We start from the raw sequence: 288,358 nt of genomic DNA on the forward strand, positions 1-288,358 counted from the left end.
GGTCGCAGACGCAGCTCGGATCCCGCGTTGCTGTGGCTCTGGCGTAGGCTGGCAGCTACAGCTCCGATTCGACCCCTAGCCTGGGAACCTCCCTATGCCACGGGAGCGGCCCAAGAAATAGCAAAAAGACAAAAAAAAAAAAAAAAAAAAATTTTGACCTTCAATTTGAATCTTCATATATCCCAGTTTTCAAAGTTTTCATCAAGTTTGTTTTTTTTGTGTTTTAAGTGTAGAGTTTCCACTTTATTCATTGTGATCACAAAAAACACATCTTACTTTATACTTTGCTTAGCATCCTTTCCTCATTCTCCTTCCTTTTTTTGGATAGAGGGTTTTAACATGGCCTGTTTCTCCTTTTTTTTCCTCTACTTTTCTAGAAATTTTAATATTCCTGATTAAATTTACAAAGTCTAAACCAATTAAGGCCAGAATCTTAGAACTTTTTGTCCCAGTCACCAATCTCAATTATTGTCTAGGATCTTATTTCTATTTTATTTTTTCAACCCCATAAATTCTCATTTTTTAATAACTTAATCTGATTATTACTATTTAGTGAAATTTTTACATAGATTCATCATCTTCATTGCTTCTTAGTGTGGATTCTTGAGTAAGCATTATATACACCAAGGGTGAGCAAATGAGAATTAAGGAAAGAAAGGATATGAAGCAATGAACACTGATGTATTATCACATTGACTCCTACTTCACAACGGCTGTAAGAAGTAACCATCCCTTGGAGCAGCACATGGAAGAAGAGAAGGAAAGAAAATGTATATACTTGGCTGCCTTAGGTCTCCTGGTTATAGTAAAGTTTGCCCTGGAGGAAATTATCTTCTCAACTTCCAGGTTTCTGATTTGGCCCCTTGAGTGACACGCTGGGATGCAGTTCCCACACCCTGCCATGTGGAGTTTCATCTGAGTCTGAAAGTAACAGAAATAACCAGACACATGAGTTTATGCTTCTTAGAATGCCCTTTGTAAAAATTCTTGAAGGTCTAGGCTAATGCTGTAATCCTTCAAGAAGGATTTGTGTTAACTTCTGAGAAATGCATAAAATACTAACAACCTAGGGCAACTTTAAACTAGATTTCCACCCTAGAGCTTTGAGGACCATATAGACAGTGTGAATTCTAGCCCCAGGTTCCCATGAGACGTTTCTCTTTTCCTCACTTGCTTAGAGCCAAAGCTAAGACAGACATACATACCCATGGGGTGAGTTTTGTTTTTCCGCTTTATCAACTAAGCTGTCACTTCTGAAAATGTGGCTTTATTGCATGTGAGTTGCAGCAGGTGGAAGGCAAGGATATTCAATCAGACCTCTTCCTTTGTTTCTAAGCTTTAGCTTTTGTTTCCCACAAATCTGACCACTAAATACCCATTCTAGACCACTAAGAGTGAACAGAAAATCTAGGGCAAATGCAGGCTTCAATGCCGGCTTAGCCCTTTAAATCTGTCTTCCTCCTAATTCTTTGCCTCAGATTAATGCCTTTACTTTCCTGACTGCAACAACATGCAATAATTTTTTCACTTGTATCTATCATAAATTTATATCAGTAAAGTGTACTCTGAATATGTAGTTTGCTACCATAAATACTGTTTTAACTGACAGACCAGCCAGATTCAGATTCCCGGGAAAAAGTCTGCAATTAACCTAGTTTGTGTGGCACATCCACTCCTCGGAGCAATGTGAGGTTTTTTAGTTAATAGCTCTACCATATCCAAAAGGGAACAAATAAACACGCAAAACAATTATCAGCAGTTGGGAATGAGGAAAAAGGGGAATGGAGGCTGTTTAGTCAAAAACTAGATGAAAGGCTCTTTCTTAGGTAGAATTATACGTTCATCAGTATTAAAAGAAATGAAGGCATTTTTTTGAGTCAGACAGACCTGGTATAAAATCCTGGTTCTAACATTATCTATAGAACTGTGTTAGTTTTCTATTTCTGCCATAACAAATTGTCACAAACATGGAGGTTTAAAACAACACAAATCTGTTATCTTAAAGTTCCGTAAGTCGGAGATCTAACACAGATCTCACTGGGCTAAAATCAAGGTGTTTTCAGGGTTGTATTCACTTCTGGAGGTCAGTGGTAGGAATGTAAATTGGTACAAACCCTATGGAAAACAGTATGAAGGTTCCTCAAAAAACTAAAAATAGAGCTACCATATAAACCAGCAATCCCACTCCTGGGCATCTATCCAGAGAAAAACATAATTTGAAAAGATGCATGCACCCCAATATTCACTGCAGCACTATTTACAATAGCCAAGACATGGAAGCAACCTAAATGTCCACTGACAGAGGAATGGATAAAGAAGATGTGGTACATACATACAATGGAGTATTACTTGGCCATAAAAAAGAATGAAATAATGCCATTTGCAGCAACATGGATGGACCTAGAAATTGTCATACTAAGTGAAGTTATTCATACAGTGAAAGATAAATATCATATGATATTACTTATATGTGGAATCTAAAAAAAAAGATATAAATGAACTTATTTGCAGAACAGAAACAGATTCACAGACTGAAAACCTTACTGTTATTAAAGGGGACAACTCAGTAAGGTAAGGGGTAGACTGGGGGTTTGGGACTGGCATATGCACAATGAGGTATATGTAATGACTGGCCAACAGGGACCTGCTGTATAGCACAGGGAGCTCAACTCAATATTCTGTGATAACCCATGTGGGAAAAGAATCTGAAAGAGAATGGATGTGTGTATATATGTAACTGAATAACTTTGTTGCAGAGCAGAAATGATCACAACCTTGTAAATCAACTATACTTCAATAAAACTTTAAAAAATGAAAAAGAAAATTTCCAGAGTCCAGAGTGGAGAATGGCTTCCTGGCATTTTCCAGCCTCTAGATCCCACCATATCAATTGGCTCCTGGTCACCTTTCTCCATTTTCAAAGCCAGCAATGTTACATCTCTGACTCTTCTGTCATCACACCTCTCCCTGACCACAGCTGGAAAAGTTCTTTGCACATAAGGGTCCACGGGATTCAACTGGGACCACCTGGACAATCCAAGCTAATCTCTCGTATTAAAGTTCTCAACCTTGAAGTTCCTGTTGTGGCTCAGTGTTTAACGAACCCAACTAGTAACCATGAGGTTGTGGGTTTGGTCCCTTGCCTTTCTCAGTGGGCTAAGGATCCAGCATTGCTGTGAGCTGTGGTGTAGGTTGCAGATGCATCTTGTATCCAACATTGCTGTGGCTGTGGCATAGGCCGGCAGCTACAGTTCAGATTTGACCCTAGCCTGGGAACCCCCATATGCTGCAGGTGTGGCCCTAAAAAGACAAAAAAAAACAAGTCCTCAACCTTTACCTCACCTGCAAAGTGCTTTTTGCCAGGTGAGGTAACTTATTCACAGGTTCTAAGAATTAGGGACATGGACATCAGTTGGGCGGGGGGGCATAACAGTAACCTTACCAAAGTTAAATAAACTTTTCTGAGTCTCAGGTTTCTCATCTGTAAAATGTTATTGATTATAACAGTGTCTACCAATTCCTGGCAAATAATAAAAATTCCATAAATGTTCATTAAATAGAAGACTAGGCATGTACCTTATGAGGTTGTTGGGAGGATTAAATTAGATAATTTAAGTCAAATATCCAGTATAGTGCTTAGAACATAGCCTGGCCCCCAAATATGTTCCTGTTGTCTGTATGGCATCCTTCTAGATGCTTTAAAGAACAAATCCAAGCATGTAGCTCGTGAAGTTTTAGAATTGGAGAAAGATGATGTAAACATCAAAACTCCCCAAATGAAGTCTGCAGTATTGAAAACAAGACGTTCTTTTACAAAGCACCCAACACTGTGTTGAATTCTAGCCTCAACTAAACTAATGCTACGCATGAGTAAACATATCACCGCAGAATCACTCGGGCTTATTTCACAGGGCAGAACTGCCAACTGCTGGGCCCTTCTCGTTAGTTTGCCATCTGTCTAATGTTAATCCCTTTGGAGCTAAAGGTCCATGCTCCAGACTAAGGCCTCTTTTTTTTTTTTTTTTTTTTTTTTTTTCTTCTCTGAGTTTAGCAACTGCCACAATCAGATAAAAAGACATCCTGGTAGGTTCCACTGTGACACCCTTCCAATCCTCTTAGCTACCACTGTTTTTCAAAGTTTAAGAAATCCGTAAACAGTTCAGTTATTACACAGAAATGTGCTTTCTGTGATCAAAATGAGAGCTTACTCCAAATGAGCTCCCCCAAACTATCTATCTCCCTAAATGTGGGGTTTATGCTATCCCTCTCTATTCCAAAAGAAAAATCATTAGTTCCTTGGCATTGCCATTTTAATATATTTTTGTGGATCACCATTCACATGGCATGACTGTTACCATCTGCTAATTTATGTAGTTCTAAGCATTCAAATATTCATACATTTCAGAGTACACTCTACAGGCTAGAAACTTTTTCAAGTACCCAACTAAGAAAAGTCTTTACCCTCAAAACAAACAAACACACAAAAAAGAACAATAACAACAACAAAACTTGCCCATTTGAGTTCTCTCATGGCTCAGTGGGTTAAGGATCCAGCACTGTCACTGCTGTGGCTCAGGTCACTGCTATGGCACAGATTTGGTCCCTGGCCGGGGAACTTAAAACATGCTGTAGGTGGGGACAAAAAAAAAACAACCAAACAAAAAAACCTGACCATCTCATTGAGTATCCAGGTAAAATTTATTTGATTGATAATATAATCAGTGTTAAAAATCCTAAGCAACATGTTTTAAGATTAGAGAGAACTTGATCACTTGTGACTAGTTTTTAAAGATTTCTATTATAGTCATTCTGTACCTTCTCTCCAAGGGCTAACATATTCCAGTACTTTGAATTTATGTAAGCCAATAGCCTGACACTTTCAAGATTTATGAGTCAAAGACATGGAGGGATAATACTTATAGTTTATAAGCAAATAACAAAAGTATAACTATGTTAAGCAATTACTAAATTTAATATAGTTATCTAGGAGAACAGATTGCAAGAAATAATTTTAGCTCTATTTTTATTCAACTTAATCAGTTAAAGCATTCATGTAGACAAATAATAGCTCTGTAATTTTTTTTTTTTTTTTGCTCTTTTTTAGGTCCCCACCACAGCATATGTAAGTTCCCAGGCCAGGGGTAGAATTGGAGCCACAGCTGCCAGCCTAAGCCACAGCCACAGCAATGCCAGGTCCAAGCTACATCTGCTACCTACACCACAGCTCACGGCAATGCCAGCTCCCTAATCCACTGAGCAAGGCCAGGGTCTGAACCTGTATCCTCATAGATACTAGTCAGGTTCATTACAGCTGAGTCACACTGGAAACTCCTTTTTTTTTTTTTTTTGCTTTTTTTTTTTTAGGGAATTTTTAAATTTTTATTGGCTTATAGTTGACTTACAAAGTTGTATTAGTTCCAGATGTACAGCAAAGTGAATCAGTTATACATATACATGTACCCCTGCTCTGTGATAATTGAGTACTTGTTCCCTCATACCCTATCCCTGGGGCCTTACAATAAAATGGTGACAATTCCAAGAATCAAATGTACTCTGACATTCCAAATTTGTTTTCAATCTAGGAAGGTAACAGTGGCCTGCTCTATTGTTTAGGACAGGCTAGTTTATGCTATAGTAACAAAGAACGCTCAAATCATGTGACTCAACGTGATCGGTGCTTATTTCTACACGGCCTGGTCGTCCTCTCTGAGGGAGGCAGGCCGATGGTGCCTCCAACCATCTGGAACATCACCTGTCAGTGGAGCATGGATAGAGGCACTTGGAAAGTCCCATCTTAGTTCTAACAGGCTTCTGCCTAGAAAAGACCCTCATCACTTCTGCTCTCTTTCTATTGGCCAAGTCAAATCACATCACCTATGACTAACAAGTGCCTGGAATGTGCTTGGAAGAAGGGAAGAATTACTGATGAACATCCTTAAGGATTAGGGTACAACAGTCATTTTCCAGTTAAAATTAGCTTCCATAAAGAATGTTAAAAAGAGGAGTTCCCACAATGGCTCAGCAGGTTAAGAACCCGACATAGTGTCCATGAGTATGCAGGTTCGATCCCTGGCCTTGCTCAGTGGGTTAAAAACCTGGCATTGCTGCAAGCTTCGGTATAGACTGAAGATGCTGCTCAGGAACCCATGTTGCTGTGCCCGTGGTGTAGGCCTGCAGCTGCAACTCCAATTCAACCCGTAGCCTGGGAATTTCCATGTGCCACAGGTGTGGCTCTAAAAAGAAAAAAAAAAAAAAAGAATATATACATGTGTAATTGAATCACTTTGCTCTACAACAGAAATTAATACAACACTGTAAATCAACTAAACTTCAATAATTAAAAAAAAAACATAAAATATAAAAATAAAATTACTTTCCATATGTCTACTACCTCAATACTGCTTCTTTTTAACTTTCAAATATCTACATCTTTCATAATCTTAAGATGCTTTCCTCTAACCCATAAAGGATTTACTTCCTAAAATGCTAACCTCTAGAATGCCTCTGTGCCTACTCAGACACCATAATTTATATAGACAGCATAATATCTTATGCATAAATGCAGACTTACTGTTCAAATAAAATAAAATTCAAACAGTGTTGTCATTTGGTCATAAACCTCCTATTATATTTAAGGAAACATTCATTGACAGTTTGACATATTATTATATTTCACTCCCTAACAGTATCAGCTAAAAATTCAGAGGACTTGTAGAGCAAGGGCACAGCCCTGTTGGAAACCAGAATTCAAACTGAGTCAAAATGGACTTCCTGGTCTCACACGGTGAGTCTGCAACACAGCCTACCAATCACTAAGCATTAGGAGGATTTTTATATTGTCTGTTCCACAGAGAAGGTCAGAGCATTATTCTCAGGATGAAAATTAAATTCCACCTTGGAAAATTTAGCTTTTAAAAGGATACAGAAATAAACAACTTGGAGATGATAATAGCATAACTCGATTTGAACTATAGGATCTAGTATCATATGAAGAAAGTCATCACCCCCAGATACTTTTATGGAAGTACTGAACAATGATCAAGAATATCATGTGGAATGTTCAAGGCGTCTTAAGTCCATTCTGGATTCAACCCTCACCAGTGATGCACTCCTTTGTTTTCATTTCTTATTGGGTCCATTTATTTTAGTATTAATGATAGTGTGTGGGGGCTTCATTCAGGTGTATACTAGCATAGCGTAATCATGCTGTGGAAAACCCAAACTGCAAACAAAGGTCAAAGGATAACAGAGGAATACTGCCTCCTGACCAAAAATTAGTATTAAAGGGGTACATTTGCCAAGACTGATAAAATACTTAGTACTTTGCTTATAAAGTTCAGTTTTTCATTGTAGGTGGGAGAGATTGCACTTTTTGGAAATTTTAAACAAGACTCACGGAAACATCTGGGAGTTTTCAACACTGCAAACAATACAACAAATTCACTCTAAATGGGAAAGCAAGCAGCATAAGGACAACAGAGGAGCCTGTCAGGGAAGGTGGGGGTTGGGGTGGAGAAGAATGTCCCAGCAGGGCAAACAGCACAGGCAAAGTAGCAGAAATAAAGGGGTGGAGTGAGCATTTCACGTGCAAGCATCTGAAAAACATTCACGGAGGCCAAATTCTGGAGAAGTGGGGAGGAGTGGAAGTGCTGAGATTAGACCTCGCATAGCTTTTTAAACTCCTAGCAAAAATTCTGATTTAGTGCAAAAGGCAAAGAAAACTTCTGAAAGATGTTAAGCAGACACATGGCATGATTAGGTTCATGGTTATGTGGTTGCTTAATATAAAAACATAAGTTGAATCTAGTCATACCCTGCCATATCCATGTTAGGAGAAACCAACCTTGTCTGGAGTCCCATTTGAAATCCTGCCTCAAGATAAGAGGCTCTTTTTTTGGAGTTCCCATTGTAGCTCAGCGGGCTCTGAACCAGACTAGTATCCATGATGATGTGGGTTCAATCCCTGGCCTCGCTCAATGGGTTAGGGATCCAGTGTTGGCACAAGCTGCAATGCAGGATCCGGCATTGCTGTGGTGAAGGCTGGCAGCTGAAGCTCCAATTTGACCCCTAGCCTGGGAACCACTATATGCCACAGGTGCGGCCCTAAAAAGCAGACTCCTGCCTTTTCCGGGAATCTGGGTTCATGCCATCCCACCAGGAGAGACAAGCCATGATGCAGTATGATTTTCAATGCTCCTTTTGGAGTATTTGTTTTTCCCTTGTTTTAGCAGCAGTTTATAACAGTATCATTTCACTTATTGGTCTCCGCATGATGCCAATTTGTTTAGCAATGTGTTATGTTGGCACTGTTTTTATTTCCCTGGTATTTACTGTTTTAGGGGGATTTTTAATTAAGTTAATTACTAAACACTGAATGTCATATATGTAGGTTCTGGTAGTGAGCATATTCTTAAATGTAAAGAAAAATCATATTTATAAAAGAAATTAATAAGAGTAGGTAAACAGCCTCATTATAGAGAAATTAATGTAGAGAAAATTGCCCACAAGTGGATGTTAAGCTAACCAGGGTTTTCCTAATATTAACTACTGAAACAATCATTATTGATTGAAATAACTGAGCTTATTTTATAGAACAGATGTCCAAGGAGTTCCCTTGTGGCTCAGCTGGTTAAGGATCCAGTGTTGTCACCGCAGCAGCTTGGGCCAGTGCTGTGGCTTGGGTTTGATCTCTCGCCCAAGAATTTCCACATGCCATGGGCATATTCAAAAAAATAAAATAAAAGGTGTCCATTTGGGGTTGCAGTGGTACATGGAAATGTCTCTCATTATAAATAAGAATGATAATTATGTATTTATTGATGAGAACATGCGGACTGCTTTGGAGAAATGTCATCAGGGGAAACAGAAGACGGTAAAAGGAGATATCTCTTTGTAAACATTCATCAACAGCAACACAACAGACAAGTTAAGCCAGATCATTCTTTGTTGTGGAGGCTGTCTCATGCATGGTAAGATGTTTAGCATCATCCCAAGTCTCTATGTATGATATGCCAGTAGCATCCTGTACCCAGTTGCAATAATCACAACTGTCCTCAGACATTATCAAATGCCCCCTGAACTCTGAATGAGGTGGGCTGGACTGAGGGGTGACAGCAACAATGCAGCAGAGTAGGCTGAGCAGAGGTATTTGGGAGGGGAAAGCATCTGGGTTGATGACAGATATTAGAGGATGTGGGAGATAACAGAGGAAAAGCGAAGTAAGGTTGACTGTCAGGTTTGTACCATGATCAACTGTGTGGCACCAACTTTTGAGTTAAACAATAGGAAGAGGAACAGTTTTGTGGGGGTTTGATGAGGAACTCATGAATTTAATTTCTTCATGTCAATTTTGAGTTGGAGGTGCCAAGGGCACGTCAAAATAAAGAATTTTGTTAAAAACAAAAAGTTGAGGATGGTCCTTTATTCTTCTTATTAGTTATTTTTACATATGGCTCATTATTCTAGGCATTTTCAGGGAAAGAAAAACCAGTGGAGTGTAAAAAAGAAAGGAGAATCGTTTCTTAAATATTTAGATTACTTTACTCATGTTTTTAATTTAAAAAATTTTTAGGAGTTCCTGTCGTGGCGCAGTGGTTAACGAATCCGACTAGGAACCATGAGGTTGCGGGTTCGGTCCCTGCCCTTGCTCAGTGGGTTAATGATCCGGCGTTGCCGTGAGCTGCGGTGTAGGTTGCAGACGCGGCTCGGATCCCGCGTTGCTGTGGCTCTGGCGTAGGCCAGTGACTATAGCTCCGATTTGACCCCTAGCCTGGGAACCTCCATATGCCGCGGGAGCGGCCCAAAGAAATGGCAAAAAAAAAAAAGACCAAAAAATTTTTACTGAGGTATAATTGACATACTAGCTTTAGGTGTACAATACAACAATTTGATATTCATATATATTGTTAAATGATCTCCACAATAAGACTACTTATCATCTGGGATTACAATTTTAATGTCGAATTTTACTAGCATAATTCACAGAATATTGCTCTTACTGGATCCTACCTCTAGTTCTTTCCCTATTAACCCTGTAATTGTGGACATCACTGAGACTTTCCTCTTCAGCCCTTTTCTCTATATACCATCATCCAGCCTTAGACTTCAAATATTATTTATGATATGTACCATGATCTTTCACAAATTCCTTCAGGTGGTGGACACACACACACATACACCCCTTTCTCAGCACACCTAGAAACACCTAAAATATAGAATAAGCATTTTTCTTTAAAATTATAAAAAGCTTACTTAGCAGAAAATATTAACAAGATCACATATTACGTGGATAGACTCCATTTGGCCCCTGATCTGCAAAACCCAATTACCTAATTTATGGCAATTCTTTACTCCTTTCCCAAACAAACAAAAGGCCCTCAGGGGCCCTTGCTTCTAGGTTCACCTTTCAAGCATTTTCTTGAAAACTAGTGCATGCACTGAATCTCATAACTGGCCAGAAACTCCTTCTCATCTCTCCTTCAATCAAACTGGAATCTCTCTTCTCATCAGGGCTGGCTCCATCCCCCTACCTGCTATGATCTCCTTCTTCACAGTTTTTCAGAAAGCCACTTAACAGGTAGAACTATGATTTTTCTAGCCTGCCTTCTGCACATAGCACTCATGTTGCAGGTGCATGAGCTACTGTGAAGAGTAGGAAGCAACCTTTTTGTCTTCTGTATTCTTTTCACTATTGCTTCCATGTGTCAGGCAGTTCTCATTGCCAATAACCAACGTTCCAATTCTCATTCAGAAGACAATCTCTTGGGAGATTGCTCTGAAACCCCTATCTCTAGGCTTGAGCTCTGTCCAGCATCCCAGCCTTAAATTTTCAAATCCCTGACACATGCCTAAGCCTTGTAGCATCAAAGTTCTCCCCATTTGCTTAGCTTCCATCCTCTCAATAAATGGTACCACTTAACTCAGTTGCTTTGACCCCAAAGCAACCCCATCACCACCCCATCACCACCACACCCACTCTACTATCAAGTCTAACTAGTTCTACCTTCAAAATCTGTGCGAAGTTTTACCACTTTTGGCCACCGACATGGTCACCTCCCTAGCCCAAGCCACCATCATTATCTAGAGTTTCCTCACAAGGCTCATCACTTCCACTCTCATTTCCATTGAGCCCATCCCCCACTTAGCAATCAGAGTGATCTGTTTAAAATGTCAATTGGAGCATAGCTTTACCTTGCTCACCACTCTTCCTGTATGCTCAGAATGAAGGCAAAGTCCTTATGTCCCCAAATCCCCTGCTGCCCGCCCACCTCAATTCATCCTCTACCTCCTATTCCTCAGTGACCCTAACTTGAACAGGCATTGCTGGTTCCTGCCTTGTAGCCTTTCCATCGGCTCTTCCCCCTGCCTGGAGTTCTCTTCCTCTGAGTCCTTATAGAAGGACTGGCTTTTTCCCATCACCTGGGTCTCTGTTCAAAAGTCTTCTCCTCAGAGACACCTTTCTTGACCATTCTAAGCAGAACCATCTCAGTCACTTTCTTTCATGTGCCGTCTTTTATTTTCTATTTGGTAATTATTCAAATCTGATTTGTTTCTTGCCTCGTTTTTGCCAGTGTTCCCCCATCAGAAAGCATGGTCCATAAGAGCCGGGGCTTCATCTGTCTTTTTTTTAAATGGCTGCACCCACATCATATGGAAGTTCCCAGGCCACAGATCGAATCTGAGCCACAGCTGCAACCTACACTACAGCTACAGCAACACCAGATCCTTTAACACTGACGCTGTGCCTCCACAGTCACCCAAGCCACTGCCACTGGATTCTTAACCCACCGTACCATAGCAGGAACTCTATCTGTCTTTTTTTTCACTCTATATTCTCAGCACCTAGAATAAGGTAAGACATTCATTCATTTGTTAATTATATCAATATGCCACTAATGGCAAGACTCAACAGTTTTAAATTTATCCCATTTTTTTTCCTTCATCAAAATTTTTCATCTACCTAAATTGTTTTAATTAAACGGCATAACCATCTACTTTGTGGCTAAAAATATGAGAGTCCTCTTTACTCCCTTCTTTGATTCACAATCACTTGTTTCTCAAAAAGCCCTTCCATTCCTCTAAGATGTCTCCAGTCCATACCTTCCCCTCCCTTCGCAAGGCTCAAAAGCCTCCAAGCAACCCAACAAAGTTACCTTTCATAAAGTATAAATCTTGTTTCTTCTTTTAAAAAGGTTCCAGGAGTTGCCTTGTGTTTCAGTGGATTAAGGATCTGATGTCACTGCAGTAGCTCTGGTTACTGCAGTAGCGTGGGTTTGATCCACGGCCTGGGAACTTCCAGAGGCCATGAGCACAGCCAAAAAAAAAGAAAAAAAGTTCCAATTACCCACAGGAAAAAAAAAAAAAATGTAACTCCTTAATATGGCCTCTAAAACTATTCCCAATATGGTCCATCATCTTCTTTTTTAGTTTTTATTTATTTTATTTATTTATTTATTTATTTTGTCTTTTTGCCATTTCTTGGGCCGCTCCCACGGCATATGGAGGTTCCCAGGCTAGGGGTCTAATCGAAGCTGTAGCTTGCCAGCCTACACCAAAGCCACAGTAACGTGGGATCCGAGCCTCGTCTGCGACCTACACCACAGCTCACGGCAACGCCGGATCCTTAACCCACTGAGCAAGGCCAGGGATTGAACCCGCATCCTCATGGTTCCTAGTCGGATTCGTTAACCACTGCGCCACGACAGGAACTCCCTTTTTTAGTTTTTAAACTTCATTTCTAAGTATTGACATGCACTGTGTGTGCCTCTTTCCAGTGACCTTTCTGCCAATCCTCGAAAACATCCCACTCTTTAAAATAGCTACGTGTTCATTCAAGCTATTACTATGGACTGGAATTCCTTTTCTTATCCTTTTTACACAATGAAATCCACATATCTTCCTCAAATCCAACTCAAACACATTGCCTCTGTGGAATTCCCTCATCCTATCCACCAGAAAGTAATAACCCCTCCCCCTGTGCTCCTGTAGCCCTGATGCAGGCACTTCTACCACAGCTCTTAACACTGTCTGACCTAAATTCAAGCAACTTTGTGGGTGTCATCCCTGTAAACTGAGCATCTTAAAGGATGGAGACTGACTTGTTCACTTGTTCCTCTTCACAAGCGTCCTATAAAATGGAGCAAATTCTCTGAATAGATAGGCTCTCAGTAGATGTTTGTGGAATTAAACCCACCATCTGAAGAAGCAGGGAAGCCTCTGGGATCATCTCAACCAGAGACTTCTAGGCGTACTCACTGACTGAAGAGCACCAATAGTTTTCTTGTCTTGGGCTGACTCCACAGCATCAGCCCCTTGATCAATCTTCACGTCCCACTCTCACACGCCATCATCTTCTCCATCCACCTCCATCCTCATGACAGTATTTTAATATTCTAATTACAGCATAATTCTTTCATATAAGGTACCTCAAATCCTTTTTCAAAGAACATTCTGCAGTTGAGATATATTTCATTAGACATCACCGGTTCATGTCACCCACACCTCCTTTCCTCCAGGAAAAAGCACATGGTGAAGTCCAGAGTCTGAGCTAGCTGCTTGTGGATTCAGACTGTATTTTTAAAGATTCAATCAGGAACAGAGAGACACCATGTGCCTAGGGACGTACGTACTTGGAAGCACACAGAACAATCTATGTAACAGCATTGCCCCCAAAGTTGGACTGACCAATCCCCTGGAATAACTCCCATTACAGAAAATACAAGGAACAACAGATCAAGTTAAATAAAATCACAAAGAGAACAAAGAGAAAAATACAATGGGGTAAATTCTATGGGACAACTGATCTACTCTTTGCAACAAGTCAATGGGAGGAGTTGTGTTTTTTTAAGTATAAGAAGTTAGAAAGCAGTGCCAAAGAAAGAGGAAAAAATTACAGCTTCTAAAAGGACCCACTTATCATGAAATAGGTTTAAAAAGCTATGGAAGACAAAGAATATTTCTATAACCCCTTAACTCAGAGGCCCTGCTTTCCTGAGCTGTGGCTTCTATGAGAGAAAAACGATATGATCACTTAGTTTTTCCTGATTCTTCCATACATCTTTGGGAAATCTTTCAGACTTTCTGCACTTTGGTTTAATTTTCTGCAAAACTGAGACTGCCACCATAGCCTGTGGAATAAGGGGAAAGCAGACTTTTCAGAGTACCAAACTGATTGAATGTCTTTCCTCAAAACAGGTAATAACTCTGGCATCAGACTCTGTTAGACCCAATGAACTAGTGGCCAAATTCAATGTTAAGAAAACAAGAACAGCTTTCCTGATCTGCCTCACTGAGTTATAGTGTGTGACTGAGAAGTTGAAAAAGGCATTAAAATAGTGACTGCAAAAGAATCCCCAAAAAAGATTCACCATTAACTGATCATCCTATTTAAAAATGTAGCATCCTCCTTACCATTGCCAGCTTCCTGGATCTGAATGGTCACAATCTACCAGTCCCTGACTTAATTTCCCATTACCCACCTGTATGCCAATGCATACAGCTATAGGAGAGCAATCAAGTTCTTAAAAAAAAAAATAAGAGGGAGTGGGAGAGATGGCTCTTTCCTCCCCCTTTGCCTTCAGGCTTCCATCCTCAGATAATACTAAAAGAAGGAAAAGTTAAAGTATCTGCCCTATGCTTTCAAGTGGAAAGTAAGCACAGAAAAAAATGCACTTAGCTAAAGCCACTGAATGACATGAGACTATTTAAAGCTGTTACTTATCTTTAGGTGTTGCTGTGATACATCTTAACATACAAGCTTGAGAGAGGCTGTGATAGGGCAGAAAGAGCAGTAATCCTGGGGTTTGGGCACTAGAGAGAGCTAGAGGGAGCTCTGAATCACAGCTAAAAGGGAAATAAATCCTACAGCCTGTCTGACAGGGAAATGGAGTAATGGATGTAAGGATACTTTGTAGATTCTAAAATGCTATTTTAATGGTAAGAGGTGTTACTACCAGGCTTGTTGTCTCCCTGGATATTAATGGCCATCATAAAGTTGTATTAGGAAAAAAGACTATTTGATATCAACTGTGTACTAGATAGAAAGTCAAATTCCTACAATCAAAACAATCAAAATTCTTAAACATGGAGAACATTTCTGGTATATGGATTCAATATTTTGTCAATTACAATTACACGTAACAAATAAAATATCCTATCATATTGATAAGTAGAATATACTTGCTGTCCTTTTGGGATCCCTGTAGACTGTTAATTCTCTGAAAGATAAAAGGTATTATCATGGTAAGTGAAGTCAGCCATACAATGAGACATCAACATCAAATGCTTTCACTGACATGTGGAATCTGAAAAAAGGACAGACTGAACTTCTTTGCAGAACAGATGCTGACTCACAGACATTGAAAAACATACGGTTTCTGGAGGAGACAGTTTGGGAGGTGGGGGGATGTGCTTGGGCTGTAGGATGGAAATCCTGTGAAATCAGATTGTTATGATCATTATACAACTACAGATGTGATAAATTCATTTGAGTAATTTAAAACAATAAATAATTTTTTTTAAAAAAGGTATATGCCCATTTTTCTTAATCAGATGAAAAAATATCAGATCCTGTAAGTATGCCAGCACTTGAGCTCTTTAACAATAAATTGAACCCCTGAATGTTTTTTTGTTCTAATAGCAACTGTTGCTAAGTGTTAGTAAAGATCAAGTGGAAATCAAAGTCATGTTATCCAGTAAACAGGAAAACCTACTCTTTTTCTTATTCTACTTTTGCAATTGCAGTCTCCTTTGACCTAATAACCCAGTATATATGAAGCATGTATTATGTTATCGGACATTACTCCACACTTTCCACACATATTAACTCATCTGTATTGTCTATATTAAATCTAAGCAGTTTCCACATTTATTTTAATTAAATTGGGATGATTTTCTCTTTATCACCTTATCTTTGGTTTTATCAACATTTTTGCTATTTCTGAGGGTGAGTGAAAGAGGTTCTCATCAAAAAGCAGTTCTACCCTGGGACAATGAAATGACATATATTTAAATGAACTCCAAATGACTAAAACTTTATCTCAAATTTTACATTAAAATAAAAAGGATAACTTATCCCCACCACGCTATGTAAGTCAGTTGAGCTAAAAATATTACATAATTACTGAATCCAAATTTATGAAGTAGAAATGTTAAAAAATGGGTATCCTTCCTTATAAAAATAGACAAAATATAGATTCTACTTCTAATTAGTAAAACATACAGTAATAATTTTCTTTCAGAAAGTTAAAAATCTTTAAGGAATTCTCTGTATCTTAAATTCCAAAAAAAAGAAGTAATTTCCATTAGATTTAATTTTCTAATACAAATCTCTACTGAGATTAGTAAGAGGTTCAGAGAAATTTAAAAGGTGGGGAGGCAAATTTAGATGGCTTGAAATATCCACCAAAGACAAGAAATGCATTCTATACCTAATGAAAAGCAAACAAAAAGCATCTTGTTTCAAGATGCAAACATGAAATGTTTCCAACCATGCAGCCACACCTGCTTGCTTGTGTGCTCTTGTGAGCTCTCTGCTCACCTGGCTTCTGACTGCCACACATTATGCAATGGGCGGGAACATGCCTCAGCTCCTGGCCCTGCCCTCCCAGCAGGAAGGCTGCTGTAACCAGGAGCTGTGTATCTTTCTCCAAAGCTAAGTGGTCATTTTAAAAAGGCACAAAACACTTGATAAACACTGTGCTTAGCAGGTTACAGGTAATGATCCCAATTCTTTCAAGACCACCTATGAAAGTTTACTCTGTATATCCCACAGTGAGGAAACTGAAGCTTAGATGGGTCATGTGCTTTGCTGAAGGTCACAAAGTAAAGGGCAAAGAACAAATCAAAAGCAAGTCTGTCTGATTCCAGAGCCCACTTTCTTAACCACAACACTACCCTACCTAAATGTGACAGGCTCCAACAGAGAAAATTATAATTCCGGTATTGACCGCCTAATTCAAATAACTTATGTCTTTTATTTTCTAGAATAGTGCATCTCACATGATAGAGAATTACCCAGCTTTTTTTGGAAGGGGGCACTCCCAGGCATATGGAATTTCCCTGGCTGGGTGTCGAGCTGAAGCTGTGCTGCCGGCCTACACCACAACCAAAGCAACACCAGAATTGAGCCATGTCTGTGACCTACACCACAGCTCACAGCAATGCCAGCTCTTTAATGCACTGATCAAACCCACATCATCATGGATACTAATTGGGTTCATTACTGCTGAGCCACAGTGGGAACTCCAAGAATTACCCAGCTTTTGACAATGATTAGTTGAAAAGTATAAATCTCTGAAAATCTCTGTTGATTTTGAAGTGTGTATCAAAGATAGTGTTTATTTCAAGTATAAGCGATAACTCTTATAAGAAGTAGTATCATTGATTATGTATTAAATTATTTAGTTACTTAAATTCATGAAAAATATCCAGTTCTAATTAACAATTCTAAACAGCTCTGCAAGAGTCCTGTTAAATATTTGTACTGCTTTCTCCATGCTGTTTTTAAAAAGATTATCTGAATTTAGTGATATGAGTATCAAAATGGAATTTAGGAAACTAGGTAGCCACATCATTTTCATGGTAATTTAAGAACCTATGTAACTAATACTTTGTAAGATAAAACTAAATTTGCCTAAGTAATTTTTCAATGAAATAAAAGTCCTTATGTACAGTCTTCCCTATTTGCATAGCTATTCATTATATACTTTTAAGTTCTCCTCAAATTCTAAAATCCTTGGCCCATCCCTTGTGAATTTCAGCAGTAGTCTGGAATCATCCTTAATACATAGCATCAAACACAAGAGCAAAGATATTTTTCACGTGCAAGAAACCCCAGTCTTCATGATAGTTGCAACCCTGAGTCCATCTTTAATTCTAATTACTGATGCTTTTCTGAAAATGATCACTGTGGTCAACCATGACCTACCTACTTCCAAGACTAGCTATTCACCTCAGTGATGAGTTGGGCTACAGAAACATGGATAGCGATCACAGGAATTACCTCTAGATACCAACCTGCTCATTTCATAAATGAAAAACTGAGATCAGGGGATATAATTTGCCAAAGGTCACTCCTTTTATAAATTTGCCTTTGATGCTGAGTTTTGCAAAATAACATGAAAACTAAGCTGAGTCAAAAAGCAATCAGTGCATCTTCTGGAAAAGCTCAAATTTGGGAAATTCTATATTAATAAAAGAATCAGTGGGGGATGAATTCTTTTTCCATCAATCTCTAACTCTGGGCAATTCACATAAATTCATGGATCTAAGTTTTCTATTCTATAAGGCAAGCTATCAATTACTCTTGAAATCTGTGATACCCTTGAGCAAATGAGGAAGGTAAAAATGTTTATTCACAATAGCTGAACATCAAAGAAAACTAAACACTAGATTGGTAGCATTTTAATTAGGATATAATAAGAGCTAGCATTTACTGATGATTCACTATGTCCCAGATCTTGAGCTAAATGTTCCACAAGTGTTTATTTTATCTAATCTTCACAACTTTGAAGCAGACTCTAACATCAATGTTGCAGGTGATAAACTGAGACTTAGGTCAAGTAACTCAGCCAAGGTGTCCACCTATTAAAGGGAACAGTAAGGATTTAAACCTAGGTTATCTAACTCTAAAACAATGCTTTTTTTTTTACTTTTATTTTTTTGGCCATGCATGTGGCATATGGAAGTTCCTGGGCCAAGGATCAAACCCATGCAACAGCAGTGACCTGAGCCACAGCAGTGACAAACCCAGATCTTTAACCACTATGCAACCAGGGAACTTCTAAAGCAGTGCTTTTAAATACTGCACTACCCTTTGGATAACTCATTTTGCTATCAACTCATCACTCCTTCAGGACCTTTATTTTTCCTTCTGAGAACAAATGTGTTTGTCCATGACTCCTGATAAAATCCAATTCCTATCTCTGCAGGCAGCCATTCACTCCATTTCCGTTCCCGCTGGCATCTGTAAATTAGCCTTTGGTAATTATCTATGTAGGAAGCAGCAGACAGTGTACAGAACAATGTAACTGTTGGTCAGATTCCAACATGGGAATTTAGCTTTCTTGAGTCATAAATCAACCTACAATGGCCCATCTTGAGGATGTGTTTGATCAAGCTTTAAAAATAGGCTTAAGTGCCATAACTGTGAAAAAATACACCTTCTTATACCTGAAATATAAATACTCAGTTTGCAAGAAAAAAACAGGTGTTCGCACCTATCCCTCAAAGACCCTGGGTTCTCTCTTTGTTTGGCCGTATGGTGAATTCAGTGTGGGGTACGTGTCCTCCCTTGGGAATATACTGTATTTAGTTCCAGGAGTCATTTGCAGGGACTGGAAATGTAGCCGTAGAAATAACTTTAATTCAAAAGTTAAGGTTTAGACTCAAAAGTAGGAGAGTAACTTCCGAAGAGTCCTAAAATTTCACAGTTATGTTTCATGACATGTTTCATGACATTCCTGCATGGTGGAATGCTTATTATATTTAATTTTCTCTTTTCCCCAGCTTTACTGAGAAATAACTGACATATAGCATTGTGTAAGTGTGAAGTGTGCAGTGTGATGCATGTATATATTGATATATATATATACCGCAAAATGATTATCACAGTAAGGTTAGTTCACATGCATCACCTCACATGGGAACCTGTTTTATAACATGGTGAGAACTTTTAAGATCTGCTCTATTAGCAACTTTCAAGTATACAATACAGTACCATTAACTGTAATCACCATGCTGTACCTTAAATCCTCAAAACTTACTCATCTTATAACTAAACTGGAACTTTGTACCCTTTGATCACCTTCACCCATTTCCACTACTACCACCCCTGCCTCTGGCAACTGCCAATCTATTCTGTGTCTATGAGTTATGCTCTTTTAGATTCCATATTATTATATTTAATTTTAATTCATAAATATTGTTTCTCTTTAAGGGAATTGGAGGACATGGGAGACATGAGACTGGAACAACCCAAGTGAACAAGTAATCTCAGACTTAAAGCAGGGGCTGGCAAACTATCACCTATCGGCCAATTTGCCTGCTATCTGTTTTTTGTAAATAAAATTTTATTGGAACTCAGTCACATTCATGTGTTGACATATGTCCATGGCTGCTTTATGCAACCACAACAGAGCTGAGTAGTTGCAGTAGAGACGATATGACACGCGAAGCCTAAAATACTTATTATCTGACTTTTTATAGAAAAAGTTTGCTGACCACTGGCTTCCATGATGAATCGAAAATGTTAGTGTACTTAATTCTTTGGAGCTTCTTATAACAATATATCTGTAAATGCTCAGTTCAGGTTATCCATTTTATCTCACTTAAGAAAAACCAACCTAGCAATTTAGAATCAGCTCCTCTGACACCAGTTCCATTACCAGATGGTTACTGTGCTGTTTCCATAACTTCATACCCTACCACCAAAATGGCTCGATTCTCCTGGTAGAAATATCTCATGATAATAAGTCAGACTTAGTAAAATAAAACGGGAAAGGAAAGAAAAGAAGAATACCAGACACAACAGACAACACATTTGAGGACATTGAAGACATCATTTATTTCACAGCTATTCCTAGGTCTGGCCTTATTACCCTCTCACAAAGTGTGTCAAAATGAAACTATGTAAACCAAGTCTAATCTGGGGCACTGAGATCAGGCCCTACAAGTGAAGAACAGAAAACATGACTTCTGATCCTTTGGTCTTAAGTAGAGATGGAAGAGAGTGTCAAAAAATAGCACTTAACAAAAATGAGTCAAAGAAACAACCCTTAGCATTAAATGAGCCAGATTCTGTGAGAAATGATGATTAGAATGTTCTACTGAGGCTCTCATTTTTCTTTGGACTCCTATGTTTCAAAATACCTGTTTTTTTAATTCCTGAATAGTCCTGAGATTCCACTGAGGAAGTACCAACATAAATTAAAGATGATAGATCACTAAGGAAAAATCTAATTGATATTTTCATTTCAAGATAGTCAATTCTTGAAACTCTAAAATTTAAGTTTCCTGAAGCACAAACTGGTATTGCACACTTTGTCAAGCTGCTGAACTGAAATGAATCATTGAAGTAATGAGTGAGCACAGCTGACAGCCCAGCTCCCACACCTCAAAATAGCTTTACAGTTCTCCGTTCACCTTCTAGATGAAGCAACATTCCTAAAGTGATTATAAATATGATGCCTCAAGGAAAACTACCTGCTAGAGATCATGATAGAAGAGCAAACAAAAAAGCAGACTAAGAAAATGATAGTTCTAAAGCCACACAAACAGAAAACTTCTATGGATACATGTTATATAGAGATGGGTATGAATGGGAGATTTCTAAAGTTCTGCTGGGTCTACTCATGCCCATGTCAGGGGAGGGAGCAGGGCAGGATGGGTATAAAGACTGGAAGAAATCTAGGTGTGGTCCTGTATATTCTAGGACTTGAGGTGTATCATGTATACATTGGTTCAACATATCAAAGAACTGGGCAGTGGCTGCTGAATGCCTCCATGGCAGAGAAGAACAGAGAGTTGAGCATGTTAGATCTTAGAGAAAAATTAACCACACATCTAGGGCAGAGAGTAGAGATAAATGCATTTTCTACAAACTGTACGTTGACATTACAGTGAAATTGAAAGGATTCAGCACACCTGACAGTCAACAAAAAAGAAAAAGTATGGAGGCTGGAGAGGGAAATATGCAAGGCAGTGAAAGAAATCTCCCATTTGAAGGATCAAATGGAAGTTCCTGTCGTGGCTCAGTGGCTAACAAATCCAATTAGGAACATGAGGTTGCAGGTTCAATCCCTGGTCTTGCTCAATGGGTTAAGGATCCAGCATTGCCGTGAGCTGTGGTATATGTCGAAGACGCCGCTCGGATCCCGCGTTGCTGTGGCTCTGGCATAGGCTGGCGGCTACATCTCCAATTAGACCTCTAGCCTGGGAACCTCCATATGCCATGGGTGAGGCCCTAGAAAAGGCAAAAAGACACACATACAAAAAGGATCAAATGAAGAACAAAGATCTGGAAGTTATTCACTACTGATCCAGCAGGAAACTTAGATAACTATTTGGCATTCTCAATAAAATATTTTTTTAATCCCCGCTATAAAACAAAGAGAATACTGCTATGAGGCGAGAACAGGTTAGAAGAAATTTAAAATGTGATGAAAATGAAATGGGATGAGATGGAGGAGATGGATCTCTGAGGGTTTAGGATTCCACTCAGAGGATTCACTGGCATGTGTTATCTGCTCACCAGTTTTCCTAATTTTTATTACTCTTATTTTCATGTCTTCTGATGAAAACATGTATGCATTTGGGGGGTAGTTGCCAACTACTAAGTTATAGGATTTGTGCATATTCGGTGTTAGTAAATACTGTCAATTTCCAAAGTGGTCATACGGTTTACACTCCCGTCAGCAGTGTATGAGAATCCCAATTGTGTCCCGGTCTTTGACAACATGACCTTTCCAGCCACTCTCTAATTAGCTCTTCCATATGCGTGTATATGTATGTATTACATTATGATTTTAATTTGCATTTCCCAGGTGGCTAAGGAATTTGAGCACGAGCAGTATTTCTTGCGTTTCATTTGGATATGCTCTTTTAGGTTTGCATATTTTACCTATTTTCTACTGGCCATTCTGCCTTTTTCTTATTAATTTGTAGCCATTATTATGTTTTATGGAAATAAGTCCAAACTGAGGCTTGCCCTTTCACTATCTCATTTTTATGCACATTCTTAATTTTGATACAGTCCCATTTATAATTTTTTCATTTATGATTGGCCCTTTTGTGTACTGTTTTGTGTACCATTAGGAAATTTATCCTACGGAGTTCGTGTCATGGTGCAGCGGAAACAAATCCGACTAGGAACCATGAGGTTGCCAGTTCGATCCCTGGCTTTGCTCAGTGAGTTAAGGATCCGGCAATGCCATGAGCTGTGGTGTAGGTCACAGACGCAGCTTGGATCTGGCATTGCCATGAGCTGTGGTGTAGGCCAGCAGCAACAGCTCTGATTAGACCCCTAGCCTGGGAAACTCCGTATCCCGTGGGTACGGCCCCAAAAACACAAAAGACAAAAAAAAAAAAAAAATTTATCCCAGACTATCTCCTCCCAGATTATAAAAACAGTCTGGGGAGTATATGATAAATGTGGAAGACAGATAAAAGAAATCAAATATATATTCGGTTGACCCCCTTGAACAACCGAGAGGTTAGAGACACTGACCCTTGAGGCAGTCAACAATCTACACAGAATTTTTAGTTAGCCCTCTATATCCATATTCAGGTATCCACATCCACAGATTCAACCAACCATGGTCATGTAGTGTATAGTATTTACTATTGAAAAAAATCTGCATATAAGTGGATCTGGACAGTTCAAACCTGTGCTATTCAAGGGTCAACCATACATATAAAATATATATACATATATAGTATTTATTGTATGACTATATAGGTATATACAATATATATATACAGATTATACACACAGACACACACATACACACAATCTATGTCCCTTAAAGCAGACCCTCTCCATTTTGAATTCTCTGGAGTTTACTGGGTCTGATTTTTCAGGTTGGGGCAGGGGGTGGGTAGAACAGGGGGTGGGCAGTCAGACTATAAAACATAGAAATTTTCAGGTCACCCTCCCTCCCTATTTTTAGCCCCATGACTCAATTGCATCCTCTGTGGTACATGTTGCTGGCAAATCCTGAACAGGTCTAAATTCTCAGCAGCAGCATCTGATGGTTTGGTTTCCATTTTCTTCTGTTTTTCTTTCAGTCTTCCAAAACGTGTTGACATCTCCTATCCATTGCTGGCTCTTCTCTCATTCTCTAAAATCTTAACAGTTTTACTTATTTTACAATCAATTTAGCGGGAATGGGGAGGAGCAGAAGGATAAATGTCTTCCACTGTCATTTAACAGCATCCATATCTCCTTAATCATCTCCTTCTACCAAAGGCCCTTACTCTTTCCCGTCCTTTTCCCAGCCACCCATCCTCCTGCCTGTTCCATGTGTGTTTGGCTTTAACCCAACGTAGTCAGCTCCAAACTCCATTCTCCCCTCTTCCTACCAATCTCTATCTCCTATTAACCTTTTCCTATGGAGAAAGTCCTGGATATCAGATTCAGATTAAGAATAGGCTAGATAGGGGTTTCCATCATGGCCCAGCAGAAACAAATCTGACTAGGAACCATGGGGTTGTGGGTTCGATCCCTGGTCTCACTCAGGGTTAACAATCAGGCATTTCCATGAGCTGTGGTGTAGGTCACGAACACGGCTCAGACCTGGCATTACTGTGGCTGTGGCATAGGCTGGCAGCTGTAATTCTGATTGGACCCCTAGCCTGGGGATCTCCACGTACCACAGGTGCGGCCCTAAAAACAAAAACAAACAAACAAACTAAACAGGCTAGATAAAGTTAGGTATATTTTGAATTTGGTGGCAGTTTTCTTAGAAGCCATCTGACTCCTTCCCTTGAGGAAAGGCTACTTTCAAAGTCCTAGGGAATAAGTCTGCTCTGGCTGCCAGCCCATCCCTTATCCTGGTCTCTCAGGTCACAGTTGAGTCCAGTCTGCTTATCATTCTTGGAATGTCAATGTCTCCATGGTAACTATTTCCATGGGTTCTCACTTTTTCCATTTTAGCCATTTAATAGAGTATGGAAGCCTGCAAGCTTTTCTATAATTCTCTCTAAAATTTCCTTCTGCTTTAGGACATTATACTGATCCCATCCCATATCAAACCTGATTTCCTAAAACGTTCTTTGGACATCCAAAGAACACTACCTAGTAGCCTCCATATACACATCTACATTGCTAGCAACACTTACCCCCAGCACTCTCATCTAGTTTATGGTTTTCAACACCATCTCTGTGCTGCTGGCTCATACATTTAAAGTTCCAGGCTTGAGATGTGTGTACAACTGTCTATTCCACATCTCTATTTGGTTGTCTAATAGGTCTCCCTTAATGCAATCAAGCCCGAGCCTCCAATTCCAGCACACTTGCTCCAGCCTGCTCCTCCCATAATCTCCCCATCTGAGTCCATTGCAACTCCATCTTTCCAGTTGTCCAAGCCAACCAAATATTTTGGAGTTAAATGGATAAAGAAAATGTTTGTTTACACACACAGAGATAGATGTACATAATGGAATACTATTCAGGCATAAAAAAGAAGGAAATCTTGCCACTTGTGACAACATAGATGGAACTTTAAGGGCATTATGCTAAGTGAAATAAGCCAGACAGGGAATGACAAATATTGTATGATCTCACTCATAAGCAGAATTTTAAAAAAATCAAACTCACAGAAAGAGAGATCAGATTGGTAGGTGCCAGAGGTGGGAAGTAAGGAGTGGGGAGATTGAAAGTGGTCAAAAGGTACAAACTTCCAGGTACAAGATAAATAAATTCTGGGGATATAATGCACAATATGATGACTGTAGTTAACACTATGTTGTACATTTGAAATTTGCTAGAGAGTTGATCTTAAAATTTCCTAGGACTTGGAGAACAGACTTGTGGTTGGAAAGGGGGAATCTGGGGTTAATAGATGCAAAATATTGCATTTGCAGTGGATAAGCAATGAGATCTTGCTGCATAGTACAGGGAACTATATCTAGTCACTTGTGATGGAACATGATGGAGGATAATGTGAGAAAAGAATATATATGTATGTGTAACTAGGTCACTTTGCTGTATGGTAGGAATTGATAGAACACTGTAAACCAATGCTAATGGAAAAAATAAAAATCTTTAAAGTGAAAAAAAATTTCCCAGGGAAGAACAAGGGGAAAAAATGTGTAATTATATGCAGTGATAGATGTTAACTGAATTTACTGTGGTAATCAGTTCACAATACAAAAAGACATCAAATCATTATGTTTTACACCTTAAACTTATCTATGTCAGTTCTATCTCATTAAAACTGGGGGGGAGGGGATTTAACAAATTTTTAAAAATATCTTGGAGTCCATCTGGACTCCTCCCTTTCTCTTACACACCATAATACACATACTAGCAAATTCTGTTAGTTCTACCTCAAATATATCCACTTCTGCCCTCTTCCATCCTACCATTCTACTCCACCATCATCTCTCCCCTGAAATATGCTGAAAGCCTCCTAACTGCTACCCTTGCTTTCTGTCCTCGCCTCCATGTAGTCTATTCTCAACAGAGTAGTCAGAACAGTCTTTCCAGGATATAAGACAGATCATGTCACTACCCTGCTCAAAACTTTCCACTGCATCCTCATCTTAGAGTAGAGTCTACAAACCAGTAACCCTGGTCACCACATCCTACCACTCTCCCCCTTGCTTATACCCCTCCAGCCTGGCCTCCTTGCTGTTTGTTAAGCACAGCAAGTACAATGCTGCCTCAGGGTTTTTGCACCTGTTACACCCTCTGTCTGGAAGGCTCTTCCTCCAGATAGTCTCAGGAATAACTGTGTCACTTCCTTTACATTTCTGTTTTAGTGTCTTCTAATTAGTAAGCATTATTATTAAGCCAATTTATACAATGTAGTAAATATTCCCCATCTTCCTGCCAGGGTGTGCACATGCACACACACACCCACACACACCCACACACACACACACACACACTAACTTACCTAATTTTTCTCTGTAGCACTTACCACCATCTAATATGCTACATTCTTAATGTCCATCTCCATGCCCCCATTAGAATAGAAAATCCATGTGATTAATTTGTTCGCTGTCTATTCCTAGAATCCATTCTAGAACAATGCTAGGCACAGAGATGTCATTAAATAAACATTTACTGAATGAATGCATTCCAATATATGTATAGATTTTTCTTCTGATGATATACAGAAGAAAACCCTAAGTGGCAACCAAGGGAGAGAGACAGACAGACAGACTCAGGATAAAGTGGGAAAGGATGTTTTGTTCCTTTCATGCTTTAAAATATTGTTTGAATTATCCACATTATATTCACATATTAAATATATTGCTTTTAAGTTATCAGGAATTACCTGATGTTTGATTTTGGTTTTGCAACTCTATACACTAAAAATAATAACTGATTTTTAATAATAAAGTAGGTATACTGTTGGTGGGAATGTAAATTGGTACAACCACAATGGAAAACAGTATAGAGGTTCCTCAGAAACCTAAATATAGAACTACCTTATGATCCAGCAATTCCACTCCTGGGCACATAACCAGACAAAACTATAATTCGAAAAGATAATATAATAATTCAAAATGCACCCATATGTTCACTGCAGCACTAGTCACAATAGCCAAGACATGGAAACAACATAAATGTCCATCAACAGATGAATGGATTAAGAAGATGTGGTACATATACGCAATGGAATACTACTCAGCCATTTAGAAAAACAAAATAATGCCATTTGCAGCAACATGGACACAACTAGAGAATCTCATACTAAGTGAAGTAAGTCAGAAAGAGAAAGACAAAAACCATATCATACCACTTAGATGTGGAATCTAAAATGTGACACAAATGAACCTATCTACAGAACAGAAATGGAATCACAGACATAGAGAACAGACATGTGGTTGCCTAGTGGGGAGGAGAGAGGGAGTGGGATGGACTGGGAGTTGGGGCTTAAGAGATGCAAACTATTACATTTAGAATAGATGGGCAATGAGGTACTACTGTACAGCACAGGGAATTGTGTCCAATCTCTTTGGATAGAATATAATGGAAGATGAGATGAGAAAAAGTATGCATATATATGTGTGACTGGGTCACTTGCTATACAGCAGAAATTGGTACAACATTGTAAATCAACTACACTTAATTTAAAAAAAAAAGAAAAATAATACTAAAGTACGTATTTGCAATGAGATTTCCCCCCTACTGAAGTGGATCATATTTTCTACAGATCAATGAAGTTAAATATGCATCCCCACCACTCCACTACTCACCAGTCTTCTCCCCCAGGCATCCACTCTATTGTACCATGGCCCATTTTAAAGGATTTGCAATAATTAGAAGAACATAAAATTAGAAGAGTGTCCTTATTACCAAGAATCACTGCCATCAATGAGCAGATAGCCCTAGCCTTAACACATTTCTGAGTCCACTTCTGTTCACCAATCATAATAGTCAGTCTACAAGTTACAGTACCTCCTTACTGTATGCTTCCTATATGTGTCAGCTTCCCTTTTATGTCAGCCTCCTTCTCCTGGGATCCTTCATCTCCAAGGTGACTACGGGCCAGGAAAGCATGCTGCTATTCCTTGAAGCCCAGCCACTTCACCCTCAGATGTACGTCTTCTTTAATTATGGTACTTTTTTTTTTTTTATCTTTTTATGGCCACACCTGCAGCATACAGAAGTTCCCAGACTAGGGGTTGAATCAGAGCTGTAGCTGTTGCCCTACACCACAGCCACAGCAATGCCAAATCTGAGCTGCGTCTAGGACCTACACCAGAGTTTCAGTACCCATGAGGATGCAGGATCGAACCTGCATCCTCATGGATACGAGTCAGATTTGTTTCCACTGAGCCACAACAGGAACTCCCTACAGTGCCTTCTTTATTAGGTATTAAATCTTAATTATATCAAGTCATCGTCCCAAACTATTTATTCCTACCTACCAGTATTGTGCAGTTATAAATGTTATACCTTTATAACAAATGATAATAAATATTTTAAATAGAATCCAGTAAGATTATTTTGGCCTCATTCTGTTTCTTTTTCAGCATTTTTCAGTGCTGTTTTTAATGCTTCATTCTCCAATGGAGAACAGGATTACCTTTGTCTCTGGAACTCATGAGTCTACTCATGTATTTGCTATTTGTTTTTCATTATGCTGAAATAACCTGATCTCAGCATTTTCAGTGTGTCATGGGCACCTGTTTATTCTTTTAAGTGATGTTAAAAAAAATTTTTTTTTGGTCTGAAATACTAATCTCTTGATTTTAACAACATTCAAAAAACAAAACATCAGAGTCTCTACATAAACCCCAAATGTTCAAGAGAAAAGTCTTAAGCACGGAGGTCATGTAGCTGTTTCCTGATGGTCATTCTCCTTCGGTCATAATGGGTTTGGCTGAAGTAAGCAGAACAAAGGGGAAGGTGAGATGGCGGCAGCCTGGGAAAAACAGGCAAAGTGCTGAGGTAAGAATATGAGGTTCCTAACATTGGATACTTTCCAACGTGATAAGATAAACCCATCTCACTGGAGTCTTGTGGGAATGAGGTAATCAAAATTATGCTATGGCTTATTATGCATAGAATGATGAACAGATGTTTTCCATCTCCTCTGAGGAGCCAACAAGTAGGAAAGGGCACACACTGCAGCATAAAGTATGTAATAGTGTTTCTGCAACTTTAATGTGTATCAGCATCACCTCCTGGATCAGAAATCTCTCAGGGGGAGGGGAGCCAAGAATTTGCATTTTTAGCAAGTGCCTTAGGTGATTCAAATAAAGGAGGTCTACTAGCCACATTTATATACACCATGCACATAAGCGAAGCAGAAGGGAGAACTTTCTAGATGTTGAGTTAAATCTCTGAAGTGAGACGGTGGGAATTACTAAAGACATAGAACAGGGATCCTGCTTTCCTAGCGACCTATGCATTGTTTTAGAAAGCAGAAGGGAAGGGATTTCGAGGCAAAAAAAATTTTTTTTTTTTAAGAATGAAACCACACTGGCTACATCAGTAGGAGGTCAAGAAGAAAAAACAAGAGTGGAAAGAGGTCTAGACTGAGCATGGCACTGTTGAGTGCTTGTCTCTCTTCAGCCCTAACTGGCAGAGTCAAGGTCAATGCATCACTTTACTCTTTGTACTTCTTTGGACATAATTTTCCTCATGAATAAAATGAGGTTAGCCTAGAATTTCTAGGTGCCCTTAGTCTTCTATTGCTTCGTAACAAATAACCACAAACTTAGTGGCTTGAAACAACACGAATGTTTTACCTCACAATTTCTGGATGCCAGAAGACCAGGCTTGGCAAGGCTGGATTCTCTGCCCAGAGCCTCCCTGGTGAAATCAAAGTGTTGACTGGGGCAGCAATTCTAATCTGGAGTTTGTCATGCTCTATTATGGACTCAATTGTGTCCCCACAAAATTCATATGTTGAGGTCCTAACTCATCAGTGTAACTGTATTTGGGGGTGGGACCATAAGGTCCTAAGGATGGGGCCCTGATCTGAGAGGACTAGTCCTTTATAAGAGGAAGAAACAACAGAAATGTCTTTCTCCCATCTCTCCTTGTCTCTCTCTATCTGTCTCTGCCCCTGTTTCCCTCTGTCTCTCCCTCCCTCTCTCCTTCTCTTTCCTCCTCTCACTCTTCTCTCTCTCTCCTCTCCCCAACCCCTAGCCTTGAGTGCACACAGAGAAATGGCATATGACACAAATGAACCTTACCACAGAAAATAAATTCATGGACTTGGAGAATAGACTTGTGGTTGCCAAGGGGGAAGGGGAGGGAGTGGGATGGACTGGGAATTTGGGGTTAACAGATGCAAACTATTGCCTTTGGAATGGATTAGCAATGAGATCCTGCCTATAGCACTGGAAAGTATATCTAGTCACTTGCAATGGGGCATGATAATGTGAGAAAAAAGAATGTATGCATGTATGTGTGACTGGGTCATCTTGCTGTACAGTAGAAAATTGAGGGGTTCCTGTCGTGGCTCAGTGCTTAACGAATCCGACTAGGAACCATGAGGTTGTAGGTTTGATCCCTGGCCTTGCTCAGTGGGTTAAGGATCCGGCATTGCCATGAGCTGTGGTGTAGGTCGAGGACGCAGCTCAGATCCCATGTTGCTGTGGCTCTGGTGTAGGCCAGTGGCTATAGCTCTGACTAGACCCCTAACCTGGGAACCTCCATATGCCACAGGAACGGCCCTAAAAAGGCAAAAAAAAAAAAAAAAAAAAAAAAAAGGAAACAAATAAAAGAAAAGAAAATTGTCAGAACATTGTAAACCAGCTATAATGGGAAAAAAATCATTATTAAAAAAAAGATAGAGAGAGAGAAAAAAGCCATATGAGAACTCAGCAAGAAAGTCAGGAAGAGAGTTCTCACCAGAAACTAACCCAGCCAATATCTTGATTTCCAGAACTGTTAGAAAATAAATGTCTGGGGCTTATGCCACCCAGTGGCTTACCATGGCAGCAGTGGCAAACTAATGCATCATTCGAGCTTACATGGTTGTGTTAGAATTCAGAGAAAATATCTGGAATGAATCATAGAGAGAAAATCCAGAAGGTCTAACATAAGACTGACATTGCTAAGTGCTGACAAGAAGGGAGGCAACTGGAACTCTCCAACTGCTGTTGGAACAACCACTGTGGAAGACCAAGATAACATGAAGAATCAGACTGCCAAATCAGACTCAGAAGATTTAGAGCTCTTCCCTCTTATCAACAAATAATTACAAGGCTACAGGTCATTATGAGACACAGGCCAAGCAAGGAGAGGTCAGTGATCACCACTCTCCAGACTCTTTCTTGTCATGTTAGGTCTGTAAGCAGATCATTCTGATAATAGCTTCGGTGACATTTTCTTGGAAGCCATGTCCCATAAGGACATACATTCTAGGTTTATTTGCAAAATGCAACATACACGGTTCAAGTACAGCCTGCTAAAAAACATTCCATAGAAAAGGACTTTCCATTAGGAAATACCTTTAGTGTATTTGCCAGCAGGTCTCTCATGGACATGTTTAAGAAGGATTTACCTGAGTCATTTTTCTTTCTCAGGCATCCCCAATAAAGGAAGAAAACTAATTTCAGGACTGCTACCAAATATTTTCTTCTCAGACCATACTTTTGAAAGTGAAACATCTTCAGACAACCTAATGCACAGCAATGTCACTCCTATATTTCTACCCCAAAGAAAAGCATCATATGGACACCAAAAGACATACAGTGTGTCTTTATACAACACCTTTACCATGGTAACGAAGACTGGAAACAATTCAAATGTCTACCAACATTATGAAAGACAAATAAATTGTAATATATTCATAGATGGAATACTATATAGCATGTGAATTAATGAATTAATTTTACACCCAACATGGAATAATCTTGCAAATACAATGTTGAATTTAAAAAAATCATTAATAGATGCAAACTACTGACTTTGGAATGGATAAACAATGAGATCCTGCTCTATAGCACTGGGAACTATATCTAGTCACTTATGATGGAGCATGATGGAGGATAATTTGAGAAAAGAATGCATATATGTATGTCTAACTGGGTCTCTTTGCTGTACTGTAGAAAATTGTCAGAACACTGTAAACCAGCTATAATGGAAAAAATAAAAATCATTTAAAAATAAATAAATAGGGATGGGATTAAGATGGCAGAATAGAAGGACTCGAGCTCAACTTCTCTCCTAAAAACAACAAAATTCACAACTAAAGGCTGAGCATTCTTCAACCCAAATGGACTGGAAACCTTAAAAAAGATACTCTACTCCAGAAGACAAAGAGGAGGACACATCAAGAAGTAGGAGGGGCAATTTTGCGATATAAACAACACCATACCTCCCAGGTGGGGAGCCACAGACTGGAAACTAACTGGTTCCCAGAGACTCACCTACAGGAGTGAGAGTTTTGAGCCACACATCAAACTCTCAAGGGTGGGGATCTGGCACTGGGAGAAAGAGCCCCTGGAGCATCTGCCATTGAAGGCCACTGGGACTTGTACGCAGGAGCTCCACAGGACTGGGGGAAACGGAGACCCCATTCTTAAAAGGCACATACAGACGTTCACGTGCACTGGATCCCAGGGCAAAGCAAAGTCTCCATAGGAATCTGGGTCAAACCTGACTGCAGTTCTTGGAGGACTTCCTGGGAAAATAGGGGTGAATGTGGCTTGTTGTGAGGGAAGGACACAGGAAGCAAAGCTCTCAGGAATATTCAGCACCACTACCTTTTTCTGGAGGTGGCCATTTTGGAAAATCTGGCCCCACCCTTCAGTCAGTGCTGAGAAGCCCCAGGGCAAACAACAATCCAGGTGGGATCACAGCCCCACCCCTCAGTAAACAGGCTGCCTAAAGACCCCTCAGGCACACAGCTGCCTCTAATCCCATCCAGAGACTAAGCCCCACCCACCAGAGGGATCCCGAATCAGCTCCACCTACCAGTGGGCAGGCATCGGCCTCCCCCATGAGGAAGTCTACAGCAAGCCCCCACACTGATTTCAGACACAGGGGGGCAGACATCAGAAGTAAGAGAGACTACAACTCTATTATCTGTAAAATGGTCACCACACCAAAAACCTATAAAAATGAAAAGACAGAGAACTGTAACTCAGATGAGGGAGGAAGGAAAAACCCCAGAAAAACAGCTAAGCAAGGAGATTCTCAGCCTCCAGGAAAAAGGCTTTAGACTGTTGATGCTAAGGATGGTGCAAGACATTGGGAATAAACTGGAGGCAACGATGGAGACTTACACGAAACACTGACCAAAGAGATACAAGATATAAAACTTCAATAAGAAGAGATGCAAAATACAATAACTGAAATAAAAAATTCACTAGAAGCAGCTAACAGCAGAATACAGGAGGCAGAAATACAAATAAGCGAGGTGGAGGACAGGTTAGAAGAAATTACGAATGCAGAACAGAAAAGAGGAAAAAGATTGAAAACAAATGAAGAGAGTCTCAGAGAACTCTGGGACAATGTTAAACACACCAACATCCATATTACAGGGGTGCCAGAAGGAGAAGAGAGAGAGAAAGGGACAGAAAAAATATTCCAAGAGATAATAGCCGAAAACTTCCCTCACATGGGAAAGGAACCACTCACTCAAATCCAGGAAGCACAACGAGTACCATATAAAATAAACCCAAGGAGGAATACTCCAAGACACATATTAATCAAACTGACCAAAATTAAAGACAAAGAGAAAATCTTGAAAGCAGCTAGGGAAAAGAAACAAGTAACATACAAGGGAACCCAATAAGGTTATCAGCAGATTTTTCAGCAGAAACTCTGCAGGCCAGAAGGGAGTGGCATGACATACTTAAGGTGATGAAAGGAAAAAACCTCCAACCAAGATTACTCTACCCAGCAAGGCTCTCATTCAGATTTGAAGGAGAAATCAAAACCTTCACAGATAAGCAAAAGTTGAGAGAATTCAGCAACACTAAACCAGCCTTACAACAAATACTAAAAGAACTTCTATAGGCAGAAAAGAAAAGCCTGCAACAGGGTACAAAAATTCCACAAACGACAAGGCTCACCAGTAAAGGTATATATACAGTAAAGATACAAAATCATCCATGCACAATTATACCACCAAAATCTGAAATTATAAGAAAAGGTGGGTACAAATGCAGGACACTGGAGATGAACGTACAGTTAAGAGACCAACAACATAAAACAATCTCATATACATATAGACTCATATCAAAACTTCAGAATAACTGCAAACCAAAAATCTACAATTGATACACAAACAAATAAGAAAAGTCAACTCAAATACAACACTAAAGATAGTCATCAAACCAGAAGAGGAGGGAACAAGAGAAGAAGGGAAGAAAAATAGCAACAAAAACAAATTCAAAGCAATTAATACAATGGCAATAAGAACAAACATACCAATAGCTACCTTAAATGTTAATGGAATAAATGTCCCAACCAAAAGACAAAGACTGGTTGAATGGATACAAAAACAAGATCCATATATATGCTGTCTTCAAGAGACCCAATTCAGTTCTAAGGGACACATGCAAATTCAAAGTGAGAGGATGGAAGAAAATATTCCATGCAAACAGGGATCAAAAGAAAGCTGGAGTAGCAATACTCTTAACAGGCAAAATAGACTTTAAAATGAAGAATATTTTCAGGGACAAAGAAGGACATTACATAATGATCAAAGGATCAATCCAAGAAGAATATATAACAATTTTAAATATCTATACACCCAACATAGGTTCAGCACAATCTATAAGGCAACTGCTAACCTTAAAAGGACAAATCAACAATAACACAATCAGAGTCGGGGACTTTAACACCCCACTAACAGCAATGGACAGATCATCCAGACAGAAAATCAATAAGGAAACACAGGCCCTGAATGAAGCATTAGACCAGATGGATTTAATACATATTTATAGGACATTCCATCCAGAAGCAACAGAATACACATTCTTCTCAAGTCACATGGAACATTCTCTATGACTGATCACATCCTGTGCTACAAATCCAACCTTGGTAACTTTAAGAAAATTGAAATCATATCAAGCATCTTTTCCGACCACAATGCCATAGGACTGGAAATCAACAACAAGAAAACAACTGCAAAAAACACAAACACGTGGAGACTAAACAACATGCTACTAAACAACCAATGGATCACTGAAGAAATCAAAGAGGAAGTTAAAAAATACCTAGAAACAAATGACAACAAAGATACGACACTCCAAAACCTATGTCATGCAGCAAAAGCTGTGCTAAGAGGAAAGTTCTTAGCAATACAAGCCCACCTCAGGAAACAAGAAAAAGCTCAAATAAACAACCTAACCTTACATCTAAAGCAGCTCGAGAGAGAAGAACAGACAAGACCTAAAGCTAGTAGAAGGGAAGGAATCATAAAGATCAGAGCAGAAGCCAATGAACTAGAAACAAAGAAAACCATAGAAAAGATCAATGAAACAAAAAGCTGGTTCTTTGAAAAGATCAACAAAACTGATAAACCCCTAGCCAGACTTGTCAAGCAAAAAAGAGAGAGGACTCAAATCAATAAAATTAGAAATGAAAAAGGAAAAGTAACAGCAGACATCACAGAAATACAAAGGATCATAAGAGACTACTACGTGCAACCATATGCCAATAAAACGGAAAACCTAGAAGAAATGGACAAATTCTTAGAAAAGTACAATCTTCCAAGACTAAACCAAGAGGAAATAGAAAACATGAATGGACCCATCACAAGAACTGAAATTGAAACTGGGATTCAAAAACTTCCAACAAACAAAAGTCCAGCTCCAGATGGCTGCACAGGCAACTTCTATCAAACACTTAGAGAAGAGCTAACACCTACCCTCTGAAACGATTTCAAAAAATTGCAGAGGAAGGGACACTCCCAAACTCATTCTAGGAGGCCACCATCACCCTGATACCAAAACCAGACAAAGATACCACAATAAAAGAAAACGACAGGCCCATTTCACTGATGAACATCAATGCAAACATCCCCATCAAAATACTAGCAAACCACATCCAACAATACACGAAAAGGATTGTACATCATGATCAAGTGGGATTTATCCCAGGGATGCAAGGGTTCTTCAATATCTGCAAATCCATCACTGTGATACACCACATTAACAAACTGAAGAATAAAAACCATGTGATCCTCTCCACAGACGCGGAAAAAGCCTTTGACAAAATCCAACACCCATTTCTGATAAAAACCCTTCAGAAAGTGGGCACAACGGGAACCTACCTCAACACGATACGAGCCATATATGACAAACCCACAGTGAACATCATTCTCAATGGTGAAAAGCTGAAAGAATTCCCGCTGAGTCAGGAACAAGACAAGGATGTCCACTCTCGCCACTACTCTTCAACATAGTTTTGGAAGTCCTAGCCACAGCATTCAGAGAAGTAAAACAAATAAAAGGAATCCAAATTGGAAAGGAAGAAGTAAAACCATCACTATTTGCAGAGGACATGATACTATACCTAGAGAATCCTAAAGACTCTACCAGAAAACTGTTAGAGCTCATCCATGAATTTGGCAAAGTCGCAGGATACAAAATTAATACACAGAAATTGACAGCATTCCTATACACTTACAATGAAAGGGCAGAAAAAGAAATCAGGGAAGAAATCCCATTTACTATTGCATCCAAAAGAATAAATATACCTAGGAGTAAACCTACCGAAAGAGACAAAAGACCTGTACTCTGAAAACTCTAAGACGCTGATGAAAGAAATCAAAGATGACACAAATACATGGAAAGATATACCATGCTCGTGGATTGGAAGAGCTAATATTATCAAAATGACTATACTACCTAAAGCAATCTACAGATTCAATGCAATCCCTATCAAATCACCAAGGACATTCTTCACAGAACTCAAACAAAATGTTTTAAAGTTTGTTTGGAAGCACAAAAGACCCAGAAGAGCCAAAGACATCCTGAAAAAGAAAAATGGAGCTGGAGGAATCAGGCTCCCGGACTTCAGACTAGACTACAAAGCAACAATCATCAAAACCATATGGTACTGGCACAAAGACAGAAATACAGATCAGTGGAACAGGACAGAAAGCCCAGAGTTCAACCCACACACCTACAGCCAACTCATCTATGACAAAGGAGGCAAGAATATACAATGCAGAAAGGACAGCTTGTTCAACAAGTGGTGCTGGGAAAACTGGACAGCCACATGGAAAAAAATGAAATTAGAACACTCCCTAACACCATCCACAAAAAGAAACTCCAAATGGATTCAAGACCTAGATATAAGACCAGACACTATCAAACTCTCAGAGGAAAACATAGGCCAAACACTCTCTGACCTAAATGACAGCAACATCTTCTCAGATCCACCTCTTAGAGTCATGACAGTAAAAACAAAAATAAACAAATGGGACCTAATCACACTTCAAAGTTTCTGCTCAGCAAAGGAAACCCTAAACAAAACAAAAAGACAACCCACAGAATGGGAGAAAATCTTTGCAAGTCAATCAATTGACAAGGGATTCATCTCCAAGCTTCCTTCTGCAGCTCCATACCAAAAAAAACAAACAACCCCATCCAAAAATGGGCAGAAGATCTAAACAGACAGTTCTCCAAAGATGACATACAGATGGCCAAAAAACACATGAAAAGACGTTCAGCATCACTCATTATTGGAGAAATGCAAATCAAAACCACGTTGAGGCACCACCTTACACCAGCCAGAATGGCCATCATCCAAAAGTCTACAAACAAGAAGTGCTGGAGAGGGTGTGGAGAAAAAGGAACCCTAGTACACTGTTGGTGGGATTGTACATTGGTACAACCACTGTGGAAAGCAGGATGGAGATTCCTCAGAAAACTAAACATAGAACTACCATTTGATCCAGCAGTCCCACTCCTGGGCATCTACCCAGAGAAAACCACGACTCGCAAAGACACATGTACTCTGATGTTCACTGCAGCACTCTTTTCAATAGCCAAGACATGGAAACAACCTAAATGTCCATCGACAGAGGAGTGGATCAAGAAGAAGTGGTAAATATACACAATGGAATATTACTCAGCCATTAAAAAGTACGAAATACCGGCATTTTTAGCAACATGGATGGACCCAGAAATTATCATGCTAAGTGAAGTCAGCCATACAATGAGACACCAACATCAAATGCTTTCACTGACATGTGGAATCTGATAAAGAACAGACTGAACTTCTTTGCAGAACAGATGCTGACTCACCATGAGTTGAAAAACTTATGGTCTCCAGAGGAGACACTTTGGGGGACTGGGGGGATGTGCTTGGTTTGTGGGATGGAAATCCTGTGAAATTGGACTGTAATGATCACTATACAACTATAGATGTGATAAATTCATTTGAGTAATAAGAAAAGGAAATTTAAAAAATAATAAATAAATAAACAGGTAAAAAAAGAAACACCAGAGGGTACATGTGACATAATTGCAGTCAAGTAAGGATAAGAAAGGCAAAATTAATCTGTGCTGTTAGAAGTCATAGTAGTGGTCACTTTAGGGAGCATTAGCTGCTTGGTGGAGGGGAGAGAAGGTCTTCTGGGGTGTCAGTAATATTCCATGTCTTTAAATGGGTGGTGGTTACATGGATAGATTCACATTGTAATAACTTATTGGTCGGTAAAGTTATGATTTATGCCTGTTTTATATACATATTTTATATATGCTATAATTTTTTTTTGCTAAAAAACATTCCCAGAAACCCTGCCCACTCTCCATCTCATGTGGATGACTTTGTTTCCAACTTGACAGTGAAAACAGAGGTCATTGGTAAGAATGCTTCTACTTCTTACTCTACCTGATCATCACTTTCCCTTTCAAACACATCTGTGCCTGAACCTAGCCCAGCTCTCCTTTGAAGGACGGAGGAAGAGCTAGCCTGCTCCAGGGAAGACTCTCTGCTCAGGATTTCCTCCTTGGGAACCTCATGCCGGAAAGAAACCCCTCATCTTTCTCTCTCTGCTTTGTCCCTCCCATGGCATCTCCATTTCCCAACTATTTCTCTTTATGAAAAGCCATGCTATGGTCCGAGGTCCTCCCCTTGCTCCCCTTTCCTAGTACAGCTGCTTGAAAGACTTTTCTGTGCTTGCTTCATCTTCTCATCACCTTACATTTACTGGGGGGTTTTATTTGTTTTTTTTTGTTTGTTTGTTTGTTGGCCAGGCCAGCAACATGCAGAAGTTCTGGGGCCAGGGATCAAACCCACACCATAGCAGCGACCCAAGCCACAGCAATGACAATGCCAGATCCTTAACCCACCAAGCCACCACGGAACTCTGACATTTACTGTTCCTATCACTACAACCTGATTTTGTCCATGCCATTCCACCAAATATACCCTGACCACCTGTTTGCTAGGTAATAAAATGGGTGTTCTTCAGCCATTGTCTTGGTTTACTTCTCTGAAGTCATTGGCTTCCTTAACACACTGCACGTTCTTCTCTCCATATTCTGTTTCACTTCCCTGCAATTCACAGTGTCATTGTTTGCTTCTTCAAGGCCAGCAGGAGAATATCTGCTGTTGCTCATCATTTTTAAAGACCACCTAATCAGACCAGACCCACCCAGGGTAATCTCCCTTTTGATTTAACCTAAAGTTGACTAATTCAAGATCTTAACTACATCTGTGAAACTCATTTACCATTGTCCTGAGATGTAACATCTCATCACATTCACAATTCTGCCTGCACTAAAGGGAATGGGTTACACAAGGACATGGGTCACTGGGGATCATCCTGGAATTCTGCCTTCCACAAGGGCCATGGTTAGGAATGGCTTCCTAAAGAATGGATGTTTGAAGGGGAACTTGTAGATTAATATAAGAGTTTACCAGGAAATAAGAAGGAGGATTGATTAATCCCCACCCAGCCAGGTGGTAGGGTCACCTTCTTGCCACCCCTACAAGCCTCTGGAGGCCCAAAAGCACCTTTCCCAGCCTTGGGCAATGGCGAGCATCCGCTGGAAGGGCAGAGAATCAAAACCTGGAAGGAAATATGAAGGTCTTTTTTGTTCAGATTTATCAAAAGGAGTCATAGGTTTTGGGAAATTAAGAAATATTGCACTATATACTGATGCATAAACATATGCATGCATGCTCAGATCTAAGTTAGAGGAGGACAGTGTGACAGCAAGTGCCAAAGCCCAGGCAGAAGAAAGCTATGCAGCCCCCACACACCGTCTCCTCCCCCAGGGCCAAGTGCCTGCAACCGAGCCTAATGGGTGGACAGGATCAACTACTGGTTATTGTTGTTGTGTTGTTTTCCTATTTACAAAAGGGATACATTTTAACATTGAAGTAATCCAGACTTTAGCTTCAGATCAGAATCTGAGGTCCAGTACTGACATATGCAGCCAAGTGCAGCAACTGAGCCTAATGGGTGGACAGGATCAACTACTGGTTATTGAGCTCCTACTAAGCAGCCCTCACTAGACACAGAGCTTGAGTTGCCTTATCCTCACAAAAGGGGATAAATGTGACCTTCCACTTGCAGATGAGGAAACTTGTAAAGCAAATTCAGAACAGCCTAGCTAGTACTAGCCAGTAAGAGGCCAACTGGATTTAGGTCAAAATTTCTGACCCCAAAGGCTATACTCTTTTTTTTTTTTTTGCCTTTTAGGGCCACACCCACGGCATATGGAGGTTCCCAGGCTAAGGGTCTAATTGGAGCTACAGCCACCGGCCACAGCCACAGCCACAGCAACGCAGGATCCGAGCCTCGTCTGTGACCTACACCAGAGCTTACAGCAACACCAGATCCTTAATCCACTGAGAAAGGCCAGGGATCGAACCCAAACCCTCACAGTTCCTAGTCAAATTTGTTTCCCTGCGCCATGATGGGAACTCCTATTCTTAACTACAATGCTACATGCACACTACTGTATGTGGAATGGATGGTCAATGGGGACCTACTGCATAGCCCAGGGAGCTACTCAATATTCTATGGTAATCTATGTGGGAAAAGAATCTGAAAAAGAATGGAAATGTGTATATGTATAACTGAATTACCTTACTGTACAACAGAAATGATCACAACATTGTAAATCAACTATAGTTCAATAAGACTTTAAAAAAAAAAAAAAAAAAAGAAAAGAAAAAAAACCTATGATGCTAACCCTTCACCAAATAATTCCAAGCACCAATTCTGTGCTATACAAGGCTAGAGGCTTTGCAGGCATCTGCCCATTTTCTCCTCAGGACACCTTCATGAGTTTATAGATCGGGAAAGGCCAATCTGAAAGTACCTTGTCCAAAGGCATTCATGTCAATACTGGACCTCAGATTCTGATGTGAAGCTAAAGTCTGGATTACTTCAGTGTTAAAGTGTATCCCTTTTGTAAATGGGAAAACAACACAACAACAAAAATCTGGAGGCTACCGAGCAGATCTGGGCCTTGCTAATCCCAAACAGGATCCTTTGATTTCTTATCCCCCTCGGTTCTCTCTGTCTTTCCTCATCTTCCCCCTTTTCTTTATTACCACCACCTTACTCTCCTTCCTTGAAGCAGCTACATGTATAAGAACCCCCCCTTTTTTTTAACACCTTCAGATGGATTTAATACAACACTTTAACTTTCTGGGGACATGCACTTTTAAGTCTCATTCCAAGTTACAGAATCAATGGCCTTGCCCCCAGTTAAGGAATTTGAGCAAACGTGGGGGAAGGCTGGCAAGAGATTCTAGCAGTTTTGCCACAGATTGCCAGCTTTTCTCAGGTTCTGTGCAATTGCATATCTGATAATTTCCTAAATAAAAATGTTATATATACTATATTAAAATATATATATATATAATATATAAAATAGATAACTTACAAGGACCTACTTATACTGCAGGGAGGTTTATTCAATGTTCTGTAAAAACCTATGGGGAGAAAATGGATATATGTATATGTATAACTGATCCACTTTGTTGTAAACATGCTGTTAATACAACATTGTAAATCAACTATATCCCAATAAAATTTTTAAAATTTATATATATATATATGACAAATTTTAGGGATTTTGTTTTCTTTAAGGTAGTCTGGAATAATGAGAAAAATATTCTACACTTCTTCTTAAAGATTTTTAACTTCCCACCTGAAAAAAATTTAAAAATTAAAAAAAAAAATCCTGGAATGTTAAACCTTCTTCTTTCAGGGCCGCCAACCATCCTTATGACCATTCCTACACTTATGATCTCATTTAACCTTAATTACCTCCTAAAAGTCATATCTCCAAATACAGTCACATTTAGGGGGCAACACAACTCAGTCCACAGGAAAATCAGAGGGGTACCTTAGAGAGGTGGGGGTCTCAGAATGAAAAGCAGCTTGTCTAGTTAAGGAACGGAATTTGATCACTATATAATTGCGGCACCTGGTTGTCTGAACTAATCTTTATCGATTGCTTTCTCAAATTCAGTGTCCTGGAGGAACAGGGAATAAAAAAAGCAATAAGCTTTTGTAAGACACATATCAAGCAATAAATGCTCAGATTGATGATTCAATAAAAGTGTAATTTTTTTAAGTTTCTAGCCTCTCCTTTCTACAGAGCTGCTGATTGGTGTGTTTCTGTGAACTGACCCCGCCATCCAGTGGTGGGTATGGAAACTGCAGAGATACACACAGCATACAGTACTCAGGGCAATTAGAGACAGGGCAGATTTTCATCGCAATGTCAAATAGTCACTGCTAATTACCACTTCCACCTCCAAGACAAGAAACCCCTTTTGGAAACAGTTACTTTCATCCTAAAGTGGGTTTGCTTTGGGCTTTCTTAGTCGAGATGAGGATAGAAAACAGGTGGATAGTGGGGTTTGTCAATAGAATCCTGGGTGGGAAAAGGGTCAACACTCAGACTTAACTTCCCTCCCTGTCGTAGTCCAGCCCCCTCTCCTAATGTCCCACACACCAAGGGTTTCTGGCAGACACCTGCCCATCCAAAGCCTCCCAACTTTACCAACTCCACCCACCATTACTAGGCCTGCTGGGTCTTTTACTTCCTCCACCCGTTTTCTTTTAAGCAGACATAACTTAAATCTCTCAATCTCATTATCTTTCTTCCAAAACCTGCTCTTTGACTGGTATTTGCTTTCTCAGTGAACGGCACCACCTTCTGGTCATCCCCATGGTCCAGGCACTGAACCCTCCCCCATCCCCCGTGCTCACATCTAACGTCTCTGAGTCGGACCGGGTCCACCACTTGACTGTGCTTCCAGCCTCTCCTTTGCTCCTTATTGCGACTATCACTACAGCCCAAATTGATTTGTCTGTCCCCATTCATGTCCTATATGCATGCTGCCAACCCACTCTCCACACTGATGCCCAATAAGCTCTACAGAAATCTGTGCTGCTTGCATACTTTTTTGGTAAGCTATAGAAGACAAATGTAGTGAGGCAATGTGAGAAGAATATTCCTTACAATAAATATATGCTAGGGGTCGAAACCAAAGAACAAAATAAATGTCAATATTAAATGTGAGTATGAATAATATGAATAAATGTATGTACATGTACGAGGCATAAATATACACAGACATATAGAAATATGACAAAGAGGAAAAGGCCTTTCTAAAAATAATACAAACTCCAGAAGCCATAAGGAAAACATTAAATCGACTACAGGCAAATTTTAAATTCTGATAAAGAAAAAAAATGTCATAAAATGTTTGGGGGCTTTCTTGACCAAAAAATCAGCAAACATGCCCTTTCCTTTGGCATCTCTGAAATAAATACATACATAACTTGTAACGAAAAAATTCGGAATTCTAAAAGACAGCTATCAATCAAAATCTACTATTCAAATGATTAATATTTACCCAAATCATGATGTAATAATCAAGTATCACAAGAGCTGCTCTCTCAGACGATTGTTGGTAGGGCATCTTTCTTTTCATTCAAATGTCTAAACGGTGGAGACCTCCTTCCACCCATCTTAGGACTGAGAGGTCCGTCCACCACTCAGCCCCAAGTATGAAAACTGCTCCTTCCACCCATCTTAGGACTGAGAGGTCCGTCCACCACTCAGCCCCCAGTATGAAAACTGCTCCCTCTTATCCAGGAGTGAAATTACCTGACTCCCTTTTACATCCAAGTTGATGAGAGTAGTGAGAGGAAAGTATAACTTTTCTTATTTGGGTCACTTTCTCAAAGAGCAAAAGAACAGGAAATTTGGAGTGTATTTTATTCTTCTGTTCCTTTCTCTTCTTACAATTTGTATAAATTAACATTTGGGAATGAAACTGCTCAGGTCTTGCTCAGAGAACAAAAGTTATAGCCTATCAAGCCTCTGTCTCTCCAGGTGAAAGAAGGAATACCACACATAAAGGCAAAAAAAGAGTCTTAACCTTGACAGGCAGAATTTCTCCAGAAAAGTCTCCTGACACAGGTACCAAATCATTAGCTTTAGCAGTCATCCTCCCACAACCCTTGGGCCCCCCAGCACAGCTCTGACCTGACTCAACTATCCAATAGCTTAACACAGAAAAGTTAGAAAATGGGGGCACCCCAGAGCAGGGAAACCTACTAGATGAAGACAAGGAGTGCAATGCCTGATGGGAAGATCTTACAGGAAGCGAGACAAGGAACCAGGTGGTGCAGAAGCAGTGACCGCTGGCAGATTTAACCCCTTCCTGACAGAAAAGCTGGATCCAACCAACAGATTAGGCCCTCCCTGAAAGCAAGAATCATGAGGGAGAAGGTCCTTTCACAACAGGCAAAATAATAATGGATAAACTGTCCCTCCATCACCACCTCCAGTAACATCTCTAGCATTCACACACACACACACACACAAACACACACCAGCCTTTAGTCTTTTACCTCAGTGCTGGAACAACTAAGTCTATCATGAACTCGGAACATGACTATGTCTCTCTCAAGAAAACCTGCAACATATCAGGGCAGTTTTGCTTTCATGAGACATCTCCATCTACACCTATTACTGCTCTTTATCTTCCTTGGGCTCACATGGAGAGGATTTTTCTCTGAAATGGCCAAAATAAACCATTTACTGAATTAACTTCAATGTCAAACTGCACCCTGACCCTAAATTCACTTCCTACCTATTTCCTGTCTCAAATTATGCCCAGCTGCACTGTAATATAGCTCCCCAAGAAGAATGCAAGGAACAAAAAAGGACATTTTTAAATCCCCAAATCCTTTAGCAGCAATACAAATATGCACCAAATTTAGACAATATGAATACCCTCAAGTAATAACTGTTAAGAAGGAAACTGGACTCTAGAAATAAAATTCTCCTGTATATTACAGCTGAAAGAAAACCTGGTCCCCCAATTTTTTCCCCTCCCAAATTCATGTTCTGCTCATCCTTGGAGAATCCCACCTCCAAGCCTGAGTGGCATCCAGCCCCTGCCTCAGCAGCTACAGTCTGATTTATACAGAATGGCTTCCTTCCTCATCTCTAAGTTAAATTAACCAAGCTCAAATCTGTTTCTAGCAAGATACTGAGTTGTCTTTCAGAGACAACAGAACAAAGCCGAAAGTCATGCAGCTGAAGTATAAGTAGAGGAGAAAATTTTGACCTCCAACAAGCTCCTTCCCTGCCACCCTCTCAACTCCCACAGAACCAAAGGACAGAGACATAACCAGAACCTGAAAGACGGCACCCTTTGGGAAGTGAAGGGTCCGTTGTCCAGGAAGATGTGCTGCTAATGCGCCTTTCCATGCCTCACCATAAACACCAAGCTCCAAAGCCCTCCCAATGAAACCTGCCCCACCAGCACTTCAGCATAAAACCCTCCTCCCCAACTCATAAAAGTCTGACTGAACCCCAGTCTGGGCAGACACCTGAGCTTTGCCTCCTGTCTCCTTGCTTGGTCACCCTGCAATAACGCCTCTTCTCTCAGCAAAAGACTATTGCTTTCCATGGTATCTGGTCGTCCCTCTGCAATGACACCATAAATAGGTGCACTAATTCCATGGAGTTCCTCAGGCTGTACTCTGCTTCCTTAGACATTCAAACACTGCCGCCTGGGTGAGAATACTGTCACCCCACCAGCCCCTGAGAATGCAAGGACCCTTGCCTTGATCTGTCCCTGTTTGTTTCCAAAGCACTTGGTATTTGACAGAGGTGTTCTGCATCAGTGCTTTAAGAAATATGCAACAGGAACCTGCTGTATAGCACAGGGAACTCTACCCAATATTCTGTGATAACCTGTATGGGAAAAGAATCTGAAAAAGAATGGATATATGTATGTGTATACTGGAATCACTTTGTTGTACAGCAGAAATTATGACAACATTGTAAGTCAACTATATTTTAATAAAACCTTAAAAATGAAAATAATTTTTAAATAAAAAATAAAGTCAGGAAAAATAAATAAATAATAAAAATTAAAAATAAGTAAGAGATATGCAATGGCCAACCGTACCTGCACAGATGAGACCTGGAGGTGCCTGACAGTTACCTGTGCTTCATTATCATGCTAGGATCTCTGCCCAAGGTGAGGATTTGTACTCTGATAGGCACAATTAGTGCCATGTACCAAGAAGCTCAGAAGGCTGCGCATGTCCCAGCTGCCCCCCACCTCCTGCCCCTGGAAATCTCCACCCCTTTCCTAGAGTCTTGATGACATATCTGCCTCTTACACCTTGAAACTCCCTTACTCCTCGCACTTCAAAGAGAAAGGATGTTTTAGGGCATGAGCTCTCCCTTCTCCACTCCTTGATCAATGACTAAAATTTCTGGACCCGTGGAGGGGTCACAGATCCACTGGGGATAGGTAACAACTCTCTCCTTCAGTTAATGACCAGCTATCACTACATTTCAAAGTGTGAGTCCTGAACACACGCAGCATACTGTGAGTTCAGGACATCAAAGGGGCGGTCAGGGAGAAAAGCTATTAGGGGCTGCTGGGGCGCCTGACTCTATAAAACAGCAGGGTTAACAGCACATTTATCCTACAGCTAAGATCAGGAATTAAACTTTAATTCTAAGAATAGCAGGTAGAAACTGGATCATGTTTAAAGAAAAGTGTGTACCACCACTGAGAAGCCAAAAATAAATCAATTCTTCAATCACATTGGCAAAGTTTCCCAGGGAGAAAATCCAGTGGTGCTTTTTTTTAACATGTAGCCTCAAATTCTACCACCCAACTCATTAGGCACAATCACACACACATAGTCACACACACACACATGCACACATTCGCATATACCCACAGCTGCAACATGTTTAAACCCCACTGACAATTTCATCTATATCGTTGCACTATGCCTATCAACATTTCAGCTTCTGATAAATGCACAATGTTTTAAAAGTTTATTTATTCTATTTCCTCTTCCAAAACCGAGTGCAACAAGTGCCTTTTTTTTTTTTTTTTTTTTGGTGATCATTTTAGGGCCATACCTGCCCAAGGTATATGGAGGTTCCCAGGCTAGGGGCTGAATCAGAGCTGTAGCTGCTGGCCTATTCCAAAGTCACAGCAATGTGGGATCCAAGCCAAGTCTGCAATCTACACCACAGCTCATGGTAACACCGGATTGGTAACCCACTGAGTGAGGCCAGAGATCAACTTGTGTCCTCGTGGATACTAATCAAATTTGTTTCCAATGAGCCATGACAGGAACTCCCGAGTGCTTTTTTCTTTTTCTTTTTTTTTTTTGGCCATGCCCATGGCATGCAGAAGTTTCTGGGCCAGGGATCAAACCCATGCCACAGCAACAACCTGAGATAGCAGTGACAGCAGTAACAGCATAACCAGCTGAGCCACCAGAGAACTCCCCAAGTGCTTTTTTAAAAATCTCACTCAATACTCCTTAGAGTTCCCTCATCTTCAGCAGCAAGTCAGAATATATTTTTCCCATGTAAACTCTATCTCTTCAACTCATTGTCCTAGATAACGTCTCAAGAATAGGAATTTCCATTAGCTTTAGACTCCTTTCAGAGTTTGTCTAGGACTCCAATGGAAACTTCAAGACATATAAAATGCCTCCCTTCATGTAGGAGATTAGGTCATTTCTAAGGGATATACATTAGAAGAGGGTCTTCCCATGGAAGCTTGTCCTGTGAGACAGGAAAAAAAGATATTCTGACAGTCCCTCAAAGCAACAAACCCTCTGACATCAAGTCACGTGACCATGTGAAACTAGACAAATGAACACAGAGATAAAGCTCGACCAACTCCTTCCAAAGAGCAGCTCCATCCCAAAACTCAACACTTTCCTTATTTCCCATTTAGTTGTAAAGGGGTAACTACCACAATATGGGGAAGACAGCCATGATCTTTGTTCTGCCAGGTGTCTTCATGTAGCTGGGTTTTTTCCATGTGTCCCATGACTGGACATACAGACATCCATGGGACTGCCAGCCACTTGTAGACAACTCCCTCCTCTACTGTACGCATACTCAGGACTTGGACTCAGCTCCTTCAATTACACACTGGAAATAGGATCTGTAAGCCTGCTGATGGAAAAACACCCTACTTGGAACTATGATTGTTGAACTAAGAAAGTCATTTCATTTACAACTGTTGGCTAGTTAACATAAAACTTTTGTTATAGACATTGGAGGACTGAGCATAAAATAATGAAGTTACTGTCTCAATATTGATGCCCTTACAACCAAGGCACAGCTAAACCACTTTTTTTTTTTTTTTTGGTTTGGGGCTTAAAAGTATATACATTACCTTTTAACAAGAGGAGTATCAAAATTGAAATGTCTTTGTATTCAAATAAGTAAACCATTTGGGGGGATCTCACTAGAGTAACTTTCTTTTGGTAAAACAAAGACCTATAAATTGTGATATAGCCATGCTTTCCTAATTTACACCTTGATAAATTTCCATGTTTATTTGTTAAGATATTTTATGAAAGTCAGGCCTGCTCATATTACCTTAAAAAGTAGTGACTAATCATAAACCAGGGCTTCTAATAACAAAGGAAAATCCACCTCTATCATCCTCCAGTGTTGGTAGTCATCTCAGAAAATGGTGATGGATTTTGGCTGTAAGAAAATATAGGAAACTCTACTTCTTACAACTAAAGGTATAACAGGAGCTCCCTCTGGAAACCTTCATCACAGTAACACTCCACTAGCAGAAAAGCCAGCCTTTCTGAGCCACTGGGAAAGGCCTGAAGGATTGATCACCATCTTCCTGCCACAAGAGGCTAAAAAAAGGAAGGTTCTGGATGCCCCATTCCCTCATTTCTTGAAGGTTCTGGATGCCCCATTCCCTCATTTCTTGAAGGTTCTGGATGCCCCATTCTCTCATTTCTTTCTGTGGCTTCTGAGAAAGAAGCTCCTTAGGTAGTCTGTCCAAGGTAAACCTTTTTCACTGTTAATGTTATTTGAAGCTATTTTAGATACAGGTCCTAAGGAACAAGCCATTGCCTTCTCTGCTCACTGCTCTGAAACAACAAGGTGACCTAAGGCCATGCATTGTGAGAGATCACAGATTCCAGTTCCATAAGGCATACACAACATGCTGAACCATGAAGCAGATGGAACAGCACTGCATCTGCTGAAGCTCCAGTAAATCAACTCAGAGACCACAGTGTATGTCCAAAGGAAGGGGAGTTCCAAATCCCTTGGGAAGTGAACCTTCTAGTGACCTTGAGTGGACACTGAAATGGATTCTTGTTCTGTAAACGGAGTCACTTCTCATTCAATTCCTTGGGAGTATTTGGAGGTTGGACTGATATAAACAGGCTATTAAACAATGGATGGTTTTGAAAGATGTGGAGGTTGGCTACTTACCAAGGACCAGGAGAACTTTAGCTTATGCTGCAGTAAGAGCCCTAACAAATAGAAGAAATCCATACAGGACCCCCAAGAAACACAAGCATGAAATAGGCAAAGGGCTGCTTCTCTCCAGGAAATGGGAACTAGTCTGAAAGGAGTGAGTAATTCAGAAATAAAGATGAATTTCAGATGGAGCCTGAAGGGGTTCCCCTGGGGTCTGTTTAAGAAGGCTGGAGTTCTTTAAGAGCAGCCTGGGAAAGGGGAGTGAGTTACTCCTTTCTCTCACAGATTAAGTACAAGCCTCCCGGATGCAAGGCACAGGCAGGCACCATTTAGCATGACAAAAGGCAGAAAACCCTCAGCTAATTACAGCCCCCACCCCACCCCCAGGGAGGAGGGAGGCAGGTGGCCAGCACTTCCTGGTCACCACATCCCCTGCTGTCACAGAGAATGAGTCACACCGAACCCAGCATGGAGGCCCCTGACATTGCATTTATTTGGGAATTACCATCTGGGCCAGCACTGATTGCACCCCTGGTATCTTCCCAGTGTACACTTTTCCAACCCCTTTGGCTGCCCAGCAGAGGCTGGAACACAACTCTCCCTCCCCTGAGATGTGTGATTCTTCTAGTTTGTCTTATCACTGGGATATCTACACACATTCGCTAAGCCCGATGGCATGTGTGCATCATAAACCAAGGGGAAAGTTGACACTGCTTTCTGCTGAGCTGGCCAGTGTTTTAGACTCTGTGATGTTTGATATCTTCTACATGCTCTCTGTTGGACTTCAAGGCCCCTTCAAAGAGATAAGAACTCAAAGCCTCTGGCCAAGATAAGAATGACCAGACCCTTATCATCACCCTACACCCACCTTGAGCAATAAGGCCTATTCCTTCCTGCCCCCTATAGCAAAGGTATATGGCCCACTGCTCTCCCTGCCCCTATAGGGGCCTTATATGCCCCCAATCAACTAGCAAGTGTATCATAAGACCCCCTTTTCCCCAACCAATCAGCAGGTCAGCAGGTGTATCCTGAAACATCTCAGGTGTCGTCTTTCACTGATCATGAGGAAGTGGTCCCATTGTGCTAGCAGCATTTTTATCACCATAAACTCTTCTTTATCTTCACCTCACTATGCTGGAAAATTCTTTTTTCTGACCCGCATGCATAGACCACAACACTCTCTTCTATTTCCTCTCAACCTTTCTCCACCCCAATGTGAAACAGACTTGCTTCTGGCAGGATTTAGCCAGTAGGAAGCACAGGGCTGAGCTGAGAAAAGAGAAGGAGTGAGGTCTCTCCCTTCCCTCTCAGTTCCCTCCCTTCCAGGTTGCTGTCAGTTGGCCATCTCCTCCTCCTCCCACAGGCCACAGCCCTTCCTGACAGTCTTCTTCACAGAGCTTCCCCAGCTTCCAGGGGCCCCTTCAGCCTCTTGCCTTTTCAGGCCAGGATGGCATCAGATCCCCACAGTTACTAACCAGCAGCATGACATTATCCTCTGTATAAATAGTCCCTTATTCAACCCTCCTCAAAATAACTAGTTTGAGGTACCATTTGAGGTCTCATAGGACCCCAACCGTTACAGTTGCCTGGAGTGTTGGTCCTGGGAAAAAGACTGTGAAATGGAAATCTGGGATTTGAAAAGTTCACAAATGACTTCTTTGTTAAGAGAACACGGGATTCACGTCATCCATGGCAAGTGTTGGCATCACAATTACTCAAATTATCACAGGGTGTGGAGTACACTACAGGTGGAAGTTAAGTTGTTGAGAAAGAAAGTGTCTGGGACCTATCACTGCTGGGGCAACAACTGTGCTCAACAAATGTGCGGGGTTGATTATAAAGATGGTGGGGCCAGCTGGCTTTGCATGGCCTGAAAGAGCATACACAGGGAAAATAAGAAACTGGAGTCTGTGATGATCCAGCTCAAAACACAAGTGAAAAATCAGAGATATGCTAGGGCAGGAATTATAGAGTGTTTTATCTTATGACAGAGAGGATTCAGCTGAGGACCATGAGCAAGGCTGATCTTAGGAGACATCAGTTATAAAACCTAAGAAGTCTCAGTCCTAGGATACTAAGTGAAGTAAGACAGAGAAAGACAAATATCATATGAGACCACTTATATGTGGAATCTCATTTTTAAATGATACAAAAGAACTTACTTATAAAACAGAAACAAACTCACAGATTTCTAAATCAAACTTATGGTTACCATAGGGGAAACTGTGAGAGTGGGGGGTTATAAATTAGAAGGATGGGAATAACATATACACACTACTGTATATAAATTAGAAAACTAACAGAGACCTACTGTATAGCACAAGGAAACTGACTTAATAGTTTGTAATAACCTATATGGGAAAAAAAGTACGGATACTACCTACAGTATATGTATTACTGATTCAATTTGTTGTACACCTGAAACTAATACAACCTTGTGAGTCAACTATACTCCAATAAAAATTTTTTAAAAAAGAAGAAATCTCTTCACCAAGATGGGGGGCGGGTATCAGCTGGTGGTGAAGGAGAGGGAATCTGAGATGTGGGAGGGGTCGTGTTAGCAGTCAGAAATGAAATTGAGAACTTGGAACCCCCAAATCTTTCTGAACCTTCCTTAAGAGTGAAGCCAAACCCTCCCCAACTCTCCATCTAAGGGATACAGCCTTCTGGGAGGAAAAAAAAATTTCAATGATTACATCTGGAGTAGTTGCTTTACAAATGGATGCTTATTCTCAGGACCCAGCCCTTCAGCCTTTTCTTGCCTGCACGTTCATAATAGCAGCTCAATGCTAACAGAGCCCAGACAAAATGCCACATCCACTACAGGATGCTGAATGGCACAAATGCATGTGAGCTGAAGAGTGTGCCACCAAGAAAACTGAAATATAAAGCTTGATTGAACTGCATTTATTGACAAAGCAAAATTTCTCCAGGAATTAGAGTGTCATAGATTGGCTTCAGCACCTGGGAATAGTGTTAACAATCTACTGGATTGGTTAATTGAAGCCTGGACTCAACAGGGACAAGCAGTCGAGGTTAAAGGCCAAAAATTCTCTCATTTACTTAGAAGAAGGAATCCAAAAGCTCAATGAGATTGAAATGTTGGGCCAGATTATGACTGACCTGCTCAGCCATCCCTAACCTAGTCTTACAGACCCGAGAACACTCCTTCACCAAGGTATTGGGAGATGAAGAGATTTACTGATGAGATGGGAAGATATTTATTGGTGGGGGAGGGGGTAACCAGCACATGTGAAAGCTCTGTGGTAGCTATTCTCTATAAGCCATGGACAGCAGGGGAAGACGCCACAGTGGAAGTCCCGTTCTCAGTGGAAATAATGGGATCCCTGAATAGTAGAAGATGGAAGGTAGCCTTCACCAGCACAGACAAAGTGAGCACAATTACCACAATAAGTCACCAGGGCCAAGTTGTTTTCAGAGGCTTTAGATTCCCAGGACACTGTAGGTTCATCTGATTATGAAATCCCTAGAAATGAAGTGGATGGGTAGCCTACATAGGATGCCACTTAGCATTTATAGGTAGAAAAGTTCTGGGTCTGCTGGGAACCCAAGTTGCTGTCATGAGAGTTAACTGCCTCTTAACTGGTTCCCACACTTAAATAAGTTCAAAGACCCAGAACTCCACTGGCTGAGCAAGAACTCTGGGGAAGGATCCTATAATGTGGTCACAGACACCGACCCTCAGTCATTCCTCTAGAATTCCCCCAGAGGTGCCAACAGCCTTTAAGAGAACAACTGGGCATTGGGAAAGATGGAATACCAGACCTCTTGGAGTTGCTGGACACTGGCTCTGAAGACCCTACGCTCCTTAAGAATATCCATGATACCATCATGATCCACCAATCAGAGAAGAGGCTTACAGAGGTCTGGGGGTAAAGGGAGTCCTGGTCCACATGGACTTCCCCATGTAACCAGAGACCCATCCTATCAGCATTATTTCCCTAATCCCAGGATGCAGAGCAGGAACAGATATATGGAGTAACTGGCAGAATCTCCACTTGGGTTCCCTGCCTATGGATAGAATCATTTCCAAGATAGTAAACCAAACACAATATTACATCCCTGGTATCATTGCAGCAATTAGTGCCACCATCACACATTGCTGAAATGCAAGAGATGTAGTTCTTTTTTTAACTGTGGTCAAACAAACAAACAAACAAACAAAAAAACCCACATATAATTAACATCTTACCTATTTTTAAGTGTATAGTTCAGTAGTATTAAGTATATTTAAGTCTCCAATTTCCCCCTCCCTCCAATCCTTGCAACCACTATTCTATTCTGTTTCTATGAATCTGGCTACTTTAGAAACCAGGGATGGTATTCTTAACATAATACAATTTAACACTTGTGTGTGCCCAAATGCACAAGCCAGGGAGGACACAAAGGTGAGTCTAGATAATCACAAATAGTAACAGAGAGTGATGCCAATTCCTACTGCAATTTGTATGTGGAATCATCACTGAGGTAAATTAACATAGCCCCCAGCAATTAGTTTGCACTTGGCAATTATTTTTCATTCTTATTAGAAAGTATAGTCAGAGGTGGGAAGAACAGTAAACCTATACTGCCTTGCCTTAGAGCTATACACAGAGAAGCCAAAATATCATAGACAGATTGGAAATAAAAAGACAAGTGATATGGGAAATAAAGCTGAGTAAGATAGTTAATATATCAGATCAGGATACTTAAATCAGAAAAACAGGATCACTTTTAAAAAGAAAAAACAGAAAAGAAATTTTCAAAGAAAACATTTTTTAATATCTCTGAAAATACCAAACTGAGGAATATGAATTTCTCAAAGGAAAACATCCACCAAGTACCCAACACAAGTGAATGAGAAAACGCACTAAAGCACAGCATCATGAAATTTCAGAAGCCCAGGGATAAGAAGACCTTAAAAGCATCCACAAAGACGAAACACCTCAACAATGGTTTAGTAAATGGAGACGGATCAGACTTCTCAACAGCACTGACAGCTACAAGATAATGGAGAACTGCCCTCCGAATTTCAAGGAAAAAAAATATTTACAATGTAGGAAAAAATGTGTTTGTGTGTGTGTGTGTGTGTGTGTGTATATATTATGAACTGAACCTTTGTATCCCCCCAAAATTTAGAAGCTGAAGCTCGAATGCCCAACATGACTGTATTTAGAGATAAAGCTTCTAAGGAAGTAATGAGGGTTAAATGTGGCCATAACAGTGGGTCACGATCCAACAGGATTAGTGTCCTTGTAAGAAGAGACACCAGAACGCTCACTGGCTCTCTTTTTGCACCAAGGAACATCCATACAAGGACAAGAGTAGGCAGCTGTCTGCAAGCTGGGAAGACCCCTCACCAGAATCTGAATCAGCCGACACCTTGATCTTGGACTTCTAGCCTTCAGAGCTGTCTGCTGTTTAAGCCACCCAGTCTGTGGTGTTCTGATACAGCCTCCCGAGCAGATTAATATGTAGTTGAAACCATCCAAGTATAAGAGTAGAATGAAAACATTTAAACACACAAAATCTCTAAAGATTAACCCGACAGGCACTCTTTTTCCAGAAGTTTCTGGAGGATGAGCTTGACCAAGTATGGGAGTAAACTGAGAAAGAGGAAAGCATGGGATCCAACACAGGAAAGAGGCAAAAAGAACTTCCAGGATGATAATAAAAAGAAAAGCAGTATTCAGAAACCATTTTCGGAGAGAATCTATACAGACTGGGGCAAGAGAGCTCAGGGCTACAGAAAATAAATCACCAAGGGGAAAGAGAGAGAGAGAGGGAGGGAGGGGGAGGTGAGAGGGAGAGAGGAGAGAGGAAAGAGGGAAAAAGAGAGGGATGGAGGAGAAGAGGAAAAAAGAGGAAGGAAAAGAAAAAAAAAGATCTTATGTATTTGAATGTGTTGTGATGAAATTTATATACGACTTTATGTATATATAATTTATATATTTAATAAAGATTATATATTTAATTTAGCTTGGAACTAATTTAAATAGAGATCTATTGATATCAGCAATATTCAGTTAAACCTAAAAATCCTCTCAATTGTCATTTTGGAGCCATCTACAATAAGCTTGGATAGCCTTTGGTCTATGAGGAGAGAGTGTTTTCCCCTCTTTAGAGAGGTTAATGCCCTAAATAATGAAATGTATTCTGGCAAAATTATAATTTATCTTTTGAAACTTTATGTCACTTTCTGCTGAGGCTGACCACAAATAAATGGAATCCTTTTTATAGGCTTCCTTGTTCTCTGAATAAAGGAGGAAATCACCTACATATTATATCAAAAGAGAATCACAAGGGAAATTGAAATCTTTTACATCTTTTTTTTTCTTGTTTTATTATTCAATTTTTTTCCACTGTACAGCACGGAGACCGAGTTACTCTTACATGTATACATTTTTTCCCCCACCCTTTGTTCTGTTGTAATATAAGTATCAAGACATAGTTCTCAATGCTACTCAGCAGGATCTCCTTGTAAATCCATTCCAAGTTGTATCCAATAACCCCAAGCTCCCGCTCCCTCCCACTTCCCTCTCTCCCCCGGGGCAGCCACAAGTCTATTCTCCAAGTCCATGATTTTCTTTTCTGTGGAAAGGTTCATTTGTGCTATATATTAGATTCCAGTTATAAGTGATATCACACAGTATTTGTCTTTGTCTTTCTGACTCATGAAATCTTTTACATCTTGACGGGGCGTGACTGTCCTCTCCGGAGAAAGCAGAGAAATGGTCTCCCCTGGGTAGAAGCAGAGCAAAGATCCACACTAGGAGGCAAGTGGTTTCAGGAGGACTGAGGACCAAGTGGTATCTGGGGTAGGGATTATGGAAAACAATTTTGTTGACCAAATTGAGACCGGCAATAAATCGATATCCTTATCCTTTTGATGTCTTTATTGAGCATTATGGGCTATGTGACAAAGGCGAGTGCAGGGCCAGAGACCTTTACATATATAGCTTTCTACTATAGGTTTGCTCCCTCCTTTGCCTCTGGTTTCAAGGGATATTGAAGAAATTAGGATCTATCTGAGTCCTTAGAGGCCCTGCTCCTATTATTATTATTTTTGCTTTTTAGGGCTGTGCCTGCGGCATATGGAAGTTCCCAGGCTAGGAGTGGAAGTGGAGCTGCATTTGGGGTCTACACCACAGCCATAGCAACACCAGATCAGAGCCACTCCTGCAAACTACTACACCACCAGATCAGAGCCACTTGCAGTAACGCCATATACTTAACCCCACTGAGCAAGACCAGGGATCCAACCCACATCCTCACAGAGACAATGCCAGGTCCTCTGTCGAGCCACAATGGGAACTCCTGCTCCTATTATTTTGTCGACATCTGTGGAATTTTTAGTCCACAGAGTGTCAGGCACAGTGTCAGGACCCTTATCTGGGGTGTACATTAAATATAATGGAGAAGATAAAAGTATATCCAGAGCAGACACAACTTAATTATGAATAGAAGAACGCTCCAGAACTTCAAGAAATAGCCCCTTGACTGTGCATTGAATATTATTTTATTTTCTGGGTAAATCTCCCCCTATTCAACTTGCAGGGGTGGTATCGTAGAGCAGGAAAAGATGTCTTCAAAGACCCAAGGGGTAGAATTGAGGGATGGAAACGAGGGAAAAATCTGTGGGTTATTTGAAATATCCACCACTGTATGCTGTGTTCACTCTGAAGAAAAGATATAGCAAAGGTGACAGAGTTTAATGCAGAAATAGTAGCACCCATCATATCTATCAGGAATAGATGAGAAATCAATCTATACCTACCAGGAATCAATAAGGGTACTTTTTCCATCTGTGGGACACCCTCACTGATCTGAATTGAGAGATTTTTCTTTGTCTTGGGTTTTCTTTCTTAAGATGAACAGTGTTTTTCCAGTGTCCCCTCTGTTTGCGATATGTCCAAATGCTTCTGAGAAGTGATTGCTTGGTGGGGAGTGGATCGCCTAGCTGTTCGATTTGCAATGCCACGAGTCTGTGCCTCATTTTTGTTTGAAAGCCCTTTCAGAATGTTCTGTTAGGGGTTATAGTTCAGCTAAAGCATTCTCTATTAGTCAGGGTTCTCCAGAGAAACAGAACCAATAAGAAATACCAATATCTTTATCTATATATCTATACCATAGATATGAGAGGGGAGAGAGAAAGATTTATTGTAAGGAACTGGCACATGGTTATGAGGCTGACAAGATCTGTGGTCGGCCACTAGAGACCCAGGAGCCCTGATAATGTGGTTCCAATTCAAATGCCAGCAAGCTCAAAATCCCGCAAGAGCCAATGTTTCAGTTCAAGTTCAAAGGCAGGAAAGAAACGGAGGTCCCACCTTGAAGGCAGTCAGGCAGAAGACATGCCCTCCTTCTGCAGGGAGATTTGTGTTCCACTCAGGCTCCTAATTAGATGAGGCCCTAGAACAATCTCCTTTTCTTAGTCTATGGATTCAAATGTTTATCTTCTCCAGGAACCACACCCCCCCAACAGACACACCCAGAACAAATGACTAATATCTGAGCACCCACGACCCAGTCAAGCTGACATATACAATTAACCATCACACATTCTAATTTGTTTTCAAATCAGGTGTCCAATTTCAGGTTTAACTCCACTGACAAAATAAGAGAGGCTGGTGTTACATTAGCACCTTCTCCAACTTCCAAATGCTGCTGATGGGTATTTTCTGGTATAGTCCCAAACTCTTCTTTTTGATTCTTTTTTTTTTTTTTAATCATTTTTAGGGCCGCACTGCAGCATATGGAGGTTCTTAGGCTAGGGGTCTAATCAGAGCTGTAGCTTGCCAGCCTACACCAAAGCCACAGTAACGTGGGATCCGAGCCTCGTCTGCGACCTACACCACAGCTCACGGCAACGCTGGATCCTTAACCCACTGAGCAAGGCCAGGGATCAAACCTGCAACCTTGCGGTTCCTAGTCGGATTCGTTAACTGCTGCGCCACGACAGGAACTGCCCAAACTCTTCTTATAGTTTCACCTTTTTCCTTTGTTTGCATGACTGAATTGTCAACCAATTTTCACCAAAAAGTTTTCAGGTATGGCTTTTAAGAGACTTTGACCTACTTTTCTGGACCTTTTCTGATCTTGAGCTTTATTGTGAAACGACTTGGGGTTTGGGGTTCTGAGCTGTCCAATCAGCTTTGGCCATTCAGAATTTAGGACGTGAGCTTTGACCGACCTGTGTACAAGTTGATGTAAGTCAGATAACCCTAGGTCCTAGGCACTTAAAAAAAGCCAAAATGCTCCTATGAATATTTTCCAATCTGGTTTGGGTTTAGGAAAATCTTTCACTCCAGCTCTCAATTCAGCTCAGATTCAAAGCTTAAACTCTACAGTTGCTTGCATACCTGGCTCATGGGAAAGCTTGGATCTTCAGAAGCAACTGACATTTGGGGGTTTAAGAACATTGTTGGAAAAAGGTAGGGTCTGGATGCAGGGAAGAATCAGTATTTTGATAAGAGCACAGTGAAGATGTAGATTTTCCTGGCAGAGGGGAGGATTTAGATTCAGACAACCCCATGAAGTGTGGCATGAACAGCTTAACATACAGCAGCTCCCCCTTTATCTGCAGTGTTTACATTCCAAGACCCCCCAGGGATGCCTGAAACCATGGATAGTACTGAATCCTATACACAGTTTTTTCCTGTATGTACATACTTTTTAATTTTATTTTTATTTATTTATTTGTTTGTTTGTGTTTTTAGGGGCCGCACCCGTGGCATATGGAAGTTCCCAGGTTAGGGGTTGAATCGGAGCTACCGCTGCCGGCCTACGCCACAGCAACAGCCAGATCCAAGTCACGTCTGTGACCTACCCCAGAGCTCACAGCAGCGCTGGATCGTTAACCCACCAAACAAGGCCAGGGACTGAACCCGCATTCACTTGCATACTAGTCAGATTCGTTTTCGCTGAGGCACAACGGGGAACTCTCTTCCCATGCGTATACACTTTTGATAAAGTTTAATTGATAGATTTGACACAGTAAAACTAACAACAATAACTAATAATAAAACAGAACAATTAGAACAAAATAGTGTAATAAAAAGTTATGTAAATGTGGTCTCTCTCCAAACATCTCATTATACAAATTTAATATCTTTTCCCACACAATTAAGTAGCTATCACGCACAGCATAACTTTTGCAGTTTGAGGGGCGGCGGCAAAACTAATAGGAATATCTTTTTCCTTCCCACTTTCACAGATAGAAGATTCGTTCTTACCATAGGTCTCCGCAACCTCAGCATAGGACGTTCTTTCTGTCCTCATTTAGTGGATAATTTTCACTTTTCACTTCAAGGAAACACCTTACAGCATCCGAACTGCCAGCATCACTACTCTGGCACTTTTAGGGCCAAGACTAAGGTGACTGGTCAGAGGCCCTGTGGTACCACGCAGTCAACCTGCTACAGAGGCGGCTACTAAAGTGAGGAAGGGTCTGGATTTGAGGGACAAGGGGAATTCCCATGTGGGCGGACCAGGCACGACCTCGCGAGATTTCCTCCCGCTCCTCAGAACTTCATTTGATTGAAAACCAATGGAATGTTCCCATTCCTTTTAATCTTCCTTAGTTTGGCCCCAGGTAACTGAAGCCAGGAGAAAATGGAAACGTAGACCTGGCAATCTGCACCCCGCCACCCTGTGCTCTCTGCATGAAAGCCAGGCGGGCTCTCTGGACACAAAACCGAAGTGGAAGGAAAGCCTTCCATCGGTGCTAGCGGTGATTCACAGCAAATTGTCCGAACAGAAGCCAGTGCGGAGAGAATCGCAAAGTCTGCAAGGCAGGTGCCAGAAAGCAGGCTTAAGGCCGCGCCTGTAGGACAAACAGCCCTCAGAGACAGTACAAGGCGAAAGAGCAGAGACAAGTGATGAAAAGGAACGCCCTGACCCCACCAAGGTGTCCAACTAGCGGCGATAAAGACACCCAGTACCAAACTGAGGATAAACAGGCAAGGAACTCAAGGCAAAGAGGGCAGAGTGCAGATCCAGTACTGACTGACCAGCTCCTCAGGGACCTGACATGCCTGGAGCAGCAGGGACAGTGGCCTCTGTGGTGTGAGCTGGAGATGGGCACTTACCATCCGCCTCTACAAGGACTAGATCATGAGCCACAGTAGCTGCCAACCCTCAACACCCCCTGAAAAAAATCAAGGTGGAGATCAGGAAAGAGGCACTCCATACTCTGGGCAAACTGACAGCACAGATCTTCAGATAGATATGAGATTTTATGAGCTCAATTCATGCATCTCCTCACATCTAGAAAAGCACTAAAATCCTTCATGGTTACATCTGCTCCTCGAGAGGAGCAGCAGCCCTATGCAAAATGTGTACCTAATTGCATGTGCCTCCCCTTTCACCAAAATCACATAATATACTGACTTCACCCCCCCCACCACACACACACCATTTGGAGCAGTTTCTCAGAGCTATCTGAAATGCCGCCTCCCAGGCTATAGTCCTCATTTTGCCCCGAATAAAATTTAACTTACAACTCTCACCTTATGCATTTTTTTTAAGTCGACAAGGATTATTTCTTCCTTTTAGTTTTACTGTTTGGAGTTCAACCTATAAAAGCCTAGAATATGTGAAGGATCCTCATAACGACTAAATGTTACTAAGACACGTCATAGGTATTTGGGAGCCAATGAAATACTAGTTATTCGCATGAAGTTGTTCTTTGTGATCACTTCTGTAGGACATGTTTGCTTCATTGGTATCTCCAGATGACTCTGGCTGTTAATTACACATGGCTTACAGTGGTGCTTTCAGAAAGTCCCTAAAGTTCCTGTGACCCAGAAAGCCCCCTGCCACTCCTGCAACCACTGGACAGCCTGAGTTGCACTTCCAGCCACGTCGTGCTGAGTTTTCCTCTGTCAGTCAACCCTATACCACAGGCCCCAAGAAGACTCCACCCCAGGCAACTCTCCCACTTGGTCCCTGGGTATCAAGAGGAAAACAATCACCCCTCCTTCACCCAAACAAACTCTAGGAGAGCAGGCTGCTCCCAGCACATCAAGGACCTCTCCCGGCTCTGCCACCAGAGCAGCTGAGTCATTCTCCCACCAGCTGGAAGTCCCATGCAGCTGTCAGACCCCAGTCCTCTGTGTCCAGCCGTGGGGCACACATTTCAAAGCTGGCCCCACAGAGGCCCTTGCAAGTTGGAGTTAGAAGACACTGTCACTGATTTCCCAAAGGAGGCAATTGTCTGTGCATATGTGTCCATTGATGGACGGATGAATTGACAAGGCAAGAATGGAAAGATAGAATAAGGGACAGTTATTTAAATGGGACCACACCACTTTTAATAAAGTGTTTTGAATTTAATTTCACTTGAATTTAACAGATGGTAAATTGTGAACATTAAATCATTGTTCCTTCTGCTCAAGGGATATGTTTCTTAAAATATCCTGCTGAGGATAAGAAAAAAGATTAAAGAAAACTTAAGCTTTCAGTCATTCTTTTTTTTTTTTCTTGCATGCTTAAATTTTAGATATAACTGGCTCTCTGCTACAAAAGAACAATTCTCCCATATCCCTTTTTTCAACTTCTTGATCTTTCTTAGATATATTATTGTTTTATATTGCTTAGATTCACATCATTTACTCTGTATTCTATAACCATGATTCTTATGGATTTTAGTGTGAGGTCTATATTTAAATGGATTCAATACACCTCCCAGTCATTTCATTTCATTTCATTTCAGGGACTCTATTCTTATGTCCTTTATTTTGATCCAATTCTTTTTTCTAGATTGATTGGCAAATAATTTTTTTTCTCTTTTAAGGCCAAACCTATGGCATATGGAAGTTCCCAGGCTAGGGGTCAAATCAAAGCTGCAGCTGAGGTCTACATCACAGCCATGGCAATGCCAGATCCAAACAGTATCTGCGACCTATGCTGCAGCTCACAACACCGGATCCTTAACCCACTGAGCAAGGTCAGGGATGGAACCTGCAACCTCACTGACACTATGTCAGGTTCTCAACTTGCTGAGCCACAGTGGGAACTCCAGAAATTTTCCTGAGTGTTGTATGTCTTGCATGCTTTACATTAGCCAATGCTTGCCAGATTTCTTTATTTGAAGGACACCTTTATTAGCTATAATATTCTTGGGTCAAAATTTCCTTCCTTCAGAATTTTGTGGGTAGTATTCCATTGTCTTCTGACATTAAATTATGGGAAAATGGGGGAGATAAAAGGAGAAGAGAAGGAAAATGAAAATGAAAAATGAATTAGAAATACATTTAAAACCAAACTAGGGCCTTTTTTGGTTTAAAGTTGACTTGGCTTGAGGTTTAAGAAAGTGCTATAAAGGTATAATTCAATTCTTTATTCAGGAAGTTAACCTGGCTGATTCAAGTTTGGCATTCATAGTTGGTTTACTTTGTCTCAAGATTTTGTTTTTTAGGAATTCGTTTAGTAGTGTACATGAATACACACACACACACACACACACACACACACACATCCAGTAAGCACTGGATCCCAGCAAAAATGATTATGATGACTCAGCTTCTATTTCTCATCACAGGTCATTTATCTAACTTTAAAAATGCTCATAAAACTAGTGGCTTCTGAATATCTCTATGGCATTTTATCACCAAATGTCGGGGTTAGAGCTATACGAATTAAATAAGTTCTTCCCCATTAGGGAAATTGAACTTTTAGAAGCAGGCTAACTGGTAGGTTCTGAAATCACATATCTCTAAATGAAAGGCAGTTTTCTTTATTATGTTATATTGAATTAGCACACTTGAAAAATTAGTTACCTTTTTAATGTCATTAAGGCCAGGCAGCACATTATTTTATTTATAAATCAATACCTTGGCTCACTCCACAGAATTCTGGGCAGACTCACTGAATGATCAGCAGGCTGCGATCCTGGAATATGAATTATGGAGGAAACTTGCCAAGGTACATAGCAGGATTAATTAGTAAGGATCTAACAATCTGGTCATACCATTCCTGAAGGGCAGAGTTCATCTGATAAATAAGAAAATTACAGTGGAAACTCAGAGCATTTCTGGGAATTTATGGTCCTCTGTAAAAACCAAGACCCACGTATAAAAAGAAAGTATATAAACCATTTGAACAGTTGTCAATAAAGGCACTTGAAAAATACAACTTCCATTCTAGAAATAAAAAAATAAATAAATAAATAAATAAATAAATAAAAGCTTATAAGTAGAAGGAAATTCCCTAGATATAGTAAATGATTGTTCAGAAATCACTAAAATAATTAATGATAAAACAAAGTTATTGACAGAAACAAGATAAGCATACTTGAATTTACCAGTTACTCAACATTGTTCTCAAGTTTCTTCCAGTGCAATTAGAAAAGACAGGGTTCCTGTTAGGGCTCAGTGGGTTAAGAATTCAACTAGCATCCATGAGGATGCAGGTTTGATCCCTGGCCTCAATCAATGGGTTAAGGATCTAGCACTGCCACAAGGTGCAGCATAGATCGCAGATAAAGCTTGGATACCTCATTGCTGTGGCCAGCATCTGCAGCTCGAATTTGACCCTTGGCGTGGGACATTCCATATGTCACAGATATGGCCCTAATAAGAAAGAAAAAAAGAAGAAAGAAAAGAAGAAAGAAGAGATAGCTATAGTGCACGGTAAGATAAATTATTATCATTTTTGGCCCATGAAATGCTACCTGAAAAATCACACAGAACCAATGAAAAATTTATAAAACAGTTCTTATTTAAAAAAATTATCAGTCCTTCCAGAGCCACCAGTTGAAAATGCAATGGGAAAAGAAACAGCACAAGCAAAAACAACAAAAATTGCCAAGCAATAAACTTAAGATATTGATATACATAAGACTTAGATGAAGAAAACTACAAAGTTACTGGGAGGCCTAAAAGAATTTTGAGAAAATCAAGAAGTAAGTTGAATTCTTTATGAGATTCTGGATAATACTGCGTGAGTTCCTTCCCAAATTAATCTATATGACTTTATGCAATAAAAAAATCCAAATAAATTTCTGGAACTTAACAATTCTACATTGAGATGGACAAATTTAGAATAGCCAGGAAATGTTTAAGTATGATGAGGAAAGATTTGGTGTAGCAGATCTTAATATATAAAATTGTAATATTTAAAATAGAATGGCACTGGCACAATTATTGAGGTACTAAGGGGTTAGGATTTCAGCATATGAATTGAGGGGTACAATTTAGCCCATAACCCTGGGTTATCCTGAGACTGTGGTCCTTTTAGCTGGAGATGGGTAGCCTGAAGGTAGGTCCCATCTGGGATGGTACACCCAGGCTTCACTTGCACTCTACAGGAGTGCAATTCTACCTTCAAAACTCAGAATCTAGGCCTGGAGACTAGACATAATGATAAGATTCACTAAATGATGACTAAGCATTGCTTTCATTCTGTATAGGAGGCCGTGGATTGAGTTCTCTATGTTGGAGGGGTGGATAGATGAGAAGGGAAGAAAACTTAAGAAGCCTCTTTCCAGACTGTGGGGATCCAGAGAAGTTTCTCAAGATAAGCAAAAGGAAGATTTACAGTTTAGAGTAGAGAAGTAAAACTCATTATGCCCTGCACATAGGAACAAATAAACAGACTTAGATTCAAATTGTCTGTCTGTAAATGAATAAACAGATGCCAGTTATTCTGTGACTCATAAACACTGCTCAGAGTAAACATCTTCCCTTTCTCCTCCAAATTTTGACACATTAGACATGCACTAACTGAAGCCAAAAAAAACCAAAGCAAAGGATCTGATTTTCCTGTGTACATCACCTGACATTACCAAACATTACCAGTAGGTGGTGCTCTTGAACCAATGAGTTAAGTTCCTTTATCTACTCCCTATGTGAAAATGATCAAACGTACAAAAGAAATAAACTCGGGAGTTCTCAGATAAATGCTTAAAACTGTGTAATTTAAGTGATTCAATAGAAATAATAAACTGCCCCTATTAGGACCTAAGACAAAGAAGGTCTGGGGAGCCCTGTCAACTCCAATATTTTTTCTAAGGCTTAGAGTTCCAACAGCCTCCTTTTCTTCCTCCTGGTTCCTACCTTGCGAATTCTGTATTCCCCAGATTAAATATACCCACCCTTAATCAGCTGCAACAAACCTTTCAGGAAATTTAGTTTATGTTCAGAAATGTTAACACGGCGTCTTAGATAACCAACTCATGAATCAGAATATCTCACCAACTTCAAAATATTTTATTATTCCAATTATTAAGAGTTTCTGGACTGCCCATCTCTTTGTATCCTTTGTTAAAGGAAAAATACTTTGGTACAATCTATCAGGTGTCCTTAAATAATAAAATTACATAACTCCCCTTTTTTTGACCAAAGCACCAGGCAGCTTCTGACTGTATGTCAGGCAGCTTCCCCAGTAGCTTTCCTACAGGCAAAAGAACGAGAACAGCTAACGTTTATCATTCCTATAGAGTACTAAGGGCTATGCTAAAAGGCTGTACTTCATTTAACTCTCCAACCACTGTTAAGCCTGTTTCCTCTTCTAAAAAGGATGCTGATAAACGAGGCTTACAGAGGATTGATCTGCTCAAAGTCGCAGTTACAAGTTGTCAAATCCAGGCTAATTCCAAAGCTTAGCAAGGCCTTCCCTGACCCCACTGGAAACACCCTCTAACCCCTCTCTGCACTGTCCTCCTACCACTCACCAAGATAGGACAACTTACTTGTTTTTTTGTCACTGACATATTCCTAGCACCTAGCACTGTGCCAGGCACATAGGAGGTCCTCAATAAATATTTGTTGACCATTTACTTCCATCTCTGTCAACTTGAATGAGAGGCTGAATCTGCTATTGAAAGATGGATCCTCTTTGGGGTGCTGACACCCCAGATTTCTGAGCAAACACAATAAGGGGCCTCTGCTCAACCACAGTGATTTCAGCCAGTAGTGCCCACCAAGTTAATATCTAGGAAGGCAGACTGTCTCCCTCTGGATACCCAGCCATCAACTCTGTCTTTTGTTAGAAAGTTCTATGTTACAACTAGGTGAATACCAACTATATGTGCCAACCGTGACTACATGGTCTGAATGCATTGTGTTTAATTGCAGCAACATCTCATGTTACAAAGTGTTTAAATGAGGCTCAGAGTGCCTAAGTAATCCATCCAAAGTCACACAGCTAGTAAAGAGCCGCGCTCTGGACTTTACTGAATGTATGGCTGACCTACTGAGGTCTAGAGGTGGTTTCAGAGGGAGGCGGTGCTGCAGGTGCAGGAAAATGAGCTCATGGACACGGCCCACTCCTCCTGCCTCTGACTCTCTTCTCCACAGATGGCCTCCTGGATATGAACTAGGGCCTGGATGTCCAAGTCTTGTCCACAACTCCTCCAAGCAGCCATGCTTTGGCTACCCTTCAAGACAAGAAATGAGCACACCAGCAGGTGAACCAAGGCAGAGACCCAGTGAACTTGGGAACATTTGGGCCATGCATTCTGGAGTCCAGGTTACTGGAAGCATAGTCTAGAAAAGGAGGGCAGGTATGGGCTCAAGTGAGCAAGTACCTTTGAGCTCAAAGCTTAATTTTTCTCACAGAATAGGGGGTGGGGGAATCTTCTCATTAAGGCTCAGCTGCTAAGGGGTCCAGCAGGAAGGAGGTCATCAGATATCTGGCCACACACCAGGATAAGCTTGTAAACAGTGTTCTACCTCTGTTTTCTTCTACGAGTTTTATGGTTCCAATCTTACATTCAGGTCTTTAATCCATCTTGAGCTTATTTTTGTATATGGGGTGAGAAAATATTCTAATTTGAATTCTTTTCCATGCAGCTGTTCACTCTTCTCAGCACCACTTATTGAAGAGAATGTCTTTTCTCTCTGAATATTCTTGCTTTCCTTGTCATAGATTAATTGACCATAAGTGTATGGGTTTATATCTGGGCTCTCTGTTCTGTTTCATAGATCTATGTGTCAGTTTTCATGACAGTACCACACTGTTTTGATGACTATAGCTTTGTAGTACAGTCTGACATCTAGGAGAGTGATATCTCCAGCTTTGCTCTTTTTTTTCCAAGATTGATTTGGCTATTCAGGATCTTTTGTGGGTCCATATAAATTTTAGGATTATTTGTTCTAGTTCTGAGAAAAATGTCATAAGTATTTTGATAGGGATTACATTAAATCTGTAGATTGCTTTGGGTGGTATGAACATTTTAATAATACTGATTCTTCTGATCCATGAACACAAGCTATCTTTCCATTTTTTTGTATCACCTTCAATTTCCTTCAATGTTTTATAGTATTCATAGTATTAAGTCTTTCACCTCCTTGGTTAAGTTTATTCCTAGGTGGTTTATTCTTTTTGAGGTGATTTTAAACAAGATAGTTTTCTCACTTTCTCCTTCTTATAGTTCATTATAGGTGTATAGGAAAACAACTGATTTCTATATATTAATCTTGTATCCTAAAACTTTATTCATTTATCATTTCCAGAAGTTTTCTGGTGGAGATTGTAGGGTTTTCTATACACAGTATCATGTCATCTGCAAATAGTGACAGTAGAATTATTACTCATCCATAAAGAAGAATGAAAATTTGCCATTTGTAACAACATGGATGGATCTGGGGTATTATGATTAGTAAAATAAGACAGACAGAGGAAGATGAACACTGTATGTTATTACTTACATGTAGAATTTAAAAACAAATGAATGAATAAAAAATAGAAAGAGGCTCACACATATAGAGAACAAACTAGTGGTTGCCAGAGAAGAGAGAGGAGAAAGGAGCAGGAAAGACAGGGGTAGGGAAGTTAGAGGTACAAACTATTACATATGAAATAAGTAAATTATAAGAACATACTATACAGCACAGGGAATATAGCCAATATTATATATAATAACTTTAAATGAAGTATAATCTATAAAAATATTGAATCACTATGCTGTTCACTTGAAACTAACATTTCAAATAAATACTTAAATGTAAAAATAATAATTAAAAACCAAGAAGGTATGTGTACCTACAGATACAGAGGCATGTCAATGTAGAAGAAATGACTAAAAAACTATATATCACATATTCAATAGCCATTACCTTGTGGAAATGGGCTGGTGGTAACAGGATATGGGGAAATGGGAATATGAGATACTTTCATGTTTTAAGTATAGCTTGAATGCTTTATAAAGAATATTCATTCACATATTATTTATGTAACAAACTAAGAAATGACTATAAATAAAAAGGCTTAGCAGGATATATGAAAGAGGTTAACTGATTACCTACCAGTGAAACTACTGTGATTTTTATTTTCTTGTTTTCACTTTTCTGGCTTTTCTAATTCTTCTACAACAAACATATATTCTTTTTTTTAACAACAGTTATTTTTATTTACAAAAAAATCAATTAAATGTCATATGGTGAACTGCTTCAAGTTCTACCAACCATGATTTACCCAAATCAGGGTCAGTAGGTATATATTTCAGTGATATGTGCTACAACATGAAGAGATACTAGAATCAAATTCTGACATCATCAAAAATTAAAGGTGTTCAAGGTAATTAAGCAATTGAAATCAAGTTAAAAAATATACATCTTTATAATATTCAGTATGAAGGACTTCTTAAAATTATTTGAAAAGATAAAAGAAATAGGATATAAAATACAAAATGTATAGTTGTAAAGTGCAATCAATCTCCTTTGTTATATCCTTTTCCCTATTTACACAGAACCCCAAAAGGTTTATTTTCACTGGTCTGGTCCGCTAATACCACTGACAAATGAGGATAAGTTATTTCTAACAATAGTAAAAACGAGTTATAAAACAACCATGTTTGGAGTTCCCATCATGGCTCAGTGGTTAAGGAATCCAACTAGGAACCATGAGGTTGCGGGTTTGGTCCCCAGCCTTGCTCAGTGGGTTAAGGATCTTGGCGTTGCCGTGACCTGTGGTGTAGGTCACAGATGCAGCTTGGATTCTGCGTTGCTGTGGCTCTGGCGTAGGCCAGCGGCTACAGCTCCGATTAGACCCCTAGCCTGTGAACCTCCATATACCACGGGTGCGGCCCTAGAAAAGGCAAAAAGACAAAAAAAAAAAAAAAATTAACTATATGCTCTTCAATTATAAGGCAGAATTTTGGTAATATAGGAATATTTTATATCACACACATAATCACTGTACAACTGATCTGTTATCTAAACTAAATCACCGCACTTTATATATTCCAAACATACTGTTAAAGTAAGAAAAGAGATTCGAGAACAGGGCAGGAATGCAGTTTCTTAAAGCAATCTAGGAGGAAACTAAAGATTCTGCTCTAAGATGTACTCAGGCTCTCAGAAGACCCACATTTACACAAATTGCACAAGGCTGTTTTAAGACACCAGCTATTCAATAAATAGGTGAGTTTTACTTTGAGATTAGAATAATTTGTAAACAAAAATATTACTCCCCACTCTTTTCAGAAATGAAATACTACTTCCCTCTTAAGATAGAGCAAGACACACAGAATTCCTTTAACAGTTGCCAGTTTAACAAAAAAGACCCTTCTTCTTTGTTTTGGCCGCTGATTTCTTGCTGGTATCAGGTAAGATCTCATTTTCTTTGGCAAACCACCCAGGTAATTTTCTCTCTGAGGTTTTGGATGAAGTCTATAGGAAAGAAACAGAAAAAAAAAGAAAAAAATATATATATATATTTGTACTGCTGAAAATGTGTCTCACTTGCAAAGTAACGTAGGTTACTGAGTAAACAACAGCCACTTGCCAAATCAAACAAGTAATGAAATCTGCACAATTTATTTCTGGATTCAGAAATAAATCAATGTGAGAGAGAGATAAAAATCACTGTAAAATTTGTTCAAGCAATTACCTGCCATCCTGTTACCTATTCATTTATTTGTTTGTTTGTTCCTGGGCATTTTGTGTGTGTGTTTATGTGTTTTTTTTGTTTTTTTTGGTTTTTTTTTTTTAGGGCTGCACTTGCAGCATATGGAGGTTTCTAGGTTAGGGGTCAAATTGGAGCTGCAGCTGCCAGCCTACACCACAGCCACAGCAAGGCCAGATGCAAGCTGCATTTGCAACCTAAGCCACAGCTCATGGCAACACGAAATCTTTAACTCACTGAGCAAGGCCAGGGATCAAACCCACATCCTCATGGATACTAGCTGGATTCATTACTGCTGAGCCACAATGGGAACTCCCTGTTTGTTCCTGGTTTTTAGACACAAGCGTAGACTCTCATTTGGGAAGGAAAGACCTAGATATTATTTCAGATCTATGTCTCATGGTGTATTTGCTTTGGGCTAGCCACAATGGTGAATTTATTGTTCTAAGAAAGGCATCTGTCTGGGCGTATATACACACACATACTCAAACAGTTTATATTAGGCATTTGAAAAAGCATACAACTTCTACACCTACAGTGGTAGACAGAGTAGAAGGATGGTTCAAGCACCAACAGGACCTTATAGAATTGCCGAGATATGATAGCTACTCAAAAAACACTTGCTGAATAAATGAAAAAAAAATTTTTTTTTGGTTTCATAGATTCTTTTAAGAATCTGCTAAAAATTAAGAGATCCACTTGCAAGAAACAAAGACAAATGGTACACATGCATTATACTCTGCATAATTTTAGTGGGCTTGTGGAGTTCCCATTGTCGCTCAGCAGTGACAACCCCGACTAGTATCCATGAGGACATGGGTTTGATCCCTGGCCTTGCTTAGTGGGTTAAGGACCTGGTGTTGCAGTGAGCTGTGGTATAGGTCACAGGCACAGCTTGGATCTGGCATGGCTGTGGCTGTGGCTGTGGTCGGCAGCTACAGCTCCAATTAGACCCTAGCCTGGGAACTTCTGCATGCCTTGGGTGCAGCCCTAAAAAGACAAAAAAGAAAAAATATTTAGTGAGTTTGTCATAGCACCAAATGAAGTCTCAGAACCCTAAGTTATAAGTCCCTGAAAAAAAATTAAACACAAAGGCAATGATTGAATACTGTATTAAGCACAAATGAAAAAATAAATTTTTAAATAGGTAAGTGGTCTGTAAGTTTAAAAGAATATTAATTTGTGTCATCTCACCTTAAGTGCTAGCTCCTCACACCAACACAACACAGAAATCACTCTAACATGACTATGCCTTGTATCTGGCAGAGTTAATTTAGTTATTGAAACTATCTGAGGGCTTTTTCATCTAAGTTGTATCTGTTAGCCATTACGTAGAATTTATTCCATTTCTAGAATGAAGACTGTATCTATGCATTGTTCATCAACTGATTACCATGTTTTACTTAGGTTTTCAATGTTTAAAAATAGCTTCAAAATATTTAAGGGTGGGGAAATGAAGTAAAAGATCCTTGGCAAGGAGTTCCTGCTATGGTGTAGTGGTCTACAAGCAAGTGGTCTGGCTTGTCTCTGTGGAGGCGCTGGTTCGATTCCCAGCCTTGCGCATTGGGTTAAGGATCTGGTGTTGCTGCAGCTGGTCACAAATCCAGCTCAGATTTGATCCCTGGCCTAGGAACTTCCATATGCCACGAGGGCAGCCAATAAATAAATAAATAATCCTTGCCAAAAAAAGACTGTGTAAACTTATATTTTTAAAAGGTTAAAAACTGTTAGGGAGTTCCCATTGTGGCTCAGTGGTATCCATGAGGACATAGGTTCGATCCCTGACCTCACTCAGTGAGTTAAGGCTCTGGCGTGGCCATGAGCAGTGGTGTAGGTTGCAGATGTAGTGGATCTGGAGTTGCTGTGTCTGTGGCATAGGCCGGCAGCTGCAGCTCCAATTTGACCTCTAGCCTGGAAACTTCCACATGCCTCAAAAGGGGCCCTAAAAAAGAAAAAAAAAAAAAAAAAGTTAAAAACTGTTAGCTATTCCAACTTAATACCAGTTTCCCCACAAGGAAAAGAAGACCAGAAAAAATTGGATTTATACACACTGCATGATATTACAATGTTTGACTTGGAAATAAATTTTAGTGATATAAAATGTCACAGAGAAAAGTCATCTGCGTAGAGATAAAGTTGGCCCAGACATCATTATTCTTCCCTCCAAAATCTTAATATCAAAATCCCTTGTAGCCCTAGACAATTATAATTGCTTACAATTAGAATTTGAACCCCTCAGGGCAACTGGAGGAAGGAAACAATTTAAAATTATCACAAAGCCAAAAAGTAAAACAGAGAATGACATCCAAATAGTAACAGAGCAGAGGAAAAAAAAACTCAGTCTTGTTGTAGCCCTGGCTGAATACTATGGAATAAGCAAGTACTTTGAAACCAGAAAGAACTAGATTTGTCCTTATTGAGCTATTTGATAATGTACGACCTTAGGAATGTTATTAAAACCTCAATTTCTTCACAGATAAATGAGAATAAGAATAAATAACATCACTGCATTACTTGGAGAGTTAAATGAGAATATATACAAAATATCCAAACACATTCTGCTTTATCCCTGGCACTCATTAATTGGTAGCTAATATCATTTCAAGTCTTTTATCTCCAAACACTTTTACAGAATATGATATCAAATGATTATTCTGTCATTTTAATACTGAGCTTATTTCACTGAGAAAGGGGGAAAATGCTTACTTACATTGAGTGTTACCTCTTAAGTCTCAACAACTACCAAGAGAGATTTTATGAAGTCTAATAACAGAAACAATGCTTTTCAGTGACTATTGCCTCAATTAGTAGAAAACTAAAATTCCCAGCCATCATTATAAAAATTTAAGTGGCTATTTACATCCTTTTGATATTCCAAATTCTATTAGAAAACTACCATCATTAAATTGAGGATACATAACATTAACTTATTTGCTGATTATATGTGCACATATATATGTAAGCAGACAGAGAAATATGTACATTATATTTGAATTTATTTTTAAAATTATTTTTATTATTATTTTTTGTCTTTTAGGGCCACACCCACAGCATATGGAAGTTCCCAGGCTATGGGTTGAATCAGAGCTACAGCTGCCAGCTTACACACCACAGCCACAGCCACATGGGATTCAAGCCACGTTGGCAACCTACACCACAGCTCATGGCAACACCAGATCCTTAACCTACTGAGCAAGGCCAGGATTGAACCCACATCCTCACAGGGACTATGTTGGGTTTTTAAACCACTAAGCCACAATGGGAACTCTCGCATTATATCTGCATTTAATTGCATCTAAAAACTAAGATAAATCTAGGCATATTAGTTATCAAGCACAATGTATTTGTCATGAAACTATTTTATGAAATCAATTTACCTGTGAATGAGAATCTGTAAATAAGTCTTCTATTTCTGGATCGCTAAATGGCTGATTCCAAGAAGTTAGTTTCAGTGAATTCCTGTGGCTCTCATCTTCCAGTGAAAAATCAGAAGGATATTTTCTATCAACCTTTAAAAATTTTATGGAAAACAAAATATTTACTGCATGCATTCTTTTCTTAGGAAAAAAACCCAAACTATGCCTAAAAAAACAAAACTAAAGAAAATTCATATTATTTTGAGGTACTGAATTTTAAAAATAATGATCATAATAACATTATCCCTCAGGCATTTTTTCTGAGTGTCCTAAAATAGTTTATAGTTTATATATAACACTGTATGTTTTAATTTATAATGAAACAGTGGCAGGGCATGAAATCAATTTCTCTCTATCTCTTGCTCTCACTCTCGCTCTCTCGCTCGCTCTCCCTCCCTCATAGGAAGTCAAGAAAAAAAAGAGGGAAAAAAGTGACATGTGAAGAAAGGGTTCTGGGAAGATGCTGGCACAGCAGCATAACTTTTTAATCTCTCTAAATTCTAGCATTAAAACATAGAACTAGGTAGCATGGAAGGGGGAGGCCTTTTGCCCAACCCAATAGCAGGTGACTGAAAGGGATCCACCAACAGTGGCTAGCAGCTCTTAAGTGGCTAGTGCAGTTGGCTCCTATGAACTTCCAGGCAAAGGTCCCACACTCAGGAGAACTCCTGGGGTTAAATCAAAATCAAGCAGGATGGGTACAATAGAGGAAAAGGGAAGAGGAAGCCCAAGTAAAAATGGCAGAAAAGGGTATCTCATAAACCAAGTTTCCATTATTTTGAACGTTACACAAAAAAAAAGAGAGAGAGAGAGCTCTGCGAACTTGGGAAAACTATCTTGAACCATGTCATCTTTTGAAAGTGTGGGAAAACTAATTTCATATAAAAATGAGCAACAAGAAGGTATGAAGGTCAAATATGACACCAGAAAGATTTGCTGAGCTATAGAAAATAACTGTAATCTCCCCAAATTAGCTAAAAAACTTAAAAGGATTCAAAATACAAAAGAACCTGAGAAAAATTCAAGTGAGGGGGGAAGCTCTGGAAAGAATTAGAAATAAAAGAAAAACAATTAGGAGTTCCTGTCACGGCTCAGTGGTTAACAAATCTGACTAGGGACCATGAGGTTGCGGGTCAATCCCTGGCCCTGTTCAGTGGGTTAAACTGGCATTGCCATGGGCTGTGGTGTAGGTTGCAGATGCGGCTCGGATCCCACATTGCTGTGGCTGTGGCATAGGCTGGAGGCTACAGCTCCCATTCAACCCCTAGCCTGGGAATCTCCATATGCTGCAGGTACAGCCCTAGAAAAGACAAAAAGAAGAAAAAAAAAGAAAAGAAAAAAAATTATAGAAATGAATATTAAACTATGAGTAATATAGCAATAAATAGAACGGAGTATGCCCAAAGAGAAATGAAGAACCAAAAAGAATTCATGAGAAGTGACAAATATTGTAGCTAGGTAAAAAAGATCTAACATACAGAGAGCAGAAGTCTCTTGAAGAAATCCAAAGCAATGGGACAAAAATACTAAAAACTAAAAATTTTTAACAACTTTGTGAAATAAAACAAAAATTTTAAAACTACACTTTAAGAAAATTTCCAGAAATAAAAAAACTACATATTTAAAGAATCCACTGTGTACCTTTGTATATTGAATCAGAACTACCACTATCAAGACATAATCTCCCTCCAGTAAACACAGACATAACTGAGCTTCTATCTTAATAACAATCACAGTAAATATAATACTTAACTACTCACTACCACCACCCAACATGTCTTTTTCTTTTTTTTTTTTTTTCCTTCATTAGGGCCATACCCATGGCATATGGAAGTTCCCAAGCTAGGGGTCGAATCAGAGCTGCAGCTGCTGGCCTACGCTACAGCCACAGCAACATGGGATCTGAGCCACGTCTGCAACCTACACCACAGATCACAGCATCGCCAGATCCCTGATCCACTGAGCGAGGCCAGGGATCGAACCCGCATCCTCTGGATCCTAGTCAGATTCGTTTCCACTGCGCCACAACAGGAACTCCAACATATCTTCTTTAATGCCCTTCTCATAGCTAATTCAATTGCAAAATAATGTAAAGAATTCCAGTTAATCAAATTTCATTAGCTTGTCTAGGACATGACTGTATACAAATCTAACCAAAGTACAGAATTTAAAACAACCATTTCTTCCCTTTTTTGCAAGGAGGTATGCCCACAGCATATGGAAGTTCCTGGGCCAAGGAGCAATCCCTCACCACAGCAGCAACCCAAGCCACTGCAGTGACAATGCTGGATCCTTAACCTACTGTGCCACAAGAGAACTCCCATTTCCTTTTATTTTTACACAATTTAAAAAAAGGAGTTTAACTGCTGGAAACCCTATCAAAAATAACTTTAGAACTGAAATAATGTCCCTAATTCTCTAACATAAATATTAGGAACCACCTACCATCATGCTCACTTTATCATCTAGGAACTAAAGTAGTTTTTGAATTAATTGTTAGTTTTCATAAACTTTTGTCATGGAATCATGTAACTTCAGACTTGGAAGATGTTAAAAGTCAAATTTTCAAGTATTTATAATCATTTAGTACAATCACAATGTCAAAGAATAGTTATTCTCTGACTACTACTTATTTATCTCATATAACAGAGCAATGATTTTCAAAGCATCTGATTTTAATAAAATATACAACATAAAATAATACTAAACTCATGGTCTTCCTCTGATCATGTATAAGTTCAGTGGGATATGTCCAGAATCTTGAGCAATAAGTATACTTGTAACTGAGAGATTCACTGTAACAGAAACAGAGCACGAGGAATGACAGTATGACAGACAAACTAGCTTGGGGAGGTATTTTTAAGAGAATTTGGTTTTATTTTCATTTATTTATTTGTTTTATTTTATAAACTACCATATGCTTAAAGCTAATGTTAAATACACCTATGAAAGAAAGAGAATTTCCAGGCTATAGAATCAACATAAGGTAGAGGCAAAAGTTAAGCTGACATTCCATACAATAAGCTAAATAGATGGACTATATTCTTCTTTTACTGTTGTTTAAAAAAAAAAAGTCTTTTTTCAGATCAAATTTTTGAAGAGCAAAGGAGATACAGCATGTTTTTTTTTTTAAATAACCTTATATCAGCATTTATAGCAGTTTTTTAAAAAAAAGCAGTCTGGTATTAGAAAATGCAAAGTGAATAGTTTGACACTATATTAAAGTTCTACATTGAATTAACACCTTGGTATTTATGCTTACTTCTTCCTTGCTTCTCTTAGCATCTGAACAGCTCTCTTCAGAGTTGGAGAAATATCTCTTTTTGCTGGAATCACATGCAGACTGGCATTGTATTCTATTGTCACAATCTTTTTCCAGGATCTCAATTGCCATGTGGATAAGGTATGTGTCAATGCTTTCAGGAACATACTTTCTGATTAGTTTGATTTTATTTATATCTGTAAAGGACAAAAAATTATTCAAAAATAAATTACACTGACCATTGCTGAAAACCTATAAGCTGTAAAGAGCGAAATATTTTGTAGAAAGGAAGGATGAAGGAAGCAAAGAAAATGTTCCTCTTTCAAATGCTATCCCTTTGTAGAACAGAACTGGAGTAAAACACGGCCCCCTCACTCCTGGACCACCTGCACCCCTGCCTCTAAGACTCAAGTCCAGTCAGACCATGGCTCTGTATAACTTGTTTCACACTGCCTTGGGCGGGCTGCCCTGAGAATCAAAACCATCCACAGAATTGTTTCTAAAGGAATGATGCTTCAAATTCCAAATATCAATTATAAGCTAATTTTTTAAAAATAATCCATCCTTAATATAGAAGCTAATCATACTTATAAATAAGATGCTAAATAAGGGGATTCTTTCAATGGATACTGTAGCATAACAAAACATCAATTATTTAAAATGCCTGTTAATTAAATAAGTTTTCTGGGAAAGATGGATCTCATTTTCAGACCTTATTTGCCTAACTTTCCATGCAAGTAAGTACTGAAAATATCTATTGGTGAGTGAAATAATGAGCACTTCTGCACTCCTTCAGTGCTTTACCAGAGATCATATTACTCCTACCTTTGTGACAGGTCCCTTGGAAGCTACCCTTAATTTTCCAGTTACATGCACATAAAGAATGAAAGAATGAAATTATTCAAAATAATATCCAGGTGCCTCATTAAAAACTCTGCTTCATTTATTATTAAGCATAGTTAGAATCACAACTCTGTAAATTAAGCTTAAAATCATATAAAAATGGAAAAAACTCAAAGAAACGAAAGGTACCGAATCCCTTAAAATCCCTTAAAAGTTACAAGGACAAAATAAGATAGCCTGAAAATAATAGATATAATTTCTCAATCCACAAATACTCTATTTTTAGGTATAAGATTATGTCATAATAAAATAAACTCTCAATTCAAGGTTGTGAAATATTTAAATGCAAACAAACTTGTTCACTGAAACACAAAATTATGTGATACGGCTACAGTTAAGTAAAAGATAAAAATAATGTCTCTGAATCATTAGTGTGGCATGTATATCTTCATTTCTGATTATAATTTATAACTCAACAATGTTTTCTCCAGTAAGAGAACAAGCAATATTTTATCAAGGAAAAATAAGAATTAAAAAATAAAATTTCACATCAACAAATGGTATTTTACAGACTATAATTGTACAATCCTAAGAAACAAAATTTAGGAAGTTGGCTGCTTAAGTTAGGAACACTGGAATATGCCTACCCAAGAGAGCTGGCTACCATCCTCAAAAGATGTCTCACAGCTAAGTTACCTTGGACTTTTAGCACAGCACAGGATCTGGCCCTCAGTTTTTCAGATTTAGAAACCTAATTTAACCTTAATACAAACACATTAACCAAGTTCACAAAATGCCAATTCATTAATTTCCAATTATGAATTCACAACGATCACAGAGATAAGTGCCCAGATTAGCAAGACTAGAGCATACTTTCCCTATAGACAGATCTACATGGGAAATTGAATCATAATCAGAAAGCTAAGAAGTGACAGAGAAGCAGAGTTAGTTAATAAGGCATCTCCCTCAAATAAGGTCTTGACGTACATCATCAATAGGCCCTGAAAACACATGGAAGTCTCATTGACCATGATTAGAAACTGCATATTTCTTACTTTTAAATAGTTGGCAGTATAATTTTCAAATGGTAGGGTAAATAGAAAAACTTTAGTTCCCTCTAACTTAGATGACCACTGCTCAAACCTGCAAGGTTGAGCAATAAAAAAGAGATGTAGGCTCTTTGTTTAATCCTTCAGTTAAGTCTTGCTCAAGCTTTAGAATTGTTGCTGTCTTTGAAGGTGACTTAAATATCTTTGTTCTGATGAATTAAATGTTGTATTAATTGTGCTTTCAAAGCATGATCTTTTTTCCTTATTTCCAGATTGGGGGGGAGAAGTGTACACTTGTTCCTGAGTAGGAAAGAAATAAAGTAGTCAAAGGTTCAATGACCGGCACTGCAGCTTTGGAGATAAAGCTTTTTGTATGTCCACTGCTTTGTCCTAACAGTCTGGAAAAAATGATCAGATTTATATAACACATCCAGTTTACATTTATACATTTAGGGAGGGAAATCCTTCTAATGTACCTCATTTTTATTTCTGTAAAAAAAAAAAAACCAAACCAGATCATTGGAGTTCCCACTGTGGTGCAATGGGATTGACGGTGGCTTGGGAGCTCTAGGATGCAGGTATGATCCCTGGCCTGAAACAGTGGGTTAAGGATCCAGCACTGCCTAGGCTGCAACCATAGCTTGGATCTGATCCCTGGCCCAGGAACTCCATATGCCATGGGGTGGCCAAAAAAAGAAAAAAGGGGGAGGGGGAATCATAATTTTAAAATAGGCATTATTTATTTATTTATCTATTTAGCTTTTTAGGGCCGCACCTGTGGCACATGGAAAGTTCCCAGGCTAGGGGTCAAATCAGAGCTGCAGCTGCCAGCCTATACCACAGCCATAGCAATGCCAGATCTGAGCTACATCTGAGACCTATAACACAACTCATGGCAACACCGGATCCTTAACCCACTGAGCAAGGCCAGGGACTGAACCTTTGTCCTCATGAATACTAGTCAGGTTTGTTTCCGCTGAGCCATATCAGGAACACCCTAAAGTAGACATTTTTTAAACTTTTCTGCAAGGCAAACAAAGAAGCTTGATCTTCATGAGCACAGTTAGGGTTCTGAAGAATGTGACAGGAAGTGACCCTCTTACTAGGGACCTGGAGACTCTGTCCATTCCCCCGACGCCACTGTGACCAGCACTGTTGACTGTATGACAGGAAAGGCTACTTCACTGAAACCAATGACAGGGAATCAGAAAGATTTAGAAAAAAAACTGAGTCGGTAAGCTATGGGGAATGAATGTCGGGGGCCAGGGACTGTTTTTTTCAAGTGATGAAGCAGAAATTAGAGGAGGATGAAAATACACTGTGGGATGGGTGTGGAAGTTGTAATCTGAAGCCGAAAAGGAAAACAAGAGTTTCTCAGGCTCAGACTTTCCTCTGAGTGACAACAGGAAGAAAGATTGAACAATAAAAAGCATTACAAAACTAAAGTTTTCCCAGTAGCATAAAGGGTTAATGCTATCGGAGAGGAAAAAAAATTAGTGGATTGTTTACTTCATCTGGGTTCAATGACTCTAATCATTAAAGCGGCAGACTAGGGTCGTGGTTATCACCTGAGTTGATAGGAGGGTTTCGGATAACATCAGCAATGATCTTCTGAACCTCTGGAGTCAGGCCTGCTCGATCCATGTCGAGTGGGTAGCCAGCTTTCACCGCTTGGGACAAGTGCATGCCAACGGCTGTGAGAGGCAGAATCCTTTCCTCAGCTATACTCTTCTAGAGAAGTAGCAGCGAAACAACCAATGAGTTTTTGGAAAGTTTCCACTTTCCTATACGTAAACACAATGTCCAAAACCTTCAGGTAGTAAATGTTCATTGAGAAATAAACACTGGACTAAACCTTCCTTTAAATTTTTCATTTTAACTAGTTCTTGAAAGTGACTCACATCATACTACTTTTTATACTTAGTGTACTGAATAAAAAATCATCTATTTTTTAATCTAAGATATCATTCCTTGCCCCTCTGTAATTATTCACTTTAAAAATCTATTAGTGACAGAGCGGAGTCATTCTATGTAAGTCTAATAGCTGCCACAACATTTTAAAAATATTGTAAACTGTAATTCAATAATCTATACACTTGAAATAATACATGGTACTTCATGTGAATTTCCAAGAAGACAAACCCTAAAATGCTTAGTGGTAAAGTAAGGCTCCAAATGTATTCTATAAAAGGTTCTAGAGAAGACTTTAAAAGGTGCTTTAAACTGGCTCTATTCATAAAATAATAATGACCACAATTGAACAAGGGCTGTCATCATTTGCCTAGTAATGAATTTAACATGAATTGTGCTAAATTAAGGACACTGTTACATATTTATGGAGCTTTTAAACAAACAGAGTTCCAAATCCATCTAAGATGTGTGTTAGCTAAAACAGTCTTTTAAACATTCAGAAAATTAGTCACTCAGGTCTAAATTATTTCATGATACTCTCTTTTAATACACCTTCAAAGTCTGAATTTGAACTGTATTTGTGTGAATGTTGATACTTTCAGAGAAGAGAACATTTAAAGCAATATTTTCATCCTTCAAAGGTAGGTTTTACGTTACTTTCATTAAATGTCTACCCTTTTCTACTAGACAATGTGCACCATGTGTGTGCATAATATCGGAGTTATTTGATACCCAGCATCATATTACCTAAAACTAATTGTATTATTGCTCCTGATTAATTATCCTTAGGCATGTTTAATTTTGCAGTTAACTGACAAGACTCTGTCAGACTCCTGGGAGGTACAGATAATTACACCATAATATTACACAGTAATACTCAACCAGGTAATAGCAAAAGACTCAAATGAAGATACACCACTCTTCATATTTTTAACCATGAGTATGTAATACAATCCATGAAACTTCAGATCCTGGCTAAGTATCAAAATATAATGTATTCAGAAGACATGGAGGCTATTGCATATTTCCTTAGTAATTATATACAGTTCCACTATATAAATATATACATATATAGTCAAATTGAGTATATACAAGGACATTTAACATTTACATGGATGTTACTGTTTAAATAAGAAACTGAACTTAAAATCCCTATTTATCATGTAATGTTTCAAAAATACAATATGATGGAATTATTTGGTTTCTTGTGTAATGGCTTTTGCACTTTTAATTAAGGAGTTTTGACTATCTATGTACAGCATCTATTAAGCGACTGAGACAAGCTATGGACTGTTTACTCTTATTTATACTGGACCTTAACCAAGGTTATTCTGAAAGTGTGTAAGGTAGCCTGGTGGATGGAGACACAGAAACAGGAAAAGCAGGCTCTGGACCATACTGCCTGATTCAAACCAGCTTAACATTAGAGAGGAAAGGAATGCCAATTAGTGAAACTTAGAGGCAAGCCACATTCTGCCCTATTCCACTAAGATATACTCTCCATTTTGCATTTTTTAAAAATCACAACAGCCTAAGGATTCATGCCAAAACAATCAAGAAACACTAAATACAGCCATTTTTCACATTAATCATATTTTTTTAAAGGGCACCTTGGTTAAAAAATAGAACATTACACTGGAGAAGAGAAAATGAAAAGCAAGTTTATTGCTTTTTTTAAACTTATTTCTAGCTTCTTGGACATCCTTCCAGAGATATTCTATGCATTGATTATACATACACAAGGACATGTGACTATATAAGCATGCACATATATACATATACATTATTATGTGTATTTTTTTATGCTGCTCTGTATCTTCCTACTTTTACTTAATGTATCCTGAGATTATTTCTTTTCTTTTCTTTTTTTTCACTTTTTAGGGCCACACTGGTGGCATATGGAGGTTCCCAAGCCAGGGGTCGAATCAGAGCTAAGGCTGCCAGCCTACGCCACAGCCACAGCCACAGCAACACAGGATCCCAGCCACATCTGAGACCTACACCACAGCTCACAACACCACCAGATCCTTAACCCATGAGCATGGGCAGGGATCGAACCCACAACCTCATGGTTCCTAGTTGGATTTGTTTCCGCTGCACCATGATGGGAACTCCCTAGATTATTTCTTATCAGAATATATATACTTATAATTTTTTTGACTATTAATACCACTTAAAAATTAGGAGTCTAAAAAATATGGCTATTCCAATATCCCTAAGCTATAAATATACTTATCAGTACCTCTGATACAACCTCTGTAAGATAATAATGGTCAAACTACACTTGCTGTTTTTACTTAATTGACAAAAGGAAGCTGCAGAAAAAGAAAATGACATTCTGTACTAAAACTAATTATAACAAGAAACAACATAAAATATTGTAGGCTTGAAAAATAAATTTACCCCAAGTCACAATTTTAATATGGAAAAGCTGATGAAATACACATTTATATAAATTTAAAAATTTCCCCTCTAACTTGAAACTAACACTTACCAAACACATTTTCTTTTCTTGGAATAAAGAATATGTGATGGCCTCAGACTGTGAAAGTAAACTTGCTTTATCTTTCATCACCAGACTTTTCTTCTGTTCTTCTTGAGGTTTTGCACTTGAAAAGACATTTGTCTAGAAAATTTTAAATGTAGCACAAATGATCAAAAATAGTATCAATATAATGACAGAATCATTAGCTATTCGGGAAACATTATCATTAGCTACTGGGGAAAAAAACAATGCAAATAAAACCTCTAAGGAACAGCCCCAAATTCCATTTTTATGAGAATCTCAAAAAGAAGTTTGTTTTTTTTTTTTTAGTTTTTTTACATATTGCTTTTAAAAGGTAATAAGGCTAGAGTGAATTAGTTTTGAATAAAATATTTTTAATAACAAACATGGCTGTAGAACAAGAAATTCCTAGGCTTTCTTTTAAGCCAATACACAGGAATAAAAATAAACTATAGTGTGGACCACACTGCCTCTGAATTGATCCCCCTGTCCCCTGGGAGTGAATACTGAACAAATGAATGCTTTAATTTCTATCTACAAACTACATTTGAAAGTAAGACAGTTTATCAATCTAAAATATAATATTGGGAGTTCCCGTTGTGGCTCAGCAGAAATGAATCTGACTAGCATTCATGAGGACTCAGGTTCAATCCCTGGCCTCATTCAGTGGGTTAAGGATCCAATGTTGCCATGAGCTGTGGTAGAGGTCACAGACGAGGTTCAGATCTGGTGTGGCTGTGGCTGTGGTGTAGGCCAGTGGCTACAGCTCCAATTCAACCCCTAGCCTGGGAACCTCCATATGCCAAGAGTGTGGTCCTAAAAAGATAAATTAATTAATTTAAAAAAACCAAAGTCTCTCCACAAAATAAAGATATAAGTAGCACTGACAACTACTTTAGTATCACTCTAAAAATCAGATTACTAGTGGTTATAGTGGGGAGAGGGGTGGGGGAAGGGGCAAGATAGGGAAAGGGGATTACGAGGTACAAACTGCTGGGTATAAAATAAATAAGTTTTAAGAATGTAATGTACAGCACAGGAAATATAGCCAATATTTTATAATAACTTTAAAAGAGAGTATAATACATAAAAATATTGAATAACTATATTGTACATCTGAAACTAATATAGTAAGTCAACTAACTATACTTGGATTAAAAAATTTAGGTAACTGAAGTTCCCGTCATGGCTCAACGGAAATGAATCTGACTAGTATCTATGAGGACACAGGTTCAATCCCTGGCCTTGCTCAGTGGGTTAAAAATCTGGCCTTGCTGTGAGCTGTAGTATAAGTCCCAGATACGGCTTGGATCCCACATTGCTGTGGCTGTGGTATAGGCTGGCAGCTGTAGCTCTGATTCGACCCCTAGCCTGGGAACCTCCATATGCTGTGTGTACGGATCTAAAAAGACCAAAAAAACCCAAAAACAAACAAACAAAAAGGTAACTAAAATGTTTTTAAAACTGATTTACTACAGAAACTATCTGAATTCATTTTTTAAGTGTCCAGCATGAAAATGAAAATTAAAGGAGAAAATGCGGCTTTTGAAGTGTGTTTTGAAATTGTCCAAAAAAAGTTTGCTTTAGAGCTCCTGCAAACCACAATATTTTACCTGAACACTATTTATTTGACAGAAATGTTTGATGACTTCCAAAAGAGGGGCCAACATCATAGCTTTGCCTTCAGAAACACCATCAATCCTCTTCACATTTTCAACTGTAGTAGGTCTGCCATTTAAGAAAAAATTTTAAAATAAAAAGTCAAGAAACTGCAGAAACATTATCATTCTAGCAACACAGCTGACTTCATATTTAGCTTCCTACTAACACTAAACATTTCCAGCAACCAGAAACAATGTATAAAGCAAGTAATCCTGTTTTATGACATCTTAGAGGACAACTAAAAAGCTAAAAAACTCAGAAGAAAATCTCTTTGGTTATTTATAGAGTTTTTACTTGTAACAATAAACTTGCTAACTTAGTCTACTTCAGGCTTTTAAGTCAATATTTCTTACTGTGTCCAACATGAAGAGAATGTATGATGTCTTCCTTCTAAAAATATGCCAATCTATCGAATACTCCTTCTCCTTTAAGTATCTTCACTGAATATTAAACTGAGGACTTTGAATATTTATTGTTAATGAAATAATTATTATAAGATAAAAGCATGATGTAATATTACTAGAAAATTCTTCTCTAAATTAACATCTCTTGGATGAAATTTAGTAATAGGAATAATTTTTCTAATGGAAGTATAAAAGATGAATACAACTGCCAATCAACTATTCTTTGGAAATAATTTCTTCTAAATATTAATTGATAACCTAGAGCTTATTAGGCATTTTGCTAGGTGCTTTGGAAAACACAAAAAGATGAGGAACATAACACCTTTATCACATAGTTTAAAATCTAGAAGACATAAGTATACCAATAATAACACAAAAAGAAGTAAAGCATTGTGTAGTAAGTGCCTTAGAATCATCTTTTAAATTTACATTTAAAAGTCCTTTATGAATTCCAGAGAGAGGAATCACTTTGCCTATAAGAACATGGAAGGCTTCATGGAACAAATAACGCTAAAGTCAGATCTTAAAGGATTTCCTAACAGGAGTTTTGGGGAATCAAGGAAACTACAAGGCAGGAGTTATCCTGTGGCCCAACAGGTTAAGGATCTGGGGTCGTGGAGTTCCTGTCATGGCTTAGTGGAAATGAATCTGACTAGCAACCATGAGGACACAGGTCCGATCCCTGGCCTCGCTCAGTGGGTTAAGGAGCCGGTGCTGCCATGAGCTCTGGTGTAGGTCACAGACTCGGCTCAGATCCGTTGCTGCTGTGGCATGGCATAGTCCAGCAGCTGTAGCTCCAATTTGACCCCTAGCCTAGGAACCTCCATATGCCATGGGTATGGCCCTAAAAAGACAAAAAAAAAAAAAAAGAATCTGGGGAGTTCCAGTCGTGGCTCAGTGGATAATGAATCCGACTAGGAACCATGAGGTTTCGGGTTCGATCCCTGGCCTTGATCAGTGGGTTAAGGATCTGGCATTACCGTGAGCTGTGGTGTAGGTTGCAGACACAGCTCAGATCCCGAGTTGTTGTGGCTCTGGTGTAGGTGGCGGCTACAACTCCGATTAGACCCCTAGCCTGGGAACCTCCATATGCTGCAGGTGCGGCCCTAGAAAAGGCAAAAAGACAAAAAAAAAAAAAAAAAAATCTGGGGTTGTCACTGCAGCTGCTCAGGTTGCTGCTGTGGTGTGGGTTTGATCCCTGGCCTGGGAACTTCCACATGCCACTGGTGCGCCACCCCTCCCCAGCCCAAAAAAGAAAACTACAAGGCAGAAGCAACATTGTAAATAAGTATATGGAAGGTGAAAAGGGGCTTAAACAATATAGGTAAGATAAACCATTAAAATTCTGTGACACAGATGGAAAAGTAGGTTTAAGTCCACAAGTAGAAGTCCTTGAATTATGAGCTAAAGAAGTTAAGACAGTGGGAAACTAGTTAAGCAGAGATACAACATGATAAAGATTAATTTGGCATTCATGTATCAGGTAACATAGAGAGAAAGAGTTTACTGGCTAGAGACTTGCGATAGTTCAAGGGTAATGATCTGAACTATCATGGTGTCACTAAAAGGAGCGAGAAAAGCATAGACACACACGGAACACTTAAACAATAAAGTCTAACGACTGTATAATAAGAGAAAGACAAGGTAAAGAAGAGTAAAAATAACAATAGTAAACATATGATTAAGAACATGACAGTATGACTAACAAAAATAAGGAACTGAGAAAGAAGAGTTTGGGAATTTCCAAGAAGTGCATGTATAGCGGATTGGTGGGTAATGAGTTAGCTTTTATATATACTGGATTTGATTGTTAAAAACAGCTGGTTTCATATAGAAATGTGGGATTAATGCTCAGTGAAGAGATCACCTGTAGCAACGTGGGAGATTTGAGGATCACCTCTCAGATGTGACAGTTGGAGACAAAGTCACACTGTAATGTAAAAATGTATTTTACAAATTTATTTTGTTAAATTAAGTTAGAAATGGAGTTCCCATCGTGGCCCAGCAGAAATGAATCTGACTATTACCCATGAGGATGCAGGTTTGATCCCTGTCCTTGCTCAGTGGGTTAAGAATCTGGCATTGCCATAAGCTGTGGTATAGGCTGCAGACTCGGCTCAGATCTGTAGGCCAGTAGCTACAGATCCAATTCAACCCCTAGCCTGGGAACATCCATATGCAGCAGGTATGGCCCTAAAAAGACAAATAATAATAACAATAATAATAAATACAAAATAAAATAAGCTAGAAATATGCAAATAGTATACCTCATTTTGGCCATATCCACCAGTATCTTATTTGTTGCCAGAATAGCCGGAGGAACATCCATTTTATTGGCATGTTTCTGTCTGGCTTCCACCAATTTGCCATATAACTCAGTCTGAACAAAGAACACAGAAACAACTCAACATTTTTTAAAGTGTACTTAGAAAGATCTGGTCCTTTATTTTCAGATATTCAGATATTACATTTTCTCCTTACGATGAAAAATAAACTGAAATCTTAGACTCACAGCTAAAGAACAATTTTTAAAATACTGGTAAGAGAATTTTAAGCACATGCAGAATCATAACTATCCCCCCAAAACTGTCTTTTTATAAAAGCCATACCTGAGTCTCCTGCTCTTGAGCTGAAATAACAGGTTCTGATGACATATAGTATTTTCTTGGTGATGGCACCATGATACTAAAACATTTAAAAGAAAACAAAAAATAAAAGCTTTTCTTTCTCCAAGTTCACTTTCTGCCAAATGAGAATATCTTTCCAAATCAAGATCAACATTTACTTGTCACAATACCAGGAAGGCAATTGCTACTTAAATGAAAACCTAGATTTTAAACATTCTGGATCAAATATATTCCGTAGAATGGTAAAGTTAAAACTATATTTGAGTTCTTCACAAAACTGGTGTAATTAAGAGCAGCTTTGGCCCATCCTCCTCCTGAAGCAAATGCTTTGAAAGAAGACTCCTTATCTACACCGAAGCAAAATAACATGTTTTTTTTTTTTAACCAAGAGGGATACAATCTATAATTCTTCTTGTGATAGCACTAATTTTTGCCTGTTGAGGAACGTTAGCATAGAATTAATCGAATTATTCACAATTTTCCTCAAAATCAAACTAACTAAAAATAAGCCAAAAGGAGTAATTTTGTCTTTGACTCCTCAAGAGAAGAACTTAAAACATCCAATTAGCAAATAACATAGTATGAAAGGTGCTAGGCAGCAAATGCTATAGAAAACTAGTTTCTATAAGAGGCATTTCTCACTGATGAATTAATTATAAAGAGGAAAAGTTATAAAAATGAATTTATATAGAATAACCTATATAACAGATGTCAAATTTAATTTGTGCTCTTGGGGGGGAAAAAGAAGAACATGTTTGATATTTAAGAAATGTTTTAAATTTCCCTGTTGTAAGAATTCAAAATCTACAATGTAAAGACTTCATTTTTATAATTGTCAGATCCTATCACTAAAATAAACAGATCTGAATATGAGGAAAGACAACTCCAGATCAAAGAATTAGTCATATCAGGTGATTCAAAACAATTATAAATTTGTTTTAAATAATATACTTATATTTACCTTTATCTTTGTATTTATGGAAATCTTTATACTAATGGACTATTTGCAAACTGACATTTTAAATTATTTCATAAAAAAATTTTATTGTATATACTGGCAAAATTCTGGGTATCTCTGAAGCAAAAATATATGTAGTAATTATTTAATAAAAAATGTTTTGCATATGAATGAGATTACAAGTGCACAGAAGAAAAGTTCAAAATATACAATGAATATCATCAAAGAGATAAGTGGAAATCCTGTACACATGAATCAAGAAAAAAATTGCTATAGAAAGAGAGAATAAGAAATATTTCTTAGGAATTAAACACTTGAAACTAAAATTAAAATCTCACTAGATGGGAGGCAACATAAAGTCAAGAAACTCTCTGAGAGAGTAAACAAAGAGATTGAAAATAGGAGAACATAAAAACTAGTAATAGGAACACTAAAAAACAAGCAAAGAAACAAAAAATATAATTATTACCATTAAGGAAAATTAAGGTAGTGGTAGCCGTAACAACACAGTTAGCCTTAGTAATATACAATATTTGAGTAGATATAATAATGTAAAAACAAATTATTAATATGATCAAACACTGAAACATAATTCTGTTCCAGGGAAGGGGAAAGACTGAAGGAAAGGAAATTAGGGAATGGGATATGGAAGACAAGCCCTAATCTACCACTATAGGATGTCCCAGAAAATTTCTAAAACTGGCTAAGTCAAAAAACAGTAATCTAAGCATGTCACTTTAGAAATATGGAGGAAACTTCACACATCTGTCAGAATTGCCATCATCAAAGTCTACAAATAACATGGAGTTCCCACTGTGGCTCAGCAAGTTAAGAACCCAATATAGTGTCCTTGAGGATTCAGGTTCGATAGTTGGCCTCGCTCAGTGGATTAAAGATCCAGCATTGCCACAAACTGCAGCATAGGTCAGAGATGCAGCTAGCTCATATCCAATGTTACCGTGGCTGTGGCACAGGCCTGAAGCTGCAGCTCTAATTTGATTCCTAGCCAGGGAACTTCCATATGCCGTTAAGTGCAGCTTTAAGAAGAAGAAAAAAAAGTCTACAAATAACAAATGCTAGAGAGGATGTGGAGAAAAGGGAACCCTGTCATACTGTTCGTGGGAAAGAAAATTGGTGCAGCGACTGTGGAAAAGAGTATGGAGGGTCCTCAAAAAACTAAAAATAGAACAGCCATATGATCCATCAATTCCACTCTTGTGTATATACCCAGAAAAAAACGACACTAATTAGAAGAGATATACGCACCCCAGTGTTCACAGCAACACTATTTACAATAGCCAACATATGTAAACAAGCCAAGTACCCACCAAAAGACAAATTGATAAAAAAGATGTAGTGTATATACATATGATGGAATATTACTCAGCCATAAAAAATAAATTCTACCATTTGCAACACAGGTGGACCTAGAGAATACTATGTGGAGTGAAATAAGTCAGGAAGAGAAAGACAAATATTGTATGACATCACTTCTATGTGGAATTTTTAAAATAATACAGGGATTTCCCTTCCTGGCTCAGCAGTTAACGAACCTGACTAAGATCCATGAGGATGATTCAATCTCTGGCCTTAATCAGTGGGATAAGGATACAGCATTGCCTTGAGCTGTGGTGTGGGTCGCAGACATGGCTTGGATCCTGTGTTGCTGTGGCTGTGGCACAGGCCAGCAGCTGCAGCTCCAATTCAACCCCTAGCCTGGGAACTTCCATATGCCACAGGTGTGGCCCTAAAAAGCAAAACAAAAAAACAAAACAAAACAAAAAAACAAATGAATGTATAGGCAAAACCGACAGGTTTTGTACTAAAAGGAAGAGGGAAAAGGGGAGTGCTTAGTTAAGTTAAGGGTATGGGATTGAGAGATATAAACTATTATGTATAAAATATATAAATAAGCACACTAAGTCAACTATATTCTTACTTAAAAAATAAAATACATAAGCAACATATGTTGTATAGCACAAGGAATTACAGCCATTATCTTTTAACAGAGTACAATCTGTAAAAATACTGAATCACTATGCTGTATATCTGAAACTAATACACTACTGTAAGCCAAATATACTTCAATTAAAAAAAAAACAAGATGAGGTATGTCAAAAATAGTCCTCTTTCTTATTAGCCTTTTCCCCACTTTTTTTCAGCCTTCCAAAGACAAATGTACAAGAAATATTAACAAAATATATGTTTAAAAGTTGTTTTTGAAGAAAAGAAATATGGAGGCAAATACCAGGGACACCAGCTGGATGACATGAGGGTGAATGCTTCTGCAGAATAAAGTGGGTTTGAGAAAGGCTATGAACTGCTATCTTTGTTATATGCTTTTAAATATCAACTGACTTTGCAAACCATGGACCTGTACTATTTTATTTATTTTTTATTATTATCATTATTTTTTGTTTTTGTTTTTTGTCCTTTTAGGGCTGCAACCACGGCATACGGAGGTTCCCAGGCTAAGGGTCTAATCAGAGCTGAGGCTGCTGGACTATGCCAGAGCCACAGCAACACCCAGATCCGAGCCGCATTTGAGACCTACACCACAGCTGACGGCAACGCAGGATCCTTAATCCACTGAGCGAGGCCAGGGATCGAACCTGCAACCTCATGGTTCCTAGTCAGATTCATTTCCACTGCACCATGATGGGAACTGCTGTACTATTTTAATGAAAATTCAAATGAACTTTAAAGCAACAGCTATTGATGTGAAAGCATCTTTCTTACTTTTGTATACTAAGCCCATATATAGCAAATTAACTTCTAGACCATTCCACGGGTATCTCAAACTCAGTATGTCTGTCACTGAACTCCTAATTTAACTTAATGCCCTAAACATCCAACACTTCTGACCTGTCTTCCTCTTACATAGCCCAGTGAAGGAAATGGCAGCACTTATCCACAATCAAGACAGAAACCCAAGCGTCACAGTCAAGTCTTCCATTTTCCTTAACCCATCTCTCTCTGTCTCTCTCTCTCTCTTGTCTTTTTAGGGCCGTACCTGCAGCATATGGAAGTTCCTGGGCTAGGGATCGAATGAGCGCTGCAGCCACCAGTCCACGCCATAGTCACAGCAACGCCAGATCTGAGCCATTTCTGTGAACTACACTGAAGCTCACTGCAACACTGGATCCTTAATCCATGAGCGAGGCCAGGGATCGAACCCACATCCTCATGGATACTAGTTGGGTTGGTTACCGCTGAGCCACGACAGGAAATCCCCACCTATCTTTTCAATCACTAAGTCCTAACCATTATATCTCCTAAATATCTTACAAATCTCTTTTTTCCACACCCACGGCCCACTTCTCTCGTCTAAACTACCATTACCTCTTGCAAATGCCACAGCAACTGCCTCCCTATTTGTGTCTCTACAACTCTGATCCTCCTGCAAGCCAGTTCCTCCACAGCTAGAGGCACCAATCACGGGTTGGCATGCTGGGGTACATGGGCCAAATCTGTCTATTCTGGTAAGGTCTATAGCTAAGAACGGCTTTTTCCCCCCATTTTTTAACAGTTAAAAAAAAAATCAAAAAAAGAACAGTTTTTGACATGTGAAAATTCTATGCAATTCAAATTTTCAGTGTCCCTAAATAAAGTTTTATTGGAATACAGCCACACTTGTTCATTTATATATCATCTATGGCAGCTTTGGGTCCACAGTGTCCAAGTTCTGTAGTTGAGACCACATGGCCCTCAAAGCCCAAAATACTTAGTATGTGATCCTTCATGGAAAATGTCTGCCAATCCCTGTTCTCAATCATAAATTTGATCATGTCCCTGTTCTGCGTCAAACCTTTCCTTAGCTCCTAAATGCCTTTATGATCAAGTGAAATGCTTGAAAGGAACTGGATATTCTGGACCCCATTCAACTGTCCAGTCTTAAACTTTACCACTCCCTTGCTTCTCTCTCCCAGGGAATTACAAGTGTACTGATGAGCTCCTCCATCACGTCACACCCTCTCTTGCTCTCAGGTTTTAGTATGTGGGCCATTCCTCTGCTCAGAAAACATCCCATCCCCTCACTTCACCTAACTTCTACTTAACCTCATGTTACTTCCAAAGTGTGTTTCCAAACAAAGTGTTACCACCTGGAGCTGTAACTTCCTGTTTCCTGACCTGTATATACTACTGGAATGTAAACTCTGGGAGGGGAGTTCCTGTCGTGGCTCAGCAGAAATGAATCTGACTAGCATCCATGAGGATGCAGGTTCAATCCCTAGCCTCATTTAGTGGGTTAAGGATCTGGCATTGCCGTGCGTTGTGTAGGCCACAGACACGGCTTGGATCTGGCATTGCTGGGGTCTGTGGCATAGGCCAGTGGCTACAGCTCCAATTCGACCCCTAGCCTGGGAACCTCCATATGCCTCGGGTGAGGGCCCAAAAAGCAATAAATAAATAAAACAAACAAACTCTAGGAGGGTCACTAACTATGTCTCTATTATTCCCCACTGAATCCCAGTGTCTGGAACAATGTGTGGCAGAAAGAAGACACCCAGTAAAAACACAGGGAATGTTTAAATGAATATTGAATGGGTATATTGTTTTGTACACTCCTTACACCTTTTGTTTACATGAAACATAGTAATCCCATATGCCATATCCAAACAAAAAGAATTTATTTGCAAGTGGAAGACTGGTATTACGGTAAGTGTTTCTATCAGATTCAAGATAGTGTTATCTACCTAAGTGAGCAAGCTGTTAGAGAGCAAACCCTTTTCTTTCACCTGATATGTATGTGAATGAGGCCCATTTAATTTGTGTATATGTCCTGACAGGTTTTTAAAATTCTCCATCTTCAGATCCTTTTGTAATGCTGAACATTCTCCACACTTTTATTAAGTCAGCAAGTCAATACTAAGCTTGCCAGCACAATAGGTGTATTACCTTTATTCTCTACCAATCCTCTAACAAATAAGATCTTTTTCTTTTTTGAAAATGAAGTGGAAATATACATATTTTATACATGTATAATTAAGTAGTGTTTAGATTCTAGAGGCTGACAAATATAGATTTGGAAGTCAGCTCTGTTATGAGACATATGCTTCTGAACAAATTAATTAACTTCTTAACCCTCAGGCTCTTCAACTGTAAAATGGGGAAAATAATAGAAAAGTAATTCACAGGCTAAGAATTAAATGAGGTATGTTATATATAAAATGCTTAGCAGTTAACACAGAGCCTGGCAAACTATAATACCTAGAAGTGTTAGCTATTAAGTTAACATTAATACTATAACTTTATAAGTCTGCTTTAATAATATTAATACTGGAGGTTTATGCTTTAACTTTCTTTGGCTAATGAAGTAACCCAACATTTGATAGGCCTTTCCCTTTAGGAAAGAGAAAAAGTCTAATAAAGTGAGTAGAGAAAATAAAAACATAAATTCTGTACCTTTTTTTAGGAGTATTACTCCCAGAAGAGATTTTATCAGATGCTTTGTAAGAATATGTCTTCTTCAAGTTAGACTGCTTTTAAACACATTTTAAAAAGAGAGGAGTTTTAGAAAACTTTAAAATATGAAAAAAATAAGATACAAAATATCATAATGATAATTTTCCTCTGACTAATCAAGTCATCAAATAAATCATCTGAAAATAAGCTCATAAATTATCAACTTTCAGGGTCTAAAGGTAGTTAGAAATGAAATGTAAATATCTCAGTTCTTCCAAATCTGTAAGGAACATATGATCAAAGAGTTCCCATTGTGGCTCAACAGAAATGAACCCGACTAGTATCCATGAGGATGCAGGTCCAATCCTTGGCCTCTCTCAGTGGGCTAAGGATCCATCAATTGCCATGAGCTGCAGGGAGTATAGGTGGCAGACAAGGCTCAGATCTGGCATTGCTGTGGCTGTGGAATAGGCCGGTAGGTATAGCTGCAATTCGACCCCTAGCATGGGGACTCCCATATGCTGCACCTGCCGCCCCAAAAGGAAAAAATTTTTGAATATATGATCAAAATAATTCTTTGAGAGACAGCAAGAGCCAAAGTCTCAAAAATGATTCAGTTACATTCTGTATACTTTAATAAAGCAGAAAACATTCATCAGAAAATCTAGAATATTTGTCTATTAGCCCAGTATTCTAATTAGTGGAAATCTCCTTATGGGTATTTAATCTGTAATAGTTACCTAAGATCCAAAACAAAGCAAGAAAGTGTGTGTGTAAAACTTTAGTGAGAACATTTAAAAATCAGGCTTATTTTTTCATTAACTATAAGTGTTATTTTATCTACAAAAAGACTCCAAACTAAATGCATTACAAAAATAGGTTTAAAAGGATAAAAATAAGGTATTTTCTCAAATACTTTTAACTGTTCTATTAACCCCAGATATCATATATTACATATTGTGTTCTGTTCATATAATTTTTCTTTCCAAATTTTATTTTCTGTTATATATGGCACTTTCCTCTTTGAGTGGAATTAAAACAAAAATTTAAAATAGGAGTTGCAGAGTTCCCATCATGGCTCAGTGGAAATGAATCTCACTAGACTCCATGATGAAGCAGGTTCAATTCCTGGCCTCACTCAGTGGGTTAAGGATCCAGCTTTGCTGTGAGCTGTGGTGTAGATCACAGACGTGGCTTGCATCTGATGTTGCTGTGGCTGTGGCGTAAGCCAGCGGCTATAGCTCCTATTCGACCCCTAGCCCAGGAACCTCCATGTGCCGCAGGTGTGGCCCTAAAAACACAAAGAAAAAAATAAATAAAATAGGAGTTGCATCAATACGGAATGAAATAAATAAGAATCACTTCTTTAATAAAAGCAAACCTTCTTCTCAGAAGTTGATTCAACTGGTACTTGATTAGAGGAATATTGTTCAGTGCCCGAAGATACAGCATTAGAACTGAAAAACAATAAAATCAAATGATCTCAAATGTTAAAAAGTAATTACCTAAAACATGAATCATCACACTTGCACTCTTAGAAAGGCAGATGAGTTTATATTAATCTTTTTTATATTTTAGAACTGATGATTTTTAAAATAATCTTTCCCCTAAAGTTTAGATTTAAGGCTCTTCAAAAGTGTTTTAAGTTTGGAAGAAAAACTGTTAAGCTATTGCACAACAAAGTGATTATAGTCAATAATATACTGTATTATAAACTTCAGAGTTACTAAGAGATTAGATCTTAATTGTTCTCAACACAAAAAGGAAGCGATACTCAAGTGATATGATAAATGCTGTGATCACAGAACAATATATATATATATATATATATATGTAACAAACCAACATGCGGTACATGTCATACTTACACAGTGTTGTATATCAATTATATCCCAATTAAAAAAAAAAAAACCTGACAAATGACTGAGTACATGTACAGACACTAAAAAGTAGGCAACAACTATATTCCCTCCCCTCTTTCCATAACGTAAGAAGGAAATATGGTATATCAATTCCTCAACACTGAGCCCAATGCTGCTGCTTTAATCAACAGGAAAGCAGCTTTCTATCTACTATACTATACTCCACTACTTCCTATCTGCCAAGAAAGCATTTTATGGTTTATCTTTCTCCTATTGACTCCCACCCCCAAAATGACTAAAAGAGGTAGGTGAAAACAGTTATCTTTAATGATGTTATCATGTGTGGTGCCTGTAAATTGGTATGCAATGAACCATTTAAACAACAAAAAATTCAGATGTTATTTTTAAAAAATGAAAAATGAACCTTGGTAGAGAAAACTTCCTCGGACACAATTCTTCATTAGCTTGAAGGATGAGTCTCTGAGGAGATTCTGTTTTGGCTTTAGCAAGCCAATTTCTACCCTATTGAACACAAGAAGAATCTTTTAAGGCACAGGAAGGAAAAATTAAATCAAACAAACAGACTTCTATGTTGTTTACCTTTTTTGTAAGGGTGCAAATCTTTACAAATTTGCTTTGCCCAGGAACATCTACCAAGAACCCCTCAGTTACGAGCTGGCGGGAAAAAGCCTTCCACCAGCTCTCTGTGTGATCCTTGCCAGTGCCAAAGAAACTGTGACTGCGGTATTTATCTTCAAGACGCTGGGAACTCTGAAATTGGGAATAAAATCGGTTTCTTAAAATACTTACTTAATTAAGCAGGAGAAAGAAAACACAAAACTATTTACTGATCCTTTGGATTTAACACTATATTTCAGCTTTAAAAACCCATGAAATTTTTATATCCATCCTACTTGCTCTGAACACTTAAGTCACAGATAAATACATACTCAAAATCATGTTCCTTGGAGGTCTCTTGTGGCACATCAGGTTAAGGATTCAGTGTTGTCAATGCAGTGGCTGGGCTGCTGCTGTGGCGTGGGTTCAATTCCTGGCCCAGGAAATTCCGTATGCCATGTGCATGGCCAAAAAAAAAAAAGCATATGAAATCAAAATAGTCTTCCTTTTCTGTTTTAAATAATAGCAGGAATTTCACATATAAATCACATGCATTTCCAAGTGCATAAGTTTGGATATGTTTGGAATATTTAACCTTGGCTACTTAGACCTTTTATGCTCATATTAGAAGCATGAGTGTTAAGACAGTGTGCCCCAGCTAGGAAATCAGTAAGGGCAGAGCCACAGCTCACAGTTTCCAGTGCATGGCTGTTGTTACTAGGCTTTATGTCCCCAGTGTTCTGGCAAAGTTTACTTAATCATTTTTGACTTCACTAAGATATACCAGAAAGAGTAGGGGCATGCTAAACAGTTGATGTTTTGAGATATTTTCCTGTAAGTGAAGAGGATTCCAATGGGAGACTCTTCACAGCCACCAAGGTCTGGAAACACTGGGGAAGCCAGGCCTTCACATGCAACTCTCCTGTCCTCTGATGAAATGAGTCTCCCGCCCTTCACTCTCCACAGAGAACTTTTTCCATTCCCTTTGCCCTCTGACTACCTCTTTCATCCAAAGTACACAGCAAAGTACTACTTTTAAATGTGTACAGTACTATATGAAGAGAGGGTGCTCTGAAAAACTGCTCCTGTCCAATGCATTTGTGGTGAATATGGCAGATTGTAATTCAAGGGTCATTCTACCCTTCTTCTATTGTGACTTCTACCACAGAATCTGGGAAGTTACAAACACTATTTCTCAAACTCCCTTTCAACTAGGTTTCTGGATGTGACTTAAGTTCCACTGAACAGAGGTATTTCTGCATGACGTCTATACACAGGAAGGAATGAGAGGCTACTTTGCTGTTTTTGCATGTATGTATGACTGTAAAGATGTTTGCTTTTTACAAGTGTTAGCAAAGAATCTTGCATACAGCTACTAGCTTTCCAAAAAACAAGAGGAATTCATTTTGCTGATACAGATGATAAAAGGTGGCTCCCAGAGCAAACAGAAGGAAAACCTTCCTGATTGTTATACTTCTCTATTCAGTGCAGTCTGGAGTCAAGAGCTGCAGTGGGAGCTTCCCAAACTGACAGTTTGGTGACCACAGAAGAGGAAGCTGCTTCCATGGCAGACTATTTTGCAATATAAACTTATCAACAACATTACAAGCCATATAATTTTTTTTTCTTTTTATGGCCACACCTATGGAAGTTTTTGGGCTAGCGGTCAAATTGGAGCTGCAGCTGCCAGCCTAGACCACAGCCACAGGCATGACAGATCCAAGCCGCATCCACAACCTACACCACAGCTTGCAGCAATGCCGGATCCTTAAGCCACTGAGCGAGGCCAGGGATTGAACCCACATCCTCACAGAGATTAGTCGGGTTCTTAACCTGTTAAGCCTTGACGGGAACTTCTATAAGCCATTTAATACCCAATAATTAATACCTTTCTGTTTAAATTAACTGGTGTGATCATGAGCTTCCCAAAAAATACTATACTTTAGGACATACTCTCGTTTCAAAAACATGATTAAAACTACCTATAATTTCCCAATGGCTGCCTATAGTCAAAGCATCTTTTATCAAAAGTGTTATCTAATTCTGGAGCCATGATAAGGGTCAGAACTTTGAAAATGTGATCAGGAAAGAGCATTTCACTTAATCTCTTGGTTATGCAAATTAATTACTCTGTTTTCTAATCTAGAAAATTAAGATTAACTATATATCTTAATTTTTCACAAAGGGCTTTTAAAGATTCTTATGTGGGGACCTATTTAGACCCCTAAAACAAAATTCCTTAGGCAACATTTTTACTATTTAATTCCTAACAAAACTTGTTCTTTAAAAACAAAATTTTAAACTCCATTCACAAACTCCTGGATGGCCTGAATAATCATTTATACTATTTTTTTTTTAAATCCTATATAAGTGAGAAGAATCATGTGCTGCTGAAATATTTGTTATATACGGATAAAATATCTCTCTAAATAAACTCCAAGAGTTTCAAGTTTAAAGTATCATCTTACAGACAACATTATCTGCAAAGATATTAATTCTTCCTAAATTAGTTAAGGTGGACGATTCACTAAATTCTCAAAGGAATTACATTTATTATTTTAAAAATAATGTCCCAGTAGGTACCAAGGTCAGTGAAATAGAGGTAAAAAAACTTGCCTTATTTTCACTGTAGTTGATGTCTACAAATTTTCATTAAGTGGTACTTTTTAAAAAGTTTTACACCTTATCTAGCAAGGGTAATATAAAATTTCACACAGAATAAACTTCTTAATTTGCAGACTCCCCGAAGAGACTGTCAGTATAATCGGTCTGACTTGGTTTTCAAATAATAGGTGAAATCTGATCCCTCTTGTGACCAGTTCAAGTTTGTCTAGGAGCCCACTTCCACTTATCTGTTGATACTGGATACTGCTGGATTACACCAAATTAAAACAAGGATAATTTTTATAAACTATACATTCAACTGGGATATACAGGTTTTGAGGATGACAGAAACAGAAGAAATTTTCGTGGCTCTCAATTATATTTAATTTATCCCTTGCAACTTAAATTCTTTTTATAAAAAAAAATACATATAGCAGTACTCATAGCAACTAAGCCATGTGTTCCTTAGACAACACATCTACCATTAAATTTCTAATCAATCTTGAGATTTAAAAACAAGATTTTAAACTCCATTCAAAATCTAAAAACATCAGGACCTGAAGTTAACATGTTTTCAATGTTTCATTAAAATTTTTTCACAACTGACTAACTTAATAAGTCCCTTTCAAAACAAAACAAAAACTCAGAAAGTAAATATTTATGTGAAGTATCTGTCAATTTAACAGATAAATGCTGACCTAATTTATTTTTAAAATTCTACATACAAAGTGAGAATTTTAATATCTACTTTTAGTATAGTTTTAATAAATATACACAGGTGCAAAGGATTCTATCTCCCGTTTTTGGTTTATTCAACTAATATCAACATACAATACTTAACTTTACAGACTTCTAAATCAGGAATACAATTATATAAACAAAAGGACTACAAAACCTCATATTTGTACCTGCAATTGTTAGCATAATGCTGACATAATAATCACTCCAAAAATAAGGTGGCTGAATTAACTATTTATTCACTGGTGAAAGAAAAAAAAAACTTTCTTGGAAATTTTAAATGCTTCAGATAAGAAACAAAATAGAAGGAAAAAAAAATATATATATACTACCAAATGTTGTTAGGAACTTAGACATTTACAAATAATCACTGAAATTAAAATTTTGCACAAAAAACTTACTACATTTTAGGGCATGAAAAAATACAAATTTGTTCTAACTGTCCCTTGACACATGAAGGTTAACTTTTCTTAATCATCCTAAAAAAAGACCAGTCTAGGGATTCATCCAACTGCAATGTAATAAATTGAAACAGTCTGGAAGCATTGTCTTTATGATAATACACAGATTTTGTCAAAAGTAATGAATGCAGTGCTTAACTGGAGCTTGATATGACTAGTTTCTAGTAACTCAACTAAAGCCAAAGCTATAAGTGCAATATAACAAACCTCAAAAGAAAAGTGTAATAGGAGTAAAAGAAGAACTCAGAAGGTGATTCACAGACATACTTACAGATCCCCGGAGAAATAAAATCGGAAGCCCAATTCCAAACTTTTCTCCTAAGATGGTCACAGCAGATAAGAGCTGGAATGCTTGTGGACCAAAGTCCTGTGACATATCCTCTGAATCTTCAGTGGAAAAGCAGTGATCCAATCTAAATAAAAACAACATGTTAAGAAAGGCTTTAGAGATAAAAAATAGAGTGTAACAATTTGCCGCTTAAAAAAAAAAATCTTAAATATGCCAACTGTTTCAGAAGTTACAAATAAAGTTCAATACAGCCAAGAGCATGTGAAATATGTAAAACATGAAATATAAAATATAATACAGCATCAAAGGTATGTTATGTTGATGGTTCTCAACCCAAGTTTCACAGAAGGTACCCTGGATCACAGACAGAAGAGAAGGAAGTTCACTTAAGGTCTGCAGCTCAAACAGCTCCACTTGATCAATTATATAAATACTGACTTTGATATTAGGATTTGGTGGAAGAAAAAGTTTATTGCCTACCCCGACCCCCTAAAAAAAGTCTTAAACTGAAAAAAATAAATCTCTTGTGCAATTAATTGTTAGTTTAAACTCTGATGGCTATAAAATAAGACAAAGATGATAAACTTTTCATTTAATTCCATGCAGAAGTTAAATTCCTAGGCCATCCTTCAAGTAGATTTGAAATGATCACTAAAACAAATGAGAATCCTTTATAGCACATCGAGAACAAAAGGACTCAGAAAATCAACTCATATAGTGCAACTACCTAATTCAGTTGCTTTCTTTATAATAAATAGCTTTGAAATAGCAGTAAGAATCTAGTCAGTATTCCAAACATAATATTTTTGGGAAAAAAACTATATTTAGGTTTATTCTTCTATTTTAATTTCTTTAGTAGGAAATTTAGCTCATTAATTTTCTTTTCTAATATAAGTGTTTAAAGCTAACAAATACCACAAGATACCACCTATGATGTAGCTTATGTTTGTAATACTAATATTACAACATTAACATTATTGTAATTATCACTAAGTTCTAAAATGTTTTAATTTCTAGTTTGAGATCTTTGTTTGATTGATGAGTTACTTTAAAGCATTATTTCAAATTTCCTAATGAATGGGAATATTCGTTTATCCTCTTCTTTACTCCTAATTCAGTTACATCCTGGCCAAAATGTGGTGTGTTTGATAACAAGACATTGAAAACTTGAGACAGGCTACAGTACACTGGCCAGGAAATTTTTTCTATAAAAGCCAGAGAGTAAATAGCTTAGGCTTTGTAATCTCTATGTCACAACTGCTCAGCTCAACGCTGCAAAAACAGTCACAGATAATACATAAGCAAAAGGGCGTGGCTGTGTTTTAAGAAAACTTTATTTACGAAAACAGGCAGCAAGTGGATTTACTGCATAGGCCATAGTTTGCCAACCCTTGTTTTAATACAGAGTTAATTTTTATAAATATGCCATCTGTGTTTGAGAAGTGTAGCCTCTAATTCAGTGTTTCCCAGAAGACTGTAGATGTGCTGAAGGGTTAATCACTTCAGACCTTGAGGCTCTGGACAGAACCTGGCCTCAATTAGGCTTGTGTGCTCTAAAGGATTATCATTAACTATGTGGGTCATGAAATAAAAATGTTTGAGACACACTACTCTAATTGCTTGATACAGGCTTCTATAAACTGCATATGTGACAAATCAAACCGTATTACTATACTGACCAGATTTTCTGTTGCTTCCTAATTTTTTCATTGCTTAACCTACCAGTAACTAAAAATTACATCAAACTCTCCTACTCTGGTGGTGGATTTGTTGGTTTCTTACAGCTATTCTGCCAATTTATGCTTTATATATTTGTAGTGTTTTTTGTTTTTTTGTTTTTTGTTTTTTGTCTTTAAGGAGCACAGAACAATTCTTTCCTCTTGGTGAAGGAATCATTTAGCACTGCATAGAGAACATTTCCATCCCGAAGAAAACTTCTTTTGTCTAATAATACAGCTACCACACCTAGTATATGTTTAGCTCAACTAGATATAGCATTTGTATTGTGTTCTTTAAATTAATACATAATTAGGAGTTCCATTGTGGCTTAGTGGTAACGAACCCAACTAGTATCCATGAGGATGCAGGTTTGATCCCTGGCTTCCTTCAGTGGGTTAAGGATCCGGCATTGCCATGAGCTGCTGTATAGGTCGCAGATGCAGCTTGGATTTAGCGTTGCTGTGGCTGTGGTGTAGGCCGGCGGCTGCAGCTCCAGTTGGACCCCTAGCCTGGAAACTTCCATATGATGCAGGTGTGGCTCCTGAAAAAAATTATATATATATTTTCTCTATATAATACATATAGTTTCTATATATTATATAGCTTATATATATAATACATATATAGTTAAAATGATTGTATATCTGTGTATGTGTGCAAAGGTCTACAAATTTAAAGACATCCGTAGATTCTTTTCCACCACCACAATCAGAACAAACAACAAAACCATCACTGCAAAATACTCCCCTGTGCTATTCCTTTGTGCTATATCCATCTAATCTCTGCCAACAATTAATCTTTCCTTCATCCTTACAGTATAGTTTTACATTTGAGAGAATATCATATAAATGGAATCACACTGTATAATTCGCGCTATCTCTTCTTTTTTGGGTAGAATCTGCTACTGAAACCATTCAGGCTAGGGAATTTTATTTTCAGAGGTTTTATAAGAAGGATCCAATTACTTCAATTGTTGTAGGATTATTTAGGTTCTGTACCTCATTGTGGGTGAGCTTTATTAGTTTGAGGTTTTGAAGGAATTGGTCTATTTCATTTAAAGTATTGAATGTATGTGTACCAAATTATTCATAGTGTTTCCTTAAATCCTTTTAATGTCTGTTGGGCCTGTGGTGAGTGAAATTCCCTCTTTCCCTTCTGATATTGGCCATCTGTATCTCTTTTTTTTTCTTTTTAGAAGTTTCTATAGACTTGATTAACTTTTTCAAAGAATGAGCTTTTGATTTTTTGAGTTGTTTTTCTCTATTGTTTTTCTGTTTTCTATTTCACAGATTTATGCTCTTACCTTTCTTATTTCCTTCCTTCTGCTTCCTTGTAGATTTCTTTACACTTATTTGCTTATTTGTAAGGTGGAAGTTTAAATATTAATTTGAAACTTTTCTTCTAAGTGTAATGCTTTAATTTCCCTTTCAGTATTGCTTTAGCTGCACCTCATACATTCTGTATCTTCATTTCACTCAGTTCAAACTACTTTCCTGAGACTTCCTCTTTAACTAATGGATTCTTTAGTAGTGTGTTACTTAATTTCCAATTGTTTGGAGACTTTCCTGTAATTTCTATTTTGACTCCATTTTAATTAGAAAACATATTCTGTATAAATACCAATCTGTTAAATTTGTTAAGGTTTGTTTTTTGACCCAGAATAGAGGTCTATTTTTGTGAACATTCCATGTGCACCTAAAAAGAATGTGCATTTGCAGTTGTTGGGTGTAATGTTTTATAAAAGTCAATTAGGGAGCTCCTATTATGGTTCAGCAGGTTAAGAACCCAACGTAGTGTCCATGAGGATGAGGGTTTGATCCCTGGCCTCACTCAGTGGGTTAAGGATCTGGCATTGCCACAAGCTGCAGCACAGGTTGTAGATGCGGCTGAGATCTAGTGCTGCTGTGACGATGGCCAGCAGCTGCAGCTCTGATTCGACCTCTAGCTTGGGAACTTCTATATGCCACAAGTGTGGCCATAGAAAGAAAAAAAAGAAAAAAGAAAAAAAAGTCAATTTAGATCCAGCTTGTTGACAGTCCTATTCATTCTTCTATTTTCTTACTGATTTTCTGTCTACTAATTCTATTAATTAGTGAGAGATGTTGAAATCACCACCTCTAATTGTGGATTTCTCTATTTCTCCATTCAATATTGTGAATTCTTTTGTTAAGTATACATATATTTAGGTTAATGTGTTCTTGGATATAATGGTTATCTTTATGTGTCACTTTGGCTAGGCTGTGGTGCCCAGTAGTTTGGTTAAACACTCATCTAGATGTTTCTATGATGGCATTTTGTAGATGAAATTAACATTTAGTTTTAAGCAAAGGAGATGACCCTTGATAATGTGAGCAGGTCTCATCCAATCAGATGAAGGCTTAAAGAGCAAAGACTGAGGAGAACAAGGAATTGTGACTCAAGTCTGTAACATAGAAATTCTGCGCAGCTATCCAGCCTGACAGGCTGCCTACAGATTTCAGACTTGCCAACCCCCCAATTGCATGAGCCACTTCCTTGAAATCAACCTCTCTTTCATCACTTCTCAATCTGTGTGTGTGTGCACGCATGCATACACATAGGCACATATGTTTCTCTGAAGAACTTTGATACTTTGGTAAACTGATCGTTTTATCATTATATAATGTCCTTCTTTATCCCTAGTAATATTCATTCTCCAGTCTCCATTATCCGACATTAAAATAACAACTCCAGCTTTCTTTTGATTAATGTCTTTATGGTATACAGTTTTTATCCTTTAATTTTTATTTCTTCTTTTGGGGGGGCCACACTCCCAGCATATGGAGGTTCCCAGGCTAGGGGTCAAATAAGAGCCGCAGCTGCAACCCACGCCACAGCCACAGCAACTCCGGATCCAAGCCACATCTGAGACCTACACCACAGCTTACAGCAACACCAGATCCTTAACCCACTGAGCGAGGCCAGGGATTGAACCTACAATCTCATGGTTCCTAGCCGGATTTGTTTCTGCTTCGCTATGACAGGAACTCCATATCCTTTTATTTTTAATCTACCTATATAATATACCTGCAGTGGATTTCTTATGGATAGCATATAGTTGGGTCATATTTTTAAACCTATTTTAACAGTTCTTACCTTTAAATGGTGTTTTAGACCATTTACATTTAATGTAATTATTGGTACGTTTAGGTTTAGTTCTATTGTTTTACTGGTATATCTATTTACACAAGGAAAATACTGCAATATTGTTTGCTTTGTCTTCTGTTTTAATAAGTAAATCCATTATTTTGTGTTTTAAAAACTGCAGTAGTGGAGTTGCCATTGTGGCACAGTGGAAACACATCCAACTAGTATCCATGAGGATGAGGGTTTGATCCCTGGCCTCACTCAGTGGGTTAAGGATCTGGTGATGCTGTGAGCTGTGGTGTAGGTCGAATATGTGGCTCGGATCCCATATCACTGTGGCTCTGGTGTAGGCCGGCAGCTGTAGCTCCCATTCAACCCCTAGCCTGGGAACTTCCATATGCTGCAGGTGCTGTCCTAAAAAGCGACAAAAAAAACCATGCAGTAGTATCAATCAACAAAAATTCAGTTAAAAATTATTTGAAAAGGAAGGGAAAGAAACAATGACTTTTAGAATATCCGTCTAGAAGAAGAAAAACTTTACCTGGACCTGCAATTATCACAGCATTTTTCAGTTCCCATAATTCCCAAGGAGGCCTTTCGTAGCTGTTTGTCTTCAAAATGAGACAAGATGATTCTACCCAAGAGAAAATTTTAAATTAAATAAAAGAACAAAAACATAAATGTTAAATTCATTGTTGAAAATGATGAGGTGAAATCACCATTAATTGATTCACCTGGGACCTCATTATTTGGCTTCAGTTTACTGAGGCACAAAGAAACTTCCCTTAAAAATTAGTACATATGGCGTTCCCATTGTGGCGTGGTGGAAATGAATCCAACTAGGAACCATAAGGTTGAGGGTTCGATCTCTGGCCTCACTCAATGGGTTAGGTCACAGACGCAGCTCAGATCCATGTTGCTATGGCTCTGGAGTAGGCTGGCAGCAACATCTCCGACTAAACCCCTAGCCTGCGAACCTCCATATGCCGCGGGTGTGGCCCTAAAAAGACAAAAAGACAAAAAAAAAAAAAAAAATTCAATACATATGTGACACCAACAAAATATTTCCTAAATACTTCTAATTATTTTTTATAAAACTTTTTTCTTTAAGAGTACATCAACACATCCTTGTTATTAATTAATAAACAATACCTACTGTCGTCTACACCTGCTGGAATGAAGATATTTTTCCATCTTCGCCATCATCTTTAATTTGTATAATCGAAAGTTTTCATTGCATATCTCACTAAGGAGGTGCCTGTTAATTGAAAATATCACAGGAATATGTAAAATCGTATTAGCAATTTTATTTCACATATTTATTCTGTGATTATGATCTGTCATTCCCATTATACAATAAACTCTGTAAAAACATGCATCATATCTGCTTTTATTTACTACTGTATCCCCAGCACAGAGCATAATGTTTGGAATATAATGGGTACTCAAAAAAAATTGTTTCAATGATAAATAAAAGCAAAACATATATTAGATAGGCTCTCTCATCATTTGTTTTTTTGGCTTCGCCCATGGTATGTGGAAGTGCCCAGACCAGAAACTGAAACCACACCAACCCAAGCTGCTGCAGTAATAACACTGGATCCTGAACCCGTGCACCACAAGAGAACTCCAGCATTCTCATCCTTTTAACAAAATGGGCTAATAAATCCATCCAAGAGCTCAATTTATATAACTACATAGAGATGCCTTTTGAAAATACATAATCTCAGCAGCCCCATCAGTTACCACATACAAGTTTTTTCCTTAATTTTTTTTCTCCTAGGAATGAAGGAATCAGTTGGTAAATACTGCCCTTAAATTTTTGTAAGATGAAGTTTTCTTTTCAATGTCAGTCCCAAGCAACATAAGTATCGACAAAATACCTGTTGAGTATTTAAATAGAACGGTTTTCCTACATCTAAACACTAAGCATAATATTTTTTTCGTAGAAGTCACTCAAGTACAGTACAACATGATCATTCACACATGGCCAAGAAGAGCTGGCATCTTTTCACAGTACTCACAAAGAAAACAGCAGTGGTAACCAGAGCCAAATTGGGGTTGGTAGAAGTCATATGAAATAAGCATCATGGTAGCATGGGAAGAAAAAGACAATAACAAAATAAATGGTATCTAAAGTAACTATGGCTGGGGGGATGCACTGAGGGTTTGGGATGGAAATGCTATAAAATTTGGTTGTGACGATTGTTGTACAACTATAAATGTAATAAAATTCATTGAGTAATAAAAAAAGAAAGAAAAAATAAATAAATAAAGTAACTATGGTTGAAGACATATCAAAACTTGAGAGAATTTGAAAGAAAGAAAAAATAAATAAATAAAGTAACTATGGTTGAAGACATATCAAAACTTGAGAGAACCTGAAGAGAAAACCAGTCCATCCATGAACAATTTTTTAAGAGTGTTCCAGAAGATCTGTGTGACATTTCCGATATAATACTGATCTAGTTAATTCTTTACACTAGATGAGGTGTAGATGAAATGAGGTCCTCTCCTCTGGGTGGCAACACACCACAAATGTTCTTCTCAGACATCTTCCAAAGTTTTCTCTTGGTTTTAAATGCACTCATACATATTACTCTAAATTTTGGATGTTGCCTCAAATACTTTCAAAACATATGGAAAGAAAGAAAGAAATTTGCAAGGGTAAAAGCAGATTAAAAATAAATAAATGTTTTTACCTATTTAGGTTAATGTCTGCTGGAGCCCAGAGAATGTGACAAGAACTTTGAAGTCCATCACGGCCAGCTCTACCAATCTCCTGGTAATATGATTCTATCTCCTTAGGAGCACCATAATGAATGACTTTACGAATGTCAGCTTTATTAATGCCCATTCCAAAAGCTATGGTAGCTATGACACACTAGGAATAAATAACATGGTTTGACAAACATTTAGCAAAACTAAAGGCCTTATATATTTACTTTTTGGTAAGAATAATCAATTCGTTAACTAAAGGCTCTAACTTGAAATTGAAGTGAATGTAATTTCAACCAATCACTTAAAGATTAAAAGATTATCTGCCCAATTTATACATTAAGGAATAGCAACCATAAAACCAGATCTCTGTTCCTTATCTATAAGAATAGAGTTGTTTTGCTGAATGTCTATGAATGAAAGACACAAAAAGGCTCTTAAAATAATCATTATATTATGTGAAACTTTGGATTATGATGAAGTTTTATATTAAGATAAAAAGCATTTATAGAGGAGTAATTACATAAATATATAATATTTGAAAATAAATATACTGACCTAACCAAAATTATGATTTTAATCTATTGGGAGTGAAGAGGGTAGAAACTCCTGGATGAGCTGAGGAAAAGCACAGAAAGGGATGCACAGTGTTGCACTTTCATCTTTCAAAGTGGGGAATCAAGAGATGATGCCTAAACCTAATAAACAACTAAATAGCAGCAGCATAAGCAAATTATGGCAAGATACAGTGGCAAACACCAAAAGAATAAGCTGAAAGAGTTGCGAGTAGGAAACAGAAGCAAAGAAGGAATGAGGGGCTGGCACTTTTCATTGTAAGCACCGGAGAACTATAAACTGTGTGTGTGTGTAACTGAAAAATATTTTAAAATGTATTAAGATGCACCAAGAGTAGAAAAGAGAAAGGGGGAGTTTCTGTTGTGGCTCAGCGGTAACGAACCCAACTAGTATCCATGAAGATGCTGATTCAATCCCTGGCCTCACTCAGTGGGTTAAGGATTCCACGTTGCTGTGAGCTGTGGTGTAGGTAGCAGACGAGGCTTGAGGGATCTGGCCTTCCTGTGGCTATGCTGTAGGCTGGCAGCTACAGCTCTGATTTGACTCCTAGTCTGGGAATTTCCATGTACCTTGGGTGCAGCCCTAAAAAGCAAAAAGAAAAAGAAAAGAGGAAGGAAGGGAGACAGGAAGGAAAGAAGGAAGGAAGAAAGGGAGGGAGGGCCAGAGAGAGAAAGAGAGAGGGGAAAAAAAAAATTTTAAGTATGAGAAAGATGACACAAAAATTCATATAGGGATGAAAATAATATTAAGAAAAAGCCTGGAGTGAAAAAAACCAGGCAGTTTTGCTATATTTAAGAGAAAATAAGCAATCTAATAATAATTCCAATTTTCTTTTTTTACTTTTTGCTTTTTAGGGCCTCATCTGCGCCATAAGGAGGTTTCCAGACTAGGGGTCGAATCGGCTACAGCTGCCGGCCTACGCCACAGCCACAGCACACCAGATTAGAGCTGGGTCTGCGACCTACACCACAGCTCATGGCAACACCAGATCCTAAACCCACTAAGTGAGGCCAGGCATCAAACCTGCAACCTCATGGTTCCTAGTCAGAATCGTTTCCATTGCGCCACAACAGGAACTCCCCAATTTTCTTTTTTTTTTAATGTTATTTCTTATTCAATTTCTCCCAGCTTTACTGAGATATAATTGACTTGTAACACTGTGTAACTTTAAGACATATAATATGATGATTACCACATTTAAAAAAAGGACAATGACTGATTACCTCATAAGGTTAGTTAACACTTCCATCATCCTACCTGGTTACTGTGTGTGTATATATGTATGTGTGTGTCTGTACGAATCATCATATGATACTGTTTTTAGATGAGACAACCTGTTCTACAGACATGATTATCACAATATCCTTAGACTCCCAAGTATAAATGAAAATACCTTATCAAATTATTTATAACATCATTCCAAAAAGGAAAGGAATTCAAACCTCCTTGAAAAGGCAAATAAAATATAAAAGCACATTTAAAAAAAGGTCGGATTAAAAGTAAGAATGAATGGTCACAGACTCAAATGTAAATCTACCATGTAAATGTGTTTAGATTTGGTTATCAATAATAGGAAGGAGGAGTTCCTGTCATGGCGCAGTGGTTAACGAATCTGACTAGGAACCATGAGGTTGCGGGTTCGGTCCCTGCCCTTGCTCAGTGGGTTAAGGATCTGGCATTGCCGTGAGCTGTGGTGTAGGTCGCAGAAGCGGCTCGGATCCCGCGTTGCTGTGGCTCTGGCGTAGGCTGGCGTCAACAGCTCCGATTCGACCCCTAGCCTGGGAACCTCCATGTGCCGCAGGAGCGGCTCAAGAAATAGCAAAAAGACAAAAAAAAACAAAAAACAAAAACAGGAAAGAAAAAAATCTTTTTTTCTAAAATTATAAAATAGAAAACACTAAGATTCTAAACATCAATCAATCCAAGACATTAAGAGCTGAGGAGATCAGCTCTACATTTAGGCCCAGACTAAAGTATAAGTCAACTGGAAAAAGGAGAGTGAATGTCTACAATTCTGTACGTGAATGCATTCAGTAGGCACTAAATAAATACTCAAAGGCAAGTAATCAACTCCAGGAGAATCAGACTATTCTATATAAATGAGGAAATGTATTTTCATCACCCTGAGAAGATATCTGAGAACTCAATGCAAATGTGAAGCTTTTGAATTATTTCATGACAAAGGAGTACACTGGGCCAGTTGTCAGATACAAAAGAAGGCCTGAAGCCTAGGCTGACCCAATCAATCTATAAATTTTCATAATGTGGATAAAAATTTGTGACATCTCGCCACACAAAGAGGAAATACAGCAGTATGTACACACATATATCCTCCTAGAAATTATGTATAATTGCTGATCACTATAAGTCTTTTAAAGTCATATTTCAAGCACTGATGTTTCAATAAAGCTGTGTGTTGGCAGGAAAATCATAAACATTCAACAAGGTCTCCTCTCACAACATAATGTAAAATTTGCACACCTTTGTGTCTTTAAGATATGTTTCTATCTAAATGAATAATTAGTAACAAACCAAGATAGAAAAAAACCACTGGTCAATTATTGTCTCAAAGATCTACTGTTAAAATTCAGAATGCAGCAGCTAATAAATTTTAGCTAATAATTTCCAAGCTCCACAGATTAACAAAATAAAAATATAAGCATTAAAGAAATTGGATAAAATCTCTATTCCCGAGAGTTATAATAGCTGTTTCTGTCTTTAGAAAGAAGAGGAAGAAAGAGAATAGATGCCTGCAGGCAGGTATGCATTGTAGCATGACAATGCACAGTGAACTTTATAGACAGAGATCAAGATACAGAGAGAATGGATCTATTGGAAAGAAAATGCAAAGCAGAAGTTAACTTCATCTCAACTTGAGATGAGGACTATTTCAGACTTACAGTGACAGGGTGTGGATACACCTTGATAGTGCTGATTTAAACCTATTCACATGGCTTGAATTTAAATCCTCCCAAATAATCCACATGACACTCAAAGAACCAGGATTCTAACCAATATAGGCATCTCAGCTGCAGCACTTGATAATAACTTCATCAGTACCCTTCCTTTCTTCAGTTTTTCTTTCAAATCAATCCTACTTAGAGCTCCCTGTCTAATGTTTCTCTAATACTATTTATTATCTTGCTCAAAAACAGAGCAGTCTGTCACAGTGGTTATCAGATTGTTCTGCGGAATTCTAAGGACTATGAGATGCCACCAGAGACTGACTCAGAAATAGAGAAGCTCCTAGACCTCTTCCTTCTTTGCATCAACTTCAACAAGAATTATTTTACTGAACCTGTTTTACCTATTAGATAAAATTTCATTTCAATAAAAACTCTAAGGCTAGGAATTCCCTGGTGGCCTGGCAGTTAGGGATCTGGCGTTGGCACTGCTGTAGCTCTGCTTCAATCCCTTGACTGGGAACTTCCACATGCTGTGGATATACAGTAAAAAACAAGGCCAAAAACTTCTAAGGCCAAAGTAGTCTGGAAAAACTACAGGAACTTCACACCAATCCCAGCCTGATTCTCTGCCAAGTTTTAATACCCTCTATAACCTGGCCAAACAACACATTCAACTTTTTTCCCATGAGTCTCTACCAGGACCTTCTTGCCTTTTCATCTATACTTTGTGCCCTTCCTAATCCTCACTCCCTTTTCCTCCAACCACTGTAAACTAGCGACAATTTCCTGAACCCAGTATGCCCTCTCACATCACAGTACCTTTGCACATGCCAGTCCTTCTTGGAACTCTATAACCAGTTCCTTTTCCCTTATCACGCCCTGGCCTTGCATACCTCACAAACTTCTGTTCACTTGTTCAGACTCTATTCAAATTGCTTCTTCCCAGGTGGACCAACCCCATGACACAACCTATCTTAACAGCTACTGTACCCTCTTCCCTGTACCTAAGTGCTAGTCTGTGTTCAGGCTGTCTTGTATTCTAGCCTGCAATAGTTTTCTTAAATATCTATCTCCTGCATTATATACTGATTCTCTCTTTCTGAGTGACTGTTTTGTGCTCGACACAAAGAAGGTATTCAATAAAATTTCACAAATAAATATTAGAGAACTATCTGTTTCCACCTTGGGGAAGAGACAATAATAATGATCGATCTTCACACCTGAATTTCATCTCTCATAAACTTATGATGAACTTGCTTCCTTAAGTGAATACTCAGTCCTGCATGGTATGTTTCACAGGCTAACTTCAGTTTCTTAAGTTCAGCTGTAACTTGTTCTGTCATTTTTCTGGAAGGACAATAGATGATAGTTGGACCTTCAAATTCCCAGGCAGAACTAAAGAAAAAGAACAAAAGGACAAATATAAATATCTATGCAACCTTCAGATCAGCTTAAAATTTAATCTTCCCTTTCTTTTTAGGTTTTTACTTTCATTTCTCTTATATAATTTTTAAATTTTAATTTAATTTTCCTTTTAGTTTTTCACTAAAACTATGTTAACAATGACACAGTTAACAAAAATCTAAAACATTTTGGAAACTCAAATGTAGAAATAAATTATGTTAAATCCAAACACCTCTGACTTCAGTTTTTTGTTCATATCAAAGTTAAAACCAGAGACAAGTTTATTTATTGAAGCATAAGACTTGTTAAAAATCTATAAACTAATGGAAATGCAATTCTCATCCTTTTGAAAATGCAAAGCACCAGATTAACAATGTTTTCATTTACATAAGAAATGTAAGTGAATATTTACATAGGAAAAGGAATAAAATTTATATTACATTATTCTTATTACCTCTTATGATTGTAAAATTGAGTTTCTTTATCTGTTTACCAAAAAGCAAGGGCTTTCATATAATGGTAAAATATCATTTTTATAGTTCAAAGAAGTTTTTACTAGTAAACTTGAAACTATGACTGTTAAGTAAAATAATATCTGTTAGAAAGTGTGTTTTAGAAACCTGTGCTTAACTTATTAAAAGTGTAAATTATGATTTCTACAGAACTATTATTTAATCCCTTAATATATTCATTTATATAAATATATTCATTTATGCTGACCTAACCAATATAAAAAGAACATATAATTTAGATTTAGGAAAAGTTATTTTATTTAATTTTTAGAGCACTGATACAATTTCTTTTATTTATTTATTTATTTATTTTAATATCATGATTTTTATTTTTTTCCGTTATAGCTTGTTTACAGTGTTCTGTCTGTACAGCATGGTGACCCAGCTACACATACATGTATACATCCTTTCTTCTCATCATTTATTTTTTAATTTATTTTTGTCTTTTTAAGGCCATACCCATAACATATGTAAGTTCCCAGGCTAGGGGTCTAATCAGAGCTATAGGTGCTGGCCTATACCACAGCCACAGCAACACCAGATCTGGGCCAAATCTGCAACCACAGCTTATGGCAACACCCGATCCTTACTCAATCCATTGAGCGAGGCCAGGGAGCAAACCTGCATTCCTCATGGATACTAGTTGGGTTCATTACCACATGACAGGAAATCCCCTCTGATACAATTTCAATTTTAGGAACCCAGTTTACAAATATACTTACACATCTGCCAAAAATTCATATACACAAATATTCATATCAAAACTATATAGCGAAAAATAATCTAAATGTTCATGATCATAGGCATTCATACCATGAAATATGATGCAAATATTAAAAATCATATGTAAAACCTCTGACTATGGTAAAAATCACTGAAAACTTAAGCTGGAAAAAATGTGGCAGTAATTTTACTCTCTGAGTCTTACTGAATAATCTACTCAAAGCAACTTTTGACTGTGACCAAACGGATTCCATGTCAAAAATTCATGGTAGATAACTTCACAGAGTAAAAAAAAATGCAAATTATCTTCTTAATAAACAAGAATCTCATTTTAAAAAAACAGTTTTCAAAGAAGGAAAAATTGTGCACCAAAATGTGCATAGTCTAATATCCTTACACACTAAGGCCTAATTTAAGAAAACATGTGAGTTCCTCTTGTGGTTCAGTGGAAACAAATCCAGCTAGTATCCATGAGGATGTGGGTTCGATCCCTGGCCTTCCTCAGTGGGTTAAGGATCTGGTGTTGCCGTGAGCTGTGGCGTAGGTCACAGACCCAGCTTGGATCCTGCATTGCTGTGGCTGTAGTGTAGGCTGGCAGCTATAGCTCAGATTCGACCCCTACCCTGGGAACTTCCATATGCTGTAGGTGCAGGGAAAGAAAGAAAGGAAGAAAGGAAGAAAGAAAGAAAGGAAGGAAGGAAGGAAGAAAGAAAGAAAGAAAGGAACAGAAAAACAGCAGAGATGCTTTAAATGACAGGAGAAAATTGTAGAAAAAAATGGACATACTACAAAACCATTTCTGTAGCAACCTAAAAACAACAGCAAAAACTGAGAGTGCATATTTGCACAGAATGGAGTCAAAGAACAGAAACCTACAAAACTAACTACAAAAATACCAACAGTGATTCCAGAGGAATAGAATTAGAAAAATATAATTACTCTTCAATTTATATGCATCTCTATTGTTCAAATTGATACTAACACTATGGATCACTTTTTATATTAAAAAAGATAGAAAATACAAAAATTTAAGCATAGAATAGAAAATTCAAAATAGCAAAAATTCCTATTGACTACAGCAATGAAAGAGCTGGAAGAAGGACCTCAGTCCTCATCTTCTTTAAGGAAAGAATTCAGCAAAGAGACTAAGATTGTGAAGCAGATACAGGGTTTATTAGAAGCAAAGTACATACGGCACGTGGGTAAACCTGCAGAGTGAACTGAGCCCAATAGAGCTGGCTCAGACTGCTTACATATTCTGACCACCCAATCATGTTGCCTGAGCCCATATTTAGCCAGACTCAGGGACCTTCCTGGTGGATGAGTGCATTTCTCAGCCAACATGGATTCTAGCATGAAGGTTTCTGGGAGGTTGGCAGGACACATTATGGGCTAGTGTCTCCTCCCTCCTTTGGCTCCTCCCCTCGAGTTATGTCATCCAGAATCCCTTGGAAGTCAACTGAGGACCTTCTCTGTGCATGTGTTGGGCTGAGAAATCCCCTTGACCACAAGAATGAGGAAATTGTGGTCGCTTTGTCTCAGGGTCCAAAGCTGCTACTGGCATCTTATCTCAAAAAATCAGTAGGAGAGCGTCTGCAGCTGTTCCAGACTGAGACCCATCTATCTCACTATTACAAAAGGATTCATTACTTTGCCAGGAGGTTTACTAAAGATTGTTTATTTCAATTTCCTGAGGGGGGAAAAAACTATCATCATTTAACCATTAAATTAGGTAGGTAAGAGGGACTTATCTAATTTAAATGCATCATGTATATAGAAAACAAAAAAGATCAGAGTTTAAGAAACATGTTAGCTCAATAAAGAGAAAAATAATGAATACTGATAAATGGCAAAATTAAATGAAAAGATAAAGTAAAAATTAAAGGCAATACTCTGAAGTTTTAAGGTACCTTCCATCTCAGTGCTCATTAAGAGGTAAATTTCTATTTGCCCAAGACCTACAGGGAGCTTTCTGACTCTCAGGGGTTTCTTGCTACCACAACTCTTCTTACAACATTGAAAATGAGTGCAAAAATCTTTGCAGATTTGCTTTTAGAAAGCCACTGTTACATTCAATGTCAAAATCTTTGAATGGTCTTGGATGTTAACCTAAGGAGCCTGGACTAAAGCCACTAGAAAGGAACACCAAGATTCAGGGAGCTGCTTTCAGATGATAAATCTAAAGATTGTATATAGATACAACAAGGAGCCAGGAGGAACAAGGAGGTCTGTTAGGAGATACTATAAAGACCTCAATCAGTAGAATTAACATGAGAGAAAGTGAGAAGAAATCATTTACATAAAGTATCATGAAAGGACAATACAATCACAATGTCACAATGTCAGGGGAAAAAACAGTTTCAAAAAGTAGAGTGTTACTAGGGGAAAGTGTCATAGAGACTGAGAATACTATAGACTGAAAAGGATCAAAGATTAGGAAAGTAAGTAAGAATCTGATTGTGAAGACTCTAAACTAACATATATAGGTAGCTGTCTTCAAGAGAATGTCTTCTCTTAGAACAGAAAGGAAGTGAAGAAGGATGCATATTCACTTCAGAGAGATCACTAGAGCAGCCAGAACATTCAGAATATATTCATTACATTTTTGCTTTAATCTGAATATAGGATAATAAATCAGCAGCAAATCCTACATTTAAATTCATCCTAGGAGTTCCCGTTGTGGCTCAGTGGGTTAAGAAGCCGACTAGTACCCATGAGGATGAGGGTTCGATCCCTGGCCTTGTTGAGTGGCTCAGCAGGTTAAGGATCCGGCATTGCCACAAGCTACAGTGTAGGTCACAGATGCAGCTTGGATGCCGACTTGCTGTGGCTGTGGCATAGGTTGGTAGCTACAGCTCCAATTTGACCCCTACCCTGGGAACTTCCATATGCTACAGGCGTGGCCCTCAAAAAAAAAAAAAAAAATTCACCCTAAAGGACCCCAACAATCACTAGAGAGTTTTCTTAACTCAGGATCGATCTTTTTAATCCCTCTCTGAAAAGGGAACACTAATGATGTTCTTTAAAGTCTATTTTCCTAGATCTGCTTTGTGTTTGTACTGGTAGGAGAAATATTATTTCCATCTACTCTAACTTAAAAACATATTTTATAAAATGAAAATTGTAAGCTTTTCACTGAGAAGACAGATCAGGAAATAAGGCTCAGGGAACCTTTCTTAGCATACATATAAAATGCCTCAAAGCACAGCAAATAGGAAGAAGTGCTACTGACAGTTCCTTCATGAGTAAAATGAAAATAATATGAAGCAGTCATAAGGATTAAAGAGCAGTCATAAGGATTAAAGTAGATCCATTATATAAAGCACCTTGGATACTTCTTGGCATCAGGACTTAAAGAGTATTATTAAGATGATTTTTTAAATTTCCTAATACTCAACTTAGTCATATAATTAGTAAACTAGACTGAATTCAGATATTAGACATTTGTTTCTGTTGTTTATTTGTCAATTATTTAGAGTGTATGTCCTCTTCAAGTAACAGTACAGAGTATAAAAATATTAGAAGAGTTAGTTTCTACCTTTAAAACTAGACTATTTCTTCAGTCACTATCCTGATTATAGAACATCACAATTGAACCAAAGCTAGAATTTGAAATATGTTAAATATACATTAGAAGGAAATAATTTTTTAAAAATAAAACACATTTCTTTTAAAAAGAAGAAAATAATTACCAAAATTTAGCAACCAATTCTCACCTTGTCTTCTGGACAAGAAACTGCTTCAGATCCTGAAGGATGTCTCCTGTTTTTCGTCCAACTTCTAAATACAAGTTTGGTCGATCAAAACCAGTACAGGTAATCTGAGGATCCTTCAGTTTTAAGCAACGTACAATGTCTTCTCGGATTGAAGAAGTTCCAGTAGCAGTCAGTGCCACAATTGGAACCTGAAATAAGTAAAAGTTATTTTTAACAGAGGAGAGAGCTCATTAATTCCCACCATTTCTCCTGCCTTCTCAGAAAAACACTAGAGGACAATTATAGGAAGAACAGAGGAACAGGACAAAAAATGCAACTTTAAAGTTACTCTCATTCAAAGAAAAAGAACAATATTTCCTTCTTACTTGCTCCTCAGCCTCTTGAATACATTATTTACCTTCTTTTTTCTTTTTATGGCCACACCGGGGGCATATGGAAGTTCCCCGATTATGTCTCAAATTAGAGCTATATAGCTGCAGACCTACACCACTGCCATAGCCACAGCCACGCAGGATCTGAGCCACATCTGCAACCTACACTAAGTCTGCGGCAATGCTGGATCCTTAAACCACTGAGCGAGGCCAAGGATCAAACCTGCATCCTCAAAGAGACAGCATTAGATTCTTAACCTTGAGCCACAATGAGAACTTCTCATTTACTTTTCTTAAACCAGAAATCATTCAAATAAATCACTAAATTATAGGAAGTTCCCATTGTGGCTCAAGGGGTTAAGAACCCAGCATAGCCTTGGTGAGGATGCAGGCTTGACCCATGGCCTCACTCATTGCATTAAGGATCTAGTGTTGCCACAAGCTGCAGCATATTTTGCAGACGTGGCTCAGAGCCGGCATTGCTGTGGCTGTAGCACAGGCCTACAGCTACAACTCCGATTTAACCCCCTAGCCTAGGAACTTCCATATGCCACAGGTGGGAAAAAAAAAAAAAAACTAATTCCTAAGATTTTTTTTCCTGTTTAAAGATGTATTTATTTGTAAATTCATAAGATTTCTAAATGCAACCTACCTTATTAAATTAAGTCTACTTATTAGCTATCTCTCCTTTTATTATTTTTTACATTTATAATAGTGCTGATACAAATGAAAGGAACGTTAGTTATGTCTTGTTTTATGAGGGGAATGTTATGTCTCATTTTTTATTAACCTATAATTCATGAATTATAAACCTTCATTCATTGAAAATCCAACTATACAAAGCCCAAGTCTTTTTTTATCTCCTATATTAAATACATTGGCTTATGGCTTTTCAGATCTAAAAGCAAAGCTCTCAATGACCTGGATAACTTCATACTACATGAAAAAAATGCAGAAAATGAAACATCGTTTTTGGGGGGTTTTGTTTTTTTGTCTTTTTAGGGTCGCACCCAGGGAACATGCAGGTTCCCAAGCTAGGGGTAGAATCAGGGCTGCAGCTGTGACCCCTACACCCACAGCTCACAGCGATGACAGATCCTTAACTCACTAAGTAAGGCCAGGGATCAAACCTGCATCCTCATGGATACTAGTCAGGTTCAGCACTGCTGAACCACAACGGTAACTCCTGAAACATCTAATATTAATCAATTCCTTGAGCAACCAAGACATGTTCTATTTTCAGTCTAGCAGAGACTTCTTGACTGGATTAGAGCCAAAACAGGAGGCATGGCAGGTACCAGGAAAAGTACAAATATGTAATCTTTTAGAAATTCTAAAGTAGGATAACAACACATCTCCCATGAAACTAAATTTAATATTATTGTCACCATTATCATAGGGAGTTTGAATCAACTACACTATTATTTCATAGTCAGAAAAATTGTTCCTATGTCATTAGTTGTTCTGTACCCAAGTTTACAATTTTCTTAATACTCTTTTTGGCTCATCACAAATACAGTATCCTCATAATATAGCTTTCAGATACACTGCATCTACCTCACAGATTAGTTGAAATAATTACCATACGTAAGTGAAAATTTAAGTGCAATCTGTAAAAAAGCAATTATAGAATCTGAAAAACAAGATACAATTTATTAAAACTATGAACTATTTTTACAATCGATATAGCTTTACAGAATTAAAAATTATCTCAAAGCTCATGTTAAAAATCAATTAAGTTCAGGAACAGCATTTAAGTGGAAAAAATTATAATAAAATCAATGTGACTGCATAACTGGCATTTTTATATTATCTGTCCTTAAATTCTGTGAAATTATTTAAAAAACACAAACCCCCAAGTTAACTTTATTGATTTCTGGCTTACAACCAGACTGTTTTCTGAATATAGAGAGTGCCTAACAACTTATAAATGAATAGGCTAATTTATAAAGAAGTTAGTTTCTCCAATCAAGGCTTAATATATATGTATATACCTGTTATATATCTTTATAACAAATAAAAATATCGACATTGAGGATAAGGGAAGTTTAAACGCTGAAGTTCTTAGGACAATACACATTCTCATACTCAGAACAACAAAGCATTTTCATCAATTTAAGTGCTTTACTCAATTTATAAATGCACTTTAAAAATGCTCATTGTTCAACTGCACATATAGATAAGGACAGAAGTTTTCAGGATAGAGACTACAAGGAAAAGAGGGCTTGGTTTACTTCTAAGCAATACAATGTATGAGCAGACAAGAAACGCATTTGTGAAAAAAAGGATACAAGAATGATCCATGACACCTTTTGAAAAAGTCAGTAGAAAAATCAGGCAATAGCAGCACAGTAGTACAAAAATCTGGTTTAGGATCAGTCGCCTGAATTCAAATCCTGTCTTTGCTACTAACTAGACGTGAGATTTTGAGCTGTTTACTTCACTTTCTAAACTTTGGTTTCCCCATCTCTAAGATGGCTCCAATAAGAACTACCTCATAAAGTCACTGTGAGGACCAAATAAGATAAAAGGTATACTTAGAAATCTATACCTAGAAACTTCCATATGATCCTGTAATCCCACTCTTGAGCATATATCCAGAAAAAACTCTACTTAAAAGAGACACATGCACCCGCATGTTCATTGCAGCACTATTCACAATAGCCAAGACATGGGAACAACCCAAATGTCCATCGACAGAGGAGTGGATCAAGATGTTGGAGTTCCCGTCGTGGCGCAGCGGTTAACGAATCCGACTAGGAACCATGAGGTTGCGGGTTCGATCCCTGCCCCTGCTCAGTGGGTTAACGATCCGGCGTTGCCATGAGCTGTGGTGTAGGTTGCAGATGCAGCTCGGATCCCACATTGCTGTGGCTCTGGCGTAGGCCAGCGGCTACAGCTCCGATTAGACCCCTAGCCTGGGAACCTCCATATGCCACGCAAGTGGCCCAAAAAAATACCAAAAAGACAAAAAAAAAAAAAAAAAAAAAGAAGATGTGGTACATATACACAATGGAATACTACTCAGCCATAAAAAAGAAGGACATAATGCCATGTACAGCAACATGGATGGAACTAGAGACTCTCATACTGAGTGAAATGAGTTAGAAAGACAAAGACAAATACCATATGATATCACTTATAACTGGAATCTAATATACAGCACAAATGAATCTTTCCACAAAAAAGAAAATCATGGACTTGGAGAACAGACTTGTGGCTGCCCAAGGGGAGAGGAAGGGAGTGGGAGGGATTGGGAGCTTGGGATTATCAGATACAACTTGGAATGGATTTATAAGGCGATCCTGCTGAGTAGCATCGAGAACTATGGCTAGATACTTATATTGCAACAGAACAAAGGGTGGGGAAAAAAATGTATACATGTAAGAGTAACTCAGTCCCCATGCTGTACAGCGGAAAAAAAATATTAAAAAAGATGAAAGGTGTAATGTGCTGAACATAACTCACTGTACACAGTAAGTACTCAAGAAGTGTCAGCTACTATTGATATAATTAGTGCTATGACTGAAAAGAATCCTACTTGAGACCTCCAGAGACATGGTCACTACTCAGATTTGCCACTGACTCTGACAAGGGCTAACTTCTCTGGGCCTCGGTTTTTTATTCAAAATATGAAATGGAGAGGGCAACAAAATGTTAGCCTCTCTTCTAATTTAAATCCACTTTGCCACAGGAAACCCCTTATTCTAGTGACCTGTTAACAGGAAAAATCACCTATAAATTCATTCTTTTCCCACCAATATTTTAGAAAGTCACAGTTAAGAATTTTGCTCCCACAACGTAGAAAACAGAACAAAGTAATGGAATATATTAAACTTAATGGAACCATATTTACTCTCACTTCAGAAATAAATAGAATATTTTCTCTTAGAAGCTTTGGTGCTTTATGACATTTAAAAGTTTGGAGCTGCCACTGTGGCTCAGCGGGTTAAGAACTCAAACAGGATGCGAGTTCAATTCCTGGCCTCACTCAGTGGGCCTGGCTCAGTGGGTTAAAGATCCAGCACTGCTGTGAGCTGCGGTGTTGGTCACAGATGAGGCTCAGATCCCGCATTGCTGTGGCTGTGGCATAGGCCTGCAGCTATAGTGCCGATTCCATCCCTAGTCTGGGAACTTCCATATGCTGCAGGTGTGGCCCTAAAAAAGCAAAAAAAATAAAAAAAAAAGAGAGAGAGAGGTAAAGAAAATAAACAAAAGTTATAAACTAGGGTAAAGCTTAAAGATAACACACAAGCTGGTTATGAGAAAGGTGTCCATATATCCTGGTTTGCTCGGATGCTCCCAGTTTATCCTGTCATCACAGCATAGTTATTAATAGCCTGCACCCTTTAATTTTCAAAAGCAAACCAGTGTGGGTGATAAATTACCCTGTCATTCAGTTATATCAAGTTCTTAAGTCATGGAACTCTTGTTCTTTACGCCGACAAGCCTTGGTTTCTTTGGTAGTGAGTACCAAGCTTTGTGAAAACAAGCAACAAAATGTAAATTAATCTTGTGACTATAAAGAATAACTTAGATGTATACTTCAACAGTACCGCATCTACAAATTTTAAGAACTATTCTGCTTCTAAATTTGGGTCATGCAGCTAATTCTAACTCTGTACTCCATGACAGTATTCTTCATTCATTTATCCACTCATTCCAAATAGTTACTGAGAGTCTACCACGTGTTGATCTTTGTGAAAGGACTGGGGCAAAACTAATGGAAAGATCCAACATGTCTTTCATGTTCTTCATAGTTCCTGTTACTTAAATTAAATAGAATTTTAAGGCTGATGTAAACCCATCTACCTGGCTGCCCTTTTTTTTTTTTAGGGCTGCACCTGTGGCATATGGAAGTTCCAAGGCTAGGGATCCAACAGGAGCTACAGCTGCCAGCCTATGCCACAGCCACAGCCAAGCAGGATCCGAGCCACATCTATGACATACAGCACAGCCACAGCAACGCCGGATCCTTAACCCACTGAGCAGGGTCAGGGATTGAACCCACAACCTCATGGTTCCTAGTCAGATTCATTTCCGCTGCGTCACAATGAGAATTCCAGGGTGCTCTTTCTTGAGTCATTTTGTCAGATTCTCTGCAAACAAGAATCTTTACGGAAAATGACTTAGTGATTTTTTGCTATTTATGAACTTACTGAAATAATACGGTGTAAAGCACTGCAGGTTTATACTAGTTGTCCCAGTGTCACTGAGACTCAGAGAAAAAAAGCACTGAGAACAGTGAGGAAAATGAGAGTCCAACAGCCACCAGGTGGCATTTTTCACCACTTAGCTAATAAAAAGGATTCATGAAAACACTAGGGAAAAAGGCTTTCTTGGCCACTGCCTGACAAACATCCTGTGCTATAGTGAATCATCCCAAGAAATGAAAATGATCCAGTGGAACCAACAGCCTGACCTAATAAAAGACTTAATTCAATGCTGAAAAGTATTTCAGAACTGCATTAAATATTTAAAAGTCCTTCAACACAATCCTTCTAGAATTAACGGCCTAGGAAAGGATTACAGAAAGCAATCTTCCTAGTTTCCAAAAGCTTACTTTAAACCATTCTAAATTAATCAAAAGCAGCCCTCAAGGAAGGCTGAGCCTAGTGACTTTTGCCATACAAACATCTTCTTCCTCTATTACAGGTACTGTTAACACTACCAGTCTTTCTATATTATTCATACTATTCCATACACCACGTATTTGTTTGGTACCTACTGCTTCTACTTTCATAGGTATGACTAAACTCCTTTACTGGACTACATGCTACTTTCAGGCAGAAACTTCTTGCCATTTGCTTGAGAAACTAGCACAGTGTCCCACAGGGTAGCTTTGCTGGCTCTAACACTCATTGCCTATGTGGGAAAGTTACTTCTCAGATTCTCGGCTTTCTCATCAGAATCCATTTATTCAATTACGCAATTATTTATGAAACACCCACTGTGTGCCAAATCTACTGTGGTAGATTTTATAAACCAGACCCACAAAGAATATTGTAGTGTGGACCCACAGGCCATAGATAAAATATAACATGTTAAATTAAACAGTGATAAGTGCTATTTTAAAAACAGCAAAGGAATACAATGAATGCAAATGGCTGGGGGAAAAGAGTTAATTTGAAATGTTTAATATGTTGGCCCAGGAGGCCTATGTGAAAAAGTAATACTTTAGCAAAGAACTGAGGGAAGTAAAGGATACAGCATGTGAACTACCTGGGTGAAAATTATTCAGAAAGAGGGAAGAGTGGGAACAGAGCCCTAAGATAGGAGGATACATGGCACCTTTGAAGAACATCAAGGAGAACAAACAGTGTGGCTGGAAGCCAATGAATGAAGAGACAAGCAGCAGAGGATGAGATCAAAGAGAAAACACTTAAGATATGTTGTGTTTGTCTTGATGCAGAGTGAAATGGTCTGCTACCAGAGGGTTTCAGCAGGAGACATGGTCTGTCTGACTTCTATTTAAGAAGTATCACTCTGGATGCTGTACAAAATAGACTGAGGAGAGGAAGAGGAAAACAAACCAACCAGGAGGAGGCTGGAATAGCCCATGGGAAAGGAGATGGTGGTTTGTACCAGGTGGTAGGTAGCAAGGATCAAGAGACAAGTGATTGTATTCCATATATATTCTGAAGATGTTTGAGATTTATTTACTCTTTATGTGGGGTAGACTGTTGAAAATAAGAAGGGTTGAAGAAAATTCCAAAAATCTTGGCCTGAGCACCAGGCCAAGAATGGAGTTGCTACTGAGTGAGATGGGGGAGACTGAGGGAAGAGCTGGTCTGGGATGGAGAGAAAATATCTGGAAGTTGGGAACAGGTTGTTTGAGATGCCTCTCAGGCATCTACGTAGAGAGATGGTGAATACGCAGCTAACACTTATATAAGTGTGTGTGTGTGCACATATATTAGTCTGTAAAATGCTTAAAATAAAAAATAGTAGGGAGTTCCCATTGTGGCGCAGCGGAAACTAATCTGACTAGTACCAGGATGCAGGTTCGATCCCTGGCCTTGCTCAGTGAGTCAAGGATCCGGCGTTGCCATGAGCTGTGGTGTAGGTTGCAGACGTGGCTCAGATCCTGAGTTGCTGTGGCTGTGGTATAGGCCAGCAGCTGTAGCTCTGATTGGATCCCTAGCCTGGGAACTTCCAAATGCCACACCTACAGCCCTAAAAAGCAAAAAAAAAAAAAAAAAAGTAATAACACCAAATACTAGCAAGGAGGGAGAGAAACTGGATCACTCATATATTGTAATTATACAAACCAACATATGAGATAAAACTCTATAAAACAATGCATACATATACAGACACTTGTAAAACAAGAATAAACTGTACCAGTGTCATATTCCTATTGCTGGTATCAATTCAGGGTGAGGGCATACATTTGGGAGTTGTCAGTATATAGATGGTAGTTAAAACCCTATGTTGGATAAAATGACCAAGAAGTAGGTATACAGGAAGGAAAGAGAATGCATCCAAAGACTAAAGTTTTAGGCATGCCATGTTAAAAGGGCAGAAGATGAAAAAAAATAAGCAGAGGAAACTGAGAAATAAGAGATAATAAGGAAGGAGGGGAACCAGGGGAGTGTGTTATCCTACTGCTAAGAGAAGAATTGTTTCAATAAGGTAATGAAACTAGTGGTTACCTACTAGTGGGTAGGGGGGAAGGGGCAATAGAGAGGTGAGAGAGTGAGAGGTACAAACTACGGGGTATAAGGCTACGAGGATATACTGTACAATACAGGGAATATAACCAATATTTTGAAATAACTACATGGGGTGTAACATTTAAAAAAATATATTGGAGTTCCTGTTGTGGCTCACCAGAAATGAATCTGAGTAGCATCCATGAGAACACAGGCTCAATTCTTGGCCTCACTCACTGGGTTAAGGATCCGGCATTGCCGTGAGCTGTGGTGTAGGTCACAGACGTGGCTGGGATCCCACATTTATATGGCTGTGCTGTAGGCTGGCAGCTACAGCTCTGATTCAACCCCTGCCTAGGGTCCTCCATATGCTGTAGATATGGCCCTAAAAAGACAAAAAATAAAAATAGAAATAAAATTTAAAAGTATATTGAATTTTCCTTAATTTTTAAAAAAAGGTAATGAACATATTTATGCTGCCATGTTGTTATGAGAGTAAACCAAGATAAAAGCATTGATCCAAGGCCAGTCCCATAGTTGGAGCTCAATTCATATTACTTCGATTCTCTTTCAGGATATACTTGCTGATTCAAATGTTTTGTTGAAGTAGGTTCAAGTGTTTTGTTGGTTTGTTTTGTTTTACTGTAATGTCTGCTCCAATCAAATTTTTATGAGAAGAGCTAACAAAAAAGAAGCCTTATTGAAGATAGCTCTCAATAAGCATGATTAATAAGTAAAGAAGGTGAAGGAGACAAACGATCAAAAGAATAACAATTTCTAATACCTTTTCTAGGTTTACTCATACAAGCCAATTCCAAAATAAACCATCTGATTCAATTTATATAACATTCTTAAAATAATAAAATTATAGAAATGGAGACCAGATTAGTGGTCACCACGGGTTGGGGTTAGGGGTAGTGAGGATAGTGAGTGTGCCTGTAAAAGGACAGCTCCAGGGAACTTTATGGTACTGGAATAGTTCTGTAACTTGATTGCAGTGGTAGTTAAATCTACATATGAGATACAACTGTATAAAACAATGCACACAGAGAGAGAGACACTTATAAAACTAGTGAACTAAGAATAATATTCTACTTGATGCAGTTTTGCAAGATGCCACCATTGGGGAAACAGTATGTAGAAACCCCCTGTATTTTATTTTATTTTATTGTCTTTTTAGGGCTGCACTGCAGCATATGGAGGTTCCCAGGCTAGGGGCTGAATCGGAGCTGTAGCTACCAGCCTACACCACAGCCAGAGCAACACGGGATCCAAGCCGCCTCTGCAATCTACACCACAGCTCAGAGCAATGGCAGATCCTTAAACCACTGAGCAAGACCAGGGACTGAACCTGCATCCTCATGGATGCTAGTCGGATTCGTTAACCACTGAGCCATGACAGGAACTCTTTTTTTTCTGTACATTATTTTTTACGACCACCTGTGAAGCCATAATTTTCAAAATTAAATAAAAAATAGTTGCCAATATTTTAAGTTTTTAACCTATTTGTGTAAAACATGCCATTTGTACAGAACACTCATGTAAAATTTTGCTGCTCTTTATAATGAGAAAAGAACATAGAATTCTCTAATACTAAAAGCTTCATTAAAATCCCCTTAGAATAGTTTGGTTTTTAATATGACGCAAGGGGTGATGATGCTTTCCCAGAATTAGAGTCAAAAGGACACATGCATGATGTATCACTGAGAAGGCACAGAGTCTAATCGTTCTAGGACAGCACTCCACAAACTATGTCCCACAGGCAAACCTGGCCCACAGCCTGTTTCTTCATGGCTGATGAGCAAGGAAGAGTTTTTACATTTTTAAAGGGTTAAAAAAAAAAAAAAAAAAAGAGAGAGAGAGAAAAAAAAAATATGTGGCCCATAAAGCCTAAAATATTTATCTGGTTCTTTTAGAAAAAGTTTGCCAACTCCTGCTCTATAATATTCCTATAAATTACACACCAACCTTAGAAGGAAGCCAAGGTTAGATTTTAAAAAATTCTTTCCCCTGCTACATCATTCATTTGCCCTTCCATAGAGAAGCTGTCAGCTTTTTGGCCATTCCCCAATCCCGGACCCTCCCTCGGTAAGAAAGTCACTTCAAGACATTGCACTTGGTAAAGCTTACCAACGGGAGTGCTGACTTTAGGGAGCCCAAAGTTCTGAATGAATTTCTAAAATCATGTCCCCACTCAGAAATACAGTGAGCCTCATCCACAGCAATAACTGTGATACCTATAAAAAAAAAGAAAATATATATAAATGGGGAAAATTAAAGTTCAAAAAAGGTTATAAACTGCTGTAAATCATCATCACCATCCTTACTTAGAATATATAAATATTACAGGAAATAGAATAAATAATTCAAATCAAAGTATTTGGTTCATATAAAATATAAGCATAAATACATCAGATAAGACAAAAAAATCATTACTGAGAATAAATTAAATGAGGGGAGATATATGGATAAAAGGCATATGGATAGAAGAGGGAAAGATGTATTTTTCAAACAACGTATTTATTGAATTTCAGATTTCATCATTATTCCTCAGAGAAATTAATTACTTACTATTCATCCTCAAAGCTATCACTCATCTGCAATGATAAGGCCCTAAAAATAAGGAGCTGTTCTATTTCTCTTTGGTAATACTTTCAATTTTATCTCATGGATTAGCTATCAAAAGAGATAGAAAGAATCAGCACATTTCTACTGAGATTAAATGCATCACTGTTTATGACTGATCGCATATTATTTTGCAGAGTTCTTCTGAAATGCCAGTTTTGGAAGACAGGATGACAAAATACTAAGTACAAAATAGTACACTATGTACAAAGTAGGTAAGAAGGAATGTAATTCGTTCTTTCTTCGCCTTGCAACCTGTCTGCTCCACTCCTATGCCACACACCCACAATCAAGAGTGTGTAGTAATGCATTTCAGAAGAGGGCCTTATTATATAACCATTCACTAAAATGTCTTCAGATATTTCAAAATAATGACAGTTGGGCTTTGGCCCTTGATTACCAAATTAATTCTTAAGACAGATAATAACTTTTTCCTTCAATGGGGATGAGCACTACTTGATACTTATCTATAATGTTTTGCCACTAGTGGGTGATTAAGGCCAAGTGCTCTGAAGTCAGACTACCTAGATGCATAACCTGGCTTACCATTTATACTAACTTAAGCATGCTACTTAAATGTCCAAGTGTCGTTTCCCAAAGTAGATAATAAAAGTACCTAATAAATTTTTACTCTGAAGATTAAGTTATTCACATAAAATGCTAAGATAGGGCCTGGAATAAAAAATAGATTAGTTTAAAAAAAAACTATTATTATTATAGTTATCAAATGCTCACTATGTTCACACTTTTCTAGGAATAAAATGATTAATAAAGTGCAATCCATGATCTTGGGGAGCCCACAACTCTAAAAGAGGAAGACAGACGTGCAAATAATTACAATTCATTGAGACTACCAACTACAATAAGGTTGGACAAGAAAAAAAAGAAAGAAAAAAGAAATCTACTAAATAAGAGCAAATACAGATTGATTAGCATTAAAATTCTCTTTTTACTGCTGAGTGGCTGGGGAAAATTCAATGTTACCATTACAATTATTTGTCTTTAGAAACTAAATGACCCAGATTTTAAATTGAAGAGGTTAAAACTAAGATGATAGCTCCTCCCTTATTTAAAAACCTTCCTTAAAATTACAGGTTTGACTAACTAGCTTTTATTGGAGCTGAACTGTATCCCTCAAAACCAGTGGAGGCAAGCTTCTGCCAATTCGTAACTTCAAATATGCAAATCCAAGTGTCTGACCAGGTCCAAGACATATTTCATTTTGGCACACCTGTCATTCAAGTCTTACTTCCAAAGTAACAAGACAAGTATAGGTGTGTCTGCTGTTTTGGGGGTTTTTCGTTTGTTTTTTTTTTGACTCTTCAGTGATACTAGTCAGGTTCATTATCACTGAGCCACAGCGGGAACTCCCAGGTGTGAAGGCTTTTAAAGTGTCTCTATATAAAATTCTGTTTGCTGCTTCTGCTATAAACCCATACTACTTAAATAAGAACACATCATAAAAATCATAAATCTGATTAGCTAAATGTCAAACTACTACACATATAAAAATATATATATTTACTATTGCAAACATTCTATAATTTCCCACAAATAAAAATATTTCAGAAAGAATTTATCCTATTTTGTTCAACACTGACAGTCAACCAAAAACAGCATTTTCATCTATCTATGCAGAGTATCAGCTCTAATAATTGCAGTGTTCATATTTTAATCAATGCAAAAAATAAATTAGAGAATCAGAACTACCTGTCAAAAGATCTAAGTAAATACTGAAGCTAATTATTGATTAGCTTATCCATATCCAGACCACTATGGACATAGACCCTAACTTTTACAATAAAAGAATTTATATATCTAGGGTTGTTGGGTTTAATCTGAAGTAAGATAGTCATAAAAACTTCATACAACCTAACAGAAGAAACACCAAATTTGTATCTTTGCAAATTGTGTTTTCCATTAAAAGCAAAAATATAAATGCCAATAAGGGAGTTTAACAGCTAACTGATGCACTTTTTTGATAATATATTTAATCCAATGTCAAATTCCACCATCATTCTCTTGTTGATTCTTTTTTTGGCCTCACCTGAGCATGTAGAAGTTCCCAGGCCAGGAATCAAACCTGTACCACAGCAAGCCTTAGTAACGACAATGCCAGATCCTTAACCTGCTTGTGTCACAAGAGAACTCCTTTTGCTGATATTCTAATATATACTACAAAGACATATATTTGTTTCCATTACATTCTTAGAACAACTATTAAATGCTTCCCTAGAGTTATACGCAAGTAACCATCAAATGAGATATTGCAGTGTTAGAAACTTTACCTACAACAATTACTTTAATACATAATAATAAAATGAGATCATATTATTTAGAAACTAAAATTGGTTGGTTCAACTGAATGTTTGAAATATGTGCAATTGCAACAGAAGCCATAATTACAACTCTGACAACAGAGCCTAACCATCAAGAAAGGAAAAACAAAAAAACAGACAAAAATGTTTTAAGGACAAAAAAAATGGTGCCAGCGACTAAGCCTATATTTACATTTTATAGGAAACAGACTCTGACTTACTAATTCTTTAAATTAATCATACTCACTCAAGGCAAATAAGCAAAGGTATCGTGGTTTCAAACTGATTACACATCAGAATCACCTCTGAAACAAACTGGATGCTGACAGCACTAAATCACAATTTTCAAGGCTGGAGGATCCTGTATTTTTCTAAAGTCTGAACAGCGATTCTCATGAACAACAGGATAGAGAACCACTACATTGATTCAATTTGGATTCAGACTATGAAAAGGGGGGAATTATAATTTCACAGAATTTAAGATTCAACAATATTTTTTCAGCAGCACTTGTGGCATGCAGAAGTTCCAGGGCCAGGGACTGAACCCATGCCACAGCAGTGACCCACAGCAGTAAAAACATTGGATCCTTAACCCATTGAGCCACCAGGAAACTCTACCAATAATATACTTAAATGCCTACAATGTGCCAGTCACTGCACTAAGGAAATATAAGTAAATAATAACAGCATTTTTCCCTGAAAAGTTTACAGTCTAGCAGAAGAAAAGATATATAAACAGGTAATTATAATGCAGGAGCCTAATTTCTATGGAAGAAGGAATTATGGGGTACTATGGGATAGGACAAGAGAGACACCAAATTGGAGAGGCAGAGATTTCCTGGAGGAGAGAGCGGATTTAAAATAAGCCCTAAGAGCAGTGAAATCTGATATTGATCCATAAGTTTAAAGAATATCTCAATTTAATAAATACTTACAGATTCTGTCGTACCACTTACCAATATTAGCTTCAAGATGCTGGAGTAGGTCCAAGTTACCTGAACAGAATTCTGGAGTTAAGTATACAATGCGGTATTTTCCTCTGTAAAAACAAAGAAAGAAAGAAACAGGAAAGAAAATACAAAAACAATCACCTAAAGAATACAACTGAAAACCATAACACCTGATAAATTTTTAAATAATACATTATGCTACCTACTAAAAGCAAAATGAACGTTATATATGTGTATATATCCACATATATTGGCTCTTTGATTTCAATTCAATGCATCAAAATAAAACACTGCAATACCAGTCAGGGAGTACTCGGCATTAAGGTGCCACTGGAAGCCAACTTCTAATTACCAGCAGTTTGGCCTCAAAACTATAGTGCTTTAGTTAAATGAGCAAGCCTACAGAAAACCTTTTATGTGTTAGAAATCCACCCACTTACCACCCTCTTGGAGAACTACAACCCATTAGCCTACCCTTGATTCTTTCTCCATGATTAAACCCACAGTACCCATGCTTCTCCTGTGTATTCTGCTCTCTTGCCTACATCTTCTTGGATATGAGATTCAAAGCATATGAAAGTCAAGTCACTTAGTCTCTATCCTAGAATCAGGGATCTGACCAAGAAATAACCAGTCTCCAAGTAGGAAGACCTGTAACATGTTTAAAAAAAAAAAAAAAGAAGAAGACGAAGAAGCTGCAGAGCAATCTACTTTATGACTAGAAAAGCAGAGAATGCTTACTTCCTCAGAGAGAAGAATGAGGAAGACACGCAGCAGCTACAGATAAAACGAAAGCCGTAGTATATTTTTAATACCCATTCTAGTCTCCTCCTGAGAGCTGGCTAATTTCTTTTCAGAGGAATTCACAAGACAGCCTTGTATTCTTAATATAAAATTCAACATTTGCTTAAACTAGCCTGACTGATCTCTATTCTGGGCAGACAGAATCCTAATTAAGACAATGTTTGCAACAAAGGTTAGGGCTAGGGCAAAATATGTATATAGAGTCTCTTTTCCATTCTACCAAGTGAGGACATAGATCAAGTTAAATAAAATGAAGCAATGAAATATGAAAAGACTTTGAAATATTTACTCTATTGTGTGCCAGATGTGGTCCTTCCACCAGGAATTAGGAACAAAACACTTAAGAATAAAATAGATATGCTTTTAATCTCATGAAATTAACTCAGTATTCTAATTAACACAGGAAATAGTATAAATAATTAGCTCTGATGCTAGACTGTCCAGGTTTGAATCTCAGTTCTACCTCTTTCAACCCAAGAGATCTTAGGCAATTACGTAACTCCAGGGTGCCTCAGCTTCTTCAGTGTAAAACAGTAAGAACTGTAAATTCTGAGCAAGGCCAGGGATCAAACTGGCACCCTCATGGATGCTAGTCAGATTCGTTTCCACTGAGCCATGAGTGGAATTCTTTAGATATCTAGATTCAATGTAAACCCAATCAAATCCCTGCTGGCATTTTAGCTGAAAAGGTGATTCTGAAATACTTACGGAAACACAAAGGACCCAGAAGAGGAAAAAAAAAACTCTGAAAGAACAAAATTGGAAGACTTGTACTCCCTGATTCCAAAGCTTACAATCCAAGCAGACAAAGAGATTGATATAACAGAAAATAGAGAGTGTAGCAATAAACCCACATATATTTATTCAATTTATTTTTGACAAAGGTGCAAAGGCAATACAGTGAAGAAAGGATAGTCTTTTCAATGAATGGAGCTAGGACAAATGCATATCCCTATGAAAAAAGGAAGGAAGGAAGGGAGGAAGAATTGTACTCAATACCTGGTACAATATACAAAATTTACCCAAAATGGGCCATAAATCTAAACAAAACTATAACAAAACATAAAAGAAAATTTTTGTAATCTTGAGTGAGGCACCAAAAAGTAACAGCAAAAGCAAAATCCAAGAAAGAACAAATTGACAAATTGGACATTATCAAAATGAAAAATGGCTGCTCTTCAAAAAAGCTGTTAAAGAGAATGAAAAGTCATAAACTTGGAGTTCCCGTCATGGCTCAGTGGAAACGAATCTGACTAGCATCCATGAGGGCGCTAGTTCGATCCCTGGCCTTGCTCCGTGGGTTAAGGATCTGGCATTGCTAGAGCTGAGGTGTAGATAGCAGACACTGGCTCGGATCCTGCGTTGCTGTGGCTGTAGCGTAGGCCAGCAGCTACAGCTCTGATTTGACCCCTAGCCTGGGAACCTCCATATGCTGTGGGTGTGTCCTAAAAAGAAAAAAAAAAGTCATAAACTAAGAAAATGTTTGCCAATCATATATTAAAGATTTATATTCAGAATATATAAATTACTATCAAAACTCATAAGGAAAAAACAAGAATGAGCAAAAGATGTGAATAAACACTTCCTCGAAGATATACAGATGGCTAATAAGTATATGAAAAAATGCTCAACATCATTAGTCATTAGGGAAATGCAAATTTAAAGCACATTAACATACTATTAGAATGGCTAAAATTAAAGACTGGCCATAGCATGTGATGGCAGAGGATATGGAACTCTAAGACACTGCTGATGAGAATGTAAAACAGTACAACCACTTTCAAAATGCCTGGCAGTTTCTCAAAGTTAACACATATTCAACATATGACTCAGAGATACTACTCCTAGGCGTGCACACAAAAGAACTGAAAACATATGTTCACATAAAAATGTGTACGCAAATATTCATAGTACCATTAATCATAACAGCCAAAATGTGAAAATAACCTAAGTGTTGAATCAATGATGAATGAATAAAATATGGTATGTCACACAATGGAATATTATTCATCCACAGAAAGAAGTACTGATAACATTATGCTAAGTGAAAGAAGCCAGACACGTAAGGGCACATACTATATGAACCCATTTATATGAAATATCCTAACTAAACAAAGCATTGAAACAGAAATTAGGTTAGTGGTTGGAAGCGGGTGGGGGAGAGACAATGGGGAGTGACTGCCTTGTGATATGGAGGTTTTGCGGGGGATGGGGGGTGATGATAAAAATGTTTTGATAGTGGTGATAGTTGTACAACATTGTGAACATCCTAAAAATCACTGAACTTCACATTTTTAAGATGACTGAAATGGTGAATTTTGCTTTTTTTTTTTTTTTTTTGCTTTTTTGGAGGTTTTCTACTTGTGGCATATGGAAGTTCCCAGGCTAGGGGTCCAATTAGAGCTAAGCTACCAGGCTACACCACAGCCACAGGAACTTGGGATCTGAGCCATGACTATGACCTACACCACAGCTCACAGCAACACTGGATCCCCAACCCACTGAGCCAGGCCAGGGATCAAACCCACATCCTCACGGATACCAGTCAGATTTGTTTCCACTGCACCACAATGGGAACTCCAAAATGGTCAATTTTGTATTATGTAAATTTACCTCAATTAGAAAAAAAAGTTAGACAACTGTCCACCACATGACCTAGTCATTTCATTACTTGGTTTATACCAATGATGTGAGAATATATATGCATGCAAAGACTTGTATACAAATATTCATAGAAGCTTTATTGGAATAGCCCCAAACTGGATATAATCCAAATGCCTATCAACAGGTCAACAGATAAATTATGGCATATCCATAGATGTAATTAGTTAGCAATAAAAAGAAATGAATTATTGATGCATGTAACAACATGGATGAATCTCAAAATAATTAGGCTGTGTGATTTAAACCAGACAAAAAAAAAGAGAGTACATACTGTATGACTGATTCAGCTTATATACAATTTTAGAAAACATAAGCTAATCTACAGCAGCTAACATATACACAAAGCAGATCAGTAGTTACCTAGTGAGTGCGGTGGAGAAGGCAGAGAAAGGTGGGAGGAAAGGATTGCAAAAAGGTCTGAGTAAACTTTGGAGAGAAGTTTACTTTGTGTTTATTATCTGGATTGTAGAGATGGTTTCATGGGTGTTTTTATGTCAAAACTTATCAAATTACACATTTTAAGTATGTAAAGTTTTTTGTATGTCAATTATATCTCAATAAAGGTGATTAAAATGTTTAAGGAGAAAAGCAAACACTCGTTCAAAAAAAGATTTTATAGGAATATTCATAGCAACTTTATGAATAATTATCTAAAACTAGAAATAACTATTAATAAGTAAATGAAAAAACAAATTGTGTTAATTTCATATAACAAAATAATACCACTGATACTTGTAAGAACATGGGGAATTCTCAAAATATGGTGCTGAACAAAGGAAATGTTAAACAAAAGAGTTTCCATGGCATGACTTCCTCTATATGAAGTTCTAGGACAGACAAAACAAAAGCATGGTAGAAAACACAGAACTGTGGTTTGCTTTCGGATAGTGAATAGAAGGACAGACTGAGAAAGAACATGAAGAGACTCCCTGGAGTGACAATAATATTCTACATCTGGCTAGGGGTTTGGGTTACCTATTTGTATGCATTTATCAAAACTCAGTAAATGCACGTTGATGTGTGTAAGTTTTTATAAATATATATATATATGTTAATATAGGTTAATATATATATATGCACAAACACTTGAGACATTATTCTTGTTAGGAATTATGTTATGACAGGATTGGTGGGGCAAAAGATCTAAGAATCCAGTCCCTGCTCAGCCCTTAATTCATTGGGTGACTTTGGGCCTATTCTTTCTCTGGGCCTTGGTTTTCTCATCTGTAAAATGTAACAAAACTGATACTCTCCAAGATCTTTTCCAAAACCAAAATTTTAAAATTCTATGATCATAATGCTAGCCTTCTACTCTAAGAACTGAATATAGGCTTATATGAGTTTGAAAATTTTTAAATTAAGAGTTCTATAATATACTATAAAAAGAAAGTACATTTTAAAATTATATACATTTTGTCTATTTATTTATTTTTATTGCTTTTTAAGGCTGCACACGTGGCATATGGAAGTTCCCAGGCTAAGGGTCCAATCAGAGCTACAGCTGCCAGCCTACACCACAGCCACAGCAATGCCAGATCTTTAACCCACTGAGCAAGGCCAGAGATCGAACCCGCATGCTCATGGATACTAGTCAGGTTCTTAATCCCCTGAGCCACAACAGGAACTCCCTGCCCATGCATTAAACAAAAATTTTTTGTGTAAAAAACCCTCCTACATACCACAGACACCTGATCACATGATAAGAAATCATACAAATTACTTACAATTTAATATCCTCTAGAACATTTTTTGACTGTGCTGATCCAAGAAAACAAGCTGAAATGTTGGACATTCTGTAAGAAAAAAAACAAATATTTTGGAACCATGTACACACTACACATGTCAAGTTCGTTTTTAAGTGAGAAGGAGCAAAGAAATATAATGTCATACATTCTCTTCTTTGCAATCTCTTTTTGTAACTCACTAATTTGATAAATTCCTTCAAGGGCTGTATTAGAAGATAGATTGCTGAGGTATGTTTTTCAAAAAGACTGCAAAAGATTGCAAGCTCAAGTTAAAGAGATCTAAATTTTTTTTCACAACTAAAAAATACACTTCCACTTACATACTACAAAGCAAACTAAAGAAGGGTAACCAAAGGAGAAGAGAAATTGGCCATATGCAGTGTAAACTGGCATTAAAGTTTGCTCTTAAAAAATTTTTTATTAGGGCTATCTGGTAGCCTCGAATAGAGTTTTCTAGAACTCTAGGAAAAAAGTAAGCTCTAGTGCAAGAGTATCATTTATTATAAAGTACCATTTATTACTAACAGATAAAGCAACACTTCTGTGTCACTGGGAACTAGATTTTAACATACATGATAAATCAAATAATTTCTTCACAGGAAGAAAAAAAAGGGAGGGGTGGTAATGTGGCAATGAAACCATTACTCACTCAAGCTGGAGCACTTGGTCTTCCATCAAAGAAATAAGGGGAGAGATGACAAGGCCAATCCCACCTACAGAGACAGGTGGGTACTGGAAGCACAAACTCTTTCCATACCCTTAAAATAAAAATAATACACTCAGAGAAATAAAACTTGGTGCTTTGATTTCCTCTTACAATGTACGTATATGAGATAGATGGTGACCACTACTGTGCTACCTTCCAAAGAGCTAATTCATACAATAAATGTGAGCATCTATCCTCAGCTCCGTCTCTTCTATATTTTATACCATCTGTATACGTATTTGTATTTTGAGAGTTTAAGGAAAGATGAAGCATTTCAAAACCTTTAAGTTTTATTTTTTTAAAAGATTAGGTTATTTGCTTGAGTACAACTTACCAGTTGCCATGACAACAACATTATCTCTTCTTTCTTCCAATATGGAATGAATCACTTTCCACTGAACCCTGGAGAATGAAAAGCAAAAAGCTGTCTGTTTTATCAAAAAGAAACCCAAGGGAAACCCATTTAATTTTTTCATTTCCCCTAGAATTTTTTTTACATTTTTGAGCTTCAATAAAAATATATGGACCCTAGAACTTTAAAACAAAAGCCCCATTTGACCAACCTCCCATTCAAGCTGACTGAACAAGTAGGATTTCTACTGTATATGTATTAAGTTTTATTTTATATATCCAAAGTATAAAATAAATTCCAAGCTTCATCTGAGGTATTCAACAAATATCACTGACTTAAAATAAATAAGAGGAGTTCCTGTGGTTGCTCAGTGGTTAACAAATCCGACTAGGAACCATGAGGTTGCAGGTTCAATCCCTGGCCTTGCTCAGTGGGTTAAGGATCCGGCGTTGCTGTGGTGTAGTTTGCAGATGCGGCTCGGACACTGCATTGCTGTGGCTCTGGCTTCAACCCCTAGCCTGGGAACCTCCATATGCAACGGGAGCGGCCCTAGAAAAGGCAAAAAGACAAAAATAAATAAATAAATAAAAATAAAATAAAATAAATAAGAGAAATGCTCTAGGTGCAAGGAATGATTGAAGACGGAAATGAAGGAAATTTCTGGAGTGACTATAATAGTCCATATTTTAAAAAGGATTTAAGTTACATGGGTGTGTGCATGTACACTTAAGATCTGCAAATGTTAAACACTTAAGGATAGACCATTTCCCTGTGTGTAAATGTTAGCTTTAAAGTAAAAAAATAAATAAAACATAAGAGTTCCAGTTGTGGCTCAGTGGTAACAAACCCAACTGGTATCCATGAAGATGCAGGTTCAATTCCTTGCCTTACTCAGTGGGTTAAAGATCTGGTATTGCCATGAGCTGTGGTGTAGGTCGCAGATGTGGTTTGGATCACATGTTGCTGTTGCTGTGGCTGTGGTTTAGGCCGGCAGTTGCAGCTTGGATTCAACCCCTAGCCTGGGAACTTTCTTATGCCACAGGTGCAGCTCTAAAAAGCAAAAAATTAAAATTAAAAAATTAAAAATAACTATAGTTAATGACTTACATGCTGAAATACTTAGAGGGAAGAGCAAGGAGTCTATACTTGTGATACATTTTAAAAACAGAATAGATTGAAAAGTAGATAGAGAGATAATATGTGATAAAGCAAGTACAATAAAATGTTAACAGTGAGTTAATGATGAATATACAGTTATTCATAGTAAAAAAAAACCTTTCAACTTTACTATATCTTTGAAATTTCTTTTAATAAAATGTTGAGGGGAAAATCAATTGGAAAAGTGATTTTCTAGTATGCTGATAATGATCTATTCTTTCTTATCTAAATGCTGGTTACACTGAGTGCCTACTTGGTAAAAATTCATTTATATAAACACTTATGTGCATTTTTCTATGTGTAGGACATAGTTCAATTAAAAAAATTTTTTTAAGGTCAAAAGGAAAAAGGAAAGAAATGCTTCCACGAATTAAATTTTAAATTCAAAAAAACCCCACAAAATTTAAAAATATAAATAAATAAATGTAGAGTTTTATTCAAATTTACTTGTTCTTCATTTAGTTTGTATTCATCTCATTTTAATACTTATAAATGTACCCCCTTGGATGTAAATATATTTGACTATGTTAAAAATGATATGATTATCACCATTTTCAAAACTACTGTCTTATGAATTTGTACTACATCAACATGCTTTGCACAGTAAGATGCACAAAACAGGCACACAGATACTTATTTAATAAAATACAAGTCAACATTAAGATTAATTTATTAATGTACTTAAACTAGTTTCTACCCAGAGCTCTCTATAGTATGGAAAACCATTTTCCTCACTTATAAAAACAATCTGCAGACATGAATTTTACATAAAAATTACTTCAAAATAATTTTATAGTCACTCAGAAAAATTACAATGTGGCATGTATAAACTAAAATGAAGTTGTACTTTTCCTGTTAAATGGATGGATTATTTGCCTTTCTTGTGAAGGAAATAGTAAATATGCAATTTAATTAACTGAGATTATACTCACGGTTTAAAACTGGAATGGCCAAAGTATGTCTTGAGGCAATTAATTTGCTTTGCGGTAGGTTCTGGTAACAAGTAGTCTTAAAATAAGGTAAAATGGGCATTTATGTGAAAATAGAAGTGCACAAAGTGAGAGGCAATAAGTTTATTTGACAGACTTCTTTTAAAGAAAATAGTAGTAGGCATCAAAGGTCACTGTTCAGTCTTTTACATTCAGCCAATTTTGTCCTCTGGCTACCAGTCATGACTTCAGGTAAACCTTAAATTAATTACCTAATACTAAGGATTAGAACTTTGTTGTGATTCATTTTGCCAGCTCCCTCCCAAAAAATGCTTTGAAACTTGCTATACTTCTAAAAACTTACATTTAGAGCCACCTATGGCAAGCAAAACACTAATCCAATTTCAAAATATAACCTACTTTCTATTAATAGTAAGCAGTAATCACATTACTGTCACAAATAAAATCTATAGATAAAAACAAATCTCCACTTTAATTACCACTCCACAAAATCTCTGACCAAAATTCCAACTGCATAGCAGAATGGAACTATGTTAATTTTACCCCACTAATTTTCATTTTTTTATCAGGTATAGGGGTTCATAAATAGCCAGGAAAGAGCAAAGCAAAAGAATCAAAATAATTCATCACTAAACAAATGAATATTTGTCCCAATTGAATATAAGAAAACAAAAGAAAAAAACTTCCTAAAAATTTTCATCTACTTCCCACCTACAAAATGTATTTTAAATTTTCCCCATTATAACATTGATGAAATCTAGCTCCAGAGAGTTCCACTCTATGAGAAGACGCCACGGCTTGTCATAATGAATAACATCACTCACACTTAAATTATAGAAGATTTATTTAGTGGATTCTTTACTAGAGTTGGCATAGACAGGATGAAAATCAGTCCATGTTGGTATTTGATATTGTGCCATTTGTTTTAAGTAATAAGCCCCTGAAGGATAGATATTATGCATCTATGCTATTTGTAATAATAATGTTTAATATAAGTAATTAACTTATGAGTTCTTATTAATGATTTTTTTGATTTTGACAAACAAAATATAAAATTCCAGATGAAAAGTTTCATGTCACCTTGTTCACCATATGACACAACACTTCTATTACTTTACTTTCTAAATAGTAAGACTGTGCTCTATGAAGACCAAAGCACCGAGGGATTTAATGACAAGGTTTTAGGGCCTAACTAACTACATGTCACAAAATCCTTGACCTCCAAAATGTTTAAAACCTGGACCCTAATTTAAAATCAATGGTAGGTTATCAGAGATGAGTCATTTCAAACATCATAGTGCTTACCTTCTTCTTCTTCTTCCTCTACAACAGCTTCATTCTCATCTTCATCTTCTTCCAAAGGAAGACCCAGATTTCCTTCCATTTCTCTGCATTTTGTATGATTTGGATTTACTGTGCCACTATTTAGATTTTCTAAAGACTGAACGTTTAAAAGAATTTTTAACAGCAAAATCATTGACAGTTTTGTATCTTTTTCAGCAAACACAAAAGAAGTATTATTAACAGAGCCTACAATTTTGTTCAAAGCTGGCAGATGTGCAAGCAATACCACAAAAGAACATGTGTGCTCCAGTTTAAATATGTGCACAAGAATGGTTTCTAAGGCACAAAGCCAAAGATGGAATGCTGCCAGCATAAAGAGGATTCATTAATAGCATATAATGAACTGCCCCTGGGGAAAATTATCATAAATTTTGAATCTAGATTATTTTTTCTTTATCATAATTGAATGTTTTCAATTCACAAGTGGTAGATCTGGGTTTTTATTTTTGTAATAAACCTCTCTATATCACGTGTCAGTCACATTCTTTTTGAGTAAGCATAAGGTTTAAACTATAAGCAAACAATAAATGTGTTTTTGGAATTGTCAAAACAAAACAAAAAGATTCAAATAATTTTAGGAAAGTAATATTACCAATGTGGAATAAAGTTTATTTGTTGTCATTTTGGCTTGATATCTGATTTCCTCCCCAAATGAAGATTAGATAATCTAGTCTTCAACAAACCTGAGGATGTTTCAGTATTGCTTCATTTGTAAAATTTCTCACTGAGAAATAACAGGAAGCATTATTAAACCACAGTTCTGATTTTCTCTTTACAGTAAACCTTCCATCTAATAAGTTTAAAAGTTTTTTGTAAAAGTGTACTCATTTCAGGACTAGAAAAGGAAAAAAAAGCAATTCTCTTCCTGATTTTTTCTTCTAATCAACAACCATACTTAGAAAATATTTTGGAAAAAAGTTCTCTCAGATGAGGATTCAGGTTGCCTTCTAAGAAGTTCAATATATAATATAAACTTGTAGATATCTGCAAGTTTCCTATAAATGCACTATTTCAATAGTACTCCTCAGAGAAATGGTTGATCATTAAAGGAGTATGAGTTCTTATTTACATTCTTTTTATTCCTGTTACCTAATATTTACTAAACACTTAGGAAATGCTAGGCTCCTTAGTAAACTCTTCATAAGTAACACCTTAAAAACAATTACAACTGGGAGTTCCCATCATGGTACATGAGCTATGGTGTAGTTCGCAGACACGGCTCAGATCTGGCATTGCTGTGGCTGTGGTGTAGGCCAGCAGCTTGTAGCTCCAATTAGACCCCTAGCCTAGAAACCTCCATATGCCGTGGGTGTGGCCCTAAAAAGCAAAAAACCAAAAAACAAACAAACAAAACAACAATTACAAAAAGCTAAGAAACTTGTCCAAAGTCTAATAAAGGAAGAAGCTAGAATTTGAACCCACATTTGCATTCAGAATCTACATTCATAATCACTACCCACTACACTCTCAAAACTAAAGAATCAGGAACGTATTCTTATTTCATAAAAAGAAAAATCACATCAACTGAAAGATGAGGACTACAAAGTATGCATAATGGAGAACTTCTGTGTTTTTCTTCATTTTTCACTAAATTTAGCTTTTTTTTTTTTTTTTTTTTTTTTAGTTTTTTTCTTATTGTACATCCTTGGTTCATAAGACCAGACAAAGAAATTGGAGGATGAGTAAAAATGTAGAAAATATGTATATTATAAAATAATACTTTCAACTTTGATAATAGGAGAAAACTGAACCATTTAAAACATCAGAAAATTATATATATATATAATAAATAGAAAACATCCACAGCAAATAAAACCAAAGAAAGTAAAGAAGAATATGGAATATAAAAAAACAGAACTGCCAAATAAAGGTGGATATACATGGATGGGAAGAGAAACCTATTTCAATACTGGAGAACTGAATCACTACCCATGTTCGAGGAAAAGATTAAAAGAAAGTAAACTAAGAGGGAACAGAAAACATATTTGTATATCTTCTAGTACATAAAATTAGTTACACTACCTCTGCAACATTATTCACAGACCATATGAAGAGAGAAAGAAATATAAAATGGGAGTTCCCGTTGTGACTCAGAGGGTTAAGGACCTGAAGTTGTCTCTGTGAGGATGCAGGTTTGATCTCTAGCCTCGCTCAGGGTTAAGGATCTGGAGTGCTGTAAGCCACAGTATAGGTCAAAGATGCAGCTCAGATCTGGTATTGCCATGGCTGTGGTGTAAGCCCCAGCTACAGCTCCAGTTCAACCCCTGTCAGGGAACTTCCATATGTCACAGGTGCAGCTTTAAAAAAAAGAATGAAAGAAAAAAGAAATATGAAATGGAAAACAAAATCTAATGTTACATAAGAGATAGCAATCTCATTGTGGTGGGACTTGTTTAGAAATACGTAATAGTTTACTTAATTAATGTCCCATGGATAGAACTGGAACTAATTTTCCATAATTTTAAACATACCTTAAGCATCTCCATTTCTAAATCTTCATCACTCTCAATTACATAAGATATATCCTCTTCGTTGTCCTTGGAAGACAAATGCTTAAAAAAAAAAAAAGCACGTCAAACATTAATATCCAGTATAATTGACTCTATACCCTCTTTTCAACAAAATAAAGCTCCTATCCACTAAACATTTATAGACCCTTCCTATTCTTCTCTGATAAATTTATAATACATATTTATATATTTATATGACAGGTTGAAAGGGAGGGAGAGAATAGAAGAAAGAAATAAACTAAAAACAAAGAAAGAAACAACCAAATAAAAAAGAGAAAAAAAGAAATATAATTGGAATGATAAAAAGATAAACAGACTTGAAATGAAGCCCACACTCTCTAAATGAGAGTACGGAGTGACAAGTTAACTATGGTTAAAAAAAATCTCAAACTGTTTTTCCCAAATTTTTTGAGTACAAGAACCTCTTTGCAATATTGAAAAAAATCTGTACAAAGCCAGTAACAGCTATAGCTGTTCTCATATCCATTGATTTTGTAAAAGATCACAAAAAGCTACTATGACTGTAATAATACCTTTACAATAGCATCTACATGATTTGAAAAACAGTCAGATAAGTTATTTATTCAGCTATTGCCAATGTTTGGATCAGAGGAAATTACAAAAATCTGGTAAACCCCACAATGCAAGTGTCCAAGGATAGGAACCTGTACAAAAGAAAAATAGAAGAATCCAAAAGAAAATCTAATCTTTAAACTGGAATTCAAGAAAAGGATGTACAGCCTTGATTAACCTGCAAAAATTAAGCTTTAAAAAAGATTTTTAAATGTTTTATATGAAGAAAAATTCTTATTTTTTAAATGGGGTCTTTAATGAATTTTTAAATGCTAATAATTATCACACAATAAAAAATGGCAATAATTGAGGTAAAAGACGTCAGTCAAATCATGAAATCCTGATCATAATTCTGTATAATTTATGAAATATATCACTTTGAAGTGATACGAAATCTCTATAAAGACAAAAGTTAATGCAGGTATTAACAAAAGATATTTCCCAAAAGGGAAATCTGTTTTACAAAAGGTTGGTATGATAACGGTTTGAAAATGTTAAAATAAAACACATCTATATACTTACAGAAGTGATTGCTAATATAGTTACCAAATATAGAGAAATACTGAGACTCTGTCATTAGAACACTGAGGAAAAAAATCCCGCTAAATGTCTTTCAAAACTAATTTTAAAAATTTAAAACTTAGTTTTTATAAAAGGAAGTTGATAAAATTCTACCAAAAACAGGTAATTTTTTAATGGGATAAATAGTATACAGCTAATATATCTTTTTGTCTTCACAATAAGAGAAACACAGTGATTTCTCTATTAAAATTTCACTATTTCAAAAAATATGCTTAAAGTAGCCAGTATAAAAACATAATCTCACAAATTAAACTCATCAATCAGAACACAATAATTAGAAATCTAAACATGAACTTGAGAGAAAATATAGAATGTTTAACAATAATCTATCAAGAAAAAGACATAGGTTACTGATTCTAGATGACAATAAAAGTTAGTGTCAAGCAAAAACATTAGTTTATGAGAAATCCTCCCAGAATATCAAGTAAAGAACATCAATATGAAGAAAAAAAGTAATTTCGAAACTCAAGTTTGGAATAGTAAACTCTAGTAGATATGTAGGGAATCCCTAAGAACAGGTATATATTAAGTAAAAAACAGGAGAAACACTAAGGAAATTATAACAAATGTGTATTGACACTAAAAATCTTTGCACTATAAAATGCTGCTTATTATACTATACTAAATCAGGAGTAGCAAACTATGGCTCACAAGCCAAACCCAGCCCACTTTCACTTCTGTGAATAAAGCTTTATTGAAACATGGACAGGCCATTTGCCTACAACTGCTTTTACACTGAATTGGCAGAACTGGGTAGTTAAAACGGAACTGTGTTGCCTGAAGAGCCTGAAATATTTACTATCTGCCCTGCTACAGAAAAAAATCAGCCAACCACAATCAGTGCATAAAAAATGTTTTCTCTTTATTTAGTACCTCAGGAGAGCTGGAAGTAATATTACTAAGATTTTTTTCCTTAGCCTCTTGTTCCAAAAGTTGCAGTTCATATTCCGTAATATCTAATGACATCAAACAAACTCTTTCTGTGTTCTCTTTCAGCTCATTGTCTTCTTCTAGTCCAGTTTCAAATCCATCTTCTTGATTAGCTTCATTTCCAAGGACATTTTCTCCACCATGTTTAATTAAATTATCAAGTGTTCTGTGCCATGCCTCATCTCTAACTTTAGTAAAAAAATCATATATTGTAATTTGTTTCTGTTGTACTTTACTAGCAGTTGGCTCTTGCAATGGTAATAAGTGAAAACTACTGATGGGACTCAGTTCATTTCCAGTAGAACCAAATATCATCTTCCTCAATGAACACAGATTTTCTGAAATATCCTTCAATAGCATAGAAACCCTAAAAAAAAATTAAGAAAGGTGAATTCAACTTTAATTGTGTTAACTATATAGACAAGTTGTAATGCTTTTTACAGAGAAGAGACTTTTACTTAAAAAGGACACACAGTTGTTTTTCATATCCCCTTTATACCCACTACAAGTCTATAGCCTCTAGGGTACTCTCTAGTACAGCAAGGTACTTCCACATTCAGCAGCTGACTTGGGTGCTTACCAACTGCCCATGCTGTTTAATCCTAAATTAACTGTTTATGGTGTCATTCCTTATCCATACTTGGCCTTCATGTTAAAGAGATCTCCAAGCTTGTCAAACTATATTTATAAATGAAAAGCAAATATGCTCTGGATGTGGCTTCATGCACTCCACTGGAAATGCAGTTCAATGAGCCTCAATTCATACTTATGGCATGTATTGTGGCTGTATTATTTTATGTTCGCCCCTGGTTTAAAGGTGTAACCTAAGTAAGTGAAGTAATGCTGTAGACTTGTTACAAAGAACCTGAAATTAAAGATTTACACACTAAAACTTTGTTTTCACACTAAAACTACCTTTATGAAAAATGAATCCACTATTCCCCATTCTTAAATTTTAAGAGAACCTACTTAGCTTTGATTATTACAAAGCAAAGCCTCAAGCACATGTAACTTACATTCAGTAGATATTTTAATTTCTAGGAAAAAAACTCAAATTCCTGTGAACAGTAATTTTTCAGGTAAATGATGATTTTTCTTTTCATGGAAGGAAAAATGTAAAAATGAATATGAAATAGCTTTATTAGTACCTTTCCCCCTTTGACGTTATTTCTTTCCTGAAATTCTCAAAGTTATGTAAAAGCTACTAAAGCAAATTGCCAGGGGAAAATTACTTTGAAAAAGAGCTAAATTTCTATCTCACACTCTGGAATATCTCAATCAAAATCTATCATAAATCTCATCCAAAAAAGAATACATTAACATTGTATTTTGTCAGAGTCAGAATTCTATTGCAACTAATTGCTTCACATTTTTACAAAGGATTTTGGCTTCAAAATTATATTACCACATTAAAATCATCACTGTTCAAGAGCACTCCTGCTTTTAGAGGTTTAACAAGCGAGTCATTCAGTAATTAAGGACAGGACAAAGTTTGGTTCCAAGAAGAGTTAGCTACTGGGTACCAGTGGTCCAACTATCTCAAGTTACCTAATACTTCAGCTATAAAATAATCTTTTAAATCTAAACGCCTCTTGTTTCAATAGGCTACTGATTAGGTAGAATTCTTATGTAATAATCACTTAATAACCAGAAAAAGAAGGCTACTATGTTTAAAAGTTGCTATCATTTATAAATTTTAAGTAACCAAGCTATAAATACAATTAAATGAAAAATGCCCATAAACAGAAAAAGACAACTTTGAATCTTCAATATTTTCTTTCATGTGAACTCAGCTTTATTTTCCTTTGCTATAAAAAACCTCCTACAAAGCAGACAAAAAGCTTTAAACTTTTGTGCACAATTTAACAATTGGAAAGATATTTCTCAAATTTATACATCAATCTGTGTGAATGGATTCAAGCAAATTTATATGAGTCTACCCTAATAAACAGTAATTCTTCACTATATATAGGAAAATGCAGTAAGAACAAACAGCATTGATTTAAAAAACAAAAATATTTAACCTCTGTGGACTTTCCAACTTTCCAAAAGTGTCAGGAAGATGCTTAGCCAGATCCATCATCTCTTCAGAGATTGAAGTCAATTGTTTCTTTACATCACTAGGCAGTACTTCCTCATCTGGAAAAAAATGAATCAATACTCATTTTTTCAAACCACAAAGCAGAGATATTTATTTAAACGTATTAGGGCTTAAATTTTCATTGTGTTTCTTTAAATGAATTCCAACAAAGAAACTTTCTAATCCTATCTCCAAATCACCTCAGTCACTTTACTTGCCTTCCAAAATTTTGCTCTTTAAATTTTAGAATAAATTCTAAGTGATCTGCATGCATACATATTACCACCAATGGTTATCAACCAAGGCAGAAGGAAAAGGTAGATATGAGAATCTGAACCCATCTGCAATCAATGTAATGCCATATGAGAAGCTACTTACTAAATACAGTTTGGTAAACATAACCTTACCCAACAGCCATTCCTCACAGCCCTCATTACCAGCCATCACAAAATAAAACACAAGTCTCTCTACCCAGTGATCATATTCCAAACTCTCAGCTTCATTCTGCCTGATGGTGTCTCCATCAACACCATAAAACTGCCCACCTTTCCCTGCTTACACTTTCTTACTCTTCATCACCACTTCTCATGTCCTTCAACAGTCCAGCTCTTCTGAAGCACAGGACACAGGATTATACCATCAGCTGTTCCCGATTGCTGCAGTTATCCTGTAATCTCAAAATCATATTCCTTCATTCGCTAATTCATTCACTGAACATTCTACTGCCTGCTTTACTATCTCTACCTTTCCTACTAATCCTGGGATAATCCCTGGTGATTTCCACATTCAGAGACTCTCCACCTTAGAGTGTGGCCTTTTGAGTTCTTCAATCCCTCCATTTCCAATCACCTTTTCCTCAACTGACCTCAGCCACCCCTTCCCATAGCCATGTCTTTGATTTTACAATTGCCAATAAAGTCTTCATTCTATCCCGTGAACACTGGCATGCTTTCTCTCCAGCATGCTTTCCCCACTACAGCAATTTTCACACTTTCAGAAACAAGTGCATTGACCTACCACCTCCTTACCCATTATCCTTCCTACTCCCACCATGTTTTACTTTCCTTCCTTACCCATATTAATCATTCCCTTGGGTGTTCTCTTCGACTCTTGTTCCTCCCTCCCTCCATGATACTTACCTGGCCAAACACTACTTTAATTAAACCCAGCTTTTTTACCTACTCAATGCCTATACTCAAACAGGTGAATACAGTAGAAAATAGACCACAATTATGACTATGACCTTTGCTTAGAATTCATGACATAGATCTCAAACAAACCTTCAGTAATGACCATTAATTATCCCACATGTCCCACTTTCCCACTCTCAAGATGACAATTTCATACCTCCTTCTTTCTCTTCAAGCCTCCAACGCCTGCTTGTCCCTCCTTTTACTACGATAACAACTTCACCTCTTATTTCACTAATAGAAACAAGAAAAGGAGGGCCATCTAATCTTCCCAACACCAATCTACTAATTAGCCTTTATTTATGTCACTACTCCCATTTACAGCAAAACTCCTTGAAAGAGTTGTCCATATTCACTGTCTCAAATTTTCTACCTCCGTGTTCTCCTAAACTGACTCCTAATAACCTTCTTCCAAAACCTGCTTCTGGAAAGTTTACTGATGGCCTCCACACAGTCAAATCTGTTAGCCCTCGTTGCTCATCTCACTCAGATTCTCATAGTTTAAAACATTTGATACTTACTCCTACTTCAAACATTTGCTTCACTGGCTTCTCAACACCATCCCCCCCCCGCCACCACTGTGGTTCCTCTTTCATCACTGCCCATTCACAGACCTCTTCACTGCTCTCTCCTCATCCTTCTGACTTCTAGACATTGGTGCGCCCTTGATGTCAATACTTGGGCCTCTCTTGTTCTTTATTCCATTGGCTCCCTAGTTTATCTTCTCCAGTGTCTCTGTGTTAACTACCATCTGTATGCTGACCATCCCCAAAGTTACGGCTCCAACCTCAGCTTTTCCCTTTGAACTCCAAAACCACCTTTCCAACTAAGTTATCTCCTTTGATCTGAATAAGCATCCTTTTTTTTCTTTTTAGGGCTGTATCCACGGCACATGGAGGTTCCCAGGCTAGGGGTCTAATCGGAACTGTAGTTGCTGGCCTGCACCAGAGTCACAGCAATGTCAGATCCAAGCCGCGTCTGTGACCTACACCACAGCTCATGGCAACACCGGATCCTTAACCCACTGAGCGAGGCCAGGGATTGAACCCGCAACCTCAGGGTTTCTAGTTGGATTTGTTTCCACTGCCACGACGGGAACTTCTGAATAAGCACCTAAAACTTAGCACACTGGATTTCCCTTCATAGTTCAGCAGCGACAAACCCAACTAGCACCCATGGGGATGTGGGTTTGATCCCTGGCCTCACTCAGTAGGTCGCCGAGAGCTGTGGTGTAGGTCGCAGACACAGCTCAGATCCTGTGTTGCTGTGGCTGTGGCGTAGGCCAACAGCTACAGCTCTGATTTGACGCCTAGCCTGGGAACTTCCATATGCTGCCAGTGCAGCCCTAAAAAGACAAAAAATAAAATAAAAAATGAAAATAAAAGAGAATGTCCAAAACTGAAATCTAGACTTTTCTCATCCAAGCCTGTTCTTCCCATAAGCATTCCGCTGTGACTGATCCTTCCATTCGTATAGCGGATCCAACCAAGATATCCTGATTGTTCTCTCAGTTTCTACATCTCACCCTTCACAGGGAACTCATCAGCTAACACACATACCATCTACCATTCCTCATCCTCTCTGCTGCTACCAGTCTCATCCAGACAGTTATCAGCTCTTGCCTGGACTACTGCGTTACCTTCCAAACCAACTTCCCTGCGGATACTCTTTCCCTCCTACAGCAGCCAGAAAAATCCTTTTAAAATAAAATTTTAATCATATCCTTCTGCTGCTTCAAATCCTATAAGGATTTCCCATCACTCACCAGTGTATTTATTTTAATCAATAAAATATGAAGTCAGATGTACAGCCTATGAGACCCCAAATGATTTGGGCTGGGCTGCTTTTCTGGCCTCACTTCCTATTCTTCTCACCCTTTCTCCTTCCGGAGTTAACAATCACTATTCCCCAGATGCTTTGCTTTAGTCCCCTCCCGCCTTCTATGTTCTCCCCTCAGGCACTCTTGTGGCTCATTCCCTCATTCAGTCAAATGAAGTGATGGGGCGTGGTCTGTTGTGCTCAATACATTTTCCCCATCAAGTGGTACATACAGTACCTGACCCAACAAACACGTTATATGAATAAATGAATATCCTCTTTCCAAACCAAGCTTCTGTAAAAGAAAAAAAAAATGTTGTTTACACATGCTTTCTCATTTTCCTTAGATCTAACTTAGTCCTCTACTCATGCTAATATGATTTCCACCCACATCACTCTACTCCTCCACTCTTGCTACGGTTAAAGCACCTTCATGTTACCCAAGCCTGTGACCCTTTTTTGTGCCTCAATAACCACTCTACCTCCAATATACTCTTTTATTACTAAGTACACCAATGCTGCTATAGTAAAAGGTTACACAAGATCGCCAAATCTAAGGATTAATTCTAAGTTCTCAGTTTTCTCGAACTCTCAGTAAAATTTAAAATAGTTGATAACATCCTCCTACATAAAACATGTTCTTGTCTTTCTGCACACCCCACCTCCTAATTTCCTTCTGTGCCTATAGCAACTCCTCTGGTGTTCCCTCTTCCATGCAAACATTAAATACTAAGAGCGCCTCAAGACTCTGAACCCCAATTCTTTTTTTGTTTTGTCTTTTTAGGTCTGTACCCGTGGCATATGGAGGTTCCCAGGCTAGCAGTCGAATTGGAACTACAGCTGCTGGCCTACACCACAGCCGCAGCAACGCCAGGTCCAAGCTGCATCTGCGACCTACACCATAGCTCAGGGCAATGCCGGATCCTTAACACACTGAGCGAGGCCAGGGATCAATCCTACATCCTCATGGATACTAGTCAGGTTCATTAACTGCTAAGCCACGATGGGAACTCCTGAGCCCCAATTCTTTATCTCAAACTCCTAATTCTTCATCTGTAACTCAACCTGTCCTCTGAGTTATAGGCTGTATATCTAAGTGCCTATGGCCACCTCCACTTTGTCATCTCAAAGGCTTCCTTCATTTTACATCTAAAATCAACTGTAGGACTCCTTGTCCCCAAGTCTTGCTCCCCCTCTTTAGTGTTTCTCATCCCTGTTCTTCATGGCAGCAACACCGACTGAACCTGGACATGTGGCTCCCATCATCACATCAAATTCTATACATTTCTACTGCTCTATTAAATGTATTCTACATCTATCCATTTCTCTCCATCCTCAATACAACCAACCAAACCAGGTCACTATCACTTCTCACTTGGATTATAGGCAGAGTTGCCTAACAGGGCTTCCTACTGTGACCTTTGCCCTCGAGAAAACATTTTCTGCTCTACAGCCAAGTTCTTACTTTTTTAATGTAATTCACATCACTCCTGTGTTTAAAAGCATCCATAGCTCTTAGGAGGAAATATAAACCCCTAACATGGCCTACCTGCTCTCCTTTTCCTGCTTCTCCCTCACTCCTCACCCTGTAATATTCAATGGCTCACTGTGCAGAGCTTTTAATTGCCTATAGATACCGTGGTTCATCCCTCCCTCCCTCCCTTAAAGAACGCAGTGTTGCAACCACAGTTGTCAGGACTTCCACCAATGACTCTGAAAATATATGCTTCAAAAACGTATCATCTGCCTCAGTTAATCAAGATAATTTCTGGCTACAGTATGGTTGGCTACAGAGAGTCAGCAGACACTCATCAGATGTGGTTTTCCAGGGAGAGAAAGTATAAGAAATCTTCCTTAAGATGGAAAGGAGGAGGGTCTCCCACAGAGGGTATGGATCCTTTCTCAATAACAATGAAAAAGGATATTATATAATTTTATATAAGGAGGTTATGCCAAAGCTACAGTCATCAAAACTGTATGGTACTGGCACAAAGACATATAGATCAGTGGAACAGGATAGAAAGCCTAGAATTCAACCCATACCCCTACACCCAACTCATCTATGACAAAGGAGGCAAGAATATATAATGGAGAAAAGACAGCCTGTTCAATAAATGGTGCTGGGAAAACTGAACAGCCACATGGAAAAGAATGAAATTAGAACACTCCCTAACACCATCCACAAAAAGAAACTCCAAATGGATTCGAGACCTAGATATAAGACCAGACACTATAAAAACTCTTAGAGGAAAACATAGGCCAAACACTCTCTGACCTAAATGACAGCAACATCTTCTCAGATCCACCTCTTAGAGTAATGACAGTAAAAACAAATGGGACCTAATCAAACTTCAAAGTTTCTGCACAGCAAAGGAAACCCTAAACAAAACGAAAAGACAACCCACAGAATGGGAGAAAACCTTTGCAAGCGAATCGACGGACAAGGGATTCATCTCCAAAATTTATAAACACTTCCTATAGCTCAATTCCAAAAATTGAAAAACCCCATCAAAAAATGGGCAGAAGATCTAAACAGACAGTTCTCCAAAGAAGATATACAGATGGCCAAAAAACACATGAAAAGATGTTCAACATCACTCATTATTAGAGAAACGCAAATCAAAATCATGTTGAAGTACCACCTTACACCAGTCAGAATGGCCATCATCAAAAAGTCAACAAACAATAAGTGCTGGAGAGGGTATGGAGCAAAGGGAACCCTATTACACTGTTGGTGGGAATGTAAATTGGTGCAACCACTGTGGAAAACAGTATGGAGATTCTTAGAAAACTCAAAATAGAACTACCATTTGATCCAGCAATCCCACTCCTGGGCATCTATCCAGAGAAAACCATGACTTGAAAAGATGCATGTACTCCAATGTTCACTGCAGCACTACTTGCAATAGCCAAAACATGGAAACAACCTAAATGTCCATCGACAGAGAAGTAGATCAAGAAGATGTTGTACATATACACAATGGAACATTACTCAGCCATTAAAAGGAAAGACATAACGGCATTTGTAGCAACATGGATGGACCTAGAAATTATCATGCTAAGTGAAGTCAGTCAGGCAATGAGACACCAACATTAAATGCTATCACTGACATTTGGAATCTAAAAAAAGGATGCAACGAACTTCTTTGCAGAACAGATACTGACTCACAGACTTTGAGTCATATGGTTTCCAAATGAGACAGGTTGGGGGGATGGGGAGATGCACTGAGGGTTTGGGATGGACATGCTATAAAATTTGGTTGTGATGACTGCTATACACCTATAAATGTAATAAAATTCATTAAGATTAAAAAAAAGATTTATTTAGCAAAATCACATTATTTAATTAACATCTTAACAAACATGATTATTTAAAATTTCCAAAAAGCAGCTACAAGAACAATAATAACAATCAGTAATAATAACTCTATGCAGACCAGTATGGATGTTTTGAATACTGTATCCCTTTCAGTGCTCAGTAACTATTCTATGAAATAGATATTGCTCCATCACTCACATTCCAAACATGGAGAAGCCAGTAACTTCTAGAACATGTGGCTGGGATTCCACCATTAGCCTAAGTGACACAAAAGCCCATGTTCTTCCATTCTACTCTACAGATCCATTCTACTCTACAGATCCACCAAGCCATAAAGATATCTGAGAACTGAGGGTGAATCAAGTGGCCATTCTTTATGGGGAAAAACAGTCATCATACCTTGAAGAAAATTTAGAAATTTAAATCGGGGTGCTATAAAGCATCTTATACATTTTAAGTATTTAGAGTAGGAAAGTCTCTTATGGTACAGCAGGTTAAGGTTCTGGTGTTGCTGCAACTGTGGCATGGGTTCAATCTGTGGCACAGGAACTTGCACATGCTGTGGCTGTGGCCCAAAAATGAATTAACTAATAATTAATTAATTAATATTTATAGCAAAGATGTATAATTTCCAGACTGGGAGATGACAATCCATCACTGGTGTTATCAAAACCACAAAACTTCAGCTCTAGAAGCCTAATGAACACAATGCTACAAAGAACAGGTAATAAGTTCTACTTTGGCACAAGTAGCATGACTGAATCCCTAAACTTTGGCCAAAGAGACTTAATGTCAATACTACTCAGACACTCAAGAAGTTGTAATAATGCTAAATACTTTGCCCATGTGTGAAAATTGTCCTCTTGGAGATAAACCTCACAAATAAGCATATTCAAATTTTACGTTTTATTTTCTGATCATAACATACCTTTATTTATGGCTAGTATCTGTATGGCATCACCCAAATTTTCTAATTTTTGATAAATGATGAAACCAGCCTAAAAGAAAAACAGAAAAATGAAAACAGTATACTAAATATCACCAAAATAAAACGCTATGTCCTGTCTTTATAAAAATCCAAAACAATGATTCCCAAGGCACCCGAAAAGCTGAATTCAACCTATTAAGTTATGCATAGATCTGAGTGTGTTCATTTATTCATGACACCAATTGTGAGAATGGAGAAAGTAGCTCTCTACACCTTAAATGTTTTTACATTTAACATCCAATATTATGAGCAGGTAACCAAACCAAATAACTTATAAATGAAATTTGGTAAAATACAATAAAGACAAATCTGTTTGACTATAGATATCCATTTCCCATTATGTCATTAAATCAGCTGTTAGTCCTCATATAAACAGTCTTCCTTCTAGCTACTATTAATAGCAACAATCAAGTCACACTGATTATTCATGCGAAAAAATGCTACAGCACTTAAATTAGTTCTTAAGGTTTATGATTTTTTTAAAAACAGAACATAAAGGAAAATAATCACCCTATTTTGTCACAAAATTGAATTTTCTTCTGTTTATAAATAAAAGGAGCCTCCATTCCTAAAAATAGATGCAAAAGATGAAACTACAAGACATTCATCTACAAATAAAATAAATATATACATACATATATGCCCTGTTTCACTATGTATGAATATGTAAATATAAAAATATATCTGACTAACAGCAGTGGAAAGCTAAAATTGGATGCAATTCTTCTAAATTCTTACATTTTAAATATAAACATAGGAAGGCCAGTTTCAATATAGAAACTGTATTATAGTTATTTTTATTCTAAAGCTGCTTATAATCAAATGCATCATCAATACCATTTGTGCTTGCTCAGTTTGAGCTTATTAGCCTTTCATGTTTTCAGAGAATTCTTATTTTTTACACACAAATTGGACATTATTTTGGCTTCATGACAATAAAAATAACCAGCACTGAACAATCTGTTGATTGGTACTTGCTAATTAATATTTAGAATTAACAGTTTCACTAAATTTCTTCCTAAGCATTTTTAATGCCAAACTGATTTAAAATATTTTACTTGAGTTTGTGCCACTACCACAGTAAACTTTTGCAATGTTGGTACATACATAAGCATCAGTAGCTGCGTATAATTTCTGGTCCTCAGTGAGGGGAAAATTACTCCAATTGCTACAGCGGATAGACTTGTCTTTTAGAAGCTGTTTACTGAAGAGGTGTTTAACCAAACCATTGAGGCTCCAGGTCTCTGCACATTTCAGCTAGAAGTAATGAAAATTCAACTCAGCAAAAATCCTTCTATTTTCACATATCCCTAAATATCTGATACCAAATGACCATGTAACACATAAAAGCTGAAAACGTTATACCAAAACGTAAGGCAGAGATTCTCTATCATTAAAAACCTCATTTGTCCACATTTTAAGAATTTAGTTCTGGGAGTTCCCAGTGTGGGTCAGCAGTAACAAACCCAACTAGTATCCATGAGGAAATGGGTTTGATCCCTGGCTCTACTCACTGGATTAAGGATCCGGCCCTGCCGTGAGCTGTGGTACAGGTCGCAGACGCGGCTTGGATCTGGCATTGCTCTGGCTGTAGTGTAGGCCAGCAGCTACAGATCCAACTCAACTCCTAGCCTGGGAACTTCCACATGCCATGGGTGTAGTCCTAAAAAAAAAAATTTCGTTCTGGAACTTCCCCAGTGTAGGTATTAAAATTATTGGACTGCAAAAGTACTGCTCATGGACAAAAGTTGAATAGGTTGGTAGGTTTGCTACTTCTCAGCCAAATGAATACTTGACTAATATGAGAATTTTTTTTTTTTTTTTTTTTTTTTTGTCTTTTTGCCATTTCTTGGGCCGTTCTTGCGGCATATGGAGGTTCCCAGGCTAGGGTTCTATTTGGAGCTGTAGCCACCAGCCTACATCACAGCCATAGCAACACAAGATCTGAGCCACGTCTGCAACCTACACCACAGCTCATGGCAACACCGGATCCTTAACCCACCGAGCAAGGCCAGGGATCAAACCCACAACCTCATGGTTCCTAGTCGGATTCATTAACCACTGCGCCACCACGAGAACTCCTAATATGAGAATTTAACTTAATGACTACATTAATAAAATATGTGAAACACAGTGATGAAAGTGATGGTCAATCTTCCACTAAGAGCATACCACAAAAGCTGCATCATATTCTTATTTAAAGAAAAAAAAAAAGATATTGATATAGACGGATTAAAGAGATAAAATGCATTATTTAAATTTACAAACATAAAACAAAATGAAATAGTACTAAATATGGGAGGTGGTACTTGCTTAAAGAAATTATTTGCTAAGGCAATGGATTAGACTAGAGGTTTTCATTATGGAACACTCATTTCCAACTTCTTTTTTACAAAAACATGACAGAGCTTAAATTATTTTTTTCAAAAATCTATCATTCAGAAAGAAGGGACATGCTATGAAACAAATTAATATTTTTTATGAAAATAAAATATGTATTACATCTACCTTTTCATTGGCAACATCTGTCAGCTCCACAAAACTCTTCAATTTGATGTCAAAGTCACGTAGAAGTTTCGACTGATCTCCTTTGATTCCTACACCTGCCTTTTTAATTGCTTCATTTTCAAGCAACATTTTTAAGCCCTGCGGGAAAACTATAACATTTTCTCTTTATTTACATAGGTTCTATCAAATATGATGGATTTATTTTCTACTTCTCACACATTTTATGTTTATATTTAAATCTGTGCTTAAGTTTAAATTATGAAGCACATTTACCTTGAGCATCTCTTTCTCACCTAAAGCAAAAAGTCCTGATTGATAAATGACAAGGAAAACCTCATTTGAATGCCACCTCTGCTAACACTAACAGGATACGCCTGTCATTTAGCCCCTATAAGCTCCAGTTCTCTACTCTCAGAAAGAGGAACAATATCAATGCCTGATAAGATGATGTGAAAATTAAATAAAACAGGGATATGAGTGAAGTAGGTAGAACATAAATACTTAATCACAAGGTGATGAGAAAAGCCCCAGCTAAGTTCATGAACTTTATTTTATATGGATAATGCTGACCTAACACAAAAATGAAAACAAAGAAAAGAGATACTAACCTGACATAGAAGAAATATGAAACAGATAACATTTGCTCTCTGACACACACAACTGAATTAGCGCAATTCTGCCCAGTTTTCCTTTATTGTATACTGGTGGCCATTCCATATCAAATCCTACCACATCTCCACTAGATAGACTCAAGCTAAAGGGGAAAAAATAGGGTAAATTAGTTAAAGTTTTAACTTCTGCAAACAAACATCATTCAAAAAAGTTAAAAGGCAAGCCACAAACAGTAGAAGATATCTGTGATATACACAACTGATAAGAACAGCCAGAAAATATTAAAAATTCTTTAAGTCAGAAAGAAAAATGAGAAATAATCCATTTTAAAATAAAAAGAGAAAAATATGAATAGGCAACTCCCAAAGGGAAATCCAAATGGCTAATAAATTCAAATGTATATACGAAGACATAAAATCTCCATAGAAATCAGAGAAATGTAAATTGAACCTATACAATTTCACACCTGACTGGCAATACTAAAGCTTCACAATATCAAATGCTGAGACAGATATCTACCAGTGGGACCACTCATACACCAGTGAATGTTTAAATTTGTAAAATCCTCTTGGAAAAAGCTCTAACACTATCCAGCTAAAGATATATAAACAGTATGAACTGACAAGCTTTTCTCAAAAACATGAAGCTCATATGTGTACCACCAGACAGATATGTTCAAGAATGTTTATTTCAATACTGTTCTGATTGGAAAAAATGGAAACAAATTACATTTCTATCAACAAAAGAATGAACAAATTGTGACATAATGAGGCAATGTAATATTAGAACTTCCCAAATCAAACCAAAAACTCCTTAGACATATGAAATGTTGAGTGAAAAAGACAAGCCACAGAATTATACATAGAGTTTGTAGCATTTTTTAAAGTTTCTAAATGGATAAGACAATATATATGATATTTGGGGATAAAAATTATGAATACTTTAAAAATATATGAGGGGATGCTAAACACTGAACTCATGACAGAAGTTATCTCAAAGCACTACAGAGGGGAGAATCAGAAAAGGCATACATGGGGCTTCAGCTGTACTTCACCGGTTCATATCTTAATAAAAAAAGAAAATGAATATTAAGACTTGACAGGAGTTCCCGTCGTGGCGCAGTGGTTAATGAATCCGACTAGGAACCATGAGGTTGCGGGTTCGATCCCTGGCCTTGCTCAGTGGGTTAAGGATCCGGCGTTGCCATGAGCTGTGGTGTAGGTTGCAGACGTGGCTCGGATCCCGTGTTGCTGTGGCTCTGGCGTAGGCCGGTGGCTACAGCTCCGATTGGACCCCTAGCCTGGGAACCTCCATATGCCGCGGGAGCGGCCCAAGAAATAGCAAAAAGACAAAAAAAAAAAAAAAAAAGATTTGACAAAGCTGGAGGGAGGAATATGGGTGATTGTATTTTTTCTATTCTATTTCACAATTTTTAAAAATTAAAAATGTATCTTAAAAATTTAACCTCTGCTTTGTGTCAAAATTAAATAACTGTGATCAGATAAAACTTTTTCTGTGAAAAAATACAAAATTGGACAAAACAGGAGTTATCCTATGGCACAGCGGGTTAAAGATCTGGCATTATCACTGCAGTGGCTTGGGTTCAGTCCTTGGCCCATGAACTTCCACATGCTCTGGTATGACGAAAGAAAGAAAGAAAGGAAGGAAGGAAGGAAGGAAGGAAGGAAGGAAGGAAGAAAGAAAGAAAGAAAGAAAGGAAAGAAAGAAAAGAAAAGAAAAAGAAAGAAAGAAGGAAGGAAGGAAGGAAGGAAGGAAAGAAAGAAAGAAAGAAAGAAAGAAAGAAAGAAAGAAAGAAAGAAAGAAAGAAAGAAAGAAAGAAAGAAAAGAAAAGAAAAGAAAAGAAAAGAAAAGAAAATCAGACAAAGCATATGAACAACAGTTTTCTGACACTGGACAATAGGCAACACAGGACTCATGCCCTCTAAGTGAAGGGAAACAAAGGGTAAGCCCTACTGCTGCTCCAGCTTTCTGCCTGGAACATTCCAGATAGCAGATCAGGGAGGAGAACCCAAAGCAGAGCACCAGAGAAAGTGAAGCAGCTCAAAGTTGTGGGCAGAGTCCTGGGGAGGAAGGAGGTAGGCAGGAAAAGACACACAAGCATACAGTGAAACCCTGTGGATGGACAAAGAACAACCAGCGTACTGCAAGCGGAGCAACTCCTAGGACTCACATAAAGGTTAAGAAGCATTAAAGTTCTGAAAAGTCAGAGTAAAGATTCTTGTTGATCACCAGGGGCCAGTTCAGTGAAGGCTTAAGAAGGGTTACATCTTATTATAGGGCTAACTAATGTTCAGAATAAAGGCTACTGTAGATCTTCCCTAATAGACCTTAAAAATGAGCCTCAAAATGTAAAACTGACCTTCAGGTAACTTAACTGCCTAACAGAGTAAAGCTCCTTTCTTTGAAGGAAGATGACAAAATCTGATATTCTCTAAAGTAAAATCACAATATCCAATCAAAAAATGCCAGCCATGAGAAAAAAACAAACAGGAAAACATGACCGATAAGCAGGATAAAAATAATCTAATAGAAAAATAACTAGTATAATAGAATTAACAGACAAGGACACTAAAACAGATATTATAAATACACTGAATATGTTCAAAGGTTTAAAAGAAAACATGAATATAAGAGCCAAAGTAGAAGATATTTTTAAGGAGAAACAAATGGAACTTCCAGAGATAAAAAATACAATAAAATTTAAAATTCACAGGATGAGGTAAGAGTAGATCAGACACTAAAGAAGAAAAAATTTATATAAGTGAACTTGCAGATATAGCCAAAGAAACTATTCAAAATGAAGCACAAAAAGAAAAAACTTTAAAGGCTGTTCAAAAAAATTGTTCAAATTTGATGAAACTATAAACCCACAGATCCAAAAAGTTCACTGAACCCCCCAAGCAAGATAAGCACATATCACATTATACAAAGGCACATTCAATCAAATTGTTGAAAACCTGTAATAGCAAAATCTTTTTTTTTTTTTTTTTTTTTTGCATCTGCAGCATGTGGAAGTTCCTGGGCCAAGGATCAAAATTGTGTCACAGTTGCAACCTGCACCACAGCTACAGATTCTTAACCTGCTGCGCCACAGGAGAACTTGCAAAAATCTTTCAAGTAACCATAGGAGATGGAAAATAATTGCCTGTCTTCCAGAAAACATACAATTCATCATAATTACAATCTTCAAATCGCTTAAGCTTACTGCCTTCAGAGAGGACATACTATAGCATTGTCACAGCTAAGATGGTGGAGTTAACACACAATCGTAAATAATAGATTTTATCTATTCTATGAGACAAATTCAGTTCTATTTAATGAGACCTAAAAGTAGCCAGATAACTATACTGGAAGTGAGGACACCTGAGTGCTATTTGTTAACGAATCTGACTAGGAACCATGAGGTCAAGGGTTCAATCCCTGACCTTGCTCAGTGGGTTAAGGATCTGGCGTTGCCATGAGTTGTGGCAGACGTGGCTCGGATTCTGAGTTGCTGTGGCTCTGGCTTAGGCCGTCAGCTACAGCTCCAATTCAGCCCCTAGCCTGGGAACTTCCATATGCCAGGGGAGTGGCTCTAGAAAAGGCAAAAAGAAAAAAAATAAAAATAAAAACCAATGTGTAACAGTTTAAAAAAAACAAAAGGACAGGTATAATAACTTCAAAGAATATCTGAATGAATTCCCTACCACTTCTTGTAAAATGCTTCAAGAGCCTTAGACTGCATTACTGCAGAGTTCTAATTTACCTAGGCAATTTTAAAAATACTAATAGTCACTTTTAATGTTCTTTTTAAGGATCATTTGCTATAACTGTTGTTAACTAAATGCAACAGAGCCAACAATTCAATATTACTATGTTGGATGTTGGTATTTTTAATGAAATAGAAAGGGGCATTTTAGAGTTTGAATAATTCCTGCATGTTTTTCCTAAACTGGTGAGTTCAGTAGTTCTATATATAACATCCTAAGTATTAAAAAAGCAAAAAAAAAAAAAAAAAAATAGCTCAAGTGATAGAAAGGCTTATGAATGAATGAATAGGTACATTATCAATTTAACTCAGTGATTTAAAGTTTTTATTTAAAAGTAGAATTAGGGAGTTCCCTTCTGGCTTAGGGTTAAGAACCCAACTAGTATCCATGAGGATGTAGGTTCTATCCCTGGCCTTGCTCAGAGGGTTAAGGATCTGGTGTTGCAGCAAGTTACAGTGTAGGTTGCAGACATGGCTTGGATCTGGCATTGCTGTGGCTATGGCGTGGGCCTGCAGCTGCAGCTCTGATTGGACCCCTAGACCAGAAATTATATATGCCACAAGTATAGCAATAAAAATAAAAAATAAAAGTAAAATGAGAACTTATCAGTGATATTTTACATGTATAAAGTAATTATTTACTGAAGACATGTCAATGGTAAAACTCAATACATTACAAATATTACCATAATAGTTATCTTCTAAGGGTCCAAATCTTTACCTAATATCTTCTGATAAGAAGGAACAATCACTAGCTTCATAACTGTACACAATGGATCCAGTAAATTCTAAGAAGGGGAGGTCATCTTCCAAAACACTCTTCTGAATAGATGCCTGGAGTTAAAATTTGAAAAGGCACAAATAAAATGCACATTAAATAATAAGTGTTCATTGAAAGAATAAAGTTCACTGAAGCATTCAAATTATAGTTCTACGTTTTATCAACTAATGCTTTATAGACTAATGAAGCCATGGATAATTTAAGCCATCCATTGTAAAATTATTTTTCTAACAAATTTATTTGCAAACTTTTAATCCTATTTTCATAAAAGCATTTATTTTACTAACTTATTTCTTCAACTACATTAGTATTCTAGATGTAATAATGTTGCCTTAAAATGCTGAAGACTGGTTGATGGATCTTAAATCGCTGAGGACTTAAAACTCTCTTAACCATGAAAATTCACCAAAGTAAATAGTGTCTAAATTATTATCTAAATTGGAATAAACTGGTAAGGCCAACCATGCAAACTAGATAAAAAGGGAAAGTACAGAGTAGGAATTTCCCTTTTATAAAGCCATTTAAAATTTACTCCTATTCATCCATTCAACAACTAGATTCTGTTTCTTTCACACAACAGCAACCCTAAATGTAAATAATGGCCTGAAGTTTAGGAGTGAGGACTTCACAGTCAAATTGACATTAAACTTTCCATCTGAAAGAATAATCAATGAAATGCAAACCTTTCTTTTCTCTATGGCATATCCCTTATTCTGCATGGCCATCCATTTAGGAAGTTTCCGCTGCTGTTGAGTTGTTTCCAATGTGTCTTCATTCATCTTTGAAAGGTTCTAGCGATAAAATCCAAAAAACAATTAATCTATGAATAAATATAGTCTCTATAAGAAAACTCAGAGATAGACCTGCCAATACGACTGAAGAACAAACATACATATTTAAAGTAAGTTATGGCACCTAGGCCCACATATAGGTTATAAGAGCTAGAACTGCAAAAGAAACACAACATGCTAGCCCTAAGAGTCATATATTCAGTATTTTTTCTTTTTAAAACAAGTCAGTTTAATTGAGTTCTAAGGTTCTAGCAGTTTCAAAATTCTATTATTCTATGACTGAGATCCTTTTAAGAATAACCTTTATCTAATTTACAATAAGAATCCCTGGGTGTGTAAATTGCTATAAATTTTTGACATATTTAATTTTCTTAAGACCTAAGTAAACACAGCAAACTGTTAAATTTGTTCACAAGTCTACTTGAAGAGAATTTTGAGACAGATAAGCTTTCCCATATTAAGGATTTTTATTACACTCTTGGCCTAGCAAGTGAACCTGTTTCCATAGAGTTACGGTTTTGCTGAGAATGTTTTTAAAAAATTTGTTATGAGCTTTGAAGTCTCTCTTCAATGTAAACCAAACTTCAAGAATGGTTACAGAAAATACAATGAATAGGAGAACTGTGTCATACTCTTTCTGTTAAAGATAAAATGAGCCATACCGTCAGATGACTTAACACACTAAATTGAAGAGACCTTAAGTTCTCAATAAAATTTTTCAAACCCAACTTTTAGTTCCTATTATCTCAAATTTCTAGTAAAGGCACAGCGGTTTTGAATATACACCTGAAGACTCTTATGATGAAACATGATGTTAATATGAAATAATCAAAGCAACTATATGTGATTATGGGATAGCCTGTTATCCCTATTGATATTTAGCAATATAAACTCAAAAGAAATTTTAAAATATCCAGCAAGTATCCATTTTAAGTGCACATTTCCCAAGCCCAAACCCCCCAAACTGAGACTATTAATAATACATGCAAGAAAATTTTAAGATTACTTTAAATTTTCCATACAGAATAAACTTCCATCACTATTATGCACTGGGAAGGAAAGGATTAACAGCAGGCTAGTAACTCACTCTCCCTACTGGGGAAGCGAGAATGAAAGACAATCAGGAATCCTAGCTAGTAACTTCAAACTGGATGGTAGCCTTGTAAACCTATTAGTGCTATCTCCTAGCAGAAAAACACCAAAGAGTACCTATCTAGAAGAAGCTGTTAACCAGATATAGCTAAACTATCTATTGCTTATCATAAATAAGCCTAGAATTATGGATTTATTACTTTATAATTTTGACAATTTATTAATAATTTATTGATAAGTTTATAATTTACTAATTTTATGTCTGGGAAACAGGGGGGTAGTTAGCAAGCTGTGTAATTAAGATAATATAAAACAGAGGAGTTCCAACGAAAATAACTTCCTTTGTGCAATTTTCTTCTTGTACACATTGCTCAAAACTATGCTGCTAATCCAAAACCATCACATGTACTAATGCAGAAGAAAAGGACATTTCTGGAACCTGTGTGTGAGTTTGGGGTTCCTCCAAAAAAAAAAAAAAAAAAAAAAGAGTATTCCATCGTACTTTGTGCTTGCCTATATTCTCTGAATCATTAGCAAAGTTTAGCACTAAGATTTATGATTCACTGAATCAGAATTGAGAAATCTTAGTGCCACCACCTGCATTACATGTAGTAAGATAAAATAGATAAAATACGTATACTTTAATCATTGTAAAGGATTTTACAAATGTTAGTGGTTATTAATATTTGCCATAAATCCAAAAACCCCTCACAGGAGAGTCAAAAGTTGATCCCACAGTACATACACACACATACATACATACAAGAAAAGAATCTATTCTTAATCTTAAAATATATTAAACTGGAAAACAAATTTTTGGTATATACAGAACAGATAATTTGCAAAACTGCCATAACTGAGTTTTCTGCAAATAAAAACTATATAAAAACAACTATAAAATCTTGGAATTTTGTAATTCATTCATTCACACTGCCAAAACAAAAATAAATTTCAATAACTCTTCCTTGCAGCTACCTATAACACTAAAATCATTTTAATTTAAAATGTCTAATTTTTAGATGCAAATACTCTATTTTTGCACACAAAATTCTGTCTAGACATCTCCACGCAAAGCATTTGAAAGTAAACTTGCTTACAAATCTAACATTTTTGTCGAATTTACTAAGATCTTGAGACAAATAAAAAGCATACAGAAAATTAAAGTTGTAGAATAATTTTCAATAGGGAAATTCTTCAATATACATGATTATAATCATGGATCAAATAAAGTTTGTTCTTGGAAGGGATCCAAGTCATTGAATAATAGAATTTTTTAATTATATATTTAGCTGTTGAGTATAAACAACTTTGACACATCTTTTTCTAAAACCAAGTCATATCCTTTCATAATGCTTCACTTTGAGCCAGTAAAAGATCTTAAGTCCCTCTCTGAAATAAATAATATATTTTGATTTGCTTTGGTTTAGACTTTCCTGGAATAATCCTGCCTATCTATCTACCATTATCGGCCACTTTTTAACCTTTTTCACTTGTTTTAAAGGCTGATTTTAACAACATACACCTGGGATCTTAGTTGTGCTTTATTTTTCTGGTTTGCTTATATGAATAGCCCAATTTGAACATGTGTATCTTTCAATAAAGAGATTCATCTCATTCATAGTTCATGTAAGGATTTGAGTTCTCCCTTTCATCGTACTTTGATGAGTATTTATCTTCCTTTCTTCAGTTTCCTTTTATTCTTTATCCATTTTTTTGACTGGGTAATATTACCATTCATACTCTTTTTTTCCTATTGCCAATGTTAAAACTTCACTTTTTTCCATCCTATTACTCTATTATCTCAGAAAAATAATAAAACTATATTCCTTCCCCACCAAAACCCTGTATTTTCACTGTCCCTCCACCCGGCAAGGCAAAACTCTTAGAATATTTTGACTTCCCCTCTCTTACAACTACTGTTTTTTGTTGATATAGTTTTGGTTACAGCCTTTCTTAGTATAGTCCTTCTACTTCAAGAATCCTTACTATTTTCTAATCATTTATGTTACAAATTTCATCATCCATTTTAATATAAATGTTTACATAAATTTAAATATGTATATAAATTGGAGTTCCTTGGTGTCTCAGCAGATTAAGGATCCAGCATTGTCACTGCTGTGGCTCAGGTCACTGCTGTGGCACAGGTCACTGCTGTGTCACAGGTCTGATCCTTGGCCCAGGAATTTCTGCATGCCACAGTCATGGCCAATAAATACATACATAAGTAAATAAGCAAATGTATATATTGCTTACTGTAATTTCCTCTTCACTTCCTCTTGTCCTATTTTGAATCTCTGCTCTGATTCAATGGTTTATTTAGAAACCTTTTTCTTTTTGTTTTTTTTTTGTTTCTTTTTGTTTTTTTTTTTTTGTCTTTTTGCTATTTCTTGGGCCGCTCCCGCAGCATATGGAGATTCCCAGGCTAGGGATCCAGTCGGAGCTGTAGCCATCGGCCTACAGCAGAGCCACAGCAACGCGGGATCCGAGCCGCATCTGCAACCTACACCACAGCTCACAGCAACGCCGGATCCTTAACCTACTGAGCAAGGGCAGGGACCAAACCCACAAACTCATGGTTCCTAGTCGGATTCGTTAACCACTGCGCCACGACGGGAACTCCTAGAAACCTTTTTTCAATTATTTTCCTCAGATAGAATATGTTGGTGAGGAGTTCCTGCTGTGGCTCACAGCCAGTGTTTATAGGTAACCCGACTAATAGCCAAGAGGATGCAGGTTCAATCCCTGGCCTTGCTCAGTGGCTTAATGATCCAGCATTGCCAGAAGCCATGATGTAGGTCACAGATGTGGCTCAGATTTGGCATTGCTGTGGTGTAGGCCTGCAGCTACAGCTCTGATTCGACCCCTAGCCTGGGGACCTCCATATCGTGGGTGCGGCCCTAAAAAGGAAAAAAAAAAAAAAAAAAAAAAAAAGAACATGTTGGTGATAAATGCCGATCCTCTGTAAAAGTGAAAATGTATTTTTTCAAATAGATATGAAAATGATTTGTTGGCTAAGCATAACAGTCTCTCGTCAGTTCATAGGTGTTGTCTTACAGGAGTTTCCATTGTGGTGCAGCAAAGACAAATCTGACTAGGAACCATGAGTTTGCGGGTTCGGTCCCTGGCCTTGCTCAGTAGGTTAAGGATCCAGCGTTGCTGTGAGCTGTGGTGTAGGCTGCAGACGTGGCTCGAATCCCGCGTTGCTGTGGCTCTGGCGTAGGCCGGCAGCTACAGCTCCAATTAGACCCCTAGCCTAGGAACCTCCATATGCCGCAGGTGCAGCCCTGAAAAGACAAAAAAGATAGACAGATAGATAGATAGATAGATAGATAGATAGACAGACAGACAGACAGACAGACAGACAGACATAGATGTTCTCTCACTATCTTCTACCTTTTAATGTTGCAAATAAGAAGGTCATTGTTTTTCTGATGCTTTCTTCAATGATGAGTACTATTTTTCCCATTTGGGAGCTTGAAAAACTTTTAAGGATTTTTATATTTTAAAGAGCCTAAGTGTATAGGAGAATAGAGTCTCCTTAGGATCAGTGAGTCCTTGGAAAGGACTGCTTTCCAAATCTTTACTTCAGCTCAGAAAAACTTCCCCTTGTTATGGGTTGAACTGTATCCCTCCCCTAAGTAAAATATGCTGGAATCCTAATCCCTAAGAAACTCAGGATGTGACTTTGTTTGAACATAGTCATTACAGAGGTAACGAAATTTAAATGAAGTCATTAGGGTGGTCCCTAATTCAAAATGAGTGTTATCATTATAGAAAGGGGAAATTTGGACACAGAGACAAGTATAGATGGATGGTGATGTGAAGAAACACATGAAGAAAAGTCATCTGCAAGCCACAAAGGAAAGCCTGTAACAGACCCTTTCCTCAAAGCCCTCAGAAAAAAACTCTGCCGACAAATCAGTTTTGGATTTCTAGCTTCCAAAACTATGAGACAATACAGTTCTATTGAGTCTTCCAGTTTGAGGTACTTAATAATTACAGCTGTAGCAAACTAATATATCCCTACTACTAGTTTAGTTATTAACTGCCATAAGCTATTCCTTTTTTTCCTTCTGCAGCATTTATTCACATTCTAGTGAATTTCTTCTTTTTTTTTTTTTTTTTTTGTCTTTTGTCTTTTTGCTATTTCTTGGGCTGCTCCTGCGGCATATGGAGATTCCCAGGTCGAATCGGAGCTGCAGCTGCCGGCCTACGCCAGAGCCACAGCAACGCGGGATTCGAGCCGCATCTGCAACCTACACCACAGCTCACAGCAACGCCGGATCCTTAACCTACTGAGCAAGGGCAGGGACCAAACCCACAACTCATGGTTCCTAGTCGGATTCGTTAACCACTGCGCCACGACGGGAACCCCAAGTGAATTTCTTCTTGCTTGAATTTTTTCTTAGTGTATTTTTTCCTACCTAACAACCATCTCCTTAATTTTGTTCTGTATTTCAAGAGACCTCTTCCACGTAATTTCCAAGATGCTAATATCATTCCCAACAGGTATTGTCATTTTTCATTTTGCCTATTGAATTTTTACGATGTTAAGATCTTCATTGCTAGTTTCAAAAAATTGCCTGGTACACTAGTTCAATCTCCCTAAAGATGCTTATTATTTCTTTCTTTTGTAAGAGTCTAACTATTTCAAAGATCAAAGATCTGACTCAATAGGAGCTTCCTATTCTGGATGTTCTGTTGGTCTCCTTTCCACTGATGCTAGATTCCTTGGGTGGACTGTTATTTTACTTCACTTGTATAACTCTTTACTATCAGCAGTCATCAGCTCTTTGGGTCCCTCAGGAAGCTGCAAACTGAGGATCAAGAGACTAAAGTTTTCCACTGAAGCATCAGGAGGCAATTTCTCTACCCACAGGTCTCCAAAGTTATAATCTCAAGGTCTGGCCCATCAGCACACTGAGCCATACGTACAACTCCTCAGGGAAGTCTTCTAAGACAGGAATGATCAAGCAGGCTTCCAAGGACCAAACAGTTGTTCAGTGCACTCAACAAATACCTGTTTTATTTTCAGCCATATTTGTACTACCACAGTAATTCTATTGAGAATTTTATTTAGGAAATAATGTTTAATTCCTTTCTTATCCACCCTTTTTCCTTTTCCACCATTTTCAGTGGAATCCACTGATAATACTTATAGGTACTTTAAGTTCTTTTTTGTGTAGAAATTCTTTTTTTCTCAAGGATCAACTATTCAATTAGCAAGCTTGAGATCTGTTGATTTTACTCAAATACATAATGACTCTCAACTGCCTGCCTCATTTATAAATGAAATTCTACACAGGAAATTGACAACATTTTCAAGTTCATGGCACACTTAGAAAATGAAAATTTTTTTTGCCATTTTGGGAAGGGGATCTGGGAATGTGAATATAAAATTCTGCAAAACTTTTGTTATCTATAAAATCAAAATTTTCAAACTTTTTAAATAACAAACTTGCAATTGTTTAGACGAATATAAATTTTGCATATGAGGTTTTATGCTTAAAATTGCCACACAATTCCTAGTTGAGACCTTTTATTAACATATTCTTAATATTCTATATAATAACCATCACAAAGAAACTTCATTAGCACAAGTGGTAGCAAATGGCAAAAGAAGAGGCTTTTGCTCCAATACACTGAAAATTTCTTCTTCACTGCTAACCAGCATTCCAACAATTCAGTCTCTTTAAATTGTACATCAAGGGTGCTATAATTCTTTAAATCTAATGCTTCTCCTTTTCTTCTACTGAGAAATATGTTAATTCTTTCTGATGATGTAAATAAGCTTCAAACACAAATGAATGTTTTTATATCAAGTATTTCAAACATACTACTGTCTCAGGCACATACTGACTGCTCTAATAATATTATTAATCTTTCTTTAGGATTCAAATAACACCAGTTAAACAATAACTTCTAAAATTATTTTAACTTCATGATAGTAAAACTGAATTTTTACTCTGTATCTATAAATTTTTTCAGTACATGTTAAAATATTTTACACAAGGTCACTGCACTTATGATTAAGTTAATTCAAGTGCTCAAAATATCAGTTATGGATACCATTTTCTGAAGCCAGTAATTATACTTCAACCAGTCTGCAAGTAAGAGTCATTCACATAGGATAATTTGAAATTTTCTCTTTAGCTTATAAATCTTCCTTTGGACTGTCAACACACTTCAGTAATGAAACTAATGAGGTTTTTTTCATTTAAAGCTGAAAAAAAAAGTATTGTAGCAACTTGGATTTCATTAGATTCACTGTTTTTATGACATCATTTAATGTAAAATTCAGAACTACAGGCAAATTTTAATATACAAGAGCTTCTCCGTGAATGTATTACTTAGAATATCAGTATTTTCATACTGAATTTATAAAGCTTTTATACTTTCTTGTTATTACCAGCCCCAAATTCACAATGTTTACATAATATCTCATCTGTTTCAAAATATTCATATTTCACTTTAAAATTCATCCCCGGTTGGTTTTGGAACTTCTTAGCCAAGCAAATAATGTCTTTCCAGGTGTTTTTCAAGGATTTTATACAACCTTCTGAGGACCATTGCCAATACTTATTAATTCATTAACTTCAATAAACACTTCTTTCATTAATCTTCTGGATTAGTATTGTCTTTATGTTCCTGACAAAATCTTCAACATATCTTCTAATAGAACAGCTGAAAAATGGCAACTTTTCACCTCCTTTCCCTCACTGGTCCCAAACACAGTCTTTCACACAGGCAGTGGGAAAAAAAGATTTGGCAAACTAGTAAAGTGATCTGGGATTTAATCATACAGTCCTGTAATTTGCTTCTTGAGCTCAATCCGTTACTTTTATCAATCTCATAAATTTATTATTTTTTGCTCAAACATGTTTTCAAAAGTTCAAAATTTTTGTTCAGTAAAATAGATGTTTTATGAAAAGGAACCAGAGTACTTTGTGGGACATCCCTACTTCATTTCATTTAGGCTGAAAAGTGAAGGATTATGGGTATACGGAATCCATTTCTAAGATAGTCTTCTACTTTAATGCCTAATTATTGAATATTTACTATTATGTTCCACTCATAAATCAGATGATTTTCCAGCTTTAATCAATATCTTAGACACCATAGAGAGTAAGTAAATAATTATAGAAATTAAATCTATTCTAATACAAAGTACTTAAAATACTGTAGGTCTTAATTCCTTGGGAAATAGTTTTTATCAATTTTTTAACCTGTCTGTATTCTTTTTTTTGTCTTTTTGCCATTTCATGGGCTGCTGCCACGTCATGGGGAGATTCCCAGGCTAGGGGTCTAATCAGAGCTGTAGCCGCCAGCCTACACCAGAGCCACAGCAACACCGGATCCTTTACCCACTGAGCAAGGCCAGGGATAAAACCAACAACCTCATGGTTCCTAGTCGGATTCCTTAACCACTGAGCCACGAGGGGAACTCCTACTCTGTCTGTATTTTTATGAACATTTCTAAACAAATCCTACCTCCAATTTTTTTAAGGAAGCCAAACAAAAACTAAGTGTACTGAAATATTTACTTTCATTTAGTTTAATAATTAAAAATTTTAAAGTAAGCAAAATATATTTCAGGGTAATCAAATATATTTTTAAAGGAGTTTCTGAAGTTTACAAAGGCCTATTTTTCCTTATTGAATCAACTGAGCTGCATATGTTCCATTAACTATTTTTAGATATAAGCACTAGTTCTTTATATTCTTAAAACAAATATTATGAAATTCTATCAAATTCAGGGTTTGATAAACTGTCGCATCAAGAGCCTATAATAATTATAAATTAAATAACAAGCAAGAAAACTAACAAAATTAATTTTAATCTATTAGAAAACACTAAATATCATACAACTATAACCGATTAGAGAACACTAAATATCACACAATAACATTCAGTTAGCCTATTCTACGCTAGCAGTAAAATTATGAAAGTTAAGACAATTGAAATTGAAAGAAAACACATAACTTTCCCAATGATTCAATAACATACGCATACCCAGTTAAAGTAATTAATAGGTAATTATTTAACAGAAAACTCAGAAGGAAATACTACATGATATAGCCACAACACAGCTTTTTTTTTCAATTACTCAATGAATTTTATTACATTTATAGTTGTACAAGGATCTTCACAAGCCAATTTTATAGCCTTTCCATCCCAAACGCCAGCACATCCCCCCACCCCTCAACCTGTCTCATTTGGAAACCGTAAGTTTTTCAAAGTCTGTGAGTCAGTATCTGTTCTGCAAAGAAGTTCGTTGCATCCTTTTTTCAGATTCCAAATGTCAGTGATAGCATTTGATGTTGGTGTCTCATTGCCTGACTGACTTCGGTTAGCATGATAATTTCTAGGTCCATCCGTGTTGCTAAAAATGCCATTATTTCTTTCCTTTAAATGGCTGAGTAATATTCCATTGTGTATACGTACCACATCTTCTTTATCCACTCTTCTGTCAATGGACATTTAGGTTGTTTCCATGTCTTGGCTATTGTATATACTGCTGCAATGAACACTGGAGTACATGCATCTTTTCAAGTCATGGTTTTCTCTGGATAGATGCCCAGGAGTGGGACTGCTGGATCAAATGGTAGTTCTATTTTTAGTTTTCTGAGGAATCTCCATACTGTTTTCCACAGTGGTTGCATCAATTTACGTTCCCACTAACAGCGTAATAGGGTTCCCTTTTCTCCACACCCTCTGCAGTATTTATTGCTTGTAGACTTTTTTTTTTTTTTTTTTGTCTTTTTGCCTTTTCTAGGGCCACTCCCATGGCACATGGAGATTCCCAGGCCAGGGGTCGAATCGGAGCTGTAGCCACCGGCCTACACCAGAGCCACAGCAATTCGGGATCTGAGCCATGTCTGCAATCTACACCACAGCTCACGGCAACACCGGATCCTCAACCCACTGAGCAAGGCCAGGGATCCAACCCACAACCTCATGGTTCCTAGTCGGATTCGTTAACCACTGCGCCACAATGGGAACTCCTGTTTGTAGACTTTTTGATGATGGCCATTCTGGCTGGTTATAAGGTGGTGCCTCATAGTGGTTTTGATTTGAATTTCTCTAATAATTAGTAATGAGCCACAACACAACTCTTTTTGATCATGTTTACTATGATAACCGTACATGCTATTAACTCAAGTAGTTTACAAAAAGATCTACATAAAGAATGTTCAAATATAATTTCACCTGTTATACATCTTTAAATGTCTGTCTTATGAAACACTTTTGTTTGAAAACTACAAAAACACTCAGCCATCAAAATTTTGCATTACCTATATATAACCCACATCATTATGCTTCAGCACAAATTGAAAGGGACTAATTTTGCTCCAGTTAACTCTTGCCAATAGTTCAGTATGGACCCAGCGTTGCCAGACCTTCCAATTTTTCAAAAGAAGACAAAGAACTTGATGTTACTATGCAATCTTCCATTTGATACCAATTGCCAACATCAAGTTTCCTGCAGGCCTCTTCATTTCGAACCTCTGCTGTGGACAAATCAATACTAGCAGCTGGTGTGGATATCCCTAGAAATTTTAAAAGTCAATACCCCTTCACAAATCATTCTTTGAGTGAAATACTTGGGTATATGTTTGTAGATGCACTACAGAATGAGTGGTTGACAAAGAACAGTAACACACTAACAAATGGAGTTTCCTTCAAGATGCACATAGGAAACAAGGCAGCAGTCTGGGGCACTTACTTAATTAGGGAGTAGGGAATGAATTATCCTAAGACTGGAGCACACATCCCTTTTCTCACCACTCTGAGTTTACTGTGTCAACTGATACTGCCCTGGAGCATCACTCTATGCTACAGCTTCCACCATCGTGCTAGGAGCACTCACACAGCATACCGTTTACCTTCCCAGCTGTGAAACGGTAAGTAAAAACTATGAATCCAGAGTCCAAATCTTCCAGTCCATCAACTAGCAGTACCAACTATATGCTTTAGGAGTCAAATTATTAAAAGATCTAGCTTGATGGTCTAACATGAAAATTACTATGTCTAAACAGAGCCTAGGCTAAATGGAAGATCAGCTGTGTTCTTCATGAAGGCAGACCAAAAAGAAATATATTCACACTATACCAAGATTTCCCTTCAAAATACTTCTCTAATTTTCATATCATTTTATCCCTGGTTACATTTTTAAGAACTAATCTCAAAAGTAATCAGCATTCCTCAAAACACATCCACAAAACAGAATACTGTGCAATGATTAAAACATGTTCTTATAATTTATCAAATGAAAAGAGCAAGTTATGGAGTTCCCTTGTGGCACAGTGGGTTAAGGATTGGGCACTGTTACTACAGCGACTCAGGTTGCTGTTGTGGCGCAGGATGAATCTCTGGACCAGGAACTTTTGCATGCCACAGGCGCAGCCAAAAAAAAAAGCAACTTAAGCTCTAATCTTAGAAAATAAAGAGATGTATATTTCTCTATGTGTATATTACAGATATTTTATATACATACACATATATACACATACACCTACACACACACACACACACACATGCATTTCTAAAGGTCTGAGGTAGTGTATACCAAAACATAAGTGGTTAACCCACATCCGCAGATGGTTTTTAATCCCTTTCTTTCTATTTTTCTTACATTCCAAATTTTCTATAAGAACATGAATTACTTGTAGCAATTGGGGTTTGGGAAAGTATGCCAGTAAAAGTGGGAAAGTGTTTTTGATTTAATGAAAAATCAAGGCTACATTTTTGTACTATATAACAGATTGTTTCTGTCACCAACAACTCAAGTCTGCCATTGTAGCACAAAAGCTATAAACAATACTTAAACAGGCATGACTGCGTTCTAATAAAACATTATTTATAGACAGGAAAATCTGGATTTACACAAATTTTACAAATATTACACTTCTTTTGATTTGTTTTAGCCACTTAAAAACACAGAAACCATTTAGCTTACTATAGTCAGTACAAAAACAAGTCAAATGTGACCCAATGGCCAGTTTGCCAAATGCCGCTATAAAACATAGACAAAATGTTCTAAGACTGGAAAATGTCCAATGCTGCTGTTATTAACAACTCACTATAGCAATTTTTAATCACCATAATACATTCATAAAATATCTAATAAGAATGTAACTCCTCGTAAAGGAAGGCTTTTTAATAAATTAGTTGAAAAATGAATCTCATTTTAACTAAATGAGTAAGCTTACTGTAGGGTTAGTAATATTAGCCAATTAAATATTAAGAGATTATCTGCCAAAATTAGGAATTATGTTTTGAAAGAAAGCCATCTGAAGTAATTTTATTTGACAGCAATTAGATAGTAGGACAAGCTATTCACTTAAACCACTTCTAGCTTATGTCAATAGAAATCACACCAATAAGACTTAAGGTTTAGGAGTTCCTGTCGTGGCGCAGTGGTTAACGAATCCGACTAGGAACCAGGAGGTTGCGGGTTCGGTCCCTGCCCTTGCTCTGTGGGTTAACGATCCGGCGTTGCCGTGAGCTGTGGTGTAGGTCTCAGACGCGGCTCGGATCCCGAGTTGCTGTGGCTCTGGCGTAGGCCGGCAGCTACAGCTCCGATTAGACCCCTAGCCTGGGAACCTCCATATGCCACAGGAAGCGGCCCAAAGAAATAGCCAAAAAAAAAAAAAAAAGACTTAAGGTTTAAATTAGTAACAAATTTAGGGAAAAAAATTATTTTTGCTTTTTAGGGCCGCACCTGCATCATATGGAAATTCCCAGGCTAGGGGTCAAATCAGACCTGTAGCTGGCAGCCTACACCACAGCCACAGCAACACAGGATCCAAGCTGCATCTGTGACCTGCACCATAGATCACAGCAACACAGTGATCCTTAACCTCTTGAGCAAGGCCAGGGATGGAACCCGCATTCTCAATTCATTTCTGCTGAGCCACAACAGGAACTCCTCACATTTAGAAATTTTAAGACCAAATGCAATTCTAAATTAGCAAAGAAGGGATAAGTCTTTCATCACTTAGCTTTTAAACCACATTCTGGCAAAGAAGAAATTCATTTCAAGAGCACATTTTCCCACTTAGAATGGTATCACCTTGTAGAGAACAGACTTCACACCAGTCTCAAGAGAAAGTTGGGTTTAAGTGGATTAGCTCAGAGATTTCTTTGTTCCTAAAACCTCTAACTAAGGTAAGGAAATTAATACCTACCATTACCACAGGAACTTGCCTAATTGCTTGAGGGCTAAGCTGAATAAAGAATCCCTTTGAAATGCATCCCCCAAAATCCAAAAAACAAACAGACAAAAAAAACCCCACTGCACTGTTGAGTTAAATGGCACATACAGATAAGCATTTCAAGTCCAGGAAAAAAATTATCAGTAAGTAGTTCAATGTCTAACTCTGAGAGACAATTATATAGGCCAATGTGGACAAATTTTCAATTAGTACCTAAAATGGTTCAATTCTGTTTTTGTTCAAAATATATAAAGGCTAACCTAATGAAATACACTTTTATAAAAACTATTTAATCAAAAATGTTTACAATTATTCTAAAATTTGCTAACAGAATGTCACAAAAGAGAAGTCACTGTTCACAAGCTAAAATTTCAATTTCTTACTTTGAGCGTTTAGGCAAATTTTACAATCACTGAGTTTCTCATTTTTTCCCTGAACAACAAGGGTGTATCATCATCACTGCGCACAAAGAAAAACTAATAACAAAGGCTAGGTGATTCTGCAAAAGTTAGCAGATTGCTCTAACGTTAAAAATTATGCTATGAACAAGCAGGGAAGTAGAATGGAAAGAAATCCAGACTTGGAGTCAAAAATTCTAGGCTCCAGTGCTGCTTTGTGTCAAAAAAAAAATGATCCAAAAGTTAGAAGTAAGACGAAAAGAAGGCAATATGTCCTTTCAATGTCATATAGGAGCACAAGCCCACCCAAGAATTATTGCATATGGAATATACATTTGACTCATTATTTACTTGGTTAAAAACTCACACTCAATGAAGTTACATGTTAACTTGTAAATTTTTGTCTAGTAAAAATCCAACTGAATTGTGTCCAGCAGAAAAGATGATCTCAAAGGTTATGGTTTTTACTACCCCATAATACAGCTCTGTATCTAAACTAGCAATTATTTCAAAGTTCCTGTCCCAATGTGTTCGTATGATGGTCAATTTAATGTGTCAGCTTGACTAGGCTAATGAATGGTAAAACATTATTTCTTACAGATGTGATAAATTCATTTGAATAATAAAAAAAATTAAATTAAAAAAATAAAAAAAAAATAAAACATTATTTCTGGGTGGGTCTTGGGAGCCTGTTTCCAGAGAAGACCACCATTTGAGCAGGTAGAAAGAGTAAAGACAACTGCCCTCAACCAAAGGTGGGCATTGCCCAGTCTGCTGAGATCCTGAACAGAACAAAAAGGTGGAGGAAGAGGGAATTTGCTATTTGCTTGAGCTGAGACATCCATCTTCTCCTGCTCTTGCATATCAGAACTCCTGGACTCTGATGTCTCACACCATTGGCTCCTCTGGTTCTCAGATACAGACTAGAATGACACCACTGGCTTTCCCAAGGCTTCCGGCTTGCTGGCGGCAGTCTGTGGAGCTTCTCAGCCTCTAAAACTGCATGAGCCAATCCCTCACAGTAAAAATCTTTCCCCATATCTATATATACCCCATTGGTTCTAGAAAAATGGATTATATTATACCTATATAATCTTTGTTCCTCTTTGAACCAATTTTACCTCCTGTTGGTACCCTCATTAATGAATTAAATAAATGTGACATGGGTTCATTATATATTTGTATGAGAAGGAGTCTAATTTTTTTAGAAAATTATGCTGTGACACTTGGCCATTTAGTATCCATGAGTCCATGGATGATTCACTTTACTTTTCTAAATCATTATTTCTTCATCTAAAAATGGGATTAAACTGCCATTATATTATTACTTGCTTTATTATATTACATTATTATATTACTTGCCTCACTGACCACAGGGTTGATGTGAAAATAAACAGCCACAAATATGACATGACATCTTTTAAACAACAGCTACACATGAGTTGGTATACTGATAGGAGTAGTGACAGAATTTTAATTGCTATTATAACTCAGTCCCTTTAATATACTTAGAGGGACCAAGAATCTGTGAGTACAGAGAGAGATATCAAATCCATAAAACCAAGACAAAGTATTATCAAAAGTTAATACTGAAGCTCTTCATAGGTAGAGTGTTCTTTTAAATGATAAATCCAAATAGAGAAGAGAAAATGGATTCATTTATCCAAAAAGACTTCATTCTTACCCATGGGACTTGGTCCAAAGAGCACTGAATTTCAACATCACCTATTTTCTTTCTCTGCAACTATACCATACAAACCATATTTAGAAGGCTTCCAACTACAATCTAAATTACCACAGTAATATTCATATACTCATCTAACTATTCATGTATATAGATATGAATATAGAAAAATGAAAGAATTTCAAAGACTGGTAACTTACAAGATTGGATTAATAAGGATTTCAAATAATCTGATACAGAAAGCTTATAAAACCGAAGCAGCTTAAATGATTCAGCAATTCGATCTGGTTACCAATGCTCTAATTTTGGTTTTTGGGTTTCACCTATACAATTTTGTTATTTTTACTAAAAGAGGCAGCTTTCAGTCAAAAAGCCTTTCTCCACACTCCCTTTTCAGTGTGGAGAAAAGGGAACTCTCCTACACTGCTGGTAGGAATGTAAATTGGTACAACCACTATGGAAAACAGTTCCTTAGAAAACTAAATATATAACTGTCGTAAGATCCCGCAATCCCACTCTTGCACGTATACCCAAACAAAACTACAATTCAAAAAGATACATGCACCCATACGTTTATTGCAGCACTATTCACAGTGGCCAAGACATGGAAACAACCTACATGTCCATCAACAGATGAATGGATTAAGACGACGTGGTACAGGAGTTCCCATTGTGGCTCAGGGGAAACGAATCTGACTAGTATCCATGAGGACGCAGGTTTGATCCCTGGCCTTGCTCCATGGATTAAGGACCCAGTGTTGCCCTGAGCTGTGGTGTAGATCACAGATACAGCGCGGATCTAGCGTGGCTGTGGCTGTGGTGTAGGCCAGTGACTATAGCTCCAACTGGACTCCCAGCCTGGGAACCTCCACATACCGTGGGTGTGGTCCTAAAAGACAAAAAAAAAAAAAAAAAGATGTGGTACATATACACAATAGAATACTACTCAACCATAAAAAAGAATGAAATAATGCCATCTGTAGCAATATGGATGCAACTAGAGATTTCTCATACTAAGTAAAGTAGGTCAGAAACAAAAAGACAAATACCATATGATACCATTTATCTGTGGAATCTAAAATATGGGACAAATGAACCTATCTACAGAACAGAAGCAGATTCACAGACATGGAAAACAGACTTGTGGTTGCCAAGGGGCAGCAAGAGGGAGTGGGATGGACTGAGAATTTTGCAAAGTATTACATTTAGAATGGATAACCAATGCAGTTCTCCTGTATAGCACAGGAAACTATAGCCAATCACTTGTGACAGAACATGATAGAAGATAACACAAGAAAAAGAATGTATATATATGTACTATATATAATATACATTTTATATATCTATATAACTAGGTCACTTTGCTGTACAGCAGAATTAGCAGAACATTGTAAATCTACTATACTTTAAAAAATTTAAAAAACGAAACAAAACAATGCAGTGGGAGTTCCCACTGTGGCTCAGCAGGTTAAGAACCCAACAGTGTCCATGAGGATGCAGGTTCAATCCCTAGCCTCACTCGGTGGGTTAAGGACACAGTGTTGCCACAAGCTATGGCTCAGATCTGGTCTTGCTGTGGCTGCGGTATAGGCTTGCAAGTGAAACCCCAACTTGACCCCTAGCCCAGGAACTTCTATATTCCACAGGTGCAGCTATAAAAAGAAAAAAAAAAAAAAAAACAGAATGAACTTTCAAAAATCTTGGTTTGTTTTTTTTAATTTATTATATTACATATTTTCTGAAAATGTAAACCTTGCCCTTTGAATTTATCTGTACTTAACCAATATACTAGCAACTAGTTTATATATACATATATGTATAGACACATACACATACACATAATCTACAATTTATTTTAGAAGACATAATTAGTAAGTTATTCTCCTTTATTGTTTCTGAGTACTACAAAGCATTAGTACCACAAAGCATTAGTGCATTAGTACTTTTCAATGCACTAGTAGGAATAGGAGAAGGCAGAGTGAAAAAAATTAGAACCAAAGAATCCATGTCAAAACCCTCATTAAATTCCCAAATTAGGAGTTCTCTTGTGGCACAGGGGGTTAAGGCTCCAGCATTGTAACTGCAGTGGCTTGGGTCACTGCTGTAGCATGGGTTCGATCCCTGACCCAGGAACTTAAATATACCAAGGGCATAGTCAATTAAAAAAAAAAAAAAAAGAGAGAGGGAGGCTTTCAAGACTTTTATTAACCTATTGCTAGATTTCTGCTATCTTAATACCCTCCAAAATTACCTGAACAAGCAAACTAGAAAAGCTAAATAAAACCTATTAGCATTTAGTTCAGCTTAAGCAAATCACTGCAATTTTTAAAAATAATAGGATGATTTTTTGAGACCTATTTCTTTATAGGTATCTACCACGTTTTCATAACTGTCAAATACTATGTGATATATAATTTATACAATAGTATAAATTAAAATTTGTATTAATAATATCAATTGAAATAAAGTACAAATAGAACCAAATAAATACAATAAAATGCTATCAACTGTGGAAAAGGATAAAAGCTTCTCTCTATGCTGTGTCATTGTTGAGAAGCCACATTGCCCATAAACTAGGAACATGACTTGACCTGAACTGAATCCATGGCACAGTGAAGTGCTTTATAACTGAATTTCACTGTCCCACTGAATAATTCATTAGTTTTAATAAATTTCCTCTTGTTCTGAAAGTAGCTACAGCCAGTCAGTGAAAATCAACCACTATAAACTGGGAAACTGCAGAGGAAGTTTTCAAGTAAGTCAATTTAAAACCTGCTTAGGTTGCCTATTTTTCCTTTTTTATTTTTTAATTACTATTACTTCATATGGCCTGAGATGAAATTTTATGGGACTCATTAGGAAGTGGACATTGGCAGTTACCTACACAGAACCCATTTCACCCTGCACCCTTTGTACAGTATCATAAATTTAATTCAAGTAATGACCAGTTACCCACAAAGCCAATGTGCTTGAAGGAAGCTACCCCTACTCCCAGCTCCCACTGTAAACCCAAATGATTTAAAAGTAATCCCATTCTCTTTGCCACAAAGATGATTCAAAAACTCAGGCCTAAACTCAAGACATTCCTCTGAATTTGGGTTAAGAACAAAACTATGACTTCAGACCAATGAGATAAAATATGATTGTTTAAGGGATCTCTGAGAATACCATGCCTTGCCCTTGTGAGAAAGCTATCAGAAGAGATGCCCTCTATTTGAGAATGGGAAGCTTGGGCCTCTACTGCCAGTTTGCTACCATGATGGAAGTCAGCCTCACGATGAAGCCAACACAAAGAAGATAGCAAAGATGGGAAATGAAGCCACAATTGTTAATGGACTAAACCAGTCTTCAAGTAGTCCTACCTCAGCCTTCAAGTTTCCTTTTAATAATAAATTTCCCTATTTGTTAAGCCTGTCTGAATAAAGTTTTCTGTGCTTGTGCTCTAACCAATACACAAATATAATTGAAAATAAAAGTATGTGAGAGTTCCTGTTGTGGCTCAGTAGATTATGAACCTGACCAGTATCCATGAGGATGTGGGTTCCATCCCTGGCCCTGGAGTTCCCTGGCTCAGTGGAAATGAATCTGACTGGTATCCATGAGGATGTGGGTTCCATCCCTGGCCTCACTCAGTGGGTTAAGGATCCGGCACTGCTGTGGGCTGTGGTGTAGGTCACAGATGCAGCTCAGACCTGGTGTTGCTATGGCTATGGCACAGGCCAGCAGCTACAGTTCCAATTTGACCCCTAGCCTGGGAACCTCCACATGCCAGATGTGGCCCTTAAAAAAAAAAAAGAAAAAAAGATAAAGAAAAAAAGAGAAAAATCAATCCCTGGCCGTGCTCAGTGGATGAAGGGCCCAGCATTGCCCTGAGCTGTGGTATAGGTCGCAGACCCAGTACAGATCTAGCATTGCTGTGGTGTAGGCTGGTGGCTACAGCTGATTGGACCCCTAGCCTGGGAACCTCCAAATGCTGTGCGTGCAGTCCTTAAAAAAAAAAAAAAAAAGAGAGAGAGACAAAAAAATTAATAAATAAATTAAGCTGAAATCCTACCTCCTAACACACCTCCACAGCTAAAACCCTGGTTCAAGTCAAATTACCTCTTATCTGCTTGCCTCCATAGTCTATTCTCAAATCAGTAATTAGAGTGATTCTGTTAAAAGAAAATTCAATTTAAAGGATTATATACCATAACCAAGTGAGATTTATCCCAGGAATGCAAGGATGGCTCAACATAAGAAAATCAATTAATGTAATAAGTCACTTTAATAGAATGAAGGAAAAACACAATATGGTCATCTCAATTGACACAGGCATTTGACAAAATTGAATACTCTTTCATGATATAAAAACAAAAAAACTAAGGATAGGAGGGAATTTCCTTAACACGAAAAAGGGCACTTATGAAAAATGCACAGTTAACATCATACTCAAAGATGAAAGACTGAAAGCTTTCCCCTTAAGATCAAGAGCAAGACAAAGATACTCACTTTCACCAATGCTTTTCAACATAGTATTGAAAACTGTAGCCAGGGAGCTCCCTCATAGTCTAGTGGTTAGGATGTGGTGCTTTCACCCCTGAAGGCCAGGTTCAATCTCTGGTCTGGGAATGGAGATTCCACATCAACCATTGTACACCACTGCCAAAAAAAAACTTTTTAAAAGAAAAAGAAAATTCTACCCAGAGAAATTATATATAAATAAGAAATAAAAGTCCTTCAGGTAGGAAAGGAAGAAGTAAAACTATCTCTATTCACAGATAATGTGATTCTATATATTTAAGAAAAAAATCCCAAAAAATCCACAAAATACCTACTAGATCTAATGAGCAAACTCAGCAAAGTTGCAGGGTACACAATCAGCACACAAAAATCAGCTGTTTCCATATACCAGAAATGAACAATCTGAAAGGAGATCAAGAAAGCAAACTCATTTACAATAGCATCTAAAAGAATATCTAGGAGGTGAAAAACTTGTATCCTAACACCTACAAAATACTGCTGCCACTGAAAGAAGGTACCAACAAATGGAACGACACTTGTGTTCATAGATAGAAAGATTAAATACTGTCAAGATGTTTATGTAGCTACCTAAAGCTACCTACAGATCCAACACAATCTCTATCAAAATTCCGACAGCCTTTTTTGCAGAAGGTGATCCTCAAATTCATATGGAATTGGAAAGGGCCCTGAATAACCAGAACAATCTTCAAAATGAACAAAGTTAGAGACTCAGACTTCCCAATTTCAAAACATCCTACAAAACTACCGTAATCAAAACAGTGGCGTGGCATAAACACACAGATTGATGAAATAGAATTGAGCCTCCAGAAATTAATCCTTATATGTATGTATTGCCAAATAACTGATTTTTGAAAGAGTGCCAAGTCTATTCTGTGACAAAATGAGTCTTTCAATAGATGATGTTGGGCCAACTGGATTTCCACACAGAAAAGAGTGAAGTTGGACCATATGCAAAAATTAATTCAAAATATACTGATTCAAACGTTAACAGCTAAAACTGTAAACCGCTTAAAAGAAGACATGACTTTGGATTTGGGAACAAATTCTGAAATAGAACACCAAAAGAACAAGCAATAATGGAAAAATATATAAATTGGACCTTATCAAAATTTAAAACTTTTATCAATAAAGCGACAGTATCCAAATGTAAAAGACAACCCACAAAATGGGAGAAAATATTTGCAAATCATATATCTGATAAATGTTTGCTAAGGAGAATACATAAAGATCTCCTACAACTCAGAGTTCCTGCTGTGACACAGCAGGTTAAGGACCAGGCCTTGTCTCTACAACTGTGAGAGTTCAACCTCCAGCCCAGCACAGTGGGTTAAGGATCCTGCATTGCCACAGCTTTGGCGCAGGTCACAGCTGTGGCCTGAATTCGATCCCTGGCCCAGGAACTTCCATACAGATACCACCAAAAAAATAGATAAAGGACTTGAACAGACATTTCTCCAAAGAAGATATACCAATGGCCAACAAGCACATGAAAAGATGTTCGGCATCATTTATCATTAAGGAAATGAAAATCAAAATCACAATACAATACCACTTCACATCACTACTTAAGAGGGCTATTACAAGGAGAAAGAGGAAATTGGAAAGATGAGAGGAGAAAACAGGAAAAGAAAACAAAAAAGAAAAGAAAAAGGAAAAAGAAGATAAATTTTGGAGAGGATCTGGAGAAATTGGAACCCTTGTTACAGGGCTGGTTGAATGCAAAATGGTGCTGCCACTCTGAAAAACAGTTACGGTTCCTCAAAAACTTAAACATAGGAGTTCCCACTATGGCGAAACTGGATTGAAACTGTAGCTCAGATGTGATCCCTGGGCCAGGAACTCCATATGCCGCGGCACGGCCAAAAGAGAGAAAAAAACTGCTAAACACAGAATTATCATATGACCCAGCAAGCCCACTCCTAAGTATAGACTCAAAAAAATTGGAAACAGGGACTCAAGCAGATCCTTGTAAGCCAATGTTCAGTGCACCATTATTCACAATAACCAAAAGTGGAAAAAAACCCAAGAGTCTGTCAACAGATGAATGGATTAAAAAAACGTAGTATATACACACAACAAAATAGTATTTAGCCATAAAAGAAATTAAGTATTAATACATGGTATGACATAAATGAACACTGAAAGCATTATGCCAAGTGAAGTAAGTCATATACAAAAGGACATATTAGATAATTCCATTTGTGTGTATTATCTAGAGTAAGCAAATCTGTAGACAGTATACCAGAGGTTACCAGGGGCTGGGCAGAGGGGGCAATAGGGAGTTATTAACCAGTTACAAGAGCTGTTTGGGGTGATGAAGAAATTTTAGAAATAATTGTGATAGTTAAATAATAATGAGTGTAATTAATATCACTGAATCGTACACTTTTAAAAATGGTTAAACTGGCAAACTTTGTTATACATATTTTAGTATATAGTTTTTAAAGATAGATCATAGTAATTTGCTGACAAAACTCTCCAGTAGCTTCCCATCTCCCTCAGAATGAAAACCCTAACTTTCAAAATTGCCTACAAGGTCCTACACAATCTGTCGCCCACTCTTTCCTGTCTGACTTTATCTCCTACAATTCTTCCCTATCTCACTCTACCTTACTGGCCTCCTTGGCTGCTCATCGGACACAACAAGCAGGCTTCCTCAGGGCCTTTGCATTTTCTTTTTTCCTAGAAAGTCACAGGACTAGCTCTCTCACTTCCTTCAGCTCTTTACTCAAAAATTACCTTCTCAGTCAGGCCTTCCCTGACCACCTACTTTAAAACTGCAGCTCCCTTACAACTCTTCATCTCTTTTTCCTGTATTATTTTCCATAGGATTTTCATCTTCTGATACACCAGGCATTTGACTTACTGCCTTTGACACCAAAAGCAGAGCGATTTGTTTTGTTCACTGATGGTCTCCCCAGTACCTACAGCAGTGCTGAATATAGGTCTGTCGAATTAACAAAGGGAAACCACTCTTCCATGGATGAAAATCTAACTGCCCTGCCCATACAGACCTTCAACTCCCTAAAAACAAACTGAATCATACGAAATTCGAAGTACGCTTGTTACGGCAGCTACCCAGCAGCCCTGCGCTGCAGCGTATAAGCTCTGGAGTCAGCCCTGTGGCTGTAGCCTACTAGCTCCAGCAGCTCTGGCTGCAGTGGATCAGCTCTCTTACCCGGCAAGAAACCAAGCGAGCACTCGGAGAGTTGGAGAACTCAGGTTTATTACGCCGGCCGGCTCGGAGGAGATCAGGAGATCGATCTCCAGAGTCTGAGCCCGGAAGAAGGGTTTCACAAGGCTTTTATGGGCTACTTCTTCCAGGTCCATCCTTGGCTAGTTGGACCGGAGTGACATCAGGCAAGGTAGTGGATGTGGAAACAAATTGACAGAAGCAGATGTGTGGGGAGGGGTGGTTGGGGCAGTTGGATGGACTTTGCTTAGTCATCATGGCCAGAGTCTCTCCTTTCTACATTTTTATTGGGACAGTTTCTCCTACATTCCCCCCTCTTGATGCTTTTTCACATTTTTGGAGCAAGCATCAACCTTCCTGGTCTTCTTGGCCCAGAGGCTGATATAAGTGTGGCCCGGACATCACCACCGTTTGTAGCTTTATAGATGCTAGGCATGAGGAGACAAACTTGACAAGACAGTTCAGGATACAGGGGCGAAATGTGAGGGCCATGAAGAGCATGAAGAGGGGCCCAGCCAAAGGCATGAGCCATGCCACCCAACTCCAGTAGTTATCCCAATTTAATCAGGAGTTATCTAATTCTTCCCTTCTCTTTGCTATATGTTGTTTTAGTTGTTGGGCCATGTTTCTGACTATTCCAGATCTGCTGGCATAAAGACAACATTCTTCATCAGGCAAAGTCCCCCTTTTTCAGCAGTGAGTAAGTCCAGTGCTCTCCTGTTTTGAAGGGTCACTTCTGCCAGAGAGTCTACCTAATCCTGTAAGGCTACTAGGGAAGGGGCTACTTGTTCCACGTCATCTGTGAATTCTTTAGATAATTGATGATAATAAGCAGTGGAGGATGCTATTCCTCCCACTCCTGCTCCTATCCCTGCTGAAATTCCCAAACCAACTAATTAAGGGGATAATTTCTATTGCTCTCTTATTCTGCCATATGCCTCTATGGGCACCATAAGAGACTGATTTCCAGGGACAATATCTATTTGAGGAGTGAGAAAGGCTAGAGTGCAGGTCCCTGTCCAATTAGCAGGGAGGCACTGGTAAGCATCTGTTAATCCTGTCCCATCCCATAGATCATAGTCCCAGTCTGTCATCCCTGGAGTGAGCAGCAGGATGAATGTTAACAGAACTATGATTCCCTTAATCCTTTTCACGGACCCATTATGAATAGGGATTCTAGTATACTGAAAGTCAAGAGATACATCACACAGATGAGCAGCCAGGCTCCCTGTCCCCATTCTGAAGGGGATACCGCATATAGCCCCACTCCAAATATGAGGGCTATGGCAATTTCAATTACCAATATTCCCCACCAGAGCATGAGTTCAGTTCAAGTTTGCATGGAGATCCTCTGGCCTCCACTTGTACAAACCAACTTCCAGTATGTGGCTGGGGCAGGGCTGTAGATTCCTCAAGCTTCTGCCGTGCATAGACTGGCCAGCTTCTGGGTGTGACCAGAGCAGGGCCTGCCATCCTCCAGTGTCGAATGTCTCTGGAACTTGATCCTGAGCGGGATTTTCAGGGTGCCGGACAGCTTCCCAGGTGTCTGTGTCAGTGGCGGGAGCAGCCTTCTTTATTCTGGTGTGACGGATCCATGGGGTAATACCTGTAACCTTTATAGCAGTTGGGGTTGCTATGCGACCCTTAATTTACAAATGTTAATCAATAGCCACATCAAAGAATGTATCGGGAGTTCCCGTTGTGGCTCAGTGGTTAACGATTCCGACTAGGAACCATGAGGTTGCGGGTTTGGTCCCTGCCCTTGCTCAGTGGGTTAACGATCCGGCGTTGCCGTGAGCTGTGGTGTAGGTTGCAGACGCGGCTCGGATCCCGAGTTGCTGTGGCTCTGGCGGCTCTGGCGTAGGCTGGTGGCTACAGCTCCGATTCAACCCCTAGCCTGGGAACCTCCATATGCCGCGGGAGCGGCCCAAGAAATAGCAACAACAACAACAACAACAACCAAAAAAAAAAAAAAAAAAAAAAAAAAGAATGTATCGAAGCCCATGTTCCTACACTGACTACCTGAGTTAATATTCTGCCTCAATCCCCCCCCCACGAGTTGGAGACTCTAACTGTGGGGAAAAGGAGCGATGACCGCTCTGACTTCTTCCTGCTGAAAAGGGGTGTCGTTAGGGAAAGCAGTTAGGTCTCCACTCATGGGACGGTCAAGTGGGCTTTGATACATTGCTTTGGGTACCCCTTCTATCAACATTTGAAGGTTAATAGCTTTTAATCAGGCTGTAATGAAGCAAGAAATACAGTTAATTATACAGGGTCTGAATAAAAGGATATGGTGAAGAAATATTTTCACCAGGAGGAGGAGGTCATCTGGTTCCACAGGGCAGCTCCAAAAGCTGGAGCTGGATAGGACAGCTCATGAATCTACTGTTGAAGATCTAGCAGGGAATTAGACACATTCTGTGAACAATCAGGAATACAACATTTAGATTTTATAACAGCACAGATAACTTGTATGATTTTTCTGATTTCTCTGGCTGGTTATGACATATTTGTATGCCTTGGTCAACTTGTAATTGAAAGCTACCTTATGTCCTTGTGAGCAGTATGACTTATGGCACCACATTACTTTTAAAGTTAACTTACTCAAATATATTCTAGACAGTCCCCACCACGCACAAAATTCTCTTCTCAATGTCCACTTCCCACACACCTTGTATCACTTTCTGTATCCATATTAGTCTGTCCCTTATTTTCCAACCAGAGCAATCAGCTGAAAACAGACCATCTTTTTTTTGCCTTAATAAAATGCAGTTCAATCCCTCATTCCTTCTATATTGAAAGCACACACATTCTACTTTTCTAAAGCAAACACGGACTGTCCTTTATAATTTCTGAAAACACATGTTTTTCTCATGGAGACCATTCAGTGTGGCACTGATCATATTGATTAATTGTTCTAAATACCTTTAGTTTCTGCTTAGTAACTGATGTCTCAGTGTCTCATTTGACTTCTGTTAAACCTAGGTACGATATTATACCTAATGTTGACAGCTGTAATGACGTGTGTATTAATTAGATCAGCAAACTTCAATTCTAATTTAAGATATTAATACTGAATATTTCCCAGTTTACTTGAACCTAAAATTAATTCTGGTCAGTTAGCTACCTTCCATATTTTGAGAATTTATATATGCAAAGCCTTAGTCAAGGAAATGCAGAATAAAGGCATCTTTTAAATCTAGTACAGTAACCCATGCTGCTGTTTCTGGAATTTGTGAAAGAAGAGTGTAGAGATTGGGCACCACTGGATGTAATGAGACCAGTGTCTCATTTATTAGATGAAGGTCTTGTACTAGGAACCAATCCCTGTTAAGTTTTTGCACTCCCAATATAGGAGTGTTACAAGGGCTGATACAATTCAATTAATAATCTGTTCTCTTATGCTTCCTATAATTGGGATAAGTCCCTGTCAGGCCTTGGGTCTCAGAGGATACTGCTTTTGGCAAAGAAATAAATTCTGGTCTTTAAGACTTATTTCCACCAGTTGAGTATTCTTTGCTCTTCCTATGTTTCCTCCTATGGCCCAGACTTCTGGGTCAATATATACTTCCATCCAAGGCAGGCATAAACCTTGATTAGGCTCCATTGCCATGTGAATTGAGGCTTTAACCTCTTACAAAATATCTCTTTCTAAAAGAGGAGTTGGACTCTCTGGAACAATCAGAAAGGCATGAGAGAAGAAAATGGATTCCCAGTCACAACTCAAAGGTTGTGTAAGAAATTTTGTAACCGGCTTGCCAGAAATATAAATGTGGCAGATTCATGAGGGAGGGGCCCAGGACTGGAGAGGAGGACTGAAAAGTGGCTCCCGTATTCAGGAGGAAGTCAATAGGCTGTCTTCCTACATTTAGAGTCACCCAGGGCTCCTGAGTGGTGATAAGGACAGGAGCCATTATGGAAATGCCCCGTCAGCCTTGATCCTGGGCCTGAGAGGTCAACCCCAGAGACCTTCATCTTCAGGGGCAGTCCCTCTTCAGGTGATCTCCCCAACATATGGGGCACAACCTAGGTGCTGTGGTCTGAGTCTTGGGGCATTCCCATTTAAAGCGTCCCTCTTTTCCACAGAGGAAAGAGGCTCTGGGCATAGGTTTCTGCCCTAGTCCTCTCACCTTGGAAACTGCTAGGTTGACTCCCTGTAGTGCCATAACTAGAGCCTCAGCCTTTTCTCTGTCTCTCCTCTTGTTCTCCTTTTATTCTTCCTGGTCCGGATTATAACATACTTGAGTTGCTACTCTGAGGAGGTGCTCCAGGTCCTGATCAGGGCCAAAAGCCAATTTTGGAGCTTTCTCCATATATCTGGCACCGATTGAGCTATGAATTTATCCTTAAGAATTATTCGACCCTCCACTGTTTCTGGGTTCCCTGATATATGTTTTCTCAATGCCTTTTTGAGTCTTTTTAAGAAAGCTAATGGACTTTTTCCCCTAGTAAACCTCTGATAGTTTTTAACAGGCTTTACTCATGAGGCTTTTAATCCCTCAACTATACAAGTAATAAAATGATTTCTATGCCAATTGTTGTTATCTCCCTCATCAGCAGACCAATTGGGATCACTCATAGGAACTGCCTGACACCCTGTGGGGAATCTTGTTCATTTCTCTTCTAATCTGCCTCTGGCACTTATAGCATCATTCCATTCATCTTCCCCAGCTTTGAGCAGTTTTGGAGACTTTATGTAATATTTTTTCCACTTACAGTCAATGTCTGTTTTCGTAATAACATGACGTCCTTCCAGGCTAACTCAAAGGACTGCATGAGACCCTGAAAGACCTCAATATATCTGGGTCATCAGCAAATCTTCCCAAATCTGTTTTTATTTGCCTTAAGTCCTGAAGTGAAATAGGTGTATGGACCTGTATTTGGTCCCCATTCTCTGTTTGCTACTTCTTGTAAAGGGAGTAGAGAGAGATATAACTTTGTCACTGGCTTGGGGGGAGGAGGAGCCTTGAGCAGTATTGAAGAAGGCTGATTAACTTCTGGCTAATTGGAGAATGGTATTATAAGCTAGTGAGCCTTCAGATGGCCATCGCTCTCCATCTGACAGATTATACAGTGGCCAGGCTTTTGTTCAAAAGAAAATTAAATGTTTCTTTTTCAGAATCTCAGGGTCAAACTTTTTCCAGTTCAAGGCACATGTCAGAGGAGTTGCTATTGAGCCATGCACCAGACTTGAGGGTGTGGCTCCCATCCAAAAAAGAGAAAAAAACCAGCATCCAGTGTCTATTGTCCTTTCTTGGCTATGTGAGGGCATCCCCTCTCTTATATGGAGCAGCTAGATACTAGTGGTCAAATGTCCCATCCGACCTCAGGCTGACTGGAATTAACCATTCTTTATCAGCGTAGCCTCCCTTCCCGTCATCCCTGCCCATTACCTGTCTCTGGACAGAGGTGAAGAAAACCCAGGCATACAGGCCCTGCCCTGAGTTTTCGAATCCTAAGATGCTCACTCTGACATGCCCTGTATTAACATTAGGAAAATTTCTAAACCACAGTTAACAGGTAAATTGGATGAACCAGCCATCAATTACTCCAACCAGGGTGAAAGTAAACAGCAAAAAGCAAAACTGACTATGCCGAGGCTCTGAGGCTAAACACTTGGCCTAAGTTGGATGAATACTAGCTATGCACTCCTTTTCCCCCACAGGCCTGGTAACAACTCAGGATGGTCTTAACATCTAGAGGTCTGTTTCCTTTGCCCCCACAGCTCTATTTGAGGTAATGGCAAAGGAAATGATGAAAGATCAGGTTAGTTTTATACCATAATTTCAGAAAAAAATCCCGTTTTGAAATCTTTGATCAGTCTACAACCATAAGTTTAGACTTGGGTGAACCCATGGTGTCTTTATGTTGATCTTTTCTATGGCCTGATATTATGAGGCCTTCTCTGACCTCGTGGGTGGTATCCCCAATAGCTTTGCCTCCACCACTCTTGAAAGCAAGACAGATCCCACTCAGCTTGCTCTATGACCGGGCAGAGCACCTGCTTTGTTGCAATTATTTCTGATCCATCTGGGCCCCCGGTCTCAGGGAGGCACTCTCAGACAAATTCTAATGTTTTGGGCAAAGGACAGGGGACTTTGTACCCAATCCTCCCTATACCCTGAACTGAACCAGGGATGACGGTCTTCCCTGACTCAGATCCTGGGCCTCGGTGAACTGACAAAATGGGCAATGCCATGGCTGGTTTAGAATCTGGGCCAGGAGTTCCTGGAGGCCCAGGGGCAAGGTCAAGTTAGATTATCTCCTCGGAGGAATTTATGGCCCAAAATGGATCCACTCGGACTCTGTAGCCACTAAGACCGTGGAGCCACAAACTCGAACCTGAAATGCAAGCGAATCAGGCCACTCATTCACTCTCACACACGGAGGTTACCACAGGCCTCCCACTCCCTGGGAGTCCCTAACTAGTAGCTCAATCAAGCACAACTTTCAATCAGCTACACCCGACAGTTGCTCCACCCAAGCAAGAGGTTCCTCTGCTTCCAATCTGGAGCACTAGGACTGCTGCTCTGTCAGGCACAGCTTCCGACCAGGAGAGTCTCCCTCAGGGGGTGATCAGTCTCCTCTTCTGCCCACTGGGGCAGGACCTGACTGGGGTTGGCCCCGGGGCCTTACCTTGTCCAGATGCCTTTCTGGTGAGTTGGTCTGTCTCTCCACTAAGTCCAGTCGGGGTTCGGTCACCCGGGAGTCAGGAATGCCGCTCACGAAGGAGGACCCGGAATACCATAGGGTGGCACAACGCCTCGTTCGGTTCGAGGCTCCCTGGCTCCCGGGCGGCCTTACCTCTGTTCTGGTGGCTCAAGGGGCCAGAACGGTTGGAATCTCGCTGGGGCCTCCAGAAATGTTACGGCAGCTACCCAGCAGCCCTGCGCTGCAGCGTATCAGCTCTGGAGACAGCCCTGTGGCTGTAGCCTACTAGCTCCAGCAGCTCTGGCTGCAGTGGATCAGCTCTCTTACCCGGCAAGAAACCAAGCGAGCACTCGGAGAGTTGGAGAACTCAGGTTTATTACGCCGGCCGGCTCGGAGGAGATCGATCTCCAGAGTCTGAGCCCGGAAGAAGGGTTTCACAAGGCTTTTATGGGCTACTTCTTCCAGGTCCATCCTTGGCTAGTTGGACCGGAGTGACGTCAGGTAGTGGATGTGGAAACAAATTGACAGAAGCAGATGTGTGGGGAGGGGTGGTTGGGGCAGTTGGATGGACTTTGCTTAGTCATCATGGCCAGAGTCTCTCCTTTCTACATTTTTATTGGGACAGTTTCTCCTACACGCTAACTTAAAGACTACTAAATTAGCATTCTAAGGATTTTAATATTCCCTTCCATGGGGAGAATTTTTACATATTCAAACATACCCAGAAATCAACTCAAATTCAACCAGGAGAAAGAAAAAAAAAAAAAACCCAAACCATTAAAGATTGAATACTTTGAACTCGAAAACTCCAAAATAGTTTGTTACATTAGACAAAATGGGTTATTTCCCTGGACTATGTTGTGTAAACATGGAGTGGCTGAATTTCTGCAGCAGTGAAGACCATATAGTTAGAACAGGCTCCTAAACGCACGCAACAGGTAACCAATCAGCTGCACAAGCTAAAGCGAGAGGAGCGTGGAAGCACACTTTTGCTCACAGCAGCTCAAAGAAGGCCTGCGGGAGGACGAGGTTCTTTACCGCTAAGCTCGAAAGGTGGAAAGGGGAAGGAGGGATCTCCTACACACAGCCCAGAGGCCTGCTCTGCCGGACTGAGCACCTCCAGTGTAGGAGAAGGCTAGAACGATACCCCAGGGTCTGGAGCTGGAAGTAGGAAGAGGGAGGACACGTTACCCTGAGAAGAGCCAGTTCAACAGGATTTCCCTTCAGCTGGATGACTTGAGCAGCGCCCCAACACCGGGGCCTGGAACCCAGGAATCCAGGATAGTCATCAATTGAACAGACTTTGTTCCCGCGCTGAGGAGCACACGCCTGAGCGTCAAGGCGCACAGAGTACACGTCACTTCTGGGACATAGATCTTCCCCAAACCTTTCTCCAGGGTCCGCCCCGCCCCCAGTCCTCCTCTCCGGAGGCGCTGTGCTACAACCCCGCCCACCACAGCCCAGATGGCTACGCGGCGCACATGCGCAGAGGACTCGACGCCGCTGTGCACTTCGGGGAGTGTAGTCTCCGCGCAGGTGCCGGTGGGCCGCCAGAGTACCAGTTCCCAGCGGAACCTGAAGAAGTCAGAACTCTCTCGCCGCCCCGGTCCTTATTCCCATCTTCATACCTGTCCAGTCACCTCGCGCTGGGCTTCAGTCAGGGCGCGCCCCAAGGGAAAGCGTGAGACCCAGTCTTCCCTTCAGCCGGCTGTGCTGGAGGAGGCGGGGTCCACTGCCCGCCTCCCACCGCCCCCCTCCCCGCCCTCCTTACCCTCCCCGGCGGGCGTCGGGCCGGAGCCCGAAGAGAGGCGGCGGCCCCCGCGGCGGCCCCCGCAGCGGCCGCAGGAGGGGCGGCGGCGGCGGGCGCCGCAGGCGATGCCCCTGCCTGGCTGCTCCGGCGGGGGGCGGTGCGAGCGGCGGCGGGGGAGCAGGCAGGGGGCGGCGGCTGCTACAGAGGGGCCGAGAGCTGGCGGCGGCGGTCGTGAAGGGCATCGGCGGCGGCGGCGGTGATGGCAGTGCTGATGTGAGTGTCTGCTGGCTGGGGACCCGGGGCTGCTGAGCCCGAGGCGAGCGGGAGCGGGAGGCCAGGGGCCGCGGAGGGATGTTGTGTGCCCGGTGCGGAGCCGGGAGACTCCGCCCGCCGCCACCGTTCGTCCGGTAGAGGCGGGAGCCCGGCGCTGCGGCGGCCGGCACAGTGCAAAGCGCGGCCCGGTGTGGGGGTCCCGGGCGGAGGCTGGGGCAGCCCAGGCCGAGGGGCGTCTGCGATTGTTCTCAACACCCCTCCCCCACCCCACCCCGTGTGTCTGTTTGTCACTTGCAGCTGAAGATGGAAAGAGCCAGGCGAAGGGGAGGCGGCGGCGGCGGCGGCCGTGGCCGCGGCGGCAAGAATGTAGGGGGCTCTGGCCTAAGCAAGAGTAGACTCTATCCCCAGGCCCAGCACCCCCACTACCCCCACTACGCGGCTTCAGCCACCCCTAGTCAGGCTGGGGGCGCCGCCGAAATCCAGGAGCTGGCCTCTAAACGAGTGGACATCCAGAAAAAAAGGTTTTACCTAGACGTGAAGCAAAGCTCCCGGGGCCGGTTCCTAAAGATAGCCGAAGTCTGGATAGGGAGAGGCCGGCAAGACAATATCAGAAAGAGTAAACTGACCCTCTCCCTGTCTGTGGCAGCGGAGCTGAAGGACTGCCTAGGGGACTTCATCGAGCACTATGCCCACCTGGGCCTGAAAGGCCACCGACAAGAGCATGGTCACGGCAAAGAGCAAAGCTCCAGGAGGAGACAGAAGCACTCAGCACCCTCCCCACCAGTCTCTGTAGGGTCCGAAGAGCATCCTCACAGTGTCCTCAAGACAGACTACATAGAGAGGGACAATAGGAAATATTATCTAGACCTAAAGGAAAATCAGAGGGGTCGCTTCCTAAGGATTAGACAAACCATGATGCGGGGCACTGGCATGATAGGTTATTTTGGCCACACTTTGGGCCAAGAACAGACTATTGTCCTCCCAGCACAAGGGATGATTGAGTTTCGAGATGCCTTGGTTCAGCTCATTGAAGACTATGGCGAAGGGGACATAGAAGACCGCAGAGGTGGAGACGATGACCCAGTGGAACTCCCAGAGGGGACTTCTTTCAGAGTGGACAATAAAAGGTTCTACTTTGATGTGGGCTCTAATAAATATGGAATTTTCCTGAAGGTAAGTGAGGTGAGGCCACCTTACCGTAATACTATTACTGTTCCATTCAAAGCTTGGACAAGGTTTGGGGAGAATTTTATCAAGTATGAAGAAGAGATGAGGAAAATTTGCAACAGCCATAAAGAAAAGAGGATGGATGGCAGAAGGGCCAGTGGTGAAGAACAAGAATGCCTCGACTAGAATGAAATTGAACTCCATCAGGCAAAAATTATAATCCTAAATTGGCTAAAAGTACTGATCCATACTCATTCGAAGAAGTTTTTCCTCTTTTTTGGCCCTTTGTTATTAGTAATACCTCTAGTAGTTTATACTTCAAGGAGTCTGATTCTCACGTTATGTTATCCATAGAACGCTATTATTCTTATGAGAATTCCATCCTTCCCAGAGCTAAATAGTTTAGCTGCTTCAGCTGCTCCAGACTATTGAAGTATGCAAATCAGCACAAAGTGTGACATTCTGACCTTTTAAATACATGACTAAAATTTACATTGCACTATGACATAAACCTGAAAAAAGATACATATAGGTAATACAAAAGTGTGAATTTCTGTTTAACAGGTTCTCCCCGCCCCCAAAAAAGTATTACATTCCTACTTCATTAAAAGCTGCTAGGCTTACCTGTAGGACAGTTACCACAGAAACAGAAATTGACTTCTATCATAAATATATTTATTTATAAAAGTACAAGTAGAAATGTCTTAATTGTCCATTGGACAACCAAATATTAAACAATACCATTAAGAAATCAAATCTTAGAATTACTATAGTAATCCATAATTTCAAATTTTGTGGTAACATTACAGTTTATAATTGCCATATCAACACCATGAGAGAATTTTCATTGGCTATTCTAAGCTAGTTACAATCCCATCTTCACGTCTGATGATTGTACCATATACTATTATTGACTTTCCAAAGTTTCAGGAATTACTTTTATGTCACTGTTGTGTGGGAGGCTTCATCCTATGGCTCTGCTATGGAAATGTGATGTTTTAGCTTTTCATGCTAATTTGAAGGTTGTGAGAGGTTCTTTCCCAAAATATATCATGGACCCAAGGTGTTATATTTTATGCTGCTGCTGTAACACTATTTCAGAGGGGTTGGTGCACCAGTTACCTGATAAAAAAGATCAGTAATAATATATTTTAGTAGCATTTTTGCAGTTGCTACCCTTAAAATCACAGCAACGCTTCCAATATAAATGTGACTTTTACGGGTCTTTCAATTCCAGGAAAAAAAAAATTTTTTAAAGCATTTAGAATAAATATAAATTTTCAGCCTGGAAAAAGTAGTATTTAAAGATTGGTTGTAAACATATTTGAAAGGAAAAATCAGGCAGTTTCCAAGGTGCTCTTTAAAATACCTGAAAGGTTTACTTTACACAAGACTCACCCACTTACTTGTATTAAAAATTACTTTCCAGGAAGTGCCACAGCAATTTTTCAACACCTAAGCAATTTTTTAAACAGGTGGATATAATGTATATGTGTACCAACCCACCCTGTATCAACTGACTGAAATTTTATCTGTTGAGCTGCATTTTATTCTGGATGAAATTACTGTCTTTTATCTTGGCTTTATTCACCTCTCACACAGTAAGTCCATATAATCATGTTTAAGAGCCAGACACTGATTTCAACCCCCAAATATAGCTCTCATTGATGAGAGCTGGCTGCATGGATTGAGATCAGAATGTAGCTCTTCTTTCACATGCTACAAGTAATTCCCAATTATTTTAACAGGTTTTTTCCTCTGTAGGTTTGTCCCCAAATACCTTCAAGTAAAGTCACTAAGAAAACTCTATGATAGGAATTAAGAAAATTAATTTCACAGATTTTACTTAAAAAGAAGCAATCAGTAACCCAGACTTACATGCTAGTGTTGGCCTGCAGATTATATTTCTGGTTTCCTCAAGTAGTATGAAGGAATCTCACTAGTTCATTATAATTGCGGACCATCTGGATCACTGTGGAATAACTGAAGGTTAGAAGATGATGTTAGTACTAGAGTTAATAGCACATGGTGGGTGTTGAGACTCTAAAAGTAGCAAAGATCTTTAAACAGTCCTAACTGTAAAATGACTATTCTGGGCTTGATAAAAAGTAGCTTTGGGGTATATGAAGGCGTGGTGTGCAGTTGAATTACTGTACTACTGATTGTTTTTGCTGCCCATCATAGTGCCTATTAATAATCAACCTGTCAGATTTGGGCAAACGAGCTGTGAATATTCCAGTATTTGAGTGTTCCTATCACTATTACTGTGACTGTATGCTCTCTCTTAAAACCTTCCCTTCTAAAATATTTATATCCGTTAAGTCTAAATGATTTCCTTTTTGGTTTTCGGTCTGGTAAGCTTTGAGTGTGTGTGTCTATATATGTATATACACATACACATATACGTGTATATATGTGTGTTATATATATACATACACACAGTCCTATGTCAGACTTAAAGATAAATGTCTTTAACCATTGTATATAAATATTAGTTTAATTTTGCATTAATAATTTACATAAAAACTTAGGCATCCAGTTTCTACATTGTGGGTATACTTCAAAGTTTTTACAATCGCAAAGCTACAGATTGGATAGAGGCATATATACCGCCAATTGAATATAGTTTAGAATCATTAAGCCTTCTGCCAGTCTGTTTCATTTTTTTTCAAAGGTAATGTTAATTGAAAAATGAAATGATGCTATGACTTTTGGATACTTAAAATTTCCAATCATTCATTAGCCATAATCAAATAAGATCCAGTCCAAAACTTTGGTATTAGGACATGTATTGCCATGTATCTTATAAAATAAGCTACTATTCTTATCTGTGCAATATACATTTTATTTATTGTCATTTGTACCATAAATGGAGCTGCAAGTGTACATGGTATTCAGAATAATAGAATCTCTGCCTTGAAGACCTAAATCTCTTAAGGCAACTGGATGTTAGAAGTCAAAAAGTGAGCATTAAAGTTAGTAACCAAAATTACTAGTTCACTGTATGATCCTAAAACACTGATGATATTTGCACATAATACTCTAAGCATAATGTGGTACAGACTCAAAACTGTAATAATATAAGCTGATAGTATGAAATTTGGAAACGGGTTCCTCATAGTAGTTGGCAGTGTGCTCCTACCAAGTGAGAGCAACAATAATCTGTTGCTTATATGCAAAAGATGCAATGTATTATAAAGTATTAAACTTCTGCCACATTTTATAATTTTCCTTGTTAAAGCCCCAAACTGCCATGTCCCTTAAACTTGAGTCAAACACAAGCTTATTTGCACTAAAGAGCATGGCCAAAAAAATAAATGACAGGGTGGAAAAGCTAGTTGGAACCTCTTGAAATAATTGGTTCTAATGGGAGAATTTCACATTTGTCTATTTGAAAGCTATATGGTCCAGGCAGACAATCTGTCAGTTCACTAATTTAATAATGCACTTTACCTTTTGTATATAAAAGATGTACATTTATGCCACTTGACTGGTGGGATGTGTTTCAATAACTATGTAGTTAGAATCTGTAGGGTGATCTCTTGCATGCATATATTTGTGTTGGAACTGCTGTAGTAACAAGTTTCCATTAAATCAGTGTAATGGAGATGGGTAGAAGATGCTTCTGAAAAAAAATCCCAATACATTTAAGAAATAATTTTAAAGTAGTGTTCATATTTGTATTCTTAAGGATTAGAGTCAATTTAAAAAACTATTTCTAGCCCAGATTAGTATTACAGTTGAGATTATATCTAATTGACACTCCCCATAATACCCTGAAAATGAATTTTGGGAATTTGTGCAGACAAAAAAATTTTAATGGTTCTGTGTCATTGTTTAAATTGTGTGTTTAAATTACAAATGAAAAGAAAGCCCATGATACTATGTTAGAATTAAAAATATGGTTGGCTGATTTGGCATCATTAAGAAAATACCCAAACTAAAGAAAGAAAATTCAAATTGAGGAAATGCTAAGAGCCTTAGAACAATTGCTAAAACAAATATGGTATTATTTCAAATTTTGTAGAACTAACTTTGATCAACCAAGAAGGGTATTAGGGGACTTACTGTATCCTTCCCATCCTAAAAACTTCCTAATATGTACATTTGAAAACTAAATAATTGTTGCTTAATAATAGGCTGTATGTACTTTACTAAGAAACACTGTGTACTAACAATTCATCAAGAGTATACTATATTTACTGCATTCATTTTATATCTGTGGATAAGAATACATTATATAGTGAGCCTATCTTAATATGATCATGTATTTATATTGTAATTTTGCAAATATTTTCAGTAAAATAAACATTTATTTAAGCTGCACAATTTGAAGAGGATGAAATTGAAATACACCTTCAGCACTCAGTTTGAATAAGCAGCTACCTTTGAAAGCGGACATGTGTACTATCATTCCTTTAGATTTTGTTTTATGGTTTAACATTTAAGTTAATAGGACTTAGTTGGAAAATTGAAGTACTATTTTGAAAATAATTTTTTCTTGAGTTTTTCTCCTACTTATTTCGAAATGTCTTTCATTGGAGCTATTTATAAAATCTTAGCCCAAGCTTTATGTAAGAGCTTTGCTTAGTCACCACGTAGTTTGAAGTCTGTCTTTTACCAAAACACCAAACATCTTTGGCAGGGTAAATCTAAAGTAAACCACAAAAAGAAGTAAAAATTGATTCTATGCCAAGAGAATAATACAGGTGTAATAGTTATCACTGCCAAATAATAATCTTAAATCTTTCTGAAGTTTCCTTAAAGATTTCTCGAATTGTAGAGAAATGGTGGCTCATGGCTAGCCCATCAGAGGAAGAGAGTAAGGCTATTAGCATGCCACTGAGACAACCCGTAGTCCACAGTGCTGTAGCAATGAGGTACAAGGACAACGTGTTTTTCCCATTTTCATGTCTTGTGAAAATCAAGTTTTTAGATCCTAATTACTCTGTCACACCCAAATTTATGTACAAAAAATTTATATGTTAGTATATGTTCCTGTATAATGTTAAAAAGTTAATTCTTTTCTTAATTTGCACGATTTTAAGTAATTTAAATTTATTTTAGTAGTGGGTTTTTAATCACTATTTTTGAATAGGAAAAACATTCATGTAGTACAAAATTTAAATGCACCAGATGGGAAGACAGTGAAAAGTAGCTGCTAGTGTTACCAGTTTCCTGTGTATCCTACAGTTACTCTGCATATACAAACATTTGTGTATATAAATACATTTTTAAACATGCAATTGAAAACGTATATACACTCTGTTGTACCCAGGAGTGTCAATTTTAGATCTGTCATTAGAAGTGATTTTTTCCTCTTAGATACCATACTTGATCTAGTTAACATAGATATTAATTTAAACTATTTATAACACCAAAAGAACCTCAAGGAAAGTTTGAATGAATCCCTTTGTAATTTACTGAAAATGCAAATATGTGTATATATCAATTTTAAATGTATAATCAGTTTCTCTTCCCTGTTCCTGACAGCTTTGCCCTCCTATCTTCCCCTCTCCCTTCCCTCCAAAAATTATTGGTCTTTTTCTTGAAGTAATACAGTTCAGGATGTTAAATTATTTAACCAAGTGTTATTTTAGATTAACTCTGTCTTCTAATGAAGAACACTCATATTTAAAAGCTTTAACAAACTATCACTTTCAGTAGGTATTTACTAATTTCATTACTATTATTTTTATCCAAAGACCTTGCCATTATAAAACCAAATCATTACTAGAACCATAGGAAAAAAGGTCATGATCCTATGGAAAATCTCTTGATTTATTAACATGAGCTTTTGTAGTTATATTGAGAAAGATATAATTATTAATGAATAATTCATTTAGCACTTAGTCAAATCCAAGACTAAACAAAGGGATAACACTAGTTCTGAATATTTAAAGCATCAACTCCTCATTGAGGGAACCAGTGTCGTCGGATTTCCTTGGGACCCAAAAGTACTTTAATTTGCGAAGAGTAAAAACTTAGGGGCTATGAGGTTATAAGTACAACTCAACTATCTCCATTTTCTGCTGAAAGAATATAAAATAGCTAATGTAATTGTTTAAAAATGAAGTTTGCATAATTGCTATTCCTAAACATGTAAACAAAAGTTAATAGTTCCTCAATCCCTTCCCCCCCCAAAAGTGATAATTCTCTTTCTATTCACAACAAGGGGGCATTTAAGGTCACTTTTTTTCTAATAACCATCAAGAAAAATTATCTGAAAAATTAAAGGTCTTACACTTGAGCCATGAAGGACCCTATCTAGTTATAAATTAAATCAACCAAAGTAAAAGATCCAATTCTATTAGAATATCTTAAAGAATATGTTTGGTTGAGAAATCATTTTTTAATGGATTGGTATGTGTAAACTTTATGAAAATATTAAAAGGCTTAAGATGTTAAAAATCATTGGTTTCAACTTTAGAATAACATTTCTGTAATTGACAGCATGATTTTCTGTTGGTAGTATGAGAGAGGTGGCGTTAGAAAACAAGATCCTCCTAAACATATATTTTTAAGCATAAAAGAAGAGTTTGCTTCTTTTATTTTAGTAATAAATAACTCATTATCTTTTGCAGAATCTGTAACATTGGTAAAGATCTCCAGATATTTACTTGTTTAAGCTAAATATGGTTTTATATGTATTGCTCCTTGTTTAAAGGAGTCAAAAGGAAGGCAGATTCACCTTTGAGACTGAGTTTTACTTAAAATTTAGTCTAAAAAACATTAATAATTTCCCATCCTTTATTGAGGAGTTTCTCATGTTAGTGCTCTCCAAAACTTTATTTCCAAACTTGTTCTTCTTTGGAATATCTCTTGTGAGAAATTGCTTTTTCTTTTTGAGGCCAGTGGCATCTACCAGTAAATAAAAGCTTACAAGTAATGAATTGGTGCTGCTACAGTGAAGTTAGTTTGTAATATGAATATGGAAAAAAAATACTCATTTAAATGAAATTTACATTTTCATCTTTACTGTTGTTGACTTTTTTCTAAGTCTGTCCTTTCACTTTTACCCTTTTGTACTTAGTTTCTGTGATATTCTATTCAAAGTATTCATTTTTCCTAGGAACTATGAGGAGTTAAGGGAAATTAATCCCTAAGAAAAGTGTTCATAGTATTTGAAAGCTAGAGTCGCTCAAAGTGTAAAATTGGGAGGAAGTGCTTTTGTCAGTTTTTGTCTTTATCAGAATAACGATAATAAATTTGACTACTGTATTAGATCTGATTAGAGTCAGAATATCTTTATCTGAGACACCTATATTTAGAAATATTCCTTATTGTATTTTTCTTAGAGAAAATGATTCTGTAGGGTAATATTCTTCCTCTGGATTTTATTTTTTTATTTTTGATTTGTTGTGGATTTGATGAAGCTGTTGCAGAGAGAGAGATAGCAAATATAAAAGAAATAGAGAAGAGAAAGGTGGTGGCTAATTATTTTGCTTGCCTCTGACAAAAGAAATAAATCTAACGGAAATGAGATAAGTAAATCATTCTCAGAACTAAATCCCTCTTTATTTAACATTTCAAAGAGCATTTGAGGAAGAATAATAAGACCTAATTCTGCCAGTGTATGGCCTGACCCTAAGCAAATCATTTAACTTCTGTTGGATGACTTCCTTATGTGAAACATGAATAAGATTGTACTAGAAGCTAGGGTTCCCTCCTACTCTAAACTTTTTAAATTCTGTATCAGTGAAGTGTGACATAAACAGATAATACTAGAATTGGAAACTGCAAGTAAGAGATGCTCTCTTTATATTAAAAACAGTTAATAATAACACAGCAACCTGTGATGATGCCCAAATGAACATGCAGAAGTTTTATAACTTGTGTGTATCTCTTCAGTCTCACAAAATAAAATGTTGTTCCTAGTCCTCTTTAAATTGTGGTAAACTAACTACATAACTATCCTATGCTTTAATTTTTAAAAAAATTTTTAGGAGTTCCCTAAAAATAGCAGCAGGTTAAGGATCTGGCATTGTCACTGCCATGGCTCAGATCCCTATTGTGGTTTGGGTTCCATCCCTGGCCCTGGAACTTCTACCTGTGGTGGGTGTGGCAAAAAAAAAAAAAAAAAAAAAGAATTTTATTATCTATATGAGGGAGGTCTCATTTTTTTAAAGTAGTATCACTTGTTCTAAACATACTGTAATCATTTTTATATTCCACATGGCAAAAGAATGTTTAAAGTTAACTTCACTTTCTGAAATGCCATTGTTCCTGAAATAACCATAAATTACATTGCTAAGTAATCCACTGCAATTGCAGTGGCCCCTGAGAATCAAGTACTTCCTTTGACTCCTATTTCCTTGGTCCTTTTGAACATCCTATGTTATAAATTGTGACATTTAACAAGGAAAATCAAGAAAACTGAACAGCAAACGGTATGGTTCTACAGCAGAGGACCTGTAATTAATTCCTAGGGTGTGCAAAGATAACATCGCTAGTTGTTTGTTTGTTTGTTTGTTTGTTTGTTTGTTTGTTTGTTTTTAGCCTTGAGAAACTGCAGAGGTTGGTGATTAGAGGGGAAGAGGAACATCATACAGGTTTTTGTCTTAGAGGCATTTATTTAGGTACCCAATCCTCCACTATGTGGTGACACCACCACTGTCAGTAGAGGGGATTAAAAAGGAGTGACACTTTTCTCCCTCAGCCTCTCTTGTGGATGCCTTCTCCTTTATCAAAGACCATGTTTAAGGGCAAGCAAAGTGTGTTTTGTTAATGGCAAATATATCTCTGCACATAAAATTCCATTACTAAAACATTCAGTTTAATAAAACAGTCTTTAGCCTGGTGATGGTTCACACAAGCAATCTGATCAACAAATTCTATAGAGTGAATTGGCTGTTATGGAAGTTTTTTCCTCACTTCTTCCTCAAAATAGCTTCATTTTAGATTCTTGATTGCTTTGTCTTGGAGTTTACAGTCGAAGTGAGATGGGAGAGAATAATTTAACTTAGCAATTCTTTACCCTGCTCATTTTGTAGAAATATTCCTCAGTTTCCCATTTCAAACACTCTAAGCAATTTTACCAAAAGGACACACCCAAGTGCCAAAATTAAAACCCCACAAATAAAACTAAAGAATTAAGAGATAATGACTTAGAAATAAGGATAAGGATATGTACAAGACCCCTAGGTACAAAACTGTCCTTGTTATTTGCTAAGTTACTTCAGAAACTGCTGTAATTTTATATTACATTTTATTTTAGGTCCTTCAGACTAGCAGTATGATTTATACCAATGATTGTCAGTTGAGAATATCAGTAGGGTAAACTATTCTGAAGGTTCAGTTGAGTTCATTATGAATTTTTATCTACTGCTGTTTAATAAATTCCCCCCAAAGGGTAAAAGCCATGCTATCATCACGCATAAAAATATAACTCTAAAACTGTATCATTCATAAATAACCTTCACTTTTTTTCCCCTCTCCCTTCTCTACACTGTCCCCTGTTTAAAGTAGTTAAGAACACTAATTTCTCAAAGTTCCCCCTGTGGTGCAATGGGATTGGCAATGTCATGGGAGCACTGGGACACCGATTCAATCCCCGGCCCAGCACAGTGGGTTAAGCATCCAGTATTGCCGAAGCTGGCTTAGGTCGCAGCTGTGGCTTGGATCAGAGCCCTGGCACAGAAACTGAGTATATCACGGGGTGGCCAAAAAAGAAAAAAAAAAAAAAAAAAAAAAAGCCACTAAATTCTTCCACCATGTATCCACTCTATCCTATTTATTTGTTCAAATGACTGTTGAAATACCATTAAGACTAAAGGTGATCTTTGAAAATATATCAATTGCCCTGTAAACTAGACTTTGGACTCTAAGAAAGAAGGGCCACTGCTTCACTTAACTGATTTCAACACTCTTACCATACTTCTGTATAAGAGTTGAGGATGAAAAGGAAACATTTCACTTGGAATGATACAGCCTTTCAAGATCAGTTACTCTAACTTTTCAGTACACAGTGGATCTTCAGAAAATATTTTGATTGGCATGATTGACAGGTAATTTCAGAAATGAATTTAGCTCTAGGAAAATTGCACCATGACCATTTTTAAACAGAAGGCGGTAACAAGGAAGAGTCAATACAATTTATCAATATTAATAACTGTTACTTATTGGATACCTACCATATTCAAGGCTTTGCTGGGCCCTTTAAATCTACTATTTCTAATCTTTCTAAAGATGTTGTTATCCCCATTTTAATATAATTTTTCAAAGGTTTAGAAACTGTATACATGTTTCAGAATTAATATCTTTGAACTCTTATTGACACCAAGCCAAAGATTGTGCTCAATCATTGAGGCTGTTCTGCTTTAAGGCTTACTCTGAAATTTAATCCCCAACTAATAAAGTACAATCAACCCCAACTACCACTATGAATAAGTCTGCCTCAAAATTGTTGGGAATTATTTTCTCCAAAACTATTCCCTACATACGGGTCTGGTACTGCCAAAAGACACTTGCTTATATGAGGGTTCATCTAGTTGGTTAAAGTATGGTACTAATAAATCCAATTTATTTGATTTATCGTACGGCTTACAGATTGAACCTCTAGTCTCAACCAACTATTTCAAATAATTTTTTAAAGGGATCAGATGATAATATAGATGATCATCCCAATTATACTCTAAGGAGAGAGGAGACAAATTAATATTCACTGTGGGTCTACAATTTAATTTTCATGAGCTGAAGTCAACTGGTTGTGTTAAAGTAAGTCTTATCAACATTAGGAAGTGTTTTATTGGGAGTTTTGCCTGTTTTTCTGCTATCTTCTGCATTTTTCCACTTCTTTTCATATTGTAATTACCAAGTTTCCTCTTTTTTTTGTTAAACTGATGACTGCTCTGTTTGAAGATACACATTTTTGTCCATTACTGTAGGCCAGTGGTCTTCAAACTTTAGAAGTAAGAATGGCCTAGAGAGTACATTACACTATATCTTGCTGGCCCCTGCCCCAGTATTTCTGTTCCGTAGGCATAGGGAGTGAAGAGGGACCAAGAATTGTTGTTTCTGACACATTCCCAGGTGACCCCATGCTGCTGATCTGGGGACCACATTTTAAGAACCAATACTCTGGGTTGACATGATTTCAGCATAGCTGCGAAAGATAGTGAAGGAGAAACTTGGGTCAAAACAATTGTAGCATCTTGGTAGGAAAAAAGACTAAGGGATTCTCATTCAGCTTTGAGAAGTTTACAGATCGTAAAACAAGCAACTTTTTTTTTATAAATTGACTACAGGTTAGGTAAAAAATTATCTTTTGACTACATTTAATAACTCTTCTTAGTTCCTTTTGATTTTTTGACAGCTATCTTGAGATAATTCTGATAGGAATTAACAATTAGGAATCCTTACATGAGCTTAGCTTTCAAATATATGGAGACTGAAGCATATTTTTAATTTATTAAATGACTGGTATACAAGTCTTACTAAAGGAAAATGAATAATTATTCATACAGGTTGTAGTGAATATTAAGTATTAAGACTTGGAGGAACCTTGGAATTAGTGTAGTCCCCTTAAATTTACATTTTGTGACATACTCCATGTAGCTCAGGTGGTTCATGATTACTAAAATAGGCTAAGTAAACAGAAAATAAAGATTAAAGCTTAAAATGGTGCTTAGCTCTTAAAATATATGTGGTTAGAAATACACTAATTTCTTTTAAAAGCATATAATATTTTCACCATCTTCCTGTGTCCTATCTGTGTGCATAGGATAGAGGAACTGTATGTATACTGTAGTGTGTTTATGGTATTTTTTTCAAATTAACAATTAGACCTGTTGATTTAAATTTAGAGGTACTTCACCTGAATATTCACTGAGAATATTATTTGAGAACATAGCCAATATGTTTAAGAATAATTTATCTGAAAGTAAAGAAAAAATAATTTATCTTACATTTGCCAACCTAAGTACATTCTATAATTAATGTGTGGTCAAAATTTTAAAAACTATGTTTTATACATAAATCTGAATAATTAATATATATGACTATATGTAACCTCTTAACAGCTGTCATTTTAGTGGATCACAATCCTAAATTAATTCATATTTAGACACTTGGCAGTTATACAACTTTATCAACTTCAGTGATTAGTGCATCAAAAACAACGAACGAATTCCTGTGAAAAAGATTAACTGCCACCATAGCAGAGATAGTCACCAACTCAAAAGAATCATTACAGGCAGTGTAACTTTGTTTTCATATTCTCTATTCTGTTTGTATTATACTAAAAATTAAAATTTTGGACTTAAGGAGTTCCCGTCGTGGCTCAGTGGTTAATGAATCCGACTAGGAACCATGAGGTTGCGGATTTGATCCCTGGCCTCGCTCAGTGGGTTAAGGATCCAGCATTGCCATGAGCTGTGGTGTAGGTCACAGATGTGGCTCAGATCCTGCATGTTGCTGTGGCTCTGGCGTAGGCTAGCGGCTACAGCTCTGGCCTGGGACCCTCCATCTGCTGGGGGTGCGGCCCTAGGAAAGACAAAAAGACCAAATAATAATAATAATAAAAATAATAATAATAAATTTAGACTTAATAGAGTTCCTGTCATGGCTCAGTGGAAAGGAATCCAACTAGGAACCATGAGGTTGCAGGTTTGATCCCTGGCCTCGCTCAGTGGGTTAAGGATCCGGCGTTGCGGTGGGCTGTGATGTAGGTTGCAGACGGGGCTCAGATCTGGTGTTGCTGTGGCCGCGGCAGCACAGGCCAGCAGCTGGAACTCCGATTCATTCCCTAGCCTGGGAACCTCCATATGCAGTGGTTGTGGCCCTAAAAAGCCAAAAAAAAAAAAAAAAAAATTTAGGCTTAAAAAATTGTTTTGGAATTCCAATCTGAGTAGGCTTCAGACAGAATAGAGATTTATAGAAGATTTCAGCTCAACATGAAGGCAAATGTTACCCCCTGTTACTAGAATTATTTAAGGCAGAGACTAAACATGCACTTAAGGTAGGGAATTAATAAATCAGAAAAAACATTGAATTGTTATTACTTTGAAAATTCTTTTCAACTCATAATTTCTTAGGAATAATACTTAGCACTTTTGTATTTAAGTCTTCTGTTAATTTACCAGGTTGGATAAAGAAGTGTGATTTCAATTTTTCTAGTATTATTTTGAAAAAAGAAAAAAATTTATCACTTCCTCTCACCCCTTGCTATTGCAAAACAACGTAAGATCCAGTTTTCAAATTTTCATGAGCTTTACTATTCAAATGAATTAGTTAAGATAGTTTTCATGAAATTTGCCCTGAAAATTTAATTCTAACTTTTATCATTTTCATAAGAAATTTTTCACTTTTAATCACTTTTCAGAAAGGCTTATGAAGTTTAGTGTTAATATTGCTGTTTCAAAAGTACCTTCTACATGTTTATTTGGAAAGACATAAGTGATAGCATGGTAAATTGCGAAACCAAATTATCAGATATTATCAAATAAATTTTTCTTTATAAAAATCCAGACTAAATTCTGTTTAAAGGTTGAGGCAATAAAGTAATATTTTCACTTTTCATTTTTTTTCTTGCACTCTAATTTAAGATAGAAAGAAACCACATAGTTTGATAATGTCATCCCAAATAATCTGTGTTAGAGATCAGGTTTCCAGGTAAGTTGACTACTGTTGCAGAGAAATGCATAATTCTCTCTTAGAGAGTTTTAAGTCTTTGCCGAAGGCAGAAGGGTAGCTGTGGCAATAACATCTAAATTCAGGGATCTAGTGTGAACCAATATGAAACTCAGTTCTCACTCAAAGTCTACTTTTTTCTTGTCACTTCTGTCATTTGTGCTTTCTGTGATATTGCAACATTTCCAAATGTCAAATGGACAAATAACAATACCTTTAAGAGATCTGAGTATGTTGAAATATATTACAACAAAGTCTGTAAACTATATTACACATTTCTAAATATTTAGCTAAGTAAACTTTTCTCCTTCAGAAATTGTGTGTGTGTGTGTGTGTGTGTGTGTGTAAAACTATAAAGCCCAGGTCTTTTTGCATCCCCTTCCATGCCCTGGAACAGTAATGTCAAATTGGTTTCATCTTGTTTGTTACAGTAATTGATTGGCTGCCCTAAAGTGCTATGCTGAAAATTTGAAATCTGCATCTAGAGGGAAAAAGAGAACAACATTTAAGCCGAGTATTTGCTATTTGTCATCTTTGCTCTAGAGCTACAAAACTCTCATTGTAGTTCTGAAAATTCCAAGCTTAGCCAGACAGCCGGCTCTTGGAGCACAAATGATCATGTGACTCAGCTAGGAATATTGCTCTTCTAATACTTCCAAGAGATTGTTTTAATCCAATGGTCCCTCCTTTAAAACAGCAGAGAATCTCTACTGTGCTTCTGAAGAACTCCAAGAACCATTACCATGCTGATGTCATCAGAGATATCCTTCAGCATTAAACTCTATACTTGCCTTTAAAAAATTCCAACCTCCATTAAAATGACAACAGTTTCTCCTTTTAAAATCTAGCCCTGTCATTCTCAGACATCAGTTTACATAGCAATTAAAAATGCAGCCTCTTGTCCCTATCCCCAGAGATTCTGATTTTGTTGGTCCAGAGTAAAGTTTGAAATTGGCTTTTTAATCTTTCCTAGTCTGATACATATGGTCTGGAGGCCATTCTTTGTCGTAGATTTAGACTTGCATCCTTCCTTCCATATCATTTTTTTCCAGCTGTAATTGCTTAAATTTTAATACTGTCAGCCATAACACCTCGGGAAGATAATTTTTTGATTATGCTATCAACTAGTATCTGCAACAAGTAGTAAATGCAAAGAGGCTGAATACACAAATCCAAGTATTTAAGATGTTGTGCAATCATAATTGTTAGCTTTCTGGGCAGTGGTCTCTAGGAATGCCAGTTTGCCCCCACTTCCCAAGTTCAAATTCAAGCTACTTGACATAAAACCGCCAGTTGCATTCTCCCCACATTTCACAACCAAAACATTCTGAGCTTTTCCAACCCGAATCAAGTCCATAGGTTGTCTTTTGCCTTCTCAAAAGTTTACCCGCGAAGTCTTGAATGACTTTTCTCGACATGTTTTTTTTCTCAGATATAACTTACAGTTTATTAGTAGGAGAGAAATAGGTCCTTAACCAGTCTGAATGCCCCACTTCTGATCTTGTTTAGCTCTTTTTTCTTATGTTTAAAAAAGCACATAAAAATATACTATTTTGGAGTTCCCGTCGTGGCGCAGTGGTTAACGAATCCAACTAGGAACCATGAGGTTGCCGGTTCGGTCCCTGCCCTTGCTCGGTGGGTTAACGATCCTGCGTTGCCCTGAGCTGTGGTGTAAGTTGCAGACGCAGCTCAGATCCCGCGTTGCTGTGGCTCTGGTGTAGGCCGGCGGCTACAGCGCCCATTCAACCCCTAGCCTGGGAATCTCCATATGCCCCGGGAGCGGCCCAAAGAAATAGCAAAAAGAAAAAAAAAAATTTTTTTTTTTTAAAGTGTACTATTTTAATCACTTCTAAGTTCATTAGTGTTAAGTATATTCACCTTGTTATACAACCAATCCGGAACTGTTTCCATCTTGCAAAACTGGAACTCTATACCCATTAAACACTTCTCGTTCCCGCATCCCCATCCCTTGACATTCTATTTTCACCATTCTGCTTTCTTCTCAACCTTTTTTTCCAGTAAGAAAGTATTTTCTTAACCTTCTTCCGTCAATAGTGGGTTTATAATTATTGCTACTTAGTCCTCCAAGTATAATCCTTGTTTCCTGGATTATAAATCTCATGCAAAAAGATTTACAATTACAGAGCAATCGTGCTTATATTAAGAGACACAAAATCTTTGGGTGACTGTGAACGAAGGCTATTTTATCCTGGAAGCTTTCCACTGATTTACAGAGAGAGAACCCTTTATTCCTCCTGAGTCCAGATGGAAATTTTATGCTTGTTTGTTGAAAGTTTGAGGTTAGAGTTACCAGGGCAATAATTAGGCTTAAATCCTGGAATTTCGTAGACTTTTTCTGTCTACATTCTAGGATTGTTCTCTCTTACTTGTGTAGTAATATAGTAGATTGGAAATTTTCCTGGTGTTTGACAGTGTTGATGTTCACTAAATGATTTCAGGATTTTTGCTTAACACCATATGACTCTATTTAGCTTTAAGTAGCTTTATTAGAAACATAATTTGGGAAGAAATAGCCATAAATAAAAAGCATTTTCTGGGAGTTCCTGTCATGGCACAGTGGAAACGAATCCAACTAGGAACCATGAGGTTGCTGGTTCGATCCCTGGCCTTGCTCAGTGGGTTAAGGATCTGGCATTGTGGTGAGCTGTGGTGTAGGTCGCAAATGTGGCTCAGATGCTGCGTTGCTGTGGCTGTGGGTAGCTGGCAACTGCAACTCTGATTTGACCCCTAGCCTGGGAACCTCCATATGCCACGGGTGCAGCCCTAAAAAACAAAAATAAATGAATAAATAAAAGTAAAAAATAAATAAAATAAAAATGCATTTTCTTTTTCTTTTTTTTTTTTTTCTTTTGACTTTTCATTAGGGCCTTACCTGCAGCATATGGAGGCTCCCAGGCTAGAGGTCCAATCGGAGCTACAGCGGCCGGCCTACACCACAGCCACAGCAATGCCAGATCCAAGCCACATCTGTGACCTACACAACAGTTCACTGCAACACTGGATGCTTAACCCACTGAGCAAGGCCAGGGATTGAACCCAAAATCTCATGGTTCCTAGTTGGATTCTTTTCTGCTGTGCCACAACAGGAATTCCCTGGATGTTATTTTCAAAATCATTGACAATTGAGGAAAAAAAATCAACCCAAGGAACATTTTTAAAACTCTTCTTTTTCCAGTCTTCCCTCAAAACATTTATCTCGCTCTGTTATTAATTTTTGCAATAAATCAATAAAGTTTGCAATCCTATAAGCAGTGTCCATCTAAATAACCAGAAAGGCTACAACTATGATTGTTAGGCTTATGATCTTGACATTAAAAAAAAAAAAAACCCTGCCTTTTCTTGGGTTAAGTTGTCTTGAAACTAACACAAAAGTTAGTTGATCATGATTCTTGGATAACGATAACTGAACCTTCATTTTATGAATTTAACAATTCATAGTATCCATGTATTCTTATGAATTTTTCAGGCAAATACAGTTTACTTAGCGCATTTTAAGTAACTTGATAGTTTTCGTAGCAACATATTAAAAATATTTACCTCAAAGAAAATTCTTTAAAATTGAAGTTCATTACTTCTTTGATTTCCATTATAAAATCAAAAATGTTTTCTCAGCAAGGGGAAAAATTTTTTTTGAGTTGAAAAGATTTGGTGAAAGAGTTGAGGTGCATCTGGTTCAGTAACATACTAAGCATTTTTTTTCTTTGCAGTGCTCCCATCCCTACTTATGACCTTTCTCCATTGCCCTCCATTATCACCCCTAAATCACAGAACTTCATTTAGTGTTATGCAGTCCTCAGGGCAAATGCTGCCAACAGCCTTGAACTAGACCTGTCCTCTCTTTGTAGTCTCTAACATAAGCTAGGCATTCATATTTTGCCAGTGGGAATTTTTAATGTAGTAAACTTCAGTCTGAAAATTCCCCAAGTTCTTATCCCTTTTTTTTTTTACAATTATTTACCACTTTATCAGTTATAGTATTAAATTTATTTAGAGTAAGGAATGCCTGTTTGATTTATAACTGAAGCTAGTTTGCATTATTTTTCTTCAGTCATTAAACTGTACTCCTACTTAAGGGAACTTTTGAGTCATTAGGCAACTATGAGCAACTTGGTTTGTTAATCACCATTTACTGTTTGATTCATTTTTTGAAAAGGACCCAAATATTACATTTAATGACATACCAAACTTGGATTCAAGCAGTATCTTCCATTAGGTGATTTGCTTCTGACCTGAGACACATTACGTAAGATCTACTCTTTCATGAACATTTTTTGTTTTATGTGGTAAAAAATTAACAGGTAAACACAAAATTTGATTCTTAAATTAGATTTTTAAGAGTTCCCTGTGGTGCAGAGGGTTAAGAATCCGAGTAGCCACTGCAGCAGCTCAGGTTCCTGCTGTGGTTCGGTTCAGTCCCTGGCCCAGGAACTTCTACATGCTGTATGCATAGCAAACACACACACACAAACACACACACACATTTGATAATTCTATTCTGAGACAATTTTAATAATTGCATTCTAATTGCTTTTAATAATTTTGTTACAAAAAACTATAAAATGAGTGTGAATGCCAAATTACACATTTCATTTCATGGAAATGAAAGTGATGGTTTGTGCTATAATTTATAAAGCCAAAAAGTTTGAATTGTGTATTATTTGGACTATTGTTTTAAGCATTCATGGAATTTAAAGACCTGTAAGGTCTTGCCTTTGCCCTCCTGGTGTGCTGCAGGGTATTGTAGAGGTTAGGGTTGCCATGTTGTGTGTTATCGTTCAGACATTCTGGCTCTGTGCCTTTTAGGTAGGCTTGGGCAGGTCATTTCACCGCAGTGGACGCCAGCTTATTTATCCATCAGTGTGGGCTTTGGATCAGAAGAACCTTTCCATTTCTCTATCCCTGGAGTCTGTGAAACTTCTAAAGTTACTTTCAACTTCCTTCTGTGGCCTTTTCTCATTTTTCTCCAGATTCTCTGTTTCATTTGACATTAAGTGACCATCCTTTCCTTCTTGGCATCCTTCATTTTTAGTTACAGTTGCTTTAGTAATGTGTTTCAGTGTCCTGTTTCTCTGTCCCATTTGCCTGGTCCCCTTTTTTATCCTGTCACTTAATTGTGTGTGTGCGTGCGTCTGTGTGTGTGTATCAATTAGTAAAACTTGTATTTTGGGCCTATACATCAGAAGCTTTAAATAGGCAATTCTTCCTGTTCCAAAAAGTTTTTTTAAGACACAGCCTAAAACGTGCTCTTAAATATATTTGATAACTTAAACTTACTTTTCCATGTAAAAACCCTATCTACTTGAATTTGTTTCAAACCAGAGACTGTTTTTCTTCCTCTTCATCTATTCTCCTCTACACCTAGCACTGGGCTGACGACTCAGATCATCCACTTAATCACAAGTGTTCCTGTTCCTGTTTTGCCTTTGAAATCTTGTTGTTTTAAGATCATGGTATTTAACAGGCAAATCAAAATGGCGACAAATGGAAATGAAAGTGATGGTTTAAAAACCTGGAAAGAAATACAATTTCATTTTTTTTCCCAAAGATTGACTCACAAATTGAGGCGCAATAGAATATGGGATCTTTTTGTTTGCTCCTCATCTAAATTTTACTTCAGAAATATATTTTCCGGAGTTCCCGTCGTGGCGCAGTGGTTAACGAATCCAACTAGGAACCATGAGGTTGCGGGTTCGGTCCCTGCCCTTGCTCAGTGGGTTAACGATCCGGCGTTGCCGTGAGCTGTGGTGTAGGTGGCTCTGGCGTAGGCCGGTGGCTACAGCTCCGATTCAACCCCTAGCCTGGGAACCTCCATATGCCGCAGGAGCGGCCCAAGAAATAGCAACAACAACAACAAAAAGACAAAAGACAAAAAAAAAAAAAGAAATATATTTTCCCTTGCTTAATAGACAAATGATCCTGTTCTTGTATTCACTCAGTGACTATTAAGTGGTTCCTCTGTGCCAGCCCTTTTGCTAGGGACTAGAAATACAATGATTTACAAAAGAAAAATATTCCACTGCCACTAGGTCTAAGTGTGCCATGTATGAACTTATTTGATTTAAAGCAGCTCTTGGAGTCTAATCAAACTCATTTTTCCATTCAACATATATTCATCTGATCATCTGCCACAGGCCAGGCATTGTGTTGGTATATATGAGAGGTATGTTTGGAGCTATTAGTAAAGACTGTATATTATTTTCCCTTGAATAAGTTTTTCTTTAAATATGATGAATTATCTTCATTCTGTTACAGTGCTCAAAATGCATTTCATTGATACAAATTTAGATATCTACAGTGACACTCTTTTCAAGAATATTTCTGTCTTCTCCCATTCCATCCATCTCTTTTGATGTCCTAGGATGAAAATAATAATTCTGTTTCATCTCTCGTGCCAACTGTGTCAAATGGTAATGACTTCCCGAGCTCTAGGTTGGAGATTGTGAAGCCCCATTCAGGCTCATCATAAGACTGCTCTGATTTCTGTGTGTTGGTGGGGATTGAGTTGGGGAGAGGACGAGGAAGGCAAGGAGAAGTAACATTCATGCTGCATATTTGCCTTCCCTGACTCAGGCCTTTGTATTCACCCCCACTTTAATTTTATTTCATTCTCATTGCCTATACGATAACTTCACAAACTGCTTTTCTCTCCATGTGTCTGAATTTACAAAATCCATCAGTATTCCCAACCCAACTGTGAATTACCCACCAATGTCTTAGCCAAATGAAATAAGCATGATCCTACTGTGTCTGTGTAAATCAAAAGTTGTAATAATTTGCACCAGAGATTTATTACAATGAAGAGCCACTCATGGATAAATTCAATTAGTTATTAGTACAAAAGATTCATTTATCCTAGAAGTTCTATAATTGGTCACGAGTTCTGAAATATTTTCTAATTAAATTAAATGTTAAAAGAACTACAGAATTTTGGAGTTCCATTGTGGCAAAGCAGAAATGAATCTGACTAGGAACCATGAGGTTGCGGGTTCGATCCCTGGCCTCGCTCACTGGGTTACAGATGTAGTGTTGCTGTGAGCTGTGGTGTAGGTAGCAGACGTGCCTCAGATCTGGCGTTGCTGTGGCTCTGGCATAAGCTGGCAGCTACAGCTCCGATTCGACCCCTAGCCTGGGAACCTCTATATGCCACAGGTGCAGCCCTAAAAAGACAAAAAGACAAAAAGAAAGAATTATAGAATTTTAAATTATAATAATCTTTGTGTAATTTGATATAATTTTCAAAATCTTTCATATATTGGATCCCATTTCATCCTCATGAAAATACTGATTTAGATTAGTTCAGTATTACTAACCTCACTTAACAGACAGGCAGGTTAGATGATTTGCTATGGATCACTCAGTGATCTAATAAAATAACAGGGTTTATAAGGAGCCCACTGCTCATTGAAGCCTTCATAACAAGAGTATAGAAATTTTAAATGGTAAACTTGAAATTAAAATTTGTTAGATTTGAGCATATGGGTTTTTTCTTTGTTTTTATTTTTTTATTAAAGTATAATTGATTTACAATGTTGTGCCAATCTCTGCTCTACAGCAAAGTAACTCAGTCACACATATATATACATTCTTTTTTTATATTATTTTCTATCATGGTCTATCCCAGAAGACTGGATATATTTCCCTGTGCTGTAGAGTAGGACCTCATTGCTTATTCATTCTAAATGTAATAGTTTGCATTTACTAACCCCAAACTCCCTGTCCATTCCACTTCCTCTCCCCTCCCACTTAACAGCCACAAGTCTGTTCTCTATGTCTGTGAGTCTGTTTCTGTTTTGTAGTTAGGTTCATTTGTAAGCACATGTTTTTTAGCTAAATTAATTTTTTTTAAAAACACATTCTAGGTATTTTCCTGTTCTTGTCACATTTGTAGGCTCAATGCTACACTGAATCTGTGATCTGTTTTGGCCCTGGCAGAAGGCATATCAAGTTATTATATTGGTATTCATGTCTATATAGAAATCACTTGCCCAGAGTCAGTCTTTTTTGCGTCTAGTTGTTGAGACTTTGACACTCTCTTTCCTGAGCTTCCCACCTTAGTGAATGAACCTTACAGATCTTGATCCTATTGACACAAGTTTTGTGATGGCTTGCATTGCCGTGTAGCCTTCAAGAAATGTTATTTAGAGATAAAACTACTTCACTTGCACAGTAAATTCAGTTAATAATTAAAAATCAACTAGTGATTTTTTTCCCCTACACTCATATGAACAAGAGATAAATGACCACCTAAGTTGGAAGTTCAGGCTTTTTCAAAAGTCTGTTTGAAAGGGATGTTCCTAGTTTTTATCAAATTAACTCAAGAATCCACATCTTCATTTACATCATTATACAGTGGTAATAGTTAACAGTGAAGAGTCTAGAGCACTGCAATCTCATTTACACACACAGAATTTAATCATGTTCACTATGTTTTATTTATTGAAGCAGAAAGGCAAAATAATACATACTAGGAATATTTGAATTTCAGTAGGATCAAAAGCATTGTGGTTAAGGCACTGTTGACTAAGAAATTCCATTAAATAAATGACCTTGCTCCGAGCATTCTGAGTTAACTATGGTTTTGTAGTCTCACTGAGGAATTAGTAGACTGAATTCTAAATTCTTGCATGGATATTGAATTTATTTCTGTGGCCATAAAATTTTCATGTTAGCTCAATCTGCACTAATAATCACATAGCTATAAATATAAAAAGATCAGGAGTTCCCTGGTGGCCTAGCAGTTAAAGATCTGTCACTGCTGTGACTCAAGTCACTCTTGTGGCATGAGTTCAGTCCCCGGCCCAGGAACATTTGCATGCCACAGGTGCAACAACAACAACAAAAAAATCAATATACCTAGGATTACCAGGAAAGAGCTTAAAAAATTCCACATTTGCTTTTTGCTTTGAGAGAAATAAAATAACAATTTTAATTTAAAACAATTTAATTCTAATTAATTTCCTCCACCCCCTTAAGAAGTAGCAATAATTTTAGCTCTCTTTCTAGGTACTCGGTTTCCCACAGAGTTATCGAGTGGTGTCAGTGGTCTAGTAAAGAATGGTGAAGAACACAGAACAGACTCTCATGTCAGCCAGTCCTGGGTTCAAGTTCAAATTCAGTCACATATTGTGTAATTAGGGGCAAATTTTATAACTTTATAGAGTTAATGTGAGAATTTATTTAATCAGCTTTCAGGTTATACTTACTATTGACTCACTATGTGCTGGGCCAGGGGATGTATCAGTAACAAAACAGATGAAGTTCCTTGACCCTCAGAACCTATAGGCAACCAAAATTCTCTTAAAATTAAGTGTCTTAAGATACATGAAGTTGTTAGCAAAGTCTCTGTCACATAATAGGCATTTAATATTAGTAACATCATTATTAATTTTTCCCAACCCATAAAATAGATGGTTCCACAGAAAGTATTACAAAAGTGTGCAAAATTGGAAAGGAGCCCCCTTTTATCAGAGGAAATCTCAGTTATGGCGATGGCAAGGAAATTAGGCTGGTTATAATCTCTTGAAGCTGGTTATAATCTCTTTATTCAGTAAAATATAAAAGCACACAACTGTGTAGGCAGAAATTTCTTGGACAGGAAACAGAAAGTACTAACTTTGTAAGAGAAAAAAAATTAAAAACTAGACCTCACCAAAATTAAAATTTTCTGCTCATCAAATAACACCATTTAAAAAAAAAGAAAGAAAAAGAAAAAGCCATCCACTGACAAGAAAATATCAAAGCATGGTTTTATTGCTAGAGGAAAACAGAACCACTTTGTTTCATTTTTTAGAAAAAAGATCTTTAGGCAGTTTGCATAATTGGGGGAACAACTGCCCCCCAACCCCGAGACACCAAAAGGATTATAATCACCCATTTTTCAGTTTCAGTGTAAGTATCCATAGTGACTTGACAACCTTATGATTTTCTGGTCTTAATCTGCTGTCAACTTTTTTTTAAAAGACAGGAAAAATATTAAAGATGTCATGTGACTTGTTCAAAATCATTTAACTAGTCATTTCAGAAATTGGGGAGTTCTCTGGTAGCTCAACAGGTTAAGAATCCAGTGTTTTCACTGCTGTGGTGCAGATTCAACCCCTGGTCTGGGAAATTCCACCTACCACGGGTGTGGCTAAAAAAAAAAAGAACTTGAGCTAGACCTTAGTAAATGGTCCTTCCACTACACAGTATCTACGTCTCTATTACTTTACTTCAAAATCAGTAAGAGATGGTGTCTGTGATTCATTCAGAATGTGTTCTCCTTCTCTGAGCTACAAGAGTTTTCTCATCTATTTATTTTAAAGTTGAAAACCTATTATAAGATTATGTTTGTGAGTCATTTTTAATTCTGAAAAACAGCTTTCCGATAGTTGATAAACACTTTAAACATTGGTTTCTTTTTTAAATTTTTTGTGTACTATTTTATTTATTTATTTATTTATTTATTTATTTATTTATAGCTTTTTAGGGCCAAACCTGTAGCGCATAGAAGTTCCCTGGCTAGGGGTGGAATCAGAGCTGCAGCTGCCGGCCTACACCACAGCCACAGCAACATGGGATCTGAGCCGCATCTGTGACCTACACAGCAGCTCATGGCAATGCTGGATCCTTAACCCACTGAGCGAGGCCAGGGATTGAATCTGAATCCTCATGGTTACTAGTTGGGTTCATTTCCACTGAGCCACAATGGGAACTCTTAACCGTTGGTTTCAAGATAGTAAAGAAACTATTGTAATTGAGGCCCCAGTTACCATTATAAAGAGGCTCCTACAGACCATCATCTTGATAGTGAGCTTTTCCCCATTTTATATAATCTTGGACTATATTTTTTCTGTCTTCTAGCACTTGGCATTCTGTTTTCCTTTGGTACTTAGGAATCCTTAAGCCTCTCACTATCTCAGAAAATAATTAGATAAAACATCACACAACTACCCATTCTATTAATTATATCAGTTTAAATTGTTGCCTCTAGAGAAGCAAACAGTGTCCTTTAGTGTCAACTGAGTTTTTAAGAGGAAAATTTTATAACAAAAAATCTAGGTTATCATGTATCAATTTATTTTTGTCCTTCAATTGTGTCAATTTATATTTATGCAATTTGTCAACAAGAGCAAGAGCAGCAATAATGACACAGGGATTTCAGAGAACTGCTTTTTTTTTTTTTTTAATTAAAGTATGTGCCTGTAATTTTCCTTTTCAGTCGTACTGAATTTTCAATGTATATAGAATGTATGTAGAAGCCACTATGAGAGGTAAGAAATGACAGTTCAAGGAAAATGAAAGCGAAGATTCATTTATTCAGCAAATACTTGAGTTCCTCCAGTAGGCCAGGCACTGTGCTGGAGAAATTGCTTACTTTTTCCATATTTTTTCCTCTACTCTCTGGTGGAAAATGATGAAGTAGTCAAATTATATATTTCAGATATCTTTGCATGACATGTAGGTTTAGGACAGCATAAGCCTTTGGTGGGTTTGAATTGGAATTACAAAAAGAAACAATTTAGAGAAATAATTATCTGACTTTTAACTATAGTTTTGAGTTTGCCCATGAATAATTGGCCTCACTTGCACATAAATTCTCTTCAAGGTATTTCTGTTTTCTTCTTAGAACCAGAACTTTTTCACTTTATTTTTAGGATTGTCCAATAGTATAATAAGCTTATTTCCATAGGAAATTGGGAATTCATTGAAAATTTTTTTGTAGATTACAATGGATTTTCTTTTCTTTTTAAATTAAAATATGGTTGATTTCGTGAGTTCCCACCGTGGCACAGCAGAAACAAATCCGACTAGTGACCATGAAGTTGTAGGTTCATTCCCTGGTCTTGCTCAGTGGGTTGAGGATCTGGCATTGCCATGAGCTGTGGTGTATCTCGCAGGCACGGCTTGGATCCCGAGTTGCTGTGTCTGTGACATTGGCCAGCAACTACAGCTCCAATTCAACCTCTGGCCTTGGCACCTCCATATGCTGCGGGTGCGGCCCTAAAAAGCAAAAAAAGAAGAAAAAATAATAAATTTAAAAATAAAGTATGGTTGATTTACAGCGTTGTGCCAATTTCTGCCTTACAGCAAAGTCATTGACTATTTTAACTCTGACTATAACCTCTCTAAAGTCAATGAACACAGGCTCTTAGATTTGAAGTGGTGAGATAATCATTAAAAATTAGACCCCAACCACTGGCATTCAAAATGGTTTTAAAATGTGTTTTATTATATATATATTCAATTATACACCAGGTAGCATAAGGTAAAATCCCGTTGCTCTCCCACATGAATGTTTTAAGTTCATCAATCTGCTTTCGATGCTGGTGGTACACTACTCTTCCACCAATATTCACACATCCTTGGGGAAACAAAACAAGAGTGACGACCATACTGCCATGATTACTTTTAAGCAGCATTTGAATCAAAATTTTATTGATTTTTTTCTGCATTTATAAATTAATATTTTTACAATAATAAATCCAGCTTGGAAAACTTTTTACATTCTAGGGTATTTTTTATTTTTTATTTTTTTAATTTTATAATCATTTTTATTTTTTCCATTATAGCTGGTTTACAGTGTTCTGTCAGTTTTCTACTGTACAGCAAGGTGACTCAGTTACACATATATGTATACATTCTTTTTTCGCACATTATCATGCTCCATCATAAGTGACTAGATGCAGTTCCCAGTGCTATACAGCAGGATCTCATTGCTTATCCACTCCAAAGGCAATAGTTTGCATCTATTAACCCCAAATTCCCAATCTATCCCACTCCCTCCCCCTCCCCCTTGGCAACCTCAAGTCTATTCTCCATGTCCATGATTTTCTTTTCTGTGGAAAGGTTCATTTGTGCTATTAGATTCCAGATGTAAGTAATATCATGTGTTATTTGTCTTTCTCTTTCTTACTTCACTTAGTATGAGAGTCTCTAGTTCCATCCATGTTGCTGCAAATGGCATTATTTTGTACTTTTTTATGGCTGACTAGTATTCCATTATACATATGGAATATATATATATATGTATGTATATACACATACCGCATCTTCTTAATCTGATCATCTGTCAATGGACATTTAGGTTGTTTGCACGTCTTGGCTATTGTGAATAGTGCTGCAATGAACATGCGGGTGCATGTGTCTTTTTCAAGGAAAGTTTTGTCCAGATATACACGCAAGAGTGGGATTGCTGGGTGATATGGTGCTTCTATGTATAGTTTTCTGAGGATCCTCCATACTATTCTCCATAGTGGTTGTACCGATTTACATTCCCACCAACAGTGCAGGAGGGAAGGGTATTTTTTAAACATAAGATGTTCTCAATCCTTTCTTAGAGCTGACAAATTTACTATGGTCCATAAACTTTTATTTTTTCTCCAATTATAAAGAGCCTGTTTTGGTTTGGTGCTCTGAAACAAAACCCTTGGCCGCATTCTAGGATATGTTGCTCTCTATGGAACAGGGTGAAGGTAGAAGTTTTGAAATTGAAAAAAAAAGAGGCGGGGGGGACTTCCCATTGTGACTTAGTGGGTTGCAAACCCGACTAGTATCCATGAGAGTGCGAGTTTGATCTCTGGACTCGTTCAATGGCTTAAGGATCCAGCGTTGCCACCAGCTGCGATGTAGGTCACAAACTCGGCTCAAATCCCAAGTTGCTGTGGCTGTGGCGCAGGCCAGCAGCTACAGTTCTGATTCCACCACTAGCCTGGGAACCTCCATATGCCAAAAAAAAAAAAAGAAAGAAAGAAAAATACCGCCAGCTTTTATGATGCCGCAGAATATTGTGTTTAGTTGTAATGCTGTTGAATGTTTGTATTTAAGTATAATTTACTTACGGTGAAATCTCAGATCTTAGTTTTGACAAATATTAAGACAGAATATTTCATTCACCCTAGAAAGTTCCCATGTACCCCTTCCCAGTCAGCACCCACACTTTCCCCCCATTACAGTTTCCAAACTCAGTCACTGATCTGATTTCTATTACTATAGGTTAGTTTTGTGTATTCTGGAATTTCATGTAAATTAACATATATTTCACTTATTTCACGTTTTGAGATCCTCCCTGCTGTTGAGCTTATCAATGGATGGTTCCTTTTTATTGCTAATGATAATTTTCTTTTAAGAGGCCAAAAATCAGCAGATCTTCACTGAGTACCTTAATTGAATCCTGACAGCAAATCTGTAGTAAGAATGGAGGGGACAAAATACCCTCTAATATTTGTATTCAATGACAGTGCTCCTAATATTCAAACAACTATTCCCACCTTAGTCACTGCAGCAAGAAATACTCTTTTGGGAGACTCTAAATTATCCTTTTGAAAACAGATAATGGGCACTTCAGCAATCGCAATGGCCAAAGAACTGTTATTGGTTGTTTTTATTTTATAGTTCTGCTTTGACCTCAAAAAGTAATGTGAAAAATAACTCCAGGTGAGGAAATACTTCTTATGATAGCTTTATTATCAAAACATGCTGGAAGGAATCCTTTCACTGTTTATCAATATGGTGAGGCTTCAATAGCTTTTACACACTCTTAAAATTATATAACGTAGACCTTATGAACTCAGTTTTATTATTGGAAACTCATACTTGTCCATAGGTTAAACTCATATATAAGTGAAAGGAGAGTGGATACAATAACAACCACACCTGAACTGTATCTCTGTCTTTCTGGCAGTTCTAATTGAACTTGCCCAAATTTTGCCTTTTTTTTTTTTTTTTTTTTTTTGTCTTTTTGCCTTTTTGTCTTTTGTTGTTGTTGTTGTTGTTGCTATTTCTTGGGCCGCTCCCGCAGCATATGGAGGTTCCCAGGCTAGGGGTTGAATCGGAGCTGTAGCCACCAGCCTACGCCAGAGCCACAGCAACTCGGGATCCGAGCCGCGTCTGCAACCTACACCACAGCTCACGGCAACGCTGGATTGTTAACCCCCTGAGCAAGGCCAGGGATCGAACCCGCAACCTCATGGTTCCTAGTCGGATTCATTAACCACTGCGCCACGACGGGAACTCCCCAAATTTTGCCATTTTAAGCAAAGAGTGATTGAGATTTTAGGTAGTGGCAATACACTTCAGCTAAGATAATATTGTGATTCTAGTGAGACATAGTAAATCGTGTACCAATAGATATAAAGGAGGGATTTTTACTCTCTGCTGTTCTCTTTTTCAAGAGAATCCTATTCTTACCAAAGAGGAGTCTGAATTTTGGCATAACTAAATAAAATAAGTCCATCCCGATCCATGCCACATCCACCTTTAAGATGCTAAAATCTTAAAGGAGCTACAGGAGTTACCATTGTGGCTCAGTGGTTAAAGAACCAGACCAGTATCCATGAGGACACAGGTTCGATCCCTGGCCTTGCTCAGTGGGTTAAGGATCTGGTGTTGCCATGAGCTGTGGTGTAGGTCATAGATGTGGTTCAGACCCCATGTTGCTGTGGCTGTGTATAGGCCGGCAGCCGTAGCTTCGATTGGACCCCTAGCCTGGGAACCTCCATATGCCGCAGGTATGGCCCTGAAAAGTGAAAAAAATAAAAAAAAATAAAATACAATGAGGAGCTACAGAACCATAAAGAGATCCCAGAACCCTAAATCACATACCAAGAGGATACTCAACACTTTCCTAACTTTATGGAAAGGTACTAAGTCATTTTCAATGTTTATAACAACTGTTCAACAGGGGAAAGTGTAACCATACGGTACTGCAATGCCTATGTCAGTTCTACAGGAAAAGACACTCAAATGACATATTTTACCAAATTACTGAGAGAATATGAATAAAATTTCCAATGATTCCAATTCTCTGAATCCCTCTCATCTACTGATTTTCTCATTTCTTTTGCCTTTCTGCCTACCACTAAATACATATACTTTCCTTCTCCCCTCTTACAGTTATTTTTCTCCCTATGGTTCCTAAATTATTTTACCACATTCATATTTCATTCTGATTATTCCAGAAATACTGAAATGAAATTTCCCTTTAATGTGACCTACTTCGGCATAGAATTTGGCCTAAGTATTATTTCTCATAAAAAGGCACTTACATTTAAATTACCAAGAGAATCTCATTAGTGTAATTCAACCCATAAGGAGGCCTTACATTGCTATCGACTCAGCTTCAAGGATATATGTTCTAAACTATGAAGATGATTAACTGCTTTTGAGCAGTATGCATGAACTCTTTAAGCAGTTCATCGTCCTTTGAACTGTAGTCATTAATTTTAATTAACTGCCAATAATGTTTGTTGCCATGTGGAAAAGTGAGGACATGGCCCTTGTTACCATTTGAGGATGTGTAATGACATCAGTTTAATGTTCAAAAGGTAAAAAGGTCTTAGGTTATGAAATAAAGAATTATAAGCCTGATTTCCCAGTGAGTACACACAGCTCGAGGGGTTTTGAAAAGTCCTAGCTCAAAAGAAATTAAAGCTGATAGTAAATCATCTTTCCTCCACCCATGTATTTATGGTTCTGGCTAATAAAAATTAGATTTTTGCTTACAACTTTTGGAATGAATGATGTTTTTGCTTCTCGGGCAAGATGTTCTAATTCATAGTGCTGTTTTTATTAACATGTACAGCAGTTTAGAGATTCAAACTTAATATCATTACCATTTTTTTCTGCTCATATGATTTAGAACCATAACTCTAATTTTTACAAGAAATAATTCCACTTTTATGTCTTTGAAATTGGAAATGAGGTCATGAATTGTATTTAATTGGTAAGACTTATTCTTTAGAAGACACAGTCATGTAAAGCAGTATGAGTAGGAGCAAGCTCTTAGCTACTGATTTTGCTACAATACAAAGTATTATAACATCCACACTATATTGACATAATTTAAGTAGATTGATTTAGGATTTAAAAGGCTTTACATAAGGAGGCCTAATGATGGTTTAGAGAAAACTTTTAATAGTCACAGTTGCTCAAGAGATCCAGGGAGTTCCCTGGTGGTCTGATGGTTAGGACTCAGCATTTTCACTGCTGCAGCCTGGGTTCAATTCCTGGTCTGGGAACTGAGACCCCACATCAAGCCACTGCATGCGGCAGCCAAAAAAAAAAAAAAAAAATCCAGAATACTAAACAAGATTATTCTTTTTTCTTAAAAATAAAATATATTGCAGTTTCCTGGTGGCTCAGTGGGCTAAGGATCCAGCATTGTCACTGGATTGTCACGTGTCAATCCCTGGCCCAGGAACTGTCACATGCCTCAGGCACAGCCTAATAAAATAAATAAAGTAAAATAAAATATAGTATGATTACCATACAAGTTCCCATCATATCAGAAGAGGAACTAATTAGCACAGCATAGAATTTTAGACATGGGAAAGAATTTGATTTCATCTAGTTTAAGCTCACCATTCACCTAGTTCACTAAAATCGCTGTCCTCTCAGAGTTCCTGTCGTGGCTCAGCGGAAATGAATCTGACTAGCATCCACGAGGATGCAGGTTTGATCCCTGAACTTGCTCAGTGGGTTAAGGATCCGGCATTGTGTTGCTGTGGTGTAGGTCACAGGTGCGGCTCAGATCTGGCATTGCTGTGGCTGTGGCATAGGCCGGCAGCTATAGCTCCGATTCGACCCTAGCCTGGGAACCTCCATATACTGTGGGTTTGGTCCTAAAAAGGCAAAAAAAAAAAAAAAACCAAAAAAAACAAAACAAAAAAAAAACACCTAAAATTTCTGTCTTTCAAGGATCTTAACTTTCCTACACTTATTTCCAAAACACTGAAGAATCACTGATCCCCCATTCCTTTTGCCCTATCCATGTAACTCTTTCCGCTCCCTTCAGATGTTTTTACATTCCTGCTAATGATTGCAGCTATAAGGATTATTTCCTTGATTCTGTATGCATGAATTAGCTTAAGAAACGAATGGTATATTGCACATGAAAGGGCAACTTATTGAAATATTTGGCAAAAGGCAAGGTGATTAATTCTGAGTTTGAGGAGTAGTTGTAATAACAGTTAATCGTGTTATTGATACTCTGGAGGGTATATACAATATGGGCTTTGCCTTTGTGATTTAAGAGTGAGTGATACTACCTACCTATTGTGGAGAAGCAAGAATGAGCAAGCACAGCTTTTTAGTTGGGTGATGGCTCTGAGTTTTTGTTCTGTTTTCTCAATTTCGTTTCTCCTTCATTAAATCAACAAATATTTATTGCGCATACAGTGTGAGCTAGACAGTCTTTTAGGTCTTGATATACAGCAGACAAGATCCAGTCCTTGGCCCTAGAGAGCATATGGTATTGATACAGTATGGGGCAACTGCTTTTGGATTGGAGAAGATATATGAGATCTGTGTAGTTCTACCACTGCTCAAGAAATTTATTAACTTTGCCTTCCTCATAGGGATACAATGGGAAGTGACCGTTATAACCAGTTGTGGGGCATTTGGAAATGAGAAGTGCTATAAAACTGCTGAATAATAGAAAGAAAGATTAAATTATATGGTGGAAATGGTACTTATGTCATTGCTCTAGGACTGCTACTAGGAAAAGCTAAATTAGGTAAATACGACTGCCTAGCTTCTGCGAGATCGAGAAAAAAATCTGTGTATTAGCAAGACGGATTGCAGAATCTTACATTATTTTATGTATTACATGAACTAAATATAGTTGGAAACTCCACACATATAGTATGGAATTTCCACACATCTACAGCTTCTATTAAGAACATTTTGCATCAGTGTTTATTTGTAGTATTTCTCTAGCAATTTTGAATGCTACCACTTTCCAAGACTCTTACTTACCAACAAGAGATTATATTCTCCTACTCAGAAGCTATGAAAATATTCTTTAAATTATATGGGATGGACATCTATCCTTTCTGTGGCTAACCAATTGCATGCTGGGTTTGGGAGAGTTATCATTAGTGATTTATCATGCCTGACCCTTTCTGATTTTACTTATGTTTTTAAAGTTTGTTACTTTTCTCAGAGGACTAGGATACCAATTTATATCCCACTCTACATCCTCAGAAGATAAATAATGTGTAAAAATTGGTCATTTCTTTCATAAGCTTTTATGTGGTCATTTTTACACCCAAGGGAGATTCTCAAACTGTTTAAAAAAAAAAAAAAAAAAAAAGGAAGCAGTCCTTTTTTGATAGTCATTTAATGTTCCATGACTATGAACTGATCCTAACTTTAACATTGGTTACTTTATGTTTTACCAGCATTTTTCACCCTAATTAAACAAGGCACTATACCACATTGTTTAGCCCATGGCAGAACAAGACAGGTGAGCTGCCATTGAGGATCAGGATCCTACTTTATCTCTCTCTGAGCAATAGAAAAAAATCCTGGTCTCAGTTTATACTGAGACAACACCCTAGTTTAACTTCATCACACTCAAACAGCAAAACTATTAAAAATCCAAATGTACATGCATGCCATTCACTTTAAAATATATATTCATATAAATATTATATGAAGGGAACTTTATTTTTTATTGTCTTCCACTGATTTACCAAATTTAATAATATAGAGAACTTCCACCACAGTTGTTTATTATTTTATCTGTTCCATGTATTGGTGCTTTGGTCTCTAATGTTCTTTTGTCCTTATTATATTACCTCTATACATTTCCATTTAGCATTTCTATTTAGAATAAAGAGAAAGAAGCATGAAAATTAATAACCCAGGCATCAAATGTTTTTGCTGTGCTTAATAGGAACAAACAATTAAGGCTAGAAACCTTAGTGTTTAATACTGTTTTCAAAATTCAGTTATTAAGTATACTGTCACTTCAAAGAGTGAAAAAAGTATAATATTGTAGTAAGATAAAAACAGGATAACTATGTTTTTGAAAAAGCATATGATGTCTGCGCATTGCATGGCAGTGTGTTAACTAAAATTTGCCTACATAAACTCTCATGATGTTTTCAGATTTTATGGGAATGCTTTGGCTATACTTGGATTTGAATCTTCATAATGACAAAGGTTCTTAATAGTTATTTTTTTAAAACACATTATACTGTTTTTAGAAAGTTGTAATTCATCTTCTTGCTTATATTTGTGCTAAGTTTGTGAAACTGTAATATATTATTAAAAAGAAAAGTAAATTTATATATACTTAGATTTTGAAAAGTAGCATCATGTACATTTTAAAAAAATTTGGGGTAACTTGGAGCACTTTGGTAAAGGAATGTGCAATTATAAAAGTTTATGCCAATTTAATTTCTCTTTAATTCCCAGGAATTACTCTTACTACTAGGCTTTAGATTTGAAACCAAATCCAGTTTTAAGACTAGCACTTTTCTCCTACTGGTATTTCCTGTTTTTCTAATTATGTGAAACATTTAACTTAAACCATTCTTTGCACTGAGTTTTACATTTCCTCTTCCATCCTAATCTGAGAAATCTTTAATTTAAGGAACATTTTAATTTAATTCAGTGGTAATTAGAAAAGCATTTTAGATATCATGACCATTTAATCTGGTGCCTGACTTTAGCAATTTTCTGATAAAAATAGCTAAATTCCTGAAACAGAATATTGAAACATTTTAATTAGTTTCATTGGTTATAACCAGTTGAGTAGTTGATGTCCATACAGTCTTAATTTATCTTAAAATCTGGAGCTGCCAAGCCAACTAGGGACACAGCTGTGTTTGAAATACCCCTATATCCTCCAAAGAAAAAAATAAGAAATAGAATTCTGTATGATTATGGCTATTATATATACTTATACTAGGTTACCAGTATTTTACTGTGCTATATCCATGGGTATTAGAAGCAAAATGAAAATAAATATAAATGCTTTAACAGTAGATATTGGCATCAGTACAGATTATGTACAAGCTATTGCAATAAAAAAATATTAACTGTGCCTGTGTTTGAAGAATCTATCTTAAATTTTCTGTGTCCTTTTTCATTTAAGGCTGCATAATCATTTTAAATGTGAAGACAACAGAATATGTGAATGAAGGAAATGATGGCCCTGTTTGCCATGGGATTAAATATTCTGTTGAATGGGGGGGGGGGGGTCACTGGCTGTTGTATATTATGACATAAACCAGATTATTCACAAGCAACATGTGAGTCTTATGTACAGATCACAACATTTAGAAATTATACATTTTTGTCTTTCCTCACAAAATGAATTCACAATTTGCAATTTAAATTTTATCATTTAAAGCTGCTAATAATTACAAATAACCTAATATGGATCAAAAGATTAAATGAAATAAATACTATGAAAGAATGCTAATTAATAACATAACCCCATATACTATCAAATTGCTGATAGCATTAAGTTTCTTATAAAGCCTTAAAATATTTTAGTGAAAAATTGATTACCTGGAAATGAAGGCACTTTATTACCTTGAACTATTTGTCTGTATAGAACTTGTCTAAAGTCCCATAAAATTTTCTTTATCCTTTTATAAATTTATCCTATTTATGTGTTTTTCTAAAGCTTCTTATAGTAAAATGTAATAATTCAAAATATTTTAACTTAACAGAAAATTGCATTACATTATACAGCCAATGAACAGTACAGAAAAAAAACTCAAGTGTTAACAAAAGTGTTTGTGATAATGAAAAAAACTGTTAGTCTAATTTGAGGTTAAAATGTTGTAAAATTTGAAGACTTTTTCATTGAATGGTTTTTAGACATTTTCTTTTTTAAATCTTATTTTTATTTGGTACTACTTGTTTTGAAATGTTGATCAAAGATAAGGGCAATCAGAACCATTAAGCCAGCCTGTCATTACTCAATCTTGTTTCAGTTGAGTTTTGTTTCTTTTTCTAACGTAATTCTAAAACATTAAGAAATTAGTGCGGCTTCTATGCTCAAGTCAGCCATGCCTCATGAATTATCAAATTTAAATCAGTAATGTGGATGTGCTGCAAGTGTGTAGCTGTTTCCTCTTTAGAAAATGAGTACTTGACTAGTTAGTACTTGACTAAACAATGCATTTGGTTCTGCAGAAAAAAATAGGATTTTTTTTTCAAAAGTTAAATTTTTTTCTCAAGTTAAATCTTCTCTGTCTGACATATGAAAGGATAGGCTAACTTGTATCCAAAAATGCTTTTCAACAGAAGAATATTTCAAAGCAAACAAACTTTGCTATTTTTGTTTGTTCTGGGGCAGTTCACTTAAGAAAAAAACATTTTTCTATAATTTTACTTATCTATAATTCTTTCTCTCTAGTGGCCATTTTCCTATCATTAGTCTTAAATGTTTTACTAAATGTGAACGCCACTTCACAGACACGGTCATCACCACACAGTACACAGAGGAGTCAAATTTATTAGAAGTCTGTTCTTACCAAGGAGAGAATAAGATAAATTCCATGTCAGTTTTTTTGGTTTGTTTCTTTGTTTTCTTTTTTAAATAAGATATATTAACCCAAAGGTATGTTAACGTCATGGCATGAACAATCTTAAATGTAGATCTTTATTGAGTATTTTGTGCTGTTAAGTAACAAGACTTTTCTCAGATCTCTGTGATGCTAAATATTTTCCTTAGAAGGTTTTTGTTTAATGTTAGATTGTTGTTCTGAAAGATGTTGGTCCTAGTGGGATTTTTTAAAAACCAAGAGAACAAATAAACGCATGTATTATGAGTATAGAAATGGTGAATTGTAAACTTACCGTATAGTACTGATTCTATTTTCAAAAATGTTTTTGCTGTTAAATATATACAACATAAAATTGCTGCCGTACTGTAATTGAGTACTTTTTTCCTAAATGACCCTGTTATCACTATTCCAGAATTAGAAGTTGGGCAGACATATGATTGATTCATGTGTCTGCATAGATGCTTCAAGGTATATTCTTCTCTTGGTGAGTAAAAATATATTTTCCTTGACATCAATGCATTGAGATCGGAATATACCTGTATCTACTCTTACTGCACATTTCTTATACAGTATCTTCAAATATGCCAAAATTGGCCTAGGCACAACTTAAAATTGAGGGTTTGTTACATGTTTTCTAACAGAAAGGTTTTCAATGCTATTCTTTATGGGTTTGTACTGTGGAAATAGTTAAACTCCCTTTAAAATTTCATATATGCTAAATTTAAATTAATATTTTTCTTTAGCTCACAAATTACCCTAAATCCAGAGAGAATATCAACCCTTTTCACTGTTGTCAAAACCAGCATAAGGAACAGCCCTATGACACTACAAAAACAGTTGAGGAATAAGTCTCTTATGTTACACCTCAGAATAAAGGCATTCAGTGAAAGAAATGAACCGAAGTTCATCGTGAATGCAAGGCTTCTGTACTAGACATTCCTCCACAGAAGGGAAGACAAGTGTCGACACCATTGGCATCATTTTCAAACTGCTCTTATGTGGGATATCTTCCACCACAGTGGAAGACTTCTTGACTCTACCAGGCTGTTTTGTTTTGTTTTGTTTTGTTAATTCATCTAGCCATTCCATTTTCAAAAAAAAAAAAAATTGTCAGCATTAAGGTAGAGAGACAGATTTGAAAATACTTTCTTAAGAGATCATGTAACTATATAACTCTGAATTTAAAAATTGAGGAGGAGGGATCTTTTCAACCCACTGCCTCTTACAAGAAACATGTTTTTTAAATCTGTAACTGCTTTAGTGTTAACAGGGTACAAAGTGTTTTTTGTCCTGTATTGTACTTTAAAGGTTCTCATTGATTGGTGATTGTACTGTACTGTATGAAAACAAGTCATAAATTGCCTTGTATTGTTTCTAATAGACCATACCATGTACTACTTCAGTTTTCATGTTCCAGATTTTTCAGTGATGCATGTTAACAGTTAGGTCCTAAAATTCTGTGGTGCTAATTCTTCCATATCCAATGGTGCTTTGTGGATGCTAACTGCACACATGCTGAACAAAGCTTGAAGTTTAAAACTTTCCTTCCTTCCTCTGTTTATATCAAGTACAATAAAATAACTTGAATTTGTCTCAAAGTATCACTGACAATCTAATAAATTGATTTATATGTGTGATTAGTTTGGCTTCTCAATTATTTTCCAGAAAGCAGATTAGTTCTACTGAGCCCTCATATCAACCCAAAGTAGCTCTTACCAAATGTATTTATATTGGTGCCCCCAAATATATTCTATATTTAGGAATTTAAATCAAGTTTAGATCAGAGCTATGAAAACTAGACCTGTCAGACCAGAAAATGAGTGGAGAAAGCAAAAAGGTCCTTAGTGTCCATATTTATACTTTATCAATAAAGCTTTATCATCTGATGGGTATCTGATGCATGAGATAATGGAGGCAAGTAGGTCTTTAAAATCTTTACTGCAATGCAAAGACATTGAAAAGGCCATTCCTAGGAGTTCCCGTTCTGGCTCCATGGTAATGAACCCAACTAGTATCCTTGAGGATGCGCATTCAATCCCTGGCCTTGCTCCGTGGGTTAAGGATCCAGCACTGATATGAGCTGTGGTGTAGGTCGCAGGCGCAGCTCGGATCCCACAGTGCTGTGGCTATAGTATAAGCTGGCAGCTACAGCTCTGATTTGACTCCTAACCTCAGAACTTCCTATGCCTCAGGTGCAGTCCTAAAAAGATGGAAGGAAGGAAGGAAGGAAGGAAGGAAGGAAGGAAGGAAGGAAAGGGAAGGGAGGGAGGAAGAGCCATTCCTAAATACTGATATTTAAAGTTCCTCTCCAAGTGTTCGAAAAATAAGGACAAAAAAATCAAATTGGGATTTTCCTGGACAAGCTGATATCACATGCCAAAATGGCATAATAGATAACCCCATGCAGGAGGTTCACTGCATTTTAATTGTAGCATTTGCACTAAGAATCACAGCATTAGGACAGATGCCATTGCTTCTCTGTCTGCATGAGGGCAGAGAGCTGTTTGTTCTAAGCCAGAGATAAACTCAATATTAAGGTAGTGTATGAATTTGTGTACTGACCTTGGTATTTTTCCTAACCCATGGGTAACCTTAAATTTAAAAAGAAAAGATCAAGATAAATCTATAAAGCTCCTCAAGCAACAATCATCGATCTCAAATAGATGATTATAGCTATTAATCTCATTGAGTGGGTCCCTGACTGAAATGATATCTGCATACTACTGTGGTTCTGTATTATATAAAAAGTATAAGCTACAGTTATCTTGCCTCAAATAGTTATTAAATACTGACTAATTTCTAACATCAGAAAATGAAATTTAGAGAACAGAGCTTATCTGAACACTGGATTTGTATCTCCATGACTATCTTGAACAAATTTTTTCAAGTATTTATTCAATCACAACCTCTCCCCAATGATATTTCTATTGTATATTTTGCTAACTACCTTTACAGAATTCCATCTCATGAAAACTGACAATTAATAAATGTGCTTCAAAATAAGTCCAGGTTTTATTTAATCAAAAAGAGAAAGGAGTTTCCGCCATGGCTCAGGGATTAAGAACCCATTGTTGTTTCTGTGAGGATATGGGTCTTATTCCTGTCCTCACTCGGAGGGTTTAGAATCTGGCCTGTGGTGTAGGTCGCAGACATGGCTCTGATCCCACATTGCTGTGGCTGTGGTATAGGCTGGCAGCTGCAGCTCTGATTCGACCCTTAGCCTGGGAACCTCCATATGCCACAGGTGCGGCCCTAAAAAGAAAAAAAGAATGTAATTTAACACTAAAAAAATTAGTCACAGTTACTAAGACCGAATAAACTTTTTTCCCCTGTACCCACAGCATGCAGACATTTCCAGGCCAGGGGTTGAACCTGAGCCACAGGAGCAAACTGAGCTGCTGCAGTGATAGCATCAGATCCTTAACCCTCTAAGCCATAAGAGAACTCCTGAATAAACTTTAAAGTGCAGTAAGCATAGCACTACAAGCATTCTCTGAAAATGTTCTCCCATATTCTGTGAATGGTCAGTAAAGCTTATACTTTTTGCATAGTGTAATGTTTGCCATCATAAAAGACTTAATAAAAAGCCTGGGCTCAGAGTTCCCTTTTGGTGCAGCAGGTTAAGGAACTGGCCTTGTCACTGCAGCGGCTTGGGTCACTGCTGTGGCGTGGAGTCCATCCCTGGCCTGGGAATTCCCACACACCGCAGGCAAGGCCACACACACACACACAAAAAAATCCAGGAGTTCCCATTGTGGCGCAGCGGAAACAAATCCAACTAGTATCCATGAGGGTGCGGATGCAGGTTTCAGCCCTGGTGTCTCTCAGAGGTTCGGGGATCTGTCATTGCCCTGAGCTGTGTAGTTCACATGTGCGGCTTGGATCTCAAGTTGCTGTGCCTGTAGTGTAGCCCAGCAGCTGCAGCATCTATTCGACCCCTAGCCTGGGAACTTCCATATGCCACAGGTGTGGCCCTAAAAAGCAAAAACAAAAAACAAATTTGCTACCAATGAAAGGTCAAGACCTTCCTCCCTTACTCTTACAGCATACCTTGCAAATAGATCGTGGTGTTTTTTCCAAGACCAAATACAGCTCTAGAATCTTTCTCAACTCACCACTCTTGGCAGCCAGTACCAGTTGACTAGACTTAGCATCCAAGATTGGCATATTTGCCACTCTGCCTTAGGCACATATACAAGCCATCTCTCTAGGTCTTCAAAGAAGCAGGTGCCAAGATAGGACTGGATGTGCAGGAGACTGATTAGAGGAAATGCCAGTAAGGGAAAATGGAGGAGCTGGTGGAGGAGCCACCAGTCTATGATTCAGGTCAGCCCCCTGTGAAGGAGAAGAAAGAGGAAACTAAGGATGGAGGGAGTGCGGAACTCATTTCTCAGACCTCAGCGCAGTTCTGAGAAAGTTTCAGCTAAGCCTGTGGGCAGTCCTTGAGCCAAAGTCGCCCTTCCCAGGAGGCCAGGATATTCCAGATGCAGACCTGCTAAATATCCCTGCCACAGTCAGGCAGTGGGAGCAGCCCCGGGAAAGCACAACCTCGGTGCCAGTGTGGGGCTAGATTTCAGAGCACAGCAGCTGGTCTGTGGGTCAGTTACACTCCCTGCAGTGGGAAACCTGAGAGATACCTTTGCGTGGTTACCACAGGCTCATGTTTGCACAAATCTGCATCTCCACTACGTTGGTGGGGCAGCCACCCCAAGGTCACCACAGACCTTTCTTTCTGAGAGAAAAACTCAGCAAAGGGAGATGCATGAGATAAAGCATAGCCCCTGGTACGGCACTTAATCTCAGGGCCACAACTGGAACTCATGTCCTTCCCCCTCCATCATCCATTCTACATTCCCCTCACCCTTAGCCCTCACCTTAGTAGGAATCAGTGGCTCACCTGGTGGGGTGACTCACACCTTCATTTCCAAGGGATCAGCTCTCTTAGGAATCATACCTTTCTCAGGCTGTGGTGGCTGTCCAGGTTCATGAGCAGTCACAATGGGGCAAGGAAGTACCTAGAGGCAGCATGAGTGGATCACCTGGGTTCTATATACACGCCTCCCTCCCTGCCCCTGTGGTTAAAGCAGCACTATCATTTTCTAACTTGCTGGCTCCTTTTCATAAAGAATTCTCAGTGCCCTGGCAGCAGCTGTAACATGTAGTTACATTGTGATTCAGTGATTCCTGGCTGTCTCTTGGCAAGACCAGAGCCGTGGGGACAGGAAGCACAGACTTCCTCCATGGGCCACTGGTACTGATGAAGGAGAGCAGGATGTGTCACTCCAAAATGAACCACTTGGGCATATTGATTTTTTTTTTTTTTGGTCTTTTTGCCTTGTCTAGGGCCGCACCCATAACATATGGAAGTTCCCAGACTAGGGGTCGAATTGGAGCTATAGCCACCGGCCCATGTCAGAGCCACAGCAATGCAGGATCCAAGCCTCATCTGCAGCCTACACCACAGCTCACAGCAACACCGGATCCTTAACCCACTGAGCAAGGCCAGGGATCAAACCTGCAACCTTACGGTTCCTAGTCGGATTCGTTAGCCACGGAGCCGCGACAGGAACTCCATATTGATTATTTTAAATTAAAGTTACTTAAGAAATAGCCAAGGCAAGAAAGACATTCTGATCCTCCTTGGTCCCCTGGAGGCAGGAAATAAGTTTCCCATGTGAAGTTACCCTTCTCTGTACCAGGAGGGTAGAAGGCACCTTTATCACCAGAGTAGGGAATTCAAAGCTCAGAGGCTGTAAGAACAAATCTTGTCATGTCTTCAATATTATGCCACCCCAAGTCCAAACTCCTTTGTTTTGTCAATTCATCACAAATTGATTGTTTCCTTGTCTTAAAGGTATAAAAGCTGCCCATTTGGGTCACTTCTGAGGGCTTCCCCCATTTTTCCCATGCCCAAAGGATGTGGATGTTCCTGCTCCAGGGATTGAACCTGTGCCATAGCAGCAACCTAGACCACTGCAGTGATAATGCTGGAGCCTTAACCCACTGTGCCTGCCACAAGGGAACTCCCATCAGAGTCTCCTGTTTTTATGGACTCTCGAACGTATGAAATTATTTGTTTTTCTCTTGTTAATCTGTCTTACATCAATTTAATCATTAGACAAGTCAAAGAACCTGAAGGGAGGAAGGGAAACATTTTCCTCCCCTGCAGTTCTGGCACCCAGCGTGGGACTCCTCACAAGCTGGTGGCTGCTTGCTCTGGTGCTGCTGCAGCTGAGAGCCTGGGACCCCTGACAAGCACCTGCAGAAGGTAAGAATTCTTAACCAGATTGGTCTCCCAGATCTCTGCCTACAGAGTCTGTTGGAAGTGAGCGTGGGAGAGTTCTTTTCTTTTCCTAAATTTAGATTAGCAGAAGAAAATATTTGCATGAACTGGCTACTTGAGTATAGCAATTCTGGCCAAGATTTGTTATGAGTATTCTTGATCTCTATTGATCCCTTTCCTCCCAGAGATGGTCACTGTTTTCCTTTGTCTCTGTCTTTTGTGTCGTTTGTCATAAGGAAGAAAACCACAGGGTAGAACACAGGTGTAGGTCCTCTAGGTCTGTGGTTCAAGGCAGGCTCACCAACCGGTGAGTTCGCAGTTCTCACCAGAACAGCATTTATTTAGACAAATTTTGCTGTGGGTCCCCTATGTGAAAACCAGAGATCTTCCTTTCTTCTTGTTCTTTGTCCTGAGAGCTCAGCTTTGTGAGCAGTCAGTCAGAATATTCTCTCTGGTCTCTGCTAGCTGGAAGATGTGAGTAGTGGCTTGTATTTGGTGGCTAAATAGCCTGGGATTCTGAGACACAAAGTCACAAGCAGCATTCTCTTTGTTTTGACTGTGCCGGCTCTCAGGGGAATTTGTCATAAGAGGTCCTAGTCCATAAGAGACCTTTGTCGTTTCAACCTTTGTTGTCTCGTTATTGCTGGAACAGTCCCATTGCATTGGACCTGCCTGGTGTCACAGATTAGCAGCCCTCTGACTTGGAGACATCTCACATTCTCATGGGAGACCCAACACACTCTCGGCACTACCCATGTGTCTTTCTGCCTTGAGGACTTAGAAGCTCAAGTTCTTTAGGTCTCAGTGCAGAAGGAATTCAGTGACAGGCAAAATAATAGGTAAGAAGTAGATTTATTTGGAGAGATACGCATTTCATAGACAGAATGCAGTTCACCTCAAAAGGGAAGAAGGGCCCAGAAACATGGAGTGGTTAGTTTTTAATGGGCTGGGTAATTTCATCACAGGCCTTGCAATTGGCTATATTTGAAGGGGGGGGAACTCTCATCCTAAACAATTATCTTATTGAATTTATGGAAAGATCGCATTTAAAAGAGTTCACAGGAGTTCACTTGTGGTACAGCAGATTGAGTATTCAGTGTTATCACTGCAGCAGCTCAGGTCACTGCTACGGTATGGCTTCAATCTCTGGCCTGGGAACTTCCACGTGCTACAGGCACTGCCAAAAAATAAAGAGTTCACAAAAGACTATAACTCCTATCCTTAGGACTCCCTTAACGAACTGAAAGGACAGAAATTAGACTTAGAACAAAAATTAAAGTTGACATTCAGAATAAACTCCCCTTCTTAAAATCCAGCACCGTCTCCTTTGCAAATTCCCCAAACTCCCCCACCTTCCCCAGAAAAATCCCTTAAACACCCAGCTGCTTGTTTTAAGCTTTGCTTCTCTACAAGACTTACAGATAGCCCTCCAGCCTGGTCTGCAAGCTCACAGTATACAGATGACTCTTGTAAATGCTAAAAGCCAGGAAGTGAATTTAGCAAAAGCACCTGGGAAAGACAGTCGCTTTGCTGTCTTTTACAACTCCTCCTACTTTCCTAGGCGCTAAATCAGGCTCTGCAAGCATCAGGCCTTCCCACTCAATATCCTTCACAGATGTAACCTTGACCCCCCCACCACCACAAAGAATTAATGTACCCTGGACCGTGACAGACCTTTTAAATCATAAAGCCATTTACCTCCACTTTCAGAAGATCCTACCAAATTTAGAGAGAAGAATTAGAAAGATTAGTGGCCATTCAAAAGCCCTTGCTTGCACAGAGGAAAGAGATGACTAGAATTTTTCCCATGCCATCCTACAAATTATCAGGATCAGCCGAAGGCCGAGGTTCAGGGGCTAATAGAAGCCATAATAGAGGCTTCCCCTCCCAAGGTGAGTTGGTCTAAGGTTGAATTGTGCACTCAGAAAGAACATCCAACGGCTTTTGTTGAATGCTTTCTACAGACTTTTCAAAGGCATTCTGCACTAAACCATGAAGCTCCAGAACATAGAAATCTTTTCTTTTCTGCCTTAGGAGGAAATTTCTCCCTGATATAAAAAGGTAAATTCAAAATAGTGTGGTTGGGTGAGCTAGTCAAACTGTTACCTTTACCACAAAAGCAGCTACCCAATTCTTTGAAGATAGCCTGCAGGAATAAGAGAAACAAGAAGTTAAAATTTAAAAACATCCTTGATTTGCAAGTTTCACCTTTAGAGAAACAAAAGCCTAACTTTGACAGCAACTCAGAGTCCAGTCAGACCCTTTCTTTTTTGCCTTAAGATATTTGCAGATATTGTAAAAATTTAGGACATTGGAAGTACAATTGTTCTGCACATGGGAAAAAGAAGGAAGTTTTTAGAGGAAATAGTTAAATACCCTGGCTTTTTTTTTTTTTTTTTTTTTTTTTAATAGCCGCACCCTCATCATATGGAAGTTCCCAGGCTAGGGGTCCAATCAGAGCTGCAGGGGGCGGCCTATACCACAGCGACCAAAACGCCAGCTCCAAGCCGAGTTTGTGACGTCTGCTGCAGCTTGAGGCTCGCCAGGTTCTTAACCCACTGAGGAAGGCCAGGGATCAAACCCGCATCCTCAGGGAGACAATGTTGGATTCTTAACCTTCAGAGCTGCAATGGGAACTCCCTACCCACTGTCATTTTTTTTTTTTTTTTTTTTTTTTTTTTTTTGCTCTTTAGGGCTGTACCAGTGGCATATGGAGGGTCCCAGGCTAGGGATTGAATCAAAGCTATAGCCACTGGCCTATGCTACAACCACAGCAATGCCAGATCCAAGCCACATCTGTGACCTACACCACAGATCATGGCAATGTCAGATCCTTAACCCACTGAGCAAGACCAGGGATCGAACCCGCAACCTCATGGTTCCTAGTTGGATTCGTTTCCGCTGCACCACAGCGGGAACTCCCGCCCACTGCCTTTTAATTAAAGTTATTCATACGGTGTCAGGACTTAGAAGCTCAAGTTCTTTAGGTCTTAGTGCAGAAGGAATTCGGTGACAGGCAAAATAATAGGTAAGAAGTAGATTTATTTAGAGAGATACACATTTCATAGACAAAATGCAGTTTACCTCAAAAGACAAGAAGGGCCCAGAAACATGGAGCGGTTAGTTTTTAATGGGCTGGGTAATTTCATGGGCTAATGAGTAAGAGGATTATTCCAACTATTTCAGGGAAAAGGCAGAGATTTCCAGGAATTGGGCCATCACCCACTCTTTGGCCCATTATGGTTAGCCTGGGAACTGTCATGGTGCCTGCGGGTGTCATTGAGATGTTAATGTATTACAGTGAGCACATAACAAGTCTCAAACTCCACTGGAAGCGAACCTTCCACCATCTTGGACCTAGTGGGTTATAAACAGTTTTTGCTGTACCCTCAATGGCTACATCATTCTTTAAGGGTTGTGCCCTGCCTCCTCTCCTATTTCCCACCTGTTGGTACATACTAGCTAGTTTTTGCAGCTCTTCTGGTGTATAGTAGTCTCCTTCCTTCCCTTTTTTCTTTTTTGGCCCCCCTCCAGCATATGGAGCTCCCAAGCCAGGTATCAGATAGATCCCAGTCACAGCTGCAACCCAAGCTACAGCTGCTGCAATGTCAGATCCTTAACCCACTGTGCTGGGCCAGGGATCGAACCTACATTCCAGAGCTCCCAAGATGCCCCTGATCCCATTGCACCACAGCGGGAACTTCTCTCCTTCCTTCTTAATCATCCCCAACATGTACCCACCCAGGTTACTCTGGGACTGAACTTTTATTATCAGACAGGGAAGAGGTGAGGGCAGCTACTGAGGGAAGCATGGGTTCCTTGTGAGGGAGAGGTTTCTGGAGCATCTTCAGGCATGATAGAAAGAGGGGCTAGCTCTTCCCAGGAAAGGATGGGATCCGTCCACAATCCTAAAGGATGGGAGTGAGGGGTCATCCTGAAGAGACATTATACTCAGGGGCATCCACCTCCATGTCCTCATCCCAGGTCTCAGGGACCCAGGTTTTCCCCAGTCAGCACCCTGACCTTCATGTTACAAATATGTCTTGGCTGAGCATCCAAACATCTAGGGATCTCTGCAATCTATTTCACCTTTGGCCTGTTAACTGTGTCTTCTCTCCCACTCTGCAATAGGTAAGGGCCTCTTTGTAAGCTACTCTCTGGCTCTCAACTTAACCCTTAACAAGCAGTCAGTGGCTCTGAGCCCCTCACTATCCCTCTGCTGGCATCAATACAGCTTAGCATTAATCTGCCAGCTCTGCTGTCTTTGAGTAGGTCGTTCTCTCCATAGCTTTCAAATTAGAATCATCTCATCTGCCACAGCATTCCCTTCCTCCAGGACAATTCCCCAGGTCACCATCGATGAAATCTTTAGCATCTGAGTCACCACCTTACGTCAGGGACTGTCCATGCCCCACTTATCAATCAGGTTAGCATTCTCTGTACACTGCAAGATTAGTGGGCCAGTCCCAAATATCAGTCTTGTATTGGATCATTCTTGGTGCTGCTGGTGTTAATCCAGGTCATCTGAGAAGCAAAAGCTGAGACAGAATGAGCTGTATAAGAGATTTACTGGGGCAAATGCTGGAAAGGGAAAATGAGCTACAGGAGGCGAGGAGAGCCATCAGACCAATGCTGAATTCCAGTGAATGGGAGAGGGAATATCTTAGACCACAGCACTGTTCCAAGGATTGGCAAGACCAACAGGGTGTCCTTGAGCCAAAGGTGCCCTTCAGAGTCCTGTGTCTTTCAGAAATGGGCCAGCTTGGTGTCCGTGCCCTGAGCAGGCATTGGGCGCGGTCCAGGGGGATGGGGTCCTGGCATGAACACAGTGATGGAAGTCAGAGCACAGCAGCTGGTGCCTTCAGTTCATAATCCTGCCTGCATCAGGGGATCTGGGAGGCATATTCTCACAGCTGCCGCACCACCTCATAGAGGCATTTGTGATCACAAAGAGCTCATCTCAGCCATGGAGGAAATGTTGATGCTTTTTTGGCTGTTTTGAGAGAGGGGTAATTTTCTTTCTTATGCTCAACTTTGGGGGAGAGGATTAGGCTAATTGGAGTCTGAACTGACCCTGAGTAATAAAAGCAGTATTAAAATATTCAGGGAGTTCCTGTTGTGGCTCAGTGGGTTAAGAACCTGACTAGTATCCGTGAAGATGTGGGTTCAATCCCTGGTCTCGCTTGAGGATCAGGCATTGCTGTGAGCTGTGGTGTAGCTTGCAGATGCTGCTTGGATCTGGCATTGCTGTGACTGAGGCATAGGCTGCAGCTGCGATTTGACCCCTGGACTGGGAACCTCCATATGCCACAGGTGCGGCCCTAAAAAGAAAAAAAATTAATGAGTACTCTTAAGCTCAATAGTCAAATTTCTATTTCAAAAAAAAAAACGACTACTTTAAGACTTCTAAAAATATTTTAGCATACATATATATATAATGTGTATCTTATCGAAAGAAAATCACTTCTTTCAATACACAAAATCCTAAATTTGTATAAAAATGAGAGTGGTTTTCATGAAAAAAAAAAGAGCTACTATGAAAAGTTGTGTGCAGGTATTGCTATGTACACTCGCTTCCATTTCTTTTTGCTAAGTATCTAGGAATGGAATGACTGGCTCATATTGTTGCAGGAAGGCAGATCCCCTCCAGGGCCCCATGCATGGGCTCTTGTCTACCAGTCGGAAATCAATGGTACAAGGAGACACACGTGCTGACAAAGCAAGAAACTATTGGGAAGGGACACTAGGGTGCAAGCAGCAGGGTGAGGGAACCCAGAAGACCTGCTCTGCCATGTAGCTCCAAGTTTCAGGTTTTATGGGAATGGGGTTAGTTTCCAGGTTGTCTTTGGCCAATCACCTTGCTCTCTGGTACTTGGTCTGGCTCAGGGCCCTTCCTGGTGGTGTGTGCATCTCTTAGCCAAGACGGATTCCAGTGCTAAGAATTCTGGAAGGTTGGGCCTCTCCTCCCTTCCACTGGCCCCTCCCAAATTCTCCCAGTTAGTCTTCAGGGCAGCACTGTGTTCTTTATCAAGGCCTTGTGTTGTGAGACAGCTCCTGCAAGCAGCTGTTATTGCACCTGGCCAAGGTGAGTGGTTTCAGTGTTTCGGTCAATGGGCCCCTAACAATATGGTAAAGTGTATGTTTAATTTTTTTTTTTTGGCGGACCCCACGGCATGCAAAAGTTCCCCGCCAGAGATGGAAGCTGCATACAGCAGCAACCCAAGCCAAAGCAGTGATAATGCCCAACCCTTAACCCCTGAGCCACCAGAGAACTCCTGTATGTTTAACTTTTTAAAGAAACTGTCAAACTGTTCTCCAAAGTGGTTATTCCATTTTACATTCCTATTAGCAACTCCCTCACATCCTCACCCTCTGGCTTGGTATGATACTTGGTATGATCAGTTTTTCTAATTTTTGTCATTCGAATAGGTTTGTAGGGTATCTCAGATGTTTTTAAAAATCTGCATCTTCCTAATGACTAGAATATTGTGTATCTTTTCATATATTTATTTACTATCTATTGATCTTCAGTTAAATGTCGAACCTTTTCCCATTTTTGATTTGCAAATTTTTAGATTGCCTTGTTTGAGTTTTAAGAATTCTTTATACAAGTTCTATATCAGCTGTATGAGTGGAAATCTTTTCTTATTCTGTGACTAGTCTTTTCATTTTCTTAGCAGTGTCTTAGAAAACAGATTTTAATTTTGATGAAGTCTAATATGTCATTTTTCTTGTGATTCACATTTTGGTGCTGTAGTTAAGGTCTCAGAGATTTTCTGCAGTGTTTTATGTCACAAATTTTATATGTGTGACATAATTTTATATCATATTAAATTTTATATCATAACATTTTATATCATATTACTCTTTGGCCTATGATCCATTTTGAGTTAATTTTTATACATGGTGTAAGAAATGGATCAAATTTCATTTTGTTGCAATAGAATATTCAATTGTTCCAGTATCATTTGTTGCAAAAACCATTCTTTTCCACTGACTTATCCTTGCACCTCTGTTGATAAATCTGTTGTCTGTGTACACTTGAGTGTTTCTGGACTCTATTCTGTTCCATTCATATATTTGTCCATCTACGTGCCCCCATCATGTCCTGATTAATAAGTCTTAAAATCAGGAATTGTTAGTATCCCAGCTCTCTTATTCCTTATAAAAGTTTTTCACTATTCAAGTTTCTATGAATTTCTAAGTGAATTTGAGAATCAGTTTCTCAGTTTTTGCAATAAAGCCTACTGGGATTTTGACAGGATTGCATTCAATTTATACATTAATTTGAGGAGAAATGACATTTTAACAGTATTGAATCTCCCAACCGTGAACATTACGTATCTCTCCACTTATCTATTTCTTCTTTAATTTCTCTTATGAACTGTAGTTTTACAGGTACAGGTCTTATGCATCTTTTTTCAAATTTCATAATTTTATGTTACTATAAATCATGATGTTTTAGTAATTCATTTCTTATTGTCCATTCCCAGTTTATAATACAGCTAATATTTGTATGTATTGTATACAATTGAATTTTTATAATTTGTATCCTGCCAATGTCTATATCTATCTCTTTATGTGCTTGTGTATTATTGGACTAGATGTACTTCCAAGTTAGCAGAACACCCTACATTCGTTCCTTGATTTGTGGGGTAAAAAAAAATTTTTTAATGGAAAAAGGCAAGTGGAAGTCTCTGAAACAACTCCTTCTCCCAGCAAAGATATTAAGTCAAAAACAATAGTGTATCCTAGGGAATAATGGCAGAGATGGATTCTACCCCACCTAAAGGATGCAGGGATTAGGGATCCATATCATACCTCTTTAAATATTAAATAATTCTCCAATCTGACACCTACTGAATTGGACCAAACCCAACCAAATTCAAGCAGACAAGGGGTGTAGAGACTCCATGCCCTCTCTGGGCACACCACTCTCTTAGACTTCCACCTGTCCACCAATCTGGAAGTGCTCCACACCCTGTTGTCATTTGGGGGTTTTATGAACCTTTATTATATAGGCTTTACTGGTGAAATCATTGGCCATTGGTGATTGAACTCAATCTCCAGCCCCTTTCCACCTGATCGGTTCTTCTGGCAATCAGTCCCATTCCTCATGGGCTTTCCAACAGTTAGGTCATTAACATAAACGCAGGTGTTGTTATAACAGGCTTGTTGTGAATAACAAAAGACCCTTTATCCCTCACTACATGTTTAGCACTTAGGAAATTTCAAGGGTTTTAGGACCTCTGTGCCAGAAATGGGACAGAGGAAGACCAACCTCAAGGAGAGATTTAATGATGTTGCAGAGATGGCTTGCTGTGCTTCATGTTTCTCCAAATTCTCTAATCTCTCCGTTGCCTGTTACCGATGCAGTTCAAAAGCAATTTGGCCTGGTGACTTGCATTCAATGCCTCTCTCAGGTCAGCTTGAAGGCTAGGGCTGCCACACTGGAAAATGTCCTCCTGTCTCAGAACACTGCTTCTACAACTTCCTGATTGATAGGTCCCAAAGCAGAAGAGTGAAAAAAATTTTAAACCTCCTGATAGTTCTCCAAGGAGACTAAATACACCACACCTACCAAACAGGTTAAATAGCCTTTCCTCCACGCTAGCAAAGTAGAGATACTAACAAAATCATCTTGTTTCTACATTCTGTACTCTCACTCCTGCCCAAAAAGGAAAGCTCTAAATACTGAAAATCACTAATTATATTCTGAATCCTTCATATAGTGAAAGAGCAATTATGTATTAGTGAAGGGCTTTAAGCTGAAGCCTGCTTTTTATTTAGCAGAAAACACCCCCTCCTACTTATTAAGAAACCACCATATCATTTATTTATCACATGCACACCATATGCTAGACACGATGTTATTTTCTTTAACATTAGTGATTTCCCTTAATGTATCTCTTTTTTATATGTGCATATATGCATTCATTACACAACTGGTAGCAGGAGAAAAAAAAAATTCTAACAGAGGTTTATCCCTTTTGACTTGCCTGGGTCCTCAACAGTGACGACAGAGAAAATGAAGGGTTAGTGTAATCGGCTTTGATTTCCTACAGATGGAGCATTGTTATTTAAATATAATTTCTTTCTTTATGTTGTAGTTCCTGGTTTTAAAAGACAGTTTCGTGGTTGAGCTAAAACTAGTTACTGCGTATCATCTGTCATTTAAACACTTACTTGTTAATTATACCAGAAAACATTGAGCCTCATGTATGGGTTTGAAATCACTGGCCATATTCCAATTTTGTGAAAGATGATGTATAAACAGCAGCCTGTCTCACCCCTGAATAACTCTAAATGCAAGTATGTGATTTTGCTATGTCAATACTTAAAGTGATATATGCTCCTATGTGCAGATTTGCTGAGGTTTAAAGGGAAATAAAGGAAGATGGCTCACAAAAGTCGCTATAATGTAATTTTAGAACATTTTCATCCCTCATAAAAGAAACCTTATGCCCATTAGCTGTCAAACCCCATCCCCACCCTCCTGTCCCCATCCCACTTCCCAGTGCTAGGAAACCACTAATAAACTTTCTGTCCCTATAGATTGGCCTATTCTGAACATTTCATATAAATGGAATCAAGTCTCATCTGTGTTAGAGCATGAATCAGTACTTTATTTATAAAAAAGACTTTTAATACCCCAAAATCAAATTCTTTGCAAGGTGACGAATAAGGTATACTGAAGATAAACATGTAATTTAGTTATGTACCAAAATATCTTGTTTTGATTGTATCAAGGCAGGAATTTTATTTGCACATTTTTACAGACAACTGTATGATTCAAGATCAGAAATTGATAATTAAAGAGAAAGACTAAAGTAAGCAAGACATTGGAGTTCCCGTCGTGGCTCTGTGGTTAGCGAATCCAACTAGGAACCCACTGGCCCTGCTCAGTGGGTTGGGGATCTGGCGTTGCCATGAGCTGTGGTATAGGTTGCAGACTCGGCTTGGATCCCACGTTGCTGTGGCTCTGGTGTAGGCCAGTGGCTACAGCTCCGATTATACCCCTAGCCTGGGAACCTCCATATGGTGGAGGTGGAGCCCTAGAAAAGGCAAAAAGACCAAAAAAAAAAAAAAAAAAGTAAGCAAGGCATGTTTTATACCTTAAATTTGGCTATCTATTTCTCCATTTCTCCGAATGCTTGGATATTATGGAAAGTTAATAATATTAATCCATTCACAAAGAAAAAATATCTGGGGCGTTCCCGTCGTGGCACAGTGGAAATGAATCCGACTAGGAACCATGAGGTTCCGGGTTTGATCCCTGGCCTTGCTCAGTGGGTTAAGGAACTGGCATGGCTGTGGCTGTGGCATAGGCTGGCAGCTGTAGTTCTGATTAGACCCCTAGCCTGGGAACCTCCACATGACACGGTGTGGCCCTAAGTTCCCAAAAGCAAGTTCATGGCTCAGCGGAAACGAATCCAACTAGGAACCATGAGGTTGCAGGTTCAATCCCTGACCTCACTCAGTGTGTTAAGGATCCGGTGTTGCTGTGAGCTGTGGTGTAGGTCGCAGACGCAGGTCAGATCTGGTGTCGCTGTGACTGACGTAGGCCAGCAGCTACAGCTCCAATTGGACCCCTAGCCTGGGAACCTCCATCTGTCCACGGGCGTGGCCCTAGAAAAGACAAAAAATTTAAAAAAAAAAAGAAAGAAAAAAGGAAAAGAAAAAATCTGAAGGGCTGAAGAATATAGGTGCTTAAAAACTGGTGAAGAGATTTTATTTCCTTTAATCAAATGCAGGAGGTCTGAAATTCATTTTATTTATTTTTTTTTTATTTTGTCTTTTTGTCTTTTGAGAGCCAACCTGCGGCATATGGAGGTTCCCAAGCTAGGGGTCTAATCAGAGCTGTTTCTGCCAGCCTATGCCGGAGCCACAGCAACGGGGGATCCAAGCGGCATCTGCAACCTACACCACAGCTCAGGGCAACTCTGGATCCTTAACCCACTGAGCAAGGCCAGGGATCAAACTCACAACCTCATGATTCCTAGTCAGATTCGTGAAAGCTTATTTTAGAGTACAAATATTCAGTTGCCTCCTAAATAAAGCAAGGTCACGAGTTTTCCATTGTGTAGAAGGAACATGAAAAATATCATGTAAATTGTGACCTGTCCTTAGGGCACCAGGTAGCAATGATATCTTTCAGCAGCTCACCCTAATTCTCCTCAATTTTTCAAGGTCCCCTCATGGTTATTTGCTCTAACCTTTCTTTGACTTTCAGTTGCCTTTTCTCTCTCACCTTAATCTGCTCTCCTATCATCAGATACAACTTGCACAGAGAAAGATAACCCAAGCAACCAGGCACAAATTCCTCAAGTGACTTTTTCTTCTTCAGAAGCTCAAAGTGGCAACCTTATCATTGTGGGTTTTGCTGGGCTGTACATTTGGCAAATTCAGCCTTGATTAAGGCTTCAGCCAATCAAGGATGCCAGACAATAAGAAAAAATAGAAATAATCATATGCTTAATATTTTCAGAAAACATCTAATAGTTATCTTGGTATAAATGTTAAAATAATTGAACTTCCTTACACTTAACTCTATGTTAGTATGGTTTTAATTTGTGCAACACGATGGTGAGGCCACTTTGGTATGCGCAACACTTGGGTTCTTTTGGAAAGATGACAATAGTTGCCTAAGAAAGCTTCTTGAATGGAAATTAACACCCCCCTACAACCTTGGGGTCTGAGTATGAGGAAAGGAGTCCTCAGACCCCATTCTGTCAACACACACACACACACACACACACACACACACACACACACACACTATCTAACTCTTGGCTAAGTAGGCAAGCACAGAGACCTTTATACAAGCCATTCTGAGCTCAAAAGAAATTCTTGCTTGCTTGCTTCCTTCCTCCCTCCCTCTCTCTTTTCTTTCTTTCTTTTTCCTTTCTCTCTTTCTTTCTCTCTCTCTCTCCCCTTCCTTCTTCCTTCCTTCCTTTCTTTCTGTCATGCCTTCAGCATGCAAAATTTCCTGGGTCAGGGATCAAACCTATGCCACAGCAGTGACAATGCCAGATCCTTAACTGCTAGGCCACCAAGGAACCTTTTCTTCCTTTCTTTTTTTCCAGATTCACTTACCACTCTAGACAAACATGCTGGAACAAGAGACAATAAGAATCCTCTTAGCTTACAGTACATCCCTAAAGACCCATGCTACAGGATTCTGTTGATTCTTGCATCCTGTACATGCAAGTGTGAGGAATGTCTCCAAAATATTTCACCAATCAATATATCTTGAAATGACCCATTTCTGCCTTTCTTCATGCTATTTAACAACTCACTAATGTGGCCAGTAAAATGACCTTTCTGACATTCACTCTGCTAAGTAGTAACCATGAGTGGATCAAGACCCATGTAATCACAGAAACACCATCTGTGTAGGAGAGCCATCCCTAGTAATCTCTGATCAGAATGCTGCCTACAACTAAGTTGTAGCTTAATCTAAGTAACAAACACATAATAACACTCAATCTATGTTGAATTATCTTTAAGCAGACATCCTAATATAAGAAATGCATCACAAACTTTTCCTTCCCTAGAGTCTCAAGTCCCCATCTGAGTCTTGTTTGTAAGCTTTCTCACACCGTGCAGAGCATGCAGGTTTTTCTTCTGGGCCTCAAATTGAAGGCATTCAGGGAGATTTTCCATATAGCTATTTGAAGGGCAGGATGAACAGCAACAAAATCAAAAAAAGTCAATCCGTCTCTCTTTTGTCCCTCTCATCCAATCAGTTATCATATCCAGACTATACTCCTGCCATAATTAATTTCTGCCCTTCCACCTTCCCTCATGGTCAGCAGCCCAGTTTAGGCCATTGCCCCTCATAGGGTTTTGCAAAAACCCAATAACTGCCCTGGACCATACTATGCACAATAAATACTTCAGGGAATAAATAAACTGAATTACAACCCGAAATCAAAATCAGAAAATATATAACACAGAGACATAGAGAACAGTCTTGTGGTTGCCAAGGGGGAGGCAAGCGGGAGTGGGATAGACTGGGAGTTTGGGGTTAGTAGATGCAAACTATTACATTTAGAATGAGGAGTTCCCGTCGTGGCGCAGTGGTTAACGAATCCAACTAGGAACCATGAGGTTGCGGGTTCGATCCCTGCCCTTGCTCAGTGGGTTAACGATCCGGCTTTGCCGTGAGCTGTGGTGTAGGTTGCAGACGTGGCTCGGATCCCGCGTTGCTGTGGCTCTGGCGTAGGCTGGTGGCTCCAGCTCCGATTCGACCCCTAGCCTGGGAACCTCCATATGCTGCGGGAGCAGCCCAAGAAATAGCAACAACAACAACAACAAAAGACAAAAGACAAAAAAAAAAAAAAATAGTTAGAATGGATAAGCAATGAGGTCCTACTGTACAACACAGGGAACTATATCCAGTCTCTTGGGATAGACCATGACGGAAGATAACATAAAAAAGTTAATACACACACACACACATGCCTGAGTCACTTTGCTGTACAGCAGAAATTGGCACAAGAGTATAAGTCAATTATTCTTTAATTTAAAAAAAATTTTTGTGTGTTTTTAGGGTCACACCTGGGGCACATGGTGTTCCCCAGGCTAGGGGTCAAATTGGAGCTGTAGCCACCGGCCTATGCTACAGCCACAGCAACACCAGATCTCAGCCAGGTCTGCAACCTGAACCACAGCTCATGGCAACGCCGGATCCTTAACCCACTGAGTGAGGCCAGGGATTGGACCTGTGTCCCCATGGATACTAGTCACATTCATTTCTGCTGAGCCACAATGGGAACTCAATAATTTTTTTTTAATTTTTAGAAAGAAAATATATACCAAACTGGAGTATGAACTATGCTCTTCAATATAGTTAAGGAGCAGCACTGCAAATTTTAATTGAGGTATCAAACTTGTTACATAATAATTCAAATACCAGTGTAACTGTACCTACAAGAATTCATTGTTTGGAAAGTTGTCTAGGGATATTAGTAAAATAAAAGCTTTTGGTCACTATTTGCTTCCATAAGACTACTTTTAATATGAACATGTACAAATTGTGTCCAGTTGTTGAATAAATACTTACGGAGCACTTGCTATGTGCTCTATGTTAGGCACTGTTCAAGGTTCTAGGAAAACTGTAATGAACACAACGGGAAAAAGTCTCTGCTTTTATGGAGATTACATAGATTTGCATCAAATTTTTAATGCATCTCTCTCATGGTTTTTTATCACTTTGGCTATTACCAACTCAAAATGGAAACTGTTGGAAACATAGAACCAGTTTTCCTAAATCATGTAAAAGTCTATAAGTGATGTGCAAACATAATTTATGTTATGGAAATTTGCTTTCATGCCAATTTTTTAAAGGGGGAGATCCTTTCCATTCTATTCTCAATCCTGAACTACCATGAAAACAAACTCCTTTTTTTTTTTTTTTTTGGTATTGTTTTGTTGTATGTGTATGGTTTTTCATTCGTTTATTTGTTTGGCCACACTTGCAGCATGTGGAAGTTCCCGGCCCAGGGATGGAACCTCATCACAGCAGTGGGACAATACCAGATCCTTAACCCACTGTGCTACAAAAGAACTCATATATTTTTTTAAGCAATTATTTACTGAGTGTTTATTATGTTCTGGAGATACAGCAGTGAACTAAACAAAAGTTCTCGCCTCAGAAGTTTACATTTTAGAGCAAAGACAGGCAATAAGCAAATAAGAATTTGTCAGGTTATGGGAAGTGCTAGGAATGCAGGCAAAACTCAAGCAGAATGTGAAGAATAAGGAGTGCAGGGGAGTTCCCGTCATGACTCCGCAGAAACGAGTCTGACTGGTATCCCACTGGCCTCGCTCCATGGGTTAAGGATTCCTCATTGTGGTGAGCTGTGGTGTAGGTTGGAGATGTGGCTCGGATCTGTGTTGCTGTGGCTATGGCATAGGCCAGCAGCTACAGCTCTGATTTGACCCCTAGCCTGGGAACTTCCATGTAAGACAGGTGCGGGCCTAAAAAGCCAAAAAAAAAAAAAAGGCAGTATGAAAAGGAAGGAAGAAAGGAAGAAGTTTGATAAAAATAAATAAAAGGAGTCAGGAAAGTCAGGATATAGGAATAAGACCAGTCCTTAAGGAAGAGCTCTCTGATGTACTGAATTTGCATGAATACTTGAAAGAGATGAGGAAATGAACCACACAGATATGGAGGGAAGAGTATTTCTGGCAGAGGAAACAGAAAATGCAAAGTCCTTGAGGCAGGATCGTTCCTAACCTATTCAACGAACAGAGGGGAAGTCAGTGTGGCTGGAACATCACTAACGAGAGAATAGGAGATGACACATGAGTGTTGACAGGGGAAGTGGACGGACCCTGCAGTGGTGTGTAGACCATTGTGGGGACTTGTACTCTGAGAGGAATGAGAAGCTACTGGGGAGTTTGAAGCATGTGAGTGTCATACTTGACTTGCATGTTAATAGGATCCAGTAGACCACAACAGGGCAAGGGTGAAGCAGAGAAACCTGCTAGGAGTTGTTGCAGTAACCCAGGCAAAAGATGGCAGAGGCTGGAACCAGGCAAGCAGTGGAGAGAGTGAGAAATGGAAGGACAATAAATATGTCCTGAAGGTAGAGCCTACAGGGTCTCGGTAATATGTGAGATACGGCAGAAAAAGAGGACCATTTGTCAGAAAGGTGAAGCCCTTCACACACACACACACACCCCACCCACAGAGGATATAGATCTAAAAACTTGAACTTTTATAGGTTATGTATATAAAATACAGCCTTATATCACCTTGAATTTGGCATTCTAAATGCTCCTTCTAGATTATCTCTTTTTCTAATGTATCTTTGTCAGGTAACCCAGGAAAATACACTATGATGTTATTCCAAGTATATATATGTTCAACACCCAAGCAATGCATTAGCTCATTCAGATTTATACAAAACATATTATTTCTTTCCTTTCTTTTTTTTTTTTTTGGCTTTTTGCCATTTTTAGGGCCACTCCCATGGCATATGGAGGTTCCCAGGCTAGGGGTATGATCAGAGCTGTAGCCGCTGGCCTACACCACAGCCACAGCAACATAGGATCTGAGCCGCGTCTGCAACCTACACCACAGCTCATGGCAACACCAGATCCTCAACCCACTGAGCAGGGCCAGGGGTCGAACCCACAACCTCATGGTTCCTAGTTGGATTTGCTAACCGCTGAGCCACGACGGGAACTCCGAGACATATTATCTCTTATTCTCCTTACAAACCTATCTATTTTCTTCTCAGACCCCAGGTCCAACTGCACCACTGTACTTTTGGATTACCATCCAAAAGTATGTTACACATGCTGTATAACATGTTACACAGTATACCACTTTCAATTTTTAGGAAGTTGCAGACATAAAGATCATCTTCTTCAGTCTCTTCAAAATGAGATGACTAAATGGTGTAATAGTGATGGTAAAGTATTTTCTAAGGATGAATATTCAGGGGGAAAGGGTTATTTAAATCCAAGGCATTTGGGGCCTCGTTTTTTAATATCAAGTCACTTGATTTTTGGAGGCATTTGCAAGGGAAATTTTCACAAAGGTGAGTTCTGCAGCATATTTTACACATGACTTTGAAGCTCACCAACTTTTTGTTTTTTTTGGCCATACCTGTGGCATGCAAGGTTCCTGGGCCAGGGATCAAACCCACGCCATCAGCAGAGACGATGCTATATCCTTAACCTGCTGAGCCACCAGGGAACTCCAAAGCTCACCAACTTGAGTTCATATTTCAGCTCTGTTGCATATTAGCTGTGTGATCTTGGACATTTCCTCATTGTACCAAAAAGACATTAGGTTACTGGGGATTAGATGGTGGACATAGTAATGGCTGGTATGTCATAAACAATAAATGATATCTTCTGTCACCACCATTCTGTCATCATCATTAGGCTAGCAGAGTCTGTTAGTTGGGAAATCTTAAAATCTTAAGTTGTGTCCAGCCAATGAAAAAAAAACCATTCTTTGCAGTCAATACATTAAAAAACAAAAACAATAACAAAAACGGCATTTGACCTGGTATAGACAAAGCGTCAGTTGTCTGTTAGTTTTTTCCCCCCAATTGCCTTTCAGCAGATTATTTTTGGCTTTATAAAGGAATAGACAATGGAAAAGAACTTTCCTTTCCTTCCAGCCAGTGTTTTCTCTCTTTGTGAAAATTGCTGCCAACAGCAGTAGTCACTTAAACAGCAAGGGACAGCTCTTGTCTTTTAGGGCAATACTTGCTTGTTTTGGACAAAGCCTACTGATTAGGTAGCAGTGAGAAAAGGTCAGTGCCAGAGCTCAGCATTTATATTAGCAGCTTTCTCTTCCCCTCTTATCATGAAATAGTAGAAAGCTTTTTGAACTAACCAAATTCATTTCATTGAAAAAAAAAAATACTCAAGAGTTCCTGTCCTGACTCCGTAGAAATGAATCTGACTAGCATCCATGAGGATGTAGGTTCAATCCCTGGCCTCTCTCGATGGGTTAAGGATCCGGTGTTGCCATAAGCTGTGGTGTAGGTCCCAGATGTGGCTCAGATCCAGCATTTCTGTGGCTGCGGTATAGGCTAGCAGCTGTAGTTCCAATTCAACCCCTGCCTGGGAACCTCCATATGCCACTGGTACAGCCCTAAAAAGACCAAAAAAAGAAAAAAGAAAAAAAAAATCCAAACTCAAAACAAACAAACAAAAAAACACCTCAATATATGTCTTCAAGCTTGAACTTTTGCCCATTTCTACCTTGAAAGGGTAATTTCAAATAAAATTCACTTTCTCTAGGAAGATAAAGCAAATTTATTTTGCTCCTTGATCTATGGACTTCATACCCAAAATCCAAGCTACACCTTCCATCTCTGTCTTTTAAGCTGAAAGAATGCTATTCTCTGTGTGCTCTGTCTTATAAACAGTGTTCCATGCTGGGGAAAGGAAATAGGGACCATTCTGAATGAGGATGATTTTAATTCCAAACAGCAGCTTCTGGATCAGAAAACATCCAAATTTTTCAAGCTTGTGAAGATGAGAGTGAATGTCATTTCTTAAGAAGTATCACCTTATATCATTATTCCTCACTTTCTGTATCTTTTCCCTCAAAGCAAAATCTCAGCTTGACAAATTTCTCACTTGGAAACTGTTCGTTCACAGTGTTTTCAACTTGTTTTCAGGAGAAACTTATTGCTTTTTCACTACTGTACCCTTGATACCTAGCACATAAGTATTTGTTACATGAAAAGAATGATGCTGAATGATTTCTTGTTTTTTAAAGAAAGGTATGTGCGATGTAGGCATCTAATCAAAGAGAATTCTGAGAGAGACATCATTCCAGGTGAGGCCTTGTAAGCAGGCAATACAATCTTTCAAATTACTAGTCATCTACTTGCACAGGAGAAGTGATTGTTTATTAAAGATAGATGTAAGAGGAACAATTGGTACTCATGCTAACCACCTACTAAATCAGAGATGGCTCCCTTTTTTCAGAGTAAGCCTAATTTTGGTTCTTTTAAATAAAGTATAAGAAGAAGCTTTAAAACACCAAAAGACTCTGAGACCAGTGAAAAGAAATTTTTCATACCTATTTATTCTCTAACCAAAACAAAATTAAGCAACATTCAGGGATGACCACCCTAGTTTTCGCCTTCTGCTGATGAAATTTCTTTTCTTTTGTTCATATATTTAATCAGGTGTTGCTATCCCCACACTCCAGCTAAGAGGTAAGAACAGTGGTTCTGATATGCAGTGATTTTCCTCTGCTTCGAAAGGGGAAAGCATACCAGCCCTTTTTAAAACTTCCAGTACAGAAAAAATGAACATAAAAAAAATTAAAAATTAAAAAAAAATGTTTGAAATTTAAAAAAAGGAGTTCCTGCTGTAGCACAGTGGGTTATGAATCTGACTGCAGCAGCTAAGGTCTCTGCGGAGGTATGGGTTTGATCCCCAGCTTGGCACAGTGGGTTAAAGGATCTGGTGTTGCCATAGCTGCAGCTTGGATTCAAATCCCTAGCCCAGAGACAACTTCCATATGGCTGCCTGTGTGGCCATTAAAAAAAAAAAATCACTGTTACGTTTAGAATGGATAAGCAGTGAGGTCTTATTGCATGGCACAGGGAACTATGTCTAGTCTCTTGGGATAGATCATGATGGAAAATAATATAAGAAAGGGATTATATATATACGAATGACTGGGTCACTTTGCTGTAATGCAGAAATTGGCACAACATTGTAAATTAACTATAATTTTAAAAAATCACTAAAAAGAAAGATGGACAGTGAGGACATCTATTCATAGTTCTATTATCTCAGTTAAGAAGGGTTCAGTGGGTAGGTCTCTATTATTTGTTAACAATATTAGTATTTATATTAGTTCAAATATTAATATGATATAATTTATATTAATATCAGTACAAATATTACTCCTGTAGGAGTTCTGCAAATTTTACATGTTCTGTTTGTGATGAAAATATGATTTTTTTCCCCAAGAAAAGTTCAATGGATCTTGGTGAGACTTGCTTAAGAAAACTAACAGTCACAGTTTTGTATTTCTATTTTTTTCCCCAAAGAGAAAGAAAAAATCATTAAGTATATAATGAGTATCAATAAGCTTTAGGACTAGAAAAAGGAATTTTACTAAGGGGATTCTTGAATAGAACCATACTATGTAAATAAAATCTTTACATAAAAATATGAAAATTGATTTTCAGTAACTAGATCTACATTTTCATGCTGCTAAAGTCATTTCCAGTTAAAGGATCTCTGGGGGAAAATCCTTATGAAACTAAAGAATCCCTTCATTATATGAATTTTTTACCTGAACAGTCTGGCAAATCTAGTGTGTATATAATGAATTTTCTTACTAGAGAATTCATTAATGGATACATGAGTTGTGGTTTACTATGGAATTGTATATTACAGTAAATGGAATATGATTTAACAATGAAAAGGACCCAACTACAGCTAGTTTTGCTTCCCCTAACTAATCAGGGAAGCTGCAAGATCTCTAGCCTCTCTTTTCTCTCTCTCTCTCTCTCTCTCTCTCTCTTTTTATCTTTGTCTGAATAGGGCCACATCCGCAGTATATGGAGGGTCTCAAGCTAGGCGGCTAATCAGAGCTGTAGCTGCTGGCCTATGTCAGAGCCACAGCAATACCATATCCAAGCCACGTCTGTGACCTACACCACAGCTCATAGCAACGATGGATCCTTAACCCACTGAGCAAGGCCAGGGATTGAATCTACAGCCTCATGGTTCCTAGTCAGATTCGTTTCTGCTGGGCCATGACAGGAACTCCTCTAGTCTCTTTGGGGCTGCATTGCTCTGCCATCCTCCCAGTTCTCTTTAAAGACAAACTCTCAGCTTCCTATAATTTTGGCTTGAGATGGGGTTTCCCTCAAGTCAACTTCCCTGACTGTCTATGACCGTTCAGTTCAAGGATCCATAAGCATGTTACTGACTCAAACTCTCATTGTCACAACTCCAAACTTCTCAAAAGCAAAAATCTAATGGACATATCTAGTACTAGGTATCCACAACTTGCCCCATGAGCTAAGCTAAGGGCAGGTGGATCACAGTGGTATTTTCCGAGGCATGTGGACAGAACAATATCTTGAAAAAAAGCACTGTGGATTGGAAAGTGATGATAGTCAAATTTACTACAGATACCATCTTTGCATTGCTTACCGGTAGCCCACACCCAGACACTTACCTCCCTGAAAGCCCTCTTTAAAAGCCATCCATGGAGATAGACAGATAAATAGACAGAGATATATATAGATACGTCTGAATCACTTTGCAGCAGAAATTAACACAACATTATAAATCAATTACACTTCAATAAAAATAAAAATTTTAAAACATCTATCCTTGAAAAGAATAGATTCAAGTGAGCATGCATTCCCTGCTATACATTCTAAGTTCTGATTTATTAAGTCCAATTGGATAAATGACACCGGAAATAATTGATCCCTTCAGAGAAAACACTCACTGTTCACAAGGATGTCTGATTCTCCAACATCTGCAACTTATTAAACAAATTCTGATTTAACTCCATAACCCTAACATCACAAAAGAATCATGCATAGTAACAAGCAGGACAGATGTTTTAATCATTGTGAATTACTCCTAATTGCCTTTGATCACTAGTTTCTTCTACTGTCCTTAGTTAAGACTAAAAAAAATTATACTTACATCATACTCACTTTTAATAAGAATTCTTGGCTGAGATCATTATCATTTCTCCTGAATCTTTCATTGAAGAAAGGCTGAGAGCTTGAAATATCAGAAATCACAGTAATCCACTATCAACAAGGAAATTTCATGCACATGTAACTGAAAATATGACTTCTGAACTCCCATGAGGCTAGCCATGAGAATAGGGCAAATCTTGAGTTCCTGTGGGAAATTAAGGAAATTCTTAACCTGAATTTGATGCATTTAAGATTTCTAAGAGGCTTTGGAGACCTGTTTAAATGTTATATATGATTGTCTATGATATTGAGCATGGGTCTGAGGCAAAGGAAGGGAGGAAAGAGGAAAGGGCACATGGTGGGGAGAAAATTGGTCAGCAACGAGGAGGAGAGAAAAGGAAATAGGCATATTTGACGGACGGGAAGTGAAAATTTGCCTTCAGCAACCCCATAGGATTCTAAATGAAGGCCATCACTGGTCTACCCAGATGAACCTGAAATGTCTTTCTCAGCTTTCTCTAAATTCTGCCCCTCCACCCTACTGCCAGACACACACACACCCAGAAGAGTTTATCTTAATACATTCTGATATGTATTTCCCAACAACAATTCACTTCAGTGCCTTGTACTCTCTCTGCTACAAGTTTTTTTTTTTTTTTTCCTCCAAGTTTTAAAATGATTTCAAAATTATTTTTTCAAGGTTCAGGAGAGTGAGGACCCTCCAAATCACAGAGTCAAGGACTTGGAGTGGCTTGATTTGCCAGTGGAAATCCAATAGTGTTTATACATTTGTGAGTCTCTGAATTTACCTTTTAGTCTAGTTTCACTACTTAATAAAGCTTTCCTTGTACTGGAAATACAGGTATGTTTCTACAATGCTAACACTAGTGCTATGGACTGAATGTGTCTCTCCCTCCACCCCACAATTCACATGCTGAAGCCATAATCTCCAATGTGATGGGTTTTGGAGGTGAGGCCTTCAAGAGGCAATTAGGTCATGAATGGCACTAGCACCCTTGTAAGAAGAGACATGAGAGAGATAGGTGACCTCTCAAGGTCATGTGAGGATTCAGCAAGAAGGTGGCCATCTGCAAAACAGGAAGAAGGATCTCACCAGAAACCAGAACCAAGTCAGCTGGGACCTTGACCTTGGACCTCTCAGCTTCCAGAACCATGAGAAATAAATGTTTGTTGTTTAACCCCCAGATTATGGTATTTTGTTATAGCAACCCTAGACTAAAACAATTAGACGAGGAGGTATTCAGGCTGCAACAAGATCATGTCCACTCAATACGAATCTGGGAGAAATAGCTCCTTCCTGCCTCATAGATAGCTTATTTGTTTGCCCCCATAGTATTGCTTTTGTAAGTTCACTTCATGCCATGGTTTTAATCCAGTATAACTGCAACTGAGTAGATCTCTTAGGAAATAGGTTATAAAGACGACGGCTGAGCTCAATGAATAGGATAATTGTTGCACAATATTATGAGTGTATTTAATGCCGCTGGATGGTAGGCTAAGTTTGCATTAGAAATACACAGACAAATCAAATAGAACAATGGAAAGGAAAAGCCATTGATCAACAAAAGGTTCTGTTAGTCATGTTACCAACCCTCCTGAACCAGGCCCCAACAAGGGGCCATTTCATCAATAGCAAGAGACCAAGTAGGTTCAGAGGCAAAGGAAAGCTTTATTCCATCAAAGAATGGAGAGGTGGGAGCTTGCTACTCTAGAGAACATGCCCCCTTCCAGGCCATGGGCTGGGCTGATTTATAGAGTTCTCCTCAGTGGGGTGGGGGAGAGGGTGGAGTCTTACTTAAGAGTCTGGCGCAGGTGTGTTACTCATTCTCCAGATCACTGTGCCCAGGGCAGCCTCTCCACTCAGCGTGCCACCACCATCTTGAATGGAGGGGTCATGTGCTGCGCTCTGCATGCCCCCAGAAGCTGAGTTGTGAGCACAGCTATTTCACACGAGGAAGTCTGGTCTGAAGTGCCAGGTTCAAGGCTCTGATGTAGATGCCGTTGAGCCAGTAAGACTTGACTGAGCACAAAAGAAAAGAAAAAGGTTAGATTTTATTTAATTACCCAGATTCTATTTTTATTTCTCAGGAATTGTTAATGGGTTTTGTGGGTGACAGAGCTCCTTGGTTCCCAAGTATGAAAAAGGCAACTCGTATTTGCTTATGCAAAAAAGAGAGACTGTATTGGCTCATGTAACTGAAAAGCCAAAAAATATTTTTTTTAATTTCAGGCATTGAATATTCAAATATTCAATGTTATCATGACTTCTATCTATTGGCCATGATTTCCTCTACATTAGTGATATTGTATATAATATATATTCTCATGAATATATCTAACATCTATATTATATATATCTGTCTCTATAATATAGATGTTAGGTATATTCATGAGATTATAACTATTCATTATAATCTCACACAGCTTCTCCCCAGATGATGGCTACCCACAGCTCTAGGCTTACCTCCTGTCACCTTAGCAACCACAGCCGAAGGGGAGTGACTCTTCCAGTAGTTCCAATAAAAACCCTGGAGTTAAGTGCATGGCCTGGCTTGGATCAAGGCCAGTTCCTGAGCCTGTTACCACATCTGGGAAGATGGAATGTACTAATAACCCAAGACTGGAATGTGTTCTCACCTTTAGAGCAGGAAGATAAGAGTTAGTCCTACCTAAGCCACCTACACTGAGAGTGGGAGAACAGTGACTCCCTAGAGAAATTGTCCTGTTACCAAATGGAGGGAGAAGGGACTTTGGGAAGGAAAAAAACATAGATTTCCTGTGTGGGTACAGCATAGAGACTGGGACACATTTGCCAAAAAATGGAAACACTTAGAGACTAAAGACAGAAACAAAAATCCCCTAACTTTATTTGATAATATTCCATTAGAATGAGGTGTTTGTGATTGCTTCCTTATTGGTTTTTGACCTGTATCTGTTTATATAGCATGATAGGTAGATGATAGATAGATAGATAGATAGATAGATAGATAGATAGATAGATAGATAGATGATAGATAGGAAGACAGGAAGATAGGGAGAGAGAGTGCAAGATCTCCCCCCTCTTTCCTTTTTGGGCAAGATTCTTGGAAAGACAAATGTACCCTTGTAATTTCTGTTTAGAATTGTTTTCTAAAATAAAAAGAAGACATCTCCTCCCCCTTTCTCCTTTCCCCACCCTGCAAAACTAACATAATGGGCTGCCCGAATGAGAACATTCAGCATGTAGGTTACATTGAATGTGTCTTTGGTCTTACATCCTCAAACTGTTTCTATGATTGAAGGAGGAAGTTGACATTTTGCTGGTTTGAATTTCATTTATTATACCTCTGTGTCTTGTCTTTATGCTCATGTTTACCTTAGAAGCAGCCTACCAAATCAAGCAGATAGAGCAGCAGCTCTCAGCTTCTGGAGTTCCTCAGTGTGGTGCTGATCATTCACAGTGGCTAACACTCGAGGCTCATTTGATTTTGTTCTTGGATTATCACTTGGCACACGAGCGCGCTCACCCACACGCCACCACACACGTTCTTAATGCCTTGCAAATGACCAAAATGTACACAAATGGCCAAGGAAAGAGTTGCCTGACAGTAAGCATAGATACTAGCCACACAGTTAACTGAAATATAACTCGAATCCTCCCCACCACACCAAATTGCTTCACTTTCCCTTCTCAACTATCTGGAAATATACTCATGCAATTTAAGACCTAAGTAGAAATAACCCTATGTCTAGCTAACATAGCACCTTTGCCTTTACATTAAACTGAGGGTCTTGTCATCATTGGGCCAAACAATGCTAAGGAAGGGGAGGGCTGACTCCTGAGAGCCCTGCTTACATCCATAAATGCTATCTGGGATACATTTGTGAGGTAAAACAGATGGGGCTTGTCTTTTCTTATTCACAACCTACTAACCCAGGAAAAACTTCACCTAGCTTTAGACTGGCAATCAGAAAAGAGCATAGCATTTCATTATTACGTAATGATATGGTTCAAATTTAAATGGAAACCAGGAATGGTCAGGGAGGGGCAGTCATTAAGAGGGCACTGGGAGAGGGAAGAAAGCCCAAAATGAACTCAGAATCATCAGAAAGATTTCTAAAAGGGAGAATCAGATTGAAAAAAGGGAAAACAAAAACAACAACAACAACAACAAAAAAAAAACAGGCAAAGAAGTTGACAGGAGACAAGCTGGTATGGCTATGATTCAATCTAGGGGAGATGGAAAAAAACTGAAGCCAAATAGATATTGTGCCTGTTAAGGAAGAAATAATGGAAATATGAAAGTGGGTTCATAAAGCAGGAGGATTCAACCATGCTCTAGCATGAAACCAAAGCCTTCCAGCTTAGATATTGGCTCAAGGTTGGAGAATCACTCCCTCAGTCAGCTCAAACTGAACATACTAAGGCCATTCAATGTTTTTCCATCTCAAGTTTACAAATGTCTTTGCATCTCTCTTAAGTCTGAGCAGATATGAACTACTAAAGGGTGTCTAAAGAGTGTCATGGTCAGAATTGAGGTTTTAGAGAAATCACTATGTCTTCATTATGTTGTATTCCTACACCCAGGAAAGTAGCACTTAGTAGGTATTCAGTAAGTTGTTGAATAGTTGAATACTGCAGCAGGAGCAGTCAGAGTGTTAATCTCCTCTTGGCCCACCCCGAGGTCACCAGCAGTTTCAGGTGTGACATCCTCTTCTTGCTGAAGGCTTCTGCAGTGTTGGTCTGGCTATCAAGAGTGATGAACTAGAAACTCTCATACTAAGTGAAGGGAGTCAAAAAGAGGAAGACAAATGCCATATGATATCACTTATATCTGGAATCTAAATACAGCACTAATGAATCTTTCCACAGAAAAGAAACTCTTAGACTTGGAGAACAGACTTGTGATTGCCAATGGGGATGGGGAGGGGAGGGAGAGGGATTGACTGGGAATTTGGGGTTAATAGATGCAAACTATTGCCTATGAAATGGATAAACAATGAGATCCTGCTGTATAGCACTGTGACATAGTGACTATATCTAGTCACTATGACTGAGCATGATAATATGAGAAAAAAAATGTATATATGTATGTGTGACTGGGTCACCTTGATGTACAGTAGAAAATTGACAGAACACTGTAAACCAGCTATGATGGAAAAAATAAAAACCACAGAGTGATGCTGTCAGTTAGGAATGCCTGAGGCACTCACCTGGGCTTTGTTTTTTGTTTTTTGGGGGTTTTTTTTGGTCTTTTTGCTATTTCTTGGGCCGCTTCCGCGGCATATGGAGGTTCCCAGGCTAGGGGTTGAATCGGAGCTGTAGCTGCCGGCCTACGCCAGGGCCACAGCAACGCAGGATCCCAGCCGCATCTGCGACCTACACCACAGCTCACGGCAACGCCGGATCATTAACCCACTGAGCAAGGGCAGGGATCGAACCTGCAACTTCATGGTTCCTAGTCAGATTCATTAACCACTGCGCCACGACGGGAACTCCCCCACCTGGGCTTTCTGAAAGAGAATTTCAAGGGTGGAGGCAGCTTGGTTTCTTACCTTGTTGTTTCGCTAGTAGCTGTGTCCTACCGCTGGCAATTTATTTATTCAGGGTGCATGTCTTTGAAATGGATGCCTTAGCCGTGGAACCCTTAAAGTCAGGCATTTAAACTACAGCTTCCTAGCACTTACTTGCCTGAGGGCTCTCCCACTCCAGGAGCTTTTCAGGAAAAATGGTCAAACTAAAGAGGGGCAAGATTTAGTGGATAAAAAACTCAACTTCCTTGCTCCTTGGGTGAGATAATTCTGAAGTGTGGTCAACACAGTCTCACAGCAAATCCTTAGCAAATAGAGCCATTGCCACAACTGTAACCTGCTCACTAAGGAACCCTTTATTAACTTTCCTCTCTTCCCCATCTTATTCCTCCGCTGCTTCAGCATGCTTCCCAGGATAGCCTCTGGACAAACTACTTGCACCCAAATCTTTATCCTCAAGTTGGCTTTGGGGACGTTCAAAAACTAAAACTATTTGCTAATAACATATTAAGCCAAGTGACTTTCTCTTATTATATCCCTGAGCTTGCACTTCCTTTCACAGATTGTGTGACTCTTGGGCTCTATCATTAGTCAGGGAGAAATGTGGCTTTGACTCCCAGGAGACAAATTTTGTTATTCATCAGAGTGAATAAAGACTGAATCATATTCAGAGTCTCTTGGTTATAGAGCCAAAACAAAATATCCATTTATTTTAAAATTTTGAGACGCCTGAACACTAAATTGTGCTGTTCCAATCAATCATTTATAACTCATTTTCAAGAGACGTGTATGAATACCAGTATTAATTCCCTATATACATCCCACCCTTTCCACCCGAATCACTCACCTTCTCAGCAGCTCCATTTTTCTTGTTTGTGAAATGGAGCTAATCATGCTCACCAGCTCCTTCACAAGGACATTTTAAGGATTAATGAGTTAATGCTGGGAATCACGTTTCTGCCGCAGATGAAGGTTTCTATATAAATGCAAATGATTGCATTACAGCTAGGCTTCCATGTAAAAATGCAATGACTTTTAGATCCTAGATTCTCTTATTACACTGAGAAGTAATTCTAATGTGAACACAGCTTCCTCAATTTTTTTTTTTTTTTTTGTCCAAGAGAAAAAGCAGTCATGGTGAAGGGTAGCCAGGAATGTTAGAGTCACTCCTGACACTTTTTCCCAGACCTGCTCCATCTCCTGACTGCTCATTGGTTATGTGTCTGCTGTCTCCTGAGCTACTTAGCAAGATTTGCCTGTGTCCCCTCCTGTGCTGCCAGGTGTTCCCATCATTCCTGCAGCCTTTGGGGCTTATTTAAACAAGCGGTCTAAAAAAATTTTTGAAAAATAAAAAAGGAGTTCTCTTCTTGGCACAGTGGAAACGAATCCAACCAGTATCCGAGAGGATGCAGGTTCAATCCCTGGCCTTGCTCAGTGGGTCGGGGATCCAGAGTTGCTGTCAACTATGGTGTAGGTTGCAGACTCAACTCAGATCCTGTGTTGCTGTGGCTGTGGTGTAGGCTGGCAGCTGTAGCTCCAATTCGACCTCTAGCCTGGGAACCTCCATGTGCTGCATGTGCGGTCCTAAAAAGCAAAAAATAAAATAAAAAATTGTCTACTTCTATGAAAAGACAAACATGCTATATCTTTTTTGGAGGAGGGGTCTCCTCAGGGCCACACCCGTGGCATATGGAGGTTCCCAGGTTAGGGGTCTAGTCGGAGCTGTAGCCACTGGCCTACACTAGAGCCATAGCAACGCTGGGTCCGAGCCACATCTGTGACCTATACCACAGCTCGCAGCAACGCCAGATCCTTTACCCACTGAGCGAGGCCAGGGATAGAACCTGCCACCCCATGGTTCCTAGTCAGATTCGTTTCTGCTGTGCCACGACGGGAACTCCATTCTATATCTTATTTTCCTATTCTTACAGAATTCCTCTTTCTCATAATTCACCCCTCTGAAGCCTGATTAGGTAGATTCTGGGCAGTTGTCAAAGAGGAGAGGAATAAAGTCCCTAACATCCCTTTGATCAAATTATCCCTGCCTGAAACTTGGGCAACTCCCCATGATCTGCAGAATGACATCCACACTCTTTAACTTGGACCTCTGCCTGGCCCATTCTAAATCCTACCATAAGGCTCTTTCCATCCCTCTCTGTCACTATCCACCTGCACAAAGAGAAACCCCTTCTCTTACGCATTTTACAGTTCTGAAGATCTGAATTTAGTCTCCTTTCTTGTCCACTGCTACCCATAAGACCTTGTACAATTTCTTTTCCAGCTAAATTTTTTCATCTATATAGCATGGTCGAGGTACAAAATTTAAACGGTACCCAAAAATGTAAAAGTAGATCTCCCCTCTCCCCATATTTCCTGCTCCTTACCCTCAGAGGCAGTCATTGTTAGTAGCTTCTCATGAAACTTTCTGAATATAGTTTAAGCATATACAAAAGCGTAAACATGTATTTTCACAAGATAACTTGTTGGAATCTTGATTGGAGCTGCATCAGATCCATAGATCAAATTGGGAAGAACAGATATCTTGACAAGATTGAGACAATCTTCTTATCCAGTACATGGAATATTTTATTTATTTGTTTGTTTGTTTTTGCTTTTTAGGGCTGCATATGGAGATTCCCAGGCTAGGAATCAAATCAGAGCTCCAGCTGCCAGGCTATGCCACAGCCAGAGCCATGTCTATGACCTACACTGCAGCTCACGGCAACGCCGGATCCTTAACCCACTGGGCAAGGCCAGGGATGGAACCTGCATTTTCATGGATACTAGTGGGGTTCATTACTGCTGAGCCACAATGGGAAGTCCTTCTCCACTCATTTAAATCTCCTTTGAGTTCTTTCATCAGTTTTCTAGTCTTCTACAGATCTTTATACTTATTTTGTTAGATTTATACCTAAGTGTTTCATTTTTGAGTGATAATGTAAATGGTTCTGTGTTTTAAATATCAAATTTTAATTGTTCAATAATGGCATATAAGAAAGCAGTTGACTTTTGTATATTAATCTTGTCTTCTGTAACCTTTCTATAATTGCTTATTAGTTCCCAGTTTTCTGGTTGATTCTTTGGGATTTTCTATAGAGACAAGTATGCCACCTATGAACAAAGACAGTTTTATTTCATCCTTCCCAGTCTGTATATGTATTATTTCCTTTTCTTTTCTTATTTATTGCATTGGCTAGGAGTTCAAGTGCCATGTTGAGTAGCAGTGACCATAGAGGATACCTTGCTTTATTAGGATACCTAAACTTATTAGGAAAGCACCTGGTTTCTCATTATATTAGTTTGCTGGGGTTGTCGTAACAGAGCCCCATTGAGTGGCTTAAACAACAGAAATTTATTGTCTCACAAGTCTGGAGGCTAGAAGTATGAAATAAAAATTGGTTTGGTTGTTTTCTTCTGAGGTTTTGCTCCTTGGCTTGTGGATATGTTTTCTCCAAGTGTCTTCACATGGCCTTCCTTCTGTATCTCTTTATGTCCTAATTTCCATTTCTTTCTCCTTTTTTTTTTTTCTTTGCATTTTAGGGCCACACCATGGCACATAGAAGTTCCCAGGCTAGGAGCTGAATTGGAGCTATGCCTGCTGGCCTACACCACAGCTCAGAGCAATGCAAGACCCGAGCCATGTCTGCGACCTACACCACAGCTCACGGCAGTGCTGGATCCCTGACCCACTGAGCAAGGCCAAGTATTGAACCCGTATCCTCATGGATACTAGTCAGATTCATTTCTGCTGTGCTGCAGTGGGAACCTGTCTGTTTCTTAAAAGATACCAATCAGATTAGAGTTCACCCTAACAAACTCATTTTAAATTAATGACCTCTCTAAAGACCTTTCCCCCAAATACAGTCACATTCTGAGGTAGCAGCAGTTAGGACATCAGCATATGAATTGGTGGGATTGCTGGGAGAGAGACACAATTCAGCCCATAACACTCACCATCAAGTAGAATATTAGATGGTTTGGGGGGTAGTTTGTTTGTTTGTTGTAGATATTCTTTATAAAGTTTCAGAAGTCCCCCTCTACTCCTAGTCTGTTAAGAGCATATACATATATACTGTTTAAAATAACAGAAATGCCATCAAGTGATATTCTAAAGACAAAAATCTAACCTTATCACACCCTTGTGCAAAACCGTTCAGTACTTCCCGTTTCTGTTACATCCCACCTGGACCTGCGTGATCTGGCCTCTCCAACTTTTCATCTTGTACTTCTTTCCCCTTTGTTCTCTTCTCTGAGCACCCTGGCCTGCCTTCTGTGTCACCTAGACTAGATCACAGACTCCCTGCTATGTACTCTGGAGGTATACTATATATCATAGTTGTAGTTACATATTTTTATGCTCTTTTATTTAATGTCCTTCTTCCCCTCCACACTACTCCATGAGGCAGGGATCATGGCTGTCTTTTCTTTTTTTTTCAATATCAAATGTTGAGAGGTGCCATGTTTACAAGTGCAGGCAACAGAAAAACATGAGTGAATGCCCCATCCACTCAGCCTTTAGACTGAAACAAACCTAACTAAAATATATTCCTGGATCCCATATAGTTTTTCATGTCTGTTTCAATCATCATTATTTCCTGATAAATATATGATAGATGAATCTGTGAAGTTAGGCTACTTATCACTGACTTAATTTTTTAACCAAGTTCTCTATCTGTTGAATTCTGTTACATGACTATATTTTCTTATGCACTAGAGTTCTCCAGAGAAGCACAATCAACAGGATATAGAGAGGAATATGAGATTTTATTACAGGCATTGGCTCACCTGGCTATGGAGGCTGTGGAGTTCCACAGTCTGCTGTCTGCAGTCAAAAGTGGTATATAGGATCTCCTCTTGTGGTGCAATGGGCTCAACAGCAACCTGGGACATGGGTTCAATCCCCACCAGGCAGAGTGGATCCAGCGTTGCTGCAGCTTAATTCACAGCTGAGGTTCAGATTCTGATCCTTGGCCCAGGAGCTCCATATACCATAGGGTAGCCCAAAAAAGCCTGTGGTATAATTCAGTCCACCGCTACAGTCCTGAGAACAAAGAGGGTCACTGATGTAAGTACGCGCTGGAGTCCAATGACACAAGAATCAGGAGCTCCAATGTCCAAGGACAGAAAATGATGGACAACTCATCTCAAAAAGAGAGAGTAGACATGGGAGCCTGGTTGCAGTGGCTGCAAATAGCAGCCTCCGAGGCAGCATACAGCAGCCGGTTGCCTATAAGCACTGCCCTGAGGGACAACCCTTAGAGATATCCCTTCCCAGTAGGCACGCATGATTGGCATGCTGTCCACAACCTAGGCTCCAGGCAAAGCACAATGGCCAGGGTCCACACTGGCCAAGTAATAATATGCATCCACACTAAGCTGCAGAACAAGGAGCATGGGATTGAGGCCCTAGTCAGGGCCAAATTCAAGTTCCCTGGGTGCCAGAAAATCCACATCTCCAAGAAGTGGGAATTTACTAAGTGTAATGGGGATGAATTTGGAAACATGGTGGCAGAAAAGCAACTCATCCCGGATGACTGTGGGATCAAATACCTCTGCAATTGTGGCTCTCTGGACAAATGGTGGGCCGTGCATCATGAAAGCCTTGGCACGGTCCCCTCCTTATGCTCACCAATAAATTCTACTTTCCTCTCCAAAAAAAAAAAAAAAAAAAAAGGTAGAATTCACCCTTCCACCACCTTTTTGTTTTATTTGGACCCTCAATGTTTTGGATAAGGTTCACTCACATCGATGACAGGGGATTGTCTCTACTCTATCTACCGACTCAAATGCTAATCTCCTCTGGAAATATCCTCACACATACGCCGCAAAATAATGTTTTACCAGCTATCTGAGCATTTCTTAGCCCAGTCAAGTTGACACATAAAATTCACTGTCACAATGTATTATACAAATGAAAGGTAATAATATTGTCATCTCGCTGTTGCTTGTGTGAGTGTGTGTTTCATTTCTGCATGTTCATACCTGTTCTTCCCTGACCACCCCTGACTTTCTAGCTTTATCTCAAATGTCCCTCATCCTTATTCACTTTCTAAGTTATAGATTTTTCCTAAGGATATAATGTACAATATAATATAATGATGATGACAATTAACAGTACTATATTATGTATTTGAAGGTTGCTAGTGGAATAGAACTTAAAAGTTCTTTTCACAAAGAAAAAATTGTATAACTATGTGTGGTAGTGGATGTCAACTAAACTTAGTGTGGTAATCATTTTGCAACATATACATATATCAAATCATGATGTTGTACACCTAAAACTAATGCAATGTTATATGTCAATTATATCTCAATAAAAATTTTAAAAAACAAAGTCAGGTAGTATTACAAGTTCTTAAAACATAAAACAAAATTCTCAATTCACCATGTATTCCAACCCCACTTAGGCAAGCATTTCAGCTCTTTTAAGTATTTCTTGTGATATTTGCAGGTATTATTATAACGCTCTATGCTTGACTTAACAATTTTAGGTATTATCTGTAAATGTCTTATAATGGAAGATAAGGATTTAGCATTTATATGCCATCCCTCTCAATACTTCTCCCCTTATAATACCAATTTAAATATATAAAAACTTAAAAAAAAATCAGTACTGTGATTTCTTTGCTGTGACTATTCTATTATTGTTTGCTGCTAAACCAAAAGTATGATATGATTACATTTTCTTTATGGTTTTATCTGGAGTTAGTAGTTGATTCTTCTATTCCTTTGCTAAGAGTAAATAATGTACCTGTAATTTTTTTCTTTCCAACAGAATTATGAAACCCACTTATTTTCACATCATCAAATGTGCTACTTCTGGTTGGTATGTGTGTCTTTTAGAGCCCACTACTCTTCTATTCCAACCTGAACTAGTTGTTCTCTAGGTTTTTGGTAAAACAGTTATCCAAAGGGATTTCATCTTCTTGGAGGTTCCCTTATCCCTCTTTTATGTTATGTCCTTTTCCCTCGATCCCATGTTTATCTGCTTCTTGGTTTACCTCTTCATTTAAAAAAAAAATTAATGATTTTTTCCCATTATCATTGGTTTACAGTGTTCTGTAAATTTCTACTACACAGCAAAGTGACCCAGTCACACATACATATATACATTCTTTTTCTCACATTATCCTCCATCATGTTCCATCACAAGTGACTAGATACAGTTCCCTGTGCTATAGAGCAGGATCTCATTGCTAATCCATTCCAAAAGCAATCGTTTGCATCTATTAACCCCAAACCCCAGTCCATCCCACTCCCTCCCCATCCCCTTGGCAACCACAGGTCTATTCTCCAAGTCTAAGAATTTCTTTTCTGTGGAAAGTTTCATTTGTGCCATGTAATAGATTCCAGATATAAGTGATATCATGTGGTATTTGTCTTTCTCTTTCTGACTTACTTCACTTAGTATGAGGGTCTCTAGTTCCATCCATGTTGCTGCAAATGGCATTATTTTGTTCTTTTTATGGCTGAGTAGTATTCCATTGTGTATATATACCACATCTTCTTAATCCATTCATCTGCTGATGGACATTTAGATTGTTTCCATGTCTTGGCTATTGTGAATAGTGATGCAATGAACATGCAGGTGCACATGTCTTTTTCAAGGAAAACTTCCCAGTTATATGCCCTAGAGTGGGATTGCTGGGTCATATGGTAGTTCTATATTTAGTTTTCTGAGGGGATTTCCCTTCGTGGCACAGCAGAAATGAATCCGACTAGGAACCATGAGGTTGCAATTTCAATCCCTGGCCTTGCTCAGTGGGTTAAGGATCTGGTGTTGTCATGAGCTGTGGTGTAGGTCACAGATGTGGCTCAGATCTGGCATTGTTGTGGCTCTGGCGTAGGCCAGCAGCAACAGCTCCTATTAGACCCCTAGCCTGGAAACCTCCATATGCCATGGGTGCGGCCCTAAAAAGACAAAAGACAAAAAGAAAATAGTTTTCTGAGGTACCTCCATACTGTTTTCCATATTGGTTGTACCAATTTACATTCCCACCAACAGTGTAGGAGGTTCCCTTTTCTCCACACCCTCTCCAGCATTTGTTATTTGTTGGCTTGCTAATGACGGCCATTCTGACAGGTTTGAGGTGGTACCTCAAAGTGGTTTTGATTTGCATTTCTCTAATAATCAGTGATGTTGAGCATTTTTTCATGTGCTTGTTGGCCATCTGTATAGCCTCTTTGAGGAAACGTCTGTTCAGGTCTTTTGCCCATTTTTCAATTGGGTTGTTGGTTTTTTTGCTGTTGAGTTGTATAAGTTGTTTGTATATTTTAGAGTTTAAGCCTTTGTCGGTTGCATCATTTGAAACTATTTTTCTCCCATACTGTAAGTTGTCTTTTTGGTTTTTTTATGGTTTCCTTTGCTGTGCAAAAGCTTGTTGGCTTGATTAGGTCCCAATGGTTTATTTTTGCTTTTATTTCTGTTGCTTTGAGAGTCTGATCTAAGAAGACATTTGTAAGGTTGATGTCAGAGAATGTTTTGCTATGTTCTCTTTTAGGAGTTTGATGGTGTCTTGTCTTACATTTAAATCTTTAATACCTCTTTATTTTGATGCAATACACCCTGCAGAAACTTCCTGAGAAAGAGTGCTTGGGAAGTAAATTTTGATGTTCAAAAATATCTTTATTCTTGGAGTTCCCATCGTGGCTCAGTGATTAACGAATCCGACTAGGAACCATGAGGTTGAGGGTTCGCTCCCTGACCTTGCTCGTGGGTTAAGGATCCGGCGTTGCCGTGAGCTGTGGTGTAGGTTGCAGACATGGCTTGGATCCCGAGTTGCTGTGGCTGTGGCATAGGCCGGTGGCTCCAGCTCTGATTTGATCCCTAGCCTGGGAACCTCCATATGCCACAGGAGTGGTCCAAGAAATGGCAAAAAGACCAAAAAACAAAAAAACAAAAAAAAACAAAAAAAAACTTTATTCTCTGGTCATAATTTTTGGTAGTTTATCTGGGTAGAGAATTCTAAGTTAAAATTTTTTTCCCTAAGATTTTGAAAATATCTCAAAATAACATTTCTTCAAATGTTATTGATGATAAGAAAGACATGGTTCTGATTTTTGACCTTCCATGACAATTTTAGGGCTTTGTATTGCCATAAAGAGGTTTGGGGAAGACAAAGTTACAAGCAGCAATAGCTCCCATTGTGGCTCAGTGAAAACGAATCCGACTAGTATCTATGAGGATGGTGGTTCGATCCCTGGTCTCCATCAATGGGTGAGGGATTTGGCCTTGCTGTGAACTATGGTGTAAGCTGCAGACGTGGCTGATATCTGGCGTTGCTGTGGCTGAGGCATAGGCTGGCAGCTGTAGCTCTGATTTGACCCCTAGCCTGGGAATTTCCATATGCCATGTGCACGGCCCTAAAAAGGCAAAAAAAGAAAAAAAGGAAATAGTAAAATCTATAATTCAATAAACTTTGCCTAAAATTAAAAAAGAGTTTATTACTACATGTCAATCTGAGAATCACTAAACTCAAGATATACTGTAATAAAATTACTGGACTTGAATAAAAAAATTCTTTGGGCATGTAGGCAAATATAGCAAATGATGTAAAAGAGAGAAAATTTGAGTTTCATCAAACTTTTGTCAGCAATAGTTTATGGCAAAAGAAAATGGAGTGGTATATTCAAGATCCTCAAGGAAAGAAAATGTGAATCAAGGATTTCATATCTGACAAAACCGACTTTGAATATAAGGGGGCATAGGCAAACTATTATTAACATGCAGAGTTTCTTGCATGCTGTTCCCATGGGCCTTTCCTGCAGACTCTACTAGAGAAGAGCTTCAAACAGCCTATATGACTAGAGAGACACAGACAGGATAGCTGTCTGTAAGCACTCACATACCCAATGTTATCTGTACCACTGGTAGTTGTTTCTTCATTCATTACCCTGGAAATTTAAAGGACAGTTTCATTTTTGAAACAGTTCAGACTTAAATTTAAACTTGTACTGTTCCTTTTTTTTTTTTTTTCCCCCTGGGGCCGCACCTGTGGCATATGGAGGTTCTCAGGCTCAGGGTCTAATCGGAGCTGTTGCCACCAGCCTATACCACAGCTTACGGCAACGCTGGATCCTCAACCCACTGAGCAAGGCCAGGGATCAAACCCACAACCTCATGGTTCTGAGTCGGATTCGTTTCCGCTGCGCCATGACGGGAATTCCTGTACTGTTCTTTTGAAAACCTGCTCCCCTAGATTTTTTTTTTTCTCCCCTAGACTTATTCTTTCTGGAAAAGATTTACTCTCGTATGTTCTGTTTGCCAAAAAAGTTGTACATTTGAGAGTTTCCTGACCTTATGTTCCATCCCCTATACTGAAAGTTTTTAATGTCTCATATTTTAAATTCCCAAATGTCTTTTTTTGGGGGGGGGCATATAGAGGTTCCCAGGCTAGGAGTTGAAATGGAGCTGTAGCCACTGGCCTAGACCACAGCCCAGCAACACCAGCTCCTTAACCCACTGATCGAGGCCAGGGATCAAACCTGCGTCCTCATGGATACTAGTCAGTTTCATTTCCACTGAGCCACAGCAGGAACTCCTTAAATTTCCAAATTTCTGCTGAAAGATTTTCAAGAGGACCTGAAGCATGTTGATCCTCAGGCTGGACGCAGGCAATCAGAGGCTCCACACCTCCTACCCTGTCTTGGGAATATATACTCTGCCTACTGTTCCTACCGTGGGAGACATTTTCAAGTACACAGCCTTGAGAGAGTAAGGTAGTGTTGAGGCCATCTGGACAGTGTATGTAACTGAGCCCAGTTAGTTCTCCATATCAGCTTTACAATTCTGGCAGTTTGGAGTTCCAGTTGTGGCTCAGTAGAAATGAATCTGACTAGCATCCATGAGGATGCAGGTTTGATCTCTGGCCTTGCTCAGTGGGTTAAGGATCTAGCATTGCTGTGGCTATGGTATAGGCCAGCAGCTACAGCTCCCATTCAACCCCTAGCCTGGGAAATTCCATATGCCACGGGTACAGCCCTGAAAAAAATTTTTTTTTAATTCTGGCAGATTGGTATGGAGAGAGAGCTACTTGACTTGTGGCTACCAAAGGCAAGTTCCCTTATACCCAATCTCTTGGGATAGACCATGACGGAAGATAATATAAGGAATGTGGGAGTTCCTGTCATGGCTCAGCAGAAATGAATCTGACTAGCATCCATGAGGACATAGATTCAATCCCTGGCCTCACTCAGTGGGTTAAGGATCTGGTGTGGCTATGGCTGTGTTGTAGGCCAGCAGCTACAGCTCCGATTCAACCTCTAGCCTGGGAACCTCCATGTGCCATAGGTGTGGCTCTAAAAAGACGAAAAAAAGGGGGGGGAATGTATATGTACGTATGACTGGGTCACTTTGCTATTCAACAGAAATTGGCACACCATTGTAAAACAACAATACTTTTTTTTTCTTTTTTAGGACTGCACCCGAGACATGAAAGTTCCCAGGATAGGGGTCAAATTGGAGCAACAGCTGCTGGCCTATGCCACAGCCACAGCAACACCAGATCTGAGCCATGTCTGTGACCTATACCACAGCTCAGGGCAATGCCAGATCCTTAACCCATCAAGCAAGGCCAGGGATCTAACCCACATCCTCCTAAGTACTAGTTGGATTTGTTTCCACTGTGCCACAATGAGAAGTCCTAAAACAAATATACTTTAATAAAAAAAATTTTTTAAGTGAGTTCCCTTGATTATTAAACCTGCCACCTATCAACATGTTGTGGTCTTTCTTTGGTCTCTCCTTTCCCTCTATGTAAGGGGACTACTTTCCAAAAGATCATTTTCTTCTGATGTCTTTTACAGGGATCAAATACTGTTTCATGATGGAGTATCTTCTTTGATTTTGCTGTGGATATTATAAAGTTTTCTTCTGCTCTTTACGGTATCTGTTCCCCTGAGTTGCTTTTTCGGTCTCTGCATTTCATCATACTGACTTTCTTTCAGTGTATGGTGACCCTTTGTTGTCACCTCATATTTAACTGGAATATAGGAGCTGACTGAAGCTCTGTATGCACAGACTGGTTTGACCATTTGGGCAAGGACCCCGGTGAATGAAGAGACTTACAAATATCAGTTTGTGTAACTATTTTTCCTTCTCTGGGCTCATTCTGTTTTTCTCAAGAAGTATCTAGGCTTTTTTGCCTAGAAGGTATAACCCTTGGTTGCTACCACTCAGAGATGAACAGGAAAGGAAGCTGGCAGGGTGGGGCAGGGATGAGGGACTCTGCCTTTCCATCAGCAAATTCTCACTTATTCTGCCTTCTATCCAACCTGCACCTGACACCCACTCTCCATCCCTCAAGTGTGGAACTTCACTAATACAATTTCTTCAAATTATAAACCTCTGGTGTCCTGCTCAGCCTGGAGGAAATGTTACTGCCTAACTATGAAATGTAGGGGGGAAAAGAACTGGAATCTGTTTTACATGCAGACTTTCAACAAATCTTTGGTTCCACCCTATCATTTACCCTCCCTTTCACTGCTTCTGGTGTCTCAGTAACTGACTCTTTCTGTGGTTTTATGGGAGATGGCTTTGCTCTTTTTGTCATCCTCCTACAGAGGAAGCTAAGGTTTTAGCATTTTCTGTTCTACTAGTCATTAATTACTACTCCTTCTGCTTACTATCTTCCAAAAATTTGACATCACTAGTCCATTATTGCCTCTTTTTCTTTACTCTTGTGAATTCGTATATTTCAAACTCATTTTCTGTCACTTGAGGAGGGCCTTTGGAGGAAGCTATAAAGAAACCTGTTCAGCATGTTTAAAAATAAGTACTCCTTTCTACTGCTTGAATAAAAGTATTGTGTTACTTTCTATAGCAGGGTCTTTTAACATGCTGTTTTCTCTCTATAGAAGGCTATTCTTCCTTCCTTTCCTCTACGACATCTGCTCATCTGAGGTAGTAGTAGACTGAATTGTGTTCCCTCAAAGGTGTAACCCCTCTAGTACCTGTGAATGTGACCTCACTGGAAAGTAACATCTTGGCAGGTGTAATTAAGGATCTCAAAATGAGGTCCTTCTGCATTTAGGGTGGGCCCTAAATCCAATGACTGATGTTCTTATAAGAGAAAGGAGAGGGGAATTTGAGACACAGAGAGATAGAGGAGAAGACCCAGAGGGGAAAAGGCCATGTGAAGATGGAGACAAAGGCTTGAGTGATGCATCCATAAGCCAAGGATCTCCAGAAGCCACCAGGAGCTGGAAGAGGCAAAGATGTACTCTCCTTTTGAGCCTTCAGAAGGAGCCCAGCCCAGCCCACACCTTGATCTTGCACTTCTGGCCTTCAGCCCTATAAGAGTTTTGATAAACTTCTCTTGTTTTAACAAAGCCTCCAAGTTTATAGTTATTTAATGTGGTAGCTCTAATACACCTGGATAATTTCAATACACCTTCAGATCTCTAAATAAATGTCACCCTAAATTAGGTCCTCCTAATACACAAATTTATTGCATTCTTTCGTAGTTACAACAGTTGTCGTTGTACAATTACTTGCATAATTCTTTGTTTTATATCAGCTTCTCATGGGGGCGGGGCTATGTCTGTCTTGTGCACTCTTCTGTCTTCAGACCATGATGAAACGCCTTGCATTAATAGATGCACAATTCATTCATTTACTTTTCTGGAGTGTCTTCATTTTTTTTTTCAATTCTGCCCATCTTCGATAGCATAGCTGCAAAGCACTTTCTTGTTATTCCATCTACAGAACTGATAACCTATAATACTATAATTACTGTTTCATGTGTACATATTTATCTCCCCAACTCCACTGTGAGGTCAGGGCATTTCATTCACTCATTCATCCATTTATCCACAGACATTTTTGGTAAAAGCCATTTAGGTGTAAGCTATAGTACTGGGCACTATTAAAAACCAAGGATAAGTGAGATATAGCCTCTACATTCAAAAATCAGCCCTTTGTTTAGAGAGATAGAAGCAACTGGAATATATAAGGTGATAAATGCCAAAGGAGAGGGGGAAAAGAATTAGCTGGAAGGGGCAGGAAAGTCTTTGTAAAGGTGACCTTTAACCTCTCTATCCCCATCCCTCACCCCACCCCAGCATCTCTTGGGGGTGACGGCAGTAGCTCCTTCAAGAGTTAACAATGATTTTTCAGGCATGATGATTAAGTTGTCTTCTTCTCTGCACTGCACTCAAGACTTGGGAAGCCATCAGAAGCACATGCAATGTAGTGCTCCCGTCATATCTCTGGTTGTGGAGAAATCAGTGACTCTGTGGGCTTCCGTGTAATTTTCCATCACAGTTTTAACAAGCATTTGAGACTAAAGCAAGGCATTCTCTAGCAACTTTATTCTACACCTCTTTTTAACGTTATGTACCTCTATTTTTGCCTCCAGCACAACTATAGACTGTACGTATATGGGTTCATATTATGTAAGTATATATTGGTGTGCTTCCTCCACTAATTTGTAAGCTCAAGAAGGACCATGCTTATTCAGCACTGTATGTCTCTCCCCTAAAAAAATGCCTGGCAAATGATAGGTCTGCAGCAAATGTTTAAATAAATAAATGTCACTTTGTTAATCTTGCTCTGTTCTTGAAAGTTCTCATTCTGGATGATTTTTAAGAGTTAAACAGTTTTTTTCAAAGCTATGGTTATATGGGCAGCCACCAAAAGTGCCTGTAAATCGGGCCTTAAACTGATGGGTGCTCATTAAACCTCAGGTCTATATCCACTGTTCTATTTGCTTTGTGTTTCTGTAAGTAGGCAAGGTATAAAAATGCATCCACAGTGAAGCAAAGAGCAAAAATATCTACACCCTCCCTTTATACCACTATTATCAGAATGTGGCAACATTAAAGCCTGATGGCAATTAAATAATGGGGAATACAGCCTGTGCCCAGAAGAGGCCTGCCAGGACTGAGGATTCACAAAACACATGCATGTGTGCGCACGCACACACGCGCGCGTGCACACACACACACACACACAGAGGAGAGATTTCCCATAGACTCAATTCAATAGACACAATGCAAAAGACCTGTTGTCCATATGCCTGTGGTTTGCTTTCCTCCCTCACCCAGAGGTCTAAATGCCTGGTAATCAGAAAGTCTCTTGGAATAACTGACAGATGTGCCACAACCCCTCTTTGATCAGTGTAGTTGACATTGTGGGGCTCCATCCAGACCCCTTCATATTCCTTGTACCATTTCTACCCCCAAGTTTCTGTGTTTTTTCTCTTAACAGTCCACACAAGTGAGTCTTCTAAGCCCAGACCAAGGGCTACCAGAGCCAGCTGACCCACCCAGCAGGGAAGCAAAAGAGCCTGGGAGTTTCCCTCTCCCTGGAGGGGCCTCAGCCAATGACTGACTCATGCGGGATAGGAAAATTCAACTCCCTTGTCTGGAGTAGGTCTAACTTCAAAGGTAGTTTATACTCCAGGAGACCCAAAGAGACGCTGCCCCAAATTTCACACCTGCTTCACTTCTTCCCCTTCCACCCTGCTTCCACATTTCCTTAAGGAATTCTCCTGGAGGCATCTCATCATTAAATCACTCAATCACAAATCTTTAGCTCGATGTCTCCACTTGGGGAATTAAGCCTAAGATGGTTCTGAAGAAAGTCCTAGGAAGCTGACTCTAAGTGTGGGGTTCTAAGGTGGGTCACTTGCTAGCCAGATGGCAACCAGGACTTGGGGGTGAGTGCAGTGTTGACAGTCCCTGGCACATGGTAGAACTCCATCACAAAGACTCATCTGTGGTGAAACCAATAGGACAGTGTGGGAGGAGAAACCATGGTTTGTGTGGCTCCTCTGTTGTTTGAGAAGTTAAGAAGGAAATGTTAACTGTAAGGACTGTGAACTTGACTGTTTGGGGGCATCACGGATGCATTGTAGTTAAAGTAGGCTCAGATGTGGCAGCCAGACGCCTCCTTAGCAATGTGAAAAAAAGAGACTTTCCCTTCCCCAAGCCAAAAAACCTAGCATGCTAAAGACCCGGTCAGGGCCTAATTGTAGGAGTAGCAGAACTTCAGAGAAGGTGGAATTTTTAGCCTTGTCACGTCTCCTAGATGAAAATCAGAGCCTTGTTGGGGAAGGCGTATGAACCTGAGAATTGGAATGGTGGCAAGTGGGTAGATGCACTTAAGAACCTCAAATCCTCTGGCTTTCTTGGAAATGGCCTCTGTGCCCCTGACTAGGGAGTAACAGCCCACCCTTCACCGGGAGACCACACAGGCCCAGGTGTGGCAGATGGCTTGTGCTCCTTAAGGCGATGTTTGAGTCCTCCTCAAGTTTAGCAACCTCCTCCCCTCCTGGTAACTAGATGGATAATGAGAGGCAGAGCTCACTATGGCCTGATTGAGAAAGAGCTGGACCTGCCACACACAGAAAGAAAAAGTGTATTCACTCAGGAGCTCAAGCCCTGGCTAATGTGTCTGGGAGTGGGTCTTGAGGGTGCTGGACCTGAGTGGGGATGGTACCCTTATCTGGATAAGAGAGAGTTTGTTAACATAAGAACACTGTCTGTGACTCAGGATTTAATTTCCTGGCAGTGGAGCCTGCCCTAATGTGTTATTGGGATGGCTTTTAGAAGTTGTGGGGGGAAATGGCCCACATTAAAAGAAATGGAGATGTTAGAAATGCTTTGGCAGATGGTATTTAAAGGCTTGGAGATGAATGAATCAATTATTTAAGACTCAAGGACCCACTCTGTTCCTTGTGATGGCCCAGAGGATGCTCCTTTCACTTACACACAAAAAAGATGTACTAATGAGGGGAAGAGAGCCCTCTTGAGACACTCAGTTGTGGGGTCCTCCATTGCCCAGGGTTGACCATTCCAGATGCTGTTATGGAACTGTTTTAATTAATGACAATGGGGGTGGTAGAATTCCGGAACAGGAGAGGCCAGGAGGCAGATCGTGAGCATCAGGGACATGGTGAACTTAATTACTGTAATGTTTGGCAAGGTTGAAATTGTTCTTGGGTGGGTCAGCTCATTGGAGGGAGCTACAAATGGAATGTGCTGGAGTGTTCTTGAAGAACACTCCAAGGCTAGGGGAAATCCTCCTAACAGACTGAGTTTTAGGCAGTGCACTGAGTCATCTACTTGTGTGGAGAGAGAAATGACTGGAATAGTGTTATTATGGACTGTTGGGCAGATACTGTTGGGAGATACCAAGTTGTGGGGAGGGGTAGTGGAAGCAGATCATCCCAGTGTGAAGAAATAGCTTAATATCAACATTGTTAGAACTGCCACTGCCCAGTGATTAAAAAAAAAAAAAAAAAAAAAGAACTGTCTTTTAAGCATATCTATGAAAATTCTCTATGGACAACACACACCCTTCTTGTTTGCATAGGAAAGTGGGCCCCTTCCACCACTGCCCTCCTAGTTCACCATTACTCCTAGGCCGTGATGAATAATTCAGTTTGTTGGTCAGAAATCTGGAAGGATTAAGACCGAGGACATAGCCTGGGGGCCTCTAGATGTGGGCTGAAGTGAGAGGATGTTTTTATCCCCCGTGAATGCCCACCACAGTAGATCCATTGCAAAAGAGGCATTCAGTAACTAAGGACTTGCCCAAAATGTCAGATTTCTATTGCCAGTCACCTGGTACCTGAACAAAGATGGCCAAGATGGGAGGCTATGTAGGGCCCAATAGCATTGACTCTCTCGTGCTAAAGCTGATTTAGCTATTGCTGCTGCTAAATGTCTGCTCTATTGCTAATCAGGGACTGACACTGATCCCTCAATATGGTGCTTTCCCCCAAGGATCCCAATCAACCCCATGGTGCCAAGTTGATCAGAGCAGATTTCTTCCATCCCGAAGGGACAGTAATTGACCGTGACTGGGATTGACAGTTTTCTGAATCTAACTTCCTTGCCCACAATATCTTGGGATCCTGCATAACAAAGCCTCCCTTTCAAGAAAATGAACTATGTAAGTGCAAAGAGTCACAGCATGGACCAATGACCACAAGATCCATTGATCATATCAGACTGTATCACTTAGCTTGTGAAAAGTTGGAATGCTCTTAAAATTGCTCTTAAAGATGTAGCTGTGTTATCAGTTGAGAGATGATTCACTTCAAGTTCAGGCTACTGTCCTCCAGAAAGTTATACCTTCAACCAGCAGTATCTCCATTGTAAAATACAAGGGCCCCAAAACCAAGGAGTGGAAATAGAAGAGACACTGCTCGTGGTCATTCCTAGTGACACTTGGAGAATTTATCCATAAGCAGAAATTCTATAAGTCTACCTATCCTGGTTGCCAGAGGAGAAATGCTTCCACCATGGGACATCATAAAAGTTCCAATAAACTTAAAGCTATAGACACTATGTGGTCATTTAGGGTTCTTCTTGACAATAGAATAAAAGGCAAAGAAATAAGTTACGACATTGGCAGGGGAAATTGACCCTGTTCATCTTGAGGAGATAGAGATGGTGCTACAGAATGGGGCAGGAAGAATGTTTCTGGGTCTCAGAGGAACCATGAGGCAAGTCCTAGTGCACACATTGCCCTTTGAGTGTATGCAGGACCTGTGACTATGTGACATTATATGGCAAAGGTGAAGAAATTCTGCAGATGTAATTAAGATCCCTAATCAGTTGGCTTTTAATTAATTAAAAAGGAGATTATCCAAGGTGGGCCTGACCTAATCAGGTGAGGCTTTCAAAGACTGCTTAGACTTTTCCTGAGAAAGGGAGCCCAGTGAGGAGGTGTCTGCAGTGGTCAAGGCAGGATGTGACAGTGACTGGACTGAGGAAAAGGTAGAGGGAAAGACTAAAATATTCATAACCTAGAACCTACCATTTTAGCCATATTTAAGTGTACAATTCCATGGCATTAAGAATATTCAGTATCGGAGTTCCCGTTGTGGCTCAGGAGATTGCAGGTTCAATCCCTGGCCTCGTTCAGTGGGTTAAGGATCCAGCGTTGCTGTGGCTGTGATATAGGCCAGCAGGTGTAGCTCTGATAAGACCCCTGGTCTGGGAACCTCCATTTGCCGCCGGTGCAGCCCTAAAAAAAGATTAAAAAAAAAAAAAAAAAAAACAAAGAATATTCGGTATTGTACAACCATCACTGCTATCCATTTCCAGAATTTTTTCATCTTCCTGAACAGAAACCCTATACCCATTCCATACTAACCCCCACTCCCCTCTCCCCTAACTCTTCTCTGTTAACCTCTGTGTGGATTGCACTCATAATAAGAACCACAAGAGCCAGTTCAGCCACAACGTTGACTCTGAAAGGGGAAATTTCAGTGGGGGCACCCCTTGATCCCACGTGTTGCCCCCAGGCATCTCTAGCCCATAGCATCGCTACAGATAGGCTGATACCCACATGAAACATCCAGCCTCTGATAACTCCGGAGAGGTCAGCTCCCTCTTCAGCTTGCCAAATGTCAGCCAGTGCTTACTCACATCCTACCCTTTGCACGTTCAGCCCTACTGAGTTTTCAAACCCATGAAAACCCAGTCTGGCAAGAAATGAGAAGCTCTCCCCAATAGTGAGGGGAGGTATGGACATAACTGATATGTCAAAGGTGAAGAAAGTCCTGAATGTCTGTGTGAGCACTGATCAGGAACCTGCCTTTACTCCTCACCCCCAGCAAACAGATACACTCATACACTCACCACTGTCAGGTAGAGCCAGTCGGTCTGATTTGTCCACTAGGGATCTCTGCCCCCATGCAGCTTCCCCACTGGGAATAAAGCTTGGTCTCGGCTTGGTAGATCATAACCCAGATTCTTATTACCACGTTTATTCCACCTTCAGGACGTTTGCTATTTCTTGCCATCACTCTACCCTGAGTCCTCCCTGACTTACAATCTGGAGACCCACCTGATGTTGAGAATCACTGCTGTCTAGAAATCCTATTCACAGTGCTGTGCACACTTTTTTTTCTTTTTTTCTTTTTTTTTTTAGCACCATACGGTGCAGCATATTGGATGTTATTAGGCTCAGGGTCAAGTCAGAGCTGCAGCTACACCACAGCCACAGCAACACCAGATCTGAGCCACATCTTCAAACTTCACTGCAGCTCACGGCAGCACTGGATCCTCAACCCATTGAGTGAGGCCAGGAATTGAACCCACATCCTCATGGATACTATTTGTGTTCGTTACCACTGATCCACAACAGGAACTCTGTGTGCATTTTTTTCTCAGAGTCAAGTTTTCCCTCTTAGGACTGTTGACCTAGAGTCACGTGGAGTTGGCCACATCTCCATGGACTTGCCGATTTGATGGCACATCTTTTCCCCAGGAGGGCCTCATGTCCCTGGGATTTCTCCACAGCACTGCCACTTTCTGGCCCTTATTCCCTGATTCTGCTTGGACTGTCCCAGCATGCCATGAAGTTCTGACTGTGAATTATGACATAGAGCTAAAAGAATGTTAGGACTGGAAGGAATCTTAAAGATCATCTCATCCAGTGCTCCTCAGCCTTTACTATGAACCACACATCTGAGGGGAAAACACAAAGTGCAGTGGATACTTGCTCTTTATAGATAAGAAAACAAGGAGATCCCTGTGGTGCAGTGGGTTAAGGATTCGGCATTGTCACTGTGGTGACTTGGGTTGTTGCTGTGGCACAGGTTTGATCCCTGCCCCAGGAACTTCTGTATGCACCAGGCATGGCCAAAGAAATCCAAACAAACCCAGTGGCTAAGTGCCTTACCAAAGGTCTTACAGCAAGTTACAATTAAGAACTAATTGCCAACATTCCCATTGTGGATCAGTGGGTTAAGAACCCGACATAGAATCCATGAGGATGTGGGTTCAATCCCTGGCCTCCCTCAGTGGGTTAAGGATCCAGCATTGCTGCAAATTGCAATGTGGGTGATAGATGTGGCTTGGATCTGGTGTTACTGTGGCTGTGGCATAGGCTGGCAGCTGAAGCTCCCATTTGACACCTAGCCTGGGAACTGCCACGTGCCACAGGTTCATCTATAAAAAGGAAAAAAAAAAGAAGAACTAATTGCCTAACAATTATTATATTTTATATATCCTTAAGAGTTGATTTTTTAGATCTTTTTTTCTATTAACTCTTATTTATTACCAACCTATGAGAATTTTGAGGTTAGTACGTACACAATTAAAATCAGCTTTAAAAATATCTACTGATCCCTATAGGGATCATGCTTGGAATTGAAGCATAATTATAGCTAAGACAGAATTCCTTCCCCTACCCCTACCTTTATTGAGATATAATTGATATAACAAGGTGTTAGTTTAGGATGTACAATGTAATGATTTGATACAAGCTTAGATTGTGAAATGTCCATCACCATAATGTAACATATCTTTGATCTATGTAATTACAATTATAATGTGGTGGTAGTGACAGCAGTGGTGAGATAAAACAATTCTTTACTCCTGAGGTTTCCAAAAATTAACTGTATTTAACAACTCTTGAATAGAAATTGTAACCTTGACAGGATGACAGGGAGATCACCATTTTCCAAATAGATTCAGATGAATAAAAATAATACAGAGAATATAAAGAAGATAATAAAAATAAACTTGGAAACTAAGGTATTTTGGCAATTTGGTTCTAAACCAGAGTTTTGAGCTGTATTTTCTTAATAATCTTTTCAAAGAAAGAAATCACACTATACTACATTTTTTCAGTTTCTTATCTAAAGAGCAAAAGACTATATTTTAATAAAAACTTAGAAATACGAAAATGATAAGAAGTAATTGAG

At 38.4% G+C, this 288,358-nt stretch overlaps 2 protein-coding genes across 17 annotated transcripts; one reads left to right on the plus strand and one right to left on the minus strand.

Moving 5' to 3' along the window:
• Window positions 1-68,294: 68,294 nt before the first annotated feature.
• Window positions 68,295-196,317, minus strand: WRN (WRN RecQ like helicase). Of its 15 annotated transcripts, none has more exons than XM_085000175.1 (37): window positions 195,768-195,923; window positions 185,026-185,113; window positions 184,700-184,812; window positions 164,709-164,816; window positions 163,966-164,078; window positions 159,472-159,617; window positions 158,864-159,012; window positions 157,463-157,612; window positions 156,296-156,365; window positions 148,985-149,099; window positions 146,904-147,327; window positions 144,837-144,917; window positions 142,327-142,462; window positions 141,004-141,079; window positions 138,896-138,963; window positions 138,505-138,613; window positions 137,835-137,903; window positions 132,649-132,731; window positions 128,880-128,986; window positions 118,724-118,911; window positions 113,589-113,763; window positions 108,871-109,052; window positions 107,325-107,426; window positions 106,710-106,802; window positions 101,327-101,468; window positions 97,235-97,405; window positions 97,059-97,156; window positions 96,154-96,229; window positions 94,773-94,846; window positions 88,391-88,466; window positions 88,049-88,161; window positions 85,329-85,443; window positions 83,704-83,835; window positions 80,867-81,029; window positions 77,389-77,603; window positions 74,106-74,237; window positions 68,295-70,493 (listed from the first exon to the last, which is right to left on the minus strand). In XM_085000175.1, exons 4-37 carry the CDS (start codon window positions 164,802-164,804, stop codon window positions 70,374-70,376), a joined length of 4,359 nt encoding a protein of 1,452 aa, XP_084856301.1. In that variant the 5' UTR covers window positions 164,805-164,816; window positions 184,700-184,812; window positions 185,026-185,113; window positions 195,768-195,923; the 3' UTR covers window positions 68,295-70,373. The 15 variants fall into 15 exon arrangements, 13 of the variants coding, with proteins under 13 accessions (XP_084856301.1, XP_020931442.2, XP_084856300.1 ...); XM_021075783.2 differs by having other exon boundaries at window positions 94,773-94,849; XM_085000174.1 differs by having other exon boundaries at window positions 184,700-184,849.
• Window positions 196,318-196,345: 28 nt separating this feature from the next.
• Window positions 196,346-235,342, plus strand: PURG (purine rich element binding protein G). 2 transcript variants are annotated; one of them, XM_003359494.5, is made up of 3 exons: window positions 196,371-196,599; window positions 196,897-197,772; window positions 234,446-235,342. In XM_003359494.5, the coding sequence occupies exons 2-3, from the start codon at window positions 196,903-196,905 to the stop codon at window positions 234,548-234,550; spliced, it is 975 nt and encodes a 324-aa protein (XP_003359542.1). In that variant the 5' UTR covers window positions 196,371-196,599; window positions 196,897-196,902; the 3' UTR covers window positions 234,551-235,342. The 2 variants fall into 2 exon arrangements, with proteins under 2 accessions (XP_005671863.1, XP_003359542.1); XM_005671806.4 differs by lacking the exon at window positions 234,446-235,342 and having other exon boundaries at window positions 196,346-196,599; window positions 196,897-202,092.
• Window positions 235,343-288,358: the final 53,016 nt, after the last annotated feature.

The sequence above is a fragment of the Sus scrofa genome, chromosome 15, assembly GCF_054392235.1.
Source record: "Sus scrofa isolate SSC_HxYL_T2T_F1_AM1 chromosome 15, Sscrofa_HxYL_maternal_Yorkshire_Landrace_v2.0, whole genome shotgun sequence".
NCBI lineage: Eukaryota > Metazoa > Chordata > Mammalia > Artiodactyla > Suidae > Sus > Sus scrofa.

What these genes read in the sequence shown, in the direction of transcription:
- PURG (XM_005671806.4), top strand. Translation starts at nt 196,903, where the DNA reads ATGGAAAGAGCCAGGCGAAGGGGAGGCGGCGGCGGCGGCGGCCGTGGC.
- WRN (XM_085000172.1), bottom strand. Translation starts at nt 164,804, where the DNA reads ATGAATGAAGACACATTGGAAACAACTCAACAGCAGCGGAAACTTCCT. An exon ending in CAGATGTTGCCAATGAAAAG is followed by an intron (nt 157,613 to 158,863) that starts GTAGATGTAATA and finishes CATTACTTCTAG; the next exon opens with CTGAAATGTGCAGAGACCTG. An exon ending in GTGGATATGGCCAAAATGAG is followed by an intron (nt 85,444 to 88,048) that starts GTATACTATTTG and finishes CTTAAATGGCAG; the next exon opens with ACCTACTACAGTTGAAAATG.